At 46.8% G+C, this 288,358-nt stretch overlaps 5 protein-coding genes across 7 annotated transcripts; 4 read left to right on the top strand and 1 right to left on the bottom strand.

Moving 5' to 3' along the window:
• Positions 1-3,561: 3,561 nt before the first annotated feature.
• Positions 3,562-14,694, bottom strand: asb7 (ankyrin repeat and SOCS box containing 7). Of its 3 annotated transcripts, none has more exons than XM_056279004.1 (4): positions 14,648-14,694; positions 10,738-10,983; positions 9,548-10,153; positions 3,562-3,816 (listed from the first exon to the last, which is right to left on the bottom strand). In XM_056279004.1, exons 2-4 carry the CDS (start codon positions 10,946-10,948, stop codon positions 3,677-3,679), a joined length of 957 nt encoding a protein of 318 aa, XP_056134979.1. In that variant the 5' UTR covers positions 10,949-10,983; positions 14,648-14,694; the 3' UTR covers positions 3,562-3,676. The 3 variants fall into 3 exon arrangements, with proteins under 3 accessions (XP_056134979.1, XP_056134977.1, XP_056134978.1); XM_056279002.1 differs by lacking the exon at positions 14,648-14,694 and adding an exon at positions 13,841-14,101; XM_056279003.1 differs by lacking the exon at positions 14,648-14,694 and adding an exon at positions 13,940-14,101.
• A 283-nt stretch (positions 14,695-14,977) lies between these two features.
• On the top strand, positions 14,978-21,207 carry lins1 (lines homolog 1). The gene is made up of 7 exons (XM_056279403.1): positions 14,978-15,358; positions 16,621-16,710; positions 18,058-18,199; positions 18,300-18,902; positions 19,075-19,261; positions 20,295-20,583; positions 20,616-21,207. Exons 1-7 carry the CDS (start codon positions 15,026-15,028, stop codon positions 21,168-21,170), a joined length of 2,199 nt encoding a protein of 732 aa, XP_056135378.1. The 5' UTR covers positions 14,978-15,025; the 3' UTR covers positions 21,171-21,207.
• Positions 21,208-21,788: 581 nt separating this feature from the next.
• On the top strand, positions 21,789-52,286 carry cers3a (ceramide synthase 3a). Its single transcript, XM_056278557.1, has 11 exons — positions 21,789-21,999; positions 28,978-29,153; positions 30,037-30,154; positions 31,557-31,675; positions 31,823-31,880; positions 33,082-33,132; positions 33,711-33,803; positions 46,787-46,915; positions 47,464-47,570; positions 47,978-48,131; positions 51,700-52,286. Exons 2-11 carry the CDS (start codon positions 28,981-28,983, stop codon positions 51,883-51,885), a joined length of 1,188 nt encoding a protein of 395 aa, XP_056134532.1. The 5' UTR covers positions 21,789-21,999; positions 28,978-28,980; the 3' UTR covers positions 51,886-52,286.
• Positions 52,287-63,409: 11,123 nt separating this feature from the next.
• On the top strand, positions 63,410-188,065 carry adamts17 (ADAM metallopeptidase with thrombospondin type 1 motif, 17). Its single transcript, XM_056279402.1, has 24 exons — positions 63,410-63,494; positions 65,981-66,345; positions 76,564-76,762; positions 86,866-87,038; positions 90,146-90,229; positions 97,423-97,577; positions 104,365-104,408; positions 126,455-126,560; positions 129,991-130,131; positions 135,822-135,972; positions 137,849-137,950; positions 138,922-139,067; positions 141,259-141,428; positions 147,710-147,837; positions 154,708-154,828; positions 156,729-156,803; positions 159,221-159,301; positions 161,610-161,767; positions 163,465-163,624; positions 169,864-169,999; positions 171,637-171,841; positions 172,735-172,887; positions 187,619-187,796; positions 187,914-188,065. Exons 1-24 carry the CDS (start codon positions 63,410-63,412, stop codon positions 188,063-188,065), a joined length of 3,468 nt encoding a protein of 1,155 aa, XP_056135377.1.
• A 50,717-nt stretch (positions 188,066-238,782) lies between these two features.
• Positions 238,783-270,889, top strand: minar1 (membrane integral NOTCH2 associated receptor 1). Its single transcript, XM_056279237.1, has 5 exons — positions 238,783-239,628; positions 243,203-244,330; positions 244,400-244,729; positions 262,864-263,121; positions 270,692-270,889. Exons 1-5 carry the CDS (start codon positions 238,783-238,785, stop codon positions 270,887-270,889), a joined length of 2,760 nt encoding a protein of 919 aa, XP_056135212.1.
• The last annotated feature ends 17,469 nt before the right edge of the window (positions 270,890-288,358 follow it).

Below are 288,358 nucleotides of genomic sequence, written 5' to 3'. Positions count from 1 at the left end.
CTTCTTCATGAATCACATAAGAGATAAATATGCACTCTGAAAACGGATTACTCCAGAACTTTCTATACCATGGTTGGGCAGCTTCCTTGCAGTAAAGGCCCACTTGGCCCAGAAGTGGACGGAAGCGTCCCACCACCCAGCCAAGTGTTGCTTGTGTTTTAACTGGCAGTGTTGGCCATGTTTCTATCCAGTTTCTGCATACATTTCAAGCAAAAAAATGTCATAAACTACACAACTCAAACTGAGGCGCCTTTCCGTCAGATCTGTCCTGTTATTTGTCCATACCCCAACACCCATGAGAAAGATAAACTCATTGCACCGAAGACTCGTTTTATTTGTATTTCCATGCTAAAACAAAACAAACCCCAGCTGACTCTGATTAAAATCTATTCACAATTTTTTGTTTTTTTTTGGACAAATGGGTTTCCAGTGCAATTTTTCGCAGTTCTTTATATCGGATAAAAATACTACCCACATCAACTGGGCGTGTGAACTTTTGTTAATTTTGGGTATTTTATTCGTTATTTGCCATTTCGTGAACCTTTTTTTACTTTTTCCAAAACAAAAATCCCATAGAAACAGTTGGATGGAATAGTGCTGGGCGGTATAAGGGTGCAGCTGCAGTCTACTGAGCCATGTGAACGGTTTCCCTCTCCGGTATGGCGGGTGGATGACCGTGGCAGGGGAGGGATTTTATGCTTCCCAGTCTAGTTTGTTTAATATTAAAAATAAAAAGTATTCTAAAATGTCGCTTAGGCAGCAATTTTGACCTGCTTTACTCGTGTGAGAACTCTTAAATCTAAAACTGCAATAGCCACATCCCTGCCATTTTAGTTGGCAATTAACTTCCCATGAGAGGTCGTCCGGGCCCTTAATTAGAGTTATTCCAGAGAGCTGGTTGGGCGCATGCACCAAAAATTTAGGTTTCCCCACCGGATTCCTGCTACTGACCTCTGACCCGGGAAATATAGCCAAAGGATGACATGGTAAGCAGAAGTAAACAACCTCATTTCTAGAGATGGGGGGGGGGTGGCACAGTGGTTAGCACGGTCGCCTCACAGCAAGACGGTCTTGGGTTTGAACCCTGAGGTTGTCCAACGTTGAGGGTCATGCCAGGTCGGCGGTCGGCCTCCGTGTGGAGTTTTCATGTTCTCCTCGTGTCTGCATGGGTTTCCTCCCTCAGTCCAAAGACGTGTAGGTCAGGTGAATCGGCCGTACTAAGTTGTCCCTAGGTGTGAACGTGTAGGCCCTGTGGTGGCCTGGCGGCCTGTCCAGGGTGTCTCCCCGCCCGCCGCCCAATGACTGCTGGGATAGGCTCCAGCATCCCCGCGACCCTATAGGATAAGTGGCTCGGATAACGGATGGGATGTCGTCTGAGTGTCGCTTGAAGACCCCCCCCCTCCCAGTGTTACTCACAAAATAAAGATGGAAGTATATATATATATATATATATTAACTTTATTCACACTTTACAATTGAAAATCTGCATATTATGTACATTCAGTAGTTAACGGTATGGAAGACTTGCATCCTTTTGATGGCATATAAGACATGTTTCGACTGTTCCCTGACTTTGAGGACCCAACTCTGCAGAATCACAAACACGGCTTGGAGAAGGCGGACGATGCTGTGTGTTGTGCACACCGTCAATCTTTAAGAAATATACTCTGTACGCACATTAGAAATGGTCTGAAATACAAAATGCTGCATTAAACAGGGCATCATGTCATATACAAAAGTAGGTACAGTGTAATGTACAGTACAGTCATGAAGTGTAACTAGCGAGGTAGGGAAAATATCCCAAGAGAGAAGAAGAACATCCACTGGCATTCCGAGTCAAATCCAAGGTTTCCGCGTTATCCAACAAGATGGGGGCAACTGATCCAAACAACAGAACACAAATCAAATAATGCCATCGTTAACCTTACTTTAATAGTCTTGGTAGCACACCTGGGGCTTTTCTGTTTTGTAACTGTAGAAGCATCTAAAAACAACAGATTCACAGTACGGCGCCCACAACAGAATTAGATGAGAGTGGAAAAAAAATTAGATTTTCTGAAATTACCCCCCCCCCTTTTTAGCCCTACAATTTGAGGGGGAAAAAATTTAATTGTTGTAAAATTTAATAATTTAACTCCAACATAGAAAAGAAAGAACCAGATGGATCACACCAAATAAAGCACGAGACTTCTTCAACAAGTTCCAAATATATCAGGAGTACACGAGATCGTTGCTTAAATAGACTACAAAAATATCTCATGTACACCAAAAGTATTTACATGTTGCTTCTAGTGTTTTTGCATCAATGTCACCAAAACAAAGTAGCGTGTTCCGTCGACGACGACGACACTTCCGCTTCCGCTTCCGCGAGTAACGTTAACGCTGCACGAGACGAGAGGCGTACATGTTCGTGTTAAAACTGAACTCGGCGCCACGTGTTAGCCAAAAATGGCGCCAAAAAAAAAAAAAATCTCCGAATGAATGATTCTATAATAGCAATAACAAAACAACCAAAATGTTCAAACTTCTCAATCTGAGTTCCTCATACGACAAAGGCCTTTATACAACTTAGGCGAACGAAGGCGGTCTCGTGTGACTGGCGCGAGCAGATCCTCCTCGTGCGGGTTCGTTTCGGACCTCCAACACGTGGAGCGGTGTTGGAGGTCCCGTCGTCGTTACTTCCTGTCCTGTCAGGAGGGAGCGGGGGGTGACTCACAGAGTGTAGTCTTGACACTTCCGGCGTCTGACCGACACGGCTGGTTAAGCGTCGCGGCACTTCCTCTACTGACGTCATACGCAACTAGGCCATCAGGAGCGGCGAAAGCAAAACACGTTGGCATGTGCGCACACGACAGTCCCACACCTCAAGGCCATGGCAAACTCTTGGCAAATGATAACTTTAATAGCAGTTGAGTAAGGTCCCCCCCCCACCCCCCTTTTTCTCCCCAATTGCATCCGGCCAATTACCCCACTCTCCTGAGCCGTCCTGGTCGCTGCTCCGCCCCCTCTGGCTGCAGACTACCACACGCCTCCTCCGATACATGTGGGGTCGCCAGCCGCTTCTCTTCGCCTGACAGTGAGGAGTTTCGCCGGGGGGGGGGGGGTGTAGCACGTGGGAGGATCACGCTACCCCCCCCAGTTCCCCCTCCCCCAGAACAGGCGCCCCGACCAACCAGAGGAGGCGCTAGTGTAGCGACCAGGACACACACCCGCATCCGGCTTCCCACCCGCAGACACGGCCAATTGTGTCTGCAGGGGGCGCCCGACCAAGCCGGAGGTAACACGGGGGATCTGAACCGCCGATCCCCGCGTTGGTAGGCAGCGGAACAGACCGCCACGCCGCCCGGACGCCCCCGGAGCGAGCTTCCGACACCCTGCAACAAACGCCCTTACTGCATTACGTCATCAATCATCTACTTCCGGCTGACAGAAACGGACTTTAGAATGGAAACACGCCCACTCCTCTGAAGATGCACTGTGAACAAGAAGGCCTGCGCCGAAGAGGCGAGAAGGAGACAACCCCCGCCCCACCCCCCCACCCCCCGGACCGGCCATACAAAAACCAACCTTCGCTATTTTCCTACATGTAAGGGGAAAAAAAGGGGGGGGATTGCATAGTCTTGCACTGAACCAGAGACGGTTCTCGGTCACCTCCCGGGCGTGGGCGCCGGTGCCGCTACACGTTGTCAAACTTGTGTTTCAGGTAGTCCTTCATAACCTTGGCAATGGGCAGATCTTCCAAGAACTTCAGGCTCTGGAGGCCGATGCAGTGGCGGATTTTTATCCGACACAAGTCTTGTAAACTCCTCGGCTGCCCTGAAAGGAAACGAAGGGGACAATCAGTTTCAGCAGCAGCAGTTGTTAAGCTGTGCGAGGCACAGGGTCGTGGTTGCTACGAGGTGCAGCAAATGACTGTCGACATCACTTAAGCCAGTGGTTCTCAACCTTTTTGGGGGTCCTGGACCCCCCTGCGTATTTTTGATCTACCCTGAGGACCCCTCCACCTGATCTTGGGGGAGGGGGGTTGCAATTTGTAGAAACAGTAGAAACTGCATTTTAAATTGCATTATAGCATTTATTCACTCTTTGGGGCAGAAATAAGAGCTTTCAGTTGTGACTTAGATATATGTAACAAAACAGAGTTCTTATGCAGTAACTTTCAGATGTATGTAACAAAACAGAATATGTATTCAGTAACTTTCAGATATATGTAACAACACAGAATATGTATTCAGTAACTTTCAGATATATGTAACAAAACAGAATATGTATTCAGTAACTTTCAGATATATGTAACAAAAGAATTTTTGTGCAGTAACTTTTAACAATGCAAACGGGAGCGAGATCTCTTATTAAAATACAATAAATTACACTTGTGAAACAAAAAGTCCTGTTACCCTTTATAGTTTAGGTAGGTAAAGGTCTCAGTCACATTTGAGTAAAATAATCCTATTTCTATAACTGTCATAGGATATTTTCTTAAAATATATTTTATTTTCACGGACCCCTTGCGATTACACCACGGACCACTAGGGGTCCGCGGACCCCCGGTTGAGAAACACTGGCTTAAGCAACCTCGGTAACGAAAGGCCGCGGCCGCGGGACCGCCGGTTCTATCAAATCAAATGCACGTGCGCGTAGAAGTTGCTCTCACAGCGATACACAAAGATAATCAAAAACAGGAACAATGATGAAAAAATAAATAAATTAAAAGAGAAACGATCTCCCCATACTTCACGAGGCTCGCCACGGCAAGCAGTAAAGCACCGTCACGATCACTGCCCTTTATGAGAATGAGCACAACCGAGCAACACTTTCATCCAAAGAGCTGGCTGGGCTTTTACTATCTGTTGTGTAACTCTTAAGGAGAATACATTCTCACATTACGCACACTGAAAATACATTCACACTTCCCAGGATAGCTTCACTTCTTTATTAAAACGCTGCCAGGAGTCATTTAGTAAGAATAAAATGGACCAAAACGTCACCCCTTGCTTCAGTATTGAGGAGCTCGTCACTTTACTGCACCTTTCTGTTGGGCCTAAACACTGCGGGGCAATAATATGAACCCCCAAAACCACGAGAAGGCTCCTTTTCGAAAAATGTCCCCTTTTTCTGCCCAATAGTACTTGGTCAATCACCTACTGCTGATCCGGGGAGGGCTGCAGACTACCACATGCCCCCTCCCATACACGTGGCGTCGCCGGCCGCTTCTTTTCACCTGACAGTGAGGAGTTTCACCAGGGGGCCTGGCGGCCTGTCCGGGGTGTCTCCAGCTGCCTGCCACCCGGTGGCTTCTGGGATGGGCTCTGGCGTCCCCGCGACCCTGACAGCGGGATAAGCAGTTTGGATGGATGGATGGATGGACGTAGCGCGTCAGAGGATCACGCTATTCCCCCTCCCCCCTGAACAGGCGCCCCGACCGACCAGAGGCGGCGCTGGTGCAGCGACCAGAACACATACTCGCATCCAGCTTCCCACCCGCAGGCATGGCCGGTTGTGTCTGTAGGGACGCCCGACCCAGCCAGAGGTATCACGGGGATTCGAACCAGCGATCCCCATGTTGGTATGCGACGGAATAGACCGCTACGCTACCCGGACGCCCCAGAAATCTCCTTTTCAAAAATAGGACTCTCCTGGTACGGTCACATATCTTTATACGTTCACTTAAAACGAAAGCAGCAAAATGTGCTTCCTACCTGCATTCCCCCAGGTACGTTTCCTAGCTAAGGCCACGCTAGTAGCTTGAATTACATGACTGTAGGGGGCGCCCTGGTGGCTCCCCTGGTAGAGTGGTACCACACAAGGCTGAGTCCTCACCGCAGCGGCCTGAGTTCGAATCCGGCCCGGGCCCTTTGCTGCACGTCATCCCCTCTCCCTCCCCCGTCTGTCCTGTCTCTCTCTACTATCGCTGTCAAATAAAGGCAGAAAACGCCAAAAAATAACAAATAAATAAGTAAATAAATGGATAAATGGCATGAGGGTACTGAACGCTACGGGACTGGCGGGCTGGGAGTTAGCAGATGGCTGGGCTGTACTGTGTTGAACTGCAAAAAGTCGTCCCAAATTCAATCTGATGTTGCTCCCATTAAAAACAAATTCTGAATAAAGATAAAACGCATGAAGATGTGTGACCATACAGTGGCGCCGCCATTTTTGAAACAGATAAATCAGGGTTTTTGAGCGCTTGAAACTGTCCACTGGACCGTGCTGAAGCTCAGGGAGAAGACTCGGTAAAGTGTTCGGTTACTCAGTGCCGAATAGATCAGTGAAGTTTTTGTCTGCGGGATCCCTAAATTATGGTCGACAACATTTTAATAAGGTCTTGCTTCAAAAATATTAAAGCCTTCCCTTAAATTTAACTCCCAATTCACATCAATATGAAGCTAATGATCTTGTAAAATGTAGGTCAACCGAGAAAATCGTGAAATAACCAAGACTGGAGCAAACAGAGTAGTTAGGATCACATCAGCATTTGAACCCCTGGAGTTTCTGCAGACAAACAAAGGAAAAAAAGATGAGACGCGCTCAGAAACGTCAGTTCTGCAAGTTCAGAACGGGCCACACCGAGTCTGTGGGGCGTTACGCAACAAGCCGCGCTCCATCCCTGCAGTTCTGTGTATCATATTAAATTTTCTTAAGTCTGACACGTTGCTTTCCCATCAGCGTGCTCTCTTATTCACCCTGTTATCAGCTTCATGCAAACAGTTGGAAAAAATCCCCTTGTTTCCAGGAAGTGAGCCGTGTCTGTGTTATCGGTCTGACAGGAGTAAAATGACTCCTCTGCTGTAGACGTTTCTCTCCCTCCCTCAGCCATGGGAAACACCCACGACAAGAGACAGCTGGGGCAGACCACAACAAAAGATCTGCCACACCACAGCTGCAGGACTGTCTACCACTGTCATCAGAGCCCCTGCACCTCCCCTCTCGCCGCTGAAGGTGATACCGCACCGGATCGCACCGCCGCGCTGCTGGGCCACCGAGTTCAACCGCTATCCATGCAGACTGGCTGGAAATTATGAAACAAAAAAAGCCCCATTATCAATGTTTCAGCGGGAATAATCTGAATTTGTGTAAATGACCCTCAACGCTAACAACCGAGACACTCATCTGTGGTGTTTTTCGAGGGCCCTCTTGGCGCTCACCATGCGGCCTGCACTGGTGCAGCGGGGACGGTAGCCCCGGAGGGCAGACCGCTCTTCCCATTTGCTATACAAAGATTCAAGCCTGCAGATTTCCAGTTTATATCGCTAGGCTGCAAAGCGCACTCTGTAATATGGTCGGGATGACTTTTCCAGCACTGCCGGTGGTTTTCCAAGTTCACACAATCAGCTGCTATCAATAAGATTCATGGATTGTTGACACAAGACCCCCGACTGTGCCGTCTGGTTCCTCACTTGTGTAGGACGCCCTTATTAAAGTAAACTACAGCATCTAACATTTCCTCATCATCTGTTTGATTATTTATAATTTTGGCACTCTGGAGTTTTCCTGTAACGGTGCCACACTGCCGACTAGTGATTTCATCCACTGTGCAGACAGGAAGTAGCTCTTCACTTCTAGGACATTTTTAAATATGCTCTTTACTTTCACCAGTTTATAACATAAATCTCACACGTTAGACAAGTGTGTGCCACGAACAAGGCGCAGATCGCTCCACACTCCTGTAAAAGCATCTTATTACTGGAATCCGACTGCTTTCGTTACGCGTTCCCGTCGTCTGTAGATGTGACTAAGACCTGAGCCGCAAACTGCCAATACAACCTTTCCGGAACACTGACTCAGGCCTGCGGTCACACGTGAGCCGGACGGGTTAACCTCAGGGATGGCGGCATGTGTGAATGAGATTTCTAACACGTGGGCTACAGCGCCTCACTTCTCGAGGAGAGCCCCCCCCCCCACAGCCTACCTCAGTGAATATTCTCATTCCATCAAAACAAGAAAGAAATTTAAGTGTACCGTTCACCGGAGCACGTCCTATAATTTATTCCAAACTTCAAATCAAAGCGATAACGTTCTGTGAAATACTTGGGAGGGGTTTGCTCTACATGTCAGTTGTGTTAGCTTGTGTAATTTCGATGCTGGAACCTTTGTGTCGTCATAGCGGAACGTGCACCGATGCGTCTTGTAGGCCAAACATGAGAAAAACCCAAGGGGAGCAACACTGATACGCCTGTAAGAGCTTTCAAAAGGTGTGGGAGCAAGTCATCCTATGTAGGACAGGCTTTTATGGCGGCAGCAGATGAGCTAAAGCAGTGAGGTAGTGCGGTTGTCAATAACCCTGCAGATATGTGATCTGGCTGATGGTTTGGAGTCTCTGAATGGGGTTGTCTCACCAGTCCGCAGCTCTTTGATATCAAAGTTCGGGGGGCAGTGGAGGAATGCGGCCATTGTCCCTCCTAAATCATTTTAGAGCTTCAGGTAATGTGCCCTCCTTACAAACACACACACACACACACACACACCACCGGTAATTGTTCTTCGAATGAACACTGAGCTTTATAACCTTGAGTTGGCAAAGTTCCCTCTCGCACTACATCTCTGAAGTTTCTCCTGCTCTCAGCTTACAGTAAAGGGTCTATCAGGTCTTCTGTGTGTTGTGGAATCCTTTCTTTCACCCCAGCACATTTCTTTTCCTGGTTAAGGAAATTTAAGTTCCCCCATAGCACAGGTGACAAATGGTGCGACAACCAAATTAAATGGATTACAGCCCTAGACCATGGTTTAGATTTATGATATGCCAGTTTCTTTCGGCATATGCGGCATCAAGCTTTTTGTGTGTGTGGGATGGGGGTGGGGGTGGGGGGGGTCATCTTCACAAATTTGGAAATTTTATAAATGTGTTGACCTTTTGGACATCTTGCCAAACTGAGCTGTTAGTCACATCCCATGATGTTGTATGGGCTGTAGAGACGATGAGAGCCTAGCGTACTGTGTCCACGGTTTTTACCGTTTTTCCTGTGCCATACTGCCAACTGTCGTTTACCGTCTCCCGGGGGAAAAAAAAAACAAAACTGAATACTTTTTAGTTCTTGTACAAGAACTGTACTAAAAATTGTACTTAATACTTTGGGGTACCATTTTTAGTACGGCCGTGAACTGGCCGTACTAAAAATTGTCCTTAGGAATGAATGTGTGTGTGCGTGTGTGTGTGTGTCGGCCCTGTGGTGGTCTGGCGGCCTATCCAGGGTGTCTCCCCGCTCCCCTGAGAGCAGGATAAGCGGTTAAAATAATGGATGATGGATAGATAAATTGAATACTGACTCTGTCGTCGATTACCATGGCAAGATCTCAGGCATCGAAGCTTTTGGATCACTCACTCACTCACTCACTCACACACACACACACGCACACAGGCACACACACAAAGTAAAAAGTGAACTTGGGCCTGAAGTTATTCGTTACATTCCTGCCTTGTTTTGCGTTATGCATACCGTTTGATACCTCTGTCTAACTTTGAGTGAAAATAGGCAGTGATGACAGCGTAGTGTTGCCTTACTTAGAGCCGAGTGGCTGCAAGTACTGGCAAGATGGTAATCAGACTTACTGGTGACCTCTTGTAGAAAGTCCAAACAGGGCCGGCTGATTCCTGACATACTAACAGACACAGCCACTGGCGTCTGACCCTCATAGTTCCTCGTGTTTGTATCTGCCCCGTACGTGTAGAGCATCTGGGCGCACAGCACATCATCCCTGAGGGCTGACAGGTGCAGTGGCGTCTGTCCATCTTCTAGACGGCCCAGGTTAGTGTCCGCTCCTCTCTGCAAGAACATACGGCAGTACGAGTGATTGCCTTTGATAACTGCATATCGCAGTAGGAAGCCATTTTGGATGTCGATGTTTGCACTGTGATCCAGAAGGATCCGTACGCAGCTCGAGCGTTCACGAATGATGGCGAGCTGAAGCGGGGTGGTCCCTTTATCGCTTAGCGGATCTACTTCTGCTCTGAATTCCAACAGCAGGCGTACAAACGAGTCCCGGCCATAGTGTGCTGCCACATGGAGCGGTGTCCAGCCATCGTTGCTCTTGGCATTGATAATGTCATTGCGGAATTCGGACTCCAACATCAGCCGGGCAATGCGGGCTCTGCCGTGCATGGCCGCATAGTGGAGCGCCGTGAAGCCACCTATGAAGTCCTTCACTGCGGGATCGGCTGTAGAGTGGAAAATAAATGTATGAGATAATCCAGAAATGGAGACAGTACTAGGAAAAGACAACGGGTAAAAAGACAGCTGAAGTAGAGAAAAGGTGCTCACGTCGCAGGACATTCTTACTGCAAAGGGTTCTCATAAAAAATGAGATCATTTAAACAGCTAAAGGCCAATTCAGTCTTAATCTGCCACGCGTACTTTCTGGAATTTAGGCCTAACTGAAAATGGTTTAACATGAAGTGCCCTCTACAATGCAATCATGTACAACTGTATTTAAAGGAATTTTAGAAGGGGATTAGGCTTTAGCTACATTTGGCTATTTTACCAACAATATTTGTGTGTCCAATTAACGGCTAAACAAAGATCCAGTAATGACAGGCAACTTTCACAGCACAACAGATTGCTTGCATGTGCCACTGGAGCAAGAATGAAGGCAGTAATGGTTCATACACTAGTAAAATAATGCCCTCTAGTGTGCAAAATAAAGACACAGGCGTACTGCACTTGCTAATATCAACAACTGAAACGTAGGCCTCTGGAGCAGCACAATGTAGGATATTTAAATTGTTTGATGCAAATTACTGACCTCCATGCTCAAGAAAGACCCGGACACATCTCTCCTTTCCTTTGGCAGCAGAAAAGTGAAGCAGCGTCCATCCATTGGCGTCACGGATCTTGGGGGAGTATCCCTGCTCCAGCATTCTCCTCACCGTGCACACATCCCCTGCCGCCACCGCAGCCTGGATCTGCAGCTCCTCGTGAAGCTCGGGGTTCCTTCTGCAGTGATGGTTCAGCATCCTGTCACATTTCGTAAGGGGGCTTGACACCTAACCTATTTGAAAAGTGTGACAGAGAGGCGTGTTTGCTGGGGGACTTTGGTACTTGAAAAGGTGGGCCAAAGCAAGTTCAATCAGTTCATCTGCACACGTTTACTGACAGATACGTTTCATTACTCATCATTGTAAGACGTAAGCTGTAAGTACATTGTAAGATGGCGACAGAGTACATCTGTCACCATCTTACAATGCTGTGATGGCAAACATTCCCAAATCCTCTGTACACATGGCCACTGTAACTGTAGTTAATGGTCACGCCCCTATTTGCATATGACACTGATCACTGGTTTTGGTCGTTATGCAACTATGCTGTTTATAAGGGTGGGGACACCTGCAGTCAGTTGAGACTGAAAAGGTCACTTATGCCCCTTTTCCATTACATGGTACCGACTCAACTCGCTCCTCGACAGACCATGGCGTGGATTTTCGGCTCTCCATTTTTTTCAATTTCCAAATGTACTTTTAAGATAAATCCGCTTCGGTATTTCAAACTGCCGGGTGATATCCCATGCGCGCACTGATGACTCAGTGACGCGTTTCTCTGACTAATCAGAGGTCTGCTTTGATTTTGGTACCTGCAAAGTGGTGACAGTTACCAAAATGCCGGTACTTTCCAGTAATGGAAAACGAAAAAAAGGGCGAGTCGAGTCAAGATGAGCCGGTACCATGTAGTGGAAAAGGGGCATTAGATGAGTGATGAAACATATCTGTCAATAAACGTTGTATCCAGGATGAACGGATTCAACTTTCTTTGACTTTCTTACCAGGATTATTGAACATGCATGAAGACATTTGTAAGGTGGGAGGTGTAATATTTCTGCTTTCCTGAAGCACAAAGAGAACGTACCAGCAGGGGTTGCTTAATAGTGGTGACTGAAACAAATCAAACAACCCCCCCTACATTTCTGCATTCGAAAACACAGGAGCCGGGCTGGCCAAGTGTTTTTATTGTTTCAAGACCTGTGACACCCCGTCCTGCAAAGAATTTGCTCGCACAAAGCAAACTACGCAGCAACTACAGTTAACTGATATCTAATGAAGCCATTCAAAATGGTAGACCTAGGTAAATGTAATGGGTATTTGGTACCTATGAATCCGAATTTGTTTGTCTAGTTTGTTTGATGATGGGCTGAGCCATTTGTCTATATTTTGATTTGTTAGTCACCTTGTTGAAAGATAAAGCTCAGCATTCAGGTAGAAGTTACACATTGCAATTTTAGCTCTTTAGTTCTTTCGTTGTCTGTCTTGGGAGAGAGATCCCTCCTCTGTTGCTCTCCCTGAGGTTCCTTCCTATTTTTTCCCCCCTGTTAAAGGTTTTTTTTTTAGGGAGTTGTTCCTTATCCGATGCGAGGGTCAAAGGACAGGATGTTGTGTTGCAGTAAAGCCCACTGAGGCAAATTTGTACTTCGTGATATTGGGCTATACAAATAAAACTGACTTGACTTGACTCTTTAGCCATAAAGACAAACAAACAAAAAACACATGCAAATGGAAAATATTTTGAGTCTTAATGTAGCCCCTAATTGTAGCCTCCAGCACTAAGCTGCCTTGTTCACTTGATAAATGAAATACATTATCACATCAGTTCATTAACTGACTCAAATACAAACGCTTGAAAGTAGAACTTCACTGGTAAGCGGTTGATGTGTCAACGTGCAAACTATTGTTAGTGAATGCATGACTGAAAAGATAAGCAGCAGACAACAGGATGGTGTCGACACGGAAACCTGTTGAGACAACCTGAAAACAGCGATGGCAGTGAAGAATGCTGGCTGACAGTGTTCAGTAGCGGTCTTCTACGAACTGATTATAGTCGCTGAAGAGCCCTTAAGCAAGGGACTGGACCCCGAAGACAGCTCAGCGGGGTAATTCACCATGGGGGGACCACGGATATTGACCTCCTTGAGGGGTTTAAGTGCCAAGTGCATGTGTGTGTGTGTTCACGAGCCTTAAGAGATGTGCGAGAACGGAAAAATTCCAGTTATGGTGTCTAAGCATCATTCTCTCAGATCCAGTGGTGCATAACAAATCTAATATTGAAGCAAGAGTCATGGGTATATCCTAAAAAGCAGTGTGGCATTAAAGCACAGCACTCAAACGAGTGTACTGGGGAATATGAATTCGAACTTGACGACTGTGTGGCATCGGCGTAAAAGTGAATGTCAAGGACTTAACTGTAAGCAAGGGACTGGACCCCGAAGACAGCTCAGCGGGGTAAGTCACCATGGGGGGACCATGGATATTGACCTCCTTGAGGGGTTTAAGTGCATGTGTGTGTGCTCACGAGCCTTAAGAGATGTGCGAGAATGGAAAAATTCCAGTTATGGTGTCTAAGCATCCTTCTCAGATCCAGTGGTGCATAACAAATCTAATATTGAAACAAGAGTCATGTGTATATCCTAAAAAGCAGTGTGGCATTATAGCACAGCACTCAAACGAGTGTACTGGGAATATGAACTCGAACCTGACGACTGTGTGGCATCGGCGTAAAAGTGAATGTCAAGGACTTAACTGTAAGCAAGGGACTGGACCCCGAAGACAGCTCAGCGGGGTAAGTCACCATGGGGGGACCATGGATATTGACCTCCTTGAGGGGTTTAAGTGCATGTGTGTGTGCTCACGAGCCTTAAGAGATGTGCGAGAATGGAAAAATTCCAGTTATGGTGTCTAAGCATCCTTCTCAGATCCAGTGGTGCATAACAAATCTAATATTGAAACAAGAGTCATGTGTATATCCTAAAAAGCAGTGTGGCATTATAGCACAGCACTCAAACGAGTGTACTGGGAATATGAACACGAACCTGACGACTGTGTGGCATCGTTATAAAAGTGAATGTCAAGGACTTAACTCACAAGGAGCGTGTCTGGTTGCTGTGGCGCTGTTTGCGTTGATTTTACCAACCAAAACCGAAGACGTGGGGTGAAGTTCTGAGTGTTCCTCCTCTCACATACCTGCTGTCAAAATACATCTTGCGCCACCCGCGTTTGGACTCAGGGTCGTAGCCGTACGCGAACGTCTAAACAGCAGCGACATCTCCTGGTGGATTCGGGAACAGGCGCTGGCTAGGCTAGCTATGGGCTAGCTATCGCCCGACGCCACGCATGACCCAACGTTTAAACGTGCGGCGGACGTTTTGTCGTTTGCAGGTGTGTGGCGTTGTGTCGCCCTCGCTGCCAGCTGGGGGACGTTGAGTCCTACGGGGGAGGGGGGGGGGGAAACGGTGGACAATAGCGACGCGAGGTTAGCTAACGACGGTTAGCCGACAGCGTTAGCTACCAAAAAAAAAAACAGAAAAGTGGATTTGGGTTTTAGCCTAGCTGCCGGTAGCTGGAAACAACCACACATATGCTCACCGACGCTGCTCCGAGGTGCTAAACACGCTTATCTTCAGCTTAACGTTTCAAAGACGCCCGCACCAAACATCGGGGAAACCGTCCCAGTCGCCTTGCTAGCTGGGTTAGCAAAACAATACGCTCACCGCTAAGCTAACGCTAACGCGCTAGCTTAGCGGTGAGCTGGGGCTTTCTGTGACCCGGCGGACTGCGCGGACAAACGGAACGCCGCAGCCGACGAACCGCTACCCGGGCCGGACGTTTACGGACGCGGCTAGCAACTTGCAAGGCACTGTGTTCTCAGTCGGGGCGAAACAAAAGACTCACTTGATAAAAACGCCAGGGGAGTCGCATCCACTCGCACTCCCACGGCCGATCGGCCACAGCGAATAAATCAGAACCCCCCCTCCCCCTTCCCCTCTTCCTTGTCAAACCAGCGCGCAGCTGCCGAGAGCCACGAGCGGCCGCCGCGAGGAGAGCTGATCGGTGCGTGCGCTGCCAAAGCGTTCCTTCATTGTGTCGACGACGAGGCTCGACTGACGTCCGCGCTCCCCGAGCCCCGGACACATTTTGCTGGCGCCACTTCCGCGTTTACATCACATGGTGCGCCCGCAGGCGGAAGGAGCGCGAACGCGTTTCCCCGTCCACCTGCGCGTCCCCGTCCGCCTTGCGCGTTCCCGCCCGCCTGCGCGTTTCCCCCCAAAAATGCGAGGCGGGTTTGACCGTATTGCCGACGCGTCCAGGAGTCTGCGGAGGGGGACGCCTCTCTCGCAGGACGCTCGGGGACTGGCGACGCAAATCTGCCGTGCCGTTCGCGCGCCACCCGGAGAGGAACCGATGTGGCACCGCGGTCGTTTTGGCGACGGTGGTTCCGAAAGCTGCCGCCTGAGCGCTGCCGAATGGACCTGTGTTGCCCTGACGCTGGTGGAGAAGGTCACTTCCCGTCTGATGTGCCGCGGCGTGCCCGCGGAAAGCCGGCGGTGTCTGACGGACGTCTCGGCAGCCCTGTTCCAAGAGCTGGACCTCATGCCCACGCTTGTGAGTAGAGCGGCCCGGATTTGAATGGCTGAAGCGCGGTGGTTGCCGTTTTGGCATCGCTAAGCTCTCTCTCTCTCTCTCTCTCTCTCTCTCTCTCTCTCTCTCTCTCTCTCTCTCTCACTCTGTCTCTGTCTCTCGCCCTATCCTCCCCATCTCTCTCTCTCTCTCTCTCTCTCTCTCTCTCTCTCTCTCTGTCTCTCTTTCTCCCTCTCTCTCTCTCTGTCTCTCTTTCTCCCTCTCTCTCACTCTCACTCTCTCTGTCTCTCACTCTCTCTCTGTCTCTCTCTCTCTCGCCCCATCCCCCCCATCTCTCTCTGTCTCTCTTTCTCCCTCTCTCTCTCTCTCTCTCTGTCTCTCACCCTATCCCCCCCATCTCTCTCTGTCTCTCTTTCTCCCTCTCACTCTCTCTCTCTCTGTCTCTCACCCTATCCCCCCCCTCTCTCTCACACACACACATATAATGTCTCTCTCTCTCACTCTCTCTCTCTCTCTCTCTGTCTCTCACTCTCTCTCTGTCTCTCGCCCCATCCCCCCCATCTCTCTCTGTCTCTCTTTCTCCCTCTCACTCTCTCTCTCTCTGTCTCTCACCCTATCCCCCCCCCTCTCTCTCACACACACACATATAATGTCTCTCTCTCTCACTCTCTCTCTCTCTCTCTCTCTGTCTCTCGCCCTATCCTCCCCTCTCTCTCTCACACACACACACACACACACACACACATATAATGTCTCTCTGTCTCGCTTTCTCCCTCTCTCTCTCCCTCTCACTCTCTCTCTGTCTCCCTCTCTCTCTCTCTTTCTCCCCCCCCTCTCTCTTTCTCCCTCTCTCTCTGTCTCTCTTCCCCCCCCTCTCTCTCTGTCTCTCTCTCTGTCTCTCTTTCTCCCCCTCTCTCTTTCTCCCTCACTCTCTCTCTCTCTCTGTCTCTAAAACCTACCCCCCCTCTCTCTCACACACACACACATATGTCTCTCTCTTTCTCACTCTCTCTCTCTCTGTCTCTCACCCTATCCCCCCCTCTCTCTCACACACACACACACACACATATAATGTCTCTCTCTCTCTCTCCCTCTCACTCTCTCTCTTTCTCTCTCTCTCTCTGTCTCTCTCTCTCTTTCTCCCTCTCTCTCTCTCTCTCCCTCTCACTCTCTCTCTCTCTCTCTCTGTCTCTCGCCCTATCCCCCCCCCTCTCTATCACACACACACACACACACACACACACACACACACACACACATATAATGTCTCTCTCTCTCCTCAACAGGTTGATCACTTCCAGTCTGAGGACCGGTTTATCTCCCATCTGGCTGCAAAGTGTGTTGCAGTACATATAGTCTACCAGCTCCAGACGTCTGTGAGTGTTTAAGTCACCTGCCAGTGAAAACCGGGTTACCTTACTTTACTGCTACATACCAAGTAAACAGGAGATGCCAACTGGTGGTTCAGATAGCACTGGGCAGCATTGGCAACATCACTATTTTTGAACTAAATACCTTAAATATTGATAATGTGATGACGTGTCCTCTTACTGTAATGCGGCCATTAAGAGCACAGAAGGATATACAAATTATATCTTGATATTACTGTAACCGGTGGCGCAGTGGTTAGTGTGGTCACCTCACAATAAGAAGGTCCTGGGTTCGAGCCCCGGGGTAGTCCAACCTTGGGGGTTGTCTTCTGTGTGGCGTCTGCATGTTCCCCCTGTGTCTGCGTGGGTTTCCTCCCACAGTCCAAAGACATGTAGGTCAGGTGAATCGGCTGTACTAAATTGTCCCTAGGTGTAAATATGTTGCGGGTGTGGGTGGGGGGGGGGCCCTGTGATGGCCTGGCAGCCTGTCCAGGGTGTCTCCCTGCCTGCTGTCCAATGACTGCTGGGATAGGCTCCAGCATCCCCCCAACCTTGACAGCAGGCTAAGCGGTTTGGATAATGGATGGATGGATGGATAACTGTAACCATAGTCCCAGGTGGTATTTAGCCCCATATCATGAAATCGATATTACATTCATATAACTGCAACGCTCTAGTTCAGACTTCTCAGGTAGTTGGGAAGTGCATTTACCAACAACAACCACACTCACACACACACACACACACAGACAACCCCCCCCCACCTAATCCATTAAGAAACATAAGGCGAGGGTTTATGGTGGCTCTGATATAGTGTGGATTGTATTGCCTTTCCGACCATAGTTTGGGTCCAAGTTAGGAAAAAGTGGGAAATATCTTTAAATATAAAACAATCCTGAAAGATCACCTCCATCCTCCTCTATCCTATGGTCCTGATTGGAATGGCTCTTCAGCGAGGGCAACAAGAACCCCCTAACCCAACATTTGTGGGAGATCCTGCAGCGCTACCCGGGACCGTTTTCTACCGCAATCAACAAATCAGTGATATCTGATAACGTTACTGAATTCTTCTAGAAACCTTACACACATCCCTCAAGAAGAGGAACTGTTATTTGTAGCGTCTCTATCAAGGCAGGGTGGGGTCGTTCTGGTGGCCTGACACACATTGAGGACGCTTTGTCACCGTTTCCCTCATTTTGTACATCGTAAGTCTTGCTGTCCGTCATGCGTTTGCATGTGTGCAATGTAGTTTTTTTTCCTCTCTACTTGTTAAACCTTCTTGTATTCATTTTCCACTAACTCGTTTTATTATCTTCATCCCTGTAATGATATGTTGATTTTCTCTGTTCGAAGGGCACAGTCAGTCAAACTTGGCAACAGAAGTGTGTGCAAGTGTTTAAGAACTGCTGCCCCTGTAATGGACTGGACTCATGTATGTGGTCACTCACCCAAGTTGTGAAAAAAACTCTCAAGGCGACCTGTGAGGGGAAACCAGGTGGGTGCTGTAAACCATGTACGCCTCACGCTCAGTTTTGTGTTCCATTTTATTCTGTTTTGCATCATCCACCTTAACCATGTTTACTGCCCCCCACCAGAGATCCTGGAGAAGCTCCTGGCAGATTTTTACCCCTGTCTGAGTTCTCTGTGCTCAAAGTTGTTACCGGTGGAGGGGGGGCACTGCTGGGAGTCTGCAGTGTGTTTTATCACACCCGGACACCGGGGGGCGACTTTATCCACCTTCCTGGACCTGCTGGAAGTGCTCACAGCAACCAGGTTGTTATGTGGAACTACTGTGTGTCTGCAGAGTCAGAGACTGGCATATATACATACCCCTGCGCTGCTGAGAATAGTTCATTCAGACTGCGACTACTTTGTGAAGAAGCGAGTGCTGTTGCTTTTAAAGAGAACCCTGCTTCAGAAGGCGGGAGAGGACATGGCTTTGGGAGAGGTGTCGGCTGCTGCGCCGAAAGATGAGAACTTTGCCACTGATATGACTACGCTAGCTGAGAGTGTGTTGCAGGCAGTCCACGCTGGCTGGCTGCAGTATGTTCCAGTGGAGAATGCCGCTTCGTTCTTTGGGCACGCCAGCCAAGTGTGCGTCGACGGTGGTCAGAAGTCAGACTACGGCATGCTACGAGCCGTCAGTCTGGTCGTCCTCAAGTCACTGGAGTTTAAAATCCAGTGTGCTGGTGAAACAGGTAAAAAACCATTAGGGATTTAATATGATAAAACGGATTAAATGATTGATAAAATAATGATATTGATGGAATTTAACCATCTGTCCTCTATTATACAGTTTGCACAGCAGGGGGCAGTTTCCCCCCACATACAGTCGATATGAATACTCTGGCACTCTTTGTCTCCTGACAGCTGGGGTTGACGGTGCTGTGAAAGTGCACCGGCATCTGCAGGCTCTTTTGCAGTTCCTGAGCCAGCGAGGCGTCCCACTGAAGGAGTCCTCGCACCCTTGCACCTGGCACTTTCTGGTGTTTGGAGAGCAGGACGACGACATGTTGGAGGCAGCTAAAGCTTTGTTCTCCCTATTCCTCCATCACAGGTACAGGCAGAGCTATCGGAGCACAAACTTGAAGTGCGTGATTCATTAAAGCCGCATTAAGGAATATTTTTTGATAATGACCGGTTGTAATGTGAAAGGATCGTTACCACTGCCGATTGCACTGTAAAGCAACACCCCAATCCACAGATTTCCCGAACTTTCAGCTCGTTGTTTGGTTTGGCAGTCCAGCAGAGCTTATCCCCCTCTCAGGTTGAGTCCCTCCTTCATTCACCAACCCCTTTTTGAATCCTCGGTGAACACTATCCAGCTGAATAAATGGATCGCGAGCATGTTGGGTGTTGCACTTCAGTCAGTAGAAATAGGAATGTAGGGGTGAAAAGTGATTTAGCTGTGTGTTTTGAATGTCACTACCATCTGCCCTCTAGTGGTCAGAAATGGCTTAATACAGCTTTAAAGTAATATAGACAAAGACAAAAACAATGGAAATTTAGATTGGAATTTGATGAAAACAAGTGGCTAAAGAAACTTGATCAGGGCGGGGCGTCCGGGTGGCGTGGTCTATTCTGTTACCTACCAACACGGGGATCGCCGGTTTGAATCCCCGTGTTACCTCCGGCTTGGTCAGGTGCCCCTACAGACACAATTGGCCGCGTCTGTGGGTGAGAAGCCGGATGTGGGTATGTATTCCGGTTGTTGCACTGGTGCCTCCTCTGGCCGGTCAGGGCGCCTATTCGGGGGGGAGGGGACTGGGGGGAATAGCGTGATCCTCCCATGTGCTACATCTCCCTGGTGAAACTCCTCACTGTCAGGTGAAAAGAAGCGGCTGGTGACTCCACATGTATCGGAGGAGGCATGTGGTAGTTTGCAGCCCTCCCCTGATCAGCAGAGGGGGTGGAGCAGCAACCGGGACGGCTCGGAAGAGTGGGGTAATTGGCCGGATACAATTGGGGAGAAAAAGGGGGGAAAATCAACAACAACAAAAAATGACACTTAATCAAACTTGCGTGATGATGTGTGTCCATGTATAACCATCTTGTGTGTCTGTTCTTGTGTGTCCTCATCTGCCCAGTAGATCCTCTGAGTTGTGTGCTGCTGCATCCGAAGCTGCTTGTGCATCTGGATTCAACCCTCACTGCCACTTTCTTCTTCTGCTCCAGAGCATCTCCTTTGACCACAGCATCCTCCTCGACTTTCTGATCTCCACAGAAACTTGTTTCCTTGAGTATATTGTGCGTTACTTGAAGCATCTCCGGGCTGACCGGGAAGGGTTCCTTCTGGCTCTTGTCAAAGAATTGAGGGACTGGAGTGTCACCCTCAAGCTCAAGAGACACACCCTGTCTCAAATAGTAGTGGTACATCTGTGTGCACACATAAGGGAGAGCTAGGAATCTCGTCCAGCCAAGATCTGGTCCAGTCCAGCCTTGGTGTCCAGCCTATGGCCTGCATCCCATCAGTGGGTGAGGCCCGATTGAACATTGGGCTTTGCCTTGTGGACTATGAGAGCTCAGAGGAGTCTGACACAGATGATATGGAGGTTTCAAAATATTCATTGGACACCAAAAAAGGAAAAATGAGGCCACAGCCAACTGTGTCCAATGAAAGCAGATTACGTGACTTGGATGCAATACCAGGGACAAGTGGGCTGCCAGACTCACAGGCGCAAACACAGATTGAATGCAAGCCACGTGCCTCAACACCAGGGGCACAGACTGAGTCGAGGCCTAGATTTGAAAGAACAACAAGAAGACTCTCGTCAACATCATCTCTACAAATGACCCAGACTGGACAAACACCCTCTGCCCAAACAGAATTATCAAAGAGAACAGTGGTCTGCCTGTCCCAGCTCAGGGAGGTCGTGGCTAGGCTGCGGATGAAGAACATTTTCCCGTACAACCCCACCTGTCTTCTAAAGCTCTTGGACCAATTTGAGAACGTGAGCTGTTCTTAGCATCAGCCTCTCTCAACAGTGAAATAAATGTCAAACTTGTAGGAAAACTTGGTACGACTGAAATCTTTGTTGTGATCGTTAGCCATAAACCACATAATAGATTCTTACCTCGCGGTATACTTTCTTGCGAGAGGCTTCTGCGGTGGGAGCTACCAGTTGGACGCGTCCTGAAAGGGCATTTTAGATGCAGCTGTGGAGTTAATAATTGCTTACGAGAGCATCATTGATTTACCTTGGCGTGTATCGCTACTTTTGCCTCAGAGCTACGCAATGTTTGTTCTTCGTCAGCGAACACACCCACATTAAACCGGCCCACATAGGACTATTTACTTTTTCTTCCCGCAACCCTATCAACCGTCATTTAAGAAAAGTCAACACCGTAGCTGCTAATTCCCCATCCCTCGTAGCTCACCTTCACCCAGTATTTTACCCCGAGGTCCTATGATACGAGACCGTCCGTGTTATCAGCAACACAATGCAAACAAGGCTGTGAAGCTCCCTTGAGAGCAGGGGGGGGGAGAGAGAGAGAGCGCCTCTGAGTGCCGAGGCAGTCCGCTAGCCTTGCCTCGTGCCTCCAGGCCGGGGGGGAGGGCAGGTGCTGGTGGGGGGGGGTAGACACTTACCTGGGCTGGGTGTGACTTCACACAATCGCAAACAAAGAGTGCCTGTCCGCCAGGCAGCCAGCTCTAAAGGGAAATAGATCTCTTTCTTTTCTTTAATTTGCTTTTATCGGCGTTCATTCTCTACAGCGGAGGCAGAGCAGGGAGCCGTCTGGTGCGGGGAGAACGACCCTCACCTGTTTTTCCCATAAACGTGAGCCTTTGGAAAGGTAAGTCACGCTTTCTTCTGTGACCTTGGGAGTTAATTTGGCAGAGCCTTCTGCCGCTTTCTTAGCCCGGGACACGAGTTTTTGGCGGCAGCTGTTCCGGCGTCAGGTGTCCCCATTGCGAGGACGAGGAAGAGCCGCCGAAGTTAAACCGGCTGGTTGGCAAAGCGAGCGGAGTCACGGCAAGTGAGCGGGAAGCGGCATTTCCCACGGCTGAGCTGAGGGGGGGGGGGGGGGGGGGAATAAAGCCTCCGCGGTCCGAGCATTATAACGCGCGTTATAATGCTCAACAGTCAGGTTGCGTATGAAGAAGTTGGGGTTTTTAAAAAAAAAAAAATTCTATTGATTTTTGATACACGCAAACTTTTCTATTGATTTTGATACACACAAACTTTTCTATTGATTTTGATGCACACAAACTTTTCTATTGATTTTGATACACGCAAACTTTTCTATTGATTTTGATACACACAAACTTTTCTATTGATTTTGATACACACAAACTTTTCTATTGATTTTTGATACACGCAAACTTTTCTATTGATTTTTGATACACACAAACTTTTCTATTGATTTTGATACACGCAAACTTTTCTATTGATTTTGATGCACACAAACTTTTCTATTGATTTTGATACACACAAACTTTTCTATTGATTTTGATACACACAAACTTTTCTATTGATTTTGATTAACACAAACTTTTCTATTGATTTTGATACACGCAAACTTTTCTATTGATTTTTGATACACGCAAACTTTTCTATTGATTTTTGATACACACAAACTTTTCTATTGATTTTTGATACACGCAAACTTTTCTATTGATTTTTGATACACGCAAACTTTTCTATTGATTTTTGATACACACAAACTTTTCTATTGATTTTGATACACACAAACTTCTTCCCAACCGATCTTTTTTTGAATTTCTGTAGTTTCAGTAGAATTGCTCTGGGTAACACCGGCAGTATAAAAGCGTAATAATTGCCGTTGCTGTTACGAAGGCCGTATCTACGGTCACATGAAGGTATGACGTCATTGGGGCCCTGTCAGGATGCGATGACGAATTTTAATCCGTCTTTGATTTCTCCTCTACTGTCGCTTTAAGGCATGACGTCATTAGGGCCCTGTCAGGATGCGATGACGAATTTTAATCCGTCTTTGATTTCTCCTCTACTGTCGCTTGAAGGTATGACGTCATTGGGGCCCTGTCAGGATGCGATGACGAATTTTAATCCGTCTTTGATTTCCCCTCTACTGTCGCTTGAAGGTATGACGTCATTGGGCCCTGTCAGGATGTGATGACGAATTTTAATCCGTCTTTGATTCTCCTCTACTGTCGCTTGAAGGTACGACGTCATTGGGGCCCTGTCAGGATGCGATGACGAATTTTTAATCCGTCTTTGATTTCTCCTCTACTGTCGCTTGAAGGTATGACGTCATAGGGCCCTGTCAGGATGCGATGACGAATTTTAATCCGTCTTCGATTTCTCCTCTACTGTCGCTTGAAGGTGTGACGTCATTAGGGCCCTGTCAGGATGCGATGACGAATTTTAATCCGTCTTCGATTTCTCCTCTACTGTCGCTTGAAGGTGTGACGTCATTAGGGCCCTGTCAGGATGCGATGACGAATTTTAATCCGTCTTCGATTTCTCCTCTACTGTCGCTTGAAGGTATGGACGTCATTAGGGCCCTGTCAGGATGCGATGACGAATTTAATCGTCTTTGATTTCTCCCGTTTCTTCCTCTTGCGGAGCTCCGCTGACGGAGCCAGGCGGTGGCACGTGGTTCGACACTACGCCACGCTGACAGCCTTATTATTCACTGGACTGTTTTGTGGTAGAAATTGACTCTGACATTTGTTTGATTTTGAGGCTCAGTCTAACATAAATGCTTTGTTTTTATGCAAAGAACTGGGGGGGGTGAGGGGGGTGGTGCTGCTACCACCGGACCGACCAGCAGACGACACATGTTTCTCAACTGTTGGTTGTGGTTATGATAAAGTGCACACAAGTGGAGTTTAACGCCAAGGCGGGGAAACCGAAATCTGACACGCACACAGGGTGACTGAGGACCACCCATTTAGCAATGCTCTTCAGTGAGTGAGTCCCAAGTGGACTGGGACGCTTATATTGTGACAACAAAACACATCCCCCACGGACCGAGTCCCTCCTCAAGAGACAAAAGAAAGCCTTTCCCACCGATCCTTCCCCGCATTGGATGCGGGTAAAGGCACATGAGGGCGTCGTTGCTGGAAGGCCAGATACCCTGCAGGGAACTGGGCCATAGGCTGGACCGCATGTTTGCCTTCGTGATGTCGTGGAGAACGACGTGTCCGTACAAGGGTTCCTTTTTTTTGGCTGGACCCCTGACGTGTTTCCATGGGGGGGGGGGGTGCTGAGTGGACTCTGAACCCCCGGACCGCTGACATTATCACTGTGTCTACCAGGGCACTGACCCCCCCCCCCCCCAATACGCAACCCCCCTTTCCCTTTTGCAGCGAGGTGAGGGAACTTCTTCTACCGTTCCGTTATTCGGTCCTTTGTCAAGCGACGACAAAACGTGCTGCGTTTCCGAGCTCCCGACTGGCTTTGCGGTTCCCGCTGCGGAGGTCACCGCGGCTTTAAGAGGCTCTGCTGTCGTCACGTCCCCCGCACGAGGAGCAATAAATAGCCCGCGTTCTTGCTGTCTTCTGGTTTCCGTCCCTGTTGGAGGGGCAGCCTCTCGGGTCACGTTCAGTACCGTTCCCGAACTCCTCCCTCTGGTATCCTGGTTCGGCAGGAGGCTCGGAAGGGAATCCTGAGGGTCTGCTTGTCCTCTGATTTGTTGGGATCTCGGGATCAGTTTGGGACGGCGCCGCTTGGCGCGCACCAGGGGTTGTGGGAGCGGGTGGGCTTCTTTTCTTTTTCTTCATGAGTCAGCTGAAGCTCAGACCCTCCGTCGATGTCGTTGAGTGACCCAACAGCAGACTTATACGTCCACCACACAGACACACACACACACACACACACACACACACACACACACACACACACACACACACACACACACACACACACAAATAAAAGCATACGCACACTCACCCATGGCTCCACTGTTAGCTGTTATGTACTGTAATCTGTTGCTAGGCTGTGACTCAGGCTTTTATAATCAGGCTTTTATTATCGTGTTTTTGTGGCATCTCCTCCTCCTCCACCCCTCTCTGTCCCTGTCCCCCTCCACCTCCTCTCTGCCCCCCTCCACCTCACCCTCTCTGTCCCCCTCCACCTCACCCTCTCTCGGTCCCCCTTCACCCCTCTCTGTCCCTCCCCCCCCCCCACCTCTTCTCTTTCCATTTCCACCGCCCTCGGTCTCCCCTCCACCTCCTCTCTGTCCCACTCCACCTCCTCTCTGTCCTCCTCCAACTCACCCTCTGACCCCCTCCACCTTGCCCTCTCTGTACCCCTCTACCCCCTCTCTGTCCCTGTCTCCCTCCACCTCCTCTCTATCCCCCTCCACCCGTCTGTCCCCCTCCACCTCCTCTTTCCCCCTTCACCCCTCTCTGTTCTCCTCCACCCCTGTATGTCCCTGTCCCTCCTCTACCTCCTCTCTGTCCTCCTACACCCCTCTCTGTCCCTGTCCCTCTCACCTCCTCTCTGTCCCCCTCCACCTCCTCCCTGTCCCCCTCCATCTCCTCCCTGTCCCCCTCCACCCCTGTATGTCTCTGTCACCCTCCACCTCCTCTCTGTCCTCCTCCACCCCTCTCTGTCCCTGTCCCTCTCACCTCCTCTCTTCCCACCTCCACCCCTCTCTGTCCTCCTCCACCTCCTCTCTGTCCTCCTCCATCCCTCTCTGTCCCTGTCCCTCTCACCTCCTCTCTTACCACCTCCACCCCTCCCTGTCCTCCTCCACCTCCTCTCTGTCCCCCTCCATCTCCTCCCTGTCCCCCTCCACCCCCTCTATGTCCCTGTCCCCCTCCACCTCCTCTCTGTCCTCCTCCATCCCTCTCTGTCCCTGTCCCTCTCACCTCCTCTCTTACCACCTCCACCCCTCCCTGTCCTCCTCCACCTCCTCTCTGTTCCCCTCCACCCCTCTCTGTCCCTGTCACCCTCCACCTCCTCTCTGTCCTCCTCCACCCCTCTCTGTCCCTGTCCCTCTCACCTCCTCTCTTCCCACCTCCACCCCTCCCTGTCCTCCTCCACCTCCTCTCTGTCCCCCTCCATCTCCTCCCTGTCCCCCTCCATCTCCTCCCTGTCCCCCTCCACCCCTCTCTGTCCCTGTCACCCTCCACCTCCTCTCTGTCCCCCTCCATCTCCTCCCTGTCCCCCACCTCCCCCATGTTGCCATTGTCTCCTCCCCCGTCACTGTTGCTACATGTCTGTGGGCTGTTTAACTGGGCGTGGATGTGTTTCTTGTGAAAGAGGGAGGGAGGACTGTTGTTCCAATATTTGTTGTGGAAATAAAGAACTTCACACATGCTGACTTCATGATCGTGTCTCACACAGCCGCTGCAGGGTGTCTCCTGCAGGGTCTCCCGTCCAACGGCATGCAAACGACAAATAATGACATGGAAATGATAAATAATGACAATTTTGGCACTTTCTTTTTATCCTGATCTAATTGTTACTGCCGTTGTGTAATTAGGTTTTATCGGTTGCTGCACCCTTATGTGTTAAAGGTCAGTCGTCCCACATTTTACACAGGGAGGGCATGGTTTGACTGTAATCTTAATCTGTGGACCGATTTAAAGGATAATTCCGGATTTTTACACCCCCATGTCTAATTTCCAGTTTGTTGGCACTTAGCGATGACACAGTTTTACTCGCCGGCTTAATTTTCTGGTTATTTCAGAGTATTTTTCTGAAATACGCATATCTCCCATCTCCAGAAGACAGACGTGCTCTAGGGATAAGCTGTTTTTCAGGATTTTGCGTGTTCTTGTGCAAAACATTGGTTAAGAACAGTTGTTACTGTGAGACTAAGTAGGGCAAAGTATTAATGATCAGCTTCACAGAAGGTGTATTTCCCCTTCTACTGCGGGGAGCTGCTGAGGATCCCAGTAGACCAAACATCTAAGCTCGGCTAGGATCACCATTCATCATGCCATCTGGCCACATGTGGAGACCTCAACGTGGTTTCGACCAGTTGGCCTGACTCTGTGTGAGCCGGACACGTGGCGAGAGCCCCGCAAACGGGAACTATCCCTTTAACAAATGTTCGTTCCCTTCTCAGTTTCTGCAAAGAAGCTGGCCTCTTGTCTCCCCCAGTGCACCCAAAACATAACCCATACGCACCATAGCAAGGGTTTTATATACAGTGCCTAACGACCGCAACCAACGACCAGTTTCCTGATCAAATATGGGTGTGACCATTGATCATGTGTACTATTCACCGAGGATTAGGGATTGTTGCATTCACAGCCTTGTAAGATGGCGACAGATGTATAACGACCGAAACCAACGACCAGTTTCATGATCAAATATGGGTGTGACCATTGATCATGTGTACTATTCACCGAGGATTAGGGATTGTTGCATTCACAGCCTTGTAAGATGGCGACAGATGTATAACGACCGAAACCAAGGACCAGTTTCGTGATCAAATATGGGTGTGACCATTGATCATGTGTACTATTCACCGAGGATTAGGGATTGTTGCATTCACAGCATTGTAAGATGGCGACTGATGTATAACGACCGAAACCAACGACCAGTTTCGTGATCAAATATGGGTGTGACCATTGATCATGTGTACTATTCACCGAGGATTAGGGATTGTTGCACTCACGGCCTTGTAAGATGGCGACTGATGTATAACGACCGAAACCAACGACCAGTCTCGTGATCAAATATGGGTGTGACCATTGATCATGTGTACTATTCACCGAGGATTAGGGATTGTTGCACTCACAGCATTGTAAGATGGCGACAGATGTATAACGACCGAAACCAACGACCAGTTTCGTGATCAAATATGGGTGTACCCATTAACTAGAGTTTCGACAGCTGCGCCCAGAAGCTGGTCCACCCCAAGGATCAGGTCCCCCGGCACAAACAGAGCAGAATAGGGCACGCTGTTCAGTGCCGGGAGGATTGCCGTGACTTGTACATCGGGGAAACCAAACAGACGCCGGCCAAGAGGACGGCACAACACAAGAGAGCTGACACGTCAGACCAGGACTCCACAGTCTACACCGTCTACAGGCCAGTGGCCACTCTTTCGGGGACGAGGATGTGCACATCCTTGATAGGGAGGAACGCCGGTTTGAACGGGGAGTCTAAGAGGCCATCTATGTGAAGAGGGAACGACCATCCCTGAACCGGGGGGGGGGGGCTAAGAGTACATCTGTCACCATCTTCCAGTGCTGTGATTGCAGCTATTCCCCAATCCTCAGTGAACAGTACACATGGCCTTTGAAACTCTAGCTAATGGGCACACCCATATTTGATCATGAGACTGGTCGCTGGTTGAGGTCATTAGGCACTGTATTGTACTGCATTGTTTATAAGGGGTGGGGATACCTGCAGTCAGTTTAGACCGGGGGTGTCAAACTCCAGGCCCCGAGGGCCGCAGTGTCTGCAGGTATTTGCTGCAACCATGCACTACACCACTTGATTTCACTAATTAGCTCACCTCCTGGATCAAGGAGGGAGAGGAACTAGTTTAATCAGGTGGTGTAGTGCACGGTTGCAACAAATACCTGCAGACACCGCGGCCCTCGAGGCCTGGAGTTTGACACCCCCCGGTTTAGACTGAAGATGTCACTTAGTTGAGTGATGAAACTTATCCGTCAAACGTTGTGTCCAGATGATCTGGTTCAACCTTCTTTGGCATCCTTTAAGATCAGCTCTCCCTTGTTTCAAAAGATAGCGTGAGGCCTAGAGACACGAGGTTCTCCGCGTATGGGGGTAACAGTATGTCCTGTCTCACTACCGGACCTCCATCACCGGCCAACTCAGCCGTTCTCCATGTCGCCTTGTTCTCCTGTTGGTGTACCAGGGGATGATCGGAAGGCTGTACGAGTGGTTCTGGTGGGACCGCATCTGGCTACCGGTCAACCTGACCTGGGCAGACCTGGAGGACAGAGACGGCCGTGTCTACGCCAAAGCCTCACATCTCTACGTCACGATCCCCTGTGCGGTCGTCTTCCTCCTCGTCAGATACGTGTTCGAAAGGTGAGCTCCTCGTGCTGCACCCACACCATCCGTGACTCGCAGCACATTAAAGTGCTGCGAGTGGCTTCCTGAAGTGGCTCCTAAGCACAGTTGCTCTGAGCCTTATGTAAGTCACCACAATATACCACGTACATACTGTTGTAGAGTTTTTAAGACGTTACTACTTTGTATTAATCTCTGTGGGGAACTTCTTGCTCTGCATTTAACCCATCCTAGCTGTGTAGCTAGGAGCAGTGGGTAGCCACAGTGCAACTCCAGTTCGTCTCGCCGTGCCTTGCTCAGGGGCACAGGCAGGAGTATTAACCCTAACGGGCATGTTTCTTTTTGATGGTGGAGGAAACCCAGAGAAAACCCACCGCAGACACGGGGAGAACATGCAAACGCCCCGCAGAGGACGACCTGGGATGACCCCCCAAGGTTGGACAACCCCGGGGTTCGAACCCAGGACCTTCTTGCTTTGAGGCGACAGCGCTAACCACCGGGCCACCAGATTATTGTCCTTTGCACAGATGGTGGAAATCTTTGTGTTTTTTTTTTCTTAATCCTCCCCCTTTGTTGTCCCCAATTGTACCCGGCTAATTACCCCACCCTTCCGAGCCATCCCGGTCGCTGCTCCACCCCCTCTGCTGATCCGGGGAGGGCTGCAAACTACCACATGCCTCCTCCGATACATGTGGAGTCGCCAGCCGCTTCTTTTCCCCTGACAGTGAGGAGTTTCACCAGGGGGACGTAGCGCGTGGGAGGATCATGCTACTCCCCCCAGTCCCCCCCCCCCCCGGAAATATTTCCTTGTTGATAAAAGGAAGCTACTGAGTTATTCTTGTATGTGGGTCTGAATTTACTCCATATGCGCCGGACTTCCATCTCTTATTTTCCAACCCAGGTTTATAGCGACACCACTTGCATCCTATGCCGGTATCAAGGAAAGAGTCCACCAGAAAGTCCTGGACAACCCCGTCCTTGAACGGTGTTACCTGTCTCACTCCAAATGTCCTTGCCAGGTAAATAATTCTGCACTCAAACCTTTCAAAGTCAAACGGACAGTGAATCCCAACTACACTGCATACAAATGCTAAATCCATGCATATGTATGTATGTATGTATGTATGTATGTATGTATGTATGTATGTATGTATGTATGTATGTATGTATGTATGTATGTATGTATGTATGCTAAATCCATGCATATGTATGTATGTATGTATGTGTGTGTATATATATGTGTGTATATGTATATGTGTGTATGTATATATATATATGTATATATATATATGTGTATATATATATATGTGTGTGTGTGTGTGTATGTATGTGTATATATGCATATATATGTATATATGTATGTATATATATATGTGTGTGTGTTTGTGTGTATATATGCATGTATATATATATGTGTGTGTGTATGTATGTGTATATATGCATATATATATGTATATATATATATGTGTGTGTATATATGTATGTATATATGTCTATATGGATGGGAGACAAAACTCTTTTTCATTGATATGAGCTAACAAAGGTAATAAACTCTCTCGTCAACAAGGTTTCTTTCTCTGCCTTACCACTAACTTACATGTACAGCTGTAATCCAGACCATGCACTGGCCACGGCGTGTCATCAGGGATGATGAAGCATGTTGTGGTATGAGTACATGACATGTTTATTTGTAGTCTCCTCTCATCAGGCTTGTGGTTTTTTTAGCCCTGCTCTTTGGCCTCTGCACAGCTCACAATTTGGCCCCCGTTCTGTTGCGTGGTCTCCAGTTAAACGTGGAGCTGAGATCCACTCAGACAGTTCTGTTTGAGCAAGTTCAAGTCCAATTTTACCATCACGTGTACCGGACTACAATGACGTTCCTGTGCTCCGGCTCTCTCTGCGTTAACACAGAGGACACAAGGACACACCGTCCAACAAAAGACCCACCTACACAGACTATGTAGACATGGGTCCATACGTTATATACATCCATCCATTAGCCAAGCCGCTCATCCACGTCAGGGTGGCGGGGATGCTGGAGCCTATCCCGGCAGTCACTGGGCGGCAGGCGGGGGGACACCCTGGACCGGCCGTCAGTCCATGACAGGGTCCACACCCACACACACACACACCGAGGGACAATTTAGTACGTCCGATTCACCTGACCTGCCTGTCTTTTCCCCTCGGGGGGGAATGTTCTGGTTCTGATTCTGAAACCGGAACACCCGCAGGAAACCCAGGTAGATACGGGGAGAACACGCAAACTCCACACAGAGGACGACCCGGGACGACCCCCAAGGTTGGACAACCCCGGGGCTCGAACCCAGGGAACGTCTTGCTGTGAGGCGACCGCGCTAACCACCCTCATGCTGTACATACCTGTGTGTGTGTGTGTGTGTGTCTGTGTTCACTCCTATCCAGGCAGACATTGACGGGCTGTCTAAGAAAACCAGTTTGTCAGTCCGACAAGTTGAGCGCTGGTTCAGGAGAAGACGCAACACGGACCGTCCCAGTGTTCTGAAGAAGTTCAGAGAAGTGAGGTTAATATTGCATTTGTGTGTTTGCAATGATAATACTGTGTTTTTGTCATGTGTGTGCGTATATATATACATATATACACATATCTAGAATACATATATATATATAAAATATTAGATGTTTCTCTGTGCCCCCTCTGGATCCTGCAGCTGGAGATTTGCGTTCTACCTCTTCGCATTCATTGGAGGCGTGGTGGCTCTTTATGATGTAAGTATAATGTGATGTACATCCATCTTACGGTGATGCATAGCTGCCATAACGCTTCATATATATATATATATATATATATATATATATATATATATATATACACACATATATACACATATATACACATACATATATATACATATACATACATATACATACATATATACATATATATACACATATATATATACACACATATATATATATACACACACATATACACACATATACACACACACATATATATATGTATATGTATATGTATGTATATGTATGTATATATATGTATATGATTATGTATATGTGTGTGTGTGTGTATATATATATATATATATATATATATGTCCATCCATCTAACACCCCTTTCACACTGGCCAAAGAAACCCACTAACATCTGCTTTTGGTGTTCAATGCTACATTGACCAAAGGTGGATGTTAGTGGGGTTTTTGGCCAGCGTGAAAGGGGCACTATGGACACTATAGCGTAGCGGTCTATTCCGTCGCCTACCAACAATGGGGATCACTGGTTCGAATCCCCGCGTTACCTCCGGCTTGGTCGGGCGTACGTCCCCCCTGGTGAAACTCCTCGCTGTCAGGTGAAACGAAGCGGCTGGCGACCCCACGTGTATCACAGGAAGCATGTGGTGGTCTGCAGCCCTCCCTGGATGGGCGGAGGGGGTGGAGCAGCGACCGGGACGGCTCGGAAGAGTGGGGTAATTGGCCAAGTACTACTGGGGGGAATACCAGCTGTGTGATGACAGAAGAAACTACATGAGTTTTTGTTCTCCTTCACTTTCTATTGCAAGTGATGAAAACAAATAAGGAAATTATAATCGTTCATGTAGGGTGTGGAGAGTTGTTGGGTGTAGGGTGTGGAGAGTTGTTGGGTGTAGGGTGTGGAGAGTTGTTGGGTGTACGACATGCCAGTGTTGTGTTTGCTCATGGTGTTGGGATACATGATGTGTGTGTATTAAGCTACTCTGTCCGGGAATGAGACAGGTTGGGAATTTAACTACTAGGAAAATGTTCTCACCACACACGACAAACAGCTCACACAGTCACTGTCCTCCGAATGTGCCAAAGTGAAGCAACATGAAGTTACACACACAGACACACACACACACACACACACACACACAGTACTGCAGCACTCAGATAACATGTACTGACAGAGTATTTTCTTCCTATGCTCTTACAGAAAGAATGGTTTTATGACACTTGGGAAGTGTGGACGGGCTTTCCAAAGCAGGTTTGTGAAGTGTTTTTCTCCTTGTGCGTTTTCGATTTGAAAATGACCCCCCCCCCCCCCCGCAATGGAAATCCTGCTAATGGTCATGCCTCTCCAGTATGTAAAACAAAACTCCCAACTTGGATCCAAACGCGGTAGTGCTCTGGTTTGTTTCCCCGGACATGCTGTGTTTCAGTTGTGTTAACAAGGAGGAGGGGGGGGGCGGGGTTGTGCGTCTGGATTAGATCCCATGGTCTTTGCTATTTGCCAGAGAGCTTAATCAAACGAACAATGATGTCACCCACCCTGGCAAGGTGGTGCGAGGATTATGTCCCATCATCCCGGCGCTGTATTATCAAACAATAGCTGCTTTTTGGAGCTGCACACAGAGCTGAATGTTCCCGAGCTACACAATGGAGGGTGAGCCATGGAGACTTTCTTCCTCCCAGCTAGTCTGCCTCGCACAAAAGACCATGGCCTTAGGAGACTCATCTGTGTACAATGCTTTCTGTGCCACCGCATGGCTTCACGTTACAAGAGCTCTCTCTCTCTCTCACTCTGTCTCCCCCCCCCCCCCCCCTCTCTCTCATATATTCCAGACTATGCTAGAATCCCAGTACTGGTATTACATCCTGGAGATAAGCTTCTATGGTTCTCTCCTCTTCAGCGTCACCTTTGATGTGAAGAGAAAGGTAAGTATTGTGTTTCGGAGGCCCGGCCTTACCCGCCTTGCTTCATGCTCTGCTCTGCACTGCTGCTTTTTAAATCTCCGTCCCCCTCCCGGCGAGTAACCCCCCGGCTTTCAGGCGCACGTCGGGGCGGTCGCTTTCTGTGGGTAGATCATTCACCCGACCTGGTCGCTCCCATGTGCTCGATTCTGGAGGCAAACAGGAAGCATGGAGGTTTTAAAATGGGCGCCGTTGTACGTGCGGACGCTCGTTTCTCAACAGAAATGACTCTGTGTTTTGCCATTTTTAGTTGTTCTTCGTCAACTGCGTTATCACATTAGTTATGTGTGTTAACCTCCAGGGACCTCCACGATGTGGACGGCTATGATGACAAGTCTTATGATAACTCTTATGACGCGAACTCCTGTGACGCTAACACATATGATGCTAACTTATGATGATAACTCATATGCTAACTCTTATAACTCATATGATGATAACTCTTATAACTCCTATGATGCTAACTCTTATGATGATGCTAACTCATATGATGCTAACATGATGATAACTCATGCTAACTCTTATAACTCATATGACGACAACTCTTACAACTCTTGCGATGCTAACGCTTATGATGATGCTAACTCATATAATGATCTCTTATAACTCTTGCGATGCTAACTCTTATGATGATGCTAACTCATATGATGCTAACTTATGATGATAACTCATATGCTAACTCTTATAACGCATATGATGATAACTCTTACAACTCTTGCGATGCTAACTCTTATGATGATGTTAACTCATATAATGATAACTCTTATAACTCTTGTGATGCTAACGCTTATGATGACGCTAACTCATATGATGCTAACTTATGATGATAACTCATATGCTAACTCTTATAACTCATATGACGATAACTCTTACAACTCTTGCGATGCTAACGCTTATGATGATGCTAACTTATGATGATAACTCATATGCTAACTCTTATAACTCATATGACGATAACTCATAACTCTTGCGATGCTAACTCTTATGATGATGCTAACTCATATGATGCTAACTTATGATGATAACTCATATGCTAACTCTTATAACGCATATGATGATAACTCTTACAACTCTTGCGATGCTAACTCTTATGATGATGCTAACTCATATGATGCTAACATGATGATAACTCATATGCTAACTCTTGCGATGCTAACTCTTACGATGATGCTAACTCTTATGCTAACTCTTGCGATGCTAACTCTTACAATGATGCCAACTCTTATGACGCTAACTCGTAAGGACAACTTTTACTGCGATGATGTCACAACTTGACAGTTTGCGCTGCATCCAAATTTTCGACGTCCCCAACTTCATCATCTGGTTTAGCAGGGTGAGTTCGTGCCGTCACTCTTGGCGGGAAACTCGTTTATCCCATAAACTCGACGACACCATTGGAATGCAGAAACACCTTTTTTCCACACTTCCGTTTTCCTTCATCTGGGAGTATTTGGTGAACGTGCAGGACCCGTCACTGCCTGATCTGTACCAGATACCCGATTTGTTCTACGCACCCGCGAGAATGCGGCTAACTTCCTGTCAACGCTATCGTTGAATGGCGCTGTTGAAAAGCGCGCCCTCTCCTCACCTGGTATCACGGATTCTGTTGCCTTCTACCGCCGTTGGCGCAGGAATGCCTCTTAAAAGGTTCAATTGCCTCCAACGTTGATCACACAGACTGACGGCCTTTCTCGAAGCACAGAACGGACTTGTGTCCTTGGGGAGAATGTTCTTGCTAGTTTTTCTTGGGAGGAAGTTCACAAGCACACGGGACGCTCGGTTGACCATTTGAGACGATGCTTCCTCCTGGTATTGCGCAACATCCCCAGCGCAGAGGCTGCCGGAAGTGCTCCAAATCAACAGCCGGGCTTCATGGCCCAGAACAATTGATGTTGTACACTACACTGAGCTCAGCTGATTACTCCACAACTGTACACTAACAACGCAATGTCTATTTATGATAAGCAACGTCAGCCCCCTTTCACACTACTTCAGTTGCCTTCTTAACCACCACAGCGCCGGTTAAGGCACAGCAGAGACCCTACTTCCTAAGGATCCTCAGGAAGAACCACCTTACCACCTCACTGCTTGTGTCCTTCTACCACTGCTCCATAGAGAGCATATTGACCTCCTGCATCTGTGTCTGGTTTGCCAACTGCACAGTAGCAGAGAGGAAAGCGCTCCAGAGGGTCATCACCACCGCCCAGAAGAGTATCGGATGCCCACTCCCCTTCCTGGAAGACCTATACAGTTCCCGCTGCCTCAAAAAAGCCCATGGCATCCTCAAGGAACAATCCCACCCAGGGCACCATCTGTTTGAACTGCTGCCCTCGGGCAGACGTTACAGGACAATAAGAGCTCGGACCAACAGACTAAAGAACAGCTTCTATCCCCGAGCCATGACCGCACTAAATGCTGCCAAGTCTTGATTCCTGACTTTTTGTGCAATATGTCGGTGTCCAGTAGAATGTAGAAATGAATGTGTTTTATGTTTTTAATTATTTTTATACTGATCTTTGCACTGATAAGAACTGCACTTTCAAATGTCGTTGTACTTGTACAACGACAAATAAAGTTCTATTTTATTCTACTCTTGTTTTGTTCCCAAAGTGCTTTAAAGTGAATTTTCTGTACATCACGAGCCAACAGCGGGGGGGAAAAAGCCCGGCAAAGGCTATAACTCAACATCTGAAATATTTATTCATGAAAGTACAACAAACAATAATTAGGAACTGAAAGATTAAATCTAAATAATATACATTATTTACAAATTATTTACAAATCTCTCAAAGAGAGGCAAGTATCTGTCTGCCCTTTCAGAGGCCGCTCTCTCCCTCGCCACTGCCTGCTGCTCCCTCTCCTCTTCCCTTTCTGCCTGCTCCTTCATAAAATCCAGGAGCTCCTCCAGGAGCTTCTCACTGACTCTGGCCCTCTTTCTCGGTGAAGGGCTGGCCCGTTCTTTGGGGAGTGCAGAGGTAAGGGAGGTGACAACACCACCTGTAGTGGCAGTCATGTTTGCTGCGGCTACCAGGGGTGGGCTGATTGAGTGCTTCCCCTGGAGTGCAGCATTCATAAGACTATACCACGGCCAGGTGGCAGCAGTCACCCCACCCGCCTCCACCCCTTTCCCTGTGGGAGGATCCCTAAGTTCCTACAAAAAAAATGATCAAAAATGAACACTGTAAAAACTTCTGTTGAACATATTTGCAGTCCCAAAATGTTTCTGCAGTTTGAATGGCCTCAAAAATGTTATCTATTATGCATTCATTGAAATGCTATCCTGCTTAAATTAATTTCATGTCAAGTTATTATACAGTTATCGTAAGATATCTTGCAAAAATGAGGGAAGCTGAAATACTGATGCCAAACATTTTGTGTAATACCAGTATCTGTTTCTAGCTTGACCTTTTTGAGCTGATGAATTCCACACTTACGGAGTAACAAAAGTTAAGTAGTTTAGTTTACAATTTCAGCACACCTAGTGTTTAATACGGTATTTGTCCATGCCCATTGCATCTGTATAATACGTTTTCTCCACTAGTCAAAGTAGTTGCATATTAACTTGGCAGACTTGGCTTAAATTAAGTCTCAGCCATGCCCTACCACTTCATCGCTGAAAAGTAGATAAAATGGTAGCTTACCTTGTATTTTTCCTCGAGGTTGTTCCATTTTGTTCTTGGCCTGTTCGGCTGTGATGGTCAAGCCAGACTGGCTCACGAAGTCTCTGGACAAAGCAACAACAACAACAACAACAAAAAAACAACAAAAAAAAGAGCGAGAGAGACAACATAAACATCATATTACTGTGAATAACATACAAATTGACAGAGACTGCTGATTATGATGTAGTTATTGTATGACAAAGCAGAAATTTAGTAGGCAGTATCGCACTTTGGTGTGCATGGCAGTACATGCATGCAGGCCATAGTTGAGTGACAGTTCTACGAGTAAGTTATTATTATCGTGTGTAGGCTACTAGTATTAAAAATTGTGTTAAGTTGATAACTACGTCATAATTGTCACCCGTGCTATTCCTTTTGCCTGTCACTAGTACTTAGCACAGTTTGATATCGCACCACAGCCCACTTTAAGTCACGTCTATTCACCAGATGACAATTTACACATCATCTTTGATTTCTAGGTTAATATTTGCTTTCTGAACTTTATAGCATATTTTTGTTTGTTCTTTCTTTTTTGATGCAGCAAACTTTTCTAAGAGGCTGGCAAGTGTGGCACAACTAAACACGCCAATCGACCACCACCCCTGAGTCAAGTCCTGCTTTCCCTTCCTAAATTACCTTATTAATTATGAAAAATTAAATAGATTAATGTATATTTATTTTGATGAATTTTAACCTAAAATACTTTTAAAATTTATCAAATTTAAGTGGACAACTAGAGTACGTAAAAGTTACACGAAATATATTTTATTAATATGTATTTTTAACAATATGTTCCACTTATTAACATAAAGCATGACTTCAGCTGAAACGTTCCTTAACAAATTTCTGTATTTCACACACACACACACACACACACACACACACACACACACACACACACACACACACACACACACACACACACACACACACACACACACACACACAGAGGAGAGTTAACTGCGATAGAAGAAACTGAGCTTAACAGTAAGATTGCTATTAACATACTATATTGTGTAATTTGTACAAGTACAATGAAAATAAATGAATAACTTTTAATCTATCACAAGCACAATGCTTTTTTTGCCAAGGACAACTATACAACAAATTTCATGTGGCGCCTGTCTCAAGGATGAAAGAACATACATAGAGCCTATGTACACAACAAGACAAGAATAGAATCACCAGGATATGGAAACATACACAAGTTATTGAAAACAATAGACATACTACAGCATTTAAGTTGCACCATGAATATATACAGAAAATAGAGCAAAAAATAATAATATACATATATCAATATATACATATATATCAATATATTTCTTCTATATAAGCAAGCAAGTTTTTTTTTACATAGCACATTTCATACACAGGGCAATTCAATGTGCTTTACACAAATAAAAACACAAAAGGAACAAACAACCATATAAAATATAATTAAAAGAGAATAAATAAAAACAAATAGGAACAATCATATATGAAATATAATTAAAAGAGTACAAAGTACAGAAAATGTACTTTGAACCAGGAATTAAAAAAGTAATATAATTAAAAATATAATTATAGTAATATAATTACTATAAAAAGAAAATAGAATGAAAACATCGTCACTTCCCTGCCGGGAGTGACGGGAGATCTGCTTCCAGAAGTAAAGTGCAGCAGGAATGAGGTGCAAGTTTTAATGCTCAATCACGGGCACAAGAAAACAGAAATGTTTTTTACATACGTTTAAAATTTGCTATATTTGGGGCACATCTAAGATCTTCTGGTAGTTGGTTCCAGTTGCACGCAGCATAACAGCTAAATGCTGCATCACCGTATTTGGTTTGGACTCTGGGCTGAACTAGCTGACCAGAGTCCATGGATCTTGGAGCCCTACCCGGTTTATACTGTCCGAGCATGTCAGTGATGTATTGTGGGCCTGCACCATTCAGTGATTTGTAGACAAGCAGCGGTGCTTATAACGCTGCTGTTGATGTGGACGCTGTATACAGGGGTCAGATAACAGTAATGCCAATGCAAACCATTTAACTAGTAAATATACACAAGAGCATTTATGACCATCCTAAGGAACATGGCGTTAACCTTCAGGCCTTGTTCATCAACACAACTCGAGGAGAATGTCTCCATGTCATCCTGATACTGAAAGACGGATAACAAGTCATCCTTTGCTTCAATAGATTCTCCCTCCGGGAAGTCTCTGAGGGCTTTTTTTCCTGCTGATTCCCCCTGTCCATCCGGGGGACAGCAGGCTCTGTCCCCTCCCCACGCATGGAATAACCCTCGGTTACTGCGCACCCAGCTGTCTGAAGGTCCCTCATGATGTTCAGCTGTTGCACCAGAGACCATTCCAGCTGGGGTCTCCAGTAAAGACCCCAGTATGAATCAAAAAATAAGAACCCTATTCAGTTTCAGTCAGGCTCACAACAGAGACAATTCTGACACACAAACTAACGACGCAAGCAATTCCGCGATATGTGTCCGCTTCAACTCTTCAACCCCATCAATTACAACTTTCCTGCTGGGCGGCAGTTTGGCGGAAGGTGCATTTTTGATTTTGACTTCTCATGTGAGGCAGATCTGGCCTTGCTTCACAGTTGGCTCTCCCGATGGCTGATTTTTGTCCAACACATACTTCAACAAAATATGCGAAGATGTCACCGGATGGAAAGAATGCTGACCAGATCATCCCGAAGAGGGCCCAAGTCTTTCTCCCACTTTACACCTGACCAAGCACATGGATGTTCCAACTGCCATTTACGTGTTGAATAACAGTGGTCCCGGAGAAACGTCCTCTCAGTTAGTGCGTCTGATGATACACAAATATGTGACAATTACCGACAACAGGAATTCCCAACATATAGCCAATAGTTTTGGCTAGCCAGCATTTAATTGTAAAGAGTTATGTACACAGTGTATCTAATGCCCTTACTTTTCAATCTGTTGTGTGTCCTCGGTCTTGGATCTTGGACCTTCTGGCAAGTTGAACCCTTCGTAAGGGTGGCCACCCCTTTGGAAGTGATGCTGGCAATGGTATATGTTCCTTGGAACTGACTTGTTAAAATGTCTACAGTCCGTCATTTTTTGGGGGTCCCGTGAAATGAGAACATCATCACCGGCCTGAACTGAACATACTCTCATACTTGCCCTCTCTGAAGGTCTTGCCGTCTCCAGAGCATGCTCTGTGCTCTCTCTATGCTGCAGAGAACCTCCAACATGAACATCACCCAATAATTAATGTTCACCGAACATGAATATAGAATTTTCTGGTGTCTTCAGTACAAACCAGTTCATTGAGAAGTTTCATCTCGTTGACTTTGGTGTCGGTGTCATCTTCACCTGGGTCAGCAACTCGAAAATCGTCTCCCATGGGACAGGTTTCTGGCAGGCGCAGGTGCTGATGGAAGAGGAGGACGTAGGGACTGTGCCAGGTGGACTTCTGATCACAAAGGAGCTCCAGCATCCCCGCAACCCTGAGAGCAGGATAAGCGGTTTGGAGAATGGATGGATGGATGGATGGATGGATGGATGGATGGATGGATGGATAATATATTAAAGGGAAAAAAAATCCACCTTTGACACTGAATATTAAGTATCACCAATTCATCAATACAAGTTTAACATTGTAAAAATAAACTAAAATGTAGATTCTTTGTGGGGGTTATGAAACAGCGGATCACGGCTGTGTCCCTTTCAAGTAATACAATTGTGAATATTATATATAAAAAATGGACATGTTAAGAAACAACCTGCTTTGCAGAGTTAATTTCATACACCACAGCAGGAAGGTGGAGGTCCCAGTCGTTGTGGTTGTCATTCACATACTTTCTGAGGGCACGCTTGATGTTCTGGTTGGTCCTTTCGTCCTGTTACGTTCCAATGTATTTGTGAAGTTGATGAATAAGCACAAGTGATTAAACAACACAACAGATCTTAGAGGACAGACATCCAAAGCGTTACCTGTCCATTGGTCTGGGCATGGTAAGCGCTGGAGACCGCGGGCTTGATTTTCAGCATAGTGAAAACGCTGGCAGGCCGGCACGGTGGCACAGTGGTTAGCGCAAACTCCTCACAGCAACAAGGTCCTGGGTTCGATCCCCGGGGTAGTCCAACCTTGGAGGTCGTCTCGGGTCGTCCTCTGTGTGGAGTTTGGATGTTCTCCTCGTGTCTGCGTGGGTTTCCTCCCACAGTCCAAAGACATGTAGGTCAGGTGAATCAATCAGCCGTACTAAATTGTCCGTAGTTGTGAATGTGTGTGTGTCAGCCCTATGATGGACTGGCGGCCTGTCCAGGGTGTCTCCCCATCTGCTGCCCAATGACTGCTGGGATAGGCTCCAGCATCCCCGCGACCCTGACAGCAGGATAAGCGGTTTGGATAATGAATGGCTGGATGGATGAAAATGCTGGCATTGAGCTGCAGAGAGGAATGATCAGTGAAATTCAGAAGACTGAAGTACTTGCAGACAACAACATTTATGTGGAGAGTGAGGCAGGAAAAAAAAATCTCTATGACATTATTAAACCAACTTTCACAATTCATCATCTTGTTGACAAACTCCTTCCCTTGGTCTGGTATGAGGTTCCTGACCATGCCAAACATGCACAACTTCCACTCTATTGTTGCAGACACCTCAGTTGCAGTCTCAGCTTTGCAGAGGCTCTGCAATCTCCCACTTTGTGTGGAGGTCCGTCATGGTAAGGACATGTTGTTGCGTGCTGTTTCTGGCAGTGGTCCAATCAAATCCAAACCAAGCACCTCCCAAGATTCGTTTACCCGTACACAAGCGTGTGACTAGCACATTAATCCACGTTAGTCTTCACTATGCTAAAACATTGTAACCCAGTTAGCATCCAGATGTGGGCCTCTTCAGGCATCGATGCGACCTTCTTCTGGCCCTGACAAAATGGATGTGAGTCTGAAGTGGCCCACATGTATAATAGCAAATATGGCCCAAATATTGCCCTTTTGGGGCAATATTTGGGCAACATGTGATCTGGATGTGACCCTGAAGTGGCCTGTGTGGTAAATGGTGAATATGGCCCAAATATCACACAACAAATATGGGCCACCTTTGGCAAATATGTGGCACATGCGGCATTGCTACGGCTTGGTTCTGGCCCAGATCTGGCAAACAGGAGCGGACCGCCCGAGTGCCATCATTCCACACAGTATGTGGGCCGGATGAAAGTGTCGGTGTGGGACGGGCCCGGCCTACATCATTTCTGCTATCTGGGAAGTGGTACCTTAGTGGAATGTAACACCGGCGCAAGAGTCTCGATGGGATCATCCAACTTGCAGCGGTGACATCTGACCTAATAGACAGGTTGATACAAACGAATACATTTTTTTAAACAAAAATTAATGTCGAGCATAATGAAAGGCCAGTTGATACAAGTTGATGAGGACAATAAAAACAACTTTTAAATCAATGAGGCATCTAACAAGTTATCGAACAATATCACATCCACGCATCCAGGTAGCATAGTGGTCTATGCTGTTGCCTACCAACATGGGGATCGCCGGTTCGAATCCCCGTGTTACCTCCGGCTTGGTCGGGCGTCCCTACAGACACAATTAGCCGCGTCTGCAGGTGGGAAGCTGGGTGTGGGTATGTGTCTTGGTCGCTGCACTAGCGCCTCCTCTGGTTGGCCGGGGCGCCTGTTCAGGGCGGAGGGGGAACTGGGGGGAATAGCGTGATCCTCCCACATGCTACCCCCCCCCCGGTGAAACTCCTCACTGTCAGGTGAAAAGAAGCGGCTGGCAACTCCACATGTATGGGAGGAGGCATGTGGTAGTCTGCAGCCCTCCCCGGACTGGCAGAGGGGGTGGAGAAGCGACCGGGGTCGCTCAGAAGAGTGGGGTAATTGGCCAAGTACAACTGGGGGGAAAAAAAGAGGGGGGGGGGGGGAATCACATCCTACAAATGTTCCACCTGTAAGACACTAATTGCAAATTGTGAAACTGTGTCGCTGTTTCATTTTATGAAAAACCACAAAAAGCCAAAAAATCACGTTCAAGACTAAAAAATAAATCAGCAGATGTGTCAAGTAACAGGCATATATCATCACCCAGTGTTCAACTTCCTGTATCAGAGTAGGCCAGCAGTAACCTTGACTCCATTGTGCTTTGCAGTACCAGGGTTGTTGTGGCCCTCCATCAGAACACATCTCTTCTCTTCTTCTGACAGCACAACTATACACATGTACTGCCTGCTGGGGCCGGCGTGGGAGAGTCCGTTGTCTGTTAGAAGAGGAAAAAAGGGCTGAGGAGGTTGCAGCACAAAATTAAAGGAGATGATTACATATCTAATTCAGATTAAATTACATTAAACATAAATTCACTTGTGCACTCAGGTACAGGAGTTGAACAAGTAAAGTTAACATTTAATGGTGTTGGACAGCATTATATTTTAAACAAATTGCATACGTGTATTAAACACAAAACCCAATTGCTATCAACCAGAAAGTCCCAGTTTTTATAAACCTCCCCAAGCACCTCATCCAGAGGTATTCCTGCAAATGACAGTAGAGGGCAAGAGAATCCATGATATCAGGTGAGGAGAAGACACTTGTTCGACGGCGCCGTAAAACGATAGTGCTGAGATGAAGTAGCCGCGTTTTTGCACATGCTTCCGGTACAGATCGGGCAGCCACAGGACCCTAGAGCCACTTCTGCAATAGCAGTCACAATAACGGCAATGGCAGAATCCAGAAGCCAGAGCTTTGGTAGCATACCTTAGTGCTCGTCTTCCACACAAAAACAGCCATACTTTTTCTTTCAACCAAGGGGCAAGACAGCCAAAGGACCTGGCAACTTAATGAGAGATTCAAACCAACCAGCAGTCTAACTTAGATTTAACCTCAAGTTTGTTGGCTTCTCGTTCTTCTGTATTGATCTGGAGCACTTAGCGTTAGCTTTGACTACAAGCTGTCATTGACATTAGCCTAGATACACGATGTGGTGCAGCCTGGACACATCGTCAGTAATGAACCCGGGGTCAGCAGGTGTTTCAGGTCTTAACATCAGACACCCGAGTGACCCAGCCAGGGGTGACCAAGCCCCAACTTTTTTCCAGGTAGCGCATTATGCCACGCATCACTCCTCTTCACCCAGAGCCAACTGGAAGCCCTTTCTGTGGCTTCCAAGATGTTCCTAATGGCTAATCTTCTTTGCAGCCCAACAAATCCCCAAGAGTCCCAGGGCCCGGTGTCGAGACCGGCCTGCAAAGCCCCTGCAGTCAACTTCAACCGGCCGACAGTGGGCCTTCTACCCATTCCGCTGACACTCAGCTACCAGACCTGCATACCTGGCTCGCTTCCTTTCTTGTGCCTCCTCCATCCGATCTTCCCAGGGGACAGTTAGCTCTGGCAAAACCACTTGCCTGGTTGCCATGGACATCAGGACTATGTCTGGCCTGAATGTGGTAGCTGCGATGGTGTTCGGGAACCTCAGTTGTTCTCCCTAGGTCGACCAAGAACTGCCAGTCCCTTGCTGTTGCGAGCAGCCCAACCTGGGCCTTTGGCTGGGGCTGAGGCTTCTTAACTGCTTGAACAAAGGCGATGGTGCATTTTGTTGGGTGTTGCTGCTTGGTGTAGCTGATCCCAGTGCAGATGGTGTTTACTAATTTCTGCAGAACTTGGTCATGGCGCCAAAGATACCGCCCCTCTCCCAAGGCCTTTGGACAGCAGCTCAGACTGTGCTCCAAGGATTTCCTTTTTCTGGTAGAATTGGCAAGCAGGTGAGTCCGCCAGGCCCCAGCTGAACAGCTTGGAAGGGCTCAGGAGGACATCACACTCTGACTGGACCAAAAAAATTGACCCGGTGTGATTCTGCCTCCCAGAGTTCTGCCCAGGTGATCTTTTGCCCGGTTGTATGTTCCCACTTGGTCCTGGCCCCCTGCTTGCATATACCCACCATTCTGCTATACCGAGCTTCCTCCACCTCTGCCCATACCTCCTCCAGGATCAGCTTTCATCTCTCTTTTCCTCGGGCTTTACCGTAGCAAAGTCTTGAGTTGCTCCTGAGCCCGGCTTGACCAGTTGCCAATACTGAGTACACAACAGAGTGTTTTCTCATTCATTCATACGTAGACTCCTGATGTTATCTGTTAAACTGTACAACAGTTAGAAATACCATTGAATTAGGCTAAGTCCAGAGTAGGAGAGAAACATTACATAACATTCCTGTACTAGCTAACATGAGCTATTATCAAACGGTTTGTTGTCGGAAAATGTGTATCCCTTGTCGAGTTTATTCCTTGTTGTTACACCAGAACCCTGCACAACCTCCACCTATCCTGTTCTTGAACCATGGCTGCAGCGTTTAAACAGAAATCGATAGCACCCACCTCTGGTTTCTTAAAAAAAGGCAACTCCCTGCTCACTGTCATTAAGCCCAACCTGACCTTTATTTGGCTGTAAAATTTTTAGGCATGTTTGCATTTAGGTTCACCTGAACATAAAAGAAATCCCTATTTCTCAACTTTTATGATTTATTGTAACTGAAAATACTATATAGGTTTGTTTAAGTTCAGCGCTTGAAGTCAAGCCTCATACACCCTCAAAATGCATGTACATTTCATCAAGTACAGTACAATTTCGCCCACCAGTGGTGTCAGTCATCAGCGCAAAAGCTTCGTTGATCAGTCCGAGAGAAAATGTCATTTATCAAATGAGTTTAAAGTAAGTAAAGACACCAGTAGGGTTGTAGTAATTCAGCTTGGCGGCGGACTGATATCACGGACTAGAGCTTTACCCCTAATGCTTTATTCACAAATTAGCAACGGATGCATTGTTGGTTGCACTGAGCCAGGTCACCTTTGAATTTTATGGGAATACAACTTTAAATTGTATCTAAAAATGCCGCGGGCTGGGTGAAACGACATTTCCTTTCTTTCACATACGCAAGTACATGATAGAAATGACAACAAATGGTTCTTTATCCCTGATTCTGGAAATACCCAATATATCTTATCTTCATCTCAATCACTGATAATATTGTAATGACCACTGGAGCACCCGCAGGAAACCCACGCAGACGATTCGCTACAATATTAACAATATTTATAGTTACCCAAAATGGGTGATTTTGACCTGATCAGCACACAAGGGTTGAATGCAACAATTTACAAGCCTTTTTTTTATGGCATGTCAGATAATCTTCTAACTCTAATGTACCATGTGGAATCCGGCCTCTGGGAAAAGAGCATGAGGACAGATTTATGCTTGATTATGGTATGATAGCGTGCCAAATAACGTGTTTTTGTCCCCCTTTGCTGTCAGGATTTTAAGGAACAAATCATTCACCACCTGGCCACTCTGGTCCTGCTGTCATTCTCCTGGTGCGTCAACTACATCCGCATCGGGACGCTGGTGATGCTCGTGCACGACGCCTCTGACGTTCTACTGGAGGTCAGTCGAAGGGGGAATTTGCCCATAAAGCGAAGGGCCAGAAAAATAGTATAAAATAAAATAAATTTGGGAGCGAAAGGGGGAGGGGGGGGGGGGGAAGAGTTTTAATAAATGTTTCCAGCTGCAAGATGCACTCGGACTAATTAGTCAATTTGTGTACACCAGCGCTGACCTTCGCCTCGCGTTGTGTAATGATTTGATTAAAACAGGGGTCTGAAGGGGGCTGGCCTAGATTTTTTTTATGAACTGTGTTGTGAGTTAAGTGAATTTAGGGTTGGGTGTCCAGATGGACCACTATGTTGTCTACTCCAAACTAATAGAATCCCCCCCCCCCCATACTGGTGCTCCTTCAGAAAGCACCTGGTGCTCTCAATAAGCGGTTTTAAAGATAATCACACAAAAAAAAAAAGATTATGGCCAGAAAATATCCTGGGCTTAAATATGATTACTGGGAAAAAAAACCCCTCATCCAGCCTAATTCCAGTCTTCTTCCCGTGTGTTGCCGGTGATTGTGGGTAACTAACAACACTTCTCCTTCTTCTTTGCAGTCTGCCAAGTTGTTTAACTATGCCAAATGGGAGAAAACCTGCAACGTCCTGTTTCTGGTGTTTGCCATCGTGTTTATGGTGACACGGCTCATCATCTTCCCCTTTTGGTGAGCCGACAAGTTGCGTGTGCATGTGTACTGGTGTGAGTCAACACGTGCGCGTGTATGTTTCTGTGTACGCTAATACATATGGTCTTCGTTATGCAAGCTGAGAGACACGATATTGCAGGGGGGGTGGGGGGTGGGTTGAGAAAATAATTTTGGAGAAAAATGCTTGCTGGATGCTTGCTGACGACCCTCTGTGTGCTCGGGATGGCTAATTAAAACGTTAGGTTTGTGTTTCCACGTCAGCCGCTTAATGGATATGGAGTCCACTCTCGGATGTTCGACCTCGCTCAACTGATAGCTCTGTTTATAAGGACAAGAAACGAGTTGGACCTGCACTGGGTTTTGGTTGTCGTAAATTGAGCGACCTCGCGTTAAGTGTACACTCTTCTCTGTTATCCCTTTCCCAGGCTGATCCACTGTACCTGGGTGTACCCCGTCTATCATTACCCCCCCTTCTTTGGCTACTACTTCTTCAACGTGATGTTGGTGGTTCTGCTGTTCCTGCACGTATTCTGGGCCTACCTCATCCTGCGGATGGTCCAGAAATTCTTCTTTGGCACTGTGAGTCTGTGTGTGGGTTGGGCGGTGGTTTGATGAAATTTATTTGGGGGGTGGGGGGTTTGATGTGTTAGCTGGCATCTGGTTTCTCATGGTTTCCAGATGTGAAGATAAAGTCATCGCTTGGTCAGCGGGGCCAGCGAGGGACTTCATACAAATAATATTGTGGTGTTGTTACTACCGGTAGCGTTGTAATCTTTGCATCCGGTTAAAGTAGACGTACATCTGAGCTATATATCTGATCACGCCGTCACTCGTCACTGCAGCTTGAGACTTTTCATAAAAGGTCCATTCGCGCGACCCGCCGCGAGTAAACCCGAAGAGGAGCTATGCAGGGCAGCAGATGCTGAACCATGATGCACATTTACTTCGTGAACATATTTTGAGCGCCATTCTGTCTCTTCCGGCTCCCTTACAAAACCCCTTTCACCGTCAGTTACAGGTCAGTGATGTCAAGGTCACACCGATCGCCGGTAACCAGCTCCAACGCTTCATGCTTAAAAACCTTGAACATGGCAACAGCAAAACATTCAGTCGAATTTGGTTTTTTGTTATCAATAAATGACATGTATTGTTTTTACTATGCCTTCATCCACAACCGTTCACAGCTGTCTGAAGAATTGTGAGGGAGGGGTGGTGCTCCTCATGAATATTCATGAGCTGACCTTTGACTGACATGTACAAGTAAGGGTTTCGGTTTGATGAGTTGATTTGATTTGATTTGATTGGCTGTATGTAAATGAGTGTCTGATGACATCATTAGTATCAGAAAACAGATCAGCTGAGAGAAGCTGAACTATTCTATATATATATACATATATATATATATATTTATGTGTGTGTGTGTGTGCATAAAAAATAAAGTGTGACTGAAATTAAAATACTAATATTTTCTTACATCATATATTACTGTACTGTCTCTTTCTACTGGGAATGTGAACCTAGCACAAAAAGTAAGGAAATGTGTGTTTGGTAGATGATGTCTTCGGTGTAACGATGCTTCTTGGCAGTAAATCAGGCAGCTGATGGTCAGCACCTGGGGTAGCAGAAGCTCAAAACAAGAGTCAACAGCAACAGCAAAATAAGCTGTTTGGCATCGGCCGAGAAGATTTGGCAAATTTTTCACGGGCGCAGCCCACATACTCAGCTCCGCTGCTCATCCCAAAAATGCGTGTTCCTTCCAAACGTGGCGCCATTTAAAAGGGGAGTAAACAGGCTTTCCAACGGTATGAGATTTATTGCCAAGAAGCATTGTTACAACAAAGACATAATCTACCAAACACACATTTCCCTACTTTTTGTGCTAAGTGTATGTACTAATATTTTCCTATATCCCGTACTGAAAGAGACAGCACAGTCATATGTGGTCATATGTGATGTAGGAAAATATTAGTATTTTAATTTCAGCCACACTTTATTTTCTCCCCAATTGTACTTGACCAATCACCCCACTCTTCTGAGCTGTCCTGGTCGCTGCTCCACCCCCCCCCCTGCTGATCTGGGGAGGGCTGCAGACTACCACATGCCTCCTCCCATACATGTGGAGTCACCAGCCGCTTCTTTTCCCCTGACAGTGAGGAGTTTCACCGGGGGGGTCATAGTGCGTGGGAGGATCACGCTATTCCCCACAGTTCCCTTCTCCCCCGAACAGATGCCCCGACTGACCAGAGGAGGCGCTAGTGCAGCGACCAGGACACCCCCCCCCCCATCTGGCTTCCCACCCGCAGACACGGCCAATTGTGTCTGTAGGGACGCCCGACCAGGCCGGAGGCAACACGGGGAGTCGAACCGGCGACCCCCGTGTTGTTACCAATGGAACTGACCGCTATGCTGCCCGGACGCCTTTCAGTCACACTTCAAAACAACATCAGTTGGTGTAAAATGTTCCTCGCAAGTATGTTTTAATATCTCGTTTAAAACTCAAAGCCCACCATTCCTTCGCTTTCGTAGCCTGTTTCGGAGTAGATGTACACTACCGTTCAAAAGTTTGGGATCACCCAAACAATTTCGTGTTTTCCATGAAAAGTCACACTTATTCACCACCATATGTTGTGAAATGAATAGAAAATAGAGTCAAGACATTGACAAGGTTAGAAATAATGATTTGTATTTGAAATAAGATTTTTTTTACATCAAACTTTGCTTTCGTCAAAGAATCCTCCATTTGCAGCAATTACAGCATTGCAGACCTTTGGCATTCTAGCTGTTAATTTGTTGAGGTAATCTGGAGAAATTGCACCCCACGCTTCCAGAAGCAGCTCCCACAAGTTGGATTGGTTGGATGGGCACTTCTTTGAGCAGATTGAGTTTCTGGAGCATCACATTTGTGGGGTCAATTAAACGCTCAAAATGGCCAGAAAAAGAGAACTTTCATCTGAAACTCGACAGTCTATTCTTGTTCTTAGAAATGAAGGCTATTCCATGCGAGAAATTGCTAAGAAATTGAAGATTTCCTACACCGGTGTGTACTACTCCCTTCAGAGGACAGCACAAACAGGCTCTAACAGGTACTATTTAATGAAGATGCCAGTTGGGGACCTGTGAGGCGTCTGTTTCTCAAACTAGAGACTCTAATGTACTTATCTTCTTGCTCAGTTGTGCAACGCGGCCTCCCACTTCTTTTTCTACTCTGGTTAGAGCCTGTTTGTGCTGTCCTCTGAAGGGAGTAGTACACACCGGTGTAGGAAATCTTCAATTTCTTAACAATTTCTCGCATGGAATAGCCTTCATTTCTAAGAACAAGAATAGACTGTCGAGTTTCAGATGAAAGTTCTCTTTTTCTGGCCATTTTGAGCGTTTAATTGACCCCACAAATGTGATGCTCCAGAAACTCAATCTGCTCAAAGAAGTGCCCATCCAACCAATCCAACTTGTGGGAGCTGCTTCTGGAAGCGTGGGGTGCAATTTCTCCAGATTACCTCAACAAATTAACAGCTAGAATGCCAAAGGTCTGCAATGCTGTAATTGCTGCAAATGGAGGATTCTTTGACGAAAGCAAAGTTTGATGTAAAAAAAATCTTATTTCAAATACAAATCATTATTTCTAACCTTGTCAATGTCTTGACTCTATTTTCTATTCATTTCACAACATATGGTGGTGAATAAGTGTGACTTTTCATGGAAAACACAAAATTGTTTGGGTGATCCCAAACTTTTGAACGGTAGTGTATAGTTGTGTGGAAGTGGTTGATGGGTAGAAGCAGCCTGCCTTGCTCGACTGCCGGACAATTCCTGCAGCACACAGGCACACAGGCACACAAGCAAGCCTGCTTCTGCACAACCCCAACTATTTTCGACTTCTGCTGACAGTCATGTTTGGGGAGGAGACGATTCAGCTCGGAGCGGCGTGTTTTAGGGAGAGAAGGGAGCACTGTTGCGTGGGCGTTGAGACGCGAACTGTGACTGAACCTCAAAACAAACCGATCATTTGCTGCTGTTGCCCAGTTTTCTAGGTGAAGGACTACACTGTCTTCCAGCCATTTGCTCTTAACTCAACACCTTCCCTCTCTCCACATTCCTCCTCCCCTCCCTCCCTTCCTCGTTCCCCCCCTCTCGTCTTCTCCGGCTACAGATGACCAAAGACGAGAGAAGCGACAACGAAGAGGAGGAGGAGGAAGAGAGCAGTTCGGCTGAGGAGGACGAAGGACGGCACAAGCTTGGCAATGGATTTGGGGGTGACGAAAAGAAGGGTAAAAATGGCCACCTTGGACAATTCTCTCTGCCGGAGGACGTCTGCAAGTCGAAGACCGTGCGCTGACCGGCTCTCCTTGTGGGTCGGTGGAGCCTCACACCCAGAGGAGGGAATTCAGAGGGTAATAAAAACCATACAGGTGGACTAGAAAGCAGAAACTCGGTACACAGAAAGCACACACAACCGACACTAAATAATGCCAATGATCATAAGGTCCGACTGGCGGAGCGTCAAAGTGGGGCTACAACATGGCTCGCCCCACTACTACATTACAGATATGTTTGGCACAAACACACTACACACTCAGCCATGATGCGTGATTATACAACAGCGTCACTAAAACAGGGAAAGAGCGCTGCACAGTCAGTGTTTAAGGCCGGTTATAGACCGCTGGAACAAGTTATTTCGAATAAAAATCATCAAACACAAAATTATTTATGTTTTACTTTTGTTTTTTAGATCAGCGTAAGTCGCCTCTGAGTGGCCCTTCCGGCATTTGCCCACCTGGCCAGATGGCCGGTCCATCACCGAACACTAGAATAGACTCCAAATGCGAGAGAAACCAGTTATTGGGATGGCAGACGTAATAGACTTGGTGCCTAGATTATTCTCTTGGCTATAGATCCATCCATCCATCCATTATCCGAGCTGCTTATCCCGCTGTCAGGGTCGCGGGGATGCTGCAACCTATCCCAGCAGTCATTGGGCGGCAGGCAGGGAGACACCCTGGACAGGCCGCCAGGCCATCACAAGGCTCTACCAAACCAACATCTATCAAAATAGTTGGAGACATAATCCACACTGGTACCTGATGGTGGTATAAAATCAAGTTGCGGGAGAAGAATGTAGACTCAGGAGAGGGATACTGGACGTGCTACAGAGAGACAGCGGAGTTCATTATTCAGTGTTGCGAGGGCCACATGACGTACGTCTTGAAAAGACGAGTTCCCAGTCTGCACTGGGACAAAGGGAGGGCCTCTGCCATTCTTACTGGAGTGAGATGGTCAAGAGGATCGTAGCTCTCGAGTATGGACTCGGTCTCAAGCCCACATTTGGAAGGTCCCTGTCTCATCTCGGGGTCACAGCATAACGATTCGGACCTGGCTCAGTCTCTGTCAGTGCAGATATGTGTTCGTTTTTCAAGACCAGTCAAGTACACAACTTTAATCCCCCCCACGCCCCTTTTTTGAGGGGGGGGGGGACTTTTCCCACATTTTTCTCCCCAGTGGTATCCGGCCAATTACCCCACTCTTCCGAGCTGTCCCGGTCGCTGCGCCACCCCCTCTGCCGATCCAGGGAGGGCTGCAGACTACCACATGCCTCCTCCGATACATGTGGAGTCGCAGACTAAAGACCCGGTGTGGACCTGGTCTCACCTTGGTTGGCCTTGACTTCAAAGCTAATGGTCCCACTAATGTCGGGGAGCCTTGAGAAACAATCGTCGAGACCAGCTGAAGACGTGACCAGACAGTGCACGAAACTGGGTAACCGTAGCGACCAGTAGTGGGAGACTGTCGGTGTGGGTCTTGTGCCAGTTTAACCCCTGCTGTAACGCTCTGTGATTGGTTGAGAGATGGGGCTGCACCCTGCGTCACACATCCAACCCCAACCCAAGGTTTCCGGATGACGTGCTTCCTTTGGTCATTCATCATAAGAGCATTGTAGCACTGTGTAGAACAGTAGTCACAATGCATGAGCATGCCCCAAAAACCCTGAGACTACAAGAACTAGGTCAGGATCTGTGACCGGAAACAAAGGCACCAAAATTAGCCAAACACAACCCTGTCTCACTGATCCAACAAAAGATTGCTGACCACTAATCACGACAAGTCATTTTGTCTAAAAGAGTTGAAACACTGGGAAATCGGTGGGATTTAAAAGTTAGGTCGTCTGTCTACACCTTACAGGGGTCCGGGGCCAGGAGACACCACAGCTGTGGGACGGTCACTAGATGCTTATAGGGGGGGGGGGGGTACTAGTAGTAAAAAAAAAGCAACCCCACAGAAATTGGCAAAACGTTCTTCAAATAAGAAAATGGCTTCCTTCCATATCTTCAAACAAAGGAATTCTACTCACCCCCCATCATTGGTTCCATGGGTCCTATAATAACCAGGGTGGCAAGGTGACAATTCACATAAAATGTTAAATTTTACTCAAAATAGAGTAGGTTCAGTAGTTTCAGTAACATTTACTCCAAGCTGTGGTTAAATGACTGATCCCTCTAGACGGGATGACACGAATCAGGTGGAGGAGGTGAAGAGCAGTTCCAGACCTTCTCTGCCGGTGGTACGGAGGACATCCAGAGTAGTGGGCTGCCTAGGTTAACAGAGGTTCTTAGAGGCCCTACTTAATAAACACAATTTTTTGGGAGGGGGGGGGAGTTTTCCCCCCTTTTCGCCCCAATTGTACTTCGCCAATTACCCTATTTTCCGAGCCATCCCAGTCGCTGCTCCACCCCCTCTGCTGATCCATCCAGGGAGGGCTGCAGACTACCACATGCCTCCTCTGATACATGTGGAGTCGCCAGCCGCTTCTTTTCACCTGACAGTGAGGAGTTTCGCCAGGGGGACGTAGCGCGTGGGAGGATCAAGCTATACCCCCCCCCCGAAACAGGCGCCCCGACTGACCGACTAGAGGAGGTGCTAGTGCAGCGACCAAGACAAATACCCACATCTGGATTCCCACCCACAAACAAGGCCAATAGTGTCTGACTGTAGGGATGTCCGGCCAAGCCGGAGGTAACACGGGGATTCGAACCGGTGAGCCCCGTGTTGGTAGGCAACGGAATAGACCGCTGTGCTACCCGGATGCCCCTTTAAAACCCTATTGTTCCGCTCAACGGACACGTGGAGAAAAAGAGGCTGTTTGCAGCTCTGTACCCCTCAGGGCCGACACCCTTTCAGCTGAGGGACCTGTTGCGCAGAAGGAGAGCAGAGATCCAAACCCAAAGCCCGTATGTCTAATTCCTCACATATTGTTTTGATGCTATGGTCATACTGTGATTCAAAACATTTGCACCGTTGCTTCGCCACAAGCGTGGTTCATCCACCGAGGCCTGCCGGTTTTTAAACCAGCCTCCAGTTTGCTGACGCAGGCCATTTATGGACGCTGGGAGACGAATAGGATCCAGCGTTACCACGGACCTCGTCAGATAATTGGGGGAGATGGTTATAATCTCTGTGCATGTCTCATTATGCGACCCTCATCTGTTCTTCGCCAGCCGTTGTGGAGACTAAAACCTACAGTTAGACAGAGCCCAAACAGTTTTTAAGGTATATTTGCTGGTTCATGTGTAAATATTTACAAAAGAGCACATCTTTTGAGGATGAATTGTGCAGCTATGCCCAAATACACTGAACTATGTACAATCCTCCCATATAAACTATAACATATGGTGCAATCTACAACAGTGCCATAACACATTCAGCTGTAGTGCACATCCATGTAGGACAATGAAAGCTTTTGCATTCAAGATAAACTATTCAGGAATGATAACTTGAGGCGTGTGCCGCTCTCCATATAAACTCTGAAACGTGTTTCGGGCGGCCTCCGTGATCAGAAACAAAGTGAAATGCCGTTTGTCTGGATTTATTGAATGATGTAATTCCAAATATCTTGCTCTTCAATTTTCAACGCATTTCATTAAAGTATTGTTTGTTGACATTGACTGGTATGTGTGGATAACATGGATGACAGGGATGTTGGACTGTTCCTTCAGAACCAGATAACGTCTCGGCAACGCACAAGGAACATCCTCGACAAAAGCCTTGAATTCTTTGAGCTCGAGCGGTCCAGGACTCGTTCGGGCCTCTGGCCGAGCTGTACTTACTGTGGGGTGGGCCGTTGGCGTCTTTTCAGCGTGGGGAAGACACGGTCCATTAAGCCGCGCTGGAGGTGACGGCGGCCACTGGAAGTGTGCGAGGACTCTGCACGAGGATGAAGAGCTCATGGTTTACTAATGAGTTTGTTTTTGTGCCATAATATTTACATAAAGTAGGTTTATCAGTAAATAATTGGCTAAAGATGTAATGGCTGCTAACCCTTTTTTAATTCAAAAAGCTGACAGGACGCGGGAGCGGGGCAGGCTAAGCTAGCTGCTAGCCCATGCAGACCGGCAGTGCCGGTAACACCTGTAGTGATATAACGCCATGTATATCCACTGGAACTACACTAGATGTTATGTACTACCCGGACTGTTATTATGGTTACACCACTACCATGTATGGTTATTACGTCTGCCTACTGAGCCACGATTAAACCTGAGTTCTATAACCCGGTGTGGTCATTGATCCTCGACCAATACTACCCCAAGTATTACTTCAACACTGAGGGCGGCCTGGCGGCGGCCTCGCCAGGCATTGACTGTGGTGTTTTGGGGTCGTCATGTGGAGTGCGGGGAGGTGTGTTGAGGGTTTCTAGCTGGGAGAGCTGGTGTTGGGTCGGCTGGGAGAGCCTGGTCTGCTGTGTCTGGTGGGCCCAAGGACCACGGTCCTGCCTGGAGCTGCACCCCAGGAGGAAGCACCGAGGGCGGTCTGACAGGATGTGGGAGCGGGGCAGGCTAAGCTAGCTGCTAGCCCATGCAGACCGGCAGTGCCGGTAACACCGAGGGCGGCCTGGCGGCGGCCTCGCCTAGCGTTGACTGTGGTGTTTTGGGGTCGTTGTGTGGAGTGCGGGGAGGTGTGTTGAGGGTTTCTGGCTGGGAGAGCTGGTGTTGGATCAGCTGGGAGAGCTTGGTCTGTTGTGTCTGGTGGGCCCAAGGACCACGGCCCTGCCTCAAGCTACACCCCAGGAGGAAGCACCGAGGGCGGTCTGACAGGATGCGGGAGCGGGGCAGGCTAAGCTAGCTGCTAGCCCACGCAGACAGTCATCCTGGCTGGCGTTGGCTCCCTTGGACGGTGATTTTGTTTGTCTGTTTGCTTGTTTTTGTGGATATATGTGTTGGTTTACATATATGTGCTGGTTAGTATGTGTGTTCTTGTAGTTCCTGGATACGTGTTTCTGTCTTTGTGTTGCGCTGCTGTACGGGGCTGGGGGAAACGAGTCCTGATTTCTGGCCTTGATAGTCACTCACAGATACTGTATTGTGTCTTTTAGAGCAGTTCCACTGTTGTACACTAGGTGGTGCACATAGTCTTCAGCCAAATCAAAAGGCCGGCTGAAAACTATTGGCTATTGTTCCAAAGTTAAACAAAAAACCAAAAAACAAAAGAAAGAACACTTCCTCTCTAGAAGTGAATAAAGAGAGTGAGCGTTGCTTGGGGTAGGGGCCGTGAGCTTGAGGTGGCTGCTGCTGCTGCTGCTGCAGGCCTTTCTCTCTGGGAGCCTTCTTGCAGGAGCGTGCATGGCTGCAGGAAGCGAATGTGGGACATCGACAAAGCTGGATAATTCCCTTTGTACTTGGACGACTGTGCGAGGCAAAGTGGGACACGGGGAAATGTCTCGTACCGGCTGGCCCGTGCTCGCTCGGGCCCGCCAGAGAGGTCTGGCGCTCCCTCAGACACGAGAGTCATGCACCGGCCCGGGTTAAGTGCATTGTGGGAGTGTTCATGATGAAGTGCACATCACATGACCGCGCCCTGTTTCCGCATCCCACATTGTCGAATCACTTCCCTCTGTGTGTGTGTGTGTGTGTGTGTAACGGCCCTGGTTTCTGAAGGGAAAGCCCTCCAATGGGGTCAAAACTGTGCGTGTGCGTGCGCGCGTGTGCGCGTGAGCACACGGACGGCCACTTTTCTCACTTATTTCCAATCAAAGCCGGGACCAAAGAACAGCACGCGAGTTGCTGTCAGAGCTGCCGCGTGCTTAGCAGCGCCACTTCCGGCGGATCTGACCACTTCCGGCGGATCTGACCGGTTCTCCCACTCAGCCGCATGTGCAGAATCCGCACTTGCTTGAACTGCATGCACTAGACAGTGGTTCACCTAGCTTACTGATACACCTAAACAGCAAGGGGGGGGGGGGACAAGCCGTGGTCATTATTACGTCAGTCAGAGAAGCACGTGGTTGTCTCCAGCGAAGTGATGCTCCGTGGTAGTCCGTCATATATAGCTTCCTCTGGACCGCCGCATCCTCTGGCACTGCGTGGACGCGGATGTTGCATCTGCTCTTCAACGTGACGCTGGTTCTCTGCGTGAAAGCCACTTGTAACGACCCCCCCCCACACCCCCCAAAAACAACCACTGCCACATCTGGAGTAATCATCGTAAGGTTTAAAAATCCTTACCCCTTCAACATGCTTGTCTGCAGCGAAGATGTGCATCACGGCACACTGGCTGGACTGCGCTGATGGAGTGAAAGAAATCCGTGTGATGGAAAAGACCACCGCTGCATTAAGACTACAGACACACGCATGTGTGCGTGTGTGTGTGTGTGTGGGGGGGTCACTTATTGTATGGTATCCATTGTACGATCGCTTATTGTATGTGCGATAAGTGATCATGGGGATCACTTACTGTAACCAATATCGTCTAAATTCAATAATAACAATCTTAAAGGTGAAGCGGTAACCATAAGCAGCCATGAAGCTATCATATGTTTAAGTACACCCCCCTCCCCCTCCCCCTTCTGGAGTTTAAGTTCTGCTCATTCATATGGAAAATCCTGCACACGTTGCCATATGGAATGACAAAGCCACCACTTGTGTATATATTTTCTGTTTGTACGTAATGTATGTATATGTACTATGTACTATGTATGTATGTATGTATGTATGTATGTATGTACGTACGTACGTAATGTATGTATATGTACTATGTACTATGTATGTATGTATGTATGTATGTATGTATGTATGTATGTATGTATGTATGTATGTATGTGTGTATGTATGTATGTATGTATGTATGCATGCATGCATGCATGTATGTATGTACGTTATGTATGTATATGTACTATGTATGTATGTATGTATGTACGTATGTACATATGTTACGTAATGTATATGTATGTATGTATGTACGTACGTACGTACGTACGTACGTACGTACGTATGTATGTATGTATGTATGTATGTATGTATGTATGTATATGTACTATGTATGTGTATGTATGTATGTATGTATGTATGTATGTATGTATGTATGTATGTATGTATGTATGTATGTACGTACGTACGTACGTACGTACGTACGTACGTACGTACGTACGTACGTAATGTATGTATGTGTGCATGAAAAAATTAATTGCATGTGGTGGCCTGTCCAGGGTGTCTCCCCGCCTGCCGCCCAATGCCTGCTGGGATAGGCTCCAGCATCCCCGCGACCCTGAGAGCAGGACAAGCGGTTTGGATGATGGATGGGTGGATGAGTGGATGGATGGATGGATGTGATTGAATTAGATAAAAACTATGAAAAAACGGAAGTAACTCGCACAGTTGTCATGTGCCGCTCGGGGCCAGGCGAACTCATTCAGATTTATCAGACCGGGTCCGGGCTGCTCCAGGCCCGAACCTGGGACGTCTGATCCGTTATATCCTGGGTGAAACACATGTTCTTGCCATCCCGAGTTACAAGCTGGTAATAGTTTTATAAAACAGACCATTTAATTGAGGCTTAACAGCTATATGTAAACTGAGTTTATTACCATGACTTACCTTTTAATTGATTTATCTGGGAGCACTGATTGAATAAACAGGCTTTGAAGTCAGTTGGTGCTGATTCATTGTATGCTAAGACCCTCCATGTGCAGCTCTAATATGGTAAATAACGATGCTGACATGATTCATATGATTCATATGATGAAGACGCTGATATCCTCTGTTCATATGGATGTGGTCATGAATAAGCGGTGTTATTAGTCATGAATAAGCGGTGTTATTAGTCATGAATAAGCGGTGTTATTAGTCATGAATAAGCGGTGTTTTAGTCCTGATTAAGCCGTGATATTAGTCCTGAATAAGCGGTGTTATTAGTCCTGAATAAGCGGTGTTATTAGTCATAATAAGCGGTGTTTTAGTCATGAATAAGCGGTATTTTAGTCCTGAATAAGCGGTGTTATTAGTCATGAATAAGCGGTGTTATTAGTCATGAATAAGCGGTGTTATTAGTCATGAATAAGCGGTGTTTTAGTCCTGATTAAGCCGTGATATTAGTCCTGAATAAGCGGTGTTATTAGTCCTGAATAAGCGGTGTTATTAGTCATAATAAGCGGTGTTTTAGTCATGAATAAGCGGTATTTTAGTCCTGAATAAGCGGTGTTATTAGTCATGAATAAGCGGTGTTTATAGTCATGAATAAGCGGCGTTTATAGTCATGAATAAGCGGTGTTATTAGTCATGAATAAGCGGTGTTTATAGTCATGAATAAGCGGTGTTTTAGTCATGAATAAGCGGTGTTATCAGTCATGAATAAGCGGTGTTTTAGTCCTGATTAAGCCGTGATATTAGTCCTGAATAAGCGGTGTTATTAGTCCTGAATAAGCGGTGTTATTAGTCATAATAAGCGGTGTTTTAGTCATGAATAAGCGGTATTTTAGTCCTGAATAAGCGGTGTTATTAGTCATGAATAAGCGGTGTTTATAGTCATGAATAAGCGGCGTTTATAGTCATGAATAAGCGGTGTTATTAGTCATGAATAAGCGGTGTTTATAGTCATGAATAAGCGGTGTTTTAGTCATGAATAAGCGGTGTTATCAGTCATGAATAAGCGGTGTTATTAGTCATGAATAAGCGGTGTTTATAGTCATGAATAAGCGGCGTTTATAGTCATGAATAAGCGGTGTTATTAGTCATGAATAAGCGGCGTTTATAGTGATGAATAAGCGGTGTTATTAGTCATGAATAAGCGGTGTTTATAGTCATGAATAAGCGGCGTTTATAGTCATGAATAAGCGGTGTTTTAGTCATGAATAAGCGGTGTTATTAGTCATGAATAAGCGGTGTTTTAGTCATGAATAAGCGGTGTTATTAGTCCTGAATAAGCGGCGTTTATAGTCATGAATAAGCTGTGTTTTAGTCATGAATAAGCGGTGTTATCAGTCATGAATAAGCGGTGTTATTAGTCATGAATAAGCGGTGTTTATAGTCATGAATAAGCGGCGTTTATAGTCATGAATAAGCGGTGTTATTAGTCATGAATAAGCGGTGTTTATAGTCATGCATAAGCGGCATTTATAGTCATGAATAAGCGGTGTTATTAGTCATGAATAAGCGGTGTTTATAGTCATGAATAAGCGGCGTTTATAGTCATGAATAAGCGGTGTTATTAGTCATGAATAAGCGGTGTTTATAGTCATGAATAAGCGGTGTTTTAGTCATGAATAAGCGGTGTTATCAGTCATGAATAAGCGGTGTTATTAGTCATGAATAAGCGGTGTTTATAGTCATGAATAAGCGGCGTTTATAGTCATGAATAAGCGGTGTTATTAGTCATGAATAAGCGGCGTTTATAGTCATGAATAAGCGGTGTTATTAGTCATGAATAAGCGGTGTTTATAGTCATGAATAAGCGGCGTTTATAGTCATGAATAAGCGGTGTTTTAGTCCTGAACAAGCGGTGTTATTAGTCATGAATAAGCGGTGTTTTAGTCATGAATAAGCGGTGTTATTAGTCCTGAATAAGCGGCGTTTATAGTCATGAATAAGCTGTGTTTTAGTCATGAATAAGCGGTGTTATCAGTCATGAATAAGCGGTGTTATTAGTCATGAATAAGCGGTGTTTATAGTCATGAATAAGCGGCGTTTATAGTCATGAATAAGCGGTGTTATTAGTCATGAATAAGCGGTGTTTATAGTCATGAATAAGCGGCGTTTATAGTCATGAATAAGCGGTGTTATTAGTCATAAATAAGCGGTGTCATTAGTCATGAATAAGCGGTGTTTATAGTCATGAATAAGCGGCGTTTATAGTCATGAATAAGCGGTGTTTTAGTCATGAATAAGCGGTGTTATTAGTCCCGAATAGCGGTGTTATTAGTCCTGAATAAGCGGTGTTTATAGTCATGAATAAGCGGCGTTTATAGTCATGAATAAGCGGTGTTATTAGTCTTGAATAAGCGGTGTTTATAGTCATGAATAAGCGGTGTTTATAGTCATGAATAAGCGGCGTTTATAGTCATGAATAAGCGGTGTTATTAGTCATCAATAAGCGGTGTTATTAGTCATGAATAAGCGGCGTTTATAGTCATGAATTAGCGGTGTTATTAGTCATGAATAAGCGGTGTTATTAGTCATGAATAAGCGGTGTTATTAGTCATGAATAAGCGGCGTTTATAGTCATGAATAAGCGGTGTTTTAGTCATGAATAAGCGGTGTTATCAGTCATGAATAAGCGGTGATATTAGTCATGAATAAGCGGTGTTTATAGTCATGAATAAGCGGCGTTTATAGTCATGAATAAGCGGTGTTATTAGTCATGAATAAGCGGCGTTTATAGTCATGAATAAGCGGTGTTATTAGTCATGAATAAGCGGTGTTTATAGTCATGAATAAGCGGCGTTTATAGTCATGAATAAGCGGTGTTTTAGTCATGAATAAGCGGTGTTATTAGTCCTGAATAAGTGGTGTTATTAGTCCTGAATAAGCGGTGTTATTAGTCCTGAATAAGCGGTTTTATTAGTCATGAATAAGAGGTGTTATTAGTCATGAATAAGCGGTGTTTTAGTCATGAACAAGCGGTGTTTTAGTCCTGAATAAGCGGTGTTATTAGTCCTGAATAAGCGGTGTTATTAGTCCTGAACAAGCGGTGTTATTAGTCCTGAAGAAGCGGTGTTATTAGTCCTGAACAAGCGGTGTTATTAGTTCTGAATAAGCGGTGTTATTAGTCCTGAACAAGCGGTGTTTTAGTCCTGAACAAGCGGTGTTATTAGTCATGAATAAGCGGTGTTATTAGTCATGAATAAGCGGTGTTATTAGTCCTGAACAAGCGGTGTTATTAGTCATGAATAAGCGGTGTTATTAGTCATGAATAAGCGGTGTTATTAGTCCTGAACAAGCGGTGTTTTAGTCCTGAACAAGCGGTGTTATTAGTCATGAATAAGCGGTGTTATTAGTCATGAATAAGCGGTGTTATTAGTCCTGAACAAGCGGTGTTTTAGTCCTGAATAAGCGGTGTTATTAGTCCTGAATAAGCGGTGTTATTAGTCCTGAATAAGCGGTGTTATTAGTCCTGAACAAGCGGTGTTATTAGTCCTGAACAAGCGGTGTTATTAGTCCTGAATAAGCGGTGTTATTAGTCCTGAACAAGCGGTGTTATTAGTCCTGAATAAGCGGTGTTATTAGTCCTGAACAAGCGGTGTTTCAGCGTTCGTCCGTCCCGGAGTCGCGACTCCGGGACGGACGAACGCTTCCCAAATCGCTGCTCTCCTCTCCGCTTCCAACCACGTGCTGCGGTCCCGCCCCCGACGCTGACATACGGCGCCGCGGAGCAATGAGACGGCGGGGATTTGCGTGCGTCCGGGCTCCGACCAATGGCGTCACCGGGGGGGCGGGGCCCGGGTTTTTTCCTGGTAGGTATGCCTTGAAGCTTCAAATGGTGCGAAGCCCCGAAGTCACCGAAACTTCTGCAACTCCGGGGGAAGCTGCGCACTCGGAGCTCGGCCGTGCGAGCGCGTCCTTCTACTGTCGCACATCTCCAGCCGGGCTTTCTCTTCTATCATGCACGGCACCCATGTTACCCTCCGTATGCTGCTGCTGCTGCTCCTCCTCTCCGTCCTCTGCGCCGGGTCGGAGGCGCTGACTGGTGAGTAACCGCTGGTGCGGTGCGGAGGCTTACCTCCGCTCCGCACGGTGGAAGTTACTCGCCGCGACTTCGCAGCGTTTGTCTTTCTTTCTCTTCGGTCTGACTGAAAACCGCTTTGTTTTTAGTTGGGATTTTTTTTTTTTTTTGCCAAATCACGAGTTTGTCACAACGAGCCGACGGCTGTTCATTTCTCAGATATAGATGAACCCTGCAGCCAATGCATACCTACTGTACTTGCTCCATGGCTGCAGGATCTGCGGCGTGCAGGCAGGCAGGCAGGCAGGCAGTCAGTCAGACAGTCAGTCAGACAGTCAGACAGTCAGACAGGCAGGCAGACAGTCAGTCAGGCAGTCAGTCAGTCAGGCAGTCAGTCAGTCAGTCAGTCAGACAGTCAGTCAGTCAGTCAGACAGTCAGACAGTCAGTCAGTCAGTCAGTCAGTCAGTCACAGTCAGTCAGGCAGGCAGGCAGACAGTCAGTCAGGCAGTCAGTCAGTCAGTCAGACAGTCAGACAGTCAGTCAGAAAGTCAGTCAGGCAGGCAGGCAGTCAGTCAGACAGTCAGTCAAGCCAGCAGTCAGTCAGGCAGTCAGGCAGGCAGGCAGTCAGTCAGGCAGTCAAGCAGTCAGTCAGTCAGTCATTCAGTCAGGCAGTCAGTCAGTCAGTCAGTCAAACAGGCAGGCAGTCAGTCAGTCAGGCAGTCAGACAGGCAGGCAGGCAGGCAGGCAGTCAGTCAGTCAGTCAAGCAGTCAGTCAGGCAGTCAGTCAGGCAGTCAGTCAGTCAGGTAGTCAGGCAGTCAGTCAGGCAGTCAGTCAGGCAGTCAGTCAAGCAGTCAGTCAGGCAGTCAGTCAGTCAGGCAGTCAGTCAGGCAGGCAGGCAGTCAGGCAGGCAGTCAGTCAGTCAGTCAGTCAGTCAGGCAGTCAGTCAGTCAGTCAGTCAGTCAGGCAGTCAAGCAGTCAGTCAGTCAGTCAGTCAGTCAGTCAGTCAAGCAGTCAGTCAGGCAGTCAGTCAGTCAGTCAGTCAGGCAGTCAGTCAGGCAGTCAAGCAGTCAGTCAGTCAGTCAGTCAAGCAGTCAGTCAGTCAGGCAGTCAGGCAGTCAGTCAGTCAGTCAGTCAGTCAGTCAGTCAGTCAGTCAGTCAGTCAGGCAGTCAGTCAGTCAGGCAGCCAGCAGGCAGCCAGCAGGCTTGTGAGGCTGACCACACAGTGATGACCTGCATGTTGTTGTCTGCAGATGTTGCCTCCAAACTCTTTGAAACGACAGGTACACTTACATGAGGTCTACCGGGTTAGTGGCCAGCAGAGGTTTGTGTTGGAAAGTTGACTGATTTTCTTTCCCCGAGGGAGAAATTTGTGGGGGTTTTTTTGTGTTGATAGCTGAGAAAGCTTAACAATAGTGTCTTGCAGGTGCAATATGAATGATGACCTGTGTGAGTATTGTTTCACTAGTCTACCAGCTGAGTTTGGCTGTAGCAGTTTACAATGGTGGAGCAGTAGAAAGTTAGCTAAATTTCCAGTCACCAAGGAAGAAATTATCATTATCATCATTCTTCTTCTTCTTCTCCTTATTATTCTTATTCTTATTATTGTTATGATTATTAGCTAGCAGAAGATGGACGGTTTAGCAGTCAGTGCTGGTGAACAGCTGGATGGCAGCCAGCCGTGGGGTGAACGAGGACTTGCTGGCTGTTGTTAATTGATGTCTGGAGTTGATTAGTGGCCAACACAATCAATTGATTGTGGCCGGCGGCGGTTTAATGTAGATAGATGTCTCGTCCTCTGTAAACCAAGGAAGGAGTCACTTTATTTGTCATGGCTGAAAAGGTGAAGCATCAAACGGTTGTCCACGCTGCTGCACAATCTGACTGGTGGAGATGCAATGACTGATGACTTCTGTTGTGTACTGATGTCTGAAGTTTTGTACTTTAAGAACTAACCAGTCTGTCTCCAGACTGAGCTAACACAACCCGGGTTGTCAATTGATCGGTGGCCAGCAGAAAGTTGACTAATTTTCAAGTCACCATCCGGCCCACATACCGCCTGGAATGAGGGCACTTGGGCCAGATCTGGGCCAGAACCAAGCCACAGCAATGCCGCATGTGCCACATATTTGCCAAAGGTGGCCCATATTTGTTGTGTGATATTTGGGCCATATTCACCATTTACCACACGGGGCCACTTCAGGGTCACATCCAGATCACATGTTGCCCAGAGCACCGCATCTTTGCCAAAAAAGGCCCACATTTGATTTGGCATATTTGGGCCATATTTGCTATTATACATGTGGGCCACTTCAGGGTCACATCCAGTCTGTCAGGGCCAGAAGAAGGCCGCCAGTGCCGCATCACTGCCTGAAGTGGCCCACATCCGGATGCTGTCGGGGAGCTGAAAAGGCCAAACACTAAACAATAGTCTACGCTGGTATGATGTGTGTGTGTGTGTGTGTGTGTGTGTGTGCGTGTGTGTGTGTTACTTCTTTCCCATTTCCATAGGCCACTCTGAGTTGGAGACGGATGAAGTGGTTCCCGTGGTCCTGTTCAGGGGGGAGGAGGAGGACACCCACCTGTTGCCGGAGCTGGCCCGCCGTCGCCGTGGCCAGCGCTCCCTGGACTCCCCCGGGGCGGCTCAGCCCGGCAAGGACAACCTCATTCTGTCCTTGCCCGCCTTCGGACGGAGCCTTTTCCTAAACCTGAGGAGGGATAACACGTTTCTGTCAGACAACTTCGTGATAGAGGAGAGGGGGAAGGAGAGGAGCGCCACCCTGTCCCACAGCCCGCCGGAGAACCTCTGCTTCTACTCCGGGTGGATCGTGAACCACACCGACTCCTTCGCCGCACTCAACACCTGCGGCGGCCTGGTAAATATTGATAACACCACCTGTCCTGGTGGACGCATGGGTTTTTCGAGCTATTTGAGGGGGGTCAATATGTGATGCCAACGGTTCTCAACAGGGGGGGTCGCGGCCCAAAAAGCGGCCCCTCAGGGAGCTGCTGGGGCCGGGGGGTGGGGCCCGGGGGGTGGGCGTGTGTCCCTTTTAAATGACAGGGACTTGGTGAAAGCTTCAGTCACAAAACATCAAGACACAAGAAGCAATTATTCAGCTAAATAAACAACGCTTATTCAGCTTAATAGAAAACATAATTATTCAGCCAAGTAATGGCGAGCGGGTAACATTTTGGATTTTGGCAAGGTCTTTTACTGCCGTGAAGGAAAAACTTGAGGCCCTTCTTTTCTCTCTAGCATAGCAACAAGATAGGTGCGTTTATTTGCAGAAGAAAGGAAGCCTGTGCGGGTTGTGTGCCATAGAGACCTCTCTGTACTTCTCAGGAGGTTTGGTATTTGCTGGCAGACGGGGCGCATAGTGAAAACCTGGCTCAGGCCGAGCTGATCTGGACGGGGATTGTGTCATTTTCTTATAGCCACCACGCCACGCCACTATCCATCCACCCATTATCCAAACGAGTTCCCTGGTGCTGCCCTAGTATTACATACAATATGATGGCCTGGGGCGTCCGGGGGTGGGGGTGGGCGTGGCGGTCTATTCCGTTGCCTACCAACACGGGGTCGCTGGTTCGAGTCGCCGCATTACCTCCGGCTTGGCCGTGATGTGGGGATGTGTCCTGGTCGCTGCATTAGCGCCTCCTCTGGTCGGTTTGGAGGTGGTACTGGGGGGGGGGGGACAGAAACTCCTCACTGTCAGGTGAAAAGAAGCGGCCGGTGACTCCACGTGTATGGGGGGAGGAGGCATGTGGTAGTCTGCAGCCCTCCCCCGGATCAGCAGAGGGGGTGGAGCAGCGACCGGGACGGCTCGGAAGAGTGGGGTAGGTGGCCAGGTACAATTGGGGACAAAAAGGGGGAAAAATCCCCCCCCCCCCAAAAAAAAGAATATGATTACCTTCTACTTCCTGTAGGTGTCACACCCTGGTGTGTGCTGTGAAGGGGTGATGGGTAAATGAAAGAGTTTGTTTAGTGAATATTTGAGGATTACTGTAACTCACTTTACACCACCTTTCCTGCTCTGTGTGGAGTCAAGTGGGATAAGCTCCACCAGTTGCACTGCAGTGTGCACAGATGACGTTGCGACGATGACGGGCAAAGACGGGTCATCGGGTCTCCTGCCGGGGGCCCTCAAATATTTCCATGGACACGCGGGGATTTGGGGGCAACAGGGTTGAGAAGCGCTGTCCTAATATTTACTCGTAGTCCTCGTCCTGGTTTCTGTATCGTGGGCCCGCGCAGCCTTGAAACCAGGTTTTATGAGTCTCCTTGGTTGGCGCTTGCGTCGCTCTTAGTTACTACAAGTGAATCTGTGCACACCCGGTTCTGCAGCTGCCTCCCGGGGCCCCTGCTGCAGCAGTCTCTTCAGGTGGATTTGCCCAACTGTGGTCAGTTGGTCTGCTGCCCAGTCAGCGGACTGTCTGCTCCCAGTCAGTCAGCAGGTCACTGAGGGCATGACGGTCGCCTTGGCGGCAGTCCGCCGTGCAGGATGAGAGGCATGACGGTCGCCATGGCGGCAGCTCTTCATGCACGATGAGAGGTCGCTCTGTCTCTGACACGCGGTGCAGTGCAGCAGGTGCACACACACGCGCACCCTCATTGACTAGTTAGTCCCTAGCCTATAACCCAAACCATCAGCCACATGCCTAACCTTAACCCTTACTTCACCTTAACCCCCCCAATTGTACCTGCGAGCTACCCCACTCTTCGACCAGAACACATACCCACATCCGGCTCCCCCACCCACCCCCGCAGACGCGGCCGAGCGTGTCTGTAGGGACGCCCGACCAAGCCGGAGGTAATACAAGGGGATTCGAACCGCCGATCCCCAGGGAATAGACCGCCGCGCCACCCGGATGCCCCACTTCAACTTCAGCTTCAACCTAATTCCTACCCTAACCGTGAACCCCAATTCTAACTCTAAACTAGACCCTTAAAGAAGTGGGGGTCGACAGACAAGTCCTCACCTCGTCAAAAGTGTTCCCACTCTTGACGGTTCAAGACCCGGAATGATCCTCACAAATACCACCGAACAAGTTGCTGGCGATACTGTAGGGCCGGTGGTTCAGCTCTTGTGTTCTGGGGTTGATCTATCTGCTGGACGGACCAGTCTCAGAACGGGAGCTTCTCTACACGTCGACGTCATGTGGCGTCATTGCAGCAGGCTGAACGTTGTCCCCACAAATTCTTCCAAAACCTCGGGTCGGGGTGGTTGCAGCCCCAGCACAGCCACAGGCATCTCACTTTCTCAGTGCTGCTGGTTGGGTGCTTCTTCTTCTTCTGTTTTTTTTTTTTTTACTGGTGTTGGTCAATCACTGTGTTGTTTATGTGACTGGGGATCAGTTCGAGCAACACACACACACACACACACACACTCATATAGTCAAGCAAACACCAAGCCTCGCATGCATGTGTATGTTTTTGTGCCACAAAATGGCCGCGGTCAGATGGGATCCCAGGGTTTCCATGCATCCTGGAAAACCTGCAAATGCATAGTTTTCCAGTCAAGGCGGTCAAATTGATTAAATGCCTTGGAAATATTAGAGGGCACGAGGTCATGTACAGTATTACTGTAAATTCAAGTTATAAAATTGTATGTTTATCCGCCGAGATGGCATATTTTTAGCACAACGTGTAGCTGGAATGGTGTATTTTTAGCTGCTGGGACGTCATGCTGGGTTCGAGGTTTGGCCGGTGAGTTCAGGGACCAGCTAAACGTTACACAGTCCCCTTAGAGCCGATAGTTAGTACTGAACAATATGACCCTCTGTGAGCAGAGGCTCTCATGTATATCCATGGGAAATGGCCTTGAGGAGTCCTTGAGAATGAGTTCGAATCCCGCACCGGGCAAGAAAATAAGCGGTTACATTGGTGGCAGCGGTGGGATCCGGAAGTGTGCAGATCCTCAGAAGTCTCTTCGGAGCGCGGGAATAACAAAGCGCGAGGGCGCGCTTCCGGGGAGGGTGACGACTGTAAACTACTAATAAGACACGTTAGCCCCTAGCTAACGGGTCTGACCCTTTAGCCAAGCGGTTAGTGACGTCGCCTTGTGGTGCAGTACACCCCGTATCAAATCCCACACCGGGCAAGAAAATAACTGGTTACATTAGTAAATTAGTAATGATCAAGATGTCACTTTAGTATGGGGAACATTTTCTAAGTAACAAAAACTTAATTTACAGTAATTTAACACTATGAACACTCGTAGTTTTGTGTGTTGTTATGTAAGAACGGACCATATTCATTAAGTGCTAGTAAGGGAGAATAACTCTTCTTGTGGTACTACCACCTTATAAAGGCCATACTAAGCAAAGCATATTGAGATGGTACTACTAATAAGCAATAATTCTGAGGTGATAGAGGGAAAACTCATAATTAATGGCTTACTGGTTGTATAATAAGGCCATGCAGAATAAGGCATTAATGAGTACGTAATAATGACCAATTAAGAGCCAATATGTTGCTAATTTGCATGCTAATAAGCACCTAATTAATGGCGACTACGTTCCCCATACTAAAGTGTTACCCTTTTTTTTGGCATTTTCATTTGACTTGACAGAAAAGACAAGGTGGGGAGAGTAGCTGAAGACGGGCGACAGCTGCTGTGGCAGGATTAAAACCCGCCACCCTGTGTGTCAGACATGTAAGAGTGGCTTTGACACATATGGGGCACTAACTTGCTCTGATTACAGACTTTTCTCAATATTTGACGGGAAAAAAAATCTGTTTCAGTAAGTATTCCAGAAATGGGCTGTTCACTGTAAAAAGTATGGTGTAACGTGCATGGACAAGAAGACCCGCTGTCCGCCGGCTGGCAGGTCTGGTTCTTTAGTCTAGCGGTTAGCGATGTCCCCTGCGGTGCAGGCGACACGGGTTCGCTTCCCGGCCGCGGCAGTTCCTGTGGTTGCGTTGTCCCCCCCGAATTCGCTACACTGGTGACAGCAGTGGGGTGGGGCTAAGATCCATACAAACTTGTGTCTGTTCTGACTTGCGGTCATTAAAAGCTTACTTGTTAACTCTGAAAGGGTGTCTAAGAAGTCCATTATTTCACCACGTCACAATATCAAATGCATCTACATAGCAACTATTTTTCCTTGATTATGACTCATAAATAAACCCACATGGCTAATAACAGTGGGAAAGACAGATATGACTTATCTCTACAGTCAAATAAAATGGGACATTTTTTGTCTCTGGTTGAGTATAATGCACAGACTCAGTCAGCAGAGCAGCCATTCGCCTCCATACACGTGTATCACGTGATCTGTATCATTTCATATTAAACGTGGTTTTATTCGTGTGAGGGTCCGCCTGGGAGGCTGCACATCCACAGACTGACAGGCAACGCGTTTTTATTTGGTAGATTTGTCCCGCTTGAGCGCTGTGAATTAACAACTGTATTTTTTGCCACATTTCACATTCAGCCAACTTGGGTGCTGTGCAAAAGTCTTATAGTGTCAGCAAAAACACCGGTAGGTGAGAAAGGGGGTTGTGGCCCAGTCCGAACACCGGAGAAGGGGGGATACGCACGTCTGGCAGAGGTCTGCACACTACTGAGTGCACTACTCCACTATTGAGCTCCCCCCCCCCCCCCAAAATCTCTTGTCTTGCTCAGGGAGACCTTCCATTCTGCTCATCTCTGTAAATAGTCTTAAAAAAAACCCTCCTTATGTCAACCCTCCTCCCCATCGGTTTCTTGCTTGTAGCCTACTTTGTGACACCTGCGGGTTTTAAAACTTTGCATCAAAAAAATCTTTCGTGCTTTTCATTTCTAAAATTCTCCCTTTCATCGTTGAGTCGCCTGACAAATAAACTATAAGAAAATGCAATAATGTGAGAATAAAAAAAAGGTTAACGCCCTGACGTCCTTTCAGAAACCTTCCCAAGACTGATTGTACACCATAGGTGGAGTTTGACATTTACGGGGGGGGGGGGGGGCAAACGTTTCTTCACTGAGTACACAGTCCAACTATTGTGTGGCGTGTTACTCACGCACATACAGTAACAGAAGACATGAGTGCCAGGCTTGCCATGAAGCCACACAACACGTGAGCACACACAACTGGAGCACACTGGCAATCATGAAGTTGAAGGCTGTTAAAAGCTAAATATCCGTTTGCTTATATTGCACTGTTAGGCGATGATAAAAAGTACTATGAAACAAACACCGTTGTATTTCCAATAGTCACTGATTTATACTGTAGCGAATTCGGGGGACAACGCAACCACAGGAAGTGCCGCGGCCGGGACGCGAACCCGTGTCGTCCGCACCGCAGGAGGCTTCGCTAACTGCTAGACTAAAGGGTCAGACCCGCGAGCCAGCGGCCAGCGTGTCTTCTTATCCATGCACGTTACACTACCACCCTCCTCCTTCGGGAAGCGCGTCCCCGCGCTTAAGCATATCAGCTCCTTCACGCCTCAGGGCGCATGCGTTTCCGATGGCCTTACGGTCGCTCCATCCCACTTCTGACACCAATGTAGCGGATTCGAGAGGCAGTCTGGGAGATCGTCGCCACAGCCGGGACGCGAACCCGTATCTCCCGCTCCGTGAGCGACAACGTTAACCAGTCGACTAAAGCAGTGTTTCTCAACCGGGGGTCCGCGGACCCCTAGTGGTCCGTGGTGTAATTGCAAGGGGTCCGTGAAAATAAAATATCTTTAAAAAAGAGATCCTATGACATTTATAGAAATAGGGTTATTTTACTCAAATGTGACTGAGACCTTTATCTACCTAAACTATAAAGGGTAACAGGACTTTTTTCTCTAATTACATCTGTTTCACAAGTGTCATTTATTGTATTTTAATAAGAGATCTCGCTCCCGTTTGCATTGTTAAAAGTTACTGCATAAAAATCCTGTTGTTACATATATCTGAAAGTTACTGAGTACATATTCTGTGTTGTTACATATATCTGAAAGTTACTGAATACATATTCTGTGTTGTTACATATATCTGAAAGTTACTGAATACATATTCTGTGTTGTTACATATATCTGGAAGTTACTGCATAAGAATTCTGTTTTGTTAACTATATCTAAGTTACAACTGAAAGCTCTTATTTTTGCCCCAAAGAGTGAATAAATGCTATAATGCAATTTAAAATGCAGTTTCTACTGTTTCTATCAAATTGCAACCCCCCCTCCCCCAAGATCAGGTGGAGGGGTCCTCAGGGTAGATCAAAAATACGCAGGGGGTCCAGGACCCCAAAAAGGTTGAGAACCACTGGACTAAAGGGTCCGACCCGTTAGCCAAGGGCCAACGTGTCTACGGAACCATGCACGTTACACTACTTTTAGCCAAACTGAACAATGCTGCGTGTCTGTATGAGTAGCCATGTTGGCTAGCTCTAGCTAGCTAACGTGAGTAAACAAACTCTCACTGCTTCTGATCCGAGTTAATCAGACGTGATGGCGTGGGGGAGGAAGGGGCAGAGACTTTTTTTCTTTTCTTTTTTAAAGATTTTTGTCACAAGTCTGCCACCTGACATGAGCCTGAGAGGACCCGACAGGGTATGCTTTGGTTTCGTTGGGTTGGATCTATTTCTAGGTTTTAGGACATCGACTATTGGGTCATATCGGGTTTGGGCGCTGAAGTTGTGAGCTTATACTTAAGATCGGGAACGTCCATGCAAATGGTAAATACTTGCGATGGAGGCTTCATTGAAATTTTGTCGCGTTTACTGAATCGCCGTCAGGCACCGACGCTCACGTCCACTCTTGCGGAACTTCCCCGAGGGTCTACTTTTTCCTCTAGAACCTGTGGAACCTAGCGCCTACGTTTTCCGGTATGACGTAAGTCACACAGTATATGCGCAAGAGTATTTGGCTACCGTATATGACACAAATGGAGCTCATTGTCTCCAGTTTTGTTCCGCGTGTCTCAGTTGTGTTCGTGCGTGCGCGCGCGCGCGCCGGAGCGCGGTGGACGTGTCACGTGGGTCGCACAGTTAAAATGGCGGGAAGCTGCGCTAGCGAGAGTTAGCGTTGCTGGTAGGAAGTAGGTCCTAAATGTCGGCGACTAGAGACTGGTAAGACACGTTTCTCTCTCTGATGACACACAAATGTCATTGTTTTCATCTGTAAGCCAAGTTCAGATTGTTTCGGAAATGTTTTTTCGATCATTTGCTGTGTTATTTAGACATCAGGGGATACTCGACCTGATGATGATGATGATGACGATTTAGACATAATGTTGTATTGCGACCATATTGGGAGAAGGATGCTGAATATGGAGCTGCCAGGGAAGAGCAGAAGAGGAAGGCCAAAGAGGAGGTTTATGGACGTGGTGAGAGAGGACATGCAGGTGGTTGGTGGGACAGAGGAAGATGCAGAAGACAGGAAGACATGGAAACGGATGATCCGCTGTGGCGCCCCCTAACGGGAGCAGCCGAAAGTAGTAGTAGTAGTAGGTGTTGTATTGCGATCACGATGAAGTCATAGGCTACCACTTGGCTAGTGTGTCGGCTATTGTCGTCTGTTGTCGTCTGTTGTCGGCTGTTGTCGGTGGTTGTCGGCTATTGTCGGCTGTTGGCTATTGTCGTCTGTTGTCGGCTATTGTCGTCTGTTTGGCTATTCGTCGTCGGCTGTTGTCGGCTGTTGTCGGGATGTCTTCAGGTTGGGGCAGCGACGGCCCGACATGGCCCGGTGTGTCACGGCCATATAATGTGTACAGGCGAGTTAAGTTAGGGGTTCATGCAGACCCCCCAGAAGGAGCCTGGAGGCAGCCAGTTGTACTTTGGTCATGATTTTATTATGATAATTAAGTGCCTTTTGTTAATCGATCTCTACATACTTATATTATTTATACGTGAAACTCTTCTCCACTTCATGATGTGCCCAACTCCACATTTGTTTTCCTGGTGTTTGTATTTTAAGGAATACCGGGCATTATTGAGTCCAGCCTTGTCCACGTGCACTGTTAAAATGTTATAATGTTATAATGTTAAAATGTTATAATGTTATAATATTATAATGTTAAAATGTTATAATGTTAAATGTTATAATATTGTAATGTTAAAATGTTATAATGTTATAATATAATGCTAAAATGTTATGATGTTATAATGTTATGATGTTATAATGTTAAATGGTATAATGTTATAATATTATAAAGTTAAAATGTTATAATGTTATAATATTATAATGTTAAAATGTTATAATGTTAAATGTTATAATATTATAATGTTAAAATGTTATAATGTTATAATATTATAATGTTAAAATGCTATAATGTTATAATATTATAATGTTAAAATGTTATAATGTTATAATGTAATGCTAAAATGTTACGATGTTATAATGTTATGATGTTATAATGTTAAATGTTATGGTATTGTAATGTTAAAATGTTATAATATAATGTTAAAATGTTATAATGTTAAATGGTATAATGTTATAATATTGTAATGTTAAAATGTTATGGTGTTATAATGTTATGATGTTATAATGTTAAATGGTATAATGTTATAATATTGTAATGTTAAAATGTCATGATGTCATGATGTTATGATGTTATAATGTTAAATGGTATAATGTTATAATATTGTAATGTTAAAATGTTATGGTGTTATAATGTTATGATGTTATAATGTTAAATGTTATAATACTGTAATGTTAAAATGTTATAATATAATGCTAAAATGTTATGATGTTAAATGGTATAATGTTATAATATTGTAATGTTAAAATGTTATGATGTTATAATGTTATAATGTGATGTGTTGGTGCTGCTTTAACACTCAACCTTTGGGGATTTAATGTCCTTTTAAAACTGGTATTTCTAAGGTTCATTGCATGTTCAGTGAGGTTCGTGGCCCTAGGGCCCATTAAACCCATTGACACTTGAATTGTTTTTTATTGTTTCGGGGAGGCTTAATCACTAGATTTTCTTCAGTCCTCCAGTATTTACTATCACGCTCTGTTGAGTGACGATGACAAGTATGTAGCCTTCATCTATAGTCAGTATCGGTCACTGTGACATGTCCGTCTCCCTGTCTACTTCTCCAGATGTCAGAATACATTTTATAGGTGACTTTAGAAGTACTGACACATCAGTACTCCCACTGATATTTTGATGTACTTCAGGTCACTGTGGGAAAAAACAAAACTCAGGTTTTCATAGTGACAGTATATGATGACAGTATGTGGCCCCTGATAAGAGTGTGTGCGTTAATGTCTAATGAAGTGATTTTCACAGACATCGACGTGTACCTTTACTACACAGCCAGGAATCCTGACCAGACCTTATAGGTTCTCTGTCGTCCGTCCGTCACTCATGTATATACAGTATGTCTACGCTCGTGTCAAGGGAGCACGCAAGCGCGCACACACACGCACACACGGATGCACGTTGGCGCTTCTATAGTTTTCAGGACCCATCAATCAGTGTTTTTACATGCAAGTTAAAAATATGTTTCAATGTAAACAAACTATCTTACTCAAATGAAGGTCAGAACCAACACAAGCATCATGTGATTAACAGAATTTTCCTCCATCCTTTGATTCAGTGTTTTTTTTGTATACCTTAATCTGAGTTCTTTTGGTTGTGCACATGCGCCAAAAGTTACTCGCATCTGACCCAGAAACAACTGACAAAGGACAACAGCAGTACACAACGATTCAGAAGAGGGATGTCGCGTGCTTATAACGCCACTGCAGATGTTCATCAGTTCACATTTCAGCCAGTTGAGAGTTGCCTTCTTCAGGATGAAATAAGTTATCCTGTTAAGCAGCTCCTCAACAATACAGATGTGTTATACCATTAAGATTTTGGACAGACAAAAAAAAACAAAAACAAAATGGAGATATTTTCCAAAAAGTCTCGAGCACAATGTTAGAAGCAAGGTCACTGAAAAACACAGAAACTCTCTCTCTCTCTCTCTCTCTCTCTCTCTCTCTCTCTCTCTCTCTCTCTCTCTCTCTCTCTCTCTCTCTCTCTCTCTCTCTCTCTCTAAATATATATATATTAAACTGGTGTTAAAGCCCAGATATTAGGATGTGATTTTGTGAACCACTGAAGTGCTGTAGACTCGTGATGGAATTGCTCTTCTCATGGCTTCTCTCCTTCTCCTTTGCACAGACTGGACTTGTCTATGCTGGCGAGGAGAGTCTCTTCATCCAGCCCGTCAGCCAGAGTGACCCATCTCAGTCCTTCTCCGGGCTCAAACACCGACTGGTCCGACGCAGACGCTCAGCCAAGACAAGTGACGCTGCAGCTCCGGACACCGACCCCCCTCCCTCTGCTGGGGACCAGCCCACGTACTGCGGCACTGTACCAGGTGAGCGAGAGACCTTTACATAGACCAGAGAAGAGGGGGTTGAGCGGTGGACTGAAATTTCAGATGGCGAGGGGATGTTTTGGTGTGGGCACAAGAGACCCGTCAAAAACTCCTAAATATTCCAGATCCCTCTGCAATGATCTACTTGGAAGTACTTTTAACTTCCACCCTCCCTCCTTCGGCAGGGTTGGTAGCACGTCCCAGAGAGGCCGCGCTAATAAATCAGTGGTTTCAGAGCGGCGTTTACTGGTATCTCCCATCCTTTGATGTTCATTCAGCTCCAGTGTGTGTTGTAAGAGTGGCTTTGTGGAATGCAGCTGTTTTCATATTTAATGTGTAATCTCCCATCTGCGAGCTCCTGTTGGAACCTGCTCAAACCGTTGCCGTTAACGCGTGCGAACTCCAAGCGACGGTCTCTTCTACATCGACATTGTGCGTATTTTCCTAGCGCTCGGTGTGTCTTCGCTGAGATTATAGATTTTTTTTCTGCAGAGAGGAATTCACATCCACTCAGCAGAGCAGAGGTGGCCTCCCATCTGCCGGTGCAAAGCTGTTTTTGTATTATGTCGTTCACCTGAACAGAGGGTCCAGTCAAAACACTAATGACCGACTAGGAAAGTTTTTATGGAAAATCCTAAATAGCGCGAGCGGGGAGATATTCATTCGCTGCCGCCTTGCCAACTGGGAGGATGGAAACTTCTGTTCATTCATGCCTTAAAGCGGCGAGACACAACAAGATGGGCCGTCTCAAGAGCGGAGCGAGTGACTTGCAGCGCCGAAAGGGCCTCGTGCCGTCACGTTAGCTCGGAGACAATTAAAACCCCTCTCTCGACTTCCTGCACGGCGTTCACTCTGTGCACAGCCACCAACCGGCGTGGACCAACCTTGAGAATGTGCTGCACCCCCCCAAAGTTACATAACACCTCCCAGCTCAAGACCACCAGCACTTTTGACAACCTGTATAAATAAATTATTACCAGATGTTCATATCTAGGGCATATGCAACCGCTGGAAGCTCATTTTTCCCCGAAAAAGCTCGAGTTTTTGTTAAAAAAAAGAAAATAATCTGCAGGCCGTGTCGAGCGGATGGTGCCATGCAAGAGTGGAGCTGTGGCAAGTGCAGCGCCATTACTTGACAGTTAACCTGATTCATGTGTTTGGCGTGTGCGTGTCTGTGTGTACATGCACATACGAAAGCGAGGGAGAGAGGGGATATGTATGTGTGCACCTGGCGTCTTGAGGCGAGAGGGATGGAGGAAGGTGCCAGACTCCCAAATTCTTTCCTCTGCACTCACGTCTGCCTGCGTATGCCTGGGTCTGGGGCGTAATGGGGTCTGCCATTTTAGTCTGTCCTCGTCTCTGCCCCCCTCCTTTATTTCTTACCCTTTCCTCCCATCTACCCCGCTGTCCTATCGTCTCATCTCTTATCATCTTCCCCCCTCCCCCCCCCCTCTCTCTCCTTTCTTCTTCTGCCCCATTGTCTTCTCCCCTCTCCTCCAAAGCTTCAGTGAGAGCCTAACGCCGCCCATTTCCTCCGAAACCACATGGTCTCTGGAGAGAGATGCAAACCGAGGCAGACTTTATATCCATTAAAACCCAGTTCTGTGTCCTGAAGAATGCACAATACAAAGCACAGACACACACAGACACACACAGACACACACACACACACACACACAGACACACACACACACACACACTCAGTGACTCTCGAGCGTTCTTTGCTTGCAGCGGCAGCCTAGTTTGGTTAATGAAACGGTCAGATTGCTTCAGTTAGGAGGAGGGTAAAGCTCTCCATCTAAACCTCAGGAATTAATGAGCTTTTTTGTTATTATTTGTCTTGCCACTGCCTTTTTTTGGGGGGGGGGTCCTCCCTCCCTTTTTCTCCCCAATTGTACCCAGCCAATTACCCCACTCTTCCGAGCCGTCCCGGTTGTTGCTCCACCCCCCTCTGCCGATCCGGGGAGGGCTGCAGACTACCACACGCCTCCTCCGATACGTGTGGAGTCGCCAGCCGCTTCTTTTCACCTGACAGTGAGGGGTTTCACCAGGGGGACGTAGCGCGTGGGAGGATCATACCGACCAGAGGAGGCGCTAGTGCAGTGACCAGGACACATACCCACATCCGGCTTCCCACCCGCAGACACCGACAATTGTGTGTGTAGGGACGCCCGACCAAGCCGGAGGTAACACGGGGATTCGAACAGGCGATCCCTGTGTTGGTAGGCAGGGGAATAGACTGCTACGCCACCCGGACGCCCTGCCGCTGCCTTTTTATTTGTCTTTGTACTGCTCCACCTTTTTCCTGATCATGTTTGTTTTACTGTATTGAAGAAATGCATTTCATTCAAAATCTAATTTGGGGAAAAAAATGTCAACAGATCATTAACATGGAGGATCCTGACCTCAAAACACGATCTCGACAGGTGGAACATGTCTTTTTGTTTTTGTTTTTGTTTTTTCAATTCAAACTTTGGGACTCACATTTCCTATATTAGCCTACGAAGAGTTGGATTAATCTCTAGTGCAGGGCGGGGCTGCAGGGGGCTTAAGACAGCTGCTTAAACTAAGTGGGTCTGGGCAAGGCCGGATCTCCGCATAGGCCGACAAGGCCCAGGCCTGGGGCCCAAATTTCCGAGGGGGGCCAAAATTATGGGAGAAGGGGGGGGGAAATAAAATATATTTTAAAATTATTATTTCATTAGTGGCATTTTTTTAACATATCAACAATTCCTATGACACTTTACACGCCAAATAAATATATTGCATTTTACTTTTCATGTTGGTGGGGGGTGGGGGTGAGGTGGGGGGGGGCCTAAAACGGAGGCGAGGCCTAGGGCCCATTGACGTCATGATCCGGCCCTGGGTCCTGGATCAGATTATCCTTCGCCCACCACCGCCGAAGAGAGGAAGGCAGGTGGCGGATTTGCGTTGTGGAGGAAGAGAGGTGAAGGGGTCAGAGAGGATGCAGGCTGTTAAGACACTGCCGGGGTTATGGGGTTCGTGTTGCATCGCCAGGCCGGTGTTACACATGAAACTGTTTCACGCAACCTGTACGCATTTATGGATGGCGAGTCGCGTACTGTTTGTGACGTTACACTGAGCATGTCAAAAAACGCAATCAAACTTACGTGCAGCAGCCAATGAGATTAGCCGGAGCGATATAAATAGAAGGCCCGCTGAATAGTCGTTAAATATTCATCTTACTTCCTCATGTGCCCTAGATTTGATTACGTCTCTAACCCGGCTACATTCTGCAGCTCGGAACAGAGCGGATACACATTTCAAACGGCATTAGGTAAGACAAAAAGTGCTGTATGCCCTCATTTTGGCTGACCTGGCAGATGAGACCGATGGAAAAAGGAGAGGAGAAAGGAGTCCTTCTCAATGTGCAGCTGGCTTGCCAATCAAGAAACCAGCCGCCAGCTCTCTTCATTCCCCCTTTTCTTTCAGGAAACAGACCCTGCGAGCCCTAGGTAAGAACGGGTCAGATGTGCAGGGCGATGTGACGGCGAACAACGGGGACGCTCCGACCGGCCGCTGCATCGCAACTCCATCGGTTAATTGCGAGGAGCGATACTCGGTGCAATGCTCGACTAAGTTGCGTGAAAACATTTCTTCATTTGTAACGTCGGCCTCGGTTTGTGCGACGCGAGAGTGCGTCCGTATGCAACGTGCTCTCGATTCTAATGTCTCCACTCGGGCTTGGGAAAGAGAGGGAAATATCTGTTTATGATGATGTGATATTGCTTGTGCAGACAGAGCAATAAGCCAAGCGCTGGGAGTAATAGCAGCCAGGCCTGTGGTCTGCTCCACATTGGGAGAGAATCTGAAAAATGCTGAAACACCCTCTGAATCCTCAATGCTCAATCCCTCTACAAACACCCACTATAAAGGCTGTGTGTCCTACATTTTTTTACGCTCAAGAATTTTACATTTTGGCACACGAAAACCTTCAAGTTCGTGTGTGTTTGCATGCGTGTGTGTGTGTGTGTGTGTGTGTGTGTGTGTGCGCGCGCATGCAAGAATGAGATTCTGTTTATATGAGTTGTGCGCAGTGTTTTTCCAGCACAAAAGTGTCATTAGTGAAAAGAACTACACAGCATCCACAGGCCTGTCTGTCCTGTGGGAGAGTCCAGAGGCTTTGCTGTCTGGGTCTGCTAAGAGACAGCTGTGCAAGAAGAGGTAGCATCAGGTGCAGGGGCCCTTTATTATTAACTGCCCATCCTTGCCACTCTGTCTCTTAAAAAAACTCCTTCCTCACCTCAGGTATGGCGCTCGACCACACTCATGGGGGCGTCGACAAGATGTTTTTTTCAGGAGGGGGTTATGGGGGTCCCCTAATCTTGATGACAAAAAACAATTGTACTATGCACCTCTCCTTGATAAAGTCTCCTATTTGACTTTGTCCTCCCCAATTGTACTTGGCCAATTACCCCACTTTTCCGAGCCGTCCCGGTCGCTGCTCCACCCCCCTCTGCCGACCCAGGGAGGGCTGCAGACTACCACATGCCTCCTCCCATACATGTGGAGTCACCAGCCGCTTCTTTTCACCTGACGGTGAGGAGTTTCACCAGGGGGATGTAGTGCATGGGAGGATCACGCTATTTCCCCCAGTTCCCCCCCAGAACAGGCGCCCCGACCGACCAGAGGAGGGGCTAGTGCAGCGACCAGGACACATACCCACACCGAGTTGTGTCTGTGGGGACCCCTGACCAAGCTGGAGGTAACGGGGATTCGAACCGCCGATCCCTGTGTTGGTAAGCAACGGAACAGACCTCCACGCCACCCTGAAATTCTCAGATTCTTAATGTTAAAACATGTTATTCACTTTTCAAGTGGTTAGTTATCTACCAACTTCAATTTTGAATTTAACAAATGATTTAGGATTCAAAATATCATTGGTTAGGACCAGTGCGGAGGTGGGTATGGGCTAATGTAAAGGAAATTGAAGCAGCCAAGAGTTATTTTACCGCAATATCTGTATCCGAAATATGAGTTATGATACATCATAGCCTCAAAAAGCCACAATAAACATGAAGCTGCGCTGTGCTGTAGGCTGAAAGGAAGTGGTAAAAAGCTGGTTGAGAAAGGAGAGGTCAAACAACTGCAAAAAAGGCAACTGTGTCATGGTTGTGGGGTCTGGGTCATCAAAGCTCACCTGTTCCCATTCCCTGATTGGCATTTCTGCTCACCTGTGCCCCATTCACCTGATTGCCCCTGCGTTGCTCACCTGTGCCCCATTCCCTGATTGACATTTCTGCTCACCTGTGGCCCATTTTCCTGATTGCCCCTGCGTTGCTCACCTGTGCCCCATTCCCTGATTGACATTTCTGCTCACCTGTGGCCCATTTTCCTGATTGCCCCTGCGTTGCTCACCCGTTCCCCATCCCTGATTGCCCCTGCTTTACTCACCTGTTCCCCATCCCTGATTGCCCCTGCTTTACTCACCTGTTCCCCATTCCCTGATTGGCTTGCCATTTCTGTTGCTACCCCTGCGTTGCTCACCTGTGCCCCATTCCCTGATTGACATTTCTGCTCACCTGTGGCCCATTTTCCTGATTGCCCCTGCGTCGCTCACCCGTTCCCCATCCCTGATTGCCCCTGCTTTACTCACCTGTTCCCCATTCCCTGATTGGCTTGCCATTTCTGTTGCTACCCCTGCGTTGCTCACCTGTGCCCCATTCCCTGATTGACATTTCTGCTCACCTGTGGCCCATTTTCCTGATTGCCCCTGCGTCGCTCACCCGTTCCCCATCCCTGATTGCCCCTGCTTTACTCACCTGTTCCCCATTCCCTGATTGGCATTTCTGTTCCTGCCCTGCCCTGCTCACCTGTGCTCCATTTACCTGATTGGCTCCCCAGCAGTTATAATCCCCTGGGTCGCCCTGCCTCTTTGCCGGATGTTATGTTAACTTTTGGTAGCCGGATGGCTCATGTTTTGTCTTGAGCCTTCCTTGCTGCTGGTGTTGACGTTCCTGTTTTGTGTGAGTTTGTCTGCTTTATCAAAGCATTATTCTAGAGCAGCCTGTCTCCGCTGTCTGCATTTGGGTCCTCAATTCCTGCTGCTGGTGTGACAAACTGTGCTTGGTAGGCCCTTGTGGCCGTCAAACCAGCATGAGCACCCTGTAGCATAATGCCACCTGACCTCCCACAGGGGAAGCTGGACGGTCAATGGCAGCAAGTGAAGGGATGATTGAGCCTCCCTCTTACCTTTTTAAAAACATGGGCATTTAAAGCCAATCATCTCGAGAAAACACACCAGAACATGGGCCAGGTAATGCTGGGGGAAATCCTGGGTACAAGACAAGTATGAGTGGCCCAGGTGATGTAAAATCATGTTGACAGCTGGTCCAAAAATATGTCTCAACCCTTTTCGTGTGTTTACCAGGTTTCCATAGGCCTACGAATGAACACTGTAGGACAACTTGGGTTATCTGATTGTCTGGGCAGGTTAAGCCCACCCGAGCCCCCCCCCCCCTTAAACCAGGCCTGCCTTACTCACCATTGTTGTTTTGTAATGCTGCTGCTATCATGACCTGTCAGTCAGCAGTCATTTATACAAGTCCCAGTAATGGAAACATTATACCTCCCAGGACCTTCAGTATGCAGCCAGTCCCTCATCTGAAGATCTTGAAAGCAGCACCACCCCTGTTGCCACTGACTGCCAATGTCTTTCCAGGGTCATTACTCTTGTTAAAAGAGAGTAATTACCCCAGGAACTGAGTCGGAACAGCAGTCCAGTCATTTGTATGAGGCAATGTTCTCGCTCAAACTGCTGACCAGGCAGCCATTGTTCCTCCGTGCTGCTAAGTGTGGTTATTTTCAAAGTTCAAAGCGCCGTGTTATTTGTCTCACTGCGACTTCAGTACAACAGCTCTCAATGCTACTGAATTGTTTGGCCCCAGCAGGACTATACAACAGTTGTGTTACATGCCCCTACCACGCCGGTCTCATGTTTCTGCCTGGGTGAGATGTGCAATACAGAGTGCATGGGGACTTTCAAGTCTTACACTATCTTTTCTCAAAGTTGTAATTTCTAGGCATGATTTTGTATGCCATATGTTGTTTTGGTTTCACTCATAAGTTGTGTTATTCTTTTAATAACGTATTGGGCAACTCTTAAAAAACAGATACAAGGCATGTGTATGGTACGCACTCATGAATTATTCATCCACCATCCACTGGGGCCACTGGCATATCATAACCAGTATCCCCCAAGCTTGGTCTTTGACCCAATTTGTGTGTGTTTGTGTGTGTGTGTGTGTGTGTGTGTGTGTGTGTGTTTTTTCTTTGTTTCGGACAAGAGTCACAACTTTCTCAAATTTTCGTGTTGTGAAATTAAGATGGTGGTCAATAAAACGCTCAAGTAGAACTCGTTTTATTTTCAACTATCCGACTATCAGATTACGTTATTTGAAGGACTGTTGACACTATTTCACCTCCCCATCCAAAAGAAGAACATTATCCCTGCTCCTCCTCGGGTCTCTGACTTCTGCTGCTGGCGCTGTTCAGTGAAAACATGTAAAAGCCTGCAGCGGAAATGCCAGCATTGTTTGCCATCGTTGAGTTTGGATTTTGCAACCGCAAGAGAGTTTGCAAATAGCACAGGGAACACAGCATCACGTTTCTGCAGGCATACTGAAAGCACCTACAAGCGATGACGGCTGATATTGCATTAGGCTGATCGGAGTGTTTACTGGCTGGTTGACCATTCATTCTTCTTCTAGCACAACCTTGCAAATGTGTCATTCTTCTTCTAGCACAACCTTAGAAATGTGTCATTCTTCTTCTAGCACAACCTTACAAATGTGTCATTCTTCTAGCACAACCTTACAAATGTGTCATTCCTCTTCTAGCACAACCTTACAAATGTGTCATTCTTCTTCTAGCACAACCTTACAAATGTGTCATTCCTCTTCTAGCACAACCTTACAAATGTGTCATTCTTCTTCTAGCACATCCTTACAAATGTGTCATTCTTCTTCTAGCACAACCTTACAAATGTGTCATTCTTCTTCTAGCACAACCTTAGAAATGTGTCATTCTTCTTCTAGCACAACCTTACAAATGTGTCATTCCTCTTCTAGCACAACCTTACAAATGTGTCATTCTTCTTCTAGCACATCCTTACAAATGTGTCATTCTTCTTCTAGCACAACCTTACAAATGTGTCATTCTTCTTCTAGCACAACCTTACAAATGTGTCATTCCTCTTCTAGCACAACCTTACAAATGTAGCAGTCAGTGAGATTCAGTGAGATAATAGTCAGTCCTGTGGTTTTATCATAAAACCTCACGTCAGTCTTAACAATTTGACTTCACATCGTCAGCGATAAGTGTGATGAGGAACATCAAGGATGTGTTGGTGGCCCTGAATTAAACTGAGGAGTTTTGGGATGTAGAGGTAAACTAGGTTATAAGGAACGCCGAGAGCTCTTTCAGTTTTAGCACGCGCTCTTCAAGTTACAGGGACTATTCCAAGAGAGCAGGAGTTTGCTAGCGGAGACACAGGAGCCGTCCTCTTCGCTAGGCCAGTATGACGTAGATGAAGGCTCCAGCCATGCCAGGAGGAACGGGGATGGACTTGTATTGTAAACACATCTTCATCGTCAGCTGTTCCCAGCTTTACCTGGTTAGCTTCTCTGGCAACAGGCCAAGGGGCTCATCTGTCTGTCTGGCTGTCTGGCTGTCGGTCTGTCTGTCGGCATACACCCATATACCTGCTTACTACGTCCCTTTGCCCTGTTGTGTTTATGCATCTACAGGTGTGTGTGTGTGGTTAATCACTGCAGTACAACATCTCTAGGAATTAAAGACGGCAAGAGAAGGTGCAGGGGGAATATTAATTCAGAAGGAAGTGAAACACTACAAAATACACTTGGCAATCAGTTGAACACAGTCCCTGATAAACGACAGGGAAAGTGTACTCACTGAGATTTGTTCTAGAACATTAGTTAAAGCTGGATACAAGAAGATTTACGCGCAAACACATGTCCTTTTCGATACTTTCTGGTGCCAAATGTTTGTTTATTTAAGAAAATAGCTAATCCACAAATATCCAAGTCATACTTCCTTTTGCAGTTTCTCTTCTTCATGGCTACTGTTGGGTGGGACTTGGGAAAAACAATGCGGCGTTACACGTCTTAAGCGTAGTAGCAGGCGAATTCAGAAAAAGGAAGGTGGGGGCGTCCGGGTGGCGTGGCGGTCTCTTCCGTTTCCTACCAACACGGGGATCGCCGGTTCGAATCCCCACGTTACCTCCGGCTTGGTCGGGCCTCCCTACAGACACAATTGGCCAGCTCTGCGGGTGGGGAGCCAGATGTGGGTATGTGTCCTGGTCTCTACACTAGCGCCTCCTCTGGGGTCGGTCGCGGCGCCTGGGGGGGGATAGCGTGATTCTCCCACGCACTATGTTCCCCTGGTGAAACTCCTGTCAGGTGAAAGGAAGCAGCTGGCAACTCCACATGTATCAGAGGAGATGTGGTAGTCTGCAGCCCTCCGCGGATCGACAGAGGGGGTGGAGCGGTGACCAGAAGAGTTATTGGCCATGTGCAATTGGGGAGAAAAAGAGAGAAAAATTAAAAAATAAAAAAAAGAAAGAAAGAAAAAGGAAGGTAGTGGTGAGTTTGAAGAAAAACAAAGCTGTTTTGGGTAACATGCAGATGTGACATCTAGCTTGTAAAAGACCTCAACCAACAGGCAGTACAACATTCCTAGCTAAACCCAGGTTTAACCATGTTCGGACGTGGGTAAGATGCTGACACAGCACTGGGCACAACTGCCCCATTTCAATGGATCTCTGGGATGTGGAGTTGTCGAAAACAAAATCAATCATAAATATCACCGTACACATCAATTAATTTTTAGAAAAATGATGATCTTTTGAAAGAACATAATTTATGATGAAACTTATGATGGTGTTGAAGGTGGAGAGAAGCAGAAAACTGACTTGGCTGGTTGTTTGGTTGCAGGTTAAGCCTCTCAGTAAGGGTATGGTACCCAATAATTGTGAACATTGCTACAAGGATGTTGTGTCCAACCTGGGCCTGTGTGTCTGTTGGTCCCACCGTCTCTTTGTTTGTCTTGTCTGTTTATGGCAGGGAAGAGGAAGGAGAAGCGGTACAAAATGGGTGAGGAGGGCCGAGGAAAGAGAAACGCCATTCGTCTGAATGAAGTGTTCACTGTGGAGACGTTGGTAGTAGCTGATGCCGATATGGTGCAATACCACAGTGCCGAGGCAGCGCAGAGGTTCCTGTTGACCGTCATGAACATGGTAGGACACTGCACTCACAAACACACACATGCATGGAAACACAAACAAACTCTAAACATCCGTTTCATAGTTTTGTTAGCTTTTTGTGATGTGAGCCATGCCTGTTCTTTGAGTGCAAAATTATATGTAATAAATACAGTAATTATGGTAATATTTCTCATACAAGCGTGAACGAGGACAGACCGTTTGAATCACCAGCGACTTATTGGTACCTGAAGTGAGTATCTGCTGTAGTCCTGAGACTGTGCTCTTTTTGATCAGCGGCTCCAATTGAACTTCCAGCCCCCAGTGTTACCCCGGGGTCTGCCTCCGGTCTGCTCCCATTTGGCCATTCCTGGTCTACTCTCAAAGAGAGACTGCCGGAAGGCATCCTTTCCTGGTGTCTGGCCATCTCAGCTGGCTTCTTTTAATTCGAAGGAGAAGCAGCTCTATTCTTAGGTTATCCTACATTCCTCCTGTCACATATAAGCCCTGCCATCTTGAGGAAACCATCAATTCCTGCCACTTATTTTCAAGATCTCATTCTTGGAGCAGAACCCCGAGATCACGCAGTTCCTCTTACCTTCACTTCTAAGGAAGATAGGCTATGTAAACTTGCCTGACTGGGACAGCTGCCTACTCCCCCCCCCCCCCAAAAAAAAATATGACGAGCCACCTCTTTCTGGAAAGGCACCATGGCCTGGGCTGCTCTGGTGGCCCTCTTGCCAAATCTGCTTAGAAAACTAGTAAAAAAAAAAAAGGACGGGATGTATTTTAGGGGTTTGTGCAGACGAAGGAGAAAGGCCAGGGCCAAATCCCTGCGTTTCTCACCCCACAGCTCCTCATAACCTTAGTCCCCGTCAGTCAAATGAATAAGCCTAGTCAGATGGTTATGGGAGGCCAGGGCAGGGGTATGAGGAGAGAGGCAGGGAATGAGCAAAGAAGTGTCCACCAGGAACCTGGGGGACGAGAGCCGAGGCTCATTAGAAGAAGAACGATGACATGGAAACAGCAGAGAAGATAAGAAGAGTTTGAGAGAAATTGTCTAAAGGTGCCGGTGTACTCAAAAACACAGCAGGACTTTTCAGACCAAAAAAAAAGAGAGACACATTTGGAACGAGAGACTAACAAAAAGACGCAGTGTGTTGTGTTTGCATGACGCGGTGTGTGCGAGCGCCTCGTGCCAACAGTCCACCAGTTTGGGAGAACTTTATAGACCCGCTCCCTTTCTGCAGCCGGTCCAGATATCACATGGTTAGTTACATCATGGTTGGTTGGTGGGTCATAGAGTTCGACTTGGTTTTACGGGTTCAGCTCTGGTAAGCTGCCTCAGGAGTTCTTATTGAGGACACTGACACCTGTTTCTTTCTTGAAAAGTTCATGTTGACGTTTTAGAGTGTACTGTCCATTTGACTCAGTGATACTAGACCATGTCCATAACGGGCCACATGGGTACAGGTTTTCTTTCCAGCCCAACACTTGACCAACCCGATTTCACTTATTACGCCGCTCCCATCACGTCTAGATGACGGCGTGCTAATCACCCCTCAACACACTTGTGTGTCTGTGCACGTGGGTGTATGCATCCCAGCGTGCAGGAAGCGCATGTGGGTTTGTCATGTGGGACGGAGGGAGAAAAATGTCGACGTGCTCAGCAAAACAGAAGACAATGTCAAAAAAACCCCCCAAAAAAACAAAGACACACGGCTATTTTGCTATTGAGTTTATCACTGTAGTTCAGCGATAGGCAACATGGTCCAGAAAGGTCCTGTGTGGGTGCAGGTCTTTGTTCCAACCAAGGAGTTACACACCTGAGTCTACAAATCCAGGTCCTTAGCAAAGACTATTGGTTAACTAATAGAATCAGGTGTGTAACTGCTTGGTCGGAACAAAGACCTGCACCCACACCGGACCTTTCTGGACCACGTTGCCTATCCCTGCTGTAGTTGAAAACACTAACACTCCCACAGTAAAAATAGATAAAAGACAAAAATCTGAATGAAAAAAAAACAAAAAACCCCAAGAAAACCAGAAAGGGTAAACGAGAAATTAGAAAAAAAAAAAAAAAAGGATTTCAAAGGGCCCGAGAGTTGGTCGAAGACACAAAAATGAGAGGAATGGAGAGCGTCAATAACAAATACAAACTGAGAGAGAGAGAGAGAGAGAGAGAGAGATGAGGGAGAAGAAAAAAGAAATACAGGAAGCGAGAGATGGCATGCCAGGAAGATACCGGAGCCGGTGGAAAAAGATGAAGAGAAAACAGGGAGTGTGCTGGAGCACAGAGCCGGAGGAGCGGCTGGTGGAACAATGGCAACATTTTGAACGCCGATATGTCAGTGTGAGAAATCCTCACAACCGCATCGACAAAGAGAGACGCTGGGCTGATATCATGTTGTGGCAACACGCGAGTTTCTGTTTGATTATGTGTGTCTTAATACTGCAAAAAAAACCCACATCAGTCATTGTCAGTTGTTGAATGTGGAGCGCCCCGTCTTTTCCATATCGACTACAATTTTGAAGTGTGTTGAAGTGTGTCCAGCTGGAATACGATCGGGCTGGAATGAAAACCTGCATACGCGCAGCCCTCCGTTACATATGGTTGAATACCACCAGTCTAATTGTAGCTATTCTGGTATCGGGCAGGCTGTAAGGCATTTCTGCTGCCGTTGACTGTGACCTGGTATGTTGGGAGCAGCATGAGAGGCAGCGAGCTAATCCACTTTGTCTTATTTTAGTCACAGACAATACTTTCTTTTCATTCTCCTTGGGAAATCATTTGGCTCGGATAGTTTTGTGTTGCCCTATGCGGCGTGTGTTTACGTGTGTGAGACTTTCCGTGGCTGGTCTCCTCCCTCTTGATGGTTTTATCAAACCAGATCACGAGCTGTCCTGAGATGGACGCGGAACACTTCAATAGTTTCAAGAGGATTTCGGGGAGAACAGGCGTTATTAATTAAAAGTTGGTAGATTTCACTTGTAAATGTACTGAACATGATATTGTCTGTAGGAATCAGAAAAATGGATCTAAAAATTCCACTCCTTCTGAGCTGTTTATCTTTCCTTAATGCCTTTTGCCTGACCATTAACCTGTGCTAATAGCATTAATGTTTTTGCTTACGATCTTGCAGGTTTATAACATGTTCCAGCACCAAAGTCTTGGATTCAGGATCAACATCCGCGTCACTAAGCTGGTGCTGCTTCACAGCCGCCCAGTAAGCCTGACCTTTGACCTCTTTTTTGTGGCCTTCTCTGTTACCCTCTGACCCCTCTTTAACCTTCTGAAGACCCAACCGGCCTGACTGTCAGCAGATAGTGGTCCCGCCCCAAAAATGTATCATCTGTCCTTCAAAAGTTATTTTGTTTGTTTGTTTGTGGTGTGTATGGGTGTGTGTGTGTGTGTGTGTGTGTGTGTGTGTGTGTGTGTGTGTGTGTGTGTGTGTGCATATCCTTTTATGGAAAAGCAAGGGCTATTTAAATGTATGCCGCCTGAAGCAGAGACTACTTGAAAACCTACTTTTCAATATGTTTTCATGGGTCCTAGTGATAATAGAAATCATTATCTTGTGTAACTTTGGAAAGCACCATTCTTCCATCTCAAGATGAAGAAAAAGTCTCATCTCAGAAGACCAACTAAGAGGATTAGACATTTTATTCTTAATCTGAAAACAGACCTTATGTCACAAGTCTTCAGAGCAAACCTTTAAAGGGATTCTCTTGCAGTGCTTTGACGGATCTGACTGAGAACACCGGACTATGGTACTGCTAATAAATATTGAGCTGAAGAAATTACCACTCCAGCTTCAAGATCATCCTAACACTGACTCTGTTGTTATACGTATTGTGAGGCCCTCTGTACGGAAGCCCCGAGAGGCAAGTAAGAAATTCTCGTGATCCATTTTCTAAGTCTGATCTAAATTGTGTTGTCTCCTGTGTTTATGACTTAAGAACAGGTGAATGAAAGGTTTTACCAGGATAATCTTTCCAAGTCCCTTTTTTTTTCATCTATTAAACACGTGGAAACAAAAGTTTAGCTAGGTGAAAAAAAGAAAAAGTTTTGCCAGGATAATTTTTTCAAGTTACTTTTTATTTCATCTGTAAAAATAAAATAAAATGAAATACAGATGGGAATAAAAGTTTTGGCAGGTGAAAAAAAATTCAGTGCAGTCGACTTAACTTAGGTTGGAGCTGTTGGTTAGCTCTGAACAATATGTTTTTCACTCGGTAGCTAGCGGGCTAACGGCTAACATCAGTATAGCTAATGCTAATGGCAAATTAGCGCTGATTGAAATACATTTCAAGCCAAAAGAAGAAATGACAGTAATGTTACATAACTTGCTAATACATAATATATGTACCTTGTGTTTAGAGTGCATGGAGAAATTAAATCGGACCTAGAAGAAAACATGGATGCTTTTAGTCCTATTTAGAACATTGTCCGTGGATTGTCACCTTGTTGTGGTGGAGAAGCTTGCTTGGTGCTGAGTTCCCCAGAGCAATGCTGTCTGGAGCTATGCTGCTGGTAGGGCCACCCATGGCGGTAAGGTCAAGGGGGGGGGGCAAAGACAAAGGGCAATGTAACCAAGACCTCAAGGGTGGAACGGGCAGAGGATGATGGCTGACTTTAGGGAAGCATCACAACAGCTGGGAAGGCGGATGAAGGCTGCAGCAGAAATGGGCCCTCAGTCGTCTTGGACTCCATGCCACTGGATCCTGACCCAGATCTGTCAAGGGCCGTGTGGTATCCGTATGTGCACCAGTCTCCCCACGTTAAACAAAGTCACGCACAGGCATCCTCCATAAAGTGAATCCACCCTAACATCCTGGATTAAGTCCTATGGTGACCGGCATGTGGCAATGGGGGCAGGATTGTGAGATCTGGAAGCCCCTAGTCATGAGCCGGCACATCAGGTGGTGGGTGCTAGATTCAGTCACTGGGCTCTTGGAATGAGGTAGAACGAGCCCTTCGGTAGCTGCACCCATGACTGAGCAGTTCTCTTTAGGATCCACTCTGCTCACCCCAACTGGGGATAGGGCTACAAAAGGTGCCCCGAAAATAGCATGCCTCAAACCTCCTGACTAAAATACCACAACCAGAGGGATCACCATATTCGGTCAGAAACAGAAACAGGAACTTTGGAGCCTGGAATGTGCACACACTGATGGATAGTGCAACCAGTGACAGACCGGAGAGGAGAACCGCGATCATCACTAGAGAACTGAAGAGATGTCGGATTGACATAGCTGCCCTTTCTGAAACCCGATGGGCAGACGAAGGACAACTGAAGGAGGAGAAGGGTGGCTATACTTTCTTCTGGAAATGAAAAGCTGCTGATGAGCCCAGGATCCATTTCATTGTATTTGGATTTGATCAGGAACCAGATCCTCGCCCACCTGTCGGAACGTCCTGTGAGACTCAGTGAGCCTCTCATGACCATCCATCTGGTGCTTGCCAACAACCAGATGGCAACAGTTGTGAGTGCCTATGCCCTTACTTTAGATTCTGAAGAGGAGGTAAAAGAGACCTTCTATGCCTGCTTAGATGAGAAACTGTCAAGGATCCCAAAGGAGGATAAGATTATTTTCCTAGGAGACTTCAACGCCAGGGTTGGCCGGGATCAACACCTCTGGAAGGGCACTATAGGAAAGGAAGGCATCGGGAACATCAACTCCAATGGAGTTCTGCTTCTTAACAAATGTGCTCAGTACGACCTCACCATCACTAACACTCTGTTTTGCCATAAAAACAAATTTACGGCATCTTGAAGACACCCCCACTCCAGACAGCAGCATCTTCTTGAGGATATCATTGTATGAACCAGGGACCACCGTGACATGAGCATCACGAGGGCCATGGTCGATGCAGATGACTGCTGGATAGATTATTGTCTCATCCGCTCCACGATGTCCATCAAAATCAAGAGGAAGAAGAGGGTTCAAAAGAAGCAGATCTGGCCAAGATTGAACCTTGAAAGCCTGAATGAAACTGCCACCAAGCAGCAACTTCAGGCCTCTCTTGGGGAAATCCTCCAACAGGAATGTCCTGATGACCATGAGAGGCACTGGAGCCCGCTCAAATCCACCCTCCTCGACACCTGCAAAACCAACCTTAGGTACAAGTCCAGAAAACACCAGGATTGGTTTGATGAGAATGACACAGAGATAGAGCAGCTCATCTCCAAGAAAAGGAAAGCCTTTTGTTCCTGGCAAAATTATGTAACCTGCAAGGCTAAAAGAGTGGCTCATTCCAGAGCCAAGGCGGATGTCTGGAGATAGGTTAGGGAGCTTAAGAACTCAGGATGGACCGAAAACGCTCTGGAAATCCAGCGACTGGCAGACTCGGGTGACACCAGAGGCTTTTTCAGCACTACTAAGGCTGTCTATGGTCCAAGCAGCTGCGGCATAAACCCCCTGCGCTCAAAGGACAGGCAGGAGCTGCTGAAGGACAACAAGTCCTTAATGCCCGATGGAAGGAGCACTTCCAGGAACTCCTCAACCCCAACAGCACAGCTGAACCAGACATTGCCAGCCACATCCCCAGAGTCCCATCAGAGAAGACATTAGGGAAACTCCCACCATGACAGGTTCAAGATGCCATCAGGAGCCTTAAGAACAACAAGGCCACTGGTCTAGATGGGATCCCAGCTGAGATCTTAAAGGAAGGAGGACCAGAGCTCTTGTACCACATCCACGCCCTCCTCCTCAAGATCTGGGAAAAAGAAGAACTTCCCTCAGAGCTCAGGGATGCTCTAATAGTGGCCATATTCAAGAAAGGGGAGAAGGCTGAATGTGGAAATTACAAGAGCATCTCACTCCTGTCAACAACAGGCAAAGTCTTGCAAACTGACTGCGACCACTGGCTGAGGAAGTATTCCCAGAATCTCAGTGTGGCTTCTGCCCACCCAGAGGTACAGCAGACATGATATTTACAGCATGCCAACTCCAGGAAAAATGCCATGAACAAAGGCAGCCTTTATATATGTCTTTCATAGACCTGACAAAGGCTTTTGACTCAGTAGACCGCCAGGCTCTGTGGAGCATAATATCAAGATATGGCTGTCCTGACAAATACATCAGAATATTGAGGCCTCTACATGATAGCATATCAGTCACAGTGGTCAGCAACAGCAGCTCTGAGTCAGAACCCTTCACTGTGGAGACAGGGATCAAAAAGGGATGCATCATCGCACCCACCCTGTTTGCCATCTTTATTGCTGCCATACTTCACCTCATTGAAGAACTGCAACAGGGAAACCCAGTCCTATACAGAACTGATGGCAGGATCTTCAACCTTAATAGGTTCAAGGCCAAGAGCAAAGTCTGCAACACCACCATCATGGTGCTTCAGTATGCAGACAACGCCATTGCAGCACACTCCGCGGAAGACCTCCATGACATTCTGAATTCCTTTGCCAAGGCATACAGAGACCTAGGTCTAGCATTAAACACCAAGAAGACCCAGGTGCTATATCAACCTCCATCTACCCAGCCCACCATAAAAGTGGACAACCAAATTCTTGAAAATGTCGATCACTTCCCCTACCTCGGCAGCCTTCTCCTCAAAAGCTAACATCGACTCTTAGGTCAATCATCACCTGAGCTGTGCCAGTGGCGCTTATGCCAGACTCAGGAAAAGAGTCTTTGAAGACCAAGAGCTAAAGACCCAAACAAAACTCCTGGTCTACAGAGCTGTTATTCTCCCCACTCTGCTGTATGGAGCAGAGTCATGGACCACCTACAGCAGGCACCTGACAGCCCTGGAGCAATACCACCAAAGATCCTTACGAAAGATCCTCAGGATCAGCTGGAAGGACAGACGCACCAACATCAGCTTTTTGGAAGAAGCCAACATGACTAGCATCACCACCACAATAATGCAGCACCAACTCCAATAGACAGGCCACATCCGCATGTCCAACACACGTCTCCCCTGTACTCCCAGCTGAAGGAAGGTCAGCGAGCTCTTGGCAGGCAAGAGAAACGTTTCAAGGACAATATCAAGACCAGTCTGGAGAAATTCAACATCACATCGAGCAAATGGGAACACATTGCACTGGATAGGCGCTCCAACCACCACCAACCACCACCACCATTTTCCCCCGTCCACACTGTACCAAAGTATGTGGATCAGCGGATCAGCCTCTACAGCCTTCTCAAGACCCACAAGTAAACAACCAAACGGAGAGGACAGTCATACTCGCTTCGAGTGACCACCGATGGTGTGTGTGTGTGTGTGTGTTTGTGTGTGTGTGTGTGTGTGTGTGTGTGTGTGTGTCTGTCCGCTGCTAAGCTCACAAACTACTGAACCCATCAGCCTAAAATATTTTGTGCACCGTTATGACTGTATGACGAAGAACCACTTGTACTTGTGGCGATTCAAGACCGTTGAAAAGATGTTTTTCTCACTATTGCTGTCCCCTCTCTCCGTTCCCTTTCTAGCTTGCTCGAAACGCTGTTCTCTGTCGCTGCCCGATCCAAGTAAACCGTGTGCATGCATAACTTACAGCTACGGTTGCTCAGGCAGCAGTGGCATCAGAACATATATTCGGTTTTGAGTCTTGACAGTAAACGAGGAGTCGGTCGTATTTCGCAAGTCAGCAAATCTCCGCACAGGAGAACTCGAGGAACATTAGATGAACTAAAAATAATAACCTCTGCCTTTATTTTCCTAGGGTTATGGTTAGGCCAAAATATGGTCACATGGCAAACCTTTTCTTTTAGGAACGTGCAAGTTCATATTGGATTTGGTCGCATTGATGCGAGGGTCCGCTTAGGAGGCCGCACATCCACAGACTGACGAGCAAACATTTTTATGTGGTAGCTATATTAGCTCGAGCGCTGCATAATAAAATCTTTTTCTTCTCTCCCATATATAACACTCAATTGACTAGGGCGCTGCAGAAAAGTCTTACAATGGCAGGAAAAACACTGGGTTTTCCTGCCCGCGTGTGCGTGTATCGGTCCGTTGCTAATCTCGCATACTACTGGGCCTGTCAGCCTTGTAGGTTTAGTGCTCAGTTATGACTGTATGATCAAGGACCTCTCAAAACCTTTGAAAAACCTGTTTCACACTGCAATCGAGCGCTAACTCCTCAGCTGCTTTTTCACTTTAGCCCGAGCACCGGAGAAGGGGAGCTACGCCTGGCGGAGAGCTGTACTGTACTGCGCGCACTCTTCTAGTTTTCACCTGTTTCCACAGATGAAAAAAAAAAAAAAGCAACTCAGAAAAATGATCCTGGCAAACCTTTTTTTTTTTCACCTGGCAAAACTTTTCTCCCCCACCTGTTTCACAGATGAAAAAAAAAATTCAAGAAACTTAGACTATCTTTAGAATCTTTATTTTCACCTGTTCTTAAGTCATAAATTCGGGAGAAGAAGAAGAAAAAAAAAAACAAGTTAGGGCAAACTTAGAAAATGGATCCCCAGAATTTGTTTTCTCACTTGCTTCTCAGGGCTTCCGTACCTCTGGGTAGGGGTCCTATATTTATTGTTTTTTTTTAAGCCTTTTGAAACATGTAGCATGCTAGTTTATTCTGAAGGAGCATTTACTGTGCAATATAAGACGGCCATCCCATATCCATCATACAGGTGTCTATAGAAACTTCCAAGGGGCTCCATGGGTTGGGTTTGTCCCTCAGAGCCACCCCCCACCCCCCCCCTTGTTAAACTGCTGTGCTTACTTCTGTCATGTGTCATGTCTGAGGGGGACAATTTGATTATGTATGATCTCAATACAAGTAGGAGAGACTGAGGATGTTTGGCAACATTTGATCAGTAGAGCATGTTAAAACTTTGGCAGCGATGCTCACGTATCCTAGAAAACCTGGAAATGTATAAACCATTCACGGAAAGCACCTGGAAAAAAATGATGTCATTGATCAAATGTCCTGGAAATATCATCGAGGTTATGGGAAATATTAAAGTTGGGTTTCGAAGTTGTAACTTCTGCAGTTGTGTCGATCGTAAAGTCGCGTTAAGGTTGCGCCTTTTCAACATAATGTTTAGCTGAGATTGCATGTTTTTACCCGTATTTTAGTTGCTGAGGCACATCAGAGTTTGAGGTTTGGTCCGTGTGTTCAGTGACCAGCCAGAAGCTACACAGTCCAGTCGGAGGCTGTTGGGGCGTCCACTGGTAATAAGCAGTGAAAGTCCTGAGAAATTATTCCTCACAAAGCGTGGGAACCATGTTTTGGTATCACCGCTGATAGAATAAATGCTTTGCTCTATTTTTAGACCTCAGCATTTTTTATCATTCCCTTTGCTCCTTATCGGTTGTCTGCGTCAGAGTATTTCATTTACTTATTGTAGGGAAGAGGAAGGGAAAGAGGTGGATGTAAATGTAAAGGAGAGTAGAAAAGACGTAAGGCCAAGGGCCAGACGGGGCTAACTTGTGTTGTAAATCCTTCAGGAAAAGCTGAAAGTGGGCCATCATGGGGAGAGGTCCCTGGAGAGCTTCTGCCAGTGGCAACATCAGGAGTTTGGGGCACGATACCTCGGCAACAACCATGTGCCCGGAGGAAGGGACGACATTCCCCCCGTGGACACAGCTGTACTGATCACCCGGTATGTCTGCAACACCCCTCCCCCACCCCAACCCCCGTCTCGCACACCCTCACAGAGTTACACACACACACACACGCACATATGAATATTGTTAAAACTCATAATTCTTTCCTTATTTATCTTGGCTGGTGGTCCAGTGGAACATGGATGGAATACATCTTTTGATGTCATCTGTAAAGTTGGTCGTGAGCACTGTGAGGCTGCAATCACATCGGACGTGTGTTTGGCAGTAAGAGGCGCCTTTTTCGGAGGCCTTGAGCGCTTGAAGTTGAAAAATGTTCGTCTCTGAGCAGAAAAACGCCCCGCGTCATCGCCGCTTATTCCTGTGCTGTCCAGCCGGGGGAACAAAGGGTGAGACCTTCTCAGCTGAAATGTGTACAACCAAGATGGAGGGGAGAGAGCTGAAGCAAGTGCTATCCGCCTCTCTGTGTTTGAGAGAAAGAAGTGGGAGAATGGGTAATAAAGAGATAACATTGTTTAACGATAATTAGAAATAATGATAAGTTGAATGGATAAAGTTATGTAGCTAATTTGTTTATTGCCTGTGCTGGCGCGCAAGTTGATTGATAGCTGATTCTGTGGTTGCCTAGCAACGGCAAAATTACTTACCGCAGAAAATGGCATCCCACGGACTGAACCCCAAGTCTCCGACCATCTCATGATCTTGACCTGGTGGAGCTCTTAAACGTTATGTCTCTATATAAGTTATAGGGTCAACATTCCATCAGCGGTCATAATGGTCTTCTCCGTGTCTCTGAAATGTCGCCCAAATTGTGTCCATTGATGACATCACTGGCGGACAATCTGTGAATGTGAAAACTGGTGATTCCACATTAATAAAATCACGAGGAAAACTGTGATCCTATTAACTGTAGCCCCAGAAGCAGTGCCGTCATGCGCGCCGCTTGGCATTTCCCAGCTCGGCGATGAGGCATCGTCGTTCATTCTTAAAAACGCTCGTGGGAGACTTCCAGTGAGAGTAGGGGGGGGAGCAGACCGACCGAGGTGTGTAGAATCATCAGTTTCTCCACAGAAGTCTGCAGTTTTAGGTTTTCCATGTCCAGATGCCGAGTTTCTGCTTTCTTGGCCCGCTGACTGCTTGCAAGGATGGGAAACGGGACCCTAACATATGCAACACGACTTGGCTACGCCGAGGCCATGCGGCCTCTGGAGACCGACCGACTGGTCAACGTGAATGCTCGGGTCATTCAGCCGGGGTAAATATTCTGCGTGATGTGTCGAAGATGTCGGAACGTCGTTGTGGTCTAAACTGTGTTGGAATTCCATTGTTTTTGTTTGGGAACTGAACTATATCATTCCCCTTTTTTCCCCCCTGTTAGCGGAGTTCTGGGTAAATTCAAAATGATTATTTGTCTGCTGAACTGAACTGTGTTTAATTGAACTGGGAACAGAATAAGTTGAATGAACTTTATTTTGGCCTCATTAATATAGTTTATTTTACGAGAACGGAATTTTTTTATTTCTTTTTACAAAAAAACGTTACAAAAAATGAGGCTTAATGTGACAACGGTATATTTTTTACACAGCTCCTTTATGAGGTTTGATTAGGAAAAAAAGGCTTTGATCAAACCGCTCCAAAACATACCTCCTGGTTTGCCAGTAGGCTACATCGTATACGAAAATGTGAGTAAAAACACTGCGTCGTACAGCAGTACGCAGCATCGATACTCACATTTTCTTACACCGTGCAGCCTGTCACGAAACCAGGAAGTCAGTTTTCACATTCCCACACCGACAGTTTTCAGTGGAGGCGGCTCGGCATCATGGCTGCTAATGGCATCTCTACGACACATATTCATATAGAGATAACGTTGAAAATCATGATTTTTTTTACAACCCGCCACCCCCGCCATCCATCCTCGCCATTCATCAGTGTGTCATCAAGGCCGGTTTGTTCTCAATCCTCATTCCCTCTCCTTCACTCCAACAAGGCTGCATCTGGCACAACATGACACATTTCTAATTTGGGATAAGCCATTATTACCTGCTGTAATTCAAGGGAGGGAGGTAGAAGGAATCCTTTTGTTTAAATGAGTACTCATGTCGGCTGTCAGATCCTATCCTGTCTCCTCTGGCCCCAAGGAGAGGGGGAGGAAGCGAGGGAGGTACTGAGGAGAGGAGTGCTTGTACAGAGGAGGCTTTTGTTCTCCAGATTTGTTATAAACCTGATCTCCTCCCTGCCGTCATAAGGCTTCCTCTTAGAAGACGGGACCGCTCAGGATCAACATCTGTTGGAAGGGAGGAGATGTACCATGCCAACAGCAGTCAGGATGAGAGCAGGGTGACATGGAGACAAATTCAAGCATGTCGTTGTGTTCTCGAGTTTCCCCTTGTGCTTGCTCAACTGTGTGTGTGTGTGTGTGTGTGTGTACGTGCGTGCTCATGTTTGACATACAGTGTGGCACTGAGTGAAAAGGTAATATGGAAGGCATGCCTGTGATATGTCTCTAACAGCTTATTAGCAGCCTCTTAGGAGGAGATAGCAAGATATTTAATACCGGGCCTGGGATGACTCAATGTCCCTGTTATAGAAGTCTAGATATAAGGCCTTCAGAATACCTAAAGGTAATTCCTGCAGAGTTTTGGTAGGGAAAGAATTCGCATGATAGGAGAGTCCGAATGAGCAGACTTGTCTGTTCTGTGAAGTCATTTACTTTTTCAAAATGGACTTTTGACGTCATCAATTTACCCCAAAACGTTCTTCCACATCTTTTGAGGATGAACGCGGAGCTGTTGATATTTAAGTTGTGCAGGCTCTATTGTTTTCATGTTGGGACAGTAGGAACCTCTCTGAAGGTTCAGCTGTTCTGAAGGAGTCAAGGAAACAAAGGCCTGGTTGCTGCAGAATAGCAGGTTTCAAGGTTAGTTTGGAGTTTATATGGCGTTGACATACTTCACCTAAAGAACATGATACAAATGGGTGATTCTTGTAATCTTTTTTTAGTTTTGTAAAAGTTCTTGCTTGAAATAGGTGCTGTTCCATCTATCTGGAGTTGGCTTAAAAAGCTTTTCTCAATAATGGGAGCTGTAAAGGGACACATTTTTGATATACTTATGGTGAATGTAATTAAGAGTCTGGCAGCGCTTGGGCATCCGGGTAGTGTAGTGGTCTATTCCGTTGCCTACCAACACAGGGCTCGCCAGTTCGAATCCCCGTGTTACCTCTGACTTGGTCGAGCGTCCCCATGTACACAATGGGCTGTGTCTGCGGGTGGGAAGCCGGATGTGGGTAATGTGTCCTGGTCGCTGCACTAGTGCCTCCTCTGGTCGGTTGAGGCGCCTGTTCGGGGGGGGGGAAACTCCTCACTGTCAGGTGAAAAGAAGTGGCTGGCGACTCCACATGTAACAGAGGAGGCGTGTGGTAGTCTGCCGTCCATTAAATCCTCTGCGCCGGTGTTGTGCGACGTCACTTCCTCTGTTGGAATCATGGCTTAGTTGAGAGAACCAAGTTGTGTTTTCTGGGACTGTATTAGAACAAGGATCAACCTGGCTGTAGTTTTCCTGTCCGCCAACTGACGTCACTGCACGTCACCTGGCGGACAGGAAAACCCGAGAAACCCGTTTCAGTGCCGCCCCAGAGTTGCAGAAATGATCAGAAACAATTGCAGATGTTTTTGATGTGCCATCCCTGTTGTAGACGGATGGAGAAAAGGTTGGAAATCTGGCAAATCTGACCTTAGAGAGCACGGCCAGGTGTGTAGCTTCTTATTAAGAGAGCTAGACCGGTTCACTTCCACGGGGCTTGCTTATGTGACTGCTTAGAACTTTAAAACCATTTGGTATTTTACCAGCAGAGTGTCAAGAAACTATAATGTGTGTGATTTGTTCTGACTAACTTTTAGGGAAAAACTGTGTATTATTGCGCGAGATTCACACAGCGGCACCTGGGTATGTGTAAGGTGTAGTTTATCAGCTATCAGTACTTAACTTGTTATCCATATTCACGGCTATTGGCATCATGAAGTGATGATCTTACCGCTTCTACACCCGGTAGACGGCTGATATAGCCAAATTTATGGTAGTCACACAACAGCCATCACGACAGATAAAAAGGTGGAGAAAAGTTTTTGCAGTTTGAGCTCAACAACAATCTAAAAGTGTGGTTTGGATGCTAATCTGTGAACAGGGGTTGCGATTGTGCGTCTTTACCATCTGAGTAGTGTTGAAGCTCATGTACATGTGTATCTAATTGACTGCATTTTATATTCTGGTCCTTCATCCGTCTTCTGCTGTTGCCCTTTTTTTTTTGTTATCCCAGCACCACCTTTTACCATTTATTTTCTTTTCCTTCCTTTCTTTCTTTCTTTCTTTCTTTCTTTCTTTCTTTCTTTCTTTCTTTCTTTCTTTCTTTCTTTCTTTCTTTCTTTCTTTCTTTCTTTCTTTCTTTCTTTCTTTCTTTCTTCCTGCATCCTCTCCTCTAAATTGCCTTTCTTCATGTGCAGCTGCTGCTCTCTATGTCTATCTATCCACAGACCCATCCAAATTTGTGTCAGATCCAATTAATGTACCTCTGAGACTCAGCCAATCAGGCCCTGGAGCCGGGGGAAAGCAGCCAGCTTAGCTGCCTTCCTGTCTGCCTGCCATTCACCAGCCATTAGACAAGGGGGAGAGAGGGAACGAGTTTAGTTGTGCAACTCAGCTGTGTCCAACTGCGTTACCATGTCCAAGAGTTCACAGTGCCCTGCTTGGGGATCTGAGTTCAGTCAGTGGTGTGACTCACTCCACATGTTATCAAGATCTCATTTTAGTTGTTTTTCTTCTTTTTTTGTTGTTGCGTTGTTTAGACCAGTGCAACTTGAGACACCACTAATGCCCATCAGTGCTCGTAGAGAATGAGTTTAACTGGAAATGCTGATGCAGCAGAGCTGTCATCCTCCCTTGGTCTTCCATAGCTGCTAGTCAGCGTTTGGACTTCACATGGGACATATGTGTAGCGACGGCGCCAATAATGGACCGTATTTGAAATGGCAGAGCAAGACCTGGAACTGGGAGGAGAATAATTGCTATATAAAGTTATGGTTTGTGACATGAGGAGCATTATCGGGAACCTGTAGGTAAAGGCCAGATTGAGAATTGTGTAGTGTGTGTGTGTGTGTGTGTGTGTGTGTGTTGACCCAGTCTTGTTAAAGGTTTGGTTCAAAGGCAACTCATATTTGAACCCATTATGACCCTCCAGATGGTTTGTTAAGAGTATTTGCTAACCCCGGCAGTTCGGGGGCAAGGCAGCCTGTCGGAAAGGCCGTCCTCAGTTGTGATTCTTTGATGTAGTGGTTTGAGTCTCCGCTTCCTTTTGTGAAGGCAAACTGCAATGTCTCACTGTGCTCTCTTAATGATGAGCTAAACCTCACAACGGCGTCTCAGTTCCTTTCCCTGGACCTAATAGCTCCCCTTTTTCCCCCCACAAAGGACACATCTAAGTGTCATGAGTCTGCCCGTTGGACTGTCCGTATTTGTAAGCCATTCTCAGAAAGGGGCTTTTCCTGAAGATTTCTTGCTTTTTTAACCAAGTTTGCTTGCTTTTTGTCTTCTTTTTATACCGATTATTATGAGGTATAACGTCAGTAACTCGTCCACAGCTTCAAATACAGATGCAGCTGTTATGTTGATCTTAAGTTTACTATGAACAGGTTTATATCATCCATTTGAAAGTATTCTGTCATTTTTATTTTGTGTTTTAGATTCGTTTCACCCAACTCTGTCATATTTCCCCCGCTTTTACCCAATTGTGATTTTTATTTACTTTCAGTATAGGCTGAAGTAATCCGTTGGCAGTGCCTATGAGAAGTGTCTGTTTACAGCTCATATATCTGGAGATTTGCCTTGGCAGATCGCTGATTTCATTAGACCTCACTTTGCTCTTTACTGGAAATAGTTCTAGTATATACAGTTTAGTTTTTTTTTTTGTGTGTAACACAACGCACAAAATTAATTTAATCTATGAGAGGGTTTGTCATTTTGAGTTTTAGTGTAAATCACTGTCGCTTTCCTAAAAACTGAATTGCTGTCGAGGGCAGCAGGATCCTACTTCTGCCCAGTCTGTTTGCCCTCTTATCGTCATTTGCGGTAGGCCAGCAAGGGCCTACCGCAGGGCAGACAACCAAGTCGTGCTTAGGACTATTTTCCAGATGCCATTGTGCAACTATTGACACCAAGCTGAGCAGTGTGACAGGTTTGTGAGAAACGCTCCTCCTATTTCCAGCAGAGTGTAATCATGGCCATTATTGACCAGGGTCTTCTTCATCTGCTTGGAAAAAAAAATCTATGTAAGGATCTAGTGCCTCTAAACAGTGTATTTGCATTTATTTGTAAAGGCACATTTGCACAAATATGTACACAACACTGGGCATCCGCTGCTCGTTTCCACGGCAGGCTCATTATTGTAGCATGAAAGACAGCATGTCAAATAGTGGATTGACAGTTTGGACAAAGAAAGGTCTGGTTTCCCATCAGGGGCGCAGCAGTGGGGATGAGAGGGCCTGTCTCGGCTCTCTGCTGGCTCCGGTCTGGTGGCCTGTGGAAGGCTTGTCCCGTTTCCACAGCTACAACGAAAACTATGAACACCATAGAATAGCATCAATACACAAGTTTGTGTGTTTATGTATGTTTGTGGATTCATTTGCACGTTTAGTTGTTTGAATTCTGAACTAATGTATGTCATTTTTTTTAATTGACAGAGTCTGTGTGACGAGCCGGGTGTAGGTCTATTAATACAGTGAAGTGAACAGAGAACTCGGCTGAATTAACGTGTACCTTATTGCCTTTTCAGGACAGATTTCTGCGTGCACAAAGATGAGCCCTGTGATACTGTAGGTGAGTCAATCTCCTTGTCCTATCTCTCTGCATCTGTACTGTCCTATTCTCCACGGTGGCCCACTGGGAGAGCGACCAGGATGTTAGTAAACTCCCTAAGGTCAGCGTGCTGGCTAATGCTGAAGTCGGGTCAAGTTTATTTGTATAGCCCAAAATCCCAAAGTAGTCCCGAAGGGCTTGACAATCAGTGCGGTATACAACATCCCCCCTATCCTTAAACCTTCGACTCGGATGAGGAAAAACTCCACAAGAAAAACCTTAGCAGGAGAAAAGAAAAAAGAGAGAAACCTCAGGAAGATCAGCAAAAGAGGGATCCCGCTTCAGAACTTAAAGTAATTTGTCCCGAGACCATCCGTCATTCACCTTCACAGAAGCCCTGTGTCTCTGTACATGTGAGTGTGCACATCGCAGTGTGTACATGTCAACAAATGCACATGGGCAATTGCTGAGAATGCCCATGTGCATTTGCTGGGATCGAGGAATACAAATGTTGTATGGGATCGAGGAATACAAATGTCGAAGCAACCACCACCACAGAAGACGGCAGCGTCAAAAAATGTTGAACAAGAAACAGCCATTTTGCTCGTGTGTTTTTTATTGTAGTTGATTACACAAACTTTCTTGAAGTAACAGTGTGTAAAAAGACAAAAATCCGGATTTAAAAAAAGATAAAAGTGAGAAAATCGAACATAAGCAAAAATAAAATGAAATGGATGTCCCAGTGTATAGTCCTACCATCCCACAAATCTCTCAAATTAAAAGCGCTTACATTCAGTTACAGTAAATGGAAAATTGCATGAGTTTTCCAAGGCTCTTCGGCAACTTTTTGTATAATTCTATGGCTTATGACAAGTTAAAAAAAAGCATGCTCTTATTTCAAGATAACCTGTATAAAGATACGTACTGTATTCCCCAAAAACATTCTACGCTGCCTCAACAATGACCATTTGCTAATAGCAGACACCACAGCCAAAAGAAAAATACAGAGCTCTTTTTGTTCTTTGGTGTTGGTGTTTTCTCCATCTCTGTCTCATTGACATGGACTGAGACTGCTGGAGCTGGCTCCTAGCTCTCTCTGGCAGGGCTGTGAGGCAGTGACAGACATCAAGATAGAACAGACTGAGTCTGCATCTACCATCCTGAAACCCCTCACACCCACCGTCTGCTATAGATACACACAAGCTATATGAGCAGACTGAGCTCATTGGCCACAAATGCTCAGGGCTCAAGCTTATGATACTTCAGGTATAAACCAATCCGGAACCAGAATAGAGCTGAAACATCAACAGCCCATTTTTTCAGTAACCCAGGTTCTGGAAGTAAACGTCCCATTTATTTTCTCCTTAGGCTTTTCAGAAAATCCCCATGTAAAGAGCTTCTAGCCTTGGACCGATCCCACCAGCTATGAGATGAATCATGGCCGTATTACAATTGATTCCAAGTAACAAAAAAAAAAAATTAAAAACAGAAAAAAGACAAAGGTACAAGAATGATCTTTTAAGATGGAATCAATCACCCATCCCATGAAGCATTGCGAATGATGTCATCAAATCCCTTTCCCCTCACTTTCAACTGGTTTCAATTAACGTTTGCAATCGCATACATTTCCTTTGTAAATTCTGCCTTCGTAGCTCTTCATCACTTAAGGTCTTCAACTTCTCTGCCTCAAACCAGCATGAAAACTTTTTGGGAAATTCTTTTCAAATGTTTGTTTGCATGTCCATTCATTTCGTTGTTCCTCATGTCAAATTCTGCATAAAAATGGATTGCTTGACATGTAGCTGGTGTGTGTATATACTCCATATACTCGACACTAAAGCACATGGCTCTAGTGTTGAGTATATGGTGATATTGATGTAGTGGAGAATTGCACTGACTTTCTATGAACTGTAAGTCATCTCATTATTTTGGCCTAGTAACGTGAAGTTGTTTGTCGTGAATATGAACAGCTCTATCCCACTTCTAAACACATCAGACCAAGGCTCTCATCTCTGATATCATCAAAAGGCACAACCCCAAGCTTCACTGACAGACTGGAAGATCACGTGACCCTTCGACAGCAGTGCTAGCATAGTTTCTAGCTCTGCTCACTATCAACGTACATTGGATTATCCGACACCTATCCTACCATGAACATTTCAATAGCCAAAGACACAGAAAAGGGAGATTGAACAACACCCAATAAAGAAAAAAATGTAAGGACTCCTTCATTTCCAGGGAATAACTTGACACAGCATGGTGCTCTAGATGCAGTCAGTACCCTGGCAGTCAGAGAACCTGTGGACTCTGTCCTGACTCCAGCACTACATAATATACACACAGACATACAAAAAATTAATGAAATTGTAAAGGAGATGAGCACTGGACTTGAGAAAGTATCCACAGCTGCCAAAAGGACCTAAGACCAAGTAGACTCAGTCCACGTGGCTGCACGAGAAGACAGATGATCGATTGGTTGTCAAACTAAGGGAACAGAGAAGCTCACCGCAATGTTGACCGACTTGGACGACAGGGGTCGAAGAAATAACATAAGGCTAGTAGGCTTACCAGAAACAACGGGGGGTTCCAATGCAGTCGGCTTCCTCAAAGCCAGTCTTGCCACGTGGATCCCATCACTGGAGGGTCAAGACATCGACACTGAGTGGGAACATCGTGTGTATTTTATTTTTTGATGTACTTTATCAATGCCTATGGGTAAATTCATGCTCTGCATTTAACCCATCCTAGCTGTGTAGCTAGGAGCAGTGGGCAGCTGCCGTGCAACGCCCAGGGACCAACTCCAATTCGTCTTGCCATGCCTCCGTCAGAGGCACAAACAGGAGTATTAACCCTAACATGCATGTTTGATGGTGGGGAAACCGGAGCACCTGGAGAAAACCCACTGCAGACATGGGGGGAACATGCAAACTCCACACAGAGGATGACCTGAGATGACCCCCAAGGTTGGACAACCCTGGGGTTCAAACCCAGGACCTTCTTGCTGTGAGGTGACAGTGCTAACCACTGGGCCACCGTGCTACCATGGTGATAGGCAAGATAGCAATTCCAATAAGCCCCGCACCCTTATCTTTCATGTGCTATGATGGGAGGATGGATCAGATATACTTAAAGGTGCACGTAAAGCATACCCAGTGAAATATGCACCCAACACTACTCCGCTGTTCTTCCCTGACTTCAGCCCTAGCACAACTGTGAGGAGAAAGAGCTTACATTTCATCACAAAGAAGGCTACAGCTAAAGGCCTGGAGCCGTTTCTCATCTATCCTGCATTCATGAAGCTGCAATACAAAAGGGGGAAGATGATTCCTCTCAAGCTGTGGAAGCAGCAACACCAACTCTGTGCCGCGGTAATTCTGTCTGCACAAAGCGACGGTACTATGGCTGCTGCTTCAACCTCGGAACAAGGGGAAGCGTGGTGCTTATCAATGTACAGGAGAAGATGGCAAAACAGTGGACATGGATGCATGCTAGCTCCATTTTTAGGACTTTGCTCTGTCTTACACAGGTTTTACCCTTTGGGACTATACTGAGATCACTGCAACCTTAAGGTAAATAATAGCAACATGTGCCACATCTATAAGTTTAGCCACGTTTTCTTTTTTCGACAGTTACTTTGTTTGGTTTTTTTAGTTTTTTTTAAAAATTTCTTGTAATGCTAGTTATTAGGTTAAGATAAATCAGGATGGTGAAGAACGTTTCCAAATATTTAGTTGACTGTGTGGGCATGCTTGGTACTATAGCTATGGGTTGGGTGGAGTGGTCTCATATCAACCAATATTTGAGTTTTATATAGCGCTTTTCTAACACTCAGAGTCACTTTACAATAAACGGGGTGAAACAAGACAACTGATAAACATAGCACAAACATACAGGGGTGGATGGGAAGGGGGGGCTACGAGAGCGAGAAGCGCCACCACAAACGATGCCAGCAGTACTCTCCGACTTTAACAGATCCAAAAGGGCAAGAAAAACAAAAAACAACAGCACTGTGGACGTTGATTTTCTGTAGGGGTTTACTCCCGTAGCCTATTCCTCTCCCGAGGTAACCACTAGGCAGTGGCACTATTTAACCCATAGCCGGAGGGCTGGTTCATGGGCATCAGGGAATAGCCACACACCTACAGACGTACCCCTGTGTAGTCTGTACCTGTGTATGTACATATATAGTCTCTCCTCCCCCATCAACTCCCCAGCTGACATAATCTTACTCCATACTAGTACATTATCAGAATTGGTAAGATTTTGCAGTGATTGGCAGGGAGATTTCAACATTAGCCACTATTGTACAAAACATTGATACAACCACTGAATATTTTATCACTGAATGTAAATGGCCTAAACTCCACTGTTAAAGGAATCCATGTTCTAGAGTACCTACATTGTAAAAGAGATGATATTGCCCTAATTCAAGACATGCACCTAAAACAGTGTGATTTGGCTTGATTTAAAAAAAAAACCTTTCAGATTGATTGCCTCATCCGATGAATCAACAGGAAATTTAATTGAAACATCGATCAGAAAGGGAATGACAAGAATGGAAGGCTTGCCTTCACTAATGGCAATAAACTCAGTTATAAACTAGCATATCCATATACTGCCCAAAAGAGCCAGAGAAAGACTTTTTTTTAACTATATTGGCAATATGTTATTAGGACAAACTAACTGCTCCCTAGTGGATGGAGGTGATTACAATATTACCCCATCCATCCATCCATCCATCCATCCATCCATCCATCCATCCATCCATCCATCCATTATCCAAACTGCTTAGCCTGCCCTCAGGGTCGTGGGGATGCTGGAGCCTATCCCAGCAGTCATTGGGCGGCAGGCGGGAAGACACCCCGGACAGGCCGCCAGGCCATCACAGCCTCCCCCCCCCACACACACACACATGTTCACACCTAGGGACAATTTAGTACGGCCTTATTATTATATTAATAATTCACAATTTAGTAGCAGCGATTTTATATTGTTTGAAAAATAGTATTAAAGTTGTTAAAATGTTGACTTTGGTGTCAGTCATTGCTTAACAGAAATACTAACGTGCAATGCATTAATATCTCAATTGGGTATTCTTTATATTCTGTCAAATCTTGACAGAATATAGAATGTAAAACTGTGGCCGTCCATGGTCGTTCTAATAGCTTTTAAGTTCTGGTCGTTGTTTGGGACTGTTTCAATGGTTATTTTCAAAATGGAAAACACATATTGCTAATCTGACAAACGTAACAAGGCCTATAAAATGTGTAATGTAAAAAAAGAACTGAAAATAACCATTGAAACAGTCCAAACAGAAAACCTACAGAGAAAAAAATGCCTGAACATTCTACAGCAGCTTAACCCCATGCTTGATAAATCTAATCCAGATGCAACAGTTTATCTTTCATCCAACTTGGTGAATACATTTATCAAAGACCTTAATATTATTGACCTTTGGCATGTACAGAATACCACCAGTAGAGATTAAACATATTTACTCCAATAGACGTAAGACATTTTCCAGGATAGATATCTTTGTTAGCCGAGCCTTAATTTCAGAAAATACCTCAATTACTATAATGCCAATTCTTTCGTCTAACCACTCAGCATTATTATGCAACATTGAACTTCCCAATATGAAGATAAAAGCTCCCAGATGGTGGCTGAACGTATCCCCATTAACTAACTGAATTCCTTAGCTCACTCAAACGCCAACTACAAGATTTCCTAGATATGAATGCAAGTGAATGTCCGAATCCACAAGTGCTGTGGGAGACAACAAAATCTTTCATTCGAGGTTTCTGTATTTCATTATCTTCAACCCTAGCTAAAACAGAAGCTTACCAGATCAAAAATCTAGAAAACAAAATAGAATCACTCCAAAACTTACACAAAAATAACTTCACAGGTCATCAGTCTACACTACTGTCATCTTTGAAAGAAGAATACAACTTATTAGCCTTATCAAAGGCAGAATTTATCCTGCATCGAGTCAGACAGAAGTAGTACTCTGAATCAGAGCGCCTTAGTCATCCGCTGGCACTTATGCTTAAAGAATATGAAACCAAGACACATATCACAGTAATAAAAAAGCTGATGGCAAGATTACAATGAATCCCTGGACCATCAATTACACATTTACAACATTTTTTGAAATCTGAGATGATTTCAATAATTCAATTTGCACATTTGTTTTTTGATAAATTACAACTACCCTGTATCTCCCAGATGGTCAAAGATTATTTGGAAGCCCCACTAGAGTTGGATGAGCTGCACCGAGCTCCAAAATGTCTAAATAAAGGCAAATCACATGTCTTAGATGGTCTTCCACCCAAGCTATATTTAAAACTTAGGGACTTGGTCGGTACACTTGCTAAACTCTTAATTTTGCAATCAAGACCGGGACCTTTCATAGCGATCAAAACACAGCATTGATCACTCTGCTCTTGGAAAAAAGAAAAGGATCCCATTGAATGCTCAAGTTTCAGGCCGATATCCTTAGTCATGAGTGACCCAAAGGTGTATTCCAAAGCTCTTGTCTTATGTCTCGAAAGTGTTACTCATGCTGTAGTCAATGAAGACCAAACAGCTTTATCAAGGGATGCCTTTCATCTGGTAACATGCAAAGGCTGTTGCATATAATAGACGCTGCAGACACTCACCTAAATCCATGTGCAGTGTTTTCACTCGACGCAGAAAAAGCCTTTGATAGGCTAGAGTGGAAATATATGTGGGCAATATTACAACACTTTGGTTTGGGGCATAACTTTCTTACAATGATCAAGACACTATACCACTCACCTTTCATAATCATGCTAACAGGTGTCATCATCTCTTCCCCATTTCCTTTGCAACGTGGAATGGGACAGGGGCGTCTACTTTCACCACTATTGTTCTGTCTACCTCTCGAACCTCTTGCACAAGCCATTAGGCAATCTAAAGTCTCCTCATTAAAATTAGTTGTCGTAATCATATCATATTATTGTATGCTGATATATTATTTTTAGACAACTTTGACACCTCCATTCACCCAATAATCAAGGAATTTGATCACTTTAGTGACCTACCGTGCTACAAAATGAATTGGACAAAGCTCTGATGCCCCTCAATAACATCAGTACAAATACTCCTATCCCCTCATTTATTCAGATTAAAAACACTTTACATATCTGGGTATTATAATTAATAGAAATATAAATAAAATAAGTAGCGACAACTTCAGCACTATTCTGAACAAGATAAAGACCGACTTTCAAAGATGAAACAATCTGAATACATTTCTTCAAGGCATAATTAATAAAGTTAAAATGAATGTATTGCCTTGTCTTAATTTTCTTTTTTTTACCAATCTGTCCTCCGCTAGATTACTTTAAAGACATTCACTCTATGGTTTTAAATTCATTTGGGATGGCAGAAGCCCCATGATTTGTTTGACTACGCTTCGGCGGCCCAGAATGTTGGGTGGTTTGGCTTTGCCAAATTTTGAATTCTATTATTGGTCATTTCGAATTAGAGCTCTCAGGACATGGGTTGACCCAGAGTGTACAACTGCGTGGAAAATGAGTGAATCTGTTAAGATTACACTGCACAGGTTGCAAAACATTCTGTTCTCTAGTATAACAAACAGAACAATTAACAATAAATTCGGACCCAAGATTCAAGAACTTTATTGTGACTGTGCAAGCACAGAGAAATTGCACTTGTGTCAACCTCAAATGGTGCATACAAAGAATAAATAAGACATAAAAGAGATAACAAATATAAAATATCAGCAATTAAAAAGTACAGAGTCTAAACAATGTAAGTACAGAATATAAGCAGTATAACGTATATAATACAATAAGTTAATTATAAAATACAACATATAAGGCGCAAAAACATCAGCAAAAATACAGTAAAGGTGCAGTGGACAGATATGAAGTGGCTTAAAGTGACATGCGTAAATATTGCAAATATTGCACGTGCCCAATGGTGGCAGCACATCAGTCTCATCAGACTGGAGAGATGTTCTGAGTTCATTAGTGCGACAGCTTTTGGAAAGAAGATGTTTTTCAGTCTCTTTATGCATGTGTGGATTGATCTGAAGGGAAGGAGCTGAAACAGATGGTGTCCAGGGTGTGCAATGTCTTTTATGATGTTCTTAGCCCTCCTCACACAGTACTGTGAAGATGTTCTAGTGAAGGCAGCTCAATGCAAACAATAACCTGTGCTGTTTCCACAACACGCTGGAGGGCTTTTTAGTCAGTTTTGGTCGAGCTGCTGTACCAGGCTGTCATGCAGTTTGTTTGGATGCGCTCTGTGGTGCATCTATAAAAGTTGACAAGCAGCTTGTGGGGGAGGTTGGCTCTCATTAGCCTCCTCAGAAAATAAAGGCATTGTTGTGCCTTACCCACCACTGCTGAGGTGTTGTCAGCCCAGGAGAGGTCCTTTGTGATGGTGACACCCAGGAACCTGGAGACCCATCATTGCAAACTCTACAGGTGTGGAAGAAGGTCAAAATTTGGATGGGTGGCCCATTAAATTTTGTCCTAGCACACCATTATGGCATCTACTCATATATTTTTGGAATGTGTGGTGTTAGTGTGTGTGTGTGTTAGTGTAGATAGCGGGACCGAAAACTAAAGCATTTATGATCCTAATTCTTTTTGGAGGTGGTAGGTATTGTCTCAGAGAGTAAGGGAAAAATCCCAGAAAGTTAAAATTATGCATTATTATACATAAATATGCAAAATATGCATTTTTCTAAAAATGGCTAAAAACCACTTTTCTCGGGATTTCAGATGATTCTGAGCATCTTTGATTTTTTCACCTATATAAAAAAAAATTTCTGGGACTTAAATGTTTTGGCATTATGCAAAATATATGCATTTTTGCAAAAATGCACTTATGATCCTAATTTTTATTTGGAGGTGGTAGGTATTGTTCCAGAGAGGACCAGAAAAATAGCAGAACATTAAAATATAATTATAATAATTATGCATAATTATGCAAAATATGCATTTTCTAAAAATGGCTAAAAACCACTTTTCTCGGCATTTCAGATGATTCTGAGCATTTGGGGGGAGGGAGTTGGAGTGGGGGGGGGTTAGGGGCAGGGGGAAGGCGGTTAGCTGGCAGGATGAAGAGGAGGGAGACTTAGACGGGTGGATAACCAACCCGCTACATTGTAGCGGGGTTCTTCTAGTAACTTAAATATAATGTGTGGAAGGCAACCATTTATTCAGCTGTCCCGGTCATCTCTTGGAATAAACACGTGTGATGACATGTAGGATGTTGCAGGTCTTTGTTCCATTCGTGATTTAAGAACAAGGTTTCCCTTCCTGCATCTTCATATGTCCTATACTTTTAGCTAAGATCAGCCTTAAAAGCATATGGAGTTCCCTGGCACTCTGCTCTCCCGTCACACCCCACATTAGACTGGATTGCGCCACAATATGTCCGAACATCTGTGTATGATATATAGCAAATTAACTGGTTTCAGTTCTAAACCTCTACTAGTTGAATTAATTTGGAGTAGGGAGTTGGGAACTCTGAATATAAATCTAAACTGGAGTAGGGTGCGGTCTGATCTGAATATGACATCTAAGAATCTAGCACACCAATTAATTCGTTTTAAAACTATTGAAAGAGCATACACAACACCCTATTAGAAATTTAAAGCCTTGTCAACACTGTAAATTTTGAACATATCACTGTACAACTCAGTAAGGCTTGACCAGCAACTGTGGAAGCCCGGAAATCCTCTTTGTCAAATATAACTTCCGAGCTCAGAGACAAGGACTAAAAGCTTAAAAAACCCCACTATGTATTGTACTGTACATATACCTGCCGAATTTATCTGTATTATTATTAGTATTACTGTTATAATAATAGGGTGTATCAATAGCTCTCTTTTTACTTTCTTTACCATTGCTGTAACCAGTGACTTTGAAACAATTTGTCTGCCCCCCCCCCCGTACCCAATTGTTTGTTTGAAAATCAATAAAAACCCGGCTCACAAAAAAGACTGGGAGAACTGGCAGACATAGTTTCCCCACATAGGTTTCCACCATTGAACTTAATGAATCTAGTGCTGCAGTGGGATTTGTCATGGTTCGACAGCACCTCACATTTTCTGGTGCTGTTTCAGTCGTGTCGATAAGATGATCTTTGTGGTCCTATTCTTGGCGCTGTTTGAGTCGCTTTTGCAACAGTGAACCTGTCCATTCCCTTTTCACCTGTGTGTCATATGTCATTCGTCCATCGCAGTGACGAGGACCATCTAGCCACCCTGTGATGGATGACTGATGACTTGTGTGTGCGATGATGAAAGTGAGGAAGAGTTGCACATCCTCGACCCCACTCTCTTGTCTGAGACCACCCTACTACCAGTGGCAAGAATAAGGGAGGCGACTGGCAATGGAGACAGATGCAGGTTTTTCCTCAGACTTTCCCATAGATGGGTGTACCCACAAGGCAGCGGAGGTTTTAAATAAGTTTTCCTTCCCCTAGATGAACTGCCTGACAAGGCTAACGAGCCTCATCTATCCGGGTTTGAAGTCAGAGTTGTCCTTCTCCTAGATTGGCTGCCAACCAAGGCTAACAAGTCCAATCAACCCACCCGGTTATACCGCTGGGAACCCGGTCGCCCCTACAGCAGACTTTGTGAAAACAGCCGGCACCATGAGAAGGTGCTGCTGCAGACACATTTGCGTAGGAGCGGCTGTATGCTAAGGTCCTGATGGACCCGTGGCGATCACTACATCAGGAAGGGAGAGGTGTGTCATATAATGCTTGAACTGCTCCATCCAAAATTGTTAATTGGCTTAACTCCCATAAAAGCCAGTTTTATTTCTGCTCTTTTCTTTACCTGACCACACAGAATGTTTGTAAAGAACTGTGCAGGATATGTACAAATATCTTGTGCCATCGAGTCCTTCAAACCCCACTTGTATAGTGAGATCTTAATGATGCAGAGGAAATAAAAAGCAAAAAACAAACAGCAGTAGCACACTTAATATGGTTGAATTAGGTCTTTAATAAGGAGTTATCCTTCTCCTGAAAACAGCAGGGCCTAAGCTGTGCTTTTCATACCATTGCCAAAATAATCCTTTGAACAAGGTCCAGCGAAGCTGCTCATTTTCATAAGAGAAGGAATTCCCCTTCTCAATCACAAGAGGAGCAGCTCTCCCATCACTTTCACCGCCCAGCCGGCATTTCACGTTGAGATTAGAGAGGGAACTCTGCACGTTTTATCCACTTTATGTGCAGGGTCTTCTTCTGTGTGTGGGAGCTTTTGTGTGTGTGTGTGCATGTGTGTGTATACATGTACACGCGTGCTTGTCTATGTACAATTGAATGTTTGAGTGTGTGTTTAATATGTGAGTGGATGTCTGGCTTCCTTTACTTTGAAGAGGACTTTTAGTTTGAAGTTTTGCTTCGTTGGCAAGAGCATTGCCTTTAGTGTCGTATCAGATCCAACAGCAGCCTGTGTGTGTGTGTGTGTCTGTCCAATGTGCGCCATACCAGTGCTTATCTATTCCATATATGTAGTGTGGGGGTGAGTATGAGTAGTGCCACTGATGGGTCCAAATATTATCACTAAACTCCAAACGCAACAGCTCCTGTCCAAATGTCTGCTGGGTCTGCACACTTTCGACTAGCATTAGCTGTGCCCAATGAATCTGATGCTAAAACTCGACCGAGCACAGAGGAAGAAGTCACCGGCCGCGAGAGTGGGGCGGAGCAGTGAGATGTGAGACCCTTGTCACTTTCTTGTCTTCTCTTGCTTCACTTTTAATGCCAAGAATATGATATCGAAGAAGAATTTGTCTTACCACAGTGGTATTGTGAGATGACAAGTAATACACATTGCAGGGTAACACAGTTTTAACAGACTCGCTTGGTGTACGTTTCGGATATATATATATTTGGATTTTTCCCTTTTTCTCCCCAATTGTGCTTGGCCAATTACCCCACTCTTCCAAGCCATCCCAGTCACTGCTCCACCCCCTCTGCCGATCCGGGGAGGGTTACAGACTACCACATGCCTCCTCCCATACATGTGGAGTTGTCAGCCGCTTCTTTCAACCTGACAGTGAGGAGTTTCTGCAGGGGGATGTAGTGCGTGGGAGGATCACGACCAGAGGAGGCGCCAATGCAGTGACCAGGACACATATCCACATCCGGCTTCCCACCCGCAGACACGGCCAATTGTGTCTGTAGGGATGCCCGACCAAGCCGGAGGTGACATGGGGATTCGATCCGGCGATCCCTGTGTTGGGATCGGCCCAAGTTTTGGACTTTGTCTTCAATGCAAAGGGAAAAGTACAACATACGTCTTTTGGAGATTCAGAGTAAACGGGACTAACTGTAGCTGTTCTCAGAGCCAGATGCTTTGTCATTTATTCAGGAGGTGTCAGAAAGCTCGTCAGAGTCATAACTTGAAGTGACTTTTATTTCCCCTCAGTATCATCTCTTAAGTTGTCCATCTTCCTGACATGATACTATACTGAGGCACACGTGTAGTTAGTGCACCAGGTGTTTTGCACCATTACGATTGAGTAGACATCGAGTAATTTTCAGAGCTTGGAGTTCGCCTGACACTTTTACAACCTGTCTTTCACACTGCGAGGGAAGACCTCTTTTAACAGTGGGAACATGTGATGGTACATAAATTTCAGGACTGGCATGATGTATTACATGGACCATCAAAAATCCATATGGGAGTGTGTAGTGTTCTTCACAATGGGACCCCCCCCCCCACCCAAAAAAGAAAAAGTCATATAAACGTCCCCTTGAACAGATCCAAAGGGCTCCAGTATTTGGACCCACCAGATCCTGATCGAATATTATTTGCGATGAGAAGCAAAACTGTTGGTACAAAAAGTTCTGTTGCATTGAAATTATTCAGATAAGGTCAGGCAAATTTCCAATTTCAGACACACATATTTAAAGTATTCAAAGACACCCTTCCCCCAGGAGCGTAAATATTAGGTAAAAAAACAACAACAACCCATCTCTATGCATCACCTCCAGTCCACATAATATTGTCCAGAGTAAATTGATCAATTTTCCAACACTTATCTTGACGGAAAATAAATTATTAAGGATTATTAAAGCTTCACCTATCAATAGAGATTGGTGAAACCTTAATAATTCTGACTGTTATCGTTGCAATAACATATCGATAAAGCAGACCAATAGAAGATGCTTTTCATGGTATTGCAATTTCATTTGGATTAGTACAGCGATGAAGGCGTACTTAGGTAGAAATTAAGATGGAGAAAAATCAGGAACCGTTATTGATTTGGTAATCAGGACGAAATAAATCATTGGTGCTTGGTGAAGCTGTTACCGACTATTGTTTCCTAAGTTCCCTTGTATTGTAGTGTAATGTTGCCGGCGTTTTTCCTGAATCTCGAGAGCTGAGCATATTGGCTGCCATGGTGTAAAGTCTGGCCAAGCCTGCCTGACTCTTGTAAGGTCAGCCTTTGCGCTGCTTCCCACACATTATCACATATTATCAGCTAGCACATAGCAATGATGTCATGGCAGCTGTGACACACACAGACGGCGTTGTGTGTTGCGCGGTGTTGTAGTTGCTCTCGCAGGACAGCGCCCGGGTATCAATGGCCGTGCTATTCTCTACCATACCATAATACTCCAAACATACTAATCCTGCGGCGCAATGAAAACACTCCTGTCCTTTGTGCTAGCTGGCTCGATATTTGTGTGTGTGACCCACTTTGAGCCAAACTACAATCACCGGGACTCATAAAAAGGAAAAAATCCCGTCCCTCCCTCACCTCCTGCTACTTCCCACTTTCCACACCTTCCCCCTCCTTCCTCCTCTCTGTTTCTGACCTTTACATCTTTGTTCCATGGGATAGTCAGCAATTTTTTTTTTTTTTACATTCGAACAAGTGTTTGACTTTAGTTTGTAGATTGGTATTTCTTGCATGCCCAGGCGTAAGTTCTGCGGCCCCGGGTTAAAGGGACGGGGAGCAGAGTCAGTGGTGGTTTATTCTTTTGTTTGTTTTCATATTGGCTCCCATCGAAGCTGCTGGACCCTTAGTCCTTGGCTGGAGGGGAGGGTAAACAAAACACGAGACCTGAGAAAGTGAGCGATATACAATATATAGCAGCGGATATCAGAACGTTGAACACCCTTTAGAAGTTTCAGTTTTTGTTGCCTCGAGGTCTGACATAAATGTCCACTAAACCCGACTGTTTCCCCTTTATTTGTATATAGCAACCATCAAAATCAAGGTGTAAATCTTTCTGACAGCTTGAAAATGGAAAAGTAAAGTACCTCGGTGGGCGAAGTGTGCGCAGCCTTCAATTAATACTTAGCTTAATACTTACCTTTTTGTTTTGACAACAGCGGTGAGTCTGTTTGGATAAGTCTCTACCAACCTAGCACATCTGGATCCAGGAATTTTCTCTCCTTCTTAGCAAAGTTCAGACTCCCTCAAATTGCGAAGGGGGACTTCCTATGCTCATTCTTTTGGGTCAGCGCAGGGTTTTTGCACAGGATAGAGGTCTGGGCCCGACTAGGCCGTCGCAAGCGACCGCACTTTCTTTTTATTCATCCACCCATTCCTTTGGATATTTGGTTGTGTGCTTCAGATCATTTGAACAGCGTGTTTAAGTATATAATCCTTCTTTTACCAAACCTTTTGTCGAGGGTAGAGGTTTCCTTGAAAACGTCTTGATTTCTGGAACTGCTGGTTTTCCCCCTTTGGGCATATTTAGAGCCCCTGTCCCTGCTAAAGAGAAACAGCCCCGTAGCATCATGCTTCCACCGCTGCATGATGGCCGTCGTTGGCGCTGGACCAAACACATTGTAAGAGTTAGAATTCTACCTTTGCTTCATCGGGTCACGGGACATTTTTCCACCTGACTTTAAGGGTTGGACTGTTTGGTTTTGCCACCCTGCCCTACATCCGATATGTGGAGCACATGTACGACGGCTGTTATATGCATTAAAGGGCCGTACTCTTAACATACAGTTGTACAGTTGTTTTAAGACTTATCTCAGGCCCTCTGAAGCTTCGTAGCATCCTCTGTCATTCATGTTGGAAGGACAGCAACAGACCCATGATGGGAGTCTGTTGGTGCCACTATTTCCTCCATATCGTGACTTGTGGTCTTTTATTCTGTTCGGGAAATAAAGAATTTAGGTATTGTGAAACTTTTCATATCTCTCTTAATCTTAACCTTTTAACCAGAGGAGCCCCAGTATCGCTTTTGCGAGCTGCTTTTTGCTCTTGCTTGTTTCTGCACGACACAAAAGTAAACGTCAGCGAAATCCTGCTTTCAGTTTTGCTTTGTGCACTTTTGAGGGGTATGAGTAGTTCACCTTACATAATTCTCACCCCGAAACTATAAACGGTACGCGAGGACTGTTTCCCTTTGAAATGCCTTGTCAGAAATCAGAAAGTCTTTGGTTTCACCTTGATCGTGTTTGCTCTTAGACCCAAATGGACATTTAAAAGAAATCCTTATTTCTGGCCCCGAGGCAGGAAAAGCTGGAAAACTGCGAGCGCTGTGCAGACTTAAGGTATTCACCATAAGAATGACAAAAAGGGAGGCGAGAGGGAGGGAGGCTATCACGGTTAGATGTGTTGTGCTGGCAGAGGGATTGATGGAGGGTGAGACAGGGAGCTGAAGTAATATCCGGAGCGGTTTCCTATTTCCTGTGTTTGGTTTACTAGCTCAGAGATGTAAAGGGAGAATGGAGGTGGAGGTGGGGGGGGGGGGGCGGATTGGATGAATATTCGAATGAGGCCCGGATGGCTGGAGAGATGCATTGTTGACTTTATGGAGAGCTTGTTGACCCGTCGTCGGTGGGGTGGGGGGTGGGGGGGGGTGTTGTGCAAATCAGCTGATTCATACTTTGTGGGTTAGTGTGCTGTTTGCACGTACTATTGTGTGCGCTGAAAAGGGTTTGGGAATTGATCTGTGGGCGGTCTGCATGTCTTTGTGTTGTGTGTGTGTGTGTCTGTCTGTGTCTGTGTGTGTGTGTGTGTGTTTAATATATGGTTGGTGGGGGTAGGTGGGTTGTCTCACAGCAAGACCGGCGGGGTCAATCTGAGGTGAACGATGTTTTTGTGTGTTCGCGCGCATGTTGGATGCGCACACGTTGGTGTGTGCGCGCGTGCGCACTGGTTGTGTTTCAGGCCGAACAAAGCGTCTTGCCTGACTCAGGTCTGGCCCGCTGCTGGGTTGTGTTGTCAGCACTGGGAGCCTCTACTCCAGAGGATTCAGACGCTCAATGGAAAGCCCTTCATGTTCTAACGGCTAATTAGCGCAAAATAAATAATTTGACCAACTCCGCTTGTATGCAGGGGAGTGCTTGTGAGTTTAGAAGCCTGACGAGGCTTTGCTGCTCTTTTGAGGCTGTCTGACTCGATGTGCCGCCAGCCCTGTGAGCGGCCACGTCGCTGTTTGATCAGTGAGCTAGCCGCTAACGCCGGGTCAAATCTGAACGCCGATAAACCCGGCGCGCTGGATCGGGCTCCTTTGTCCCGGGGCTTTAGCCTCAGAAGTGCTGGCTTCAATGGATCTTTGAAGCTGCACAAAATCTCAGCCATACATTACCTCACTGTGCAGCTACACCGTACCAGACTCTTCCCCCCCCCCTCCTTTCTGTTCTACCTGACCTTTTCCAAGGTTAGACCAGTACCTTTAGAGCTTTTACTTGTCCTGTGTGATGCCGAGCTCAAAATCAAGTCAAATTCCTGGCAGATTACTTTGCAAATAAAATATTTTCTTTTTCCGGTGCTAGTAGCATGCTCAGATTGGCTGTTGCTGATATTGGACATGGCTTTTTCTGCCGTCGTCCACCTGCAATACACGTCAGCTGTGGCCCAAAAATAGAATACAGGATCCGACCGTCGACCCACAAGGCTCTAAAACTGCCTCGCTAGAGTACGAGCTGTGTCCTTGTCAAAAACTCATTAGCCCTGCTCATTACGCCGACCATCTCTACCCGGCGCAATTTGTCATTGCCACAAATTCTACAACCCCAAGTTGCCATGTAGACGTCCACCTACGTATGATGTCAGAGATTATGAAAGAAAAATGGATAATGTTGGGCCTTTTTCATTTGCATTAAAATCCATCAGATTCTTTCCAATAGCTGGAGAAGATGATAGACATTATGCAAACATAATTGCAGCCTCTGACTGAGCATGAGCGGTTGTAAAACACAGAGAACCAGCGAGGAGGAAAAAAACATGGAAGAATCCAGGCCAACATCTGTTTTCATCAGTCAGAAATATTTCCATTAAGGGGGGAGGGGGGGAGTTTGCGTCAGCCCAAATGCAGTCCAAAGCCACTATGTTTGGATTTTGCTAAATTGATCCATTCTGTTCAATAGCGAGATGAGCTGCAAAAAGCAGCGTGGAGCTCCAGGGGGATGACAGCAAGTAAGAAGCCGTAGTTGTCAAGTGGTTTGTAGCGATATGTAATCCACATGTACTGAAACAACCTGAACCCCTGAACTGATACGGAGCTGCCTCGTCACTCGTTTTGGGAAATCAAAAGGCATTCGATGAATGCCACCTCGTTATCTCGTCTCACCTCATCCTCAGCCGCTTTTCCGGGGTGGGGTCGTGGTGGCAGCAAGCTAAGTAGGGCACCCCTCTCCCCAGCAACACCCTCCAGCTCCTCCTGGGGGATCCCAAGGCCTTCCCAGACCAGATTGGACATGTGGTCCCTCCAGCGAGTTCTGGGTCTACCCCGGGGTCTCCTCCCAGTTGGCCGTGCCTGGTAAACCTCCAAAGGAAGGTGCCCAGGAGGCATCCTGATCAGATGCCCGAACCACCTCAACTGGCTCCTTTCAATGAGAAGGAGCAGCGGCTCTACTCCGAGCTCCCTCCGGATGTCCGAGCTCCTCACCCTATCTCTAAGGCTGAGCCCAGACACCCTACGCAGGAAACTCATTTCAGCCGCTTGTATTCGCGACCTCACCCTTTCGGTCACTACTAGAAGATTCAACGGCATTTTGCGCTCATTAATGCCACCTCATTAATGAGCGCATAATACCCAAACTTTAAAGGGAGGATGTTCCTTACATGATCTCTCGCCACTCATCAAGAATAGCGGCAGCCACCGTCATCTTCTCGTCACTGTCTCAGTTTATCTCTCTCTCAATAGGGGGGATTTACTCTCCAGTTGAGGTCTGTTTCATTTCAGAGAGCGCTTACCAGTTTCTTTGTTTAGGCTCAATTTTTACACATTGGTCCAGGCAAGTGTCTTAAGCGATAAGGACCCATCTGCCCCCAGTACCTCTGTGTCCATCCAAAGCTGGCTGAAACAGGTGGCTGAGGGTCAACGATGTGAGCTGAACCGGGAATGCCTGGAGAAGGAATGCGTCAACCAGGAGTAGAGACTGGAGAACAGGGTTTAAAACGGACTATCCAGCTATCCAAAACACATTGTCCAGTTCCACAGCCATCGTAGTGGAGGGGAAGTTCAGAGTGTGGCTAAGAGTTTATACGCCGTTGAATCTTCACACACACACACACACACACACACCTGTGACGAGGTCAGGAATGTGCTCACTCAGTGAAATAAATCATGTGCACATATAATAACATGCTGACTGTATTTCACTGGGTTGTATGTTTAAAAGAATCAAAGCCTGTAGTCCTGCTGTATTTCCCCATTAGTCAGTGGCGTTTGTATCATAAAAACACTAATGATGTTTCTTAAATCAGTCAAGATGGATCCAGTGGGGTGTGTGTGTGTGTGAGTGAGTGAGTGCTTGAGTGAGTGAGTGAGTGAGTGAGTGCTTGAGTGAGTGAGTGAGTGGGTGAATGAGTGATTGAGTGAGTGCTTGAGTGGGTGAGTGAGTGAGTGAGTGAGTGCTTGAGTGAGTGAGTGAGTGAGTGCTTGAGTGAGTGAGTGAGTGGGTGAATGAGTGAGTGAGTGAGTGCTTGAGTGGGTGAGTGAGTGAGTGCTTAAGTGAGTGAGTGAGTGGGTGAATGAGTGAGTGAGTGAGTGAGTGAGTGAGTGCTTGAGTGAGTGAGTGAGTGGGTGAATGAGTGAGTGAGTGAGTGAGTGCTTGAGTGGGTGAGTGAGTGAGTGCTTAAGTGAGAGTGAATGAGTGATTGAGTGAGAGAGTGAGTGAGTGCTTGAATGAGGGAGTGAGTGAATGAGTGAGTGAGTGCTTGAGTGAGTGTGTGAGTGAGTGAGTGAGTGAGGTGAGACGTCTTTATTTAGTGTTCAGGTTTTTGCTGGCTAATTCCTTCGCCTGTTTTCCCCTCGAGGTCTAACATCAGCCCCCCTCCCGTTAACATTAGCCTCCCTCAAGGATAAGCATATAGCGTATATCGCTATCGCTCAGTGTTTTCCCCCCCATATATATACACTTATCCTTTGTATGAGTTGAGTTTGTAAAGATCCCAGGCATTCCTCATTGGCGTCTGTACAAAGATAAACACAACTTCCAGGACTACAGCTCCCTCAGTGCAGCGCTCTGGATGTAGGGCTCGCGCCTCCTCCTGTAGACGTCTGCAGCACAGCGACCCGAGCTGAAACACTCGCAGAGAAAAGGAGCAACGGCCTCCGGTCACGTTATCGCTGCGAGAGTTGTCCCAATTACGTGTGAACTTTATAACATTTCATAGACCTTTATTGCTGCCCTTAATCTAATCATCCAACATCCCCTCCAATCTCCTCCAGCTGTTTGTTTGAATCCTGCTTCCTTTCTGTGTTTATCCTTTGTTTTATCTCAGCCTCGCCTAGGAACCAAAGCCTGCTCTCTCATCCAGTTCATGTGCCACTTAAGTAAGAAGGTGCCGTGTTGGCCGATAAGGGCAAAATGTGATCTTCTTTTTCTTTTTTGGGGGGGAAAACTCTCATCTGGCTTTGATTGCCTTATCCTTGTCAGTGATTTAATTTATGGCTGTGTGGATTGGCGTGGGCGTGCTGGCCGGGCTCCAGGTGCAGACACAGAGCAGGTGTGTGAGCTGACACATGCGGAGCTGCAACAGCCACTCCAGTGATGTCAGCCCACTTGGCCGACTGGCTGACTGATTGTTTTTTAAACATTTTTGGCCACTCATGTATTACCGTTAGATAATCACACCAAACCTGTTTTTAAACATGTCTGAATGCCAGCAATACCACACAGCTCTGTCTCCATTCCAATGTCAAGCAAAAAAACAGAAGAAGAAATCTTGACTCCTGTATTCAGACTTCTACATCCCATTGTTTGTGTGTAGTCTGCATGCGCTGTAAGAGTGGGAGCTCCCTTTATTTTAAATTGGGTAACGCTTTCAAAGAGAAAATCAAGATTGATTTTTTTTACAACTTGGTTCTTGTTTTTTTAGTTTTTGCCATCACGCGTATGGGTTATGACATCATTTTACTCAGTTGGCTTCATTTCGGGGAGATTTTGGGTGAGGGACCACCACCGGACACAGCCTTACAATGGTATCCAATGGGGCAAGTGGACACAAGCATCGGACATGTTCCAACAACTCCACCTTAACCCAGTCATCTGAAGCACGCTTTTAGAGGTGAAAACAAAAGTTATTATCTGAAATGGCCAATATTATCATTGGTCGATCAGGCCTCCGGCTTGGTCTGGCGTCCCTACAGACACAATTGTCTGCGGGTGGGAAGCTGGATGTGTGTATGTGTCCTGCACAAGCGCCTCCTCTGGTCGGTTGGGCTGACTGTTCAGGGTGGAGGGGGAACTGGGGGGAATAGCGTGATCCTCCCACGCGCCAAGCCCCCCTGGAGAAACTCCTCATTGTCAGGTGGAAAGAAGCGGCTGGCGACTCCACATGTATGGGAGGAGGCATGTGGTAGTCTGCAGCCCTCCCCCGGATCGGCAGAGGGGGTGGAGCAGCGACCGGGAAGTGCTTGGAAGAGTGGGGTAATTGGGCGGCTACAACTGGGGAGAAAAAGATGGGGGGAAAAAATGATTGGTAGATCAGCGGCCTATAGTTGCCGTAGGAAGTGGTAACCATCCATATAGTATATACATGACTAAGTCATGGATGATGAGGAAACATGGACACAGTTGAAGACACGTTTTTTTTCCTCCCACTGCTGTTGCTGAGAGGGTAGGCTTAAATGAAATGAAAATAGAAATTTTTACATTTTTAGGTAATTTCCCCAGTCACTTTATGCTTCTATTAAACAACTTATGGCAAAAAAAGTAGTTTTTTTACATCAAAATGTAATCACCTTAATTTCCTCTAAAACAGCCACCTTTTTGTGATTGCGTCGCCAAGTCTGAGCAGCGTTCCAACAAACGATATCGTAAAATGTTTTGCACCACCCAATCAAATCGCACCCTTCTCCAAGTTTTGTCCCTGGTATCCCGTTTCACTTGGACGTCCAGCACATCATGGCAACACAACAGAGTGAATCACGCCGTCCACTTCGTTTTGAAGGCCTGTGTTCGGTCGCTCTCCAAGACACCGCTGTAAAGCTGATATCATAACCAGTGTTCTCGACCGCAGAAACTACAAAAACAAGACCCGCTTTGTAAAAAAAAACTGAATTTTCCTTTAAGAATTTGGAGTTATTTTTGAGCGTGGTTTTTTAGAGCAATACCAATTATTTAAAGCAAAACAACAAGTTTCGATGGGATTCCAAGCCACAGTCATTTTTAGAAATAGTAGTAGAAAATCTCTTTAGTTTGAGAGTTTTTACAGAAAAAAAAAACCATCCAAAGGAAGAGGGGGAGATGTAGCTCTACTTTCTGACAGATGAAAACCAGGACAGTAAGGCATCTGAAATATCACGTGCTGGGACGGTACCGACGAGGTTGCACATTAACTGAGTAAAATCGGAGTCAGAATCAGAATCAGAAGTACTTTATTCATCCCCGAGGGGAGATCGGATGATCTGGTGATCGGTTGAGACGATGACACGTAATCACCACGAGGGCTGTACAGGCTCAGGTCTTTGGTTCTCCTTGCATCTCTCTTACCATGCTCCTTTAGATATGCCCTCTACCGCTTCCTCATCACTTCCTTTTTGCTAATTGCTGAAGTCTGAGCCTTTTTTGTAAAGAATTAACAAAGAGTTGTCATTTCATGTCATGCTGTCTGTTACAGGTATTGCTTACCTGGGAGGTATCTGCAGTGCCAAGAGGAAGTGTGTGCTGGCAGAAGATAACGGACTGAACTTGGCCTTCACCATCGCGCATGAACTGGGACACAAGTATGTTGCCAGGCATCTTATGTGTTCTGTCAGTGCTCATGTTTATATCGATGTATTTTGGACAATATCACGCTACTGTTCTTTCATATTGAGAGTCGCCATGGTTACCATTTTGAGGACTAAGCTGTGTTCATGGGGAGAGCGTTCTGTCGGAGCTATTACAGGTACCCACCGGTTAAGCCTGCACAATGTCACTTCGTAATTTTTTTTGCATTAAGGTTATTTTCGATAAGATAAGATCAAAAGAAGAGTAATAATGGTCATGGGTATATGCCAAGTGAAGCTAGTGAATAGAAATCGATGTGGCATCCGGGTAGCGTGGCGGTCTATTCCGTTGCCTACCAACACGGGGATCTCCGGTTCAAATCCCTGTTACCTCCGGCTTGGTCGGGCATCCCTACAGACACAATTGGCCGTGTCTGCGGGCGGGAAACCGGATGTGGGTATGGGTCCTGGTTGCTGCACTAGCGCCTCCTCTGGTCAGGTTGGGATGCCTGGGGGGGGAATAGCGTGATCCTCCCACATGCTATGTCTTCCTGGCGAAACACCTCGCTGTCAGGTGAAAAGAAGCGGCTGGTGACTCCACATGTATGGGAGGAGGCATGTGGTAGTCCGCAGCCCTCCCCGGATCGGCAGAGGGGGTGGAGCAGCGACCGGGACGGCTCGGAAGAGTGGGGTAATTGGCCGGGGAGAAAAAGAGGGGGGGGGGGGACCACACACACAAAAAAAGAAAAAGAAATCGACTATGTTGGCAGTTTATTTTTCTGGACAGGGTGCCCCACTATGACCATTACATCTTGTTTGGCTCATATCAAATTTTGGAAATTAACCAGTGTTTCCATTTCACAAACGGCAAATTAAGTGCCGTGCCAGACAACACCTCAGTCAATCAAACTTAATTTATTGTGTTTTATTTACCCTTTCCAAACACGAGCAGAGCGCAATAATAAATCTGCAGAGAAATGCGCACGTTTGCGTTGCTCGCCGTTTTACATTATCGGGCCCTCACAAGAAAGAACATCGTCGCAAAATACACCCTAATGTGAATTAATTGTGCCCATCATCGCATTTACTAATGGATGCAACAGCTTGGAACAAAAAAACTGGTCTCCTTCCAAACACTGAATTGTTTGCTATTTGCAGAAATGTTCCCAGAAAATCACGTGGACCTACAAACTGTGTGCGTTATCTGCAGAAATGCAGATCCGCTTGTTCGAAGCAGGGCAGGTTTACAGAGCCGTCCAGAGGCACATGAAAGCAGAAACAATAGCTCACAGTGGGGCACAAAGACACAGCAAGAGGCGAGCCCTCACACCATCCTCGCTGGTTTAATCAAAACTAGGCTCTGTGAGAACACGAGGCTCTTTTTTTTTTTTTTAGCACACCATTTTTAGGCGCCTCTCTCGATTCAAGTCGATCCAGACCCCCCGCGGTCGGATGCCCGGTGGCACTTTTTCACAACCTTGTTTACGCCCCTTGCTATGTAATTTTGCAGCATGATATATCACATGCGTCGGTTATCATTTTGCGTCAGCACCGGCCTCTAGGAGTTGATGATCCCACTGGGTTCAAACACACGGAGTGAGCCAATTTTGCCTTATACCGCCTCATTGCCTGTCTCAGTGTGCTAAAACGTTTTAGCATAAAAAAATGCTGCCTAGTGCAACCGTAAGCAGTTTTCTGGAATAATCAGCGGTATTGTTTTCTCCACATCGACGAGCGGTGCCAAGCTCGGCTGATTATTTTCTTACTCTGTGTGGCATCGCATGGAGGTGTCTGTTAATGCTAGCAGCTAGCCCTCAGCGCAGCCACATAAAGCTCTTATTGATGGCCCGGCCGCCGAGAATAAAGGCCAAATTTACCTGGACATGTTGCCAACGTGTGTTAACCCTTTGAGGCCGTGCCAGACCCCACAGGAACGACCCTGCTTTTCATCAGGCGGCTCTGCTGCTGCTTTCAGGGCCCGGAAAAGTAACAAGCTGGCACAGGATATGCCCGACTGATGCCCATTGTGTAGCCCTCTAAACATGTTGTGAGTTTACTGGGGTAGTGCTACACACACACACACACACACACAGACACACACACCTTGCTTGATTGTGACCATGCTACTGCTGGCATCCATGTGTCCCAGTTTCAGAGACGGGATAATAGTTTCCACAGAGCAAAAAAAAAGAAAAGAAGAGATGGAATGGTAAAGATTAAGTCATGGAGTTCCACTGACGTATCATTTCATTTCTTGCGAGGGGCTTCTCAGACATGAGGCATGAGGTAATATTTCACCACGCAGCTGCTTGATGGCATATCAGTAGGGAACCCAGGAGTGACCTGTGTGACAACTGTAGTCCAGGCCTGTCGGTAGCGCTACCTGCACATCATGGTTCATCTGTCACCTGTGGGACTTAAAACGCCGGTCCAAAAAAAAAAAAAAAATCTAAAAATTTACTTTAATGTTGTTTTTGTTGGTATTTTACCAGCATAGACCACATCGTGACACCGTCACGCCGTTCCCCCCCCCTTCCCCTCCTGTCTTAATTCCCTATTGGATCAGTACCGGTGTGTTTTAGATCATATTTTGCTCCAGCCTGGTTTTACCAGGCTTTTTTGTTTGACCCTACCCACCTCTGAATCCCCCCCTTTCCGGAGCGATTTCTTTTTCGCCACGGCGAATACGGACGAATACGAGCCCTGATATGTGATTTTATACGGCTTTCTTCTTTTGAAATAAGGGGGAATAGGAGTTTACAACAGCAAATGTTTTAGTCTCTGAGATGCTGCCTGGAGTTCTGGCTGGGTTGTTTTTAATTTGCAAATGTAGGTCATGGCTTTGGAGGAAACCCATACACCGCTCAAGCAAAGTTCTCCCTCTTTAAACATACACTCCTCTCTCCCTCTCTCCCTCTCCTCTCTCTCTCTGTCTCTCTCTCTGTCTGTTCATTTCTCCAACCTTCTCGCTACATACACCTCTTTGTGCATTTGCGCAATGAACGAAAGTCAAAGTGCCCCTAAGGCAGTGACTTTCCACAGTGAATATGTTGCAGGTGTGTTCAGACGGATGGCCCGATAAAGAATATTCACTACAGCTCAGTGGTTTTCTGCGGTGTTGTACGTTTGTGTAACCGTGGTTTGTGTTAAAAAAAATTTTGCAGTTAAATTCCCTGTTTTATGTTTGAAACGTCTCGGGTGTCCCCCCCCCCCCCATCAGTTTTATATAGATCTTTATTGACCAGCTGAGACCAAGTTGCAAAACAATCTTCAGTAGAACTGTGGGACCAAAAAACAAAAAAAAAAAGCCTCCACGACCATGACCTAGATTGTAAGCGGCCTCGTGGGATGTTTGAGTTTTGTTTTTTTTTTACTTCCGTGGTTGAAAATTAGTTCAAACAATTTTTGACAATGTACACCTTTGTGTTCCCGCCTCGATCTTTAGCCTGGGGATGAGCCACGATGACGACCATCCCGCCTGCGACGGCCATGCCCACATCATGTCCGGTGAATGGGTGAAAGGCAGGAACCCCAGTGATCTCTCCTGGTCCTCCTGCAGCCGTGACGACCTCGAGAAGTTCCTCAGGTGGGAGGCAGCCACGCTGTTTATCAATCCTGTGGTCTAGATGGTAGACTCTAGGATGTCAGGTGGTCAGGGGTTGCACCGCCGTGCTCCACCCCCGTCCCTTGGTGTTATTCTCCTTCTAGGGTTTTCTGTGGTGCACTCTCATGTGTTCACATGCACTCGTACACGCTTGCAAACGTCAGCATGCATACTTGCACATGCAAGCCCCTACACACATGCACGCACACGCACACACACACACACACACAGAAGCACACAGTCATACTGCCAAGTGCCCTGAGAGTGTCAGTGTGCTACACTACTGGGAGTCTATGCTGACGTTCTTTAACTATAGCAGTATTTTAAAAGTGGAAAATCCAAGTAAGTCTCGGTTTGCTAAGCCAAGGGCTGACATTTCCCTTTTGTGATTACACACCCTCCTAGCTCATAACACAGGGGATGAATATGACTTTACCTGGATGTGCTCACACACACACACACACACGCTACGCTAGCAACCTACGGGCTCATCGGCCTGTTATTCCATCGTCTTCCATGAGGTTAATGTTTCTATCCTGTGAAAATCTTTCTGAGGGTGAGGTGACACACAAAAACTGGTGGTAACGATTTACTTTTTTGGCATTTGAGCCTTTTTCCAGAGCGTACGAAGTGAATCTACATCTCATCTCATCGTCAGCCGATATGAGATGTAGACTCACTTCATACGTTCTGAAAAAAAAAAAGATTCACGGAGGATGTGAATCTACATCCTCAGTATTAAGAATAAAACAGTGGATTATACTCAGGGGTGCACATAACTTTTTTGGTCTGGTTCTCAAGGGAGCACCTGGAGATGTTGCTTGGTACTCAGTCTTTAGTATGCACTACCCTCCTGACTGCTCTCCTCACCGTCTTCCTCTCTTCCAAACATGGCAGATGAAGATGTAGGCCTACTTCTTTCTCCCTGGTTGAGTCTGCGAGTAGCTGCTTGCGTCCATAACAGCTGGCTTTGGGTCAAAAGTCTCTGTTGTCATCTTAGACAAGTGGATATGCATCAGGGATGAACGGCAAGAGTCTGACAGGCGGGATCTGTACTTGCTTTTTATTATATTACGATGCGAAAATCCCCTGTCACATGCAGCACTGCTCAAGGGCGGTGTAAGGGACAACAGCAGCACTTTATGAATGTCGGAGTAACTATCTGGATTACTTATCTTCACTGTGTTGACCAAGTCATACACAGAGGAGGCAGCCAAACGTTCTCCCGCTCGCTTTAAACGCATCCATTCTCTTACAGTGGAGTCTGTGTCAGCAGACAAGCTGGCCTCATATTTCTGGAGGATGTCAGGAAGTGTTGGGTTGCCAAAACCGTGGAGGTCTTGCATTTCTCAAGGCCAAGTTGAAGGATCAAAAATTAAAAATTGATCACATGACTTAAGGGATTCATATCTGCTTTCAGACTCATGAATTAGACCTCTCCATACATCAGCCAGTCAGCATTAGCATTTGAGACAGTCTCTCCCCTCTACTTGCCTTCAACGTCCAGCAGTAGTGTCAGCTGTCCAGCAGCGACCATGAGCTCATCTTTGCATTCCCCAATAGTTAGTCTTGCTGGAACCTGAGGGAGGTGAACTGTAAAATGTTTCCAGTGTCTAGCATGTTGGCGAGGAAACACTGAAAACGCTCTGTGTAGATATGTTTTAGGTCACTGTCATCACTTGGAGCCACTTGAATTTGAGTGGCAGGTAATAGCATCCATGTTTTCAAGAGTCTCTTGCCGCCATGCAGACCATCTGATGTTGTGAAACTCTCCTAGTTTCACAAAGGCGATGCCCTGCTCATCACATATCTTCTTTAGTTGCTCTTTTTGTGCCCCCTCTCTGTAAATTAAAGCTCAGCAACTTGACAACGAAGCGATTAAAGGTCTCACAGTATGGTTCCACGCGGTCAGCTGACTTGGTGCAGTTCTCGAGGGTGTGGGCGGTACACAGAATATGCACAAGGGAATCCCCGATCCGGTCCGTTCACTGTGTCCTGTGCCACTTGGTTCATACCCAAATGAATTAATCCAAGGACATCTGCGGCAAACTCTCAGACACAGTGTACACAATTTCCTGCTCCACTTGTGTTATGTCTTCTGATCCATCAAAGAGCATGCCCCAAAATCCAGCTGCTGTCAGTTTTTTACCCAAGTCTAAGCTGATTGTCTGTGCGATGCTCTGCGTGATGCGGGTTCCCCCTTCTTTAACATTAACCCCAGGCCCCTTAAAAAGCACGATATCCTCCTTATGTGAACGCATCGGGGGTGCACGTTTCACTTTGTGAAAGGCCAACAGAAAATATGACACAGCGCTTGATACTGTTGTTCATTCGGTTTGTCCTGCCACGTGTCAAGAGGGCGGGTGGGTTTCTGATCCTGGCTGCGCCCGTCACGTTCATGCGCTTTTTACTCTTCTCGTGCTTTTCAAAAGTTGGGACGACTAAAATGTTTTGCCCCAATATAAAAGGCTCTGCTTTTATCTGCGAGATTGGGATTTTCACGGCGTATTTTGCACCACATCTCCGAGCGGTCGTCATCTGTGTGGAGCCAGGCTACTTCCTGCAGCCCACTTTTTTCGCGAATACACGTTTTTTACGTGCAGGTTCAGCCTGGCATTTCTTTGGAGGTGGTGCAACACCAAAGCAATTGCTTAATGTAGCTTGCTTCTTGGACATTTTGATGAACGGATGAAAATCCCAAAACCAGAGGGGAAAAAAATGTAGCTTTAAGCTACTTGTAACGTAACCTATTTGCAGGAGCTCAAGGTTTAACAGTTAATCTTGCTAACTTCGAAAAAAACGCACCCCCTTAATCAAGAATGAAGGCTAAAAGCTGCACAATTAACAACTGATTATTAAAATTGACTCATTTGCCATAATGAGTTTCTTACCAGTGATTTTTTTTTGGGGGGGGGGGGGATTTCCTCCCCTTTTTCTCCACAGTTGTATCCGGCCAATTACCCCGCTCTTCTGAGCCGTCCCAGTCGCTGCCCCGCCGCCGCCGCCGCCTATCCGGGGAGGGCTGCAGACTACCACATGCCTCCTCCCATACATGTGGAGTTGCCAGCCGCTTCTTTTCACCTGACAGTGAGGAGTTTCACCAGGGGGACGTAGCACGTGGGAGGATCACGCTATTCCCTCCAGTTCCCCCTCCGCCCTGAACTGACCAGAGGAGGCGCTAGTGCAGCGACCAGGACACATACCCACATCCGGCTTCCCACCCGCAGACACAGCCAGTTGTGTCTGTAGAGATACCCGACCAGGCTGGAGGTAACATGGGGATTCGAACCGGGGATCCCTGTGTTTGTAGGCAACGGAATAGACCGCTACGCCACCCGGACGCCCACGCGTCATTTAGTTTGACCATAAATGCGCACCTGCACACCAGTTATGTGCACTTCTGGCTATACTCCTCATCTCTGAGCAGTAATGAGGAGCACAAAGGTCAAAGGTGTCGTGCTCTGATAATATCCCTGTCAACCTAAAGAGACGAAGTAAGAAGGAGATAAAGGGTAAAAAAGAAAAGTAGCGCGGAAAGAAAAGAGAGTTTTCTTATTTACTTGAATATATCAGAGGGACTCGAGGACAAAGGATATGCTTTTGGGGAAACAGGGAATTTGGCCTGTTAGGAGACGGGCTCGTCGGGCTATGATGGATTATTGCTGCTTTCTCCTGACTAAAGAGGAAGGCTGATTCCACCGCAAGGAAGTCGGGGAGGAGACGAGTCGAGCCCGGGTGGCGATGACAGGATGGATTGCTCCGGTAATGGGAAAACTATGTGGCGATGGTGGTAATGTACCCAGCACATGCAGGCCTGCTGGGGTGGAACATGACCTGGGGGGGTGAATGTGAGACTCCTCCACCATCTCCAAACACCGGCGTCAGCGTTTCAACTCATCATATGAGGCCCTAGCCTGCCGTTGAATGGACTGAATTGTGTTGTCCGTGCCGGGTCCTGTGAAGTTACAGTAGACCAGAGGGCAGCCGACTAAAGGTCGAATCAGGTGTAGTTAATCAGAATTAATCAGAATCAGAGTCACGTTTATTCGCCATGTAGGTTTGCACATACATGGAGTTTGACTCCAGTTTCGTGGCCCTCTCAGTGTACTTAACATAGAAAACAACACTACAACACAACAATCTTCAGATATATACACAAGGCTTGACTTATGCAGGTGAAATAAGAGGTGATATGGTGCGACGGTGCAGAGATGCTGAAATAGATGTTAGCAGGTTACTTTTAACAAAAAACATTTTAAGCCATAATAAAACACAAAGCGGACCGTCGGCAAAACAGTGCATCATCTGTCATGTATTTCCGATGCTCACTCTCCTGTCAGACTACATTCTGGAGCTACGTTTTGTCGTTGGAAAACGGCAGTGTGTTACGATGCCCTGCAGCCTGTTCACACAAAACACACACACACGCACTTCTCATGGCTGCAGAGTATTGGACTTTACAGTAGAGTCTTTATGATGTCTTTATGTCCTTGATGTGCAGTTCTACCGATGATAAAAGGTAGGAGAGTCCGTAGATAAGAGAATGGAGGGGAAAACAAAGTACGGGTCAGAAACACGAGGAGTGGGAGCCGAGACGTTTTCAGTGGAGCCGGCCTGAACGTAGAACCGAGCCAGTATTATTTATGACCAGTTGTACTGAGCAGGTGCTGATGAGGAGGATGTGGCATCAAAAGAGAGATTGAAAGTGGTGACTGTGGCGGTAGTCTCCGTTGGAAAATGTCAACAGTTCATCAAAAGACTAATATTCTAGAGACACTGCCAAACTATTGGACGCCTGTTTCGACGCCTCCACCCCCCCTGGCCCTGCCTGAAAAGCTGATTTGCTGTTTGGACTGGATGACTACAGCACATCAGAAGATCAGAAAGAAATGCTAAGCACCGGATGAAACTCTGCTTTGTTTGCGTGAGTGAACGCTTTGGTGAAGGACTCTAGGAAGGACGAGACCGCAAAGCCGAGTGCTTTCTCAGTCCTGCCTCACCTGCCTGTCAAAGAATAAATCATGTTGAGTGGCTCATGGGAATCAATTCATTTACTGTGATCCCGGCACACACCACCAGCCTGTAGACTGGCATGGAGTAGATTGATATTATAAACAACCGAAGGCTGCCGGTTGTTTGGATCTCATATGTTCTCCTGTTTGGCGGGCGCCCTACTGTAGCGTCCATGTATATGCACGCCTTCGTGATGGTGTAAAGAGCAAACATGCTGTACCACAAAAACACAAGTATCACAAATTACAACGCACCTTTAGCTGTAAGCAAGGCTCGGCGTTTTCGGTTTTTATTTTTCAAAGCCATCCAGCGTGCCGAATTTCGCCACAAGAGGACACTGTTACATAACCTCACACGAACAGGAACACCTTTTGGATCCGTGGAAACATAAAACCCGGGTGAAAAATCGAAAACGCTGAGCCTTGGCTATTGGTTGCATCTTATTTGGTTGCAGTGTTCTTTGCAAGGCCAACGATATGTCCACATTGATGCTCGCACCTTTTCTGCTGCAGAATGGCGTCAGTGCCTGTGGTCAGACCCGACTCAATAGAAGGTAAAGCTGGTAGGACTCAAACCCCATACCTATGAGTGCAAAATATGAATTGATCCTTTGTGTATGTGTGTGTGTGTGTGTGTGTGTGTGTGTGTGTGCTAAATAGGTCCAAAGCCAGCGCCTGCTTGTTGCACACAGACCCACGGAGCCGCTACCAGGTACAGCTGCCTCCCAAGCTGCCCGGCATGCATTACAGCGTTGACGAACAGTGCCAGATCCTGTTTGGCACCAACGCCACCTTCTGCAACGACATGGAGGTAAAACATGGGTCGACGGTGCTGTTTTACTACGTTTTTCCCCCGAATGAATCCGGACCGGTCGAGAAGACGTGACGCTTGCACTTCGAGTGCTGTTCTCTAAGAAACGAGGGTTCTGCGTGGAAAAAGAAGAGTGTTTGCCTTTTTTTTCTGGGCACTTCTCCGTCTATTTCTTCCAGGGTATTGCACATACGTCTTTAATACTGCTTGTTATCAACACTATATCGCCTCGAACCGATCACGCTCATCTGTTCGTGGCTGGTACATTCTGCCACCACCTAACCAGGCTCATTTCGCCCTTGATTCATGACCTTCCTCCTTCCGACATGCGATTACCTGATTCACACATGTTGGTAAATTCCTCTCGATTCCTCTCCAAGAAGAAGAACAGCAGGAGCTGGTGAACACAGAAGATGGATTCTTCTCATTACTACCGACACTGGTGACGTTAGACTTCTGCTTTGGTTGAACCCCTAGCGGTCTTGTTGTACCAGTGTCGGTTGTGTTTAGCAGCACCGGGCTCGCAGTCCTGCCTGATCCAAGCTGTGAAGAAAAACCACAATAGTGTGTGTCTGTAAATGTTACACATTAGCTCCCTGCTTTTGTCTTATTCCTCTTCCTTCCCCCTCCACATCTCTTTAAAAACACAAAAGGGTAGCTTCCGTCCCCATGCAGAGCTGCCGAAGCAATGCGACAAAGAATGCGAACACAATGTTGCGGTAACGGCGGTCCACGTTCGATGGTGTTTTGCTCGAAGCCGTCGGCCGGTTTGTCCTCGGCTCTTCACCCTAACTGCTAAGTGGAAATGCTTGCTGATGACCTCAGCGCCGTATCAGAGCAGGAAATAATAAATCACGACGCATTATGTCACCACTGCGGGCTTTCAGTTGCTCAAGGAGAGGAGCCAGCTTTTTTTTTTTTTAACCCGCTTACAAACCACATCTGAGGACAAGGTGATTATTATACGCCGTGTGTACAGGCAGGTAAACCTGGCTGATGCAAATGCCTCAAATATTTTGGCACCGAAGGCCAAGAAAGCTGTATTACTACCCACAGGCTAAAATGTTCTGTTTTGCACAGCATCCCCTTTTGGCTCTTGACGAAATCCTTGTTCAAATCTGCGTCAGTCTAAACTGAATGTGAAACGCAATATGAATATAAACCGGTCTTTGGAAGGACGAAGGCAAAATGGAAAAGAAGTTTTTTTTAGTTTTTTTTTTAGTATCCACTGCTTCCATCACTATTTATTACTATGTCTTTCAGTTCACTATCTGCACTTTTCTTCGTATTGGCTGGGCGTGTAACATGCTTGATCCATTCTTTCTTTTTTCCTTTCCTCTGTAAACTGGCTGCCAACCAGTTTGCCCCATACTGGTTTACTACTGACTGGGATGCACTGGACCTCTGCAACACTCACGTGCTGCTTTAGTCCAAAACATAATTGTGTTCATTGTATTCTATATTTTATGTGTGATAACATTTCCCTTTTTTACCCTGGGATATTTTATCTGTTACCGCGCCAGTCGAGCATAATGGATTGGGTGGCAGGAGTAAAAGGTTGGAAAGTTGGAAAAACATCACTGGTATTCCTTCTACAGACAAGTGCCAGTCTTCACATTCCCATGACTTCTAGTTCTGTTTTTAGTTGTAAAAATACCCGAGATGTCAACAGTAGGTCATTAGTTATCATGAAAGTCGAATGCTGTATGTTGCTGGACTAAACCTAAACCTGGTCCTGGTGGGTAGCTGCAACGCAGCCTTTGCATTGGAAATTAATGTTCTGATTAACAGATGGCGCTGTTACGTATGTTTCGTCGGGTGTGATTAAAATGTATTACAACCTATCTGGGTTTTTTCTTTCTTGTGTGTACTTCAGCATCTGATGTGTGCTGGCCTGTGGTGTTTGGTGGATGGAGACACATCCTGCAAGACCAAACTGGATCCTCCTCTGGATGGCACAGAGTGTGGCCCGGACAAGGTTGGCTGTTTGGTTTGGTTGGATAGGGGGGTGGGAAGGTCCGAACATTGATTTGGAGCATCAGCCTGAGGTGAAACGGCTGTTTCTCACTTTGCTAGCCTGTAACCTGGCTAACCTGCCACATTAGCAGTAGCTGACTATCAAACTCCCATCCAGAATATCACCGCTGTCTAAAACAAACACACACATACAGCAGATGATAAATACATTACCCCCTTTTTGTGTGGGCTGTTATTTGAACTTGGCCTCTCTAGTAAAGTGATAGTGGGCCTCATGTCAGCAGCGCTGCCAGTGCCCCTCAGAAGAAGAAATAACAGTGTGTTGAGCGTTTGTCACCATGTTATAGTTACTGGTGATCAGATTTTGAGGGTTTCAAATCTTCATTCTTTGAGAACTACATCAAGCAGACACACCAGGGTTGTACACCAGCTTAGTGCAACTCAACACCCACAATGAATAGAAAATATGCATTACTGGGGGCGTCCGGGTAGCATAGCGGTCTATTCCGTTGCCTACCGACACGGGGATCGCCGGTTCGAATCCCCATGTCACCTCCGGCTTGGTCGGGCGTCTCTACAGACACAATTGGCCGTGTCTGCGGGTGGGAAGCCGGATGTGGGTGTGTGTCCTGGTCGCTGTGCTAGCGCCTCCTCTGGTCGGTTGCGCCGCCTGTTCGGGGGGGGAACCGGGGGGAATAGCGTGTTTCTCCCACGCAGTACGTCCCCCTGGTGAAACTCCTCACTGTCAGGTGAATAGGAGCGACTGGCGACCCCACAGGTATTGGGGGAGGCATGTGGCAGTCTGCAGAGGGGGTGGAGCAGTGACCGGCACGGCTCGGAAGAGTGGGGCAATTGGCCGGATACAATTGAGGAGAAAATGGGGGCGGGGCAGGGCGGGGGGGGCATTACCTTCATGCATATTCATTTTTATTGTTGTGTGTGTGTGTGTGTGTGTGTGTGTGTGCGTGTCAGTGGTGCAGGGCAGGGGAGTGTGTAATCAAAACCCCGATCCCCCAGCATGTGGATGGGGACTGGAGCCCGTGGAGCCAGTGGAGCATGTGCAGCAGAACCTGTGGCACCGGAGCGCAGTTCAGACAGAGGAAATGTGACAACCCTCCGTAAGTAAAGTCCCATGTGTGTGAGGATATGAGTGGTTTAAGTGTACGGCTACTAGCCTCCAATAGATGTTGACACACTGATTTCAATCAGTGTTATGAAAAAAAAATGTGAGGACCATAATTTTGTTTTGTTTTTTGGCTTCTGTTTGGCTTGATTTTAAAAAACGTTGTAAACATTTCTTCTAGACGAGTGTTATGCAAATAGGAATGTTGAGTTGTTCTTAACACTATAAACCATCAGTCAGTAATTTTGACAGTTTAATAATTAACGTGTCACACAAAATCCTGTCGTCGTCAGGCTCTATGAATTGCGGTTATTATTATTATTATTATTATTGTTGCACCTTTCTTTGGACTTTTTCCTCAGTGCATCTACTTACTTTATATCTGTCAGTATATAGAAACAAAATATATTGTGAAATGGGTTCTGTATTAAAATGGATGGTAGCCACTTTAACATAACTGTGACCAGCTCTCTGTCGCAGGGAGCCCTCATTTTCCAACATTTATCACACATAGACGGTGAAGTTCCTCAGCGGTCCTGTCGTTTCGTTTCCACTTTCAGAAGCAGTCCACAGTCAGGAAACATTTCCTCCGTCGGGTGAAAACAAAAGTTAAACAAACTCTTCAGGTTACAACATGGGGATCGCCAGTTCGAATCCCCGTGTTACCTCCGGCTTGGCCGGGCGTCCCTACAGACACAATTGACCGTGTCTGTGGGTGGGAAGCCGGATGTGGGTATGTGTCCTGGTCGCTGCACTAGCGCCTCCTCTGGTCGGTCAGGGGCCCATGTTCAGGGGGGAGGGGGAACTGGGGGGGAATAACGTGATCCTACGTCCCCCCGGCGAAACTCCTCACTGTCAGGTGAAAAGAAGCGGCTGGCGACTCCACATGTATCGGAGGAGGCGTGTGGTAGTCTGCAGCCCTCCCCAGGTCGGCAGAGGGGGTGGAGCAGCGACCAGGACGGCTTGGAAGAGTGGGGTAATTGGCTGGGTACAATTGAGGAGAAAAGGGGGGGGGCATATCTTCAGGTTAAACACATACCAGCACATATAAGGTCCAGAGCATCAGCCCACCCTGCCTGCCTACACACACACACAAATGCACACAAATAGAAAATATATGCGTACAGGCCTCAAGGTCAGTCGTTGAAAGGTGTGTCATTGACCAGAGGAGCAACTCTTATTGCTCCCATCACCACAGCAGTGCATAAACAATGCCCAACCTGCCATGGTGATGTATGGCGGTGTAATCTTCACATCCTCTATTTGCATCTTGGCAAAGACACAGAGAGAGAGGAAAAGACACAGAGTGAGAAAAGGAGTTTTCGGTAACACTTTCTATGAAGCTTACATCTATAACGCCCTATAAGCATCTATAATGCCCTATAAGTGTAGCAATGAGTCATTGTAAGATTCATTATAACCATGGATACGCCCTCACAATACATCATAACCACCTTTATGATACATTATGTCAATTTAAAATGGATTTATGCATTATAAATATGTCATCATTAGCCTGTTTATCTGTCAAAGGTCATAATGCATCATAGCCAACTTGTTTTGCTGAAGTTTTGTAGAGATGCATAATGACACTTCAGTGCTATTTCAGTCTTCAGCCATAGCCAGTAGTCATTGTAATACACCTTATAGGAAAGTATGAGCATTATAGATGCAATAGATGCTTATAGGGTGTTATAGATGCTTATAGAGCATTATAGATGCTTATAGGGCATTATAGATGCAAGCTTCATAGAAAGTGTTACCGAGTTTTGCGATGGCAAATGACAGAAAAAGGGGAGCGTAAGTAGGAAGACGGTGTTTCCAGTGACGGCAGGCTTGTCGGTGTTACGGTGCTCTACTGTAGTGTTGCTGGGTCTAGTACATGGACTTTCCATGGTTTTAAGCACTTTAAAACACTTTATCCGTAAAAATCAATTGGCATGTATTTTCCTTCTCGCGTACAAATGTCAATTTACGTTGCCAAAATGACATCCGTAACCTTCATTCCAAAATACATCTTTCATGACCGAGTGCACAAAAGTTTGATGGCACATTTTTGATTTGTGAAGAATGTCAGGGCATGTATGTAACTGAGTTAATGCTGTGTTTGTGTGTGTATTAGTGTTGGTTTGTGTGTGTTTGTAAGTACATGCGTGCGTATGACTGTCTCGTCGTCTCTTTGACAGACCTGGTCTTGGTGGTAAACACTGTCAGAAGGCCAGTGTGGAGCACAAGGCCTGTGAGGGCCTTCCCTGCCCCAAGGGGACGCCCAGTTTCAGAGACCTGCAGTGCCTCTCCTTCGACCGACACGCCAGCAAGAAGAAGGCCAGCATGGTGACAGCTTTCATCAACGATGGTAAGACGTACACACCTTTGTATCAACACACACCCACACACACAGCCCATAGTGTGTCTCTTTACAGTTAATTAGCAAGGATCCGGTCATCTGGCCCGACAATAATGACATCTAAAGGCCGGGACACACCGGGCTGATGGTCGGCCATCGGCCAGTGTCGGACCGTCGGTGAGCGTCTGTGGCCCTAGCTTTTGCGGTGTGTCCCGCACCATTGGCACTAGTCAAACGCCTGTTGGCAGCTATTCAGCCGAGTCAGCATTTTGAATTGGCGGTGAGAGAGATCACTCTGATTGGCTGTTCAGCTTAGCGAATCAGTGCACGAGAAGAGAAACGGAAGTTACGAAGGCAAGCAAATGATCTGATCGATAAAAAGCAACTTTTCCCATCCATTATCTGAACCGCTTATCCTGCACTCAGGGTCGCGGGGATGCTGGAGCCTATCCCAGCAGTCATTGGGCGGCAGGCGGCGAGACGCCCTGGACAGGCTGCCAGACCATCACAGGGCCCACACACATTCATACCCAGGGGCAATTTAGTAAGGCCAATTCACCTGACCTACATGTCTTTGGACTGTGGGAGGAAACCGGAGCCCCCGTAGGAAACCCACGCAGACAAGGGGAGAACATGCAAACTCTACACAGAGGACAACTCGGGATGACCGAACCAAGGTTGGACTACCCTGGGGCTCGAACCCAAGACCTTCTTGCTGTGAGGCGACTGTGCTAACCATTGCACCACAGTGCCGCCAAGCAACTTTTTATCAGACATATTCTCGATTAGAAGTAGCCGTATTGCAACACCGTCTGTAGCGAGCAAGAGTTGAGTGAAAATGGTAAGCAAACGCTGCTTTGTTTACTGTTTGTATATCCGCAGTCCTCAGTCTTCCGGTTTCAAATTTTGAATGAGGAATATAGACTACCGCCACCTGCTGGTATGGAGAGTTGTTTCCTTTCATGCAGGCAGAGAACGTACATGCTAGCTGGCCGTTGGGTGTAGTCTTTTACGGTGTGTTCAAGTGCTACTTTTTGGCCCTGACGCAGAGGCGACGTGAGGTGATGCAACAGTCGGCCTTCGAGGCCGCTAGTTCTCTGACGTCGGTTTGGTGTGTCTGGGCCCTAGTTGGACTTAAAGGAAATAGGAGAGATGTAAGCGGTCTAGAGGTCGGTGTCCATGGGCTGCATTGGGTATGCATGCACTCTGTGCGGCTTAGCATCATGTTGCGTTTCAGCGGTGTCATACACACCGGACCACCAGGTCATACCTGGGTTTGGTCCTCGGCCAGTTGTGGGAGAATGAGTTGTGCATCATCTGAAATATATGGATGTTTATTTTAAATATTTTCTCGTTTAACTTGTTTTGTTGTTACTTCTGGTCTGCCGGTCAGTCCAGTTTCCATGAGAGAGGAGGTCAACCAAACAGGGTGGTCTGCCACAGAGGCTCTATTGGAGAGTAAACCCCAATAAACCCACAAGTAGTTTTCCCTCCCAGGATTTATTTGACTAGGTGTATCATGTGCATGTTAACGGTCACTCATTCTGCAGCGTTATTACTTATATAAAACTAAACTGGTCACAAAGCCTGGATGTAGCTTTCATACACAGTAAATTTACTTGTAGTGTTTGAAAATGAGAAATATTAATTTTGTCTCAAACGTTTGTTTGATAAAGTTGTTACACTGCTGAAAGTTGAAGCTTTCAGCTCCAGTGATGGTAAGCACTTCTTTATTTTTGTTGTTTTTTTCATTATGACGCCGGATTCAAAATGCAATCTATATTAATGCCACACCTTTCTTTTTTTTTTCCTTTTTAATTTTTCTCATCTTTTTCTCCCCAATCGTACCTGGCCCATCACCCCGCTCTCTGAGCCGTCCTGGTCACTGCTCCACCCCTTCTGCAGACTACCACATGTCTCCTCCGATACATGTGGAGTTGCCAGCCGCTTCTTTTCACCTGACAGTGAGGAGCTTCACCAGGGGGACGTAGTGCGTGGGAGGTTCACGCTACCCCCCCCCCAGTTCCAGCCCCCCCAATTGTGTCTGTAGGGACACCCGGTCAAGCCAGAGGTAACACGGGGATTCGAACAGGTGTTCCCTGTGTTAGTAGGCAATGGAACAGACCGCTAATGCTACCCGGATACCCCAATGCCACACCTTTTGCACCAAACACAAGAAGTGTGTTTGAATGCCGTAGCAGGAAAGGGCCGTTGTATGACTGCGGAAAATGAATTGCAAACCTTCTTCGGCCCCAACGACACAGGTTTTCTTTATTTTCGCAGTCATCCTGTCCTAATGATGGCCGACATCGTGCAACTCTTTGTAGTTTTCAGACTCCGGGATAAACCGTCATCCATCGTCCATTTTTACAGGATGTTTTGAGGAATTACAAGTCAGACCTGAAGAGGGCGACGCTGCTGGCCCCAGCAGGTCACTGTCCAAAGAAATGGAAAGCTCGCTTGTCAAAACACAGCATACGGGATGCCACTGGGGATAAATAGGGTCGTAATGAATCGAAAATGCGGCGTAAATGTCCTCCATGTATTGTATGCCGAGGCGGAGCTGATGAGGCAGAAACCAAAGCCGCGTTGCAGAGACCTCTGCAGAAGGGTGCAGAGACCTCTGCAGAGGGGAAACGGTCCAGTCATTTGCTCCAAAAGGGATAGTTTGCTTCTAAAGAGATAGGATAGATTTCATTTCCAGATAACATTCATGAGTGTGTTTGGATACTCCACACATATGTGCTGGTGAAGAAAGAGCAGGGTAGAGCGGTCCGCCTGCATCGCACCTCCAGAGAGAATGGCTCTGTATCAACTCCGGCACACTTACAATTGACGTTGGCCTTAAGAGGCTTCCTCCCGCTTTCATCTTTCACTTCCTACCAAAACACAACATTGCCTGTCGTGCCAGACACCTTTTTATTTTACTCCACGGTCCATCCGACCACTTGCGTCAACCCTAAGCTGACCAACCCAGAACATAAAAGGAGGTGGCTCATCTAAACATTATAGCCCCTAATCTCTCTTTCATCCACTTTATTCCCCATTTTACTCGCAGCAGTTCACATTTTGCCATTTGTTTGCCAAATGGTCTTGTGTGTGTGTGTGGGGTTTTTTTGTTTTGTTTTTTTTAATTCATAAAAAGAGACGTTTATTTTCCATCAGAATGTGAACATCTTTGTGTAAAAGTAGTGAAAATGTCCCTGCCCTCCCCTCCTTTCCTCTTCCTACTCCTCCCTTCACTCCCCTGCTTACTTTGGAATCAGATTAGACCGGAGTTTGGCTTTCTTGGCGAGTTTTCGACGTATACTTCCCAGCAGCGTCGGTGCGGGCTACGACCCTTGGCTGTAATTGTGGCGTATTTTTCTAGACTTTTTGATGTGTCTTTTGTCTGAGTGCTCCGGCATTTGGGTCCTTGACACACGCCTGGCAGCTGTCTATACGCCTATTGACACGGGTTGGCCCCAAAAACACAGCGCCATTCTTACCCTCCGTCCCATGAGGAGGACGGCGGTCATCGTTCCTCCGGACAGCAGGAGCATCCTTTCCCTTTTCTGACGCCACACAGTCTTGCTGTGCTTCACCGTGTTTGATTCATATTGGTTCCAGTCGTTTTTAGGATTTTGCCCAAGTAGTAAGACGTGGTAAAGATTGAGGTGTATTCCTTTTGTCCTCGTTTCTTCTCCGTATATGTTGGTTAAGGAGTTCATTTATGTTGTGTTTCTGCTTTGTGCTTCCACAGACTAGTTGGTTTCTTTTTGTCACTCTTGCTTTGTCTTTTGTGTGTTGTTTTGGCTGGGGCGCAGCCTGAAACCAAAAGCAAAAAGGTTCCGGGTTCGACCCCCGCGGTAGTCCAACCTTGGCCTTGGGGGTCGTCCGGGGTCATCCTCTGTGTGGAGTTTGCATGTTCTCCCCGTGTCTGCATGGGTTTCCTCCGGGTGCTCCGGTTTCCTCCCACAGTCCAAAGACATGTAGGTCAGGTGAAGTGGCCATATTAAATTGTCCCTAGGTGTGAATGTGTGTGGTGTCCCCCCCCCCCCGCCTGCCGCCCAGGGACTGCTGGGATAGTAGGCTCCAGCGTCCTCGCCACCCTGAGAGCAGGAGAAGCGGTTCAGATGATGGATGGATGGATGGGTAGTGTGTTATACTGGTGTAGTAGACATTGGTTTGGCGCCAGAAGGGGGGGAGTAGCAGAGCCAGACATATATTGGGCAGTCAAGCCTCCATAGCCGAATGGTTACAGCACGTACCGCATGACCACACAGTCACAACATCGCCGGTTCGAATCCAGCCGGTGACCTTGCTGCAAGTCATACCCCTCTATCTCTCCCCCATTTCACATCACTATCTAATAAAGGTATAAAAAAATCGCATTGAGAACACTACCCACAGCAGCCTTCATGTCTCCTCTGCTGAAGTCTCCATCTGTATCAGCACAGAAGGCGGCCCCACTGGAGGACTTCAACACTCCCCAGGTAGCACCCAAATGGATGTCTTCTTCTAACAACACCCAGGCCACAGACACGGCATGACATGTCTGCGCGTCCATTAGGCCTTGTTCAGACTGCCAGCCCAAATCCCTTTTTTGTGCATATCCACATTGTATTCAGATTGATTTTAGAAAATCTGGACGGCAAAAAAACCCCAAAAAACACATGGAGTTCGATTTTTGCAAATTGGATCTACTCCAAGCTCCCTCCAGAGTCTTCTAGAGTCCTCTGGAGTAGAGCCGCTGCCCCTTCACATCGAAAGGAGCCTGTTGAGATGGTTCAGGCCTCTGATTAGGATGCGAAAGGAGCCTGTTGAGATGGTTCAGGCATCTGATTAGGACGCCTCCTGGGTGCCTACCTTTGGAAGTTTACCGGGCACGGCCAACTGGGAGGAGACCTGGGGTAGACCCAGAACTCGCTGGAGGGACTACATGTCCAATCTGGCCTGGGAACGCCTTGGGATCCTCCAGGAGGAGCTGGAGGGCATTGCTGGGGGAGAGGGATGTCTGAAGTGTCCTACTTAGCTTGCTGCCACCATGCTCTGGAAGGCCAAACCAGATTTCAGACTGCCTTTTGCGTCACTCACAATACGACACACAACGATGATGTCGAATACGGCGTGCCCGCCATGACCACACCGCGGAACGTCACAGTGCGTACCAGCCTCCTCCATCGGTGAGTTTGTGTGGTGCGACGGAGGAGTTTTGCACCGCGACTCCAGTTTTCATGCTCCCCAAGTTGGTAAACCGCGTCACCAGCCTACGTAGTTACTCACGCCCACATCATTACCAGAGCAACCCGTGCAAGATAGGTTGGTGGTGTCTGGACACACAAATCCGATCACAGGCGGTCTGTCTTAAAGATCTGATTTGAGAGATCCAGATCAGCCGCGTGATGCCCACACGGCTCCCGTGCTCTGCATAGCGGCTTCAGTCGATTATAACGGACACGATGGGCCGCTGCAGACGTGTCGTGCTGCGTCTGTGCCTGGTGTGGCCCGGGCGGAGGACCAGAAGGCCGAACAGGACGGAGTGGTCAGCAGACATGCTAGATCTACGACACGCACATACACACACACACGTCATACTTACTGAGCTCAGCGCTGCTCATCTGAAGTGTGATGTCGATGTTTTGTGTACAGGTATGTCCCTGCAGTTTACCATTATGGGCAGATACACAAAATGTTTGTCTGAAAGTGTTTCTCGTCAAGATTTGGATTGCGTTTACCCTGTGTGCAACAGGACTCTCCTTTGCCAGCCACGTCGTACCTGTTTAAGTGATGAACTGTGCCACTTATTGTTTTTAGAGATGGTTAAAGACGTTTTATACTTGCTCTGGTCGGTTGGGGGCGCCTGTTCAGGTGGGGGAATAGCGTGATCCTCCCACACGCTACGTCCCCCCTGGCGAAACTCCTCACTGTCCGGTGAAAAGAAGCGGCTGACGACTCCACATGTATGGGAGGAGGCATGTGGTAGTCTGCCGCCCTCCCCGGATCAGCAGAGGGGGTGGAGCAGCGACCAGGATGGCTCCACCGGGATGACTTGGGTGAGTGGGGTAATTGGCCAGATACAATTGGGGAGAAAAGGGGGGGGGGACTATCAACCTCTTTAGCACTGGTGCTATGTGCAAAAAAGTGAACATACAGCCATGTTTAAAAAAAAATAAAGGCCCAATATTGATATTTAGCTAACATCGCTAAACTTTTCCTCCGTGTGTGTGTGTGTGTGTGTGTGTGTGTGTGTGTGTGTGTGTGTGTGTGTGTGTCTGTGTGTGTCTGTGTGTGTCTGTGTGTACCTGCAGAGAAGCCATGTGCTTTGTTTTGCAGCCCCGTGGGGCGAGATATCCCTGTCCTGGTGGCCGACAGGGTGATGGATGGAACACCCTGTGGACCCTATGAGAGTGATCTGTGTGTCAACGGCAGGTGTCAGGTACAAACGCACAACAAAAGCAGACACACAAAGGTGCCTACTCGGGTGGTTGATCCCCGAATCTCTTCTCCTCTATCTCTCCATTTCCACCTCTTTTATCCTGTGCCCTCGTGTTTTTTTTTCTGTCTTTCTTGCTTCGTTAGTATCGGTCTCCTTTAACAGCCCCAGCCCCCATCCCACCTCCAACACACACACACACACACACACACACACACACACACACACACAATTTCTTCCAAACTGCCTATTCAGCGAGCAGGGGGACTTGGCAGGTCTGGACTGGCTTGGCTTATAATTGGCTGTTGAGCTAAGCAAGGTCAGAGCAGGGCTTCCTGCTTGTGACCATCAACTATATGTGTGCTTGTGGGCCCGAGGATGAAAAGGGGGAGAAAGAGGAAAGGAGGAGAGGAGGATTACAAGACGAGAGGAAGGGTGTGTGTGTGTGCATGACTGAATATGGAAAAGTGAAGAGTGGACATGACGAAATCCTTGTCGTTTTAGCGTTAGTGTGGGCGAATGGCTGCTGCAGGCTGTGGGGTAAGGGGAGAACTGCTAATGGGGTTTCCAGTGGGAAGGCCGGCACAGGAAGGCCGAGTGGAAACCCGAACGTGACCTCAGTCATCGGCCTACCGGTCAACAGCCCGGTGGTAATAATACCACACTCCTTCACCTTAACGGCAGCCTGACTGACAGATGCGCCGACTGACCGACTGCTTTACTGACCGACTGACTTACTGGCTGAATAAATTACTTCGACAAGTCGGTGACGTGAATGGCTGCTTGTGGGATTGTGTGTCTGAACAGTGACAGGAATAGTGACTACACTGTGACTAGAGGGGCAGGGATTTATCCCCATGTATATTGCCTATGGCCTAACTCACTGGAGACCTCACGCCTAAGTCAGCCCCTAATTAGTGACGAAGAGGCGAACGTATGATTATCAGTCTCGAGAGCCTTCCAGGGCTCATACAGCGTCATGTTAAGAGGAGGTTTTTCCTTCCCACTCCTCGAGTATCACGTTCAGCAGCGGTCATCACTGGCTCAGAATAGCTCTGGGACATTGGAGGGCGTCCATGGCCCGGCTCCCCTAGGGAGGGCTCTCGAGTTTATTTGAGTTTGGTGTCTAACTTTGTGTTTATGTGCAAATTTTAGATGGCAGCACTTTTTGGGAGGAATTCACCGTCCTCCTGGCCAAGGAGAAGACTGAGAAAAGTTTTAACGTGATGCAATTATTATTACACACATGTGCTCACAGAATGCCCCTTTCATACATTTGTCAAACGGCTCTTGTGTCGCGTACTAAAGAGAGTTGTGTGTGTGTGTGTGTGTGTGTGTGTGTGTTTGTTTGTACAGCATTATAATTCTTTTATTTATTTATTTATTTATGGATTTCCCCCCCCCCTGTTTCTCCCCAGTTGCACCCAGCCAATTACCCCTCTCTCCCGAGCCGTCCCGGTAGCTGCTCCACCCCCCTCTGCTGATCCGGGGAGGGGAGGGCTGCAGACTACCACATGCCTCCTCCCATACATGTGGAGCCGTCAGCCGCTTCTTTTCACCCGATATCGAGGAGTTTCACCAGGGGGACGTAGCATGTGGGAGGATCACGCTATTCCCCCCAGTTCCCCCTCCCCCACCCGAACAGGCCCCCTGACTGACCAGAGGAGGCGCTAGTGCAGCGACCAGGACACATACCCACATCCGGCTTCCCACTTGCAGACACGGCCAGTTATGTCTGTAGGGACGCCCGACCAGGCCGGAGATAATATGGAGATTCAAGTTCCACCCCAGTCGCTTCCGCCATTTTTAACCACCCCCGTTAGTTTTGCCATGCGCCATCATGTCTGTTGGTCTGGCTGTCCTGCTGGTCTCTTTGCACAAGGCACTATGGGTAAAGGCTTGCAGCCAATTTCTTAAATGTAGATGTACAGCATCTGTCTGTTGTCTGGCCCCTGCCTGTCTTTTTAAATAAATATGTCTCTATGACTTTCTTAAACGTCATACCTGCAAAATCATCGCCTTTTGGCAACAATCACCATTTTTGGTGTCGGCCAGGTCATTCACGTGAGTTTTTAAAGGGGGGGTCGAGTGAGTTAAGAGAGAACGACTGCGATTGAGCGTTATCTGCCTTTGCTATGAGACTGTCCCTCTCGCCGATCCAGACTAGCGTCAACCTTATTGGATTGTCCAATCAGTGGTGTAGTTTTGGTAATTTCTGTGGCATTTCTGTGGGGCAATCGGAACTTTGATCACATCCGCTACGTGACGCCTGCTTGAAGACACCCTCGACCGAATGGCTACCAAGACTTGAGATAAGCTTTTAGTTTCATGCCAAAAATTAACGTGCAGTGTTACTCTTGTGATGCTTGGACACTTTATAACACCACCTTTGTTCTGTTACACAGGAGCTTTAAGCATCTATCTAAGCCAGTGGTTCTCCACCTTCCTGGGGTCCTGGACCCCCTGCGTATTTTTGATCTACCCTGAGGACCCCTCCACCTGATCTTGGGGGAGGGGGGTTGCAATTTGATAGAAACAGTAGAAACTGCATTTTAAATTGCATTATAGCATTTATTCACTCTTTGGGGCAAAAATAAGAGCTTTCAGTTGTAACTTAGATATAGTTAACAAAACAGAATTCTTATGCAGTAACTTTCAGATATATGTAACAAGACAGAATATGTATTCAGTAACTTTCAGATATATGTAACAAAACAGAATATGTATTCAGTAACTTTCAGATATATGTAACAAAACAGAATATGTATTCAGTAACTTTCAGATATATGTAACAAAACAGAATATGTATTCAGTAACTTTCAGATATATGTAACAAAACAGAATATGTATTCAGTAACTTTCAGATATAGTTAACAACACAGAATATGTATTCAGTAACTTTCAGATATATGTAACAAAACAGAATATGTATTCAGTAACTTTCAGATATATGTAACAACAGAATTGTTATGCAGTAACTTTTAACAATGCAAACGGGAGCGAGATCTCTTATTAAAATACAATAAATGACACTTGTGAAACAGATGTAATTAGAGAAAAAGGTCCTGTTACCCTTTATAGTTTAGGTAGATAAAGGTCTCAGTCACATTTGAGTAAAATAACCCTATTTCTATAAATGTCATAGGATCTTTTTTTTAAAGATATTTTATTTTCACGGACCCCTTGCAATTACACCACGGCCCACTAGGGGTCCGCGGACCCCCGGTTGAGAAACAGTGATCTAAGCAATATCGACTAAAGCTGAACATGGTATAGATCATACATGGTCAAAGATTAAAAGTAAGCAAACATATATATCCATATATATATATATATATATATATATATATATATATATATATAAAACTTTGTTAAAAGAAACACTCAACAGAAAGTGCTCAACAAATAAGGAGCAAAATAATCCAGTGAGTCAAGTAAATTCTTCATGAGACGGTACAAGCCCGTTTCATGCCATACGCATTGCTTATGGGATTTTTTTTCTCACCCCCTTTTCTCCCCAATTGTACCTGGCCAATTACCCCACTCTTCCGAGCTGCCCCGGTCACTGTTGCACCCCCTCTGCCGATCCGGGGAGGGCTGCAGACTACCACATGCCTCCTCCCATACATGTGGAGTCGCCAGCTGCTTCTTTTCACCTGACAGTGAGGGGTTTCGCCAGGGGGTGTAGCACATGGGAGGATCACGCTATTCCCCCCAGTTCCCCCTCCCCCCCCGAACAGGTGCCCCAATCGACCAGAGGAGGCGCTACACACGTCCGGCTTCCCACCCGCAGACCGGCTTCCCACTGCCAATTGTGTCTGTGGGGGTGCCTGACCAAGCCGGAGGCAACACGGGGATTCGACCCAGGGATCCCCATGTTGGTAGGCAACGCCCCTGCAAACGCCATATATAAATTGCCCTCACACACGCATAGCCCGAGGCGTCAGTTGTGCGCGCGTTGGGAAAAATAAAAAGAGTGACAAGCACGATGTGTGAGCTCCCTCGTCTTCCCCTCTGTCGCCCGTAGTTAAGACACGGTCGTTAAAATAATCGAAACTCAATAAAACGTGCGTATCACAACCAGATGTCGTCTCGTATTCTAGTCTCAAAACGCTCCGGAAGGCTTTCCTTCGCGTGTTGAAGTCGCTGAAATGTTCTTCCAGAGGAGAAAGCCCCCCGGACGCCCCCCCCCCCACCTGATTTTCATTCCCTATCTTGCCACCTTTTTCACTACTCTAGAGAGTTTGCAGGTCTGAAACATCTACAACACTTGTCTGCCCGGCTCCACCAAAACAGTGAGGCCTGAAAGATGATCTCCCTCACCTGAGCGGGAGGCGGAGAAAGAGAGGTGTAACATGGGGGTCTGCTGAGGTTGACAGGAGAGGGAGGTGGGGGTGTGTGGGACACAGAAGGAGCCGGTGTGAATGTTTTGTTCTGAGACGCGTGCAAAACTCTTGGAATGCTGCGGGAAAAAGCTCGGAAGGCAAGAGAGCAGGGCGGAGAAGAGGGGGAAGGAAAAGGAAGAGAGTAGGGCAGATGGGGGGGGGAGGGGGGCGGAGGGGGGGGATATAATCAGTGAAGCAGTGAAAATACACTTCATCTGGTCTGAGAATGACCCTGCAAGACGGTTGTGAACTGACTGGTGCAGAGGAGGAGGCCCCCCCCCCCCAATACCACACATGGTGCTGCATGCCCTCTGAATCAGCACAACCTCTCGCTCTGCATGCGGGGTGTGTGTGTGTGTGTGTGTGTGTGTCTATTTGCACACATTATTTTCAGTTTGAATCGGCAACAGTCCTGCCTCTGACTTGTAGTTCAGAGTTTAACTGCACCGGGGATTTCAGGTTTAAAGCGACACGTACTCGCACTCCTCTGCCTCTTCGCCGATGATATAACCGCATACTTTGTGCGTATATACGGAATGTTGTGTTTTTTTTCTTCTTCTTCTCGTCTCTCTTAATACATTGCATATGCCTATTTGTCGAGTGTGCACATTTGTACACGTGTTCACTTATGTCTGTTGGTGTTTGTGTTAGCGTTGTGGGAGTGTGTTAATGGGCCACAGTAATTGGTTTTGTGTTGTTGGAGGCCAGCTAATTCAGCTCAGCGGTACATTTCTGGAAGAGATTAGGGGGGGGTCTATAAACACAGCGTGCAGTTTATCCTCATGGAAACTGGAAACCCACTCGGTGTTCCTGCCGTGGCTGTCTGCAGGCATCGCCGCTCCTCGAGCGGGTCCCCGCCGTGGACAATGTGCTAGCTTCACCATGGAGACGGGCAGCGGTTTCCCAAGGTTGTGTAAATGATCCCCATGCAGATCATGTCTCTTAATTGGAGGGGGTCCAGCAACAGACACGCAGCTTACACACACACAGACGTTCACAGTTGCATGTGAGGTCTGTACCGGACATGTGCAGTTAATGAATTTCTCGCAAAAGGGAAGGTGTCCGGACTGTTAACGACCCTTTTTTTTTAAATTCCCTTGATGTTTTGCGTGACATCAAAGCGGCGGCATAAATCTCATCGTGACTGTTGGGAACTGTCAGGCGAGCGAACTTCATGGAGCGAAGAATTTCCGTGCTTGCCCAGAAGCTGGAGGCTAAAATTCAAATTCTGCTCTGAGCAGCTCTGGCGTTGGCTTTGCGGGCAGGTTTCTTTCCAAACGTAGCGTTAGTTCTGTCGTCAGTTTGGTGGGAAGGGGCCTAGACATGTGGGGGGGGGGCTGTCTTCATACTTCTGATTGGTCACATCGGTCACATGCACCTCCTGCACCCCGGCAACAAGAGTGACAGGTGCCTGGCTGCCTTGTAAAGGCACTTCCACATTAGCACAGCTAGCTTTAACACGTGTGGAGTTATTGTGTTGGTGGGCTTACTTTGTCTCTTACTACTTGCTGGTCATGTTTTATTTGCCAGTTTTTTTTTGTCTCCCTTTTTTTCCCCCAAATATATAATTTTAGAAAAGGTCATTCAAATGTAAGACCTACTTTTTGGTTTGATTGAAAAAGTCCAAATATTCACGGGCAAATGATTTATTAATTTTTCACAACAAGAATACGACAAATAGTGTATACCCCCCCCCCACCCCTCCATTGCTCATCTTTTCACATTCAACTACTCACACTTCATGTCAGACAACAATCTGAAATATTATCTGGTTAAGTAACTTAGGCGGCACAGTGGTTAGCGCGGTCGCCTCACGGCGAGAAGGTCCTGGGTTCGAGCCCCAGGGGTGGTCCAACCTTGGGGGTCGTCCTTTGTGTGGGGTTTGCGTGTTCTCCCGGATTCTGCATGGGTTTCCTGCCACGCTCCGAAGACATGTAGATCGGGTGAATCGGCCGTGCTAAATTGTCCCTAGGCGTGTGTGTATGTGTATGTGTGGGCCCTGTGAGGGACGGGCGGCCTGTCCCGGGTGTCTCGCTGCCCGCCGCCCATTGTGGTTCATCATTACAGAGATTGACACTGTAAACACCACGAAATATAGAGTTGCTCTGTGCTTACAATATTTGCTATTACATGGCAGATAGGTGAAATCAGCCAGTCAACAGTATGAAGATGAGTCCATCAGTGTTGAAGCCCACCCCCAACCACTGCTAGAATAGAGGTTAACCCAGCACAGTGCTGCCGCTCTCTCTCACTCAAGCAGAAATCTGTATCTGGAGGAGGACTGGTGCTCTCAGACCCGAGTTTCCAGCTCCTGCTCGTTTCTATAAAGCATTCTGTGCTCAAAGTGAGCTTAAAATCGTTATGCCATGGTTTGCCTGAAAGAAAAAAAACACACAAACCCCAAAAACACTTGCTCGGAAAAATCCCATTGCTTTCCACAAAGACTACTCAACAATGTGCTTTGGCCTTGCTTATTTCCCACGGGCAGAAAATTGGCTGCGATGGCATCATCGGCTCTTCAGCCAAGGAAGACCGCTGCGGTGTGTGCAACGGAGACGGACGATCCTGCAAGATAGTGAAGGGAGACTTCAACCACACCAGAGGCATGGGTGAGTCTGTGTGTGTGTGTGTGTGTGTGTGTGTGTGTGTGTGTGTGTGTGTGTGTATGCTTTTGCGTGTACATGCATCTGAGTCATTTGTTTGGTGCTGTCATCTAAAATTTACGGGGGCACATTAGGAGCCTGATTGACACGAGTGCTCAGATAATTTTCTTTGCATGTGCACCCAAGTCTGCAGGAGTAACGTGCGGCGATCTCCTCCTGCAAGATGCACATATGCACATCTCCGTTAAGCCGCTCGATACCTTCACACAACACTGTGCCAATTCTGAACTTGCACACAAACCAAAGCGCACATACTTCTCCCCGAACACCAGAAACTAGCTTTATATTAAGTCTAGCGCCCCTATACGTCTTGGCATTAACCAAGACATCTGTGCGCTAACGAGGAGCAGATATAGGGAGTAATACATGAACTATTGAGTTACATAAAGCTGAGGGAAGTTAATGGGAACCATTAGAATGGTATTCAAGCGATCTGAGGACTCTCCACCGTTAAACCGAGAGGATGCGTACCGCCGAGCCCCAGTTTTGAAGTTCCCATCAAACGGGACGGCCCCGCCAGAGCGCGCGGAGGACGCCAAGAAACGCTTCGAATGTGCTGAGCTCGGGAATAGCGAAGAGCATCCAGTGTTTTATCACGGATATATGGCTTTTATCACCAGGCCTCGCTTTTGAACAGTGATTTGCGGAGCCGGGGCCGCACAGCTGACATCCCCTCCCCTGCTTTCCGTCCCTGCAAACGGGTGCTGCGTCAGCAGGCCGGGGCGTCCATTGATGTTGAGGGAGTATGTCAGGCCTCCCATTTTTTTTACGGCCGTGAGCAGAGCCATCAAAGAGTACGCACATACTAACCACACGCTGACATGAAAAACACACGACCGGGGGCTGATCCCGTCCTGTCGCAGCTTTTTCCAATTTGGCGAGCGCGGTATATATTTGATCATCGGGAATATGAAGCGACAGTGATTAATGGACGCTGAGTAGCTGTGTCCTGGACACAAGCGATGGGAGGCTTTCAATTTCTCGCATTTTGTCAGCGGCTTGTCCTTGTGTAGAGATATAACGTTATATAAGAAGCAGATGTTTTTTAAAATCATCCCTTAATTTTTCTCACCAACTGCATGCGGCCAGTTACCCCACACGCTGCTCCGGTCGCTGCTCCACCCTCTCTGCGGATCCGGGCAGGGCTTCGGACTACCACATGCCTCCTCCTCTCTCTCCGTACTGACCCGGTCTTGCAGGTGGTCACCGACCCTGCTCCCAGGGTTGGTTTGTCTCCTTCATCTGCTGACATGTTTTGACCATTCAGCGAGAGTGAAACCGGCACAGTTGCTCATGCTGTGGCAAATATCGGTCGCGAGGACAAAGCCAACGAGAACTGATCCCGCCCACATTTGGTAAGAGACAAAGGGGCGGATCTTCTACCGGGGGGGACTGTCGATGCCGGGCCTTCAGCCACACACAAACACACAATCACCGAGCCGTTGGAATTTCTTCTATCAATATTGTCTCTGAATATCGTCATCTTCTGCCTGGGTAGAAAACCAGGACTTGGCTCTTAAGCCGAGTGTGTTGTCCGTAGAAAGGGAGGATTCTCACAAGTAGGGAAACACTTACCAGTCATTTAGGTGACTCTCTGGTTTCTGCTGAAGAGCACAGACAACGCAGAGCAAGTTTCTGTGCACAGGACACGAGAGTCAGAGGAGGTCATCGCTGCGTGAGTGGGAGCGAAAATGAATGTACACGACACTGTGTGTGTGTGTGTGTGTGTGTGTGTGTGTGTGTGTGTGTGTGTGTGTGTGTGTGTGTGTGTGTGTGTGTGTGTGTGTGTGTGAGCTGTAGCACACAGGACATATGACTCCCCCTCCCCTCCTTCTCTGTCCTCCAGTCACCGCTAGGCAGTGTAAGAGGGTTTCTACCTGTGTGATGGCTAAACCCAGGGCTGTCCCCAAGTGTTTCTCATGTAAGATGCATGCTCTTGTGTGTGCGTGTCGGGCTGTGCGTGCTGTGTGAGTGCATGCACACGTGTGTGCCTGCGTGTTTCCTGCCCCACCTGGAGCGCTGACTGTAGTCAGATGAGAGAACCAGTCGTTTGTGGGTTTGCCCGGGGGGGGACGCAGTCCAAACTGTAAGAAGAATGCGGCGCCGGTTACATAACCGGCTCCTTGACCCCATTCCCCGGTAACCCGGGCCCGGAGCCGTGCCAGGGACTCATTCCATCCCGCTAAGCCGCTTCCTCGTCTCTGCCGTCCCTGTCAAGTGGGCAGGGTGAAGGCAGAAGCGAGGAAGTGCTTCTCCACCGTTGAAACGCGGCCGCTCGAGGATCTGTGTGATCTGGCCAGCTGGCTCGACCGGAGCTCCAGAGTCCCCACCCATCGCAGGGACGCGTTTTGGTGTCCGCTCAAAATTCCAACATTTACAGTTCAAACCGCCGTGCTACTCCAGATATCTGGTATCTTCATCTGAAAATACAAACAAAGGGACGAGAGCCCCGCTCGCAAACCCAGGCAAACGTACGGGCGCTGTGTGTCTAACCGTAGAGGTGGAGGGACAGGGCGGTGGTGGGCCGGGGGGCACAGCTACTGGAGAGGTGGCTCACGGGCCAGGGTGGTGTGTGTGTGTGTGTGTGTGTGTGTGTGTTCCTAACTGATGACACGAGCTGCCTATGACCGGGATGACACTCCAAACAGCACCGGTTTCGATGTCGGCCAAACGCTCGGCTGTGGGTCGCTGTCATAGGCAACTCCACCGTGTAGTGTGTAGCTGTGTGCTGTGGTGGTGTGATGGTGTGGCGATCGCCGCTGCGGTTACTTCACCCGCAGGGGTGTAGCGGTAAGTATGTCACCGTCTGTGGTGGGGTTTGTTTGTGTCTTGGATATAAATGAGCAAGCGGTTCAGCGGAGCCACCTTTGCTTGTAACCACAACTACTGAGAGCAACACAACACACGCACTGAAGCAGGGGGGAAGCATGTGAGGTGTCTGACACGCATCCTGACACGGTTACAGACAGACACACAAGCTTTTGTTCTGTACCTTCTGCTACTTTGATTTGAACGACTGGTGAACAGTTTCTCTGGTTCAGTCTACCCTCATGTGGGACGAGACAGTAGCCCTTGTCCGTCCTGAAGAGACCCCGTCGTTGGGCATTTCCGTCTCGAGTTTTACGGACGCTCCGTCTCTGTCGGATTTATTCTTAAACTGCTTTTCCCCAATTCTCACGAGAGGAGTGTGGCCGCAATTAATGGAAACACTGAGCTGTTTTTCATTTTGTCCACGCACAAACATGTTTATCGGATGCACTGTGTGTGTGTGTGTGTGTGTGTGTGTGTGTGTGTGGTGAAGGGCTGGGGTTCCGGGTTGTGACTTGAATCTGCTTTCACCCGCTCGACTTCAGTTTCCTACTCAGCTCTCAAACTGAACGGTGCAGGACGTGAAACCATAGAAACCCCCGTCCCAAAGACCGAGGAGGACCCACGAGTACAGGCTTTCATTACAATGGAAAATATTGGTGCAGTGGTTAGTGTGTTCTCCTCACAGCAAGAAGGTCCTGGGTTCGATCCCCGGGGGTAGTCCAGCCTCGGGGGTCATCCTGGTTCGTCCTGTGTGGAGTTTGCATGTTCTCCCCGTGTCCACGTGGGTTTCCTCCGGGGGCTCCGGTTTCCTCCCACAGTCCAAAGACATGTAGGTCAGGTGATTGGCCGTACTAAATTGTCCCTACGTGTGAATGTGTGTGTGTGTGTGTGTGTGGGCTCTGTGTGATGGTCTGGCGGCCTGTCCAGGGTGTCTCCTCGCCTGCCGCCCAATGACTGTTGGGATAGGCTTCAGCATCCCCGCCACCCTGAGAGCAGGACAAGCGGTTTGGATAATGGATGGATGGATGGATGGATGGATATTTACTCACTAAAGAGGCAGAAATCACTACAGGCATTATTTATTAATGTGTCGATAAAGTTTTAGGGGGGAGGTGTTCATCCGTGCTTTAAACACTTGGGGCACTCAACAACCGGAAGCAAGGTTTGTCCCAACACAAGTGTAAAACGAAGCGGCGGTATTTCAGAACGATGCCCTCTTACACTGAACACTGGTCATCAATGCTGGACAGCCCCTCTGCATGTGTCCTCCCCCGACATGTCCCCTGAAATACACCGCTCTGGGATATCCCTGACAACTTCTGTCAACCAAGTCCCCCTGTTGTATTTGATGGTCTTTGTTCTTATCAGGGGGGTCACGTGGCAAAACAAAACCACATGTGAGGGAGCGGTGTTTTCATTTGGGGTAGGGACTCTCTGATGCAGACCCAGCAGTGGCCTGCTCAGCCCGGCCTCCACACCGCTGCTGTTTCTCAGCCTGTGCTTCCTCCTGCTGCTGTTCCTGTGCAGGCTACATCGAGGCGGCCATCATCCCTGTGGGGGCCAGGAGAATCAAAGTAGTGGAGGACAAGCCGTCCCACAGCTTTCTGGGTAAGAACGCCTTCTGCTAATTGTTTAAGTGGAAACAAATGCTAACCATATAATAGCTACTACCACCACACCGCATCCATAAACCTCCTCTTTGGTCTTCCTCGTTTCCTCTTCCCCGGCATGCTAGCAATGTAATAAATGCTAACGTAATAAGAAAATGCAAATAACAACACTGCAGACAGGCCGTATATCATGGCCTTGTCATTTGCATTTTCTAATACAACGAAAACCAGGAGGCACATTGTCATAGTCACAGACACCAGTGACATCATGGCAACACAATTTCAGCGGCATTTCAGGGACACACACAAGAATGGAGGTTTATCCCTGCAACACATATGTAGAAATAATGTTGGAATTCGTGATTTCAGGAAGACCCTTCACATGTCGCCATAGACAAGCATACATGTGTGCACATACACCTTTTATTTCTTAGTCAGTAATGGTATTCAGCTGTTGTTACGTTGCTTTCGGCACATATTAGTAAGTACATAGTATAATAAGCACACAAACTTAAACATGTATCACCCCTGGTCTGTCCATTTGCTGCCCACGTCTGCTCTTCTTAGCAATATTTTCAGGGTATTTGAGGATATTTTGAGGTTCTTTTGCAGACAGCATGAGGCAACTTGCTTATTGGTAACAATACTCAGCCAAAGAAAGAAAGAGGAGTCATCCAGCTGTACTGCTCATATCAGGTCAAGCCCTGTCTCATCTGTGAACGGACCAGGCAGGCTTGAATTTCTATGTGGGTAAACATAAATGGAAGATAGAGAGAAAGAGGGACCAGAATTAACTTTCTGGCTTGCCTGCCAAGGTGTCTGGCAAATGAAAAGATTTACTGGCCAGACTGATTTTTTACTAGCCAAACAAAGAAAAATTGCATTTTACTATTGCAGTTTGCTATTATTACTATTTAGCATGTCAGCTTGGCGATTCTCGGTCAGTATTATGGCAGTGTGCAGTAATAACAGTGGTGACACTAACTGTATGCAGAAATATGAATTCAACTGTTCACCACTGAAGTGCAACACATGTGACTTAGTCAATTCCGTGGTATTCCCCTTTAAGTGCAAGAAGGATCATTTATCAAGGAGTCTGAGGATATAAAAATTATACAGGAATTAACGATAACGAGCAACAATGAGTCACACTAATAAGTTCAGAGTCATAGTTCATATTGTTTTTGTTATTCTGTAGTAGCCTGTTCAGGTTCTTCAGACAGTTGGCTGTCAAAGCAGTTTTCCTCCTCATCTGGATGACGTTGTCAGTGGACGAGACTGATACCAGTATCGGGTATCGGTCCGATACTGTCCTCAGGTACTCGTACTCGAAAAAACTACTCCGATGGCCTCACGGTCTCACCATCCCACTTCCGACACCAATGTAGCGAATTCAGGGGGCAGCCGGGACTCGAACCTGAGTTCCTCGCACCACGGGCGAGTATGCTAACCAGTCAACTAAAGGGTCCGACCCGTTAGCCAAGGGCTAGCAAGTCTAGTCATCCGTGGTCGTTACAATACGCTATATTATGTCGGTACTAGGTGTCAGCCCAAAGTACCCAAATATAACATAACCTCACATGAACAGGAACAACTTTTGGATCTGTGGAAACACAAAATCAGTTTAAAAATCTGGGTATTTTTCGGTGAAAATCGGTAAAAACCGGAAAACGCCGAGCCTCGAGTACTCTACAGGTACTTCAGTGCATGAATACACTTTCATACACACTCTCTCTCGGTACTTCTCTGCAGGCAGGAAAGGCTGTGGTGTGCAAGCCCAGCCCGGCTCTGTAATCTAGTTCCCTTTCTGACATAGGGTCGTCCAGCTACACACTGCCACACAGAGGAAAGTAGGTTAACTCTGAACATGTGGTGAGGTAGTCATTTGGCTTGACTTCAGAAAACCCAACTCGACTTCAAGAGCTCTTTTAACAGCCTGGCCCGGGCCACTTTCTGTGGTTTCGGGGAGGGAATGGCGGATGAAGTAAACCACAGTGACCCCAGCGGGCTTTTTTTTTTTTTGTCTTTTGGTTTGCAGAGCTTGAAAATAAGTTTCTTTGTCTGAATGTTAGTCTCATTATCATGACTCAGTGTCCAACTGTTTACCTATGTTCTTGTCTCTTCTCAAATTTGCTGCCATGGTATTTACGGACTTATCATGACGTATAACTGAGGCAATTACAAGGAGGATATAGTATGCAACCACTCGAGTTCCTATTCTTTTGGCTGCAAGAGACACATGCAAAGTTTGCATGCTGTACATACAGGTAGTCAAGTAGTATTTTTTCCCTTTTCCCTACTTCCAGCCCTAAAAGACTCAAGCAAGAGGTCCATCAATAGCGACTGGAAGATCGAGCTTCCAGGAGAGTTCCAGCTGGCGGGGACTACTGTGCGTTATGTGAGGAGGGGACTATGGGAGAAGATGTCTGCTAAGGGGCCCACCAAGACACCCCTTCACCTGATGGTAAAAACATCCGTCACTCCCAACACTGTGTTATGTGTCCCCGGGCTCCATGGCAGCACCGCGACCCTCTGTTGCCGAAGTAAACATGATATGTTTCTTCTTCTGCTGGTTCAGAAGGCCGCAGGCGGCATTTCCTGGCTTTCATCTTTGTGTTGCGTTCACATTACACGCATGTGTACATTGTATAGTGTGTGTATTTGCATGTCAGGATGGTGTAGGTGTCAGTGGACTGCTGCTGCAGTAGAGTCCCCCATTTTCGTTTTTAAACCATTATCTCGGGTGTTTGTGCGGTTTTGTGCGTTGGTTTTAGTTACCGACAATATAGGACAACCTAAAATTTCACAAAAAAAAAGAGATTTGTTTACTCAGCGTGTGCAAAAGGAGTCATTTGAGTTTGGTGAGCCGCATGCACGCACGAGACAAAAGTGAAGTAAGTCCATCCCGCGCACAGCTGGAGAAATGTGGACAAACAGTTGATTGCATTCCTGGGCTTGGTCCTCAGGTAGGGACTCTCATCATGGAAATGCTCAGTAGTAACAGATATGGTGCTCGTCTTGACATATTTTTCATTGTCTTTCTAAATCCTTGTTAGAGTCCTCGGATACTCGGGCTTCATAAGAAGGCTGCAGACCCCCCCCTCCCCCCCTCACTTATGGGATGGATCTGTTTATGAGGATAAACGAGCAACGTGCTAGTGGCTGCTAACTGTTTAAATAGCCCTCTGCGTTTAAGTATTCCCATTTTTTTGGTGATCTCAGTCTTATGTTTATAGTTTCTGCCATTGTGCATACATACCAGTCATGATATTTAACTCACTTGCTTTGCTTTAAGGATTTTTTGGACACAGGACGTCTGCTGGGTTCAGGTTTGCATTGGCATCTTAAGGGGGATCTGAAGACGAGCCTTAAACCTGACCTTTTAACAACAGCAACACAAAACTGTTGCCCCTGAGCTAGACTGTGTACGTGATTTGCCTTCTTTTTTTTTCGTTGCCTTTTTTCTCCCCAATTGTATCCGGCCAATTACCCCACTCTTCTGAGCCGTCCCGGTCTCTGCTCCACCCCCTCTGCCGATCCGGGGAGGCCTGCAGACTACCACATGTCTCCTCCCATACATGTGGAGTCGCCAGCCGCTTCTTTTCACCTGACAGTGAGGAGTTTCGCCAGGGGGACGTAGCCCATGGGAGGATCAGAGGTCGAGCAGAGGTCCAAAATCCAAAGTCTCCACAATGAAACCACTGAGAAAAATGATATCATAACCGATATGCACAATGGCAAAAATTATGAAAATAAGACCCGGGTTGTAACAAAACTTAATTTAAAAAGTAAAACTAAAGAAATTACGCTGTCATCTCAGGTGTATCTGCATAAACCAGCCATTATTCGGTGTGCAGTGTTTGCGTGGCCAGGTGACGTTGCATGAGAAGTGCAGTTCAAACATTAGAGATCTGGGTCTGGGGTCTTAACAAGTGGACGCGATGTCTTTCTAATCACAAAATAAACTTTTTGCTGCACGAGCTGCAACACAGATGCACCCTCTACAAAGGAGCTATGCTTTTTCCATCTCAGGGGTTTTAAGAAGCACTTTAACACGCTCTTCCTCATCCTCCCCTCCCCTAATCTTCCCTTTCTCCCTCTGTTCCATGTCTCATTTGCCCCGTTTTTCTGCACTTCCTCCCTTTGAACCACCCTCTCCAGGTGCTGCTCTTCCATGACCAGAGCTATGGCATCCACTACGAGTACACGGTGTCTCTGAACACAACTCAGGAGAGGAGCAGCGAGGAGCAGAGAGAGCCGGAGCATCTGTACATCTGGACACACAGCAGCTGGCAGGACTGTACCGTCCAGTGTGGTGGAGGTGATGACATATGCACAAAGTCAAAGTTATGGGTGCACACACTCGCATGCACGATATGGATGCCACTCACTGAAAAACATTCATACTCACCCCACACTACAGATATAAGCCTTTTTTTTTAATCTTTTTTTTTTCTTTCTATCAAAAATGCCATATTTGATTCCTTTCCCCACCGGCATCATTGGTGTCTGTGGGGTTCACCATTTCAGGCGTAGTGTAATTGCGGTCAAATGTAATGGCCCCACGCAAAGGGAAATGAGTGGCGTCCGCCACCAAAGGAAAAGAAGAAGAAGAAAGAGCTTGCACGTCAAACGCGGAAGACAAGCAATATGCACTAAAATACAAGCTAAATTTTACGAGACATTTAATTAGGCTAAAATAAATGTTTGATATGGCTTAATATGTTGCTCGGTATTACCATTTCAGATGACGCTGTTGATCAGACTCCTCTCTCCAAAATATGCACACTACAGCTGGATTACCTTTCCAGTGTGCCCCAACTGTTATAGTGTATGACCAAGCAAACCACGGCCATTGTTGCACCAAAATCTCTGACCGTCCAAACTTGTGATCTGTACGTGAAAGGTGTTCTGCACATTCGGGTTCTCGTTCGTTTGGAGGGAAACTCTTTGAGATTTGTGGTAGGAAAACAAACTATTGTGGTGACTAGATGTCCCCAAATCCACCAAAATCGAAGAAATAAAGGATAACCGCTGTAAGTTTATCTCTCTCAGGCCGCTCTACAGCTGACTTAGTGTGACCTTGATCTGCTTGATTTGGGTGTTGTCCACTCCCCCTGCTTCTGCCATCCACGAGGTTAATAAGGGGAATATAAATTGAGTGCCAGTCACTGACCAGTGGAGGTCATATCCTCGATCCGTTCTCTCATCTTGGAGTGACTGCCAAGGAGAGAGGAGCTGCCAGATCAGGCGGCACATCGAACAGCTTTAGGCTGGGAGACATGGTAAAGGTGGAACGTGGGGAGCCGGGCAGCGGAGGTCAGGGCTTGATTTTATGCCGGAGGCTGAGCTGAAGAAAGTGCTTGGGAAACCATAGGAGAGGGGTCTTAAAGGTACACTCAGCCAAATCTCTTCTCCTGTGACCACCATCAGCCACTGGTAGGAATCACAACAACGGCAACCGTCCCTTTTTGTAACGGTACCTCGAAAGTGACACAACTAATGCTAATAAGAGAGAGAGAGAGAGAGATCCTGCATATATATATATATATACCTGTCCAGCAGTAGCATGGTCAGCTTGGCATAGTGTTTATGCCTTTACGGTAGTGAAGTTTTCACCCCCTGTCAAAAACATTACCAATGTATGTATGTGTATATATTCTACTTTTGGGGTGGCATTTATCATGTTATTTTTTTGGCTGGGTGAAAATGCTTTTCGGATTCTGTAGAGTTGTGGTTGCGAAGTTGGCTCCCCCGTTTTGTAATTGCGAGTTGTGCGGTGAGAAGAACGTGTGGGGCCTCGGTAGTTTTGTGGAAGGACATTGGCTTTCTAAAGGGTGCGGCACCCTCTCCTGGGTTGACTACTGAAATAAGGATTGTGGGGCGGGAATGCAGGTTTTGAAAATCCGAAATCTCCGCCCCCGGCAAAGCTGTCATTTTGCAATCGGCGTAAATCAAGAACTTGTTCCAGCTCCGCCCAATACACGGTGGCCCTTTATTGCTACTGCGAAGCCACTGTTGTATTAACCGTGCCTTTTTAAAGGAGCAAAGAGGAGGATGCTAGAGCAGCTGTTGTCGTTGTGGGTGAGGGCTCAGAGAAGGTAGACCCGAGCCAGCTCTGAAATTCCCCTCCAGTGGTGGATGGCTGGAAGCCTGGACGAAGAGACGGTGTCCAGGGTGGAGTCGGCAGCGTGCTCATTCCAAGCCTCTGATCTACAGTAAAAGGCAGACGGGAGGAGGAGATTTTCCTCTTGTGGAACTCATAACAGGGTTCACATGTTCACGCACACGCACGCACAATATGATACCTGCTTAAAGAGAAAGTCATCACTTTGTGTGTCTTGCTGTGTATAAAAGGATAAGAAGCGGTGTAGCTGTAGAGGACAGTGAAGGTTGTGTCCATGTGAAGGAGAAAAAGGGGCGACGGTATTGGTTTCCAGCCCTCTCCAGAAATGAGTTGGATGACTTGAGAGCACCACTGTAAAGACGAGGTGTACTTTAATCATCCGGAAGGTGTCGGATCTCAGTCGTCCTCCTTCCCTCTCTTGTCACGGCAGAAAAATAAAATTCTGAGCGCGGGTGGTTTTAGTTTGAGTGAAGGTGCTCCTCCGTCATAACTCAAATTGGTTTGATGGGGGAGCGAGGGGATTAAGTAGGATTAGGGGTCATCCTGAATCATCTGAAATACTCATCATCCTTTGTCAGGACGGCTCTTGTATCCTGGCTTGAGGGGGGGGGGGTTCATGGATTTGTTTGGAGTTCATTATGATGACGGCGAGGAGGGGCTGGTCATCACTTGGAGATGTCTGTTTTTCAGAGCTGTCTGTCCTGAGCTCATTAGGTTAGCTCATTTACCAGCTGCCTGCCATGGCCTGGCGCCCTGTCCAAAATATCTTCCTGTCTTGTGCCCACTTCCTGCTGGGTTAGGCTCCAGCCCCCCGTGACCCTAAATTGGATTAATTGGATATAGAAAGTGAATGAATTAAGGAGTGAATTTGCAAACTGCTGGATTAGTTCATGTTTTTTTAATCTTTCATATTCTCGCGGCGGCGGCGACGGGAGTAGGGAGACAGGTTAGAGTACAGACTGGGTTTTACCATTCTGCAGCGGTTCATTTTCTGTCCAGTTCAAGTGATTCGTTTGGTTGTGATGAAGGATATTTTATACGTTACACAATAATATGTTGACTCTTTAAAGTGGTCAGTCAGTTTTTGTTTGGATTTCTCCTCGGCACTAATAAGGGGTGTCGTTTTTTTTTTTTTTTTAATGGTAGAACTTTTATGGTAGAACTTGATGGTTTGATTATAACAGTACTGATAAGCCCATAGGCCACAGTCAGACCTATGCACTATTTTCAGAATACTACATATTTTACAATTCTCCAACTTTCCATCTCATACTTAAGACTGTCTTAGACACAAACACACACACACACACACCAAATTAATACACACCTCTTAAACACACAACCTTAGCCATATACCCGTCTCCATCAACAGCTATAGCCTTTCCTTGATCAGAAACTAAGCCTGATTCATAGGCAGTTGCACGACTTTGCACTAGTTAGTCAGTTACTGTTGCCTCCCTGTGTGGCGTTTGCTTTTTCTCCATGTGTTTGCACAGATTTCCTCCAGGTTCCCCCACTTTCTTCCTCCAGGTTCCCCCACTTTCTTCCTCCAGGTTCCCCCACTTTCTTCCTCCAGGTTCCCCCACTTTCTTCCTCCAGGTTCCCCCACTTTCTTCCTCCAGGTTCCCCCACTTTCTTCCTCCAGGTTCCCCCACTTTCTTCCCGTGTCCAAAGACATCCGCTGTTTGGTACGAGATGCTCCTGCCATTGTCCTTGACCAAGGCACTGGCCTCAAAGCTGGGGGTTGGGGCATCCGGGTAACGTAGCGGTCTATTCCGTTGCCTACCAACAGTCGCTGGTTCGAATCCCCATGTTAACTCCCGCTTGGTCCCTACAGACACAATTGGCCGTGTCTGTGGGTGGGAAGTCGGATGTGGGTATGTGTCCCGGTCGTTGCACTTGCGCCTCCTCTGGTCAGTCGGGGCGTGTGTTCAGGGGGAAGGGGGGAACAGCACGATCCTCCCATGCGCTACATCCTCCTGGCAAAGCTCTTCACTGTCAGGTGAAAAGGAGCTGCTGGGCACTCCACATGTATCAGAGAAGGCACGTGGTAGTCTGCAGCCCTCCCCGGATCGGCAGCGACCGGGACGGCTCAGAACAGTGGGGTGATTGGCTGGATACAATTGGGGGGAAAAGGGGGGGGGCTGGGGTTTGGTACCCAGGTTATAGGTAGTATGGGTCAACTGCAAAGGAAGAATATCCCCACAGGGATTAATAAACTGTAACGGCACTTCAGAATCTCAGTACATAACAAGTTAACAACCTGGCCTTGATCCAAGCCCCCTCACATCGGCTGCAGCACAGCATTTGCAGGCATGTGTATGTGTACAGTCATGGGTTTTTACCAGGGGATCAAAGATTCTCCACGGGCCGAAGCACCCAATTTAAAACAGCCACTAGGGGATGATAGTGATTTACCCAAAAAGGCACTCTTATTAATGACCGCCAGTCCAATTCTTAATGCCGCAGTGTTCAAATTAGCTCTAGTTTTATGCCACTTATGGGTCCTAACAGTAAGTTGTAAGGTGTTTCCATGGAATAGAAATAGGATAAATAATAATTTGAATATTGACCTATAGACCATGATGCAATAATACGCCAGTAGCAGTATCTCGACACAAACTATGCCATGAGTTATGTTGTATGGCAAACCAGGAGAGGAGTTGAAAACAGATGTTTGGTAATTCTGCTTGAATGTGAGTCTTGATAAAATCCACTTTCTACTTACAGTCTATTAGATAGTTATGAAATTAATGTTCCTTTTTTTTTTCCTTTGGTAAAAAGATCAACCAAAATTAATAGATTAATGCATGGGTTTCATTTTGAGCTACTGCGTTGAGTTGTTGCCATAGAACTATAAGTTAGAGGTCATTTATAATCAGAAATGAGGCAAAAATGTCCCATCCCCCCCCCACTCAGCTTTTTTCCTCATACGGAAATCTTGGCAAAAACAAATACACCACATGGCCAAAAGTATTCGGACACCCAACATCACACTCATTTGTGCTTGTTGAACATCTCATTCCAAAACCACGGGCATTAATATGGAGGTGCCCCCCCCCCTCCCCTTTGCTGCTGTAACAGCTTCCACTCTTCTGAGAAGTCTTTTCACTAGATGTTGGAACATGGCTGCTGGGATTCGCTCCCATTCAGCCACAAGCGCATTAGTGAGGTCGGGCACTGATGTTGAGGAGAAGGCCTGGCTCACAGTCGGCGTTCCAGTTCATCCCAAAGGTGTTGGACGGGGTTGGGGTCAGGGCTGTGTGAAGGCCAGTCAAGTTCTTCCACACCAAACTCAGCAAACCATGTCTTTATTGACCTCGCTTTGTGCATGGGGCATTGTGCTAAAACAGGAAAGGGCCTTCCCCAAACTGTTGCCACAATGTTGGAAGCGCACAACTCTCTAGATTGACATTGTATACTGTAGTATTAAGATTTCCCTTCACTGGAACTAAGGGGCCGAGTCCAAACCATGAAAAACAGCTCCAGACCATTATTCCTCCTCCACCAAACCTTACTGTTGGCACTATGCATTCGGGCAGGTAGTGTTCTGTCATCCGCCAAACCCAGATTGGTCCTTCAAACTGCCAGATAGTGAAGTGTGATTCATCGCGCCAGGGAACACGTTTCCACTGCTCCAGACTCCAATGGGGTAGTGTGCTTTCCACCACTCCAGCCGATGCTTGGCATTGGGCATGGTGATCTTTGGTGTGTACGACTGCTCGGGCCACGGAAACCTATTTCATGAAGCTCCTGACAAACAGGACAAACGTCTCGTGCTGACGTTGCTTCCAGAAGCAGTTTGCAACTCGGTAGTGAGTGCTGAACCATGGACAGAGGATTTTTGCGTGCTACCCTTCAGCACTGGGCGGTCCCATTCTGTGGTCTTGTGTGGCCTACTACTTCATGGCTGAGCCGATGTGGCTCCAGAATGTTTCAGCTCCACAATAACAGACTCGCAGCTGACCGGGGGCAGATCTGCCAGGGCAGTGACATGACCGACTGACTTGCTGGAAAGGTGGCATCCTATGACAGAGCCACGTTGAAGGTCACTGACCTCTGCAGTATGACCCGTTCTACTGCCAGTGTTCGTCTAAGGAGACTGCATGGCAGTGTGCTTGATTCTGTGCACCTGTTAGCAATGGGTGGGGCTGACATAGCCGAACCAGCTAATTAGAAGGGGTGTCCACATACTTTTTGCTATGTAGTGGATCTTCTGGTCATGCCCTTGTAATTTCTTTTTAATAATAATTCATAAGTAATAACAATAATAATAATAATAATTTTTAATAATCCATCTGTGGGCGGTGATAATGGCCTGTTTTCCTTACATTTCCCTAGTTTGTGCACTTATTACGTGTTTTGTGTGTGTGTGTGTGTGTGTGTGTGTGTGTGTGTGTGTGTGTGTGTGTGTGTGTGTTCTGCCTATGTAGGGGAAAGAAGGACAGTAGTATCTTGTATGAGGATGGCTAATAAGACCATGGAACTAGTCAACGACAGCCACTGTCAGCCTGAGAACCGGCCACTACCCCAAGTGCGACCCTGCAACACTCACCCCTGCCAGTACCGGTGAGAATACACACACACACACACACACACACACACACACACACACACACACACACACACACACACACACAACACAGTTTACATTAGTGATAAGCCAAAGAAGCCTGTAGCTTTAATGAACCCAGCTGGGAGCTGATGCCGTCAAAGTGGCAGGGGATTGGGATGCCAGTGGACCTGAAACATGCTTAGAGAGCGCCTCTGTTAAATTAAGACATTCACTGTCAGATGTGACGATAGACAGTACTCACAAGTATTGCAGTTTGTCATGTGTGCCCGTAGATGGTCTATGAAGGACCAAACACACCCCTTCTATCTGACCTGTCCCAATCTCAGCCATCCTTTGTCTTGATAAGTCACTTATGGCGTTAGTAATGAGGACTGAAGATAAGTTGTGTATCACTCTGTGCTGAGACACAGACCAAGCACGTTATTCCTCTTTCCTTATGTTTTTTTTCTAACCAAAAAGCTAAAGCTTTTAGGCTCGCTGACTGATTACATGCCAATCTAACAAGAATAACAGAAGATGTATTGATAATGGGAAAAGGAGGGGCTTAAAGCTCGGGGAGAGAGAGAGAGAGAGATTGAAAACCCGTGGGAGAAATGCAGAACAAGAATTGAGAAGGCAAAGAGGGGAAGAACAATCAGACAAGCTGAAATGATAGTTAGAATAAGAGGAGAGGAGAAGAGTGTGAGACAGTATCGGGGGATAGGGACGGCTATAAGAAAGGGGTGGTGTACGGGCGTCTGGGTAGCGTGGCGGTCTATTCCGTCGCCTACCAACACGGGGATCGCCTGTTCGAATCCCTATGTTTCCTCCAGCTTGGTCGGGCCTCCCTACAGACACAATTGGCCGTGTCTGCGGGTGGAAAGCCAGATGTGGGTATGTGTCCTGGTCGCTGCACAAGCCCCTCCTCTGGTCAGTCGGGGCTCCTGTTCGGGGGGGGGACTAGGGGGAATAGCGTGATCCTCCCATGCGCTACGCCCCCCTGGCAAAACACCTCATTGTCAGGTAAAAAGCAGTGGCTGGCAACTCCACATGTATCGGAGGAGGCCTTTGGTAGTCTGCAGCCCTCCCCGGCTCAGCAGAGGGGGCGGAGCAATGACTGGGACGGCTCGGAAGAGTGGGGTAATTGGCTGGGCAGAATTGGGGAGAAAAAGGGGGGGGAAATCCCCCCCCAAAAAAAGAGGGGGTGGTGAGGTCCACAGAAAAAAATCAGAAGAAACTGACATGTACTGGGAACTAACTCTCTGTTTCTCGAACTCATTGGCTCATCTGACCCTGGAAAGTTTGCCAGCGTCCCAGATGTTCAGTACTCACATTTGTGGCATATTCAGTCTTAGTTAAGGCTCCCAAGTAGTTATGCTTCTAACCACTCGTATACATACAACATACTCAATTCAGTGTATCTATTGAATGAAAGCTTTTTATCTGCAAAAAGTAAGAGATGCAGGTATTGAAAGAATGAGCAGTATTTATCCGCCATGTGCTGATTCATTCGTTTCAGGTTGCTATATGGGTCGCCTGCCCAGTTTAAAACCCCATCGCATATTTGCATCTTGTATCTGTGTGGTCTACATTATGTAGCCTTATTGGGTTTAGGGTGACTTTAAAGCGCCTTCTGCTGTGTGTCTCTTAGGTGGGTGACAGGGGAGTGGGGGTCCTGCTCTGTGACATGCGGGAGGGGTCTTCAGCAGAGGGAGGTGGTGTGTGTATACCAGCTCCAAAATGGCTCCCTCATTCATACAAAGGATCTTTACTGCCAGGGGGGCAAGCCCCCTGTCCTGCAAGCCTGTGAGGGACGTCTCTGCCTTACCATCTGGGAGGCTTCAGAGTGGTCCAAGGTCTGACACAAATACATACATGTGCGTACATGCACATACATCGCCACCCAAATGTGCAGCCAAAACCATTTAGGCGGTTAACATGTTTATCCTCTGGAAATTAACGTTGACTTGTGAATTCAAGAGTCTCTTACACCTGTAATCCAAATCTGACTGAAAAAAAATCATCATTTGTCAAATGTTAAATCAGTGTTTCACAAGGAAAGTACCATATTTACCTGACTACAAGGCGCACTGGAGTGTAAGTCGCACTCAGCAAAACAAAATAGTTGTCTTATGTATTGTTATGTTTTTACTTCTGTATTAATTGTTTGTTTGCCTGCCCAGGGACTGCAGATGCAAATTAGCTGCCAGCTAACTCTGGTGCAATTGTAAAATTGTGCGTGGTCCCTATCAAATAAACAATAAAAGAAAAGAAAGAAAAACAAAACATTTTTGCAAGAAAAAAAAAATCATATACGTAAGTCGCTTCGGTGTATTAGTCGCATTTATATGGCGGTGCAGTATTTTCAATTGAGTCACAAGATGTAACAGTGCCATCTAGCGGCCTTAGTGGAAATGCAGCGTGTTCGTCCGACAAAAATTACATTGTAGAAGTCGCTTTGGAATATAAGTCGCAGGACCAGCCAGATGAGTAAAAAAAAACAGCGACTTATAGTCCAGGAAATACGGTATTCTTTATTATCTGTGTTACAGTGACACACTCTTCTCATTGTCTCTTTCTGTTCCTGACAGGCTGACGCTGATTGGAGGGAGAAGTTCATCAAAATGAAAAGCTAACATCAACCTCTCTCTCTCTCTGCCCTTGCTGCCCTCGCTGCTTCTCATCTCTCCTGCTATCTTTCCCCCCCCTCTTCCTGCCCCACTCTATCCCTCCGTCCTGATCCCGTTAGTGTTCTTCTGACTGTGGTAAAGGAGTACGCAGACGGACGGTGTCCTGCACCAACCCGAAGGGGAGATGTGATCCTCTCTCCCAGCCCGCTCAGGAGGAGCCCTGCGAGGACCACTCCAAATGCTACGAATGGAAGACTGGAGACTGGTCCAAGGTGGGAGCAAAACACATATACGTATACCGTTTACTCAGCACAGAGGCATCAGGAGACCCAAGTACCCCATCTCTCTTTCTAGCTCTTGCTCTCAGTCACACACTCGCAACCTTCACGTTTTCTCTTTCATGCTCTACACACACACACACACACACACACACACACACACACACTCTCTCTCTCTATCTCGCTTAAACAGAGGCATTAGGCTGGCACCGACTCGTCCTCCGAAATGAATGCTAGCCATGCCAATCAATAGCTGACGGACAAGTGTTTAACACCTGCCTTAAAGAGGAGTAACCTTTTTCACAGCTGGCTCACACACACACACGTACTCATATACACGCAGAGACACTAAAACCAGCCCCTGACATTGTGCGGTGTTGATTTACAGCACTGACGACTGCTCCAGATGTGCCTGCGGCTCATGCGGAGAGCTCTGCTTGCACGGGTGAAGGGGAGGTGCTACTTCCTAAGCGTGTGGAGAGAAACATGAACTTCCCCTCTCCGGTTCCACACCCTTAGTGAAGGGAATTTTGCGTTCCCCGTCATCAGCCTGGTGACATAGGCCCGGCGCCACCTTTTGAAAGGCGCTCATAAAGCCGTCGTCTAATGGTCCATGTCGTGAAAAAAGGGGAGGGAAGGTAAAGATCGACAGGTTGTCAGTTATCGGACCGAGAGGACATCGCTTGCTGTAAAGCCCCCTTGAGGCAAATTTGTGATATTGGGCTATACAAATAAAACTGACTTGACTTGACTCGACTCTGCTGAGATATTGAAATACTGCCCACTTATGAAAGACATATTTGACAGAAATGTTGTAGCATGCTTGGCAAATCTACATTTTGAGCCATTATGCATGTCTCTCCGAAATCCATTCAGCTGCTCTTATCACGGTATTATTCATTTTTGATGTCATTTTCTAGTCTGGAAAATAATATCTGAATAACAAGATGTGTGGGAGATATTGTGGCTGATCCCCACAGGAGTCCACAGCAATCTAGCCACACACGTCATCATCCAGCCAGCTCTCGTTCAGGAGACATGACACGCAACTGAGGGGCAACTGTGTGCACGGGTGTGTGTGTGTCTATATTTAAAATTGAAACAGGAAGCGAGTCACACATCTGTAGAGACTGTTAAAATTCATTTATTCTGAGCCCTTCGGGTTGAATAATCTCCTCAAGAGACCGGAGAACAAGCCGAGCAATTATTAGAGCTGTTTAGCAAATGGAGCATTGTGTTTCTTCCTTTTCCGTGGAGCGGGGCAGGGCATAGTTCAGAGTCTCAGCTCGCCGCACCATTTAGCAGCTTTAATGAAGAGACATAACGGAGGGCTGCTGGCTGGTTTTTTTTGGATTTGCGCAGCCTTTTCTGTCTGAGTGCATGTCTTCTTCATAGTCTACTTGCCCGTACATCTGTCTATGTGTGAAGAGCTGCTGTATTCTTCTTCAGATTTCTGGTTCTTTGTCTTTCCTTCCCACTCTTTTCCCCTCCTACTAACTTTCTTTTTCTTTTTCTTTTTTTTTCCTTTTTGCACTTGATGACTAGCATCTGTTACTGTCAGCCTCTTCAGAAACTCAACTTAAACTGCGCAGTTCAGTACGGCTTTCACACTCAAAAGCCTAAATTCTTGCTATTTTGAACGAGGCTTTTCCAAACATTGGTGGAAAAAAGATAAATTTCACACTCAAAAGCCTAAATTCTTGCTATTTTGAACGAGGCTTTTCCAAACATTGGTGGAAAAAAAGATAAATAGATGGAAAGTAGAAAGTACTTGTTAAGGAACTCAAACAGAATGCTGATTTTGCCTGTTACCGTGCTTTCAACATTTGCGTTCAAGGGTCTGGTGTCACAAAAATGACACTTGACGCTTGTATTTACCTCCCTGATGGACAAAGGAACAAAGCTTTTCATGAGCAAGAAGCAGAAGGGTATAATTGTCTACCTTCGGGTCATGGTCGTGTGCCGTGGGTGCATCACTGAACTTGGAAGTGTCTTTGGATGTGTCTTTTCGCAGATGGACAGTTCCCTATCTTAGCATTAGTACATGGTTCCTACATCCAAAGAGTTGAGTTCATTCACCCTGTACATTATTTGGATAGCTCTCAGATGTGGATCTGTGACATTGCTTGTCTTTCAAGAACACCACGACATAGTACACAGACCCTGTTTTGTCTGATTTTACATGTTGCAAACTGGACTGGACTTCTACTTGTCACTTGGTGGCTGACAGACACAGTGTTCCAGTTTCACCTACGCTGACATTACCTACATCCCACCCGTCATTTAAGTCCGTGTACACTGACTATTTATACATACCATTTAGCTGAATAATAAAATTGGAAGAAGCTTAGGCTTTTATATTAGATTCTTTTGTCGTGATTGCAAGTGTTTGCATGAACTACTGTTATTGAGTGATGCGCAGAAAGACACTATGTCACTGAATCGTTTAACGATCACTAAATCCCACTCTAATAGCTGGTACATCACAATGTTGTAGCATTTTTTGTCTCTATGTCTGCAGTATACGCTTAGTTGAATTGGGGGTCAGAAGGTTTTTATCAGCCAGAGGTGTACCCGGGGAGAAGTCTGACCTCAGCGGCTATGTACCACAAGCAATGAAAAACATCCCATCAAGCTCACATTTACTATGGAGTACACAGCATGCTGAGTTGATTATGGTCAGGCTATGAGTATTAACACCTAGATGCTTCATTGAACACCTGCAAAGGACTTTTAGCCGTCCAATTACAAACACCACCCTGACCTAAACCAACCTGGCACTGTAAATGTTTTGTTGAACTGTCAACTATCCATAGTCTGGATATGTTTCAGCAATGAACGGGGCAATTAAAGATGTAAGCAGGTTTATTGAGGGTCATTGTTACCACAATACAATGGTAGAACTGGCACATTCAAGGTTTCCCCCCCCACCATGTGTCCAAAAGATTTTCACATTTTATTAACTCTAAGTCAATTTAAAAGTATGTGACTCTTCGGTCATTGAAATTAGCTATAGTGGTGACTAACAAGTACTGAAATTAGAGGCTGTTTGCTTTCAAACAGCCTATGGACTATCACTGATATCAGTTTTAACCATCACGCTCTCAGGCATATGGACTGACTCTATAATATTGATTCTACCGTCGGGCTCTTGGTTTTCTTGTATCATCACATTCGTCATCAGTAGGCTTGTGTTTTGTGGATGTGAGAGAATGACTGTGTGCATAGGTATGTATTTCAATGCTTTCCTCTGAGGTTGCATTTAAAGGAATTCCAGTAATGACTGGCAGAACAGATGCCAGTGGAGTACTGTAAAACTGGATTACTGTAATTCAAAATACAGTATACATGATATGAGTCAATAATTAAGCAGCTTGTTCTGTTCTGTTGCTGATGACCCTTGCCCTAGCATGGACTTGATCCTCTTTGCAAGGCGATTCAGTGAAAACTTCTGAAAGCTTGGGTGTGAGGGGGACAGTTTTAACCACTGAATGATATGCAGAAGGGTTGAAAACTGGGGTCATTTTTTTCACAAGCGACAAATGCTGACATGTTTGGTGGTTCAACCAGTTATGTATGAAGTTCTTTCTGTGTCTTTATCGTGCAAGCAAATATGAAATATTTGAGAGCAAAACTTTGATTCGGCAATCAAAAAATATTTCGTTGAAGACACACAAAAAAAACCAATTTGAAGATCAAATATTATTAATTGAAATGGTAAATGGACTGCGGTCATATAGCACCTTTCTAGCTGCAACAGCCACTCAAAGCACTTTACAGCTAACGTCTCACATTCATCCACACATACTTATACACTGATATTGGTGTCAGCCATGCAAGGTAACAACCAGCTTGTTGGCAAAAGTTAAGGGTTATGTGTCTTGCTTAGAGTCACCTCAGCATTTTTGCCAGGAGGAGCCAAGGATCGAACCAGCAACCTTCTAGTTAAAGAAATGGTCAGGAATGAAGTAATGCAGCTAAAACCCTCCACCTGCTCACTTGACCCTATCCCTACCACCCTTTTTAAGACTGTGTTTAATTGTCTAGAGGATGAAGTGCTAATGATTGTAAATCACTCCCTGCTGACTGGTATTTTCCCCCCAGGCACTGAAAACTGCTATTGTTAAACCTCTCCTAAAGAAAAGTAACCTGAATCCTTTAGTGCTAAAAAATTTCAGGCCAATTTCAAGCCTTTCTATTTTAAGTAAAATTCTTAGACTGCTTTTATTTGTCATTGCCTTATATGCATGTCTCATACATACAAGGGAGCGAAATTACGTTTCGCAAGGACCTCGGTGCCTCATAAAAACAAGTAACACACAATAAATATTAAAAACAAAAAGTGCATTAAAAACAAGAATTACTTCACGGACCTAAACATCACAAGTACATCTGACACGGACAGTGAGTAAGACAGTCAAAAAGTCATTTTATGGAGGTCTAAGTGTTCAGGCTGTTGAGGAACCTCACAGCCTGAGGAATGAAACTGTTGCGTAGTCTGGTGGAGGCAGCAAGGATGCTCCGGTACCTCCTGCCAGAGTGCAGGAGGGTGAAGTGGATGTGGGAAGGGTGGGTGGGGTCCTTCACGATGCTAACAGCCTTCCAGGTGCACCATGCGTCAAAGATTGCCTGGATGGATGGGAGAGAAGTTCCTATGATCTTTCCAGCTGTCTTCACTATCCGCTGTAGGGGTTTGCAGTTGGAGGCCTTGCAGTTCCCATGCCAGACAGAGATACAGCTGATCAGAATGCTCTCTATGGTGCCTCTGTAGAAGGTAATGAGGATGGGTGGGGGGAGAATCATCTTCTTCAGACATCGCAGGAAGTGAAGACGCTGCTGGGCCTTCTTGGAGAGCGCAGTGACATGTGAGGACCAGGAGAGGTCCTCTGTGATGTGAACTCCCAGGAACTTAACACTGCTGACTCTCTCCACATCCATACCATTGATGGTAAGAGGGGTATGGTGGACGCTGGTCTTTCTAAAGTCAATAATGACCGCCTTAGTTTTTCCTATATTTAGGGAGAGGTTGTTGTTTTTGCACCTCACCGCCAGCTGATCCACCTCCGCTCTGGATGATGATTCATCATTGTTGCTGATGAGACCTACCACTGTGGTATCATCAGCAAACTTTATAATGAGGTTGGTGGTGGATGATACTGTGCAGTTGTGAGTCAGTAGAGTGAACAAGAGCGGACTGAGCACACAGCCCTGTGGAGCGCCGGTGCTTAGTGTTATGATCCTGGAGGTGATCTTGCCAATGTGCACTGACTGTGGCATCCCCGTGAGGAAATCCAGCACCCAGTCGCCGAGGGAGGAGTTAAGGCCCAGTTGGCTCAGCTTTTTGATCAGGTGTTGTGGGATGATTGCATTAAAAGCTGAGCTGAGGTCAATGAACAACATCCTAACATAACTGTTCTTTCTGTCCAGGTGGGACAGAGCTGGATGAAGAGCAGAGCTTATGACATCTTCTGTGGAGCGGTTAGTGTGGTATGCAAGCTGGAGAGGGTCCAAAGTGGAGGGGAGGCTGGACTTGATGTGCTTCATGACCAGCCTCTCAAAGCACATCATGATGATGGGAGTCAGTGCAATGGGTCGGTAGTCATTGTGGCAGGACACAGGGGACTTCTTTGGCACTGGTATGATGGTGGTAGACTTGAAACACGTGGGGATAACTGCCTGGGACAGCGAGTTGTTGAAGATGTCAGCAAGGACATCTGTCAGTTGCTCAACACAGTCTCTGAAGGCTTGGCCTGGAATTCTGTCTGGACCCGCAGCTTTGTGTGGGTTAACCCTGGAGAGGGTCTTTCTCACGTCACCTGCAGAACCCAGTCATCCATCAGGGATGTAGTCTTCACCACCAGCACGTTGTTCAGTCTCTCATATCGTGCGTAGAAGTCATTCAGTACATCTGGGAGGGTGGGGGCACCGTCACAAGTCTGAGGAGGAGGCTTGTAGCCAGTGAGGGCCTGGATGCCCTTCCACAAGCGCCGTGCGTCTCTGCTATCAGCAAAGCGGCTGTTGATTCTCTGTACGTGCTGTCTTTTTGCCTCCCTGATGCCACGTGACAGGTTGGCCCTTGCCGTCTTGAGGGCTTTCTTATCACCAGTAATACAGTATTCCGGGTCCTCAACAGTGCCCGGACTTCTGCTGTCAGCCAGGGCTTCTGGTTGGGCGACAAAGAGATTGTTTTGGTGACTGTGACACCGTCTATACATTTATTGATGTCGGCTGTCACTGTCACTGTGTATTCCTCCAGATCAATGTGCTCACCAGATGAGGCTGCTGCTTTGAAAATTGGTATTACCTAAATTTCAGCTATATATTAGAAGTTTCGATCTGGCTTTTGCCCTAACTACAGCACTGAGATAGCGCTAGTTAAAGCTGTAAATGACCTGAGAATGAACATGGATGACAAAAAACTCTAAATATTAGTACTTTTAGACATAAGCACTGCTTTTGATAATATCGATCATTAACAGACTAACAGACTGTGTTGACCTCTCTGGCTCAGTTTTAAATCGGTTTGGGGCTTATCTTTCTGGCAGAGACTATTTTTTCTCCCTTGGTGACCACTCCTTAGCTAACACTAGCATAACTTGTGGGGTTCCTCAAGGCTCCAGTCTGGGACCTGAGTTGGTCAGTCTCTATATGCTTCCACTAGGAAATATCATCGGAGAACACAGGATTAATTTTCATAGCTATATAGATGATACACATCTCTACATCGTTTTATCACCCAATGGCATCAGCCCTATTGATAAACTGGCTCAATGCATCGATCACATCAACTTGTGGATGTCACAAAATTTCTTGCAATTGAACAAATATAAGACCGAGGTTTTAGTCATTGGAGCAAAAGTCCAGAGAGAGCGATACTGCACACTAACTTAAAATCCCTGGCACAAAATGCCTTTAACTTGGATTAATATACCATCATAAAGGCCTTACTATAGTGCAAGCTGAATTATCACCATTTCTCAATTTTATTTTCAGTACCTCAGTAAATGTTCAATTGCTTCTTTTCAAAACCCCTCCTATTTGTCCATCCGTCACTAAATTTCACAGCCATTGCTTTGTTAAAATCAGTTATACACTAACTGGAGGATCTCATGGCTAAGGAGCCTTCAAAGGTAGACTGTAATGGTGTCAAACAACAACCTCTAGGCAAATAAGCCCCACTTGGTGAGTGCACTTTGCTTATATTTTTGTTTAGGTCTGAAATCTGTCGAGTGTGAGTGCGTGCGTGCGTGTGTGTGTGTGTGTGAGTTGAGTGGGAAAAGGGGGGGGGGGTGAGCATATGGGAAGACCTCCCTGGTCTCTGGTGTTGTCAATCAAGCCAAACAAAAAATGTAAATAAAATGTAATAACCAAGTGGGGCTAATGTGCTTAGAGGCCAGTTTATTACAGAAATTACCTTTAAGTCTTTATTATATTCTGGCATGGCAAAAATATTATGTCTTGCTAGTTCCAATTAATATCTTCCTCTGCAGGAATATTCCACCACCCTGACAATGTACCCTAATGAGAATAACAACAGCTTGACATTTCTGGTCTAGTGCCTGAAGTTAATGGTTGCTGTGCCAAGATGAACAGTGTCTTAGGCAATTAGCTGTGATGTGACAGGCCAATAGATATGATAAATTACCAGCAGGGATATACATGCACAATTCTTAATTTTCCTCTCCCGTACATTTGTAGGCTCTCACTGAAACAGATTGGAATATATTTGCATTGGAGAGCACGTGTACATTTTCCATAACTCTGATATTTTGTCATAATGCCAGCACAAACTTCTGTCTTAGGAGCTATTTAGCACCTCTAAAACCATTGTAAAATCGTGACAAGCATGCCTTTGTCAATGTTTGATTTGATGTAAGCTATGAGCTGCATTGGGACATGAGGTACGACATAAAGCTTAGTGCCCATGGGCAAAGATTTGCCCTTATCGTTGGAAACTCTCCACTTGTAAAGTGTGACTGTAGTTTGCTTAGTTTGTCTTGTCCTGGTAATAGCAATGAGGGGTTTAAAACCTAAATATAATCACTTCTGATTGAAGAGGAACGGTCATTTATTTTTCAAGTCTTCTTTGAAAAGGGCTGCCATGTCCCTGATAACCTTGTATTGCAGGCAGCAAGCGCTTTCCATCAAGTTGTTAAACCCTCTTCTGTCAGCTGCTGAAACATTCTCCAATAATACAGTTCTGTCATCCTCTCCCACTTCTGTGTCAATACTTAAAAATCTGCCTACCATCTGGTGCAGCCATGTCTATTAGAGCATCCAATCTTCTTCTTTTTCTTTTTCTTCATCTACTTCTTCCTCTTCTTGCTGCTCCCGTTAGGGGTCGCCACAGCGAATCATCCATTTCCATCTCTTCCTGTCCTCTGTGTCTTCCTCTGTCAGGCCAACCACCTGCATGTCCTCCCTCGCCACATCCATAAACCTCCTCTTTGGCCTTCCTCTTTTCCTCTTGCCTGGCAGCTCCATATTCAGCATCCTTCTCCCAATATACCCAGCCTCTCTGCTCCACACAGGTCCAAACCATCTCGACCTTGCTTTTCTTGTTTTGTCTCCAAACCGTCCAACCTGGGCTGTCCCTACTTATTCCTAATCCTGTCCTTCTTCGTCACCCCCAACGAAAATTTTAGCATTTTCAACTCTGCCACCTCCAGCATTGCCTCCTGTCTTTTTGTCAGTGCCACCGTCTCTAAACCATACAACATAGCTGGTCTCACTACCATCTTGTAAACCTTCCCTTTCACTCTTGCTGGTAACCCTTTTGTCGCAAATCACTCCCGACACTCTTCTCCACCCACACCACCCTGCCTGCACTCTCTTCTTGACCTGTCTTCCGCTCTCCCCGTTACTTTGAACAGTTGACCCCAAGTATTTATACTCATCCACCTTTGCCACCTCTACCCCTTGCATCCTCACCATTCTGCTGTCCTCCCTCTCGTTCACACTCATCCATTCCGTCTTGCTCCTACTGACTTTCATTCCTCTTTTCTCCGGTGCATACCTCCACCTCTCCAGACTCTTGTCCACCTGCTCCCTGCTCTCACTACAGATCACAATGTTATCCGTGAACATCATAGTCTACGGAGACTCCTGCCTGATCTCGTCCGTCAACCTGTCCATCACAATTTTAAACAAGGGCTCAGAGCTGATCCTTGATATAATCCCCACCTTCACCTTGAACCTATCCGTTACTCCTACCGCACACCTCCACTGTCACACTGCCCTCATACATATCCTGCACCACTCTTACATACTTCTGTGTCACTCCCGACTTCTTCATACAATACCACACCTCCTGTCTCAGCACCCTGTCATATGCTTTCTCTAAATCCGCAAAGACACAATGTAACTCCTTCTGGCCTCCTCTATACTCCTCCATCACCATTCTCAAAGTAAACATCACATCTGTGGTGCTCTTTCGTGGCATGAAACCATACTGCTGCTAGCTAATCATCGCCTCTCCTCTTAACCTAGCTTCTATTACTCTTTCCCATATCCTCATGCTGTGGCTGATCAACTTTATACCTTTGTAGTTACTACAGCTCCGCACATTAACCCTTATTCTTTAAGATTGGTACCAGTATGCTTCTTCTCCACTCCTCAAGCATCCTCTCACTTTCCAAGAATGGGTTAAACAGTCTGGTTAAAAACTCCACTGCCATCTCTCCTAAACATCTCCATGCCTCCACAGGTATATCATCTGGACCAACCGCCTTTCCACTCTTCATCCTCTTCATAGCTGCCCTCACTTCATCCTTGCTAATCCACCGCACTTCCTGATTCACTATCCCCACATTGTCCAACCTTCTCTCTCTCTCTCTCATTTTCTTCATTCATCAGCCCCTCAAAGTACTCCTCCCACCTTCTCAACACACTCTCCTCGCTTGTCAGCACATTTCTATCGCTATCCTTGATCGCCCTAACCTGCTGCACATTGTTCCCAGCTCGGTCCCTCTGTCTTGACAATCGGTACAAGTCCTTTTCTCCTCCCTTAGTGTCTAACCTCTCATACAACTCACCATCCACCTTTTCCTTTGCCTCTGCCACCTCTCTCTTCACCTTATGCTGCATATCCTTGTACTCCTGTCTAATTTCTTCATCTCTCTTACTATCCCACTTCTTCTTTGCCAACCTCTTCCCCGGTAAACTTTCCTGTACTTCCTCATTCCACCTCCAAGTCTCCTTGTCTTCCTTCCTCTGTCCTGATGACACACCAAGTACCTTCTTAGCTGTCTCCCTCACTATTTCTGCAGTAGCTGCCCAGCCATCTGGCAACCCTTCACTACCATCCACTGCGTGTTTTAACTCCTCCCTGAACTCCACATAACAGTCTTCCTTCTTCAACTTCCACCATTTGATCTTCGGCTGTGTCTTCACTCGCTTCCTCTTCTTGGTCTCCAAAGTCATCCTACAGACCACCATCCGATGCTGCCTGGCTATGTTCTCCCCTGTCACCACCTTGCAGTCTCCAATCGCTTTCAGATTGCACCTCCTGCATAAGATGTAGTCCATCTGTGTACACCGTCCTCCACGTTTATACATCACCCTGTGTTCCTCCCTCTTCCTGAAATATGTATTCACCACAGCTATTTCCATCCTTCTCGAAAAATCCACTACCACCTGTCCTTCCACATTCCTCTCCTTGACACCATACCTACCCATCACCTCCTCATCATCTCAGTTACCATCACCAACATACCCACTGAAGTCTGCTCCAATCACCACTCTCTTCTCTTTGGGTACACTCTCCACCACTTCATCCAACTCACTCCAGAATTCTTCTTTTTCATCCATCTCACACCCAACTTGTGGGGCATATGCGCTGACAACATTCATCATCACACCTTCGATTTCCAGCTTCATATTCATCACTCTGTCCGACTCTCTCTTCACCTCCAACACACTCTTGACATACTCTTCCTTCAGGATTACCTCTACCCCATTTCTCCTCCCATCCACACCATGGTAGAAGAGTTTGAACTCGCCTCTGATGCTGCTGGCCTTATTCCACTTCCACTTGGTCTTTTGGACATACAGTATGTCTACCTTCCTTCTCTCCATCATATCAGCCAGCTCTCTCCCTTTACCAGTCATAGTGCCAACATTCAAAGTTCCAACTCTCACCTCCACACTGCTACCCTTCCTCCTCTCCCCCTGCCTCTGGACATGTCTTCCCCCTCTTCTTCTCCTTTGTCCAACAGTTGCTTAGTTTCCACTGGCACCCTGCTGGCCAACAGTACTGGTGGCAGTCTTCGGTAATGCAGGCCTCGACCGATCCTGTATGGAAATCTGATTTTTGATCTCCACATTGGATTTGGCAAAGGTTTTACGCCAGAATAGAATACACTGGCTTGTGCATCCCCAGTGGCTCGTTTATGAGAAGGTCGGTCTATTAGAAGGTCTATTATTATTAGGTCTATTAGAAGGTCCAATAAAGATTCTATATTTAAAATCAAAGTTTGTGATTGTGATGCCCCTCCTGCTGTCTGCTGTATTGTCCTGTTTGCCAGGTGGGAGGGGCATCAGTTGATGTGGCCCATCTGGGCCCTGTAGCCTGTTTAGGTTGATGACAACAGCCTGCTCCCCCCCTCCTCTCTAACACCAGGCTGGTCCCAGCACCATATTGGTTTAGGTTTACTTTTTTGTTTGCACCCTACAACACACCAGAGTACACTTTCCACTCAGCCACACATTGCACACACAATCAGACTTCCGCATTTCATTATACATTTCTGTTAGTGATATTACTTAGTTGAATAAAGTCATTCTTTTAAATGGAAATTTCACTGCTCATAATGTGCACATCCAGGAAGTGCAGATGGTCTACATTGTTTAGTAATCTTGGTTTAACTCATATTTACAGAGAAAAAGGTCTTTTCCTGTTCAGAGAACCAGTCCTGTAGTTACTGTATGTACCAGCAAGCATTGCGCGAGGACACAACCATCTCGACAAGCCGCTATAGCCATAATGCTTTGAATACGCCCTCTCTCTCTCTCTCTCTCTCTCTCTCTCTCTCTCTCTCTCTCTCTCTCTCTCTCTCTCTCTCTCTCTCTCTCTCTCTCTCTCTCTCTCTCTCTCTCTCTCTCTCTCTCTCTCTCTCTCTCTCTCTCTCTCTCTCTCTCTCTCTCTCCCATAGTCTCTTAAGCTTTTTACTTTCCAAGTATGTGATGTCATTTGACGCGTTATCCTTAGGTGATGTTAACAGAGAACAATTTAGTTCATATAAATGGAGTAAGTTTGTTCAAGCAAATCACCGTCGTCCATGTGATGGTATGGTGCCGTAGTTACTTTTATTGTAGTCGTCCTTAAAGTCATGTGTGGACTCCAATTTTTGTCAAAAATTGTCAGTTTGATAAATTTCAAGATGTCATTGTTTTCTCTTTTTTTTTTTAAATCTGCCTTTTCATTTCCAATATAATGTACAATTCCCTTTTCCTGCTATGGTCCCATGATTGCATGACCACTGTGGTGGTTGGGAAGAGCATAGACTTCCACATGTGTCCTCCGATACATGTAGAGTCGCCGACTGCTTCTTTTAACCCGCCAGCTGCAGGTTTCTCTGGGGGAATGTATTGTCTCTTGAGGCGCACATGATTTCCCCGGCTCCACCTCAGCAGTTACGATGTCCCACCACCTGTAGGAGTCACAAGTTATAAAGGTGGGACAAAATACTCCTGTTGCCAAACGCACTCCCTACAACACACAGCCAAGCCGGAGCTGATGCTGCGATTCAAACTTAAGAACCTCAGCATTAGGATGCTTGTGTAAGATTCTGCTGCACCACCCAAGCACCCCAACATAAAATTTTGTAAATGACTATCAGCAATATAATTTAGGAATGCAGACAAAATTCATACCGAGCCACCATTTCTAGCCTGTTATGTCATAAGGAGATTTAGACAGTCTTGTGTAAACATCTCAAAATGTGTTGACAAGAGTTTGAAGTGTCAGTGATGGTCTTGTCTTTGCCCTCACTGGATTAATAGTTGGAGAGATCCTGAAGGGAGGACAGGTTGAAGCTATAAATTATCCCTGCTGACCAGATGAGACGTTGTAGTTTGGCTTTATTCAGTGTGGGGGCTGATCCAAAGCTGGAAGTTATGAAGGAAATTAGGACAGTTATATAGATGGCTTTATAGAATAGCATAGACCATCGTTCTCAGTTTCTCAAGCTCACTTCCTTCTGATGCCACAGAAAGTAGATCGATGATGCAGTCAACAGTTTCCTCCCATTTGAGATCCCTGGGACGTTGTGGTTCCCAGGAACTTGAATTACTCCGTAGTGGTGACTACTGGGCCACTGATGTGAAGGGAAGCAGGAGATAACTGCTTGTGAGAATTATTTTTAGATTTGCAGCAAGCGCAAGACAGTAAAATGAGGGAATATTGCTGCCATCTGTTCCTCATAGCGTTGTTGCTCAGCGATGAAGCTTAGCTGGGCATCAGTAAACTCTCACTTTCAAGGGCTCATAAAAACTCCCCGTGCACTTGTTTAGACGACGGTTTGTTTCCCTTACATAGAATTCCATTAAGTTATGTGTTCGCTGAAGAATCGTAAACACTGAAGCACCCAATAATGCTGTGCTACCCAGCGTAAATTACTCTGTTACCGGATTACAGTTGAAAGCTGTGTTGAAAACTGATTGAATACATTCATCAGTTGTTAATGGTGTCATGTTAATCCTGGAATTGGCCATATAGCCATATAGGTGGAAAGAAGCGGCTGGTGAGTCTACATCAGGGGTACCCAATAGGCGGCCCGCGGGCCATGTCCGGCCCGTGATGGGTTGATTTATGGTCCGCGAGAATTTTTGGAGAAATGCCAGAAGGAAGATTTTTTTTTATTTCCCTACCAAAAAAAAAAATAAAATTAATTTCTTAGTAAAAGTAAGACTAGTAATATATCGAAAAATAGATGAAAAATCTCTGTTTAAATTATAATACCTGCAACGTATCGACACCAAAACAAACTAACGAACAACATGCTGCTGGAGGTTGAGTGGCCCGTGGTTTTAAAAGTGGCCCTAAAAGTGGCCCGCCGTGAAAAGTAATTGGGGACCCCTGGTCTACATGTATCGGAGGATGCATGTAGAAGTCTGCAGCCCTCCCCGGATCGGCAGGGGGGGGGGAGCAGCGATGTGGATAATTGGCCGGATACGATTGGGGAGGATGCGGGCATGTAAGAGAGTGTGAAATGAAAATCTTCTTACCTCATTTCCCCAGTCATATTATGCACCTATTCAACAACTTATGCCCAAAAAAAAATCAAATATTCCATTTTACTTCATTTTAATGCAACTCTAATCACCCCCAACTTTCTCTTAAACAGCCTAATTTTTTTGGTCGCGTCACCAAGTCCCAACGGACGGGCAAGCAACCTTCCAAACAATAATATCATCAAATGTTTTGCACTGTCCAATCAAATCACACTGCTCCTCATGTGTTGTCCCAGCCTGATATCCTGTTTTACTCGGAAACAAGTCGTGTTATGGAAGCGAGATACACCCCGAGTGCCGTTTCATGTTGTGGTTAGCAAAAGGTGCAGCATCACCAAGTTTCAAATAAGGCCTTTTATAGAAAACAGTCATAATGTAGTACATACAGTATGGGATCCTGTGCATTTCCTAAATTAGTGGACGGTCAGTAATTTGGACTACTAGACAGTATCTCCGCCATGTGAGTTATAATCACCTTGCTTTTTTTCCCCAGTGCTCCTCATCATGTGGGAAGGGGCTGCAGTCCCGGGTGGTCCAGTGTATGCACAAAGTGACAGGCCGGCATGGAAACGAATGCCCGTCTCCGATGAGGCCCCCCACCTACCGGCCCTGCCACCAGGGCGCCTGTAATGAAAAGATCAACGTCAACACCATCACGTCGCCCAGGCTAGGTAAACCTCTATGCTGTCTGTGTGTGAATGCAAGTCAAGGGTGTTGGACTCATTTTGCTTTCCTGCCTTCCCTCCTCCCCCTCCCTCCCTCCCTCCCCCAACCCACCGTCTCGCCAGCCGCTCTGACCTACAAGTGCACGGGGGACCAGTGGACCGTGTACTGCCGCGTGATCCGAGAGAAGAACCTTTGCCAGGACATGAGATGGTACCAGCGGTGCTGTGAAACCTGTAGGGACTTTTACGCTAACAAAACACTGCACAAGCGCTAAATGACCAAAGACGGCCGCACTCCACTAAATGGCGCTCTTTTTGTAAAAAACACAAAAAAAAACAAAACAAAAAAAAGAAAGACAATTCAGATTACGTTGAGGTTGTTGTCAGCAGCGCTGCTGTTGATGGAACTTGTTGAAGTTCCCCAAAAAAAGGCGAGCGAACAAATAAGTGTACATTTCAAGTGTGGGGGGCGGGGGGCGGTCGTAGGCGTCTGGTTTCAATGAAAACTTGAAAACAGTTACGATGTTTCTTTTGCTGTGTGTGTATATATATATATATATATATATATACACACACACACACATGCACTCCTTTACACACCTAGCTGTTCCGGGGAACCTTGTGAAAACTAGTCCTGATGGCTGTATTGCACAGAATGGTTCGAAATGACTGCTAGATATGAAGTAGACTTCCTCTGCAAAGCCTCTCAGATAACATGGGAGCATCATCTGACCCGACACACACACACACACACACACACACACACACACACACACACACACACACACACAAAATAGATATCTTCTCCTCTACTCAAACACAGCCTCTGCTTTTGAGATTATTTTGCAATATTGTTAATAGTCCCTTCTTTCAATGAGTATACTATAAATCAGTGAAATTATCATAGTAAAGGATCAAATATACGTTGTAATGATATTATTTTTATCTAAAGCCATGATAGAGTATTGTAGATTTACAGAAGCATGCTAAGAGACTCCACAGGTTAGAGAACCTTGGGAAGGGGCAATGTAGCAGAATCGGGTTCTTGAGGTACGTTTTCACAGCAGGGGTTCACTTACATCCACCTACAGTCCAGCTGATGGTAATAAATCAGTCAGCTCATTTGTTATATACATTCTGAAGAGAGTTATGTGGAAGATTTGACTGAACCTAAATAAACTTGACCCGCAAAGGACAATCTGCCAAAATGTAGCAGGCACACACAAATATTACACTGTCCACAAATACTTCCCTAGTGTCCTTGAGAAATGATGAGGAAACATTCATTACGCCAAATAAATACATCTACTTTGAAAATAAATGAACCAAATTTATAAATTCTTTTTTTTTTTAAAGCTGCCATTTAGCACGGCTTCAGAGCATCGTCTCGCACACCACAACTTGCCGTCACATTTGCGGATCATATTGCATCTTTGTGTAACCCGCTTGCCATTTGTGGTATTTATTCTCTATTTGTGTCCTGCAGCAGATCCATCAGAGAAACCCGCGCTAGGTACGAGGGGATGTTTCTTGTTAAACGCCTGTGGGCGGCGAGACGTACGTTCAGAGTAACGCAGGAAGGCCGCTTCACATGCAGAGCAGCACGCTGCGAGGCAACTTGTACAAGTACCCATCCACCCATCCACCCACCCATCCACCCATCCATCCACCCATTATCCAAACACTCATCCTGCTCTCCGAGTCGTGGGGATGCCGGAGCTTCAGCTCCACACACATCTATTTTCTCATTTACTTATGATAACTCTCATCTTAATAATGATAATGATCATTTCATTTACATAGCACTTTGTCTGTTGCAAGACAAAATGAGCACAATTCACTTCTTACTCACAAATGATATGATCCACAAATGTTAGCAGCACGTTGGTCTAAAGGCACACTGACCAAAACGTTCATTTGGAAATTTGGACATTTGCAAAACATCTCATTTTACTCCGAGTGACTGCACCCATTCAAGTCAAGACGTGCTCAGACCTGCTCTGGAGATTGTTTGACGTGAATATCATCACATCAGTTTGCATAACAAGACGTATTTATTTGTGGACGTTGGAATATTTGTGGAGAAAAGTAAATTTTTGGCTATTGTCCTTCGTGCGTGATGGTCCTAAGTCCGGTGTGATCTTCCGTAGACAGAACTCGCCGTGTTCCTCATCTCCCCCCTGCAGGGTACAGACTTGGGATTCTGGTTTTCCTGGTAAATGTCTGGGGGGGATCAGACAGTCAGCGGCAGAACTCGTGAGGTAGATCTGCCGGAAGGAGGAGGTAAGGGAGGCAGACACCCAGACCCGCGCCGGGGAGTTGTTGGAGGTCATGTATTCGTAGTTTGAGATGACCAGATGTGCCCCTGAGCCATCGGAAACAATAGCTAGCACATATAGCGTCGCATGAAAGAGGAAAACAAAGATGACACTACAAATGGTAGATGGAGTTACACTCTCACTGGTGCCGTATTCAGGTCGACATTGTCAGCAGCTTCTTGCGTCTCTGCGTCCCACGGTTGCCTCCCACCGTGGCCGCCAGAGGCCGCAGCCTTCTGGGTTAGTCAGCAGGAGTCGTCAGGTTTATAAAACATTGAATTTCAGTCAACCACAGTCTGCGTTCGCTTTCGGTCATTTTTGTTCTGGTTTTCACTGAGCATTCTGTTTGTTTGTTTGTTGTTGTTTTTCTTCTTTTGGTTGTTTTTGTTGTTTAAAACCCAGACACTGTCAAACGTTGTCCCAGACTTGTGTGTGGGTGGGTGTTTTACCGGCCGTGGTCTCTGGAGCTGATTCTTAAAGACCACCGGGTCCGAACACAGAGAGAACCCGATCATGAAGGCCGGGGCGGGCGGGAGACCCGATAAAGGGTCCTGCTCAGTCCAGATGCTGAGAAAAGCAAACGCTACCATGGTACAGAAAGTGGTGCAGCCGTTCAGGGTGAGCTACTCTGAGTTTAAAGCAGTGGTTCCCAAACGTTTATAACACCACCACCCCCCCAACAAGCACACACATACACACACACTGCTCCCCACCCAGCTTGGTAGAATGAATTGTTATCAATAGATTTATTTAAAAAAGGACTTTCTGCCTAAGAATAATGATGCAACTATAGTTCATACTAGTTTATTGTATTGAACATGCAAAACAAGTGCAATTGATGCGGCAGATGGTTCCCTGCCGCAGTGAAATAATGATTCGGACAAATATTGACAACTTTGCCATATTAACATGTATGTGAGCCTGTTTGAATACACACTTCATGTGAATTATGTATTAGAAAAGCATGTATTTTTTAATTGGTTGTGCTTGAATGTCTTAATCGTCTTTCTTCTCAACCCCCGTCGTTCCCCAAATGCCTCCCCCGGGGGTGGTGGGGGGGGACAGTTTGGGAACCAGTGGTTTAAAAGGTTCACCTTTGCTTTGAGGATCACAGCCGGGGCGGTATGCAGTATTTGAGGCTGTTTACACCGGGCATTAATACCCGCCTTGGGTGGTGATCCGATCACAAGTGGACAGCTCTTGAGCAAGGAAGGTGTGGAAGCACCCCAGTGCGTCCTCAGCACGTCTTGAGATCCGGTCGCCCAGGCCAACATTCGGAGGTGGCTTGGGACGCATTTGCCCACATCGCATTTGAAGTGTAAACACGCGTGTCCCAGGCCACGATGAAGGACCGAGGGACCGTCTACTCGACTGACCAAAGCCTCCTCTGGCTTTAGTTTAGTTTAGTTTTGTTTTTGTTTTGTTGTTTGTTTACCTCATCTGTAATTTCTGACACACATCAGACCCACAACTGTAGAAGCGCCCCCGGCTGCTTGCACATTCAAGTTCAACTTCAGGTTCAGTGTTTATTTATTTGTTTATTTACGTGATTGACACGTCCATGCCGCAGGGAGGGTTCGAGATAAAGGCGGACACGGTTTTAGGTGTTTAAACAACGTTTTATTTAATAATGTCTTTCATTCGTTCACTGGTGCCGGGCCGGTGCGCTCTGGTGCCAGGCCGGTGTGCTCTGGTGCCGGGCCGGTGCGCTCTGGTGCCGGGCCGGTGCGGTGAGCTCTGGTGCCGGGCCGGTGAGCTCTGGTGCCGGGGCGGTGCGCTCTGGTGCCGGGCCGGTGAGCTCTGGTGCAGGGGCGGTGCGCTCTGGTGCCGGGCCGGTCAGCTCTGGTGCCGGGCCGGTCAGCTCTGGTGCAGGGCCGGTGAGCTCTGGTGCCGGGCCGGTGCGGTGAGCTCTGGTGCCGGGCCAGTGAGCTCTGGTGCAGGGGCGGTGAGCTCGGGTGCCGGGCCGGTCAGCTCTGGTGCAGAGGCGGTGCGCTCTGGTGCCGGGCCGGTCAGCTCTGGTGCCAGGGCGGTGCGCTTTGGTGCCGGGCCGGTCAGCTCTGGTGCCGGGCCGGTGAGCTCTGGTGCCGGGTCGGTGAGCTCTGGTGCTGGAGCCGTTTCCTCGCTCTCCTTTCCGAGTGCGTGGCTCCCCCCCTTTCTCCGTCTCCCTTCAGCCCTGTGTTTCACCCAGGACCCAGCTTCACTGCGCGACATAAGGGACAGGTTGTTAGTTTGACACACCCGATGACTAATCAGCCCCCCTATCTGCTCGCCCACAAGCCACGCCCTCTCTCTCTGCTAAGCCGCGCCCCCCACCGCAGTGGCGTACGTGTTTATTTGCATATAGAGCGGGGAAGTGACGTCCGATCACACACGCGGTCACGCGAGACGCACGTGGAAACCATTCTAATGCCAGGTGTGAACGGACGTACTTAGGGCTGTTCACCTGTGATCGGATCACCCAAGACGCATATTAATGAGAGATGTAAACAGCCCCCCCATCACCCTGTAGGTAGCCAACCAGTCAGTGGTCTGCGAGGCTGTTTATACCCGCCATTAACATGGCGTCTCTAACAGCTGCTAAGTAGAGGTGTGAATTCCCCCAATGTGTTGTCCATTCGTCTTGAGATCTGGTCTCTCAGGCCACATGGCCTGGGACGCATTTGTCCACATCGCATTTTGAAGTGTGAACGCACGTGTCCCCGGCCACATTGAAGGACCGCCCAGGGTCACCAAAGCCTCTGGGTTTTGTTTACCTCGTCTGTAATTTCTGACGCACATCAGACCCACAACTGTGGTAAAGCCCCCCCCCCCACCACCCACCCCCACCTCCGCTTGCACATTCAAGTTCAATTTCAGGTCGCAGTTCATATATCCACCGCAGCACCGACCCTCTCAAACCTGCTGGAATAGCTAAATAATCAGAGCCCTGAACCGAGGTGATTGGGTCGAGCCCGACCGGGTTCGGGTAACGGGTTTTAAGGTTGAGTTTCAACGTTTTGCTGTGTATTTTGAGCACAACATCAAAGAAGGCCAATAGTCGGAGCGTGAGTCTCCCAGCTCCCTCAGTTAGGTTTCCTCATCAGGTTATTTGTCTCTATGTGGTGCCACGTGCAACAGTGCAACAACAGACTCTTTCTTACATGCAGTATATCACGTCAGGGGTCCGAAGGCTCTCAGCCAGATCTACGTCATCATAATAGTAAGATTCATTCACACGACACTTTTCAAAACCCTGCTGTGCTTCACAACAAAGAGGAGCGGAAATAAAAGAAGTGCACTCGGGATGTGGGATGATCTGTTTTACTTCTTTAAGAGCACTACACTTTTTGTATAACAACATAATTTGGCGGAATAATTGACAGTAATAACTGACAGATGTGAGATGCGTCCTTACTAATTGACGGCTCATTAAAATGAGGCTCGAGTGAGCGAGGACGTCTCGCTTTGTTAAACGCCTGTTGCTTCGGCTCCTCTTCACGTTTCTGTACGTGCTTATTTACGTGACCGACACGTGCCACGGGGAGGGGTCCAGATGAAGGCGGACACCGTTTTAGTCACGGGCCGGTGCGCTGTTCCCCCTCAAGCCACACCCCCTCCGCTTGCAGCCGAGTCTAAACCACGCCCCCCCCGCTAGCAGCCGAGTCTAAACCACGCCCCCCCGCTAGCTGCCACCACGCCTTCTACTTGCAGCCACCTCTCCCCCTCTCTCTGCTCGCAGCCACCTCTCCCCCTCTCTCCGCTTGCAGCCACCTCGCCCCCTCTCTCTGCTCGCAGCCACCTCGCCCCCCCATCCGCTCGCAGCCACCTCGCCCCCCCCCTCCGCTCACAGCCACCTCGCCCCCCCATCCGCTCGCAGCCACCTCACCCCCCCCCCTCCGCTCACAGCCTCCTCTCCCCCTCTCTCCGCTTGCAGCCACCTCTCCCCCTCTCTCCGCTTGCAGCCACCTCTCCCCCTCTCTCCGCTCGCAGCCACCTCGCCCCCCCATCCGCTTGCAGCCACCTCGCCCCCCCATCCGCTCGCAGCCACCTCGCCCCCCCTCCGCCCACAGCCTCCTCTCCCCCTCTCTCCGCTCCCAGCCACCTCTCCCCCTCTCTCCGCTTGCAGCCACCTCTCCCCCCCCTCTCCGCTTGCAGCCACCTCGCCCCCCCATCCGCTTGCAGCCACCTCGCCCCCTCTCTCCGCTCGCAGCCACCTCGCCCCCCTCTCTCCGCTTGCAGCCATCTCGCCCCCCCCTCTCCGCTTGCAGCCACCTCTCCCCCTCTCTCCGCTCGCAGCCACCTCGCCCCCCCTCTCTCCGCTCGCAGCTGAGTCTAAGCCACGCCCCCTACCACAGCGACTTCGTGTTTATTTGCGGGGAAGTGAGATCCGATCACACGTGGTCCCTCGAGACGCATGCGGGGACGCATTCTAACACCAGGCGTGAACTGACGCACTTGGAGCTGTCCACTGTGATCACATGACCCAAGACAGGCTGATGCCAGGCGTGAATGGTCTCTGTTACATTAAGGCCTAATGGGATTAGTGATCATCATGGGAGGGGGAGGGGGGTCACTTTAATGGTCTTCCCCCTTTTCATTTGAGTTGTAATGACCGAGCTTCTATAGGTGTGCGCGCGCGCAAGTGTGTACGTTTGTGGATCAAGTGCTTGTGTGTGTGTGTGTGTGTGTGTGTGTGTGTGTGTGTGTGTGTGTGTGTGTGTGTGTGTGTGTGTGTGCGTGTGTGTGTGGATTAGGGGAGTCGAGTCTTTACTCCCCAGATAGTCGAGAGGTTGACTGGTGCTATCTAATGACCTATTTCACTACTGTGGAATTCAGCTCGGCGTCAACCAATTTCCTAATGTTGATCTAACGATGGTCATTTTTTTTGTTTGTGTTTTAGGGTTATTTAATAACAGCTTTTATCTATGAACTGTTTCAGCAAACTGCTCCACCTGCTTTTGTGTTTCTCCGATTTAGTATAAATATGCTTTAATATTCCTGTACTGTACTTTGAAGTTGCACATGTGTTTGGTACATAAACTGCCACTACGTGTATTTAATGGTGCTGATTTACTTACAAAGTTTGAAACTGTTTATAAGTAAACGCTATTAATGTGTTGATATACAGGGATTTATCCATTTGTTTTTCTGTTGTTCCAATGTTAAGTAGTTATCGTATACTTCTCCTGACATTTTTTGTCCAATATCCACAAGACCATTCTGAGTGAGAATCTGAATGATTGGAATGGATTTTTTTCTATTTCAAGTCTACTGTACATGATTCTTTTTTACGTAATAAATAATGTGATTTTACATGGATCATGACCCTCTTTGATCTTGACCTCCGTTGTTAAAATACGATTCATTTAGACGTCAGATGTTAAAATGTGGATGCCATTTGGAAACAGGCAAAGCGAGCAGGGTTGATTGTCTTCTCTGTTTCGTTTTGACAGGCGGTATAGACATACGCGGTTCAGAAGCCGATGTGGCTACCAGCCACTGCACAGCTCTCAGTAATAAACGGCAGATATGTGTCCCAGTCTTCTAGGTCTGTGTTGCATGGCCAGCAGGACTGGATAATGAATGGCCATCTGGCTGGCTGGCTGAGACGACAACAGCGACATACTGGGTGGTGTTTCACTAACAGATCTGGCCGGAAAGAATGCAAGAAAAGGTCACCTCTCTCTGTCTGTCTCTCTCTCTGTCTGTCTCTCTCTCTCTGTCTGTCTCTGTCTCTCTCTCTCTGTCTGTCTGTCTCTGTCTGTCTGTCTGTCTCTGTCTCTCTCTCTGTCTCTCTCTGTCTGTCTCTCTCTCTCCCTCTTTGTCTCGCTCTCTCTCTGTCTCGCTCTCTCTCTCTGTCTGTCTGTCTCTCTCTGTCTGTCTGTCTCTCTCTGTCTCTCTCTCTGTCTCTCTCTCTGTCTCTCTCTCTCTGTCTCTCTCTCTCTGTCTGTCTCTGTCTGTCTGTCTCTGTCTGTCTCGCTCTCTCTCTCTCTCTGTCTGTCTGTCGCTGTCTGTCTCTCTCTGTCTCTCTCTGTCTGTCTCTCTCTGTCTGTCTCGCTCTCTCTCTGTCTGTCTCTGTCTGTCTCTCTCTCTCCCTCTTTGTCTCGCTCTCTCTCTGTCTCGCTCTCTCTCTCTGTGTCTCTGTCTGTCTGTCTCTCTCTCTGTCTGTCTCTCTCTGTCTCTCTCTCTCTGTCTGTCTCTGTCTGTCTGTCTCTGTCTGTCTCGCTCTCTCTCTCTCTCTGTCTGTCTGTCGCTGTCTGTCTCTCTCTGTCTCTCTCTGTCTGTCTCTCTCTGTCTGTCTCGCTCTCTCTCTGTCTGTCTCTGTCTGTCTCTCTCTCTCCCTCTTTGTCTCGCTCTCTCTCTGTCTCGCTCTCTCTCTCTGTGTCTCTGTCTGTCTGTCTCTCTCTCTGTCTCGCTCTCTCTGTCTCGCTCTCTCTCTCTGTGTCTCTGTCTGTCTGTCTCTCTCTCTGTCTCTCTCTCGCTGTCTGTCTCTCTCCATCTCTGTCTCACTCTCTCTCCCTCTCTGTCTCTCTCTCGCTCTCTCTGTGTCTTGCTCTCTCTTTCTCTCTGTCTCGCTCTCTCTCTCTCTGTCTCTCTCTCGCTCCCCTCCACTGTCCTCTTTTGCTCTCTGTGCATCAAGAATCTGGGTGATTAATATGACGGCTGAGGGAACTGCAAGGTCAAAGTGCTTTCCGGTCCCTCGCTGCCCACTTTAACCCTCCTCCCGTCAGACATTCACAGCTTTTATCCTTCACTTCTGTGAGACTGTGAGCCTCTCTGTTCCCTCCTCTCATCTCTCCATCGTTGAGTGAGGTTAAAGGTTTAACCCACTATATTTTTTTAATATTAAAAATGGCATATTTGATACCTTTCCCTGCTGGCATTTTTGCAGCAACAGCCATTCAATGCATTAGTGTTCTGTAATTGCTTCTCTCTGTTGTTTTCTCATTGGTGTTGGTGGGCTCCAACAGTCCCGCCATGTATTCAAATGCTGTGGAGCCCACAAAGGAAATGTGTTGAGTCTGCCACAAAAGGAAAAGCAGAAGAAGGAACTTTCATGTCAAATGTGAAGAGCAAGCTATAGGTGCTAAAATACAAAACTAAACATTATCCAGCATTAATTAGATTTAATGACATATTTTATTATGGATTGATATGTTGGTTAATGTTACCATGTTGGATGATATTGGTGATCAGTCTTCTTTGTCCATAATGTGTACACTACCGCTGGATTATTTTGCTAGTGTTAGAGCAAAATCTGGAACCGCAGAAAATGTTGACCGTCAGTAGAGACCTGTCAATCAAATGAGGGAAGCTAGGAGGCTCCAAACCTGTGTTTTGTATTTTGATAGCGGCATCACAATTTTGTTTATATTTGAATTAATGATTGTACCCTTAACACAGTTAGAAATAAGATGTCAAAGGTGGTTTGTTTTGTTGAAATGCAGGCGGGCACACATCAGGGAGATCATCCTGTAAGGCTGTAAGGATGTCAGTAGCACACTCACAATGTAGATGAATTTCTTAAATATTGTACTCTTGTAATTCTTGTTTCTTTACCTTCGCCCTGCAAAGTCGGTGACGTTTATGTTCCTAAACCTCTCCACCATTTCACAGTTGCCCTGTTATTTCTTCCTTTTTTTGTATTTTTCCTCTACAATTTGTCGTTCAATTTCAGACCAGTTAAGTGTTGAGGTCAGACCGCTTATTTTTATTCTGTATGAAAACGAGTTTATTCTGCCTCAGAGAATTGTCAGATCTACCCTGCATGTCTCTCTGTTGATGACAAATAAACTCATATTTTGAAGCAAGTATTAAGACCACACCTGTTTCAATTTTATTCAACAAAATTATTTTTATTTTCAATCAACAATTTGGCATCACAAACAGGATGCCAGAAGGTACAGTAATCCAAATAAGTAGAGTTCTTTACTCTGACGTGATGTGTTCCCTACCTGTATATTACATGTGTATTTGGAAGAGTTGTGAAAATGAGAAACCCAATAGATGATCTGTAGATGACCTTCTTCTTTTAGCTTGTCCCCTCAGGAGTTGCCTGCCACTGTGGCAATTTTGGCCCTCCATAGATTTCTGTCTGAAGTATCCCTCCCTCACTCCAACCCTCCTCATGTCCTCCTCTATCTGGTCTCTCCGTCTTTTCCTTCCTTCTTCTTTTTCTTTCGCCAGATATTTCCATGTGCAATACCTTCTTTCCCATATAATGCCTCCTCTCTGTACATGTCCAAACCATCTCAATCTTGTCTCTCAATTTCTCATCCATTCCTCTAATCTTGAATGTAGCGCTCACTTCTTCATTTCTCTTCCGGTCTTTTCTAGTCACTCTCAAGGACCACCGCAGCATGTTCATCTCTGCTACCTGTAATGTAGATTCTAGCCTCTCTGTCGTTGTCGCTGCTTCCATACCATAGAGCACGGCAGGGCTGACCATTGATTTGCATACCTTGCCCTTTACCCTCAACTGCATTCTTTTGTCACAAAGTACTCCAGTTACCTTCTCCATGAATTCCACCCAGATTGTGTCCTTTTCTCTACTTCCTTCTCACCGCTGCCTTCTGTTGGTATTGTCAATCCTAAGTACTTGAATTCGTTAACTTCTGGGACATCTCCTGCTGAGGTCATCCTCAACGTTCTGCTTGCTTATTAATACATGGGTACTCAGTCTTTGCTCTGCTGATCTTTGGTCCCCTGATCCCTAGCGCTTCTCTCCAATCTTCAACATCCCTATCCATCCTTTCCTTGTCCTGGTTTGCCAGTACGTTGTCATCAGCAAACATCATGCTCCAGGGTGGCTCTTTTTTAAGGTGCTCTATGAGGCTATTCATCAGTATCACAAACAGGAAAGGATTCAATGCTGATTCTTTATGCAGCCCTACCTTTACCTCAAAATCACTTTTTGTTCCCACTGCACATTGAACTACAGTCTCACAGTCCCTGTACAAGTCCTGAATTGTGCTGATGTAATTTTCCGCCACTCCCTTCTCTCTCAGGCAGTACCACAACTCCTCTCTCGGTACTCTGTCATATGCCTTCTCCAAATGAATAAATACGCAGTGTACTAGTTTCTGTCCTTCAATGCATTTTTCTACTAAGGTCCTGAGTACAAATATCGCATCTGTAGTACTTCTTCCAGGCATGAACACAGATTGTTCTTTCCCTATAGTCACTTCCTCCCTAAGTCTCACTTCTATCACTCTCTGCCGTAACTTCATTGTATGTCCCATCAGTTTTATCCCTCTGTAGTTGTTGCAACTTTGAGCATCACCTTTATTCTTGTAGATTGGTGTCATTAATATGCTCTTTCTCCATTCATTTGGCATTTTCCCATTCTGTATTATGTTGTTGAAGAGTCTAGTCAGGAACTCTATGCCAGTATCACCTAAGTATTTCCAGACTTCTGCTGGTGTATTGTCCGGTCCCACAGCTTTTCCATTTTTCATTCGTTGCAGTGTTTTTATCATCTCATCCACAGTAATCTCTCCGACGTCCTCTTCGTTCCTTGGTGGTTCATCTGTCCTTTCTCTGTTATTCTCTTCATTCATTAGGTGCCTGGAATAATCCCTCCATCTCTGTAAAATATCCTCATCTTTTGACTACTCTCCCATTTGTGTCCTTGATCAGTTTTACTTGTTCAACATCCTTGCTTGCTCTCTCTCTCTCTCTCTCTCTCTCTCTCTCTCTCTCTCTCTCTCTCTCTCTCTCTCTCTCTCTCTCTCTCTCTCTCTCTCTCTCTCTCTCCGTTTGGCTATTCTATATATAGCCTTCTCTCCTTCCTTTGTATCTAGTCTTTTGTACAGGTCCTCACATGCTCTCGTCCTTGATATCACTACCACTCTCTTAGTTTCTTTCGTCATTCTGGTTTTGTTCATTCTCGTTTCTGTCCAGCTTCATTTTGGTCCGCTTTTACTTTATGCAGCGCTGCACTTCTTCCTCCCACCATCAACTTTCCTGTCCCTTCTTTTTACCTCCTTGAGATTCTCCTAGCGCTCGCCTGCCTGCTTAGTCCTGTCTGCTTAGTCCTGCTGTTCTATCCCAATCTAGCAGCAATCTATCTCCCAATAGCTCTCTTACCTTCATCCCTATAGAGGTCTCTAACAGGGTTCCTCTTTCAGCTTCCACCATAGACTCTTCCGTGCTGCTGGTCTTTGTACTCTGAATTTGCTTGTTTTTATTTGGCAGATCAGTGGTCTATGCTGTTTTGTTACACACTCTCTTGGTATTACTTTGTAATTCACAGCTTCCCTCAAGTGCTGCTTTCTGCATAAAATGTAGTCTACCTGCATAGTTCTGCCTCCACTCTTGCAGGTTGCTGTCTGAGCTTCCCCCTTTTTGAAATATGTATGAACTCTAGCCATATCATTCCCTGTAGCAAAATCGACGGTCCACTTTTCACCTGCATTTCTCATTCCAAACCCGGATGTACTCATGACATCCTCATCACCATCATCTCCTTCTCCCATGTGTCCATTCAAGTCTGCTCCAATAAAAACTCTTTCATCCCCCGGTATGCCTGCCATTACATCGTCCAATTGTCTCCAGAAATTCACCTTGTCTTCCTCGTCACAGCACACCTGTGATGCATACGAACTTATATTTGCCAGATGTCCACACAAATCCAACCTCGTCCAGATCAGCCTATCCGATTCCCTCTTTACTCCTATGAATTTCTGTTGTAGCTCTCTTGTCTGTCTAGCTTTCTCCCCACACCATTCCTTTTACTGTCTGTCCCTTGGTAGTAAGATATCTTATAATCTCCTCCAATCTTTCCTGCCTTGCTTCCCTTCCGCGTTGTCACCTGAAGACACATCACTTGTATTCTGCTCCTTTTCATCCTGTCTATTGCTCTCCCTCTGCTTGTCATTGTCCCAGCATTAAGTGGGCTCATTCTAAACTTGTTCTTCTTCGGTTGTCTCTTTTCTCTTTACTGTCTTGCTTGTACCGCTCTTCTCCTCTGTCTTCTCCTATGTTCCCCAACAGGCACATAGTGTCTGTCAGTATCCTGTGAGGGCACAGCACCAATGGTGGTTGTTGTTAATCCGGGCCTTGACCTATCCGGTATGTCATTCCTGGTCACATCAATTCGAACAATGATTTGGCAGAATTTTATGTCAGATGCCCTTCCTGACACAACCACTAACCATATGGATGGGGGCACAGGTAAAGCATTAGATGCCATCCCAGTATTCATGAACTTACACCCATGCCTCACAATTACAGAACAGGTACAGGTGATATGTACATTACCGCTGCTGTGTAATTGTGAGTTTCTTTGGAAAGCCATGGCATCAACTTAACCTGTCGTAAGACTGAGCTCCAGCCAGTCCATCCTTAAAAACAACAGATCAATATCCAGCTCGGATCAAACCAACTCATGCCCACAAAGTGTGCCCGAAACCTGGGTGTCATGATTGATGACCAACTAACCTTTAAGATTCACGGGGCCTTGATTGCTCAGTTGTGCCGATTTGCCCTGTACAACATCGGGAGAATTAGACCCTGCCTGTCTGAGCATGCAGCACAACTCCTGGTGCAGGCTCTTGTAATATCACGCATTGACTACTGCAGCTCCTAACTGGCAGGTCTCCCTGCATGCACCTTCAAACCTCTGCAAATGATCCAGAACACGGCGGCGTGTCTGGTCTTCAATCGACCCAGAACAACACGTCACTCCACTGTTCATATCCCTCCACTGGCTCCCAGTAGCTGCCTGCATCAAATTCAAAACCTTGACGCTCGCTTACAAAACAGCAACTAAAACGGCTCCCGCCTACCTGGACTCCCTCATTCAGGTCTACACTAAGTCCCGCTCGCTACGCTCTGCCAATGAAAGGCACCTGGCACTTCCACCACAACGGGGCCCTAAGTCACCAGCCAGACTCTTCTCTTCTGTAGTTCCCCCGTGGTGGAACGAGTTACCAAACTCCATTCGATTAAGAAGAAGCTAAAGACCCAGCTCTTCCTCGAACACCTCCACACCTGATGGTATTAATAATAATAAAAAATGCTTCCATGCACCGTATGCATTGCCTTTGTGCACTGCTGTAAGATCCTGAGTGTTAATTTAACTCCCAGAGTGTTCATTTCACTCCCAGAGTGTTAATTTCACTCCCAGAATGTAAATTTCACTCCAGAGAGTGTTAATTTATCTCAGAGAGTGTTAATTTCAGTCCAGAGAGTGATAATTTAACTCCGAGAGTGTACAAATGGATCCTTTTGGGTCCACTTATACACTCTCAGAGTTAAATTATCACTCAGGATTTTATCGGACTTGTTTTTTGGCACTTGCTTGCGTTGTCACCCCCTGACTAGATCCTTGCTTGTGTTGTATTAACTCCCAGATGTACGTGGCTTTGGATAAAAGCGTCCGCTGAATGAAACTAACATCAACTGGGCGTTGCTTCAGACCTGCAGACATTTTAAGGTTGGGATGTCGGGGCTCAGCGAGGTTAGTCCACTGAGGCTGGGTTCAAGGCATATACAACGATGCTGATTTGAACTCTTCCAAACCACGTCAAATTGCAAAGTTTTATCCATCCACCCATCCATCCATCCATTATCTGAACCGCTTATCCTGCTCTCAGGGTTGCGGGGATGCTGGAGCCTATATTTCAGCTTTTGCATCCCCATAAACATGGAATAGCTTTGTCAGTTGTAGCAATTGCAGTCCAATGCCATCCTGTAGCTTCCATTTTAACACACACACACGGTCGTGTTTCACTATCTTTGTGAGGACCCCTCATTGACTACATTCATTTCCTAGCCCTTAACCCTAACCTTACCCACGCAAACTACACACCTAACCCTAACCCTTAACCTAACCCTAACCCTAAAACCAACTCCTAACCCTAAAGTAGACCCTTTTCCTTATGTGGACCTCTGAATGGTCCGCACAAGGTACGTGCTGTCAGGTTTAGCTGTCCTTGTGTGGACATTTGGTCCGCACAAGGACAGCTAAACATGTACACACACACACACACACCTGCCTCCTACCTGCAAAACGGACCCTTTCACAGGCCCAATGTGAGTTGCTGTTTTTGTCGGCAGGTCACGTTGTCAGTCATGATAACAATTTGCTCGTGGCGTGGGCCACATCTCGGAGCTAAAACACAACTTGAACCTGTACGTGAGGAAATGACCCTTAAAGAGAGCGTGTCCTTCAGTTTTCTCCATGCACGGCAGCCCGAGTCCTTCACCGTGGTCTTCATTTCAGATCCCCGTCAATCGCTGCCCCAGCAGCGGCTTCACACCGGCAGAGACTCGACCGCTTTCCTTCCCTGGAACGAGGCGTTTTTAGAGACTTAGTTGTGTTGCGGGACATTTGCACATAACGCGCCTGACAACCCTAAAGGACTTCACAGGGGTGAAGTGTGACTCCACAGAGACGCTTTCTAAGCTGTTTCTCTCATCTTTCACTGTAGCAAGCAACTGCATTTTGGGTGGCACGGTGGCGCAGTGGCCTCACCGCAAAAAGGTCCTGGGTTCGAGCCCCGGGGTAGTCCAACCTTGGCCTTGGGGGTCGTCCCGGGTCGTCCTCTGTGTGGAGTTTGCATGTTCTCCCCGTGTCTGTGTGGGTTTCCTCCAGGTGCTCCGGTTTCCTCCCACAGTCCAAAGACATGTAGGTCAGGTGAATCGGCCGTACTAAATTGTCCCTAGGGGTGTGTGTGTGTGTGTGTGTGTGTGTGTGTGTGTGTGTGTGTGTGTGTGTGTGTGTGTGTGTGTGTGTGTGTGTGTGTGTGTGTGTGTGTGTGAGTGTGTGCCCGCCCTGTGTGATGGCCTGGCGGCCTGTCCAGAGTGTCTCTCCGCCTGCCGCCCAGTGACTACTGGGATCGGCTCCAGCATCCCTGAGAGCAGGATAAGCAGTGTGGATGGATGGATTCAGCTCCAGACAGGGCCGGGGTCCCTGGGCCCACAGGACAGCAGCCCAGGCTCCCCGAGCTGGTCCAGCGCCAGCTCTCCCAGCCACCAAATGAAGACACAAACTTAGACGTGGACAAAGACCCTGCATGAACGGTACTGGGTGAGGCCGCCGCAAACATGACTTCACTCCGCCATCTTCCCACAGAATGAGGTCGTTCTTGCAAAGTGAGGACATTTTGGCCAGTCGTCACTTCTTTAAGGGTCTATTTTAGTGTTTGGACTTGGGTTTAGGGTTGAGGTTAGAATTAGGATTAGGTTAGGGATAAGGCCTGGGGGATGAATGTAGTCAATAAGGGGTCCTCACAAAGATAGAAGTATGAGAGAGAGAGAGAAGTGTGTGTGTGTGTGTGTGTGTTGGGGGAACATCCCTTTGGACGTGTTGAGGAATATGGTTGCTCTCCATAGGGGGCAGTATGCCTTGATACCTTAAGTCACCCGCTGATAAGGAGAAGACAGCACCAGGGAATGGACGGGAGATGAGACCAGAGGTGGCGCTGGCTGTCTTAAAGGATGATTCTGTTTTTTCACAACATGGATTTTATTTTTCTAGCTTTTGGCATCACACATCTTGGTTACAGTGTCGCTTAACTCACCGGCTTCATTTTGGAGAGTTTGGACGCGAGACCCTCGCCACCAAATGTTGTAAAAACCGGAACCTGTGTGATGGCCTGGCGGCCTGTCCAGGATGTCTCCTCGCCTGCCGCCCAATGCCTACTGGGATCGGCTGCAGCATCCCTGAGAGCAGGATAAGTGGTGTGGATGGATGGATGATGGATGGATGATGGATGGATGGATGGATGGATGGATGGATGGATGGATGGATGGATGGATGGATGGATTGATGTTTCATCTTTTGTAGCACGGTGAAGTGGTGAACACGCAGACAACAGAGGGTTTGAGAAGGTGGATGAAGCCCCCGTCCCTGCTCTTCTGTCCACCAGGGTAACCGACAGCCATCTTGTGAAAGAAAGAAAAGGAAGGATTTCCACCAACACAGAGTTCAGAGGTGGAGGATAATGACTTACAACTACTCTCGTTACAGTGTGTAAATATTGTCCTGTAGCAGTACTTCTTTGAGTATAATACAGTCATAATTCACTTTGAGTTGATTTATAATAAAGTATTCTACTGTTTTTATTTTAATAAGTACTGCAGAGTGAAAAAAAGGCTACACAAAGTGTTAGTGACACTCGGTCTTTTTGGAGATTTACACCTGCTGAGATAAATGTGGTTTGCTCACAAAGTGTTTGTTTCCTGTGATATCAGCTGGGTCAGCGGACGTGGAGCCACGGCTCGGCCTGCATGTGGACATGGACAGAACAAAGTAATGGCTCCAGTACTTCCTCACTGAGGAGCTCTTTACTCTTGCCTGGAGTCGTTTCCTGTTCAGGTAAGCTGTGTAAAGCAGCAGCGCTCCCGCCTCAGCAGGGCCTTTGAGTACCCTTCCCGTGCCACTCCGTTGGAGTTAATGGCCCTGAGCTCTCTCCTCACATAGCAACAGCGACCCCAGCTGGAGAGTTTGGCTTAGCCGGTGAGCCGAACACAGTACAGGTGTCGTTTCTGTTCAAGACACTCCAGGTTGACCTTAGTGGTTGTCTTTTCTCTTGTAGTTGTAAGGATGATGATAAACAGCCACAATGCTGAGTCAGCCAACGCCATATTTCTTGAACTGGGGGTAAAAGAGATATTCGAGCATTGGGGCAAATTGCCCTCATTGTGATTTTTTTAGTTGATATACTTTAATGATCCCCGTACGGCAATTCTTCCTCTGCATTTAACACATCCTGGCTGTGCAGCATCCTAGCTGTGCAGCTAGGAGCAGTGGCCAGCCGCCGTGCAGCACCTGGGGACCAACTCCAGTTCTTCTTGCCATGCCTTCCCAGACAGCATCCGGATCTGGGCCACTTCAGGCAATGATGTGGCACTGATGGCCTTCTTCTGGCCTGAGGTGGCCCACATGTATAATAGCAAATATGTCAAATCAGATGTGGGCCTTTTTTGGCAAAGATCCGCTGCTCTGGGCAACATGTCATCTGGATGTGACCCTGAAGTGGCCCGTGTGGTAAATGGTGAATATGGCCAAAATATCACAAAACAAATATGGGCCACCTTTGGCAAATATGTGGCACATGCGGCATTGCTATGGCTTGGTTCTAGCCTGGATCTGGCAAATAGGAGTGGACCGCCCAAGTGCCACCATTCCACGCAGTATGTGGGCCGGATGAAAGTGTCGGGTGTGGGACGGGTCCGGGCCACAGCAATTTGGCTACCTGGGTTGGTCAGGGGCACAGACAGGAGTATAAACCCTAACATGCATGTCTTTTTGGTGGTGGTGGTGGGGAAACGGGGCCCCCAGAGAAAGCCCACTGCAGACACACAAACTCCTCACAGAGGACGACCTGGGATGACCCCCAAGGTTGGACAACCCCGGGGTTTGAACCCAGGACCTTCTTGCTGTGAGGCGACAGTGCTAAGCAGCTTTTCAGGGACACCCTCGCCGGGGAGATTGAGACTGCTCATCGGACGTGTGTGCGGGGTGTCACATCGTGAGGCGATTCTGATGCTCACGTGTAAAATGCTGGATTGCACGGCTGCTTTAGATCTCTCGATGCATGTCCAACTAATGGACGGTCTGCAGAGGAGCCTCTGTACTTACAGGGCATTAAAGGCCTTCCCCAGCATTTGCCCCATGCGCTAACATACAATATATGCAGAAAACACACACATATTGTATGTTTTCTGCATTTTCTGCACTGGGCATATAATTTGCTCTATGAACAAATGTGATGGTGTTAAGTGAGGGATGTGGCATTACTGAGGCTCCGTTCGGTGTCTTTGTGTATATGTAGATCTGCTGTATGTGTTTTTATACGTTGCTTGAAAGGTAGCTTATTTTGAGTGTTTCATTTTGACTTGATGGGTAGATGTTGTGGGTTGGTATTTTGGTTTGGGACAACTGTGCTCTTCAACCTGTGCACCTTCATCAGATAATAAGGGACGAGTCATGCGTTTTCTTTACCCCTGCTAGTTTCCTCTTGATAAGATGAGTAAGCCTCAGCTCATAATGACTCCTAATGAATCTTCCACTCGGCATTCACAGAGCGGTGTGCAGACAAACTGGGCCTAGAAGTGCTCAACAGGAGAAGAGCGGAGCTTCCCCCTCATCTCTGCCATGGTTGCTTATTACCTGCTCATCTGTCCTTGCGGCACTAACCAGGCGGTTGTGGGTCTGGCTGAAGTGAAGGCTTCTCTGATGGAGAGCGAACGGTGTGAAGCGGCTGAGGACGGAGCTCTGAAACGGAGCCGGCCCCCCGCGGCGGCTCTGCCGCCGCTGCATTAGATCATCTCTGCCATCTGGGTGCCACGTCTCCATCCTTCTGGGAGGGGGGGGGGGGACAGCTGAGATTTAATTGGAGGCCGCGGACTCATCGTGTCTGTTGCCTGTGGGGAAATACAAACTCAGCGGTGCCCCGGTCCACTGTTTCTGAGTCCAGGTAGCGCTTTTCTTTCTGTGTGCTACGCCGAGGATTGCTCCACCCTTCATAGTTCGCCTGTGCTCTAGAGCCATCACATTCATGCTGTCCTGAACCAGTACTGTTTTTCTCATCATTAACTGCACTTAAATCCCCCCCCCTAGAAATATCAGGACTACCTCACATGTTTCCAAGGTCAGTGTGGCTTTATTATTCTTAAATCACAACTGCACTATATTACCTGTGCCACATGTCAAGTTAGCGCTGCCAGTCGCCTTTTAATCAATAGCCAGCACAAGAAAAGGAATGAATTATATGAATTCACGGAGATGTGGGCAGTTCTCGTCCACATGGCAACAGCTGTCTCCTCTTCCAGCATCACACTGTGGGTTCGTATGTGTGTGTACTTGTACTTCTATCCTTACGAGGACCAGTTTGAGTTTTTAAACCATTAGAATGAGGAATCGGGGGCATTTATTTGTCGGGCGCAGCTCCGGTCAGGGCCGTGGTCTTTGGGCCCACTAGACGCAGCAGACCAGGATCTCCCAGCTGATCCAGCACCAGCTCTCCCAGCCAGACACCCCCGACACACCTCCCCGCGCTCCACACGACGACACCAAAAACACAGCCAACGCCGGCCGAGGCCGCTGCCAGACCGCCCTCGGTGTTGTCAGAAGTGCCGGTCTGCATGGGCTAGCAGTTAGCTTAGCCTGCCCCGCTTCTGCATCCTGTTAGACCGCCCTCGCTGTTTCCTCTTCGGGTGCAGCTCTAGACAGGGCCGGGGTCCCTGGGCCCATAGGATGCAGCAGACCAAGCTCCCAAAGCCGGTCCAGCGCCAGCTCTCCCAGCCACCAAATGAAGACACAAACTTAGACGTGGACAAAGACCCTGCATGAACAGTACTGGGTGAGGCCACCGCAAACATGACTTCACTCCGCCATCTTCCCACAGAATGAGGTCGTTCTTGCAAAGTGAGGACATTTTGGCCAGTCTTCACTTCTTTAAGGGTCTATTTTAGTGTTAGGACTTGGGTTTAGGGTTGAGGTTAGAATTAGGATTAGGCTAGGGATAAGGCCTAGGGGATGAATGTAGTCAATAAGGGGTCCTCACAAAGATAGAAGTACGAGAGAGAGAGCGAAAGTGTGTGTGTGTGTGTGTGTGTGTGTGTGTGTGTGTGTGTGTGTGTGTGTGTGTGTGTGTGTGTGTGTGTGTGTGTGTGTTGGGGGAACCTCCCTTTGGGCGTGTTGAGGAATATGGTTGCCCTCCATAGGGAGTTGCTACAGGGGGCAGTATGCCTTGATACCTTAAGTCACCCGCTGATAAGGAGAAGACAGCACCAGGGAATGGACGGGAGATGAGACCAGAGGGGGCGCTGGCTGTCTTAAAGGATGATTCTGTTTTTTTCACAACACGGATTTTATTTTTGTAGCTTTTGGCATCACACATCTTGGTTACGATGTCGCTTAACTCACCGGTTTCATTTTGGAGAGTTTGGACGCGAGACCCTCGCCACCAAATGTTGTAAAAACCGGAATTGTCCTTTAATATTCTTAGTGGCCAGAAGGATGACGTCAAACACACAACTACACACAGTCTACTTAAAAAGGCCAACATTAGGCACAGAAATCTTTTTGAGGCATTTAATGACTAGCAACACGTTTAATTTCTTGATGGACGATGTTTTTCATATACAGCCTGACAAATGACGAGACCTCTATTGCCCCTCACTTGGCAGTGTGACTGTACTGTCCTGTGTGTTCGGCTGTGGTTTTCTCCCGTATGGGCCCACAGCCTTCCTCTCACCCTGGTGCCCCATCTCCTCATCATCACCTGCCATCTCCCTCATTATACGGTATCCCTGTCAATCCCATTCATTCCTTCAACAATTAATGGCAAATTAGCCCCTAAAAACCAATTTACAGTCCTGCTGCACAACTGCTCCCTGTTCGAGTTCATCACAATTTATCTGACACGTCAAATAATTCATTGTGTCGCCGTGTTAAGAGGCAAATTTAATGTTTATCAATCAAAACCACGACATTAGAGTGTGTAATTTCTAGGAGCATGGCCCTCCACATAGGCTTCTTGGTGGTGCTCTGGGGAATAAAAGGCATTTGAGAGCAAAACCATAAAGACAAGCGAGGGTGTGCAAGGTCATCTGGTGGAGCAGATGAAGCAGGGGGATGAGGAATGGTCGGCTAAATGTCAGGCTGTGATATGAGGTCAGGCTCTGGTCACACGCATGCCCAAGATGTGCGCACGCCTCTGGACATGCATGCAACAGCAGGTGTCCCAGACATACATACCACTGTGTATGTGTATGACTGTGACTGTATGGGATTAAATCACCGTCATAAACCGTCCACAAATACCCTAAATTGTTCTATGCCGATCAGGATGGGTGATTTTACTTCCTCTTTAACTAGCCAGCCGGGGAGCAATGTGGTGTTTGCAGAGAACAGGGTTGCTAGTTTTGATTTACTGCACTTCTCCAGTAGGTCTCATATTTACCCAGCAGCTACCAGTTTACACTCTGACTCCAACCAGGTTGATAATTAACCCCACGGTATTTCATCCTCCTGTGCGATACAAGCCAGACGTCTGGTCACCACCATGACGGAGACTTACGGTAACAATTTAATTTGAATAAAATGTAATTTTTGAAATTAAATAAAATTATTAAAATTAAATGATCACGAATTAATTATTAAATTAATTATAAATTAAATTATTAAAATTAAAATCTAAAACATTTTAATCTTTTAAATTTAATTTAAATAAAATTGACCTGACTTGGCTTAATAATTTAATCCCATATGAAGTAAAAAAAAAAAAAAAAACTGGTCTTGTCCTTGAGAGTCTTGATTCATTTCAGCCATTTTGAGACAGATAACCCCACAGGGGTTTCTACATCTGTCACTAGATTATCTACAGTCCCTTCTCTGCACCATTTGCACACCTTGAAGGAGGAATCCCTTCACCCAAGATCTTAATTAGGTTTCTATCTTCTTTTTTTTTAACGGTACCTTTTTGCTTATCTGAATCGAGAGTCTCAGGGATAAAAGGTGTCGTCCGCTGCCGTCTACTGCGTCTGCCTGTTTCTGCTTGTGTGAATTACTGCCAGGTCTGCTGGGACTGCAGCTGCTATTTATGGCCTATACGAGTAAACGGGCCTTGGTTCATGTAAATACTGCACTGGAAAAAAAAGAAGATATATAGCAACGAGCCGCCTGCCGGTGTTTTATGTTGCAGCAGAGATGTTACGAGAGTGCATTTCAGCTCGTCTTACAGGTGCGAGAGGGGAGCTTGATTTCGGTGTGGTGTAGTTTTGTAATATAACGTGATATTCTGCCATGTCCACTCCTACTTCAGACACCTCAGCCTGCAGAATTCAGCGGTTTTATGATGGACCCCAGGACTGATGGATAAGCTCAGAACAAACACAACGAGCCTGCCAGTAATAGACCTGTCTCACTCTTTAATCTATTGTACGAGGCACTGTGTGCGTGTGCGTGTTTGTGTAAGAGAGGAACTGTAGTATCTGTTGGCAGCACCGTAGTAATGGCAAGACCTGAATTAATGATTTTTCTTCCTCTTGCAGAAAATTGGTGTGCTGCGTTCGCTTCAGAGTTGCTTGAACAGAGGAGAGCGATTAATCATTTCCCCCCGATTGTGCAGTAAGGAATCACTCAGCACTCACTCAGCAAAACCAGCCGGAGGCCCCAAACATACATGCTGGCACTTCTAGCACAGGGAAACAGCAGCAGCAGCAACAACAACAACAACAACAACAACACATATCTAACTCCATGTGATGATGGGGGGCTGAGGTTGTCTGTGACCGTGACGCTCACAAAGCAACTAAAATGAACAAGGACAAATGTGTGTTACCTACGAGACTGTTGTATCATTAATAATAATAATAATAATTTTATTTATATAGCCCTTTTCCAAAACAATGTTACAAAGTGTGAAGATAAAACCAGACACGGCAAAACTAACAGTAAGATCAAATAAGAGTAAAAATAAAAACAGCATAAATAAAAGCAAACATCAAACGTTTGTAAAAGCTTTCATTCTGCTTTTTAGTGGAGTCGGTGTGATTTCACTGTTATGAGTAAGTCCTTACTAACTCCAGCTGTTGCCTAAGTATTTACTAACAACAACAGCAACTTAGTTTTGTACAGAGCCTTTCAAGCAACCCAAGGATGCTTTCCACCGCATGAGGAAAAAAAGATCCAAACAAAGATTAAAAGACTACAGACCACAGGCCTCGGTAGAAAGGTAGGGTTTCAGCTGTCTTCGCACCACTCCCACTAGTTAGTGCTAAGAACTTCTTACACATACCAGCTAGGTGGTGTAGCTAGCTGTTGGAGTTAGCTAGCGTACAACTGTAACCTACATCCAAAAAACAGCAACAAAACCAACTGACCCAACTTAAACAACAAGAAACATAACGATGATTGGCTTAGACCGTTTGGAAACATCACTTGAAAACTGGGAAAACAGTCTTCATCAGCACATTTCACATCATACTGAACGGTTTCTGATTGGCTGGCTGCTGTGACGTTTGCCTAGTAACAGACTTACACATTATGAGGGCTTTACTAGCGACAATGCTGCATTTGAACGGTGCAACACAAACCAGTAAATCGCTGGTTTACAACTTACTTGTTAACGCTAAGAACGTATTCAGGTCCTTGCACACAAACGTACTAACAAATGTAGCAGTGATCAGGAGCAGCCCTGCCTGGGGTGTTTTTTGGTTTTCTTATGATTACCCAGCTATTTGCTCAGGTTGTGACTTCATAACCCCACGTTTTCATAACCTTTTACTACTCTGAGATGGGGGTCACATAAACCTACCATAGCCGGACATGAGGAATAAATGAAAAAGTCCCCTTTTTTTACCTGTTTTCGATCAGGTTTCGCATCTCTGAAGGTATGTTCGTGTTCCCAGAGCTCTCTGCAGTACCAACAGGGTAAAATGTTGAAACAGATGTTTAAATCTCATATTTTGACAGCCTGCCTGTGCGGTGGATTTTGAGTATGAAGATGGCTCCATCTGCTACACTTCTTCGCTTTACGTTTGTGTGACACCCTCCCCCCCAATCTCAGAATGTTACAAATGGGGCTAGTTGTGTCCCAGCTAATGTCATGGTGCCAGTACAGACTTGACTGGGCAGGTAGATTTTCAGGTTATCTTATTGGCTGAGAGCTTTGTCAATAACGACGTCCTTCTGATGACTTTTACTTGCAGCACAATCTGACTGTAGATCTGCTTTTGAGCGGTGATGTGAGTTTGGGGGATGTTTGGACGGACGCCACGGGGTTCTAGGCCTAAGAAGGTGAGAATGGCGGTATTTGTGCAAATTGGTTGTTTTTAGGGCACCCCCTGATGAAAAGGAGCTATGTGTGTTCCCATGGTGTACGTATACTTAAATTGCATTTCACGTTTGTAAAATGTGCTTTGTGCTGTGTATATATGTTTTTGTCCATCTCTGTGTGTGCATATGTTGTCTCTGTCGGCTTAAAGTGAGACTTTTGTGGGCCACGCCTCAATTATGAGTAATTAAAACTCTAATCTCATAGGTTTTTTGCTTCTTTACTGATGCACATGCTGATGCAGGTCAGTGCAGGACCTCCATCCTGGATGCTGAGCGGACCAGTGAGGTACTGTAGTATCTGTTTCATCGGGGTTGCTCCTCCATCCTGAGTTTTGGCACCGCAGAGAAACTCAAAGATCCCAGAAAGAAGGAAAACTGAAAACAGCTTTCTGAATAATTCATTGGACGCAGGTGTAGCTCATTTACCCAGCGGGCCCAAGCCCTCGCGTTTCTCTCCTCCAGCTTCCCAGCGTGAGACTCTCGGCTCAGAGACGCTCCCCATTGACAGCCATCGATTTCGGATTGTGTTTGATTAAATAATAAGGGCTCTTTCTGAAATGTTTTATCTTATCACACCCCCAGGTCATCATCTAGAAGAACTGAGCAGTCTACCTACCGTCTTACTCACGACCTCGGAGATCATTTAATAGCTTCAGAACAAACATTTTTCTACGACAGTGCAAATATTGACCTCCTCAGGCGGGGCGGGGGGAGGGAGGGACGGTTACACCACATGCTTCCACTGTCTGCATTCCCAGCATCAGACCGTTGCATCAAACTCAGGTTCCCAGCATCCTTGGCCAGTTTCAAGGGACACGCGTACAAGAAGGCCATCAGGAAGTCAGGCACAGTCGGCCTTCCCTCCCGCCCAACAGCAGCCTCACTGCACCCAGTTCTTATTCACTGTCGGTGAGCGGGCGGCCTCTTACCTTCCCCATCCTGCTCACTCCGGTCTGGTTTGGGCTCCAAGTCATGTTTGTTTATGTAGTCAAAGACAATTAAACCTGCTTCACAGACAGAACCAGCAGAAACTCCACAGAGAGAACCAGCAGAAACCCCACAGACAGAACCAGCAGAACCTCCACAGACAGAGCCAGCAGAAACCCCACAGACAGAACCAGCAGAAACTCCACAGACAGAACCAGCAGAAACCCCACAGACAGAACCAGCAGAAACCCCACAGACAGAACCAGCAGAAACTCCGAAGACAGAACCAGCAGAAACTCCACAGACAGAACCAGCAGAAACCCCACAGACAGAACCAGCAGAACCTCCACAGACAGAGCCAGCAGAAACTCCACAGACAGAACCAGCAGAAACCCCACAGACAGAACCAACAGAAATTCCACAGACAGAACCAGCAGAACCCCCACAGACAGAACCAGCAGAAATTCCACAGACAGAACCAGCAGAAACCCCACAGACAGAACCAGCAGAAACTCCACAGATAGAACCAGCAGAAACCACACAGACAGAACCAGCAGAAACTCCACAGACAGAACCCGCAGAAACCCCACAGACAGAACCAGCAGAAATTCCACAGACAGAACCAGCAGAAACCTCACAGACAGAACCAGCAGAAACCCCACAGACAGAACCAGCAGAACCTCCACAGACAGAGCCAGCAGAAACTCCACAGACAGAACCAGCAGAAACCTCACAGACAGAACCAGCAGAAACTTTCGCCCCTTGCAGAGTCCTCTGCAAACAGATTATTAAATATCATTAAAGTTCTCGGTTCTGTGAAGCACTTTGTCATCCTTTTTCGAAAAGTGCTATACAAATAGTTTACTATTACTACTACTACTACTGCTACTACTACTACTACTGCTACTACTACTACTACTACTACTACTACTACTACTACTACTATCGTTTTGCTGTGCCCCCACCATATATCATTTCGATTTGTTCGTTTGTCCCTGTGTTGCATGGACCAACAACCAACACAGTAAAACCCCTGGTTCACCTCTACTTTATCAGATTTTAACAACAAAATGTGGGAAACCTTGCGTGTTTTTGTGATAACATTTTCAAAACTGTGCTCTTGAACATGGCTACTGCAAACCCACGTTTCTCTGGAAGTGTGGCTCGGACATGAAGGCTGGGAGTACCTGCAGTCAGCTGAGGCTGAGGAGGTCACTTAGATGAGTGATGAAGCGTTTCTCCCAATCCACGTTGTGTCCAGACGAACTGATTCAACTTACTGGGATCTTCTGACCTGGGTTACTGAGCGTGCATCAAGACTTGGGGATTTTTCCAAATAAACGGCAGCCATTTCTCGCTCGGGTTTCCGGGTTCTTTGGGAATAAACGAAGGCTCACTCGTTCTCCTCTTGTAAATTTGCGGCCGAAAACAAAACACATTTCTGACATCGTCTTGAAAGTGGACAAATTTATAGCTGGCAAAACTATGATGAGTAACTACACCTGGCTTCTCTTTCGGCTCACATCGCCGAGGCGGGTGCACATAATACGTGGAGCACCGCCCCGTCCATTAACGGGACTGGTTCCTTAGGTTTGTGACGTAGGAAATCCTGCCTGTCTGAATCGGTTGCCCTGTGATGGCCTGTCCTGTCCAGTGGGGGTCCCCCCCCCACCCGGTGACTACTGGGATGGGCTCCAGCATCCCCACGGCCCTACGTAGGATGGGTGGTTTGGATAATGGATGGATGGATGAGACTGTCCCTGGTACACTGCAGTTTCAAAGCAGAGATGCTCAGCCGCAGCGGTGACTGCTTATTTTGCTCCCGATGTCTCGTGACACCACCCTAACCCCACAGGGACATGTTGACGGGGTTAAAAACTTGATTTTCATGGGAGGGGTCTTTATTTGAAGCCTAAGCGGGTATCAAAACTGACTGAGCTGATGCTCTGTATGTCAGTGCTGCTGGCGCGCAGGGATTTGGGCATCTGCACACTCCTTTATCCAGGATGTGGTCCGCCCCACTTCACTGAGCCGCGTTCTGGAGCTGCTCGTAGCCAGAGAAGCAGATTTTGGATTGTGTAGCTGGGACATTGTGACTCTCTCTGTATTATCCTGGATAACGCTGAAGTCAGGAGGAGTCGAACAGCACAGATGGGGAAGTGAGGCTGCTGGTGGCAGCAGCCTGGTAGTTAGATGGGGGGGGGGAGTGAGGCTGCTGGTGGCAGCAGCCTGGTAGTTAGATGGGGGGGGAGTGAGGCTGCTGGTGGCAGCGGCCTGGTAGTTAGATGGGGGGGGGAGTGAGGCTGCTGGTGGCAGCAGCCTGGTAGTTAGATGGGGGGGGGGAGTGAGGCTGCTGGTGGCAGCAGCCTGGTAGTTAGATGGGGGGGGGAGTGAGGCTGCTGGTGGCAGCGGCCTGGTAGTTAGATGGGGGGGGAGTGAGGCTGCTGGTGGCAGCGGCCTGGTAGTTAGATGGGGAGTGAGGCTGCTGGTGGCAGCGGCCTGGTAGGTAGAGGGGGAGTGAGGCTGCTGGTGGCAGTGGCCTGGTAGTTAGATGGGGGAGTGAGGCTGCTGGTGGCAGCGGCCTGCTAGTTAGATGGGGGAGTGAGGCTGCTGGTGGCAGCGGCCTGATGGGGGGAGTGAGGCTGCTGGTGGCAGCCGCCTGATGGGGGGAGTGAGGCTGCTGGTGGCAGCCGCCTGATGGGGGGAGTGAGGCTGGCGGTGGCAGCGGCCTGGTAGTTTCCCAGCTGGAAGCCAAGCTGACGACAGTACAGTTACCACAGCTGACTTAGAGGATCATTTGCCCCCCCCCCCCGCCCCCGGTTTTTGCCATCATACATATTGGTTGTGGTATCACTTTACTCCCTGGCTTCATTCTTCAGTTTTCTGACACAGCACCACCCTTGGTGTCGGCTTTACAACCGTGTCTCACTGAGCAACTGATGCGGTCGCCTCCGCCTCGCTTGGCTGACTGTTGTTTTGCTGGTCCAAACACGATGCTGACTACACCGACAGCCTGTTTCCTCCCCACTTCCATGCTGTGGCCGCCGGCACATGATGGCAATGTTCTCTGAGCCCAGATTGTGGTTTTGAATTCAGAGAGTTGTCGACTGTTATACTAAAATGATATCATCCTGATAATTCCTCTGTTTTAGTGAAGTGTAACACAGCGGTCATCCAAAGTAACCTGCTAAAAGTGTAATGACGGACATGTTTTATTATAGTAATATTATATAATTATATATTATTATATAAATTCATATTTATTATATTAAATATTATCTATATTAAAATGGTAGTATTGATAGTTCATCTGTGTTAGTGCACTGTAAGGCAGCAGTCGTCTCAAGTAATCTGCTAAAAGCATAATGACTGACATGTTCACTGTGAAGAATATGTGAAAGAACACGTTTCAGTTTACTGCATAACATATCATCTGCTCTGTCTTGTCTCTGCCCCCCCCCCCGCCACACACACACACACACACACACACACACACACCAACACACACACCAACACACACATGCATGTGGTTTGGGCGTCAGCCTCCATTTTTAATCAAAGTGCCCAATAAACTAGATCACATACAGCATGAGACGGCTCAGCAGCTGTAACGTGTGTTACAGTAGTGTTGTGACACTACATCAGCAGCTGTAACGTGTGTTATAATAGTGTTGTGACACTACATCAACAGCTGTAACGTGTGTTATAATAGTGTTGTGACACTACATAAACAGCTGTAACGTGTGTTACAGTAGTGTTGTGACACTACATCAGCAGCTGTAACGTGTGTTACAGTAGTGTTGTGACACTACATCAGCAGCTGTAACGTGTGTTATAGTAGTGTTGTGACACTACATCAACAGCTGTAACGTGTGTTACAGTAGTGTTGTGACACTACATCAACAGCTGTAACGTGTGTTATAGTAGTGTTGTGACACTACATCAGCAGCTGTAACGTGTGTTACAGTAGTGTTGTGACACTACATCAACAGCTGTAACGTGTGTTACAGTAGTGTTGTGACACTACATCAGCAGCTGTAACGTGTGTTATAATAGTGTTGTGACACTACATCAACAGCTGTAACGTGTGTTACAGTAGTGTTGTGACACTACATCAGCAGCTGTAACGTGTGTTACAGTAGTGGTGTGACGCTACATCAGCAGCTGTAACGTGTGTTACAGTAGTGTTGCGACACTACATCAGCACCTGTAACGTGTGTTACAGTAGTGTTGTGACATTACATCAGCACCTGTAACGTTTGTTACAGTAGTGTTGTGACACTACATCAGCAGCTGTAACGTGTGTTACAGTAGTGTTGTGACACTACATCAGCAGCTTTAACGTGTGTTATAATAGTGTTGTGACACTACATCAGCAGCTGTAACGTGTGTTATAATAGTGTTGTGACATTACATCAGCACCTGTAACGTGTGTTATAATAGTGTTGTGACACTACATCAGCAGCTGTAACGTGTGTTACAGTAGTGGTGTGACACTACATCAGCAGCTGTAACGTGTGCTACAGTAGTGTTGTGACACTACATCAGCAGCTTTAACGTGTGTTATAATAGTGTTGTGACATTACATCAGCACCTGTAACGTTTGTTACAGTAGTGTTGTGACACTACATCAGCAGCTGTAACGTGTGTTATAATAGTGTTGTGACACTACATCAGCAGCTGTAACGTGTGTTATAATAGTGTTGTGACATTACATCAGCAGCTGTAACGTGTGTTATAATAGTGTTGTGACACTACATCAACAGCTGTAACGTGTGTTACAGTAGTGTTGTGACACTACATCAGCAGCTGTAACGTGTGTTACAGTAGTGTTGCGACACTACATCAGCAGCTGTAACGTGTGTTATAATAGTGTTGTGACACTACATCAACAGCTGTAACGTGTGTTACAGTAGTGTTGTGACACTACATCAGCAGCTGTAACGTGTGTTACAGTAGTGTTGTGACACTACATCAACAGCTGTAACGTGTGTTATAGTAGTGTTGTGACACTACATCAGCAGCTGTAACGTGTGTTACAGTAGTGTTGTGACACTACATCAACAGCTGTAACGTGTGTTACAGTAGTGTTGTGACACTACATCAGCAGCTGTAACGTGTGTTATAATAGTGTTGTGACACTACATCAACAGCTGTAACGTGTGTTACAGTAGTGTTGTGACACTACATCAGCAGCTGTAACGTGTGTTACAGTAGTGGTGTGACGCTACATCAGCAGCTGTAACGTGTGTTACAGTAGTGTTGCGACACTACATCAGCACCTGTAACGTGTGTTACAGTAGTGTTGTGACATTACATCAGCACCTGTAACGTTTGTTACAGTAGTGTTGTGACACTACATCAGCAGCTTTAACGTGTGTTATAATAGTGTTGTGACACTACATCAGCAGCTGTAACGTGTGTTATAATAGTGTTGTGACACTACATCAGCAGCTGTAACGTGTGTTATAATAGTGTTGTGACATTACATCAGCAGCTGTAACGTGTGTTATAATAGTGTTGTGACACTACATCAACAGCTGTAACGTGTGTTACAGTAGTGTTGTGACACTACATCAGCAGCTGTAACGTGTGTTACAGTAGTGTTGCGACACTACATCAGCAGCTGTAACGTGTGTTATAATAGTGTTGTGACACTACATCAACAGCTGTAACGTGTGTTACAGTAGTGTTGTGACACTACATCAGCAGCTGTAACGTGTGTTATAATAGTGTTGTGACACTACATCAACAGCTGTAACGTGTGTTACAGTAGTGTTGTGACACTACATCAGCAGCTGTAACGTGTGTTACAGTAGTGTTGTGACACTACATCAACAGCTGTAACGTGTGTTACAGTAGTGTTGTGACACTACATCAGCAGCTGTAACGTGTGTTACAGTAGTGTTGTGACACTACATCAGCAGCTGTAACGTGTGTTATAATAGTGTTGTGACACTACATCAGCAGCTGTAACGTGTGTTATAATAGTGTTGTGACATTACATCAGCAGCTGTAACGTGTGTTATAATAGTGTTGTGACACTACATCAGCAGCTGTAACGTGTGTTATAATAGTGTTGTGACATTACATCAGCAGCTGTAACGTGTGTTATAATAGTGTTGTGACATTACATCAGCAGCTGTAACGTGTGTTACAGTAGTGTTGTGACACTACATCAGCAGCTGTAACGTGTGTTATAATAGTGTTGTGACACTACATCAGCAGCTGTAACGTGTGTTATAATAGTGTTGTGACACTACATCAGCAGCTGTAACGTGTGTTATAATAGTGTTGTGACACTACATCAGCAGCTGTAACGTTTGTTATAATAGTGTTGTGACACTACATCAGCAGCTGTAACGTGTGTTATAATAGTGTTGTGACACTACATCAGCAGCTGTAACGTGTGTTACAGTAGTGTTGTGACACTACACCAGCAGCTGTAACGTGTGTTACAGTAGTGTTGTGACACTACATCAGCAGCTGTAACGTGTGTTACAGTAGTGTTGTGACACTACATCAGCAGCTGTAACGTGTGTTACAGTAGTGTTGCGACACTACATCAGCAGCAGTAACGTGTGTTACAGCAGTGTTGTGACACTACACCAGCAGCTGTAACGTGTGTTACAGTAGTGTTGTGACACTACATCAGCAGCTGTAACGTGTGTTACAGTAGTGGTGTGACACTACACCAGCAGCAGTAACGTGTGTTACAGTAGTGTTGTGACACTACATCAGCAGCTGTAACGTGTGTTACAGTAGTGGTGTGACACTACATCAGCAGCTGTAACGTGTGTTACAGTAGTGATGTGACACTACATCAGCAGCTGTAACGTGTGTTACAGTAGTGGTGTGACACTACATTAGCAGCTGTAACGTGTGTTACAGCAGTGTTGTGACACTACATCAGCAGCTGTAATGTGTGTTACAGTAGTATTGTGACACTACATCAGCAGCTGTAACGTGTGTTACAGTAGTGTTGCGACACTACATCAGCAGCTGTAACGTGTGTTACAGTAGTGTTGCGACACTACATCAGCAGCAGTAACGTGTGTTACAGTAGTGTTGTGACACTACATCAGCAGCTGTAACGTGTGTTACAGTAGTGCTGTGACACTACATCAGCAGCTGTAACGTGTGTTACAGTAGTGGTGTGACACTACATCAGCAGCTGTAACGTGTGTTATAATAGTGTTGTGACACTACATCAGCAGCTGTAACGTGTGTTACAGTAGTGGTGTGACACTACATCAGCAGCAGTAACGTGTGTTACAGTAGTGTTGCGACACTACATCAGCAGCTGTAACGTGTGTTACAGTAGTGGTGTGACACTACATCAGCAGCTGTAACGTGTGTTACAGTAGTGTTGTGACACTACACCAGCAGCAGTAACGTGTGTTACAGCAGTGTTGTGACACTACACCAGCACGCCGTTACAGCTCCTACACATACCAGGCTGGTACACACATTTCAATTATGACCATTTTGAATAAAATTAATTAATGACCAGCAAGCGTTGAACATGTATGTGTGTTTGTATGGCTCCCTGCTGCACCACGTGGTCCCTGGAGCACAGCGCCATGAGGACACGTCCCCCCTGTTAAACAGTGGGTGCTCACATGAGTCCGACTCTAATTTCCCGGGAACTCCATTGAAGGAGAAATGTTTGTTTTTATGACGATAACTGCGATTTCCCGCTGCTCTAAGCGACCACGAGCTGGGAGCCAGAACGAGGTGTTCGGTATCCCTGCACATGATGACTAAATGACTGCAGGGGCAGTAGGGGGGAGGAAACGGCCCAGTGCATCGCTAAGCCAAGCACTCACTTAGTGCTCCCCTTCCAGGCAAAGTCAATTCAGGATGTTCCCTTTCAGAGGCTTTACTGACAGCCAACAGCCTGCCCCAGGCCAACACACATGACCTAAAACATCATCATAGCACACACCAGCCACTTCTCTATCTCTGTGAGGACCCATGTGAGGTTTTTACCATAAAGGTGAGGATATTATGGCCGGGCCTGTGAGGGTCTATTCTAGGGTTGTGACCTGGGTTTGATGTTAAGGTTAGAATTAGGATTAAGTTAAGGTTAAGGTAAGGGTTAAGGGATGAATGTAGTCAATGAGGGTCCTCACAAAGATAAAAACACGAGAACGAGTGTGTGTGTGTGTGTGTGTGCGTGTGTGTGTGTGTGTGTGTGTGTGTTAGTTGGTGGGTATTGAGGATTACCTCAGGCTCTTAATTAATTCCCATCACCATTCACATTCATAAATTCCCGCATTAGCCGAGAAATCCTACCTGCAACGCACAAGTTCCACTTACTATGCGTGTGTGTGTGTCTTTCAGTGAGATAGATAGATAGATAGATAGATAGATAGATAGATAGATAGATAGATAGATAGATAGATAGATAGATAGATAGATAGATAGATAGATAGATAGATAGATAGATAGATAGATAGATAGATAGATAGATAGATAGATAGATAGATAGATAGATGGAGAGATAGATAGATAGATAGATAGATAGATAGATAGATAGATAGATAGATAGATAGATAGATAGATAGATAGATAGATAGATAGATAGATAGATAGATAGATAGATAGATAGATAGATAGATAGATAGATAGATAGATAGATAGATAGATAGATGGAGAGATAGACGGAGAGATAGATAGATAGATAGATAGATAGATAGATAGACAGACAGACAGACAGACAGACAGACAGACAGACAGACAGACAGACAGACAGACAGACAGATAGATAGATAGATAGATAGATAGATAGATAGATAGATAGATAGATAGATAGATAGATAGATAGATAGATAGATAGATAGATAGATAGATAGATAGATAGATAGATAGATAGATAGATAGATAGACGGAGAGATAGACGGAGAGATAGACGGATAGATAGATAGATAGATAGATAGATAGATAGATAGATAGATAGATAGATAGACAGACAGACAGACAGACAGACAGACAGACAGACAGACAGACAGACAGACAGACAGACAGATAGATAGATAGATAGATAGATAGATAGATAGATAGATAGATAGATAGATAGATAGATAGATAGATAGATAGATAGATAGATAGATAGAGTCTCTGGGTACATTTGTGAGGACTCTGCCAAGGTGACTGTTAAGCAGAGCTTGCTACATCCATTATACAGTCGGGAGGCTCTTCTCCACATCACGCCTGACCTGTGACTGGTCCACAGAGGAAGGGGAAAGGGAGGATTAAATGCTGACACGCGAACCTAAAATTAAACCTGATCACAGCTGGAGATCGGGGGGTTCAAACCCCGACTGGGACAAGTCTCCAGTAAGAGTCCATGGCTTAGACTCCTAATGGTACACAAGCCAGCTACCTCGGATATGAGTGAGAGTAACATGGATAGAGTCATACCCGCTTGGACATCGCCCGGGTTTACAAGGTCTGCCTCGGGTGTTGGGGAACCAGGGGAACCTGATGAGAAATGGAACAAGTCATTCATGGACAAGGCCTGAGAACCTGGAACTTATGGAATGCTACTATAAGAGCAGACCCCTGGAGAGGGGCTATATGAAGCAAATGTGGGAACTGTGGACCAGTAGGAGACCGACTTCCACACTGACTCAGAAGCAGTTAGTGGCTCAATGCTCGAACGTCAATAGAAGGAAGCTGCTGACACGACTTGAGATGGAGAGGCTCCAACAGGATGACTATACAGTTCAGCACCCTGAATGGCCACCCAGTAGGCGGGTGATACATGAGGACAGGCCCCAACCAGCTGAAACAATACTACCAGCCATGACAGCTGAAGCTACTGAGGTTCAAATGAGAGTCATGGCCTGACTAAAGACAGTCAACCCCCGGACACGGCTTCCATGACTCAGTGACAAAGTACCATCACAAAGCCTGCTTGCAGACGTGAACACAGCCTTACACGACATCTCAACTGCCACCATAACAGAGACCAATGAGCTCGTATATGCCACTGCAACCTGGAGATGCTGGGGTACAGGATTAAGAACACAGGTCACCAACAGTACCCTCCATGGAAGAGAAGGCTGGAAGCCAAGATCAAGCAGCGTGGACAGATGTTAGCCAGTTAACGGAGGTGCAGAAAGGTGTGATGAAAGACAGGCCCTGGTTGAAGAAGCACAGCAAGATGTCCATAAGTAGGGCCCTGGAAACTGCCAAACAAAGGCTCGCAGGTCTGGCTGCCAGGCTGAAGAGATACACTAGAGAAGTAAAAGCCAAAATAGTAAATGGCCTGTTCCTCGAAGAACCATCCAAAGTGTACTCCCAGCTGCTGAGTAACAAGGGAAAAACACCAGACCCACCAAGATCAGAGGCTGAGCGATACTGGAAGGATATATGGGGAAAGGAGGCATCACACAACACCAATGTCCAGTGGCTGGTGGGCCTAAGAGCAGACCACAGCAATATCCCAGAACAAGATCCAGTTATCATCACAGTGGCCGACATCCAGCAACATGAAGAGCTGGACTGCACCAGGCCCGGACATGATTCACACCCACTGACTGGAGAAACTAACGGCACTCCGTGAAGACCTGGCAACACAGATGAACCAGCTGCTAACATCAGGGTCTCACTTCTTCAGCGTCGTAAAGCACTAACACATGTGTGAGATTTTTTTTCCCAACTTGTCTGTAATTGTTCAGACACAAGAATCATGACTCCTTGAACATAAGAGATCACGTTGAACGGCAAAAAACAATTTTTTGAACTTAAATGTGCTCACCGCTTATTCCACGGGCCTCTCTCCATCACAGGGTGAGTAAAATGGATGACTCTTCAAAAATGTGTGGTCACATGACCAATTTCGTCCATGGTTGCCTAGAAACAAGTAGTGGCTCAACTTCCCCACCGGCTCAAATCACCCCGCTCTCCCCTACATACCTCTGATGTATTCATTGCAACATTGCTCTTCGTCGCCTCTTGTTTTGCCTGTATATAGTCAATCCTTGTGTATATATCTGGACTGTTGTGTTGCCGTGTTGTTATTCTATAGTACACTGGGAGACACGGAGCCACAAAACCGCAGTCAAATTCCACGTATCAGCAAACCTACATGGCCAATAAACTTGATTCTGATTCTGAAATGAACAATATGGCCCCAGCAAACACTGCTTCACTATGAGCTGCAATGCAAAACACTGTCAGAACTCTCCATCTTTAGGGTTGGAGAGGGTTTCTGCACCTCTTGTTTTGTTCTGTATTTTTCATCCTCTCCACGAACTGGTCCTTCTCATCACGTCTGGTTTGGTGCAGCCCATCCTGCGATCGCTATTATTGCCAGGCCTCGGGAGGCCAGCCGAAACCTCGCCGGCTCAGTCCCTCTCACTAGGAGATACTGCGCTGTGCCTCGCGTGGTCCTCGGGAACCCTGAAGGTCTGAGTTAAACTGGTGACGTTTTGCTTCTGATGTGGTTAGTGTTCCTCTGCAGTTGGTGGGGAGGAGAAAACACGATGTGGTAGTGGGGTGAGGGTTTAGCGTCAGAGGGAAACGGGGAGACGGAGCATGGCTTGCAGGAGAGCGCTAGGCCTCAGGTCTGCCAAATGAACATACTGGGCTAGTATATATACCGGCAGTGAAGCTGGACCCTGGACCAGCGGTTGTCAACCCTGCTCCTGGAGAGCTAGCGTCCTGCTGGTCTTCCATCCAACCCTAATTCAACATATCTGATTCAATTAATCAAGGTCTTGGTAAGTAGGTAATCAGTAGAATCGGGGGTGTTAAATTAGGGTTGGAGTGAAGACCGGCAGGACGGTAGCTCTCCAGGAGCAGGGTTGACGACCACTGCCTGGACTGACTGACACTAACACGGACACCGGTGGGACAAGGAACGGCACACAAAGAGAGAGACAGGAGCCAGACATCACTTTGAAAGCAAAAAATAGGAGAGCGGCTCCAGCACGGGAGCACACCGGCTCGTGTGGGGGTCAAGAGACATTCATATATAAAAAGCTTGTGTTACCACCTTAAATGGTGTCTTTGCTCCATCCGAACCTCTCCCGTGACGTCACATCAGGTAGCAAAAAATTCCCCGACTTTCCGACATTGTCTACCCGGCTTGGAACGTTATTCCCGTAGTGACTTCCTGTCAGAAACTTGACCCTCCAGCGTAACCCACACCAGATGAACGCAGGATTAGTCTGAAGAGCGTCCATTCAGATGTGATATAGTCCAGCAGCTGGATGCTGGACCGATCAATACACTAGGGAGAGTGATTCATATGACGACGACAACGAACAATGCAGCATTTTGAAAAAGATCACAGTGATTGCGCTAGAAGAGGCTGGCATCAGTGCTGCTATATAATTTAGTTTTATTAGAGCCGGAGTTAAGCTACCTCACTGAAAAATGAGCAAAAATGCATTAAAAGGCCTTATCGTTAACCAGCTACTAATGGACTGACCTGCTGGCAGTAGTGGTGTTTACTACCAGCAGACCATCCATCCATCCATCCATCCATCCATCCATCCATCTATCCATCCATCCATCCATCCATCCATCCATCCATCCATTATCCAAACCGCTTATCCTGCTCTCAGGGTCGAGGGGATGCTGGAGCCTATCCCAGCAGGCATTGGGCGGCAGGCGGGGAGACACCCTGGACAGGCCGCCGGGCCATCACAGGGCCAACACACCCACACCCACACCCCTATAGGGATAATTTAGTAGAGCCGAGTCACCTGACCTACATGTCTTTGGCCTGTGGGAGGAAACCGGAGCACCCGGAGGAAACCCACGCAGACACGGGGAGAACATGCAAACTCAACACAGAGGACGACCCGGGACGACCCCCAAGGTTGGACTACCCCAAGGCTCGAACCCGGGACCTTCTTGCTGTGAGGTGACCACGCTAACCACCGTGCCGCCACCAGCAGACCAATATGTGTGGAGACATGGCGCTACAGTTCTACGTCATGGGGTTTGCGGTTCTGACTCGTTAAAGGCTGATCCAATCACCTGCAAACTCGTTCTGGTCCATGTGAACTGATGACGCCACAAACACAAACTAATACTTACTGACCTTTGCAAGACCACAATGAGCGAAGCAAAATTTGAGGGCTGGCTTTGCGAGGCTAATTGTTCCCCTGAGGAAGGGGCATTATTAGAGCTGTTGTAATATGCATGCATGCATGCGTGTGTGTGTGTGTGTGTGTGTGTGTGTGTGTGTGTGTGTGTGTGTGTGTGTGTGTGTGTGTGTGTGTGTGTGTGTGTGTGTTTAGCAGAACATGAAAGATTTGTGAGGTGTCGAGCTGCTGTGCAGAGAGGAATGAGGGAGGGAATAACAGAGATTGCATTTTGAGTGGAGAGTCCTTCACAGCGCCTCGGGCAGGGCAGGAGTCCTGGGAATTGACTCTATGCCGACTGGGCTTCCTGACTCGGATCATTATTTGACTCAGCGAAGTAGCCCGAACTACCTCAGTCCTAGTGTATGTCTCTCAGGTCTCTCTGTGGCTGTACAAGAAATGAGACAGAGAGCGAGAGAGAGAGAGAGAGAGAGAGAGAGAGAGAGAGAGAGAGAGAGAGAGAGAGAGAGAGAGAGAGAGAGAGAGAGAGAGAGAGAGAGAGAGAGAGAGAGAGAGAGAGAGAGAGAGAGAGAGAGAGAGAGAGAGAGAGAGAGAGAGAGAGAGAGAGAGAGAGAGAGAGAACAGAAAACCTTTTATATTCAAACAATGTGAGAACATAAGTGCATCCAGTAATGTGACCTGGACCAGCAGTTACCAAGCCATGTAATACACCGACACCCCATGAAACTGGTCCTGTGCATGATACAGTGCTCTGCATTTTAGCATTTTAATGGTTTCAGGTCAGTGTGAAAGGGTCCCCATGAGTTCCAATATTCACATGTTGGATTTGTGTTGGACATCTCCTCTCATTTCATCTCATCTCATCTCATCTCGTCTCGTCTCGTCTCGTCTCGTCTCGCCTCGTCTCGCCTCGTCTCCTCTCGCCTCGCCTCGCCTCATCTCATCTCATCTCATCTCATCTCATCTCATCTCATCTCACCTCACCTCACCTCATCTCATCTCATCTCATCTCATCTCATCTCACCTCACCTCACCTCACCTCATCTCATCTCATCTCATCTCATCTCGCCTCGCCTCACCTCACCTCATCTCATCTCATCTCATCTCGCCTCGCCTCATCTCATCTCATCTCATCTCATCTCATCTCGCCTCGCCTCGCCTCGTCTCGTCTCGTCTCATCTCATCTCATCTCAGCTCGTCTCGTCTCGTCTCGTCTCGTCTCGTCTCGCCTCGCCTCGTCTCGCCTCGCCTCGCCTCGCCTCGTCTCGTCTTGTCTCATTTCATCTCATCTCATCATCAGCAGCTTCTCCGGGGTGGGGTCACGGTGGCAGCAAGCTAAGTAGGGCCCTCCAGACATCCCTCTCCCCAGCAACGCCCTCCAGCTCCTCCTGGGGGATCCCAAGGTGTTCCCAGGCCAGACTGGACATGTAGTCCCTCCAGCTAGTTCTGGGTCTACCCCGGGGTCTCCTCCCAGTCGGCCGTGCCCGGAAAACCTCCAAAGGAAGGTGCCCAGGAGGCGTCCTAATCAGATGCCCTCACCACCTCAATTGGCTTCCTTTCGACATGGAGGAGCAGCGGCTCTAGTCCGAGCTCCCTCCGGATGTCCGAGCTCCTCACCCTATCTCTAAGGGGGACATGTTAAATACACAACTGATGAAAATGCATATGTAGATGTGCATCCACATATGTACACCCAGAAGCTGGGTGTGCATCCGAGCGGTCTGATACCACCGCTCTGCTCATCAGCTGCCGTGTGCAGCAGCTGATGTGACTACAGGGGCAAAGCAGAAAGTGCATGTTGTGCAAACACTGATGGAAAATAACAACACACCAGATTAATTTAGCCCTCCTGACATTTTTTTAAGATCAACATAAATCAACATAAATCAACCCCATACCAAGAGCTGAGTCATTCTTATAGGGATGAAAAGCAACAATTTCAAAAATGGAACTGAAACATTTAAACAAATTAAATATCGATCAATCAACATAGGCATAGTATTTTTGTTTTCCAGGCCATTAGATACAACTTTTTTTGTTAGATCACCTCTAATAGTCTTGATGAGGGACAAAAATCTAACGTTGAAACCCAGTCCATTAGCTGAAATAGGCATTTAAGGGAAAAACTGCTGAGGCATAAAAGCAGGAAGCCGGTGTTCAAAACACCGAGTACGCTGAATATAGATCATGTTTAGTTTAAAGGAGCATTTTGAGAGCTGCCTGTCATTTGGGTACCTCTTACACCGACCAGCCATATTGAGCACAGCATGGCATGGTGTAACACAATACTGAAGGGATGTCTGGGGTTTATTTGATCTCATCTCATTTGTGGTATATTCATAAAAGGACAGTTAAAGTCAGATTGGGGGGAGGGGGATCTTTTGTATTTTTTGGATTAAACTGACAACAGCAGTAAAATTCGTGTTTGCAGTGGCCTCAGCCAGCACCGGTGTGGGAAGATGGCCTCGCCCAGTGCCGTCCATGCGGTGTCTTTGTCCACGTCTGCATCTAGGTTTGTTTTGTCCTCGTTTGATGGCCGGGGGAGCTTGGTCTGCTGCGTCCGGTGCCCGAGGAGGAAACACCAAGGGCGGTCTGACAGGATGCGGAAGCGGGGCAGGCTAAGCTAACAGCTAGCCCATGCAGACCGGCAGTCCTGACAGTCGTCCTGGCTGGCGTTCGTTCTCTGGACAGTGACATTTTTGGACTGTGTTGCGCTGAGTGGACTGTAATGTTAACTGATTATGTCATCTTTTGCTTTGTTCTCTCTGGTTTTGTACGTTTTCGGTGGTGTCGTTTTTGGGAATTTTGGATGCGTGTCTTTGTCTTTTGTGTCACACCGCTGTGGGCTGGGGGAAACAGAATTCTTTTGCGTACGCAAGTATACAAAAGAAATGACAATACATTTTCCCTGATTCCTGAAACCATCACCCCTTTTGCTGAATGTGCGACCTCAATTGTGTCCCCGCAGTGCAGACGTCCTCATTCAGCTCTGACCACCAGTCTGGATCACCCGCCAGCTCTTCTCGAGAAGGTCCTGACGTGCAGGACTGAAGATGACATGATTTAGGGACAACCTGTGGGTCCACGTCCGCAACACTGTAAAGTGGTTAAGACGGATCTCCTTCTCTGAGACAACCTCAGACACAGGGGGGTTGGTATAAAGACAGGATCGGGAGGAAAACATACCCTCAGACCTTCATCAGTGTTGATTGATGATGCGACGTGTCAACCTGCTGGAAACCTGATTATCGAATCCTTATGAAAGTGTATAAACTGAGGGGACATCCACCTGATTATCTGTTAGTGTCCACACAGCACAACACAAAACGGAGAAGCCACATGACGGACCATAATGGGTTCAAAACGTCCAGGCTCTTCCCCCTCGCCCGGCCTCAAAATGGTGGAATGAACTCCCGTCTTCCATCAGACAAGCAGAATTCCTGTACTTCATTCAAGAACTTTCCATTTCCAGGCCTACACTAATCCACAGATGGCCCCTGAGCGGGATTTGTGGTGTTGTCTACTTACCTGGTAATCCCTCGTGACTTGTGTCTCTATTGGTGGTCTACCCATTATGCAGTTACTCTAATTGCACTTGACATGACACGCGCTCTTGGCTAAATATGATTAGCGCTCTGAGATGCCCGTTAGTTGACACGTGAATATATCTGCTAATTGCCCCCTCTCCTGCAAGTCACGCTGGATAAAAGCATCCGCTAGATGCAACATTGACATGGAGATATGCTTAGCTTCCCTCCTTTCCCCTCAGTGGCTCTCAGTGTGCTTACATAGCATAACAACACAACAATCTTCAGGGATATATACAAGGAATGACTCTATACAGGTGGAAAAGGAAGGCAATAGTGCAGAATGCAAAGATGCTGGAAAAGATATGTTAGCAAACTACTTATGACATACATGAGGTAGGTGGCCACGACAGAATATGCATGTATATGTACAATATACGGTACATACAGCATGCTTGGGTTTGTTATGGTAATGTTATGTGTTCAGCAGAGTGACAGCCCGCGGAAAGAAACTGTTCTTGTGTCTGGTTGTTTTGGGGTACAGTGCTCTGTAGCGCCTACTGAAGGGTAAGAGCTGGAACAGGTTGTGACCAGGGTGTGATGGGTCTGCAGTGATGTTGCCTGCCCATTTCCTGACTCTGGAGATGTGTAAATCCTCAACGGAGGGCAGGTTGGCACCAATGATTTTCTCTGCAGGCTTAATTGTCTGTTGTAGTCTGTCCCTGTGGCCGATCCTAACCAGACAGTGATGGATGTGCAGAGGACAGACCGGGTTATTGCAGAGAGGAACTGAATCAGCAGTCCCTGAGGCAAGTTGAACTTCCTGAGCTGATGGAGGAAGTACATCCTCTGCTGGGCCTTTTTGATGATTGTGTCTGCGTTGGACACCCATCTTCAGTCCTAGAAGACTGTGGATCCCAGCAGACACAGTGCTGTCGAGTATGGCGAGGGGGGCAGTGTTGGGGGGGCTCCTCCTGAAGTCCATTGTCATCGCCACAGTTTTGAGCGTGTTCAGCTCCAGGTTGTTATGACCGCACCAGAGGGCCAACTATTCAACCTCCCATCTAGTATATGTCGACTCGTCACCATCCCGGATAAGGCCAGTGATGGTTGTTCGGGAGTTTAACGGACAGGTCTCCTGAGGTGCAGTCATTTGTGTGGAGGGAGAAGAGTAGAGGGGAGGGCACACATCCCGGGGGGCGCCACTGCTGATTGTCCGGGTGCTGGATGTGATTTCCCCCAGCATAACCAGCTGCCTCCTGTCTTTCAAGAAGTTTTGAATCCACTGGCAGATGAGGGCTGGTAGAGTGAGCAGGGTGAGTTTGGAGTGGAGGATATCTAGGACGATGTTGTTGAATGCTTAGCTGAAGTCCACAAACAGGACCCTTGCGTATGCCCTTGGGGAGCGGAGGTGCTGTAAGATGTAGCGCAATCCCATGCTGACTGCATCCTCCACTGACCTGGTTGCTCGGTAGGCAAACTGCAGGACATCGAGCAGGGGGCCTGTGATTTCCTTCAGGTGGGCCAACACCAGTCTCTCAAAGGATTTCATGACCACAGAAGTCAAGGTAACGGGCCTGTAGTCATTTAGTCCTGAGGGACAGGGTTTCTTGGGGACCAGGATGATAGTGGTGCTTTTGAAGTGGGGGGGGGACTTCACACAACTCCAGTGATCTGTTGAAGATCAGTATGAAGATGGGGGCCAACTGGTCAGCACAGACTTTCAGGCAGGAGGGACACACGCCATCTGGGCCTGGTGTCTTCCTGTCTCCTGTCTCTGCAAGAGCTGATTCAAATCCTCTTCACAGATCCTGAGTGCAGGTGAAGGTTCAGTGGTGAGGGTTGGGGGGCTGGCAGGGTATGCAGTTGGTAGTGTGATGTGGCTGGGGAGGTGTGAGGGGTGTGAGAGTGTCCAAAGGAGTTGAATCAAGTGCAACTGGACTTGGTATATGTCCGTGAAGACGTTTCGCCTCTCATCCAAGAGGCTTCCTCAGTTCGTGCCTTTCTGACTAGACCAAGCTAGTCTGACTGGCTGGTGATGAGACTAGAGGATAAATAGAGGATAAATACTGAGTCTCATCACCAGCCAGTCAGACTAGCTTGGTCTAGTCAGAAAGGCACGAACTGAGGAAGCCTCTTGGATGAGAGGCGAAACGTCTTCACGGATACATACCAAGTCCAGTTGCACTTGATTCAACTCCTTTGGATAACCATGACCTGGATGAATGAGGACATTCACAGACATGGTGTGAGAGTGGGCTTATCAAACCTGCAGCAAAAGATGTTCAGGTCATCAGCCAGTTGATGGTTCTCTGCAGTGTGGCCCACAACACTAGATTTACAGTAGTTTTTCCTCGAGAGAGAGAGAGAGAGAGAGAGAGAGAGAGAGAGAGAGAGAGAGAGAGAGAGAGAGAGAGAGAGAGAGAGAGAGAGAGAGAGAGAGAGAGAGAGAGACTGAGTACAGAGGAAGCTACGTGGGTGCACTAAGCCTAAATGGAGCTGACCAGTGATTTAGAGGAGCCACATGGGGCGCTGACTGTGACACCAACGCACCCAGAGTATCGCTTGGACGCTAAGACAAACCTTTACTACATAGTAGGGGAATTGATCCAATTCGCCCATAGACAACTTGCATCTACTGTCTCTGCAGGCTCCCACGCCTCCTGTGCAGGATGTACGTGCGAAATGCTGTGACTTATCTACGTAATGAGGGGATTGTACAGTAGGTCGTATTTACAAGGCCCCACATGAAGCATCCTTACAACTGATAATGATCCCCCTTCTAACGGCGGCCCCACTAACATCAGAAGGCCGGGTCAGTGAGCTCAGCCATCGGGAGTGTGAGAGGAATACTGCCGCTGTCATGAGGTTAGCTTTGTAATGAACTGCTCCAAAACAGCCTCTAACACGTTCTCAACCATAAACACGAGGCAAATAATATCCGGATCAGTGCCATCCATCCATCCATCCACCCATCCATCCATCCATCCATCCATCCACCCATCCACCCATTATCCAAGCCGCTTGTCCCAACTGGGGTCACAGGGATGCGGGAGCCTAGCCAATGACTGCATTGATGCATAATGCAGTCATTGAGCATCAGGTGGGGAGACACCCTGGACAGGCCGCCAGTCCATCACAGGGCCGACAGACACACAAACACACACACACACACACATACACACACACACACACATTCACACCTAGGGACCATTTAGTACGGCCGATTCACCTGACCTACATGTCTGGGAGGAAACCCACATAGACACGAGGAGAACATGCAAACTCCACACAGAGGACGACCCGGGACGAGCCCCGAGGTTGGACTACCCCGGGGCTCGAACCCAGGACCTTCTTGCTGTGAGGCGACCGCGCTAACCACTGCAATTCAGTTCAGTTCAGTTCAATTCAGTTCAATTCAATACAACTTTATTCATCCCATAGAGGGCAGCCGGATGCAGCAGTTATGTCCATATATATGTTGTATATATATTACATATGTATGTTGTATATATGTTACATATGTATGTTGTATATATGTTACATATATATGTTGTATATGTTACATATATATGTTGTATATGCCATATATATATATATATATGTTGTATATATGTTACATATATATGCTGTATATATGTTACATATATGTTGTATATATGTTACATATGTATGTTACATATGTATGTTATATGCATATATGTTACGCATGTATGTTGTATGTATGTTATATATGTATGTTGTATATATGTTACATATATGTTGTATACGTGTATGTTACACATGTATGTTGTATATATGTTGTATATATGTTACAAATATGTTGTATACGTATGTTACACATGCATGTTGTATATATGTTACATATATGTTGTATATATGTTACATATATGTTGTATACGTATATGTTACATATATATGTTGTATATATGTTACATATATGTTGTATATGTATGTGTTACATACGTATGTTGTATATATGTTACATACGTATGTTGTATATATGTCACATATATATGTTGTATATACGTTACATATGTATGTGGGATAGGCTCCAGCATTCCCGCGATCCTGAGAGCAGGATAAGTAGATTTGATGGATGGATGGATGGGTGGATGGACGGATGGACGGATGGATGGATGGATGAATGGATGGATATAGCATACGTAGACAACTTGTGCGTGTATGTTTTTATGGGTAGAGCATGTGTGCGTACGTACACATGTATATATGAGTGAATAGAGGCGGGGTTATGTGTGTGTTGTGAATACACCAAAAAGACCCATCACAGCAGGCTGCTTAATATTTACACGAGTGAAAGTCATGTCGACATGACAACGTAGATAAATGTATGATGGGTTCAGAGGAAGCTGACAAGAGGCCCGGTGTGAGGAGCGCCACCTCTGACGTCATCAGAGGTGGTGCTGGTCCCGCCTATGTTCTCCCACGACGTCTGAGGAACGTGAAGCTCTCCACAGGAGCAGGTACCCCTGTCAGCACGTGCCTTGTCTTATGTCTGTCTCCATATGGTAGGACCCCTGCTGACACGGGGGGGGGGGGTTCATGACGGTCAAGACTTCTACAATCCAGTCAGCAGATTTAAACACCGAGAACGACTCACGGCGAGTTCAGCTGTTGGCCACCTGTCTTCATGTGAGAGCTGCAGGGTTTTCTTACTGGCCATCGCTCAGGTGAATGTGGCTCAGTGGCACAGGTCGATTTGAGGGGGACGCCATCCCCCCGTTTCCATCCCCCTCCAGAGGGACCACGTGATCTGATGTGATGCGTCTCCGTGGAGGAATGTCAGCGCGTGTAAAGAAATCCATCGCTTGTATTCAAATTCTGTCCATGTTGGACATCTGCGCGTCGACACGTCCCCCGTCACCAGTTTCCAAAGGCTGCAGGGACGTGTGCTGTGAGGACGGATGGTGGCTGGTCCCTCTGCCACACGGTCCTCACTGATTAACACCACTACGTGCAGAGGGGGGTGCAGGAGAGAGGTGGAGAAGAGAGTGCAGGCCGGGATGGAGTGGGTGGAGAAGGGTGTCAGGAGTGATTTGTGACAGAAGGGTACCAGCAAGAGTTAAAGCGAAGGTTTACAAGATGGTGGTGAGACCAGCTATGTTGTATGGTTTGGAGGTAGTGGCACTGATGAAAAGACAGGAGGCGGAGGTGGAGGTGGAGGTGGCAGAGATGAAGATGAGAAGATTTTCACTGGGAGTGATGAGGAAGGACAGGATTAGGAATGAGTATATTAGAGGGACAGCTCAGGTTGGACGGTTTGGAGACAAAGCAAGAGAGACAAGATGGAGATGGTGTGGACATGTGTGGAGGAGAGATGCTGGGTATATTGGGAGAAGGATGCTAAATATGGAGCTGCCAGGGAAGAGGAGAAGAGGAAGGCCAAAGAGGAGGTTTATGGATGTGGTGAGGGAGGACATGCAGGTGGCTGGTGTGACAGAGGAAGATGCAGAGGACAGGAAGAGATGGAAACAGATGATCCACTGTGGCGCCCCCTAACGGGAGCAGCCGAAAGTAGTAGTAGTAGTAGTAGTAGTACTAGTAGTAGCAGTAATAGTAGTAGTAGTAGTAGCAGTAATAGTAGTAATAGTAGTAGTGTTAGTAGTAGTACTAGTAGTAGCAGTAATAGTAGTAGTAGTAGTAATAGTAGTAGTAGTAGTAGTAGTAGTAGTACTAGTAGTAGCAATAATAGTCGTAATAGTAGTAGTAGTAGTAGTAGTAGTAGTACTAGTAGTAGCAGTAATAGTAGTAATAGTAGTAGTGTTAGTAGTAGTACTAATAGTAGCAGTAATAATAGTACTAGTAGTACTAGTAGTAGCAGTAATAGTAGTAGTAGTACTAGTAGTAGTAGTAGTAGTAGCAGTAATAGTAGTAGTAGTAGTACTAGTAGTAGCAGTAATAGTAGCAGTAGTAGTAGTAGTACTAGTAGTAGCAGTAATAGTAGTAGTAGTAGTAGTAGTAGTAGTAGTAGATTAATATGACTATGTCAGTAACCCCGCTTTCCTCTACACGGAAAAAAACCCCACTCCACTCTCACATGCAGCAGGGTGAGGTGTATAACGTGTGAGATGAGGTGTATGAATAGCGCCCCTACCGGCGGAAGGAGGTATGCCACAGGTACTTTTATCCAGGAAACGCTTTTACTTTTGTCCCCCCCCCCCCCCGTTCATATCATAATAACACATAACCGTTATGGTTTTTGTTGTTTTAGTCATGCTATGCTAATTATATGCTAATTATATGCTAATTATACTTCTGAAATGTGTTAAGAAGTCAAGTCGTTACAATATACTGATTTGTTGTAATGTCCACAGAACACGATGCACACCCCACCCTTCATACACCACCACTCCACACACCCCACCCTTCATACACCCCCCACTTCAAACACCCCACCCTTCATACATCCCCACTTCACACACCCCACCCTTCATACACGCCCCACTTCACACACCAACACTTCATATACCCCCACACTTCATACACCCCCCACTTCACACACCCACACTTATACACCCCCACTTCACACACCCCACCCTTCATACACCCCCACTTCACACACCCCACCCTTCATACACCCTCCACTTCACACACCCCACCCTTCATACACCCCCCACTCAAAACACCCCACCCTTCATACACCCCCACTTCACACACCCCACCCTTCATACACCCCCACTTCACACACCCCACCCTTCATACACCCCACCCTTCATACACTCCACACTTCATACACCCCCACTTCACACACCCCACTCTTCATACACTCCACACTTCATACACCCCCACTTCACACACCCCACTCTTCATACACCCCCACTCTTCATACACCCCGACTTCATACACCCCACCCTTCATACGAGACTGTCGTCGTGACTTGACTTCTTAACACATGTCAGAAGTATAATTAGCGTAGCATTAGAAAAAACAATCAGTCTTATTATGATATTAACGGGGGGGGGGGCATGGGGCAGGGGGGTCTAATGAGACCAGAGGCGTTGTTTTCTGAGCTCTCAGGTGCCCTTGGAAGAAACTCTTTCAGGGCTCGGAGTGTGGTTGTGTGCCGTGGCCGGAGTTTCAAAGGGGATTGTGTCTTCGTGAAGCCTCCTCCCACCAGGACGGCCCTCGGTCTCCACCAGACTCCTTGTTTTGGTTTTTGGTTTTTGGGGGGTTTTCGTTAATAAGAATCAGCCACATTGTAATTACCGTTGGTGGCTCCCCGTTAACTGTGTCCAGCCTGCCGGTGGACACGACGCGGGGACAGGCGGGCAGGTTTTCCGCCTCACCTCTCTGAACTCCGCCATGAGCAGCGCGCTTCTCGCCCCCCCCCCACTCCCTCCTCCTCACGGGAAATAATAACCACAATAATAACATTAATATTAATAACCCCCCTCGCAGCATCCGGTGCCGGCGCAGCGCGCGTGCAGCGCGGCGTTGCGTCACGGCGGCGGCGGCCAGTCCCCGCGCGTCCCGCCGCGGCCAGCAGCAGCCTCCCGCCGCCGAACGCGGCACGCATGTAGACTCTACGCGGGCTGCTGGACTTACGTCATGTTGGACGGGAACAAAGCCACCGGGACTCGTTCTCAGCGCCACATTCCAGCACTCATCCTGCAAAGAAGCTCGACACGCGAGGAGGATCCGTAACCGGATTTGGAAGACAGGCATCGCCATTTCAACGTTTAACGCAAATGAGGAGAGGGTTTATCTAGTTACCCCCCCCCACCCCCCACCCCCCACCCCCAGGTGAATTCGCTGCCCGCGGTGGTCCGGCTGGGTATGCATTCGCCGTTTGCCTCCTTGGACGGATGTGAGGGTGCGCTTTGCCTCGTATGTGGATGTGATGGGGGTGCTCATGTGCAGCGCCGCTCCACGCGCTGCGTTCATTTTGCCCCCCGCTGTCAGCGGCCGCGGCGCCGCGAGCAGATGAAATGATGAGCGTCGCCTCGTCCCTCAGCATCTCAGGGGTGAGTGGGATCGCCGTCCGAATCGAAGTGAAACGTGGCAGGCAGCATGCTGTCCAGGTTTAACTGAACCCCGGCCGTCTGTCTCTGTACCGAGGTCTGCACCGCGTGCTTTTGCTCGTTAGGGTGGGAAATTAACTTCCCCCACGTCAGTTCGAGTACATTATTCTTTTGCCAACACGGCAGAGCACGTGATATCTTAAAATCTGTGCGTAATTAAATGTGAAGCATGCTTGGTGCAAGTCTTGTCTCGGATTCATCTCATTGGCTTCTCAGAGATCATCTCTGCAGCGTTGTGTGTTAACGTTTCCCATCTGATCTCCCGCTGCAAAGCTTCTTTCAGCACAGGACCACATCTAGCCTCCATCCCTGCCACGCCGCCGCCGCCGCCGCTGCCATGGACCCCCCTCCCGAGTACCCTCTGTTCCTGGTGCGGATCCTGGAGGAGCTGGACAGCAAGCACAGCACCATGTCGTACCAGGACCTGTGCAAGTTCCTGTGCGCACGTTTCGACCTGATGCACCTCGCCAAGCTCCGCAGTCTGCTCTTCTACACGGCCTGCATGGACCCGGCTTTCCCCGCCACGCTCTTCAAAGACAAGATGCGCTGCTCCGTGGAGGACCAGCAGTCGAAGAAGCTGATGGTGGCCGCTGACATTGTCACTATGTTTAACCTGATCCAGATGAACGGGGGCGCGGCCAAAGACAAGCTCCCGGTGATCCACAGGGCCAAGCTGTACAAGAACAAGCCGTTGCAGCCGTGCAGGTCCGAGACAGATGCCTATGAGTTCAAGGATTGCGATAGGGTGGGGTACGAGCACACAGATCATCCCAGAGAAGGACACCACCACCATCACCACTACCACCAACACCACCAACTCCACCAACACCCAGTGTCCCCGAAAGCCCCTCCCTGTCCTAAATTAGAGTGCAACAACTGCCAACAGTTCATTTCCACCTCGGACCCCAACTTCCTTTTGGGCGTCAGCAAGGATTTAAAATGCCGAGCGGTGTCTCTGGAAAAGCTGCAGCATCTGCCCCAGTACTCTAGTGGCAGTCCGCCCTCCCCACCCTGCGAGATGCAGAGCACCTACTTTCCTATGGACATCGACAGCGAGTCCACCACGGACCAGGACTCTCTTCAGCACATCAGCCACCCAGAGCCCTTCTCAGTTCACTCGTGTGTCCAGAAGAGGACCATCTTCAAAGAGGACTTTCACAATCTCCAGGCCTTCTCCCCGCAGGTCTGTCTCCTACACATACCTTTCTGTCTTTCATTCAGCCTGAGGAAATGATGGAGTTCACGGTCACTACCTGAACCTCATTCTAATCTTGCTTATTAGAGCCAGGCGATATATCAGTGTTGACATGGTGAGATGAGACTAGACGTGTTGTGGGGTTGTGGCTCTGGTAATACAGTGACATAACTTAAATGTTGTCATTTCCGGGTCTTAAAGGCTGCCTTACAGTGAAGTGAGACAGTTTTCTGAACTTATTCCACTCTTTTAGCTGTGTGCAATGAACCATGAATGTCTCCACCTGCTTGGTCTTCACGTCCACATTACTGGTGATCATGTCATCATGTTATTGATACCAAGGTACTCAGTCAGAAGTATCTTGACAGGCGATTCTGGTCATTATCACTCAGACCTTCTACTTGTTCAGTAATTCTCAATGTAAAAATACCCAATGCTGCTGTGGCACTATTTACGACACGCCTCCTCCTTCTTCTTCCAGCTTGTTCCCTGTTTCCCAGGGGTCGCCACACTATTTATTTATGTATTTATTTATTTGGCACTATCTACGACCCTAATCAGTAGAAATGGTGTTGCAGGTCTTGGTTTTGTGTACTGGAATATAAAAAGACCATGAAGGACTTGTATATTAGTCCTTTTTTCTTTTTTTTAATATATGTATAGAGGACATAGTGAGCAGCGAATGTAGACCTGTGATATTTGATCTTCTCTCTGATAAAATGATAAAGTGATAAAATGATAAAGTGATGAATGATAAAGTGGACAGTCTTCTATTATCTTCAGCTCTATTAAGAAAAGTATCTCTAATTAAAAAATGCAATTAGTTTGAATGACAACTTAGTCAAATTACTGCTTCTAACTGATCTGTTTTATCATAATATCCAATTCATGAAGCCATCTGCAAAGATTTGTGCCAAATCTCAAGTTTTAATTCTTAACCAACCAACCAACCAACCAACCAACCAACCAATCAACCAACCAACCAACCAACCAACCAACCAACCAACCAATCAATCAATCAATCAATCAAGCAAGCAAGCAATCAATCAATCAATCAATCAATCAACCAATCAACCAATCAATCAATCAATCAATTATATAGTACATTTCATACATTATAACACAATACACTGCACTTAGCATGAAATGGACGTGGACAGATTAAAAGAAGGTAATGAGAAAACGAGAAAACAAGATAAATCTTTTTATATACATAAAGCAAGAGTGTAGGTTTGTATGTTCGCATAAAACTCCAGAAATACTCATTGTAGAAAAAAAACAAAGGTATCTTTAGAATCATCACTTTCCAAGGATTGCACAGTTCGGGAAATATCTCAAAAACCAAGTAAAAAAATAATTTATTTCTGAAATTGAGTTTATTTTGCGGCAACATGTGGCGTCTTTTGGCTATTCGATGCCATACGTTGTTACCTCATATCAATCAAAGGGATTTCTCAGCAGATCAGATCGTGTTGGTTGTTTTGGTGACAACATTTTCCTCGGGCAATTCCGGGTACTTCTGCTAGTTAATGAAATAAAAATAAAAAATGTTACAAAAAATGTTAGAAAATAGGTTATAAAATAGAGTGAGCACAATTTATGTCAAGTTAACAGAATAATAAAATAGAGTCAAGTCAAGTCAATTCTATTTGTGTAGCCCAATACCACAAATGACAAATTAGCCTTAGGGGGGCTTAAGTGTGACATAGTGTGACAAGAGCGACATAATTAAAAATAAAATTGGTTCAATTAAAACAGATAAAAAACCCCCAGTTAACGCACAGCAGATTAAGAGCTAATAAATAAAAGTAAGAAGACTGAAACTGCCATTAAACATTAAACAGCTGTGTTCTGAGTAAATGGATAAAAGTTTTTAATCAAGTTTCTGCTGCCAGTTCCAATGAGAAACCAACTATAAAGACCACATACATACACAGAGTGAAACTTCCTGTACATCCTGGTTCTTCTTCTTCTGATGGTTGGAAGATTGTGGCTCCATCAGGAACATGTTGATGCAGCACAGATTCTAGTCCATTTAAAGGTTTATAGGTAAATGAAATGATATTCACGTGTATTTTAGCTCTAAGTGGCAGCCAGTGAGCTGGGTTCAGAATGGGAGGGATGTTTTTATTCCTTGTTTCTGTCACTAGTCTGGGCCAGTTGTAACTGTCCGGTATTTTTAAAGGAATACTTTGGATTTTTTTTAAGTCTATCTCTTTTATACTCATCGCCCGTGTAGTACATGAGTAGGTTTCATTTTCACAGTCATCCATCTTTGGACACAACTGCTGCTTGTCATACAGTTCAATGCAGTTAATGGAGGACAAAACCAAAAAACCCATTCAACGCAAAAACACACGTGCGGGTAGCGTGGGATCGCCGGTTCGAATCCCCGTGTTACCTCCGGCTTGGTCGGGCGTCCCTACAGACACAATTGGCCGTGTCTGCGGGTGGGAAGCCGGATGTGGGTATGTGTCCTGGTCGCTGCACTAGCGTCTCCTCTGGTCGGTCGGGGCGCCTGTTCGGGGGGGGGGGGTAGCGTGATCCTTCCACGCGCTACGCCCCCCTGGTGAAACTCCTCACTGTCAGGTGAAAAGAAGCAGCTGGCGACTCCGCATGTTTCGGAGGAGACGTGGCAGTCTGCAGCCCTCCCCGGATCGGCAAGAGGGGTGGAGCAAGCGACTGGGACGGCTCAGAAGAGTGGGGTAACTGGCCAGGTACAATCCACTCTGTGCATAGCTGTAGTCCACCGACTTCCGGTCTCTACTGCAGCGGTCATTCCAGTTTCCTGTCTGCGGACTAGTGATGCGCAGAGCCGACTGGGGAGGGAGGGAGGAAACGCACTCCGCTGGTTCAGGCAAAGCTAACACGATGCTACAGCGGTCTACCAAAGGGAATTCAAGTGGTTAATTTAAGATTGTACAGTCATTTTTACGGCCGGTTATGGTCGTGTTTTTACTTGCTGCATTCCCGCCTCCGAGCAGTCACCAGGCGGCAGTAACTCCGCCATGGCACAGCAGACATAGTGTAGCGAATTCGGGGGGCAACGCAACCACAGGAAGTGCCGCGGCCGGGAAGCGAACCCGTATCGCCCGCACCGCAGGAGGCATCGCTAACCGCTCGACTAAAGCCTCAGACCCGCCAGCCAGCGGCCAGCGTGTCTTCTTATCCATGCACGTTACAATCGCAATAAAAACCGTAAACTTTTAAAAGGACCCCTCAAATTCGCTGTGATAGGCTGCTGCAGCATCTTGTCAGCTTTGGCTGAACGGTGGAGGGTTTTGGGTTGTTACACTGAAGGGGGATTGTGAATTTGTCCTCCATTAACTGCTTTCAACCGTAGATGTCATGGCAGAGCTGCTTGTCCAACGTGAAGACAATGACGGATGGCTGTGAAAATCATTCCTACATATGTGCTACATGAGTAGTGAGTATGAAATCGGGGTGGACTTACAAAAATCCGAACTATTGCTTTAATGATGAGCCCAATTCATGCATACGTGGTGTACCGGCAGGGTTGGAGTGGTATAAAAACGCTTCTGTGTCTGGCTGCCCATTGCAGGTCATCACCACAGAGTCCAAGCAAGGCATTAAGGCTGGCGTAGTCTACCACAGGAGGGAGCTCCACAAGCCCGTTACCTTCTTCAACCGCAGCTTTGAACTGCCCTACAACAACCCCTACTTCGAACCCACCCTGAATCCGCCTGTCCAGGACAGACGACACGTGAAACACGAGAGCCTGGACGATCTGCAGGCGTCCACCTACTTTGGCCCGACCACAGTCTCCGAGAGCGTGAGCAACCGGAGGCGTGCCAACAGGCCGGGGAAGCAGCCAGCGTGGCCAGTGAAGAGCCTCAGCCTCAACGCCGAGGAAGGGCCTTCAGATTTTGTCAGGCCCTTTCTAAACAGCAAGCCGCTCAAAGAGAACCACCGCCACAACATCGGCATCGTAACCAGCGACAGCGAGCAGCGTTTCCAGAGCCCCAAGCTCAAAGCCGCTGCCTCGGCCTCGGCCTCGGGGTTTGTCAAAAAGACGAATGGAACAGCGGTGAAAGAGGTGGCAACCATGGCATGTGGTCCTGGGGGTTTGGACAAGAGAGAACCTGCAAAAAGATACAGGGACAAACACGTGAACGGTTTATCGTTTCAGGAAGGGGTGTTAGACTGCTCGGCCAGTGTCGGGACGCAGACCGAGCAGGCAGAGCACACCAAGGTAAAGGAATACCCTGCCAAGTATGGTGGAAGAGAAAGACACGCCTTCAAACACTCGGATGAGGACTCGGAGATCGTCAGTGACGACATAAGTGATATATTCCGTTTCCTTGACGACATGAGCGTGTGCGACTCCCTGGGCCTCATCCAGTCGTCGTGCTACAACAGCAACGGCTCCCTCTCTCAGTTAACGCTCAGGTCGGACGGTGACAGCTCCCCGGACCGCAACACGGTCAAACTGGCCAAGTCCAAGCTTGACCGCCTCTTTCAGTCTCTGGACAACACGGACGACGAGCTCAAGTCCAGCGTGTGCAAGCTGGTGATGCGGATAGGGGAGATCGAGAAGAAGCTGGAGTCTCTCTCGGGGGTGCGTGGGGAGATCTCTCAGGTGCTCTCCAAACTCAACAAGCTGGACGAAAAGATCCAGGAGCCGGAGGCCAACGGGAGACAGGTGGCGGAGGCGGCGGCGGTGGCGGCGGCCCCGGGCTCTCATGCTGCCACCCCTGACCACCACCACCCCCCTCCGCCTTCCCATTCCCACCTGCAGCCCCACCCCGACCCCACTCTCTCCCCACACGTCTTCCAGTGCCACACCACGGGCCACAACATCAAGGTGGACAATGGTGCCTCGGGCGATTGGTGCTGCTCAGATGGGAGTAACAGCGAGAGCCTGAGGGTGAAGGCCCTGAAGAAGAGCCTGTTCACCAGGAGGTCGTCCCGCTCCCTCAACGAGGAGAACAGCGCTCCTGAGGCAAAGGTGCCAAGCATTACCAGCTCCCCCCGTGACTGGAGGACGGTGTCTTACTCCCCACATGCTGGGGATGAGGGCAAAGACAGGGACAGAGACAGCAAGGACAGACACAGGAAAGCTAAGGAGGTAAGAGAGTTTTGCTCACCTGTTTGAATGCTAACGTGCGTCTGTTTTTCCTACTGTGACAACAGTGTTTATAGGAGATCTCTCACATGAAAAAAGGGTTATAAGAAACACAGTCCCTGCAGTCAGAAGTCCTTCCCAAGTCCATGTAAGAATCAGGCTTTATTCAGTTGTTCTCTGTATGGTGCAGCATAAATGTGCCATCAACGTGGCTGATTTCATGATACTACGAGGCATCATTTACATGATTTTTTGGTTAGTACCTATACAATCCTTGATAGATTTGTGTATCGCTTTTACACGTGGGATCGATCAGCAGAGAAACGGGGATCCCACCTTAGGAAATCATTTTCCAGGACTTTTCAAGGACATTTCCCTGTTTTTTGTGCTTGGATATACATTACAGTCGTTTCTCGCGGTAGGTTGTGTTATCTACCAGTGGATCCTCAACCGTCTCTAAACGGACCGTGTGCCGTTTAACTGGTCCCTGAACACTGCTGTGACATCTCAACAACTATGACAACAAATGTGCAGTCTCAGCTAAAAACGTGCAATCCCAGCAAGTAAAGAATATTATATTAATACCTTATTTTACAAGTTGGCATGAGGTCAGTAATATTTCCGGGACTAATGTCCCGGAAATATGCAGTTTTATCATTTTCCAGGTTTTTTTTCTTTCCCATCACTGGAAAACAAGTTTATCAATTTCCAGGTTTCCCAGGACACATGGGAACCCCGGGAAAGGATTTGCTCCTTCTTAAACTAGCTGAACGAACTAACGGAGCAAAGATAACAACCAATATTAGGACAGCTGCATGAAGATTTGAATATCTAATTTGATCAAAATGTGATTGTCACCTCGATTGTACACACGGCATGCATATATATATATATACACTACCGTTCAAAAGTTTGGGATCACCCAAACAATTTTGTGTTTTCCATGAAAAGTCACACTTATTCACCACCATATGTTGTGAAATGAATAGAAAATAGAGTCAAGACATTGACAAGGTTAGAAATAATGATTTGTATTTGAAATAAGATTTTTTTTACATCAAACTTTGCTTTCGTCAAAGAATCCTCCATTTGCAGCAATTACAGCATTGCAGACCTTTGGCATTCTAGCTGTTAATTTGTTGAGGCAATCTGGAGAAATTGCACCCCACGCTTCCAGAAGCAGCTCCCACAAGTTGGACTGGTTGGATGGGCACTTCTTTGAGCAGATTGAGTTTCTGGAGCATCACATTTGTGGGGTCAATTAAACGCTCAAAATGGCCAGAAAAAGAGAACTTTCATCTGAAACTCGACAGTCTATTCTTGTTCTTAGAAATGAAGGCTATTCCATGCGAGAAATTGCTAAGAAATTGAAGATTTCCTACACCGGTGTGTACTACTCCCTTCAGAGGACAGCACAAACAGGCTCTAACAGGTACTATTTAATGAAGATGCCAGTTGGGGACCTGTGAGGCGTCTGTTTCTCAAACTAGAGACTCTAATGTACTTATCTTCTTGCTCAGTTGTGCAACGCGGCCTCCCACTTCTTTTTCTACTCTGGTTAGAGCCTGTTTGTGCTGTCCTCTGAAGGGAGTAGTACACACCGGTGTAGGAAATCTTCAATTTCTTAGCAATTTCTCGCATGGAATAGCCTTCATTTCTAAGAACAAGAATAGACTGTCGAGTTTCAGATGAAAGTTCTCTTTTTCTGGCCATTTTGAGCGTTTAATTGACCCCACAAATGTGATGCTCCAGAAACTCAATCTGCTCAAAGAAGTGCCCATCCAACCAATCCAACTTGTGGGAGCTGCTTCTGGAAGCGTGGGGTGCAATTTCTCCAGATTACCTCAACAAATTAACAGCTAGAATGCCAAAGGTCTGCAATGCTGTAATTGCTGCAAATGGAGGATTCTTTGACGAAAGCAAAGTTTGATGTAAAAAAAATCTTATTTCAAATACAAATCATTATTTCTAACCTTGTCAATGTCTTGACTCTATTTTCTATTCATTTCACAACATATGGTGGTGAATAAGTGTGACTTTTCATGGAAAACACGAAATTGTTTGGGTGATCCCAAACTTTTGAACGGTAGTGTATATATATATATATATATATATATATATATATATATATATATATATATATATATATATATATATATATATATATATATATATATAATTTATTTGTTTATTTATTTATGGGATGGCACGGTGGTGCAGTGGTTAGTGCGGTCGCCTCACAGCAAGCAGGTCCTGGGTTCGAGCCCCGGGGTAGTCCAACCTTGGGGGTCGTCCCGGGTCGTCTTCTGTGTGGAGTTTGCATGTTCTCCCCGTGTCTGCGTGGGTTTCCTCCCACCCTCCAAAGACATGTAGGTCAGGTGACTCGGCCGGACTACATTGTCCCTGGGTGTGTGTGTGGGCCCTGTGTGACGGCCTGGCGGCCTGTCCAGGGTGTCTCCCCGCCTGGCGCCCATGGCTGCTGGGATAGTTAAATAAGGGATAAAAACCCTGAGAGCAGGATAAGTGGCTTGGATAATGGATGGATGGATATTTACGATACTATTTTGAGACAGACAACCCGTCTTTCGTGCCAGTTTCCATTTGGGCCTCCTTGCTTCTATTTTAAGGTTTGTGAAGTTATGGGCATGCTTGCTAGTCCAGCCTACATTGCAGTCTGTCATTCAGAGAACGACCCACCCCAAAGCTTCATCCCAAGCCTGTCTAGGGAAGCCGTCTCTCTTGTACGCCATCTTGGAAGCATTTCTAACGTTCTGAGACCTGTCCAGGGTGTCTCCCCGCGGCCGCCCGGTGACTGCTGGGATTGGCTCCGGCATGCCCGAGACCCTGACAGCAGGGTAAGCGGTTTGGGTAATGCATGGGCGGCTTTAGGAATGCTGGCAAATCTCACACAGTATGGAGTGTTAAGGTTTGGTCCCAAGGAGGCTGTCTGCACAGAAACAGGTCTCCTATGCCTCTTGACGGGTGCCTGTGTACATGCGCTAGCCGCCGCCTCAGGAACCACTGAAATCAAGACGCTGAATTCAAGCAGTCCTGCACACCTAACGATCATTTCATGCACGCATTTAACGAGAACGTGTGATGTGTGGTAGATAACAGCGGTGCAGCTGCTGGAATCTCAACGTGTGATTGGTGCGTTTCCTTGATGACGTATCGAAATAGACGCTTCGACTGACCGGTCTTGCTGAACACATGACCTCAGTTGGTCTGACACTGTTTGTGTCGCCATCTTTACCATTTCATCCATCATCCAAACCACTTACCCTGCTCTCAGGGCCGCGGAGATGCTGGAGCCTGTCCCAGCGGCAGGCGGGGAGACACCGTGGACAGGCCGCCAGGCCATCACAGGGCCCACACACACAATTTAGTACAGCCAGTCACCTGACCTACACGCAGGACATGCAAACTCCACACAGAGGACGACCCGGCACGACCCCCAAGGCTTAACTACCCCGGGGCTTGAACCCAGGACCTTCTTGCCGTGAGGCGACCGCGCTAACCACTGCGCCACCGTGCCGCCTCCTTAGCATTTCAAATGATCCGACCCTACACTGACAGAGTGCAGCGTCCCTACTATAATTCAGTTCGATATCTCCGCCTTCCCCGAGGTTGAGACACTTGCAGGATACAGAAATGTCAGATTTTAATGGCGAGTGTTGAGCGGGCCAGTCAATCTCGCTGACCTTTTTCTGGAGAGCCAAATGGAGTGGATGCTGATAGGGCCGAGTCTTGACTGTGCACCATCTTCTTGCAACCTTGTGTAAGGACATCTTTTAGTGTTCCGCCGCCTGCCGTCACCCTTCGGTTATGAGCAAAATGTACTTCCATTTTCATCTCTCGCCATCTTGGTCATGTTGCTTAACTCCCTTCTACCCCCGAGTCCCGTTTTGTCCACATCTGCCCTAAGCAGCCAACCATTTTCACCTGAAACGGATTGTTTGTCGTTTAGTTTGTGTAGCACGTTTCGTACAGATTTCCTTTCTTGCCGGGTTACTGGCAGTTACGCATTAAGTCATGACTCCTGGGGCAGTTTTTCACTGCACTGCTATTATGAGTCAAATTATACAAGTTACGTGGCTGCTGGGGAGGGAGGGAGGGAGGGAGGAGGATGGCAACCTTTTAAGGACAAAGTATAGGGGACCTAATTTCTCTCATTATCTCATCAACCTCAGCTGGCAGCATTACTTCCTAATGACGAGACAAGTAAAAACCCTTCGACAGGAAAGGAGTTTAAATCCCTACTTCTCATCTCATTGTGCCCTCCAGTAGCATGACGTCTGACTGCCAGGACAGGTTCAATCCTCCAGTTTCTCCATCAGTCTTCGATTAGGCACAGGGGCGCAGTGGTTAGCGAGGTCGCCTCACAGCAAGAAGGTCCTTGGTTCGAGCCCCGGGGTAGTCCAACCTTGGGGGTCGTCCCGGGTCGTCCTCTGTGTGGAGTTTGCATGTTCTCCCCGTGTCTGCGTGGGTTTCCTCCCACAATCCAAAGACCTGTAGGTCAGGTGGATCGGCCATACTAAATTGTCCCTAGGTGTGTGTGTGGACCCTGTGATGGCCTGGCGGCCTGTCCAGGGTGTCTCCCCGCCTGGTGCCCAATGGCTGCTGGGATAGGCTCCAGCATCCCCGTGACCCTGAGAGCAGGATAAGCGGTCTGGATAATGGATGGATGTTCAGTTGCTCTTGGTGTTTTGCTGAGCTGGATAGCCACCGACTCCCCTGTACTTCTTTTCATTTTGTTTGATTTCTTCTTCTTTGGTGGCTATAATTCCTACCATGAAATGTGCCACTGTTTGAAATTCATATTTACTGTCTATTACTGTAAGATTGTAGATATTATCAGATAGTTTATGGCTGGCACTGAGGGCAATGCGGGCATATATAGTTGAGATGGTCTGGAAAGGATCAACACGGGCAACTCGGGGTCCGGGTAACTCAGCCAGTTAAAGGGTCATTCCGGGCTTTTTTTTTCACAACCTGGATCACATCTTTGCAGATTTTGCCATTGTGCGTATCAGTTACGATAAGATTTTAATTGCTGAATACATTATGGAGATTTTGTACACCGCTTTACAACAATTTCCTAAGACAGATTTGTATCTTGAATTCATACTGATTTTCGCTCATCAACTATCGCACAAGCCATCTCAGCTTTCTGAGTGAGGAAACATATCTGTCAATAAACGCTGTAGCCAGATGAACTGATTTGAGGTTTTGGTAACACTTTAGTATGGGGAACATAAAAAAACTTAATTACTAGTGAATTAGTAATGATCAAGATGTCACTTTAGTATGGGGAACATATTCTAAGTAACAAAAACTTAATTTACAGTAATTTAACACTATTAACACCTGTAGTTTTGTGTTTTGTTATGTAAGAACAGACCATATTCATTAAGTGCTAGTAAGGGAGAATAACTCTTCTTGTGGTACTACCACCTTATAAAGGCCATACTAAGCAAAGCATATTGAGATGGTACTACTAATAAGCAATACTTCTGGGTTATAGAGGGAAAACTCATAGTTAATGGCTTACTGGTTATATAATAAGGCCATGCAGAATAAGGCATTAATGAGTACGTAATAATGACCAATTAAGAGCCAATATGTTGCTAATTTGCATGCTAATAAGCACCTAATTAATGGTGACTACGTTCCCCATACTAAAGTGTTACCGAGGTTTTATGTTATTTAATCACCCCCCTCCCCTTTACTCGGCATCTTAATTTACAGGCCCCCTAATTCAGTTAGTTTTATTTCCGAGTTTTCTGACCTTCTATCTATCGCCATGCCAACATATGACAGGGTGCTTGTTCTTGGTGATTTTAATATTCATGTGTGTTGTCCTTCCCATTCCCTGACTTCACATTTTTTGGATCTTATAGACTCTTTTAACCTCATTCAATCTGTTAAAGGGGCCGCATACTCCAAAGGTCACATTTCAGACCTTGTACTCTCATCTGGGGTGTGTAAATCTGGCGGCTATGCTTGTGTCTGACCATAAAGCTGTCGTTTTCAAAGTCCCACTACAACTTGCTATTCCTAGTCACTGTCCTGAAACACGCTCTCGTATTCTCATCGCTGGCTCTGCAGTTCCATTCTGTGATGCTTTTAATTCATCATCCTTTAATCCCTCTATATCCCCTCTCAATCCAGATGCACTGCTAAATTAATTCACTGATCATTCATTCAACGATCAGTGCCCTCGTTGACCAAATTGCACCGTTTAAAACTAGGACAGGAAAATCAAATAACTTCCCTGGCTGAATGATCTCACCCGCGTCCTCAGTAGACTTTGTAGAAAATCAAAATGACAATGGAAGGTCAACAAGTCCGAATTAGCACATAACACCCTTAAAAACCAAATGTTAATTTACCAGCAGGCAGTTAAGGATATGATCAGCGAACTTCTCTGAATTGATATCAATAAATAACCACAATCCCAAAGTTCTCTTTAAGTTAATTGATTCTGTTATTAATGGTCCCTCCACTTCTTCTTCTTTCTTTTCTTTTTTTTTTAAATCTGATGTTGAGCTGTCCAAAAAATTTTCTCACTCATTTTGTAAATAAGGTGGAGAACATCAGGTCCCAAATCCAACCTGGCCCTTGCATTCATCCCATCCCCCATGTTAATTCTGCCTCTTTTACCCCAGTTCCAACCCATTACAACTTCAGTGTTAGAGAGCACAGTCTCCAATATGAACTCCTGCATCTTAGACATCATCCCCACTAAGCTGCTCAAGGAGGTATTTTCAACTGTTACCCCCATTATTTTGCAAATTCTTAATAATTCTCTGGCCTCTGGGTCCTTTCCAGACAGTTTTAAGCATGCCATTGTTCACCCATTGCTGAAGAAATCTAATTTAGATCCCATGTCCTTAAGTAACTACAGACCAGTCCCCAAATTGTCTTTTTTATCTAAGGTTCTGGAGAGAGCAATTTTGTCTCAATTGATTTCTTTTATGGACGCTACAAGTCAGACTGACAAAGTCCCTTGGATGAGTGACAAAACATTTCTCCCACTAAATGTTGTGTCCAGATGAACTGATTCACCTTTCTGTTATTTCCTTACCTGGATTATTGAGCGTGCATAAAGAATACAAAATGTTTTTAACAGTTTCCAGTCTGGTTTTAGAGCACTTCATAGTACCGAGACCGCTCTAGTTAAGGTCACTAATGACCTACTGCTCTGACTGCAGACAGAAGTGACTGCTTGATTATAGTTCTTTTAGATTTAAGTGCTGCCTTTGACACAGTCGATCACGGTATCCTCTTACATTGCTTGGAGACTTAAGTTGGCATCAAGGGCTCAGCTCTTAGTTTATTATGTTCTTACCTCACCAACAGAGCTTTTTCTTTGTTGTCCTGGGTAACTCTACTTCCCCGATGGCTTAGTTGAGTTGTGGTGTTCCTCACGGCTTAGTTCATGGCCCCTTTCTGTTTTCTATATCCATGCTGCCCCTTGGCCAGGTCATTCAAAATCATGATGTGTTTTACCATTTTTATGCTGACAACACTCATTTATACATGCCACTAAAAACCACAGATCCTAGCGCCCTAGCAAATCTCAAAACTTGCCTCTCTGACATTAAATCCTGGATTTCTGAAAATTTTCTTGAATTTAATGGTGATAAGTTTGAGGTCAATCTGTTCGGTCCCCCAATTTCCATCAGCCCTTTTGGCACTAATCTTGATGGTCTGTCATGAAGTCTTAAGCAGGCTGCTAGGAATCTATGACCCCAAGATCAATTTAAAATCGAGTATATTTGATGCTAACCTCGGTTTTTATAATCAAATCAAACATGTTGTTCAGTCATGCTTTCTCCAGCTCAAGGTAGTCTCCAAAATTAGGTCATTTAATATCAATTGTTGATCTGCAAATAGTTGTACATGCTTTTATCTATTCCCGGCTTGACTATTGCAACGCACTCTACTTGGGTATTAGCAAGGGCTCCCTCCACCGTTTGCAGTTGGTACAAAACGCGGCTGATCAGCTCATTACCGGGACAAAGAGGCATGACCATATCACTCCTGTGCTTGCCTCCCTACACTGGCTCCCTGTTATATTTTGAATCGATTTTAAAAATGTCATTGCTCACTTTTAAGGCCTTACATGGTCTTGCTCATGCATACATTTCTAATTTATTGACCTGGTGAATGCCCTCTCAACCATTATGATCCGCAGATGGAGCCCTGCTGGTTATTCCCAGGTCTCGGTTTGTCCCAAAGGGTTTGCTGTTAGAGCCTCCACCCTATGGACCTTTATTCCTGTTGAACTAAGACCAACCAGGTCTCTAGCTTCTTTTAAATCTCGTGTTAAAACTTTTCTTTTTGTGAAAGCTTTTACAAATGTTTGATATTTATTTTTGTCTATTCATACTGTTTTTATTTTTACTCTTACTTGGTCTTAATTTTTATTTTTTGCATTGTCCGGTTTATTTCTTTGTAAAGAACTTTGTAAAATTGTTTTAGAATAGTGCTATAGAAATAAAAGTTATTATTATTAAACGTTATTATAATTGATTAAATTATATATTAATTCAGTCAATTACAAAAAAATCTTTTGATCAAAGAAAATATATTTGTATCATCAACACTGCATTAACTTAATAGAGGGCTTTTGAAACAGCTTGTCATCAGGTTGATCAAAATTGGAACATTTTCCAACATTTTATCATAATTTTATCATTTCTTGTAACGTCCAGTATAGTTAGTATCAGTATTGAGAGAAAAAAAATAGATTTTCATCCAGCAGTTTCTTCAGTTTGTTAGCTTTTGTGATTAATCCCATTGATTTCAGTGGTTTTGCACCTGTATGTGAAGGTTTTCCAGATAATGATGATACAGAGCCAAAGGCCAGTGAAGGTCAGCTTTGCAGATTAGTAACCTCTGAAGCTCAGACAATCCAGTACAAAAATCGATAGGTCTTTATGCCTACGCACCAAAAACACCATCAAGCCATTGGTATTTGGGGGTGGTGCAGCAGGAGATTGTTCGGTGTGGTCAGTAGAAAAATACAGTATTCACTGAAATGTAAACAAGTTACCTAAAAGGGAACATGAAACATACTTTGACTAATATAGACTACAGACAGCCCTGGCCCTAAATCAGATTAAATGGTTACATACAATGAATTAAATTAGTGGATGAATAATATAATAAGGGCAACACAGTTGTTTAGGAGTAAGTATGGTTGATTTATTGCAAGTACCTTCAATCCTGTGTTCAATCCCAGCCTTTCTTTGGCATTTGTGAGGGTTTCCTCGCGGTGCTGCGGTACCTCCCCGCATCCTTTTCACTTCAATTTCACCTCGGTGCATTGACTCTGCCCCTAATAGTTGGGTAAGGCTTGCTCTGTTGTGGCAGGGTTTAATGTGCAGCCTGGTGGCAATCGGTCCACTTGCTTTCATGCACTCCAGAGGTATTATCTAGCATAGATCTGACTTGAGTCTTCCCCGATTCCTCTGGTATTTCCTCCCAAAGAGTACGGACCTTCTTAAAGGCTTCTTGAGCCTGCCATAACGCTGCTTGACTAGAATACTGTTATGAATGACGGAGCGAAGGGACGGGGTTGTACCAGTCATTTGTAAATTATTTTCGCAGTTTTGTGTTGAGTCTTTACTTAATGCATAGTATTCGCTACTTCGTTAGAGATTTACTCATTTGGGTTGCATTGCCCAAATATAGGGAGTGTCGTAGCCTGTAAAGTCTTGGAAATGTATAAATCGGGCATTCATCGCAGCACCCACCCAATCAAAATCCATTCACACATGTAAATTGGGCGGCACGGTGGCCCAGTGGTTAGCGCTGTCACCTCACAGCAAAAGGGTCCTGGGTTCGAACCCCGGGGTTGTCCAACCTTGGGGGGGTCATCCCAGGCCGTCCTCTGTGTGGAGTTTGCATGTTGTCCCCGTGTCTGCGGTGGGTTTTCTCCGGGTGCTCCGGTTTCCCCCCACCATCCAAAAAGACATGTTAGGGCTAACAGCGCTGTCTGGGCATGGCGAGACGAACTGGATTTGGTGCCCGGCTGCCCACTGCTCCTAGCTACACAGCTAGGATGGGTTAAATGCAGAGTGCAATTTCCCCACGGGGATTGATAAAGTATATCAAAATCAAAGTTTAAAAAAATATAGAAGTGCTCAGCGGCCTCAAGAGCCCATACCGGGCATAAATGTCCACATCGTTGTACACGTCCAGGGTCAAAACATATCCCCGGCCTCCCGTACAACCCTTTTACCTCCCAGATGCATCCCATGATGGGGGAGTCATGAGAGAACTTCTGAGGGTGGCATAACCCAGAATCCTAGATTCAACTCTAAGGTGTAAAATGTGAAGAGAAAGAGTGATCTTACGCCCACACACTGCTCTGCTCCATGTCCAATGTACTTGACAGCGTCGCGGCTCCTGGAGATTGATCATTAATTCTCTATTAAAGACGACTGGCGAGTTGCTGCTCGCTGGCTTTAGGTTTGCCGTATGGAGTGCCAGGAATGCCTCTGATACCCAGTGTTTCTGGATAACTGGGGTAGGACTAACCACATTTTATCAGCACAGAGTTCAATGGAAAGTGAGAGAATATAAATGGGTAGAGCAACGAGTAAGGGCTGCTGAGAATGATGGTAACTTTGCACTTCAATTACAGAAGGTAATATCAGGAACCTATAAGAGAAGACATAAGAGCTATAGGGTCTACATAAGTTGGGGTACTATGGTAATATTGATAATAGTATATTGATTTATGGGGTGGCGCAGTGCCGCAGTGGTTAGCGTGGGCAAGACGGGTCCTGGGTTCGAGCCCCAGGGTAGTCCAACCTCGGGGGTCGTCCCGGGTCGTCCTCTGTGTGGAGTTTGCATGTTCTCCCCGTGTCTACGTGGGTTTCCTCCCACAGTCCAAAGACATGGAGGTCGGGTGACTCGGCCGGACTAAATTGTCCCTAGGTATGAATGTGTGTGTGTGTGTGGGCTCTGTGTGATGGCCTGGCGGCCTGTCCAGGGTGTCTTCCCGCCTGCCACCCAGTGACCCCTGGGATCGGCTCCAGCATCCCCGCCACCCTGAGAGCAGGACAAGCCGTTGGGATAATGGATGGATGGATGTTGACTCATACACATTTACATTGTCATACCTATCCGTGATCAAGACATGAAGGCAGACATAATTTACTTTTTCAAAATACTACTTATCAGGCCTACTTTGAGTACGGAAATAATTCGTAGGAAGTTTTGTGGACAGAAATGTCCCCTGGGGACACAAGGAAGGTAACGGATGGACCGCCTCGTCAGTTGTTGCGATTCCCGTGAACTCCTTGACGAAGTATTTTGCATTTTTTAAAGAGCGACGTCTATAAATCACTTCGTGTGACTTTTTTGCAGCACGGCATACACTTCCTCTGTCTCGTCCATACAAATATGCTCCCTCATCTCAGCCCTTACCCTCCCCTCCGGCCTCCTCCCTCCCCACGCTTCCCTGAAATTACTTGAATTGCCTTTTCGTCTCCTTTTACGCCCTCCCCGTCTCCCCGCTGTTCATCACTGATAACCTGCTTCCACTCCTCAGACCTGCCACTCTCCTCTATCCACCCCCTCTCTCTCCCTCCCTCCCTCCCCCTCAGTTTGCTCTCATCCCGCCTTACTTCTGTATCTCCAAACCATCAGCCAGATTACATCCGAGGCTGCCTCCATCCCTCGCAGAGGAGAAGTTCAGAGGGGGGCTGTAATATCGCATCTCGGCCTCATTTCAAAGCAAGGTGCCGGTGTCCTACAGTGGTGCCGTTCCTTCTCTCCATTCCTGTCATAACGTTTCCCGCATTTATCAGGGAGGACGACGAGGACTGTGGAAGTTGAATCATCCTCATTTAAAAGTCCCTCAGTCTTACAATCACACAGAAGTATGATCATCATTGGGTCCAAACCCCTCACCAAAACCACTCATAACTCCCCCCCCACCCCCTTTTTCTCCCAAATGAACCTATCCAATTACCCCACTCTTCCGAGCCGTCCCGGTCGCTGCTCCACCCCCTCTGCCGATCCGGGGAGGGCTGCAGACTACCACATGCCTCCTGCGATACATGTGGAGTCGCCAGCCGCTTCTTTTCACCTGACAGTGAGGAGTTTCACCAGGGGACGTAGCGCGTGGGAGGATCACGCCCTTCCCCCCAGTTCCCCCTCCCCTCCCCTCCCCTCTGAACAGGTGCCCCAACTGAACAGAGGAGGCGCTAGTGCAGCGACCAGGACACATACCCACATCCGGCCTCCCACCCATAGACACGGCCAATTGTGTCTGTAGGGACGCCCGACCGGGCTGGAGGTAACACGGGGATTCGAACCAGCAGTGCTCGGGTCGGTAGGCAACAGAATAGACCACCACGCCACCCGGATGCCCCGATCGACAACATCTTCCGTACCATTGATAACTCCACTCTGTCCCCCTCCCCAAACACATCCACAACTTCAGAGTTATGTTCAACAGCAGCTTCTCCTTTGAACACGTGCCAATCAAATCACCAGAACAGCCTTGCTCCACCTGAACCACGGCTCCTCGCGCTCCCCCTCAGCTGCCCAAACACTGAGCCCGGCCTTCATCACATCCAGAACTGACTGCTGCAGCAGCATTCCCTACGGCTCATCGTCCAGAGTCCTAAACAAGCCCCGGTACATCCAGAACTCTGCTGCTGGCCTGCTCACCCACCCCCCGCTCCCGCTACCACATCGCACCCGTCCTCAGGAACCTCCGCCGGCTCGCTGCTCCACAACCGATCCGATTCAACGTCCTCCTCCTCACTCACAAAGCCCTCCATAAGCAGGCCTCCTCCTACCACCCGTCTCCACCACACAGGACCAAGCACCAGACCTGGGCTGACAGAGCCTTCCCCACTGCTGCCCCCTCCCTCCCTCTGGACCCCCCCCCCCCCAAAACACATCAGAGACTGCACCCATCTGTCCATTAAACTCACCTCTTCAGAATTGCTTTTAAGTCTCATAATTCCCGTTTCAAGATATTGCTTGTAAAATTGTCATACCCTGCTTGTTTCAAGAAAGTGTCGTTGTGGGGCGTCCGGGTGGCGTAGCGGTCTATTCCGTTGCCTACCAACACGGGGATCGCCGGTTCGAATCCCCGTGTTACCTTCGGCTCGGTCGGGCGTCCCTACAGACACAGTTGGTCGTGTGGGTGGGAAGCCGGATGTGGGTCTGCGTCTTGGTCGCTGCACTAGCGCCTCCTCTGGTTGGTCAGGGCACCTATTTGGGGGGGGGGGACTAGGGGGGGTAGCGTGATCCTCCCACGCGCTACATCCCCCTGGTGAAACTCCTCACTGTCAGGTGAAAAGAAGCGGCTGGCGACTCCACATGTATGGGAGGAGGCATGTGGTAGTCTGCAGCCTTCCCCGGATCAGCGGAGGGGGGTGGAGCAGAAACCGGGACGGCTCAGAAGAGTGGGGTGATTGGCCAAGTACAATTGGGGAGAAAAGGGGGGGAGGAGTGTAGTTATTTCCAGATAACAGGACTTTAAAGTTACAAGTCATACCCAGGAAATAAACAAGTACACATTCTTGGGAGGAGTACTAACATCTGTTAACGAGGTAAGAGAACTTTACCAGCAATATCTTGAGTTTCGCATTATGAGACTGAAACAAGACACCTTAGCTTGACCTGCTTGTATCTTTGGCAGTACAGTCACACAGGTGAACCCAGTGCAGTACTCGTGATGCCGGACCGGCTCAAGAACACTCTCTGTTTCTGTTTCTAATGAAGTGACAGCGGGGACCAGTTGTTACCGACAGTACAGACAGCTGTGGTCCTGGGTGGATGTTCGCACTGTGCTCTCGCGTGAAGTACTGAAGACCGGATCCACCAGCCGGACTGGTGATTCTGAACCGGCGTGTGAAGCTTGGAGGACATCGGCGCTGTTGATCAGCAACGGCATATAGATTCAGGTGGAGGGAAGTCATGAGCAACAGAGATGAGTGATTGACACTCTCGACGTTTACTTCTCTTTTCCAGCCCACCGCACTTCAGGTCCCTCCGAAGCCCTTCAGTTGACACCAAATGCTGACTGTTTCACCAAAGCCCCTTGACTCTTCATCCAAACCGCTTATCCTGCTCTCAGGGTCGGGGGGGATGCTGGAGCCTGGGTTCGAACCCCGGGGTTGTCCAACCTTGGGGGGTCATCCCAGGTCGTCCTCTGAGTGGAGTTTGCATGTTCTACCCATGTCTGTGGTGGGTTTTCTCCGGGTGCTCCGGTTTCCCCCCACCATCAAAAAGACATGCATGTTAGGGTTAATACTCCTGTCTGTGCCCCTGAGCAAGGCATGGCAAGACGAACTGGAGTTGGTCCCCGGGCGCTGCACGGCGGCTGACTGCTGCTACTAGCTACACCGCCAGGATGGGTTAAATGCAGAGAAAGAATTGCCCCATGGGGATGAAAAGCATAAGAAATAAAACAAACAAACAAATAAATAAATAAATAAATAAATATCACATATTGTAATTAGACAGGGCCGGGAACAGGTCTATGGCCTGACCCTGGACATGCTGTTAGTCTCTGAGACGGCCCCTGACAGTAGCTACCTTAACCCTTGTGTTGTCCAGACATTGTGTGTACTGCCCTTGTGTTAAGGGTCATTTATGACCCCCGCCCCTTCATTAAACCTCTACGTTAAAGCAGCGTAATTTAATTTTAAACCCCAAATCTATTCTGCAGAAGAAACAAACTTGGTGACCCTCTGGGTTTCCCCCTTCACACTGCAGGAGGACTGCATTTAATGCGTGGACACCACCCGTTTTTATAGGGTCACACATGACCCACACACGTCTTAGGGTCACGCACGACCCTGAGACCATCTCAGTAGCCTAGTGGTGGACAGCGTTCATGGAAATATGAACAAAAGCAATGTTTTACTTTTTCTAGTGCTGGGGTCGCTCAAGGAAAAGTCATCAGGTTTCAGGTTGAGAAAAGATCATTTGAGCCGTCGGACAACAGGAGGGCTGAAGTGCTGTGGGGTCACAGGAAGTGTGTGCATCGCGTGATGGCATGGACTCCATATTGTTCCTGGAGCTCTGAGGAGTACCGGGCGACTCATGAAATCCCATCTTTGGGAATGATTTACAACAATTTGGGGAAACCCTTTATAAGCAACGTCCCAGACATGATCCCTTCACATCTGAGCGATCAATCTGAAAGAAAAGAAGAGAAAATGAAATGATTTACTAAAGAAAAGTGAACGGTCACCACACTGGGCATGTGCTCTTCTGGTTTAGAGAGGCGGCGCATTAAACTTTACTTCCTCTCCTGCGAGGGCCGGCATCAGCCGGCCGGCTCGCAGTAAAACAAGCCCCCTTCCCTGTGATATAACCGCAAGACATCCTTGTTTTACAGGTCGTCTGTGGGGGGGGGGGGCTGGGGGGTTGTTTCATCCAGTGCCCTTTAATCTACTCTAGTCAGCTCCACCCTACTCTAGTCGACTCTGCTCTGTTTGACGCTACTCTAGTCGAGTCTACTCTAGTCGACTCTACTCTGTTCGACTCTATTCTAGTCGACTCTGCTCTAGTTGACTCTACTCTAGTCGACTCTACTCTAGTCTAGTCGACTCTGCTCTGTTTGACGCTACTCTAGTCGACTCTACTCTAGTCGACTCTGCTCTGTTTGACGCTACTCTAGTCGAGTCTACTCTAGTCGACTCTACTCTGTTTGACGCTACTCTAGTCAACTCTGCTCTGTTTGACGCTACTCTAGTCGACTCTACTCTAGTCAACTCTGCTCTGTTTGACGCTACTCTAGTCGACTCTACTCTGTTCGACTCTACTCTAGTTGACTCTACTCTGTTTGACGCTACTCTAGTCAACTCTATTGTAGTCGACTCTGCTCTGTTTGACGCTACTCTAGTCGAGTCTACTCTGTTCGACTCTACTCTAGTCGACTCTGTTCGACTCTACTCTAGTCGACTCCGCTCTGTTTGACGCTACTCTAGTCGACTCTACTCTAGTCGACTCTGCTGTTTGACGCTACTCTAGTCGACTCTGCTCTGTTTGACGCTACTCTAGTCGACTCTACTCTGTTCGACTCTACTCTAGTCGACTCTACTCTGTTTGACGGTACTCTAGTCAACTCTATTCTAGTCGACTCTGCTCTGTTTGACGCTACTCTAGTCGACTCTACTCTAGTCGACTCTACTCTGTTCGACTCTACTCTAGTCGACTCTACTCTGTTTGACTCTACTCTAGTCGACTCTACTCTGTTTGATGCTACTCTAGTCGACTCTACTCTGTTCGACTCTACTCTGTTTGACGCTACTCTAGTCGACTCTACTCGCTTCACTTTTTGGGATTTGGTTTTCCACTGCAGGTAGTACCCCCTCACGGCCAAGCCCTGCTGGTCATTTGTGGGCGTGTTGACTGGTTGTTTTTTTTAAGATTGTATTTAAATATAAATAAATATACATATATTCATTTATATTCCATCCATCCATCCATCCATTATCAGAACCGCTTGTCCTGCTCTCAGGGTCGTGGGGATGCTGGAGCCTATCCCAGTAGTCACTGGGCAGCAGGCGGGGAGACACCCTGGACAGGCCGCCAGGCCATCACAGGGACCACACACACACACACACACACACACCATCATCATCATCATCATCATCATCACACACACTAGGGACAATTTAGTATGGCCGATTCACCTGACCTACATGTCTTTGGACTGTGGGAGGAAACCGGAGCCCCCGGAGGAAACCCACACAGACACGGGGAGAACACGCAAACTCCACACAGACGACGACCCGGGACGACCCCCAAGGTTGGACTACCCCGGGGCTCGAACCCAGGACCTTCTCACTGTGAGGCGACCGCGCTAACCACTGCGCCACCGTGCCGCCTTATTTTTATCTATATTTTATTCATTCATAGTGGTATCTTCATGTCACCTTTTGGTATCGGCTCAGCTCGCTTGGAACCTCGATGGAGGTGGTACCAAAACAGTGCCTGGTACCAGGTACTATCCCTAACTTTTGCCCAATGGACAACCAGACAAAGCGAGTGGAGTTGAGTTGGGTCGAGTCGGTACCATGCAGTGGAAAAGGGGCAGAAGTGACCTCTTCAGTCTCAACTGACTGCAGCCCCCCCCCCCCGTTATAAACAGTCGTATAACAATTATAAACGGCTGCATAACGACAGAAACCGATGATCATATGCACATGTGTGAGAGCATTAAGTAGAGTTAGTGTGGCCATGTGCAGTATTGACCGAGGGTCAATACTGCACATGCAGGAACTATAGCCTCCACATGCAGGAACTATAGCCTCCACCCGTCTGACACCTGTCAGACGGGTGGAGGCTATAGTTCCTGCAGTCAGCTGAGACTAACGGGTCACTTACGTGAGCGATGAAACGTTTCTCTCATAAACGTTGTGTCCACATGAACTGACTCAACTTCCTGTGATCTCCTCACCTGGATCAGGGCGCATGCATCAAGACCTTCAGTCACATGCTGAGCCTGAATAGGACTTTTCAGGAGTAAATATTCACAAATGGAAAATTGAGGAAACACATTTCCACCACTGTTAATAATCCCATGATGTATAAAGTAGCCCTCTCTCTCACTGGCTCTCTCTCTCTCACTCTCTCTCTCTCACTCTCACTCACTATCTCACTCTATCTCTTTGTCTCTCTCTATATATATAGCTCTCACTGTCTCTCTCACTCTCTCTCTCTCACTCGCTATCACACTCTGTCTCACTCTCACTCACTATCTCACTCTATCTCTTTGTCTCTCTCTATATATATATATCTCACTCTCTATCACACTCTCTCACGCTCTCTGTCTCACTCTCTCTGTCTCTCTATTTCACCCTCACTCTCTCTCTGTCTCTCTATTTCACCCTCACTCTCTCTCTGTCTCTCTATTTCACCCTCACTCTCTCTCTGTCTCTCTATTTCACCCTCACTCTCTCTCTGTCTCTCTATTTCACCCTCACTCTCTCTCTGTCTCTCTATTTCACTCTCACTCTCTTTCTGTCTCTCTATTTCACCCTCACTCTCTCTCTGTCTCTCTATTTCACTCTCTCTCGCTCTCTGTCTCTCTTGGTTTCCTTCGGTCTGCTAACTTTAACCCATCTCTTTATCTCCAGGCAGAGCGAGAGCGTCAGTATGAGCTCCCCCAAAACCACCGGCCCACAAAGCCCCCCAAGGACCCCTGCCTGATTGAACAGGTGTTCTCGCCACATCCTTTCTCCTCTTCAGCCAAAGCCCACATGAAGGGCAGTCCGCTGTACACCGACCTGAGGCTCACCGGATTATCTGATGGCAAGCGCAGCCAGCCGTCCTGGACTAGCGAGGAATACAAACGCAACTCAGGGGAGAAGGGCAAGCAACTGACTGCCCTGGACCTACAGGTAATGGGATTCAAGTTTTGGCTCCGTCTCCCCTGTTGGATTCAGATGGAGATAACCGATCATTTGTTGTTAGCTAGTTAAAGTTACAACCCTTATTTCAAATGTAAACCAAAGGGTCACGCCGCTCCAGGAATACACAACACAGGCCTGGAAGCTGCTGTCACTCTTAAATAGACTGACAAGGACGAACACTAAACAACAACTAAATCTGAATTTCTAATCATTTTTGATTAAAGGTTAATCTAAATCAATAATGTTTGTGAACATTTGATTAAAACAGGCCCATATCCCCCCCCCCTACCTTTTTGTCCACAATTGCACTTGGCCAATTACCCCACCCTTCCGAGTCATCCCGGTCGCTATTATGATGGTATGAGAGGGACACAGAATGCTTATTTTCCATCTACTACTCGAACGCTTCAATTATGAATGAAAACATACTTGAATTTCATCTGGTCAAAGAAATCGCAGATTGGGCCTTTAATAAGAGGCTTCGTTGAGTTCAGGTGTGTGGACACATCTCCTTCTTTACTTCGATGTGTGGTTGTCACAGTCCTGATCATCAGGATTAACTGCTATGCAGGTTTTCTTTTGGTGTGGCGCGACACAACAGAAATGATCTGAGTCTGTGGCTTTGAAAAAGGCAAGGAGGTACACTGATGCCCACTTTATTGCTTTTTCTCCATGTACCTCAGTGTATCTCCTTGTCCAAACACATTAGGTTGGGTGAATTTGATGCTCCAAATTTTCTTAATCTAGATTAAAGGAAGATTATAAACCCAATTTGGCCGTAACGACTGATTCTCAAGCTCGTGGTAAGTCTGCACTGGTCTACACGGACTAGATCATGCCACCATGGACCAGTCGGCACATGTTATCTTGTCATGTTTAACGTTCAAATTCTTCCCCACCTGATCACTAGTCAGAGCTGTCATGTCAAACATGTTTGATTTTACCAATCAAATCTGAACAAGTCTTGACATGCTTGTGTAGTTTGAGCTGGTCAGCAACAGAATAACGTGAAGTGTGTTAGCCTCGAAGATTGGAAAGACTACAAAGCTGCAAATTTCAATTGCAAAGTATGTGGGCCCTTGTGTTTTCACAGTCTGATATGATTACAAAAGTTGTGTAGTCTGCCTGGACGGCATGGTGGTGCAGTGGGTAGCGCGGTCGCCTCACAGCAAGAAGGTCTTGGTTCGAGCCCCGGGGTAGTCCAACCTTGGGGGTCATCCCGGGTCGTCCTCTGTGTGGAGTTTATATGTTCTCCCTGTGTCTCCGTGGGTTTTCTCTGGGCGCTCTGGTTTCCCACGACAGTCCAAAGAGATGTAGGTCAGGTGAATTGGCCGTACTAAATTGTCCCTAGGTGTGAATATGTGTGTGTGTGTGGAAGCCCTGTGATGGCCTGGCGGCCTGTCCTGGGTGTCTCCCCGCCTGCCATCCAATGACTGCTGGGATAGGCTCCAGCATCCCCGCGACCCTGAGCAGGATAAGCATTTTGGATAACGTATGGATGGATGGATGTAGTCTGTCTGGGACTTAAGGCTCTATAGCTTCTACATAAGGTTTTGTGTTTCCTGCTACAGACTGCTACCCTGTTTGCGGCCTAGGGCTACAGTCACATTGGAGGTGTTTTCGGCAGTGACAGGTGCCTCTTTCTAAGTGTTTCTATGGCTTTGACGCGTTTCACTTTCTGCTTATTTGCCCGGGCTGACTCGCATTTTTGGAGAAATGCCCTGAGCACCCGAAGTTGAAAGATGTTCAGCTCTGAGCAGAGAAACACATTACATCACCACCGGTTATCTCTGCTGTTCAGTCAGAGGAGTAAAGGGACGGGCTTTCTGAAATGAAGTTTACACAAAAAGAAACACCAGACCGACCGCTGAGTCCATCAGCCGCTTGGTGGGCCAACTTTCCAAAAGAGCTAGAGCATGTGCTCTCTGCCACTCCACGTTTTACAGAAATAAACACATTGTGTAACAAGAATAAGGAAGGAATGATAAGTTGCATGGATAGAGTTGTGTCTCCAATTGACTTATCACTAACACTGGCACACAGGTGATTGACAGGTGATTCTTTGGCTGCCTAGCAACCGCATAGGGGTCAGCCCTATGTTCCCTCAGCCCTGCGGGTTAGCTATCAGTTAAGGTTAGGTTAAGTTGGGCATCTGGATAGCATAGTGGTCTATAACGTTGCCTACCAACATGGGGCTCGCCAGTTCAAATCCCTGTGTTACCTCCGGCTTGGCTGGGCGTCCCAATTGGCCGTGTCTGCGGGTGGGATGCCAGATGTGGGTATGTGTCCTGGTCGCTGCACTAGCGCCTTTTCTGGTCAGTCAAGGCACCTGTTCAGGGGGGAGGGGGTACTGGGGGGAATAGCGTGATCCTCTCACACGCTACATCCCCCTGGTGAAACTCCTCACTGTCAGGTGAAAAGAAGCGGCTGGTGACTCCACATGTATCGGAGGAGGCATGTGGTAGTCTGCAGCCCTCTCCGGTTTGGCAGAGGGGGTGGAGCAGCGACCGGGACGGCTCGGAAGAGTGGGGTATTTGGACAGGTACAACTGGGGAGGAAAGGGGAGAAAAATCCAAAAGAAAGGAAAAAAGGTTAGGTAAAGGTAAGTGTTGGGTTGGGGTTTGGTAGAGGTTGAGGTTACGTCAGGTTAAGGTAGTTTAGTTTAAGTTGAGGCAAGTTCAATGAAATAGGGTTGAGGGCACATAGACACGCTCCCAACAGCAAATGTCTCTTGCTGACAAAAAGTATGTACAATAGACCTTTTTCATGACAGCCATATTGACATGAAAATACCAGGTAAACACAAGTTTAATTAATGAAATTAAATAAGGTTCCATTCCATTCAGGGTAGCAGAGCCTTTCCTGTGAGCTAACATGCACAGTAGCAGCATCCAGACCCAGTTTGACCTGAATGGAATGGAACCTTTATTAGTATCATTGGTAACACCTGTGTTTACCTATTCATGTCAAACTGGCTGCTGTGGGGCAGCAGGGTGGCGCAGTGGTTAGCGCGGTCGACTCACAGCAAGAAGGTCTTATGTTCGAGCCTCAGGGTAGTCCAACCTTGGAGGTCGTCCTGCGTCATCCTCTGTGTGAAGTTTGCGCGTTCCCCCTGTGTCTGCGTGGGTTTCCTTTGCGGTCTCCAGTTTCCTCCCACAGTCCAAAGACATGTAGGTCAGGTGAATCAGCCATACTAAATTGTCCCTAGGTCTGAATGTGTCAGCCCTGTGATGGCCTGGTGGCCTGTACAGGGTGTGTCCCTGCCTGCTGCCCAATGACTGTTGGGATAGGCTCCAGCATCCCCGAAACCCTGAGAGCAGGATAAGCGGCCTGGATAATGGATGGATGGCTGCTGTGGAAAAGGTCAATTGGGTTGGGGTTGGGGAAAAAGCAGCATGACACCCCCCTCGAATCCAATGTGATCACAGCCTTGCTGACCAGTTTGTCTTTCTATGGGGCCTCTAACTGTTGCCAGCTGTTCAAAGTTGTTCAGTCAAAGCGGGTCAAAGACTGCTGCTTCAGTTATCTTTACTGGCTTCTGTCAATGACTGGATTGACAGCTATCTCTTATCAACTTCCAGTCTAGCAAAAAGGCTTTTAGGGAAATTAATCTTATGCTCTTCAGGAAAGAGCCACGCCAGATTTAGTGATACCAAACAGCCAGATTGAACTTCCTGTATAACTGTGCAAGAAAGTAGAAAACCTAATTACAAAATTGGATCTTGCCTTCGGTTTTCTCTGAGATAAGTCTTGTTAGGCTTAATTGCAAATCTTGTGAAAGATGTAAACAGGTGTTCAAATAAACGATTGGTTTGTTGTAGGTGATTCAATACTTTTCACTTAGCATGACACCGGAAAGCAATCTGCCAATCAAAGATAAAGGAAGAACCAAGAAGCTAACAAAGGGACAATGTGGAATTGTGCATCACTGCTGAAACATCCTCCTTTGCAATAAAATCCTAGGAATCCTCAGTACAGGGTATCACAGTGGAAACTATCTTTGTACAGGTACTTCATCTGTATTTGAGTGGCGGCTACTCCAGTATCCTCCTACTGTCCAGAAACAGAGATTAGGTGAACACGAGACTCTTAATTTTTGGGGTTTTCCATCATTGTTTATGTCATGACAACAAACTGCATTTGAGAAAAAAACTTCACTCAGACTGCCCCCTAGGTCTGTGCTGTCTAGAGGGGGTCAGCCCTATGTTCCCTTATGAGCTGAAGTTAAGGTTAGGTTAGGTTAGGTTAGGGTTAGGGTCAAGGTTAGGTTTGGATTAGGGTTAGGTCAAGGTTAGAGTTAAAGTTAGGGTCAGGGTTAGGGTCAAGGTTAGGTTAGGGTTTGGGTCAGGGTTAGGTTAGGGCTAGAGATAGAGTTAGGGTTAGGGTCAGATTAGGGTTAGAGTCTGGGTTAGGTTAGATATGGTTAGGTTAGGTTTAGGTTAGGGAACATATCCAAAGGAGTTGAATCAAGCGCAACTGGACTTGGTATATATCCGTGAAGACGTTTCGCCTCTCATCCAAGAGGCTCCCTCAGTTCGTGCTTTTCTGACTAGACCAAGCTAGTCTGACTGGCTGGTGATGAGACTCAGAATTTATCCTCTAGGAGTCGTTGTCAGAGCTATAGATATGCGTGGCACTTTGTGATCCGATGTTTACCAATGCCCGTCACTAACAGAGCCATAGATATGGTGGCTCTTTTGTGTACCGATGGCGACGGGCGTGGCTGGACATCGGAGCACAGGAGAGCCACGCATATCTATGGCTCTTACAACGACTCCTAGAGGATGAATTCTGAGTCTCATCAGCAGCCAGTCAGACTAGCTTGGTCTAGTCAGAAAGGCACGAACTGAGGAAGCCTCTTGGATGAGAGGCGAAACGTCTTCACGGATATATACCAAGTCCAGTTGCGCTTGATTCAACTCCTTTGGAGTTGAATCAAGTGCATGTTAACCATGACCTGGATGAATGAGAACATTCACAGACATTTTAGGGAACATAGGGCTCAGGGAACATAGACATGCACCCGTCTAGGGTTGTCTGAGTCTAATTGTTCAGTAGAATGTTGTATCTAACAAAGAAATTTAGATTTTCAACAATTGTTGAGAAAAAAATGTGTCTTTTATTTCACATCTGATAATTCTTTAGTATTTTATGGATTCTCTTGTCTTGCAGTTTGGATAATGGATGGGTGGATGATTCCCTTGTGTTCTCTGCCCATTTAAAAGACAAAACACCACTGATGCATTAAGCTTGTCTGTGGCTGTCTTTCATTGGGTTAGGATAACCATCTGAGGCTGGGTACACACTACAGGATAGGTGGCACAATGTTAGGCCTGATTTGCCACTTTTGAGAATCTAGGGGGAAGTCCCGATTTGAGACTGCTCATAGGTGATTATGGTAAATGGACTGCATTTATATGGTGCTTTCCTAGTCAACCGAGTACACAAAGTGCTTTACAGTGTGTGCCTCACATTTACCCATTCTCACACACATTCATACACTGATGGCGGAGGCTGCCATGCAAGGCACCAACCTGCTCATCAGGAGCAGTTAGGGATACATGGTCTTGCTCAAGGACACTTCGACACACTGTCTGGAGGAGCTGGGGATCAAACCAGCGACCTACCAATTACTAGACTACCTGCTCTACCTCCTGAGCCATGCCGTCCCCATTACCTTCAGGATTATCTCGCCAGATGATCCTGTTGTGTGAGGTATTTACACATTCAATCTTTAACCCCCCCCCCCTATCTGCTCACAAGCCAGCTGGTGCCACTCCAATAACATCAAACATTTTTGATATTTACGACTGTAAATCCTGTATTTTGAGGGGGACAGAAACCCACAACCACCAATGAGAGCAAAGTTTACTGAGAATGCCAAACAACAAATTAATCAGTTATTTTTACTGTTTGTTTAATTTTCAAAGTAGTTTTTTTCACTGCAAAACAACACACACTAAAGCCCAACAAGTTCATGTTGAATCACAAGAGTTCCTGCAAGTCTTTTTCTTGTTTTTAATGTCCGTTAGTACACAAAGTGTTGTGTTAGCACCAACTGTTGGTTCAAAACAAAACGGTTCTGAGAGTCAGGACTCTCAAACTCATTTCAGCCAATACAAGCGGCTGAAATGAGATTTCTCCATAGGGTGTCTGGGCTCAGCCTTAGAGATAGGGTGAGGAGCTTGGACATCCAGAGGAAGCTCGGAGTAGAACCTCTGCTCCTACCTGTCGAAAGGAGCCACTTGAGGTGGTTCGGGCATCTGATTAGGATGCCTCCTGTGCGCCTTCCTTTGGAGGTTTTCTGGGCGCTCCAACTGGGAGGAGAGCCCGCGGTAGACCCAGAACTTGCTGGAGGGATTACATGTCCAACCTGGCCGGGAAATGCCTTGGGATCTCCCAGGAGGAGCTGGAGGGTGTTGCAGGGGAGAGGGGCATCTGGAGTGCCCTATTTAGCTTGCTGCCACCCCGACCCAACCTCAAGAAGCGGCTGATGATGACATGAGATGAGATGAGTCCTCACTCTGATTGATGGCTGGTATAACTGTTTAGTGTGTGATGCCCCGTCTTGGCCTAACTGACTGACGTGTATGTGGTCTGACGACTGACATACAAAAATTCTGTGAAATCTGTGCGCAATCTGCCACAGTCCCAATATCGGTTAGGATTTGAAGACTTCTTGACTAATCTGTATAGAAGGACGGTAAGCCAGTAGGCTGGGGTGCAGCCTACATGTACATGTATTCACTAGGAAGTCACACATGTCACTTCCAGTCTGTAGCCTTTACACTGAACTAATGCTCATTAACATTTGTATAGTGTGTATGTGGAAAAGCTAAACACCCCCCCCCTTCTCTCTCCTACACTCTCCCCGTCTGTGTCTTTGTGTGTGGCTGTTTTGTGTACTTTGTCTCTCTGTTTTGATACCCAGAGGCACCCAAAGCTATCAAATAAGACTCTGTTGATTTATGTCATCAGACAAAACCCTGGAGGTTTTCTACTGTCAGTGTTCCACCGAACATCAACATGAGACGAGGGAATCCTCTAGAGTTTCCAACACAGCGGCAGCAGGGGGGATCTCTATAAGCATGCTGACTCAGTTTCTGATAGTGCTGGGCCATATGGAAAATATAACTTACATAATAATCATAGGAGATTTTACACGATATCGATATATATTTCTTGATATATGCTTACATGTGCAAAAAATTACATATTTAAGAATCGAACTGAAGTTCATCACATTAAGCCATTTGATGAGGTGTAATATAAAACTAAAACTGTTTTTCAAATAAGTCCCTTAAGATATTTCAGATCTCATTTTGTGAGAAATTTTAGGAAAGACATTCTCATTTGCATGTTCTCCGTGTCTGCGTAGGTTTCCCCCCGGGTGCAGAGTGTAATTTCCCTACGGGTATCAATAAAGTATCTAAAAAGAAAAAGTAATCTGGATTGATTATAGTTACTTTTTTGTAATCTGATTACATAATCCTGGTTACATGTAATCAGTTACTACCCAACTCTGGCCTTTACTGAAACCCTATTTCTGTTCCCTCAGACCCAGGAATCCCTGAATCCCAACAACCTGGAGTACTGGATGGAGGACATCTACACACCAGGCTATGATTCACTGCTTAAGAGGAAAGAGGCGGAGTTCCGCAGGGCCAAAGTGTGTAAGATCGGTGCACTGATAGCAGCTGCAACCTGCACTGTGATCCTAGTTATTGTTGTTCCAATATGCACCATGAAATCATGAATGTGTTCAAGGATGGAGATCCCTTCCAAAATTAAAGAGTTTTTTGGGGGAGAACTACTCTCACAACTTTTCTTTCCATCGCTGGCCTGGAGAAGTGGACGGGCTTTTTAGAAAAGACCCAGCATGCCCTTTGTAAGGTGGAGAAATGTCGACAATTATAAAGTGTTGAGGACTCGACCTACATCAGCTGACAGTATTTTTAAGTGGTCTTGATTGTAAGCCGTCAATATTAGCAGGTACAGTGCAATAGAATTGGACTGAGCAAGTACATACTCTATACAGTATATCCCTTGATTTAACAAGTCTAGTCTATTGTGTTATCATAAACTGTGCTGGGCAATTCAGAGCCCATTGGTTTGATTTTTCTGTATTAATTCTAGCAGGTAATCACTAAAACAAATGATCTAAAACTGGATTTGTTTTTGTAGCCACTGTATGATATTTTTTATTTTTTAGTATATTTACTGTGTAATGTATTTTGATGAAAGTTATTTTTGATGAATTATCTGGTTGAATGTAAGCTAACTGAGACTTGATCTTTATCAACAACAGCAAGAGTTTAAATCAGTGCCATTTTTTTTCCTAAATAGAAATGTCTTAACGATAGCCAAGTTGGAATATATGAACTGCAAAAACAGCGTGACTCCACAGCCAACCTGAATGTGTTGACAACGTTAGCCTATTCTGTCCGAATGGAAAACAATAATTGTAACTTGGCAAACTGACTTTAATGTTGCTGTCCTCTCCTTTTGGTATTTATAGCCAGCCGAGAGCAAAAACCTGGTCGCTTTTCCTGAAGTAGGGGTGTTTTGTTCTTCCTTCAGACCGGTAAACATGGATTTGTCGCAGGCAGCGGTGTGTAATAGTGCAGCTTACGTGGGAGTGTTGTAATGGACTCAGCAGCATTGACTGGACAAACCTCCTGGGCCAACACAAACTAGACGCGCAACCCCTGCTCCCTTTGCCATCCGCACAACCCGTCCAAGTCATGACTGCAGTCTCCTCGAAGGCCTTACAGGACTGCAGCAGCCAAACCCTGCTGATATTCCAGGTCCGCCTCCCTGCGGTCCTTCCCACAGCTTACCTTACCGTCCCCCTCTCTGCCTTGATGTTTGCGTTAACGACGGCCAGCAGAATTGTACGGTTCAGACGTAATGAATTATTCAGCTCCTTTGTTGAGTTATTCCGCTCCGCTGGCTGGTATCTCCTCAAATTCTTGTCATTGATATAAATGAGGTCTTTCTTTTTTAAAGAGGGTTCACTCTGATGTAAGAAGAAATAACCCCGGCTGGATAACTGTGCCTCTGCAAATATCCGGGGAATGTGAATATGAGGTTCATGCTGGGACACAGGCCAGTCTAACAACCTGGCTCACTTGCACCTCCTCCCAATATTTGCGGAGGCGCAGTTATCTCAGCTGGGTCATTTCTTTTTACATCAGAGGGATGAGAGTGTTATTTACAGAGCCCAGCAGTGGTCAAATGATTTATTTATTTTCAGTTTTAACAGCAGTTTTTACTTAATTGGGGGCACGAGATTGCCATTTCATGCAAACAAGATAGAATTCACTAGCTTGTTTTGGGTAAATTGTGCACGATTTTAATATTTTGTGAGTGCAAAATGCCATTTCATATGCACATAATATCATTTTCTGCCATCATTATAGGGCTCTGTGATTAGCCACGCAATACCGCTTCTACATGATGGTTTATGCTTCTCATATAATCATGTTTATCAGTGTCGAGTTATTATCTTGGATGCAGCTGCAGCACACGAACCTGAACCACAGCTAGTCTCGTGCTTGAGACCATGAATTGGCAAATCATGGACACGACGTCCTTATTTTAAAGGTAGCAGAGGTAGACAACAATATGACAAATTAAGAACCATGTGGGCACGGTTTGTGATTTCGGGAAGCACAATTTTGAATAATTCACTGGCACGGTTCATTAAAATGTGCGCTTGAATTGTGTTTTACTTCCATTTCTGATCTTTGGCCACTCCTGGGCTCATGCTTGTTCACCGTCGCTTTAAAAAGGAGGACTTGTTCAGGATGGGCAGCACGGTGCCACAGTGGTTAGCGCGGTCGCCTCACAGCAAGAAGGTCCTGGGTTCGAACCCCGGGGTAGTCCCACCTTGGGGGGTCGTCTCGGGTCGTCCTCTGTGTGGAGGTTTACATCTTCTCCCCGTGTCTGCGTGGGTTTCCAGCGGGTGCTCCGGTTTCCTCCCATAGTCCAAAGACATGTAGGTCAGGTGAATCGGCCATTTTAAATTGTCCCTAGGTATGAATGTGTGTGTGTGTGGGCCCTGTGTGATGGCCTGGCGGCCTGTCCAGGGTGTCTCCCTGCCTGCTGCCCGGTGACTGCTGGGATAGGCTCCAGCATCCCCGCGACCCTGACAGCAGGATAAGCGGTTCAGATAATGCATGGATGGACTTGTTCAGGATTCTAGTACATGCACCCCTCTTAAGCAGCTTCTACTCAACAGGTATGGGGCTTATGTGTTAAATCCAAATCGTAAGCGTCTCCTTGATTAGGAAAACTGCTGACGCTCTTGTAACCAGCCTGAAAATTACAATGTCTAATGTGATGGTTTATCTACTTTAAACAAACCGGTCCAGTGGCGTTAACTTCATTGCAGCAATTGTAAGCCACGGCACAGTGTGGTAGTCTGTAAATAACGTCAGGTTCGAGGCACAGTCTGTGAGCAGGTATTCACTGGAATATTACTATAATAAAAGTTTACTGGTCTTAATGTTATTGGATGTGGGTCGTTGCATTTATCGTACAAATCACCCTTGTATTTGCTCGGCTTGACTTCATCATTGGCAAAATCTGTTTTAATCTTCAACGGTTTGCATCCCAAGCAGATTAGTTTGGATCACTCCAAGTCGAATCAGGAACACCTTGTCGTTTCATTTCATGCATTTGTGTACACACAAAGACAAAAACGCGCATCTAAAAACGACATGAACTACAAGAACACATAAATCCAAACTAACACATATATCCAAACTAACACATATATCCAAACTAACACATATATCCAAACTAACACATATATCCAAACTAAAAAAAATAAAATAAAAAAATCACTCTCCAAGAGAACGAACCCCAGACAGCATCCGGATGTGGGCCACTTCAGGCAATGATGCGGCACTGACGGCCTTCTTCTGGCCCTGACAAAATGGATGTGAGCCTGAAGTGGCCTACATGTATAATACCAAATATGGCCTAAATATGCCAAATCAAATGTGGGCCTTTTTTGGCAAAGATGCGGGGCTCTGGGCAGCATGTGATCTGGATGTGACCCTGAAGTGGCCCGTGTGGTAAATGGTGAATATGGCCCAAACATCACAGAACAAATACGGGCCACCTTTGGCAAATATTTGGCACATGCGGCATTGCTATGGCTTGGTTCTGGCCCAGATCTGGCAAAGAGGCGCAGACCACCAAAATGCCATCATTCCACATGGTATGTGGGCCGGATGAGAGTGTTGGTTTGGGACGGGTCCGGGCCACAGCAATTTTGCTATCTGGGAAGGCCAGCCAGGGTGACTGTCAGAACTGGCGGTCTACATGGGCTAGCAGTTAGCTTAGCCTGTCCCGCTTCCATGTCCTGTCAGACCGCCCTTGGTGTTTCCTCTTTGGTTGCGCAGCTCTGGGCAGGGCCGTGGTCCCTGGGCCCAGCGGATGCAGCAGACCAGGCTCTGCCAGCCGATCCCAGCCAGACACCCTCGACACACCTCCCCGCACTCCACACGACACCAAAAACACAGCCAACGCCAAGCGAGGCCGCCGCCAATATAGGCAGATTTGCAAGATAAAGGAGTGGATGAAATCATGTGGCTTGTAAGGTTGTCTTTCATTACGCGTGCATGAAAAGAGGTGCGAAAAGGGGAGTTTTAAACTTTCTGTCGAGTTAAAGTATCTAAGTAGGCTGGATGTCAGGTTAAATGGGCCAGTCAATTCTAGTACTAATTGGTGTGACAGCTGCCGAATGTCGCTGGCAGTCTAAATATTGACAACCTAAAGTGGGACACAGAAATGCAGAGAGACTGGGACAGCTGTCGATGGGAGCTGGACTCCAGAGAGGAACAAGGTTTCCACAAACTTGTCCGTTCAGTTACACGCTGCAATGCCATATGAAATACAGCCATATGAAAATAAGCTTCAGTGCCCAGTGATGACTTCAGATTGGTTTGGGTTGGAAATTGCGATCGTCTTGTCTGCATTTTAGTTTGATTGACACTCGGACACCCGCCAAAAGGAAACCACCAGGAAACCAATCTGGATATACATGGAAATTGTGTTTTCAGCCCTTTTCTATTTTTTTTCCTCTGACATTTTATTGTCGATTGCCATCACAAAATTCAACCTCGGTCGGCGTGGCTCTCTGTTGCCCAGAAAAGCACAGCAGCTGCTGGAAGGGAGAGGGAGGCCAGACAGGAACAGCCTGGAATCTGCAGGAGGCGGTCACTGGTGAACACGTCGGTGTTGCTGGCTCTCCTGAGGTACCACAGCCCATTAAGCTTGTGGATGACATGTACAGTTATTTGATAGTTAACGTCTTTAATGAAGCCAGACGTTGTCTACTTTGGTTTTTCAGTATCGGGTGTCAACGTAGACCAGGTAATAAGATGCACATTTGGGCAAGAATAACTAACTCTTCAGTTCACTGACACAGTTATTCCATGGGGACTCCTCCACCATCAGTCAGCAGCCTTTCTCTACCAAAGACATCGGGACGAAGAGGAGGGCCCATAACTGTGGTTACTGCATAGTCTGAGCTGGGATTTTTTGTAGACTGTCCATTACGTGTATGAAGCCTCTTTTTAACAACTCCGAGCCATGTGTTATTCCAGGAGAGGTGTCATTTGTTCCAAAATGTGTCCATGCCCGGATGGTCAAATAACACTTGTGGCAGTGTTTGGGCCATGTCACCAATCGTACCCAGATAGCAAAATTGCTGTGGCCCGGGCCCGTCCCACACCCGACACTTCATCCAACCCACATACCAGGTGGAATGATGACATTTCGGCAATCCGCTCCTGTTTGCCAGATCTGGGCCAGAACCAAGCCACAGCAATGGCGCATGTGCCACATATTTGCCAAAGGTGGCCCATATTTGCTTTGTGGTATTTGGGCCGTATTCACCATTTACCACACGGGCCACTTCAGGGTCACATCAAGATCACATGCTGCCCAGAGCACCGCATGTTTGCCAAAAAAGGCCCACATTTGATTTGAGATATTTAGACCATATTTGCTATTATACATGTGGGCCACTTCAGGCTCACATCCATTTTGTCAGGGCCAGAAGAAGACCATCAGTGTCGCATCATTGTCTGAAGTGGCCCACATCCAGATGCTGTCTGGCTAGCGATGGGTAGACAGATAGTTTTCAAAATGTTGCTTTTGGCATCTCTCATCATATGGTCACCTGCCAGCAGAGCTGTCTTTGGTTTGATGTCTTGTCTAGCTTGGTTAACTCCTTTTTCAAATATCCGGTGCATGTTCTGCTGCGATGCGGTCTTAGCTTTAGCAACTACTGATCTGTTGTTTACCTCTGGTGCCGCCGATAGACGCTCCTCATGGGCTCAGCTGTATCACGGGCCATCGCTGCACACCAGGTCTTTGGTCTTGCTCCCTGGTTTAGTCAATAGCACATATCCAGATCCGATGTGGTGGCGGTCTCAAGCGGGTTCGGGCCGTACCAGGGGGAAGAGTGTCTGCATAGTCATCGGCACAGGGCTCATTATGTCCGAAAGCCGCTTTGCAACGCGTTTCATGTCCCTGGTGTTGATCGTTACAATCCAAAAACACCTCAAGTACTTTCCATTATGTCATGTTATATGTTACTGCCATGACCCAGAAGAGACATTTGAAATAATCTTGACCCTTCCAGTTCTTGCCATTTAAATATTGATACAAGGAGGGAGAGACAGTTGTAGACCTGGTGAAGCAAATGCTGCAGATGGATGCCAGCTTGAGAATAACACCCCATGACATTCTGCAGCATCCGTTCATCACCACGGACTACTCTGAGGATGACGTCTTTTACAATTTCATGTAAGTGTGCATTACACAGCTCTGTCTGTGGACCCATATGGGTGGATAGAGTTGGTTGTTCATGCTGTGAATATAATGTATATTATTTATGAATGCAATGTGATGTGCCCCTGGGCACTCTGTGGGGAGTACTGCGGGAGAATTGGGTACTGGGGCAGTTGCTACAAGCCATCTGGTCCTTGTATAAACAAAGTAAAAGCTTTGTCCGCATTCTCGGCACAAAGTCAAACACGTTTTCGGTGGGCATAAGACTCCGCCAAGGTTGTCCCTTGTCTCCGATTCTGTTTGTGATATTCAAGGAAGATCTCAAGGTGCAGCCAAGGTGAGGAGTGTGTCCATTTTGGGAACCTCAGAATTACACCTCTGCTCTTCACAAATGATGTGGTTTGGTTGGCTTTGTCAGAACGCGACCTCCACTGTGCACTGGGGCAGTTTGCAGCTCAGTGTGAAATGGCCGGGATGAAAGTCAGTACCTCCAAGTCTGAGGCCATGGTTATCTACTGGAAAATGGTGGATTCTTTCCTCCGGGTTGGGGATGAGTTGTGGCCTCAAATGAAGGAGTTCAAATATCTCGGGGTCTTGTGCATGAATGAGGGTAGGGTGGAGCGGGAGATTGACAGGCGGATTGGTGCAGCATCAGCAGTAATGTGGACGTTGTACCGGACCATTGTGGTGAAGAGGGAGCTGAGCCGGAAGGCAAAGCTCTCAATTTACCAGTCAATCTTCGTTCCAACCCTCACCTATGGTCATGAGCTTTAGGTAGTGACTGAAAGCGTGAGATCGCGGATACAAGCGGATGAAATGAGTTTCCTCTGTAGGGTGTCTGGGCTCAGCCTTAGAGGTGGGGTGAGGAGCTTAGACATCTGGAGGGAGCTCGGAGTAGAGCCGCTGCTCCTTCGTGTCAAAAGTGGCCAGTTGAGATAGTTCGGGCATCTGATCTGGGCGCCTTCCTTTGGAGGTTTCCCAGGCACATCCAACTGGGAGGAGAGCCCGGGGTAGACCCAGAACTTGCCGGAGGGACTACATGTCCAATCTGGCGTGGGAACACCTTGGGATCCCCCAGGAGATGCTGGGGAGGGCGTTGCTGGGGAGAGGCAGGTCTCGAGTGACCCTACTTGGCTTGCTGCCACCGCGACCCAACCCCAGAGAAGCAGCTGATGATGAGATGAGAGATGAGATGTGTTGGTTGTTCATTTAGCAATTGTCTTTCTGTATGAAGTCCGTTAGTCGAAAGCTGAGTCTGTCTTTCAGTACCCCCAACAGACATCCCTGTACCAGCCAAGCTCCCTTTAAACAAAAGAGGCTTTGCATTAAGACTACAGACAGTGGTGTTGGTGTGTTTTATGGTATCATATCTTTACTCACCTACTTAAATTTCTTTGATTTCCTCTTCAGCGTGGACAGAAGTTCTACCACAGCGGAGAGCTCTATGGATGGCAATACAGATGACAGAGACTGATATGATCCCTGTGCAACTAGTGGTAGATGGAAGAAACTGCACATTATAGACAAGTATACAACTTTTCCGTGTGTCTCGGTAAAATGGATCAAATAAACTTGCAGTAATGTCAGACAATCAGTGTACAGCAGTAGGACACGTATTATAGTGTATTAACAGTAGAATGATGAGAGTTTTGTTCTTTACAGGGTTTCATCTAAGACCTCCTCCTGCCAGGGAAAGGACTCCTTCAAGCAGAAAGAGGAGGAGAACAAAGAAGAAACATCCTCCCCTGATCTGAATGAACAGGAGGCCAAGGCAGGGCCACCCTCCCCTGATCAAGATGGGAGGGAGGCCAATAGAGGAACCGAGCATAAGGTCAAAGGCAAGAAGGGCTGTCTCCGACGCCTCCTTGGGAAGCTGATGAAGATCTTTTGCCACTGATGTTCCCCGTTTGACAAACAATCTTATGCCCCAAAGAATAAGAAGGCAATGTCTTGTGAAGCCGCTGAAAAACTATCGCAAAAAAAAAAGCAAACAAGTACCGAGATTATGAGTGCATGTCAGAAAACAAAGTGGCATCTTCTCATACAAAACATGGCCTCCCATTAAGACCTGTCTTCACTGCCTCCAAAAGCTGAGCTCATTATCACGCTCAGTCGTGGGAAGAAGCCCACCAACAAGATCCCTGCCACACTTCTCCACAGAGACGTCAGGCGTCTGGTTGTCCTGCTTCCAGTCGAGGAGCCACAAAGAGTAGACTCGGCAGTCTCGGGGAAATAGTGACGCGACCTCCCTGTGTTCAATAACCAGGAGCTCAAGTGGGAGGTGTGCTGCCAGATCCTAAATGAATGGCGGCTTTTATTTTGACACGGAAGGAAATTGAGTTTGGCGGTTGTCGTTCATAGGCCACGAAGGAGAACAAACAAAAAAAAATCATTCACGAAGAAGAAGGGAGTTTTTTTTTATTTTGAGAAATATTTTCTTAACATTTCAATTTGACAGAAAGTAGAACAGAAAGAAGACCAGGGTAATTAGTTCCATGCCAGAAATGGTTTTTAAATGTGGCAGAGTTTGGAGATGTATGCTTAGATCTGTTTGTTTAAATGTTATATAGGATGGGAACTTCTTCAAAAATTTTCACTTTATGAATATAGAATTTGGCTAAAATAATGAGCAAGTTAATGACGTATCGTTCATTGCTGGAGAAACTAGGATTGTTGAATATCAATAATAAATCATGGTTTTTGAGTGAAATGTCCTTATCAAAATATGTTTTAAGACTGGAAATCCACCCAAAATCAGCCCAAATCTGCCCAAAATATTGTTACATGTAAACCTTGAATAAAAACATTTTCTGGAGTTTCCACCATATACTTACAAAAAGAGCATTTATTTTCTATATTAGGACTAAATTTACAAATAATGGAATTGACAGGGTAATGTCTATGTATGACTTTAGACAAAAATTCTTTGATTTTGTTAAGTAACACATTTCAATTTGACAAAAAGTAGAACAGAAAGAAGACAGGGTAATTAGTTCCATGCCAGAAATGGTTTTTAAATGTGGCAGAGTTTGAAGATGTATGCTTAGATCTGTTTGTTTAAATGTTATATAGGATGGGAACTTCTTCAAAAATTTTCCTTTTATGAATATAGAATTTGGCTAAAATAATGAGCAAGTTAATGACATATTGTTCATTGCTGGAGAAATTAGGATTGTTGAATATCATTAATAAATCATGGTTTTTGAGTGAAATGTCCTTATCAAAATATGTTTTAAGACTGGAAATCCACCCAAAATCAGCCCACATCTGCCCAAAATATTGTTACATGTAAACCTTGAATAAAAAACATTTTCTGGAGTTTCCACCATATAATTACAAAAAGAGCATTTATTTTCTATATTAGGACTAAATTTACAAATAATGGAATTGACAGGGTAATGTCTATGTATGACTTTAAACAAAAATTCCTTGATTTTGTTAGGTAACACATATTTGTAGGGGAGAGTAAATACGGTGTTCCATGCTCTGCCATCAAGAGCTTGGTCTGTCCAATTATATTTATCAGCTATTATTGTTCTCGGAGCAAATTAGACTCTGATGAAGCTGCTATTGAATTTTTTTTGTCAAAGATGGAAATTCTGTCAACAGTAATGTTGTGATTGGTTAAAGTAACAGTGTCATGTATGTTGGAGTTGCAACGTGATAAGCTCATAATGCCAGTTGACAGTTCATTGATAACAGTACTATACTCCTTTTGGGAGACAGGAACACTATATTTCTCTATAAAATCCTCATGAATAAAGAAGCCCTTCACACTTAAATAGCTGTTTTACAAATATAATGATAATAATAATAATAAATTAAAATTATATAGCACTTTTCTAACACTCAAAGTCGCTTTCCAATTAACGGGGTGAAACAAGACAACAGATAAACACACGACGCCAGCAGGACGTTATTGTTAAACCAATTTTCAAACAACAATGATTTGTTTCTCTACGTGACGTTGACATTGTTCCATTAAAAAAACATTTGTGAGGAGAATAGTTGTGTTTCTATAGAAGGGACCAACACAGAAGAGCTTGCTTGTGAAAGTTGGAGAGTTTGACAGGAAGTTTACCAACAGCGTATGGGCACATTAATAAAAAATGTAAGACCACCTACTTTTTTAAACAGAAAGTTTGGGAGGATACTCCACATGCTATCTGGGGCTTTTAGAAATCTTCTGATCCACTTCATTTTGATAATATGGTTAAAGGATGAAAAGTCCAACACATTAAGACCACCCTCTGTTAGAGACATAGACATAACCTCCTTTTTAACCCTGTGTGGCTTATTTTTCCAAACAAAGTTAAAAAGAGGCCTGTCTAAACAAGAGGTTCTGTGTTTGGTGATCTCAAGGGAGGAGAAGACATAAGAGGCTCTTGGAAGGCCTTCTGCCTTGCTCAGTAGTACTCTGCCATAGAGACATGAATCTCGGGCTAACCAAGAACTGAATTTCACTTTTAATAGAATGAATTACTGGCTCCAAATTATTGTTCATCACATTTTTATCATCCTTAGTGATTAAAATTCCCAAATATTTTACTGTATCTTTTACTGGGATACAGCATATCCCTGTGTCTGCAATGTCTTTTAAAGCAAGTGCTTCACACTTGTTTCAATTAAGATTTAAACCAGATCAGAAAAGTTTTTGATGCAAGATAAGGCTTGGGAGACTTCAGTTTTACTTTCTAAAGATAAAGCAGTGTCATCAGCTAGTTGTGATATTTTTATTTCCCTACCATAAATATTAATACCTTTAAAGGGATGTTGAGTTATTAATAAAATGAGAATTTGGCCTACCAGTAAAAAAAAGGTAAGCAGAGATGGGACAGCCCTGACGAATTCCTGTCTGTATGTCAAATCTAGGTGATGTGCCATAAGGGAGTTTGACGGAGCTGTTGTTACCGCCGTATAAGGTTTTGATCGCCTCAATAAAAAAAAAGTCGCCAAATTTGAAAAAAATTTAGCGTATCAAAAATAAATTTGTGGGACAGCGTATCAAATGCTTTTTGAAAATCCAAAAATAAAATTAACGGACTGCCATCAAGTAAATCTTTATAATTAACGAAGTCAATAATTAGACGAATATTATTAGAGATATGACGGCCACTTATGAATCCACATTGGGATTCATGAATTATTTCATCTAGGCCAGCCTTTAGATGCTTTGCTAATATACGTAGAGGCAATCATTTTATAATCATTGCTAAGGAGCGTAATTGGTCTCCAGGTGGAATTGGAGTAGTGGGGATTTGCCTTGAGCCGGATGAAGCATACGATTAAGGTGAGCCCAATCGCTGACACACATTTCCCGTTGCTGGGCGGATACGTTCCAACTCGTCACACAACTACCGATGAACAACTATTGAGCTTTATTCAAGATCAGAATCAGTTACTTCTGCAGCCTTGATGAAAACCGCGTCAGTAGTGGTACTTGATAGTCCATGTGAGCGTAACACATCTAGCTGGTCCTTTAACTCCTCCCCTGTTATGAGAACAAGAGTTTGACTGTGAGTGTCCTGCTCCAAAATGAATGAAGTAGACGCAGACCTTAAACACCACCATTTAGACCAGCAACACAAAGCAGGGGGGGGGGGTTCAAAGGTTTCACAATAACGTGTTTAGTTTCCACCATTTGGGAATCATGCTGGCTGTAGAGAGCGCTCAAAGTGAAACTCGTGTAAAGTTTTGTTGCCAGTCCATCTACTTCATTCATTTTGGAGCAGCACATTCCTGGTGAAGCGCTCGTGCTCACGGCACAGACGGGGTTAATGGACCAACTGGGTGGATGTCCACTTTCTGGGTAAGGATCCCAACTACCATGCTTTTCTAGCCTATTTGTGTTGACAGGACAGTAAAGACTGGACAGGAGAGGAGTAGGAGGGTGGGAGATATGAGGAGTAGGCTTGAGAAATGACCTCAGGCCAGACCCAAACCTGGGACCACATGAGCACTAGACCCATGTGTGGGGTGTGGGATGCTAATGCTTTCTGGGTAAGGATCCCAACTACCATGCTTTTCTAGCCTATTTGTATTGACAGGACAGTAAAGACTGGACAGGAGATGAGTAGGAGGGTGGGAGATATGAGGAGTAGGCTTGAGAAATGACCTCAGGCCAGACCCAAACCTGGGTCCACATGAGCACTAGACCCATGTGTGGGGTGTGGAATGCTAATGCTACTGCTGCACTTACCCACCACTATCAATGACAGATCATTTTCACTTACCCCAGTAGGTGTCCTTAAGAAAGGGTACTTCTTCACCGTGTCCTCCACAGTCATGCCGTCTGCAATCTCCTTTTGCCACCATGCAAAGGTTTGCTGCATACGATCTCGTACAAGCAGGACATCCGGTTGCCTCTTCTGGTACTGGCTATGCAAGACCGTAACGTCAGCCTCCGTGGAGGATGGGTCTTTAGCAAATACCCTTGGCTCCTTATTGAAATTGAGAGAAAGGGGGAGAGAGAGAGAGAGAGAACGCTCACAGACACACATCTAAAGCAAAACCAATGCTAAGTTGTGTGTAATCTCATTTGTAGTACGGACCACATTTCTCCAACTGATCTCGCAGATCCCCCAGGTTGCTTTGACTTATCGTGGCCAAACTTCTCCTCGATACGTCTCGCTTCATCATCGTCAACCAAGGGTGCACGCTCCATTTTGAATGTACGCCTCAGAGACATGTGCCATGTGTGCTAGTCGAGACAGAATATAGCCCTGTGTTCGCACAAACAACGTTTTGCCACTGGCCTACTGACCATGTGTCTGGAAAGGACACTGATTACTGGTCAGCATGCTTTCACTTATCATGCATGTGACATCGGGCACTTGTGATATTTGTAGTGTTAAAGGTAGCGTATGTCATTATATGCAGAATCCCTTGCACAACCACTCCCCTCGAGATCCTCGAGGAAAGGATGTTTTACAGTCAACGTCTCGACAGCTTGCACATATCCCTGATTTGTAGGATACCTACGACACAAAAGAAGGGGAAAATACCAGGACGTGGAATCAGGTGAACTCAAAGATTTGAACAGATGGAGAGGTTGTGGCCTCGCCTTAGCTCCACTGCTGCAAGTCTAGGCAGCCTCCATCCACAAGTATGAACACTCACACACCCCTATAGGGACAATGTAGTATGGCCGACCCACCTGACCTACATGACTTTGGGAGGAAACCGGAGCAAACCCACACAGACACGGGCAGAAGATGCAAACTCCACACAGAGGACGACCCGGGACGACTCCCAAGATTGGACCACCCCGGGGGCTCGAACCCAGGACCTTCTTGCTGTGAGGCGACCGCGCTGACCTGTGCGCCACCTGGCCGCCTAATCCAATATTATTATTATTATTACCATGACATAGACTAAGACACCCCTGACCTCCAGTATGTAGTTATGGTCTCCGCTGTGAAGGAGGGTCGTGTCCAGATGAGGTCACGTGTGCAGGCGCGAACCGAAGCCGGCGGTCCAAAAGCTCCTCCCTTGGGTTTTCACACGAGCGGGCCCGGACCCGGTAGCGTAATGAGAAATCCAAACTGCTTGTCCTCAATAAACCCGTCACGCTTAATGAAATCTTACAAGTCCCTGCCCAGCCGCTGCCCGGGAACTTTACAACCACACACACACACACACACACACACACACACACACACACACACACACACACACACACACACAATAACTCCATGGCTACAGCAAACATTCATCATCAGCCTCCCTGACTTGCAGCTGTGTGCTGGGGGTGTGACCCCACCTGTGACCCCTCGGACATGGATGGGTTGGTCCCCTGAGAGGCTGTATGGTCCGTCCGACAGGATATGAAACGGGGACTCCTCAGTGGCGTACCACCACATTATTCCCCCCCCCCTCCCTCCGCCTCTGTCCCACTCCCTTTGTTGCCTCTCTGCCTCCCTCCCTAGTCGTCTCCGCGGGGCCTTGTCGGAGCGCCTCGTCGCCTCCTGCCCATTGCCCCCCGTCTCTGCTCCCACGCTGACGGCAAAAGGAACGTTTGGAAAACAAAAATGAACCAAGAAGAAGAAGAAGAGCGACCGTGTGACATGCGGGACAGGAAGTTGGGGGGAAACTGAGGCGTGGTCGCTGCGTGCCATGATGAGTAATCTATCATACGCACATTTAGACACGTCACCGTGCTGTTACGGGGCGTCCGCCAGCACGCCAGCACATGGCCGTTTCTATTTCTACACCCACTTGGACCATACCAGATTTATTGGTAGAATAACAGTTTAAACATGTTTATTATTTTTATTGTATTATTGTGTATTCATTATTTTATGTATCATTTTTTTATTTTTATTTATTATTATTTAATTATTTTGTTTAAAGTTATTTTATTGTACTAAATTGCCCCTAGGTGTGAATGTGTGTGTGTGTGTGTGTGTGTGTGTGTGTGTGTGTGTGTGTGTGTGTGTGTGTGAGGGGGGGGGGGGTCCTGTGATGGCCTGGCGGCCTGTCCAGGGTGCCTCCCCGCCTGCCGCTCTATGACTGCTGGGATAGGCTCCAGCATCCCGCGACTCTGAGAGCAGGATAAGCGGTTTGGATAATGGATGGATGGATGGATGGATGGATGGATGGATGGATGGATGGACACCCATTTGGTGCACTAAAATTGTATGCCAAAAAAAAGGAGAGAAAAACAGGGAAGGACAGGTTTGGCTGAATGGGTGGCTAACTTCTTGTGTTGGCCTTCTCACCCCGGCCTTCCTTGCTTGGGTTTGGCGCAACGGCAGCAGAGCTGCTTTGAGGCGTTTCTCAGCTCGAATTGGCTCGGTCTAATCCCGTCTGTCTCTGGATGCAGGGACGAATGTGTGAAATTGGTTGAATTTTGCCATCTTGCTTTGTTGAATTGGGTTGGTGTGTAGCTAAATATCCGCACAGGAGTGTAACACCAGATCACCAGATGTGTACTGTTGAATGAGTGTCTCAACAGCTTTTGCTCTTTTCAAAGTCTGACACACCTTAAATTGGCCCAGCTTGCAAGATTTTAACACGTAACAGGAGGATTTGGAAAGGAAGGCCATTTACAACCACATTTTTACCTGTCTGTCTGTCTGTCTGTCTGTCTGTCTGTCTGTCTGTCTGTCTGTCTGTCTGTCTGTCTGTCTGTCTGTCTGTCTGTCAGTCAGTCACCTGTCTGTCTGTCTGTCTGTCTGTCTGCCTGCCTGTCATTCTGTCTGTCTGTCTGTCTGTCTGTCTGCCTGCCTGTCATTCTGTCTGTCTGTCTGTTTGTCTCTGTCTGCGTGCTTCTCTGTCTGCCTGCCTGCCTGCCTGTCTGTCTGCCTGTCTGTCTGCCTGCCTGTCTCTCTGTCTGTCTGCCTGTCTGTCTGTGTTTTCTGTGTGTGTGTGTGTGTGTGTGTGTGTGTGTCTGTCTGTCTGTCTGCCTGCCTGCCTGCCTGTCCATCTGCCTGTCTGTCTGTCTGCCTGCCTGTCTGCCTGCCTGTCTCTCTGCCTGTCTGTCTCTGTCTGTCTGTCTGTCTGCCTCTCTGTCTGCCTGTCTGTCTACATTTTCTGTGTGTCTGTCTGTCTGCCTATCTGTCCGTCTGCCTGTCTGTCTGCCTGCCTGTCTCTGCCTGTCTGTCTGCCTGCCTGTCTGTCTGTCTGCCTGCCTGCCTGCCTCTCTGTCTGTCTGTCTGCCTGCCTGTCTGCCTGTTTGCCTGCCTGTCTCTCTCTCTGCCTGTCTTTCTGCCTTCCTGTGTCTCTGTCTGTCTGTCTATCTCTCTGTCTGCCTGTCTTTCTGCCTGCCTGTCTGTCTGTCTGTCTGCCTGTCCGTCTCTTTGTCTGCCTGTCTTTCTGCCTGCCTGTCTGTCTGCCTGTCTTTCTGCCTGCCTGTCTCTCTCTGTCTGTCTGTCTGTCTGTCTGTCTGTCTATCTCTCTGTCTGCCTGTCTTTCTGCCTGCCTGTCTCTCTCTGTCTGTCTGTCTGTCTGTCTGTCTGTCTGTCTGTCTGTCTGTCTGTCTGTCTGTCTGTCTGTCTGTCTGTCTCTGTCTCCCTGTCTTTCTGCCTTCCTGTCTCTCTGTCTGTCTGTCTGTCTGTCTCTTTGTCTGCCTGTCTGTCTGTCTGTCTGCCTGCCTGCCTGCCTGCCTGTCTGTGCTCAGAAAAAGAAGCTTCTCAGTCTGGATGTCAGCTTTCCATTGCTTCTCTGCTGCTATTGCTTCCTTTCTTGCAGTGCGTTTCTGCTTTTGCAAATAAATCTGGATTCAGGTGTTTTACGTGAACTGGGGATGAGTTCAGTTTACCGGGGAGCCGTTTTCCAGCTACATCACATCTTATAACATCATCTGACAATGTGTTTGGGTTTTTATTGTATTACTTTATTGATCCCCATAGGGAAATTCTTTCTCTGCATTTAACCCATCCTAGCTGTGTAGCTAGAAGCAGTGGGCAGCCGCTGTGCAGCACCCAGGGACCAACTCCAGTTCGCCTTGCCATGCCTCGGTCAGGGGCACAGACCGGAGTACTGACCCTAACATGCATGTCTTTTTGATGGTGGGGGAAACTGGAGCACCCGGAGAAACCCCACCATCGACACGGGGAGAGCATGCAAACTCCACACAGAGGACGACCTGCGATGACCCCCGAGGTTCGAACCCAGGATCTTCTTGCTGTGAGGCGACAGCGCTAACCACTGGGGCCACCATGCTGCCTGTATTGGCCAGTACCTTCAGGATGTGGACACCGACTCTACAGGAAAACTGTACAACACACCTCCTGGACTTGACACAACACCTTCATGAAGCAGTCACAACGCCTCCAAGCTATAAAGGAATAGTTTGGTTTTTTTAAAGCTATCCCTACTTTATACTCTCCACCTATGTAGTCAATGGTTTAATTTTCACTGTCATCCATCCTTTTCCCTCATAGTGGACGCACATCTCCAGCTTACCATATACACTTCAATGTTATTAATGGACAAATACACAATTCTCGTTCAGTGTAAAAGAACAGTCGAAGATGACCTGATGCCAGAGCAGTGCTTCATACAGAGCTGGAGTGGTCATTTTAAAGCTTTATAGTAGTTTTTACCACTGGGTTCTCTCTTAGTGTTTGCTTTGCTGTGTCGTGGTGGGGGTACTTCTCGTAATCATTTGTAGGCCATCTTGCAGGAAGTAAGAGAGGAAAAATGTACATTTTCAAAATGACCAGTCGTATTCAATAAGATAGACTGCTGTAGCATCGTGTTAGCTTTGGCTGAGCTGTGGTAGGAGTGTTCCACAAGGGTTGTGGATTTGTCCTCCATTAGTTGCATTGCCAGAGTAGATGGCAAGCTGGAATTGTGTGTCTAGTATGAAGAAAAAGATGGAGGACTGTGACAATGAAACCTACCTATGTACTGCATCATACGTGAGTATAAAATATGTACTTTAAAAAACTCAAAACTGTTCCTTCAG

Source organism: Lampris incognitus, chromosome 4, assembly GCF_029633865.1.
Source record: "Lampris incognitus isolate fLamInc1 chromosome 4, fLamInc1.hap2, whole genome shotgun sequence".
Taxonomy (NCBI): domain Eukaryota; kingdom Metazoa; phylum Chordata; class Actinopteri; order Lampriformes; family Lampridae; genus Lampris; species Lampris incognitus.
The sequence above is the reverse complement of the archived record's forward strand: the minus strand, read 5'-3'. Positions and strand labels throughout refer to the sequence as shown.

Coding starts and splice junctions, on each gene's coding strand:
- minar1 (XM_056279237.1), top strand. CDS start 238,783: ATGGACCCCCCTCCCGAGTACCCTCTGTTCCTGGTGCGGATCCTGGAG. Junction 244,331..244,399: donor AGGCGGCGGCGGTGGCGGCG/GCCCCGGGCTCT, acceptor TCCCACCTGCAG/CCCCACCCCGACCCCACTCT. Junction 244,730..262,863: donor GACACAGGAAAGCTAAGGAG/GTAAGAGAGTTT, acceptor CTCCAGGCAGAG/CGAGAGCGTCAGTATGAGCT.
- asb7 (XM_056279004.1), bottom strand. CDS start 10,948: ATGCTGAACCATCACTGCAGAAGGAACCCCGAGCTTCACGAGGAGCTG. Junction 10,154..10,737: donor GGTCTTTCTTGAGCATGGAG/GTCAGTAATTTG, acceptor TCCACTCTACAG/CCGATCCCGCAGTGAAGGAC. Junction 3,817..9,547: donor CTTTCTACAAGAGGTCACCA/GTAAGTCTGATT, acceptor GTTTCCTTTCAG/GGCAGCCGAGGAGTTTACAA.
- lins1 (XM_056279403.1), top strand. CDS start 15,026: ATGCGAGGCGGGTTTGACCGTATTGCCGACGCGTCCAGGAGTCTGCGG. Junction 15,359..16,620: donor TGGACCTCATGCCCACGCTT/GTGAGTAGAGCG, acceptor TCTCCTCAACAG/GTTGATCACTTCCAGTCTGA. Junction 18,903..19,074: donor CCAGTGTGCTGGTGAAACAG/GTAAAAAACCAT, acceptor GTCTCCTGACAG/CTGGGGTTGACGGTGCTGTG.
- adamts17 (XM_056279402.1), top strand. CDS start 63,410: ATGCACGGCACCCATGTTACCCTCCGTATGCTGCTGCTGCTGCTCCTC. Junction 130,132..135,821: donor GACCTCGAGAAGTTCCTCAG/GTGGGAGGCAGC, acceptor TGTGCTAAATAG/GTCCAAAGCCAGCGCCTGCT. Junction 172,888..187,618: donor AGACTGGAGACTGGTCCAAG/GTGGGAGCAAAA, acceptor TTTTTTCCCCAG/TGCTCCTCATCATGTGGGAA.
- cers3a (XM_056278557.1), top strand. CDS start 28,981: ATGATCGGAAGGCTGTACGAGTGGTTCTGGTGGGACCGCATCTGGCTA. Junction 31,676..31,822: donor AAGAAGTTCAGAGAAGTGAG/GTTAATATTGCA, acceptor TGGATCCTGCAG/CTGGAGATTTGCGTTCTACC. Junction 46,916..47,463: donor CCTCTGACGTTCTACTGGAG/GTCAGTCGAAGG, acceptor TCTTCTTTGCAG/TCTGCCAAGTTGTTTAACTA.